Source organism: Melanostigma gelatinosum (assembly GCF_949748355.1).
Source record: "Melanostigma gelatinosum genome assembly, chromosome: 3".
Lineage (NCBI taxonomy): Eukaryota > Metazoa > Chordata > Actinopteri > Perciformes > Zoarcidae > Melanostigma > Melanostigma gelatinosum.
Genome location: NC_136636.1, coordinates 8,230,556 through 8,480,760, shown reverse-complemented (window position 1 = coordinate 8,480,760; position 250,205 = coordinate 8,230,556). Strand labels below are relative to the sequence as shown.

The 250,205-nt window shown below is 45.8% G+C and overlaps 3 protein-coding genes across 9 annotated transcripts; 1 reads left to right on the top strand and 2 right to left on the bottom strand.

The window, feature by feature from the left end:
• Window positions 1-34,573: 34,573 nt before the first annotated feature.
• Window positions 34,574-146,384, bottom strand: magi1b (membrane associated guanylate kinase, WW and PDZ domain containing 1b). 6 transcript variants are annotated; one of them, XM_079266273.1, is made up of 25 exons: window positions 145,768-146,384; window positions 96,009-96,125; window positions 77,599-77,718; window positions 75,219-75,461; window positions 72,593-72,818; window positions 71,704-71,786; window positions 71,067-71,102; window positions 67,836-67,893; window positions 66,684-66,835; window positions 65,587-65,706; window positions 63,749-63,934; window positions 62,986-63,636; window positions 55,204-55,235; window positions 54,664-54,708; window positions 52,650-52,896; window positions 49,526-49,617; window positions 48,779-48,971; window positions 47,297-47,686; window positions 45,353-45,556; window positions 42,825-42,918; window positions 42,575-42,662; window positions 41,664-41,807; window positions 39,280-39,418; window positions 37,543-37,622; window positions 36,254-36,462 (listed from the first exon to the last, which is right to left on the bottom strand). In XM_079266273.1, the coding sequence occupies exons 1-25, from the start codon at window positions 146,063-146,065 to the stop codon at window positions 36,397-36,399; spliced, it is 4,104 nt and encodes a 1,367-aa protein (XP_079122399.1). In that variant the 5' UTR covers window positions 146,066-146,384; the 3' UTR covers window positions 36,254-36,396. The 6 variants fall into 6 exon arrangements, with proteins under 6 accessions (XP_079122395.1, XP_079122397.1, XP_079122396.1 ...); XM_079266269.1 differs by lacking the exon at window positions 37,543-37,622 and having other exon boundaries at window positions 34,574-36,462; XM_079266271.1 differs by lacking the exon at window positions 37,543-37,622 and having other exon boundaries at window positions 34,574-36,462; window positions 45,353-45,520.
• A 28,519-nt stretch (window positions 146,385-174,903) lies between these two features.
• slc25a26 (solute carrier family 25 member 26) lies at window positions 174,904-214,930 on the top strand. The gene is made up of 10 exons (XM_079266292.1): window positions 174,904-175,041; window positions 176,249-176,405; window positions 177,578-177,696; window positions 183,276-183,380; window positions 183,744-183,791; window positions 200,924-200,968; window positions 204,099-204,168; window positions 207,508-207,572; window positions 210,643-210,716; window positions 214,698-214,930. The coding sequence occupies exons 1-10, from the start codon at window positions 175,009-175,011 to the stop codon at window positions 214,792-214,794; spliced, it is 813 nt and encodes a 270-aa protein (XP_079122418.1). The 5' UTR covers window positions 174,904-175,008; the 3' UTR covers window positions 214,795-214,930.
• Window positions 214,931-217,660: 2,730 nt separating this feature from the next.
• lrig1 (leucine-rich repeats and immunoglobulin-like domains 1) lies at window positions 217,661-249,896 on the bottom strand. 2 transcript variants are annotated; one of them, XM_079266289.1, is made up of 18 exons: window positions 248,840-249,896; window positions 237,986-238,057; window positions 237,161-237,235; window positions 231,521-231,658; window positions 231,274-231,417; window positions 230,101-230,244; window positions 229,690-229,833; window positions 227,941-228,084; window positions 225,655-225,735; window positions 223,814-223,885; window positions 223,250-223,321; window positions 222,907-223,070; window positions 222,466-222,819; window positions 221,503-221,784; window positions 219,552-219,986; window positions 219,261-219,395; window positions 218,765-219,052; window positions 217,661-218,240 (listed from the first exon to the last, which is right to left on the bottom strand). In XM_079266289.1, the coding sequence occupies exons 1-18, from the start codon at window positions 249,040-249,042 to the stop codon at window positions 217,987-217,989; spliced, it is 3,201 nt and encodes a 1,066-aa protein (XP_079122415.1). In that variant the 5' UTR covers window positions 249,043-249,896; the 3' UTR covers window positions 217,661-217,986. The 2 variants fall into 2 exon arrangements, with proteins under 2 accessions (XP_079122415.1, XP_079122416.1); XM_079266290.1 differs by lacking the exon at window positions 225,655-225,735.
• Between the last annotated feature and the right edge of the window lie 309 nt (window positions 249,897-250,205).

Genomic DNA, 250,205 nt, shown 5'->3' with positions numbered 1-250,205 from the left:
GTTTGTCCACCAGAGACCACTGAGAAGTTTATTTTTCAACTGCAAAATGTCCCGTGCAGTGCACATAATGGTAACAGCTATTTAAAAAAAAAAGATTTATGAAAAGGATACGGTTGTGTTAAAAAAGAGAGATTATTCACCCATGTATAAATATCAACCATACAAGGCACAGTGGAAATATGACTTGCCTAATGGAGTTATGTCCTAGAATAACAAGCATTTTTCACAGCAGACATTTGTAATTGTCACAGTACTAGTACTGTTAATAACGGCTATATTCCAATTAAGTTCCCCCTGTAAGACAGGCGAGTGAGCATACACAATACCTGCACACTGGAACTGAAAAGCCTAAATGGAATGCAGCCACCAATACATGTTCAATTGCACCTGAAATGTTCCATAAAACTATTCTAATTATATGAGGCCTTGTTTTGCAACAACAGTTTTTTCATGTAAATTCTGTGGAAATAAAAATAACATTCAATTTCAAGAATGTAGGGCTTTATATCATACTTGATATCTTGCAAATGTATTTGAAAAAGTACACTAAAACACAGTCAGTTGATCAAATAAATATAATACAGATTTTTGTCTGAATTCAACCAACTTATTTGGTGATTTCCAAAAAACAACTCGATAACCTCCATAAGTGACTAAAACCTTAATAACTATAAGCTAACATTACTGTGGAGGGAAGTTAGGTCCTATATTTAAAATACAGTGGTTAGTTTTCATTATTAAAGCCTTGTCTGGTGTAAATGTTTAACAATACTGATTTAACTGAAAGTCGAATCATCTCAGTTTTAATTCTCATGTGGAGATTGGGATTGGGCTATCGACTGTCGTTCAGCAGTATTCAGCAGTATTGCGGTCAGTAGTGCCACTAGTGGCTGGAACCTATATTGCAACAGTTTTAAGCTCCTTCAATATAATATTTAGAACACAATATAAGTAGACTGCAACTCATTTTACAGTTTCAAGTCGTTACAGTCCCGTAGTTCAGCCTGTGGCATTCAAAACAATTGGCTAATCATCACTAATGGACACAACACTTAAATAACAGTTTCCCGCAAACACTTAAGACACATCTTGCAATGAGTGGTGAGTGGATAATTCATTTTGGCTGGATTTTGTAGGCTTCTACCTGGATGAATGACACAAGCCTACAGACATATAAGGCAGCAGGTTGCTAAGTGGTTAACCACACTGGAATAAAAGGGTTCAAATCTGTTGCCCAATGCTGTGATATCCTGCTGTTAGTCTGAAAAAATGAATGAACGTTAAGAAATGAAGCCACATCACTTCAGTGGATGTTTTCCCACAAGACCGTATGTGGTGATAAATGCTAACAGATGGCATTTTATTGTTCATTTGTTGCGTAGAATCAACAAGCACTGCCATTTGGGAGGCTGATTTGGATTTGCATGTGCATACCGGAAACGAAAGCGTCAATTGAATTGCCTTCGGGCTTCAAAGAGCGAGGATTATGTTTGCACTTAGGATCCTTTGCAAAAACAGGCCAAAAAGCTTCATTGCCTCTGTCATTATGGTCATTACATGTGCCGACCTGTGCTGTTGCAAAGAGTCATAATCCCCTTTTCATTATTTCTATAAATTTCACATCAAGTCTTATAATCATGACTTTTGCTGTTCACAAAACCAACATCAGCAGCTGAACATCCATGGCCCAACCTGCAATTTGTTGTTAGCACTTATTTTCCAGCATGATGGAACTCATTTGATATGATCTTAAGGTTATTAAAAAATGTTAGCATTTGAGATCAGCTGTTGTAATGAACTACACCCTCCTCAGAATAACCCATATATATGATCACTTATAAGAACTCCCACATCTGCTTACCTTTGCACAGGAGCTGGTTTTCTCCCAATGTTTCTCTTGTTATTTGGAAATTCTTTCCCGGGGTTCAGCAAAAACATCAACATGGGGAGCTGTATACACAAACCCCTTTAAACACAACCTTTCATGCACAATTAGTTCCCTTTCCCAGAACTCTCCATAAACCTTTTTTTTTTTTTTTTTTACAGCGCATAGGTCACAGGTAAGTAAAAACAGTTCGGATAAATTGCCTTTTAGCAGTGTTTTGAGATGCAGCAACTACAACGTGGAACTCTCAAATGTGTTGTCGTAGTTACTGTATAGTTGTTACAGACACCCTTCAAACTAAGAATAACCATTTCAAGTTTCTCAATGAATGGCCATTTTGACTCCACAAGGCCAACACCGACATGTGGCAATGAGTGTGCGTTAAAAAGGGACTCCTCCACTCCGCCTTTAACTGCAGCATGTGGCCACCATCTTCAGTCAACTGACATTTTCCCATGTTTCTCAATGGAGTAGTCACCACAGCTGTGACTGTGTGTGTGCGAGTGTTCTCAATGGATGGCCATTGAGGTCATCAGAGTTGTGCGCAGGCAGCATCATCAGAGCAGCCATCAGCAGTGTAAACTTCACTTCCCTTCTAGATCAGATAATAGGCCGTTAGGGAGCGGAAAGCTTGAATGGAGTAGCAAAGCCTGGCCTGGGATTTCAAAGGGATGCACTTTAATTGTGACGCTTTAAAAATCATGTTTCACTCTCAGCCCCGACTCCGGCAGACTGTCTTGGCCCGGTGAACGTGTCGTCGTTACGAGGCAGCAATATCCATGTGCAGTGAATTGGAAAGTGCACAAGCAGTTTATAAAGGAGCCACTTGAAGCCAGATGTGTTGTGGTACGACACAGAATGAAGACGATACGGTGGACGCTATGAGAGGAACATTTTACATGTTGAAGTGGAAAACATCGACAGCCACGCTGAGCAGCTCTGCGAGGCTGTAGTACAGCACAACGGCGCTTTAAGCTAAATCAGCACGCTAACATGCTCACGATGACAATGCTGTCATACTGTTCCATTTTTACCATGTTCAACATGTTAGCATGCTAACATTTAGCTAATTAACACTAAACACAAAAGGCACTAAAGGAAAAAACGAATGGATCACCAAAGAGATTACTAAGCATCCTGTGGCGACCATCGACGTCTGATGAAAATTTCATGGGAATCCATTAAAAAGTTGTCAGGCAGTCAACAATGCCATCCATGGATCCAATGCCACAAGCATACGTGAAAAACAAATGGGCCGATGATGTACAACTCTATTAAGCAATGTGTTTTTCCAAGCCTCTAATAATGTCAGTTACAGTTTTGTGAAAAAGCAACCCAAATGTATGTTTCTAAAGATTTCTGAAATTACGTAAGAGCATTTTTTTAATCACAGCACAGCAGCACAAGTTGAACAGTTGATCCATCTGTATTTTGATATTTTATGTTGATCAAGATTACTTTGTAGCATAATTCTATGAAGATGTTTCCTTATCTGTTGCAAGGCACTGCAGATGTGTGTGTGTTTGCTTGTTTGTTTGTGTGTGTGTGTGTGTGTGTGTGTCTGCACATAGTGTGCATCATTGTAACAAGTGACTCCTGCAGCAAAGTATGATTTTTGTGGCTGCAGACTTATTAAGTCTTTCAGCCAGGGACCACTTGGGACCAGCAGTAATTGGGTAAACATCCAGAGAGACGTCTCCATCAGACCTGCAGGCGTACACGTACAACCATAGAGACACACACACACACAGATGGGCACACATGTTCAAAAATCAAGCTGTGTCGTATGCCTGCACCGTCCAAATGCCGACAGCAGACAGCAGGTGATGAGAGCTTCAACAGGGTGGGGAGTCGAGCTGTAAATGGACTTTTAGGATGGTCCGGGGCAAGTTTACATTGGGGTCAGAGCTGAGTGAAAACAACACTCAACATCTGAAGTGCAATTAGGGCATTGGAGGAGCTTTCACAGACCACAAGATAGGGGTCTGGACTCTGCCCAAGTAGTACAGCAGCTGTCAGCGGGCTCCCTCCAAATTCAGAACGCTTCCCAGATTCTCTGGCTCTCTGTGGAATGGCAACAATAGACTTCATGCCAGAGACCAAATGAATCAGACCCCAGGTTAAAGAATGAGGAGGATGAAGAAGTCATCAGAGGTTTAGTGTGGCGTAGCCTGGATACCAGTGTGACATAATGCGTGCCACACAAACACTAAAGGGAATCCAAACTCAACGGCCAGTTCCAAAAAGCTCTCAGTGATTCCCCGAACTCCTCTGTTTACAGAACACTCGACTAAGTGAGTAAATCTCCCTCCACTAAAACTCTGAGAAAGGGCATGTATTCCTTCACAACATGATCATGTTGCGTGCACTGCGTGCACTTGGTGAAGGGCAGGGCCTGCAATGGGTGGGGTTGAAGTGAGGAGGGCACTGTCGGGGTATCGCTTCGGTGTGTGCGATCCACCTCTCTCTCCCACTCTGACTCACGGTGATGATGATTCTGTGTAACGGCGATCTTGTTTCTCAGCGTCCTGATGTCATCACTCTGCAGTCTTACCCTGGCTCCGGCACGTCCCCTTGTCAACGTCCCCTTGTCAGCTCACTTGGCACCCTGATGTGCTCAACGATAGGACGGCATGATGACATAATTACTCTCAGCTGCAAGAGAAAGTGGGGGGGGGAACCCTTAACCACCTGACTTTGTGTAAGGACACAGCACAGCTGGGAAGGGGAATGAGTGGATGAATGGGGAGTCAGATTATCCCTCTGCTGAAAACACTTATTTAAAAATTCCTCATTGAATACGACAGGCAGTATCCTTGAGTTCTTTCGCTCCAGCTGTTTCATGCAGTGCTTAATCGACACGTTTAATAAGGGTAATGTAGGCTTATTCGCGTATGAAAACCCAAACGTTAATCCAAACCACATGTCTTTCTCACCACGACTTGCTTTTCATGCGTGAACATGTGGAATTTCCTCTGCATTTGAAAGTGACATTGACTCTTTGTACATCAAATGAAATTGTCACATGATATATATACAAAAAAATGCAACACAAATTTCGCCTGTTTACCATATGACCTGTTGTGATCGAATGATTGACACTTGTTCTGACAACTGTGTGCACCGTACCACAGTTTTAGTCACGGAGCCGGGATCTGTACATCCTCAGCCCACACATGACTGTTTCTCCTCTGCTCCATCTATCCCTTTGTCCTATTAGATATAGTTTAGTGTTCCGGGTCAAGGACTCTATTTAATGGCTGTCAAGGCTTGTAGAATAGGCTGGCCCGGGTCCTGCTGGCGGGGGCCACTGTGTAAATGGGTCGTCTGGGGCCGAGAGGAGCCAGGGAGCTCACTATAGTTGACAGGAACACCAGGACCCCAGCTGGATGTGAGGGGGAAGGCTTCACCACAAGCAAGGACTGCAATAAAGAAAAAGGCGGTTTGAATGATAAAGGGCAAACTATTTAAAGTACAATTACACGATTCAACAGGAATATTTCCATCGCTGTAGCCAAACAGAGGGTCTGTTTATCTGGTTGGAGTTCATTGTCTGTCCTAATCTAATCTTCCAGAAGCCGCTTCGGATTTTCACTCGACAAAGAAATGATTTCTCACCAAATCTGGTTTAACGAATCAATAATGGTGTTGTGGTTTTGACACAGCAGGGTGAATGGCACCAAGTAATGACTGTGACTGCTTTGACTGACAGCAGAAATATGTGCACACACCATATAAATCTCTGCATACAGTAAGTCTGCAATGCACCACAAAGAGGTGTAATGCAACAGAAACTAAATCAAGTTGAAGCCCAACTCATGCTCCTGTTGTACTATAGATTCATTGTAAAAAGGTGAAGCTACACAGCTAAAGGACAGACTAATGTTCCCGAATGTCAGTTTTCTTTCAGCCACAGAATAAATTAGCTCATGGTTCAAGTTTTTGTTTGTCGGAAAACAAGAAAATCCTGGTGAAATACGCAGTTATGTGTTTCTTCCTGCCAAAAGAACTAGAAAGAGATTAGCTGTTCCAACTGCAGGGACTTTGTTCTAAAACAATACAATATGGTGTATGCTATACTACAATTATTAAACCCAACAACATTCTCAACAAAATGCAGAAAGCATTTTGGAGTATACAACAATCAAACAAAAGATCCAGATGCAGACTGTTTACACATAAAGGGGAACAAGAAGTGAGAAGCAGACGCTCGTGTGAGTCACCTCCATGATAACTCCAGTCTCTGGAACACAATGTGAAGCACGACATCGATATTCTTTGTGCAGCCGGTATATCCGTGATTCATTAGCCATTCAGCTGCACTCACGAAAATAACCTGTGACAGCAGCTGATGTTCAAAGGCTACCGCCATAGAACCTGCATTGATTTAATACAGCCAGATAGATGCTGGAAATATGACTTTTAAAATGGCTGAGCTGTCATTTTTAGTCTCATGGTGGGTAAGTGGGAATTGCTGTGGTTGCACAATTTGATGAGTCTGACTTCCATGGGATGTGGTCTGACTTGGGGAAGAAACTGGGGAAATATAATCAATCAGCATGTTTTTAATCATCTATTTGAAACTTGTAACAGAGGCACTTTTAAATGGGTTTTAAATGATCGTACATTAACATACATCCTTCTATCTAGTGGACGTGTCATTTTTCAACATTTTAATGTCAATATATTTGTTGATTTGAAAATCAAGTGTATTTCAGATGACATATCAACACAACGCCTACATTTCCATGTCTTAACAGCAGGGACAGATGTCTGACTCTATTAACACTATTAAGCAGCTTACGTTTTCACCCATATGTCTGGTTTTTGTTTGGCAAGGTATCTGAAAGAGTAACAGGTTTGACTCTAGTTTATGTGCATTCATAAGAAAGTCCAACAATGAACACCTTGAAGTCAGCAGTGGATTCACTGATTATTCTGCTGCAGCATTAACTTGGACTCTTGGCTCGATCGTGGCTCCTCTTGGTTCGTTTCTGTTTTCTTGTTGAAGATGTGCCATGAAAAGAAAACAACTGAATGTGCGACACACTCCTGGGCATTCGGCCGTTCTGTGCCTCTCCTTCTGTGTACGTTTCTGGTTAGGAATGGCTTCAGAGGTACAGGAAATATCCCATGTCAGAGGGCTAGGATTCCTTCAGATTACATCTCCAGGAAAGAGTCATTCCTCTGTCAGATACTACAGTGAGGGCACGAGTCTATGAAGGGAATTTGTTGCCGTAGAAAGGATTGTTCTGTTGAGAAATATTAGTTATTGATACGCAGCTGTGCTGTACTGGAGGCTACATGTATGAGACGTTTAGCATGTTCTCACACGTCCAACAAATGTTGGAGAGCAGAAACGTTGCTCTGCCTCTGGATCATTTTAGATTCCCCCCCCCCCCCCCCCATGGCCTGTGTCGCTCGGCTGCCCATGCAATTTAAGAAAAATGTCCAGTCTCTGTTATCGATATCACTGGAGTTTAAACCTTCTTCTTACACGAGCCTGCCCCCACACACACACACACACACACACACACACACACACACACACACACACACACACACACACACAGCGTTGCTCACACTTGATCTACTCTGCTCCTGCTGTCCTGTTTTTCACATTTACTCCCACTCGGGTCACCCTGAGGTTCAGTTTCGATCACGTTTCAACGCTGGCGTCCCACGACTGAGGTCACATCATCACACATTGGTTTGGAGTTCGTTCTCGCCTCATTCCAGTTGCCCATGGGACTCAATTCTCTGCCACACCTCTGGTCAAATGTTTGAAGGGTAACCTAACCTGAGCCACAGCACTGTTAATACCTCTTATTTCTGTAGTTGAGTGAGAGGGGTCAACGATCTACTGGAGGAAAATCCAATCCAGACTTTTTGAAATGTGCCCTTTAACTCATAAATAGTATATTCACACATGATAGCTTATCTCCGCTTTTGAGCACCCTTCTGTAACTGAATGTGTATCAAAGTAGACACGTTTTAAAAGAATCAGCTAAATATATAATATCCTCCTAGAACTCCATTATGTGTAGAAAGGCCTCATAAACAAGCAGAACAAAGCACCCGGTGTTTTGGAGGCACGGAGGAGTCAAAGTGGCAAGTGAGCCAAAATGGTGGAAAGATTCATCTGTCTCTTGTGACACCTCATTGTTAATGGCATCCTTTGAGGTCGGGGCTGGAAAAGAATGTTTTAATATTACAGGAATGCCAACTTTGACACAAAAACAATGCTAAAAGTTAAAAGCAGCATGTGATTCTACCGAGTAAGGAGCGGCAGAACGCTGCATTGTTGCTCGTGTAGGAGGAGCAGGGCTCTGTTTTTGACATTAGTCCGTTTAAGAGTAACCGTTTTCACAAGTAATGTACATACCTCATCTGGAAATATCCCTACAGTATGATCATCAAAGTGTTGACCCCTCCAAAGGAGACATACCACAACCAACCAACGGTGGTCAAACACGGGCAGGCTTCTAATCAGTGAGGAATGGCAAGATACATTTCTGCACAGCTGGACTTTTACAAAGTCCAGCCCAGATGGCAACAACTGGACAAAACACGAGTGATGAAGATGAGCCTGCGCAGTGTAATACAGATCTCATGAGCAGCGTTTCTGAACCAAACCAATTTACACACAGATTCATGTGAAACCCTCTGAGAGTTGAGGTATTTTGGACCATGAGACTTCCAAACATACACAAGCTGTTCATAAGTAACATCAAATAAATGCAGTTTCTCTTCTACCCTTCCAGCCCAACTCTAACATGAGCAAAGAGGTGGATCGGCAGCGCTGAGGCGACGCAGCAGAGCAGACATCTAGCAGCTCTGAGACAGCACCTGTCACTCAAATGGGCCCAATTATGACTAACTTTAAGCCTTATCGTGATTTAAACAGGCGACCTATATAAACAAATCACTTCTTTAAAGTTATTGGAATGATGTTTGGCTATAAGAGGAAATATCAACATTTTCTTTTCTGTAATTCCTTTATATTATAGAAGGCGGCGACGTGAGGAGTGCTTCCCTTTGATTTACATGTCGGTTTGTGTTCTCGTCTCCTCTGCTTGCCGACCGTCTGTTGGACATCCTGCTGACACTATTTCAGCCCCTTTCACAAGGGTGTGCTGACCGCAGCCTGCCTTTGTAGTTTGTATACTAAATGCACAGCAGAGAGGGATCCCTTTTGGGCCCGTGGTTTCCTGAAAAAAGCCATCTGTAACTGCTCTGCTTTCTATATGGCCTGAGGAAAGAGGACAGGCCCAAATAAAGATTCATAGAGGGTATGGACCTCAACAAAGAATTCATGCATTTTGTTGTCCTGGTGTGGACAGACTTACTTTGACCCATAAAACCTTTTTTTGGGTTCCACTCATGGCAATTCGCTTCTCTTTTTGATGTTTGAGAAAGTCCATTCTCTATCTCTTTTTTTAAAGCGAAGGATGTTAAAGGTTTCTCTTCTGTGCTTATTTCTTCCCAACTTTCCATCTACGTTACCCCAAAGACCCGTCCTTAGTATCGACATGATGCCCGGTCATAATTGATAAGGATGGTGGGCGGTGGTGAGTGTTTAACTTCACCAGCAGACCCTTCTCTTTAGGATTATCGAATGTTTCAGTAGCTCACTGCCGGTATTCTGATGGGCTGCAGGACAATAGCCAACAAGAGCGCTCCTAATCTTCCCTTCAGATAGTGAGCGTGCTCTGGGAAGCTTCAGTTTGCAGATGAAAGGAGAAGCGGAAAGACAAAGTGGGAGGTAGAGAGAGAGAGTAAGGGAGACAGCAAATAGGAAAAACAGCAGAAATCCTATTTAACAGGATTTCCTATTCTCTCTCCTCTGCCATGTCTCTCCAAGTTGCATATCTACATCTTTCATTTGCTTTCACCTGGAATGGTGGAAAGCAGATACTGTTTGCAATACAGACACAGCTTAGCGCTGCATGTATAATAATGCATAGTGCACATACAATTGCATGAGTTTCATCCATCTGTGCGACTGGTTTGGGTAGAAGCCTCAGGCAAAGGCAACAGCATATTTAACAATTATGCTGAACCGTGACTCTTACTGCCATTACTTTTAAAGTACGACCATAAACTTGAAAACATGTTAGCGTGAGATGAATCGTGGAAAATCAAAAGGGGCATCTGTTTCATTCCCTGCCCTACATTTACATTCCACATAAAACCAAGTGTATTACACTGACTGTACAGCACTTAAGCAATTTCTTTATGCTTCAACTCTTTACACATGTTAAGGTAACAATCACAATCATTTTTTTGGTTGCCTCTTGAATCCAGCTGCCTCACTATTTATTCACTTAAATAAACCACAGTACAGAAACTTAGACCTGCTGTCCAAAACTCCAAACCCTGTCATTTCATCGTACTCAAATTTAGAATTACTCCAAAACCACAACAGAAAACATTCAATCCCACCAAACGACTGAATGCAGTGTAATTACGCGACGCTACAGCCAAATTCCTTCAGCGTCGTTGAACGTATTTCAAGAAAGCCAGCATACAATTGTGTCACATTAAAATGACAGAAGCATAAACATGTCATCCCGTATTCTTGAGTTGGCTCTACAAAAAGTAAAAAAGGAAATAAGCACTATACTGAATTATTTCTGATTATGCCAAGTCCGGGGGGGGGGGGGGGGGTCTGAAAGAGGCTTGTGCTGCTGGAGGACACACCGCTGTTCTGCATTAGTCTCAGAATAGACTCCAACTGACAATGGACGACGTCAATGTCAATAAAGACCTTATGAAATACAGTGCAGATTTATCATTGATGTCGACGATGCTACAATCGTTCCAATTCAAAGCTAGAAAGACAAACAAATGTCACAAAGCATGAGCTCACATATCTTGGGCACAGAATATTGCAGCCTTTGAGAGAAAAGGCTCAGCACTGTTTGCGAACTCCGCTCCAAAGACTTCACCTCACAGAGCACAAGTGGACCTGGCCATCAAATGAGCAACAGATGAGTCCGATTACATCATTTCCATCGCTTTACTTTAAAGCTTTTAACATGATGATTCCTTCAGTTTTTGTTTTTAATCTGATAAGGCAGTCACTCAGTGGCCTGCAGGTAAGAGCCAGTTCAGCAGCGTCACACAGCTTGCCGTGTTTCATGAAACAGAGTCAGTTGCATCAGCTTTGATGGATATATCCTGATGTTTGTAGGTTTCGCTGTCAATCAGAAAAGTTGCTCGAGTTTGGCGAGGGGAGGACAGAGCAACACTTGTGTGTCGTGACAATGGTGTTGCCACAGGTGAGGCTCTAATTACAGTTTTCACACACACACACACACACACACACACACACACACACACACACACACACAACGGAATTGCTCTGGAAAAGCTCTTTGTGTGCTTTGAACAAAACCATGGATTCATCGATCGGCCATATGTTTCAAGTCTGCCTCTAATTTCACTGTGGTTGTCATACAGAAACAATGCCTTCATTTCAAAATGAATGCTTCTACATTTTTTCTCTGATTATTTGACATACAGCATCCTGTAATAATTCTGGTGTGTAGAAGTTGTGTTTTTTTGTACTGAGATCTAACATTGCAAATGTGGAAGTCAATAATTATGTTTGAAGAAAAACAGGAGAAAATGAATGCTGCCAGACGAAACCACACGTCTCGTTCTTGTGTTATAATCAGTGAGTGTTTTCCGTGCAGGCTGCAGATACTGACATCAGTCTCCTTTTATCTGGTTGTTATAAAACTGCTGAGATCTACTCAGCAGCGCCCTCTGAACCCGCGGCATCTGTTTTAGATGCTGAGATAAGCACAGTCCTGCACCGCATGCTTTGATGATGTTAACAATCTACGACACGTCATTCGCCGATTTAAAGACCTCTAAATATCAGATGACAGCGGTAAAAAGGAAGGGACTAATTGTTTTATCTCAAGTATACCTGCAAACTGGGCCTCGGTTAAAATTGGGACGAATGCACATTATGGGCTTTAATTCAACTTTTGGCTCGTCTTCCTTAGAGTCACTCCATCCTGCTGGTTCTTGTCAGCATGAGCTTTTAGCCAGGGCAGCAACTCCCAGTGTTTTAATCAGTGTTTATAAGAGAGTCTGCCTGACCCTGATATCGGTTGGATGTGGTAGCCCAGGGGAGCAGGGACCCGGCACCCTCCCATCCTGCCCGCTGAATGGAAATCAAACTGGAGATTACATCTTCAAACAGAACCATGTATCATTCTACCACACGACTAAAATCTTAAGTCCGGAGGAACTCTGTACGGTTGCCATATCCTTTCACAGGAATCATCAGCCACTGCACCCCCCCCAACACCACCATCAACCCCGCCCTCTTGCCTCTCGGCAGGAGTGACGACACTGCCGGTGAACAAATCGTTTCCAGCTCAGGTCACATTTGGGATGTTTAATCCGAGGGAAGTCCAGATGTGCTTCGCAAGCTCTTGTTTATGGGAGAGTTTTTTGGGAGAATTTTGGAGATTTCAGAGTGTGCAAACTTTCGACACAAAATTAAATATTCGTATTTCTTATTATAAGGCTATTTAGCTTATGAACACCCCTCTGCTTGGTCTACAGAGACGAGCTATAGAAACCGTACGGTACAAGTTGGACAACTGAACAAAACGGTGCAAACCAGAAGGTGACACACTGCTGCATCACTGAATGTCATACGAGTTCACCAGTGACGCCCTGAAATAAAATGTACCCAAGCGAGTAAATCTGGCTGTGCCACTGCAGAGAGGTGTTGACGTCAATGGATGCACACAAACACACTCACGAGCGCACACCACATGGGGAAGTTCAACATAAGATTATTTTGGTACAGTCTAATCTCGGGGAAAGTCCTTCACAACGAGAGACTTTGGTGACCATGTCTTCATGATGTCACTATCCATGTTTGTCTGAAAAATACCATTGATTTTGCCCTTTAGGTAAAATGATTAACGACTCACCATCATCTCTTTGCAAAATATGTTTCCCTCCATTTCCTCTGCTTTGACTCTTCTGACATACAGAGGAGGCCCTGCGGGAATACAGGAAACAGAATCTGCAATTAAACCGTACATTTGACCGCCACACAACACATAAATTCATATACTGGACGTTGCGTATTTACTCTGGTTTAGATGTGTTTTAAGGATGAAGATTGATGACGCCATTGCTTGTTTGTCTAAAACTGTTTATTTGCAACTGCCTTCTTGTTGTCCTCTGTTTGAGATCTCAGCATAGTTAATGTGACGTAAATGTCGGGTTACTGTTCATATGTATATGCAATAAATCAGATCAGCTGACAAGAAAGGAAGGAAGGATGGTAAGCAGGTGGGAGGAAAGGGGAAATAAAGAAAAAAATACTGCTTTGGTGCAAGATTTGAATAAAAAAAAAAAGATAGATGGGTGACATTTGCAACATGAAGGCTTTGGACTTTGGATTTCTGTCATTACATTGTTACATTAGAGTCATTTAGCAGACACCTTTATCCAAAGCAACTTAAAGTCATATTCTATCACACCGTAGGCACATCAGCTACGGGAGCAATTTGGGGTTAAGCGTCTTGCTCAAGGACACATCGACATGCGACTAGTGGAGCCGGACCCGGGGATCGAACCGCCGATCCTCTGTTTGAAGGCCATTCCTACAATACCGTTCAAATTAAAGGCTACTTTTGTTTTTAATCTTAGGCCTCATCACCATAATGCCACCCTTGTTAACAGCCAATGGTGGAGTTTTCACATGCTTGTTAAAAAGCAGTCTGGGGCTTTACATCAAGCTGTTGCAAGTCTGAGAAAAATGTTGTGTCAGAGGGCAGAAACACTGATTTGTGACAGATGAAGTGTTTCACCACTTAACACCCAAGAGCACGGAGAGCATAGAAAATATAGTTTGCCAGCCATATTCATAAACAGCTTGAAGTTACAGACTCAACATCCCAGTTGTTACCAATGAAATTTGAATGCTTTCCAAAACTGCCATATGTTGTTTTTCCCACAATTAGTCAACAGATTGAGTTTAAAATCACTCGTTTCCCTAATGTGGTTGTGGGAATAAAAACTGTAATGCAAGGATCAGACGGCTTTTTTAAAACTCACCCATTTAAAATCATATTAAATCTTAAATTTAGGCATAACTGTGGGCATGGCCAATTTGAGTGACAGGTGACAGCTGCATCTCCTCACCGAGGCTTTAGACAGCTAACTTTAATGACTTTCTTTGATTCTTTAAGATCCTGTTACAAGCCAAGCTGATGCACACTATAAATAAAAGATGCTAAGCACACTGACATGTCTGTGCTTCTCAGATTTTGGTGCAAAACACCCCGATGTTTCCTCTAACGCAGAAAATAGACCAGTTGCGGAAATATCCAGAATTACACAATATGGAAGAAAGAGTGGACGTGCTTCCCAGCCTTTCAAAAACAAATATACCTTTTTTTTGTGGGAACCACCATGTGAAACAATATATTAATGATCGCGTATAAGAGTACTTTTACAGCCTTTAAAACATGTCTGAAGGGGACAAATAAAGAGGTGGCAAATGAAAAAAAACATACATGAATCATTTTTTTAGCAGCACTGACAAACAACTTTTTATGTTGTTTAGTACGAGAACTTGTGTCGCGTGGGTAACCGAAGGAAAGTTAAAGAAACCGGCAGAACTGCTGGCCTCCTCTGTCTGAAGGTAACAACAGACTTTCTTGGCGAGGAGCCGTCCTTTCCTGAAGTTTCTGCTGGCTGCCATGGCAACCTCACACAATGCTGTTTTGAAGCTTTTTTTTTATTTTTTACAAATTAAACAAACTTGTCTTGACACAATTTATGGGCCGTCAATATCTCCTTACACAAATCCAAAAGTGCTCTGCCGCCTGAGCTTTTGGGTGCAACAGTTCATTTACTCTGGTTTGAACGGGAAGTTCCCTCTCCGGCTTCACCTTCCTCTCACAGCCAGGTTTCTGTCGGACGTCTTTAACTGATCCGTGCAAGTGACTTCACCATATGTTCAGTGCCACTGCAGCCGTCACTGATGATGCCAGTGTATCTGGCAAGAAATCGACTCTTTTCGACTCAAGCTGAACACTGACAAACAGTTTGGCAATTGCAGTCTTTAACTGCAGCAAGTTATTTCCCAGCAGAGTGCAGTTCACGATTTCACAACTCCAGAAACATACAATTTAACATAATATAATCATTTTAATTGGTGAGTTGTGGAGGTGCTGGTTGATTTTGCAAACACAGAGCCAGATAACCGGTTTCCTGTTTCCAGTCTTTGTGCTAAGCTAAGCTAGCCAGATGTAGTCATATATTTAATGGACAATTAGAAGCTTGGTATTGATCTTTTCATCTAAGTCTTGGCAAGATCGGGAGCGGGCTAAGCATATTCCTCAATATGTCTAAGTGTACTTTTAAGCTGATCTATATGAACAATCACTTTCTTAGGTTTCCCGTAATAAACAAGGCCAACGTACAGTTCATGCTGAAGGCCGATATTCTGCTCTGGCTCTCACAGGATTTTGTTTTGGCACGGTTTAATACGAGACGGCTTTCAGGTTGGACAGAGAACCTGCTTTGAACTGAGCCACTACGGAAAAGTCAACTCTAATTATAATAACAGTAAAGTAGAGACAAAAATGTCACTGAAACAATATTTGAAAACAAGCTTGCATTCCCTGCACATGAAGACACAGAAACACACTTTAACATTAAGCTCTGTTGCCAATAATGCTGTGGTTTCTGCAGCAGTAATCAGTGTTATCAATAAGTCCTTGGAATGTTATGGAATAGACTAAATAGTCTAGTTCCGTTTGATATACACTGGTTCTCCTTTTCCTGTTTCCCTTCCATTTGATATGTCTGGTCAATGGCCTCACGGCCAGGTGGATGATCAGACCTCATCGTAATATTAACTCTGCATCTGCCCTCATTCATCAGCCCGCAACTCCCCCGAACAATCTTCAAGGGGTCTTACACGCGTTTACAATTCATTCGGAGACTCATATTTGAAGTTACATTCTGACATCAAACACCGGCAAAGAAAACCAGGAATTACAAAACAACGGGGGTCGGTTGAAACTCCACTCATCACATTGACAGGAAGATGAAAGGCAAGTGTTGAAGGGGCATGGAGGAATCCCGACTGTCTTGTTTGTTATCGCCTGCTACCAATCAAACTGTCCATGATTCAGGCTCAACCCCGAGCTCCATTTTTTTTTGCAAAACCCAAGATGGTTTGTTTGTGATATGCAGGGCATCCCATAGAGCTTCATGTCAAAGTGCGTACAGGCAGCTGTTCTGTCATTATCAAACCCTCGGCCAATCATTTAATTCCAGACATGTTTTAATAGAAAGCCCAACGCCCTTCACATGTACATCCGTACATATGTGATTCAGGGACTACGAGCAGCCTGCGTGCATTTGCAAATTTGACCAAAAACCGCAACCACAAACCTTTAAAAAAACAATTTGTTATTGACATGTTGACTGTTTTACAAAGAAATAGAAACAGAACACTTTTACAAACATCAAGCACGCACGGAAATCCAACATTCTTTTGATATAGATGATTGTTGATGCCAACAGCTGTCCTCAGGGGACGAGTGAAACAGTTTGTGCTGAACGCCAGCATGTCCCCCCCCCCCGCCCCCACATCTGGACGGCTGTATCTAGTTTTGTAATTAAGATGTTTTAATTAGGCTTATCCTTTCATGTTGGGGCAAACGTGGCCACAGTTGTGCCTCTCTCTGTGAGAGCGCAGAGGGGACGCTGGGATTTAAACTGTGCCAGAAGAGCTGCGGTCCACCGACCACCAACCGCTGAGTCATTTTATCTGTCTGCAGCACTCAGCGAGGACAGGTCACGCTGAATGAGGACACATCTTGAGTCCTTTCTTTGCCGTCATGCGTTCACATCACTGCACCTTGTTCTTTTCAGGAATCAAGCTTGCTTCCTTCATCATTGCTGGTGGGCCGTGTGAACAAACACCTGAATGTTAGTGAGCCAGCGAGTGTGGAAAAGCACGTGAAGTGCTGTGACTGCCGGTGATAAATGAGCCAGTTCTGATTGAACAAACAGATGTGTTATGTGTCACGATATGACGACCTGGGCTTTTCTTTCAGAGGATGTGTTACTAATTCTTCCTTCCTGGCCTTGCTCGCGACTGCTGCATTGTGTTCGAGCACTTTTCATCAGCAGAATCTGGCCTTCACGACCGTATAGGTAGAGGTATGAGACACATGCCTGAAATTAAGTTTAAGGTCAGGCATGGGGGGGAAGGGGGGGGGGCTTTGAGAGCCTGTACATTGGCCATTGTGAGGAAGAGAAAACATTTTCACTGCCTTTGACCTTTGTACAAACTCCAGGTAACCCTCGTTTGACAACAACTCACTCAGGCATGCACGCAAGAAAACTGGGCTCAGTGTTTGTGCGCTCATTGTCATAATTTATCATAAATCACCCATCTTTACACGAATAAATAATAACTCAAGGGGAATTTGAGAAACTGGCGGCTCCGTCGTCAACAAAGCCAAATAGACCAACAATGACACAGACAGACTGCTTTCAAAACCTCATGAAGATGGATGTGACCACAGAAATTCACAAGTCTCGAGTTTGCTTCAACATGACGAAGCAAGAAGTTCATCATCGGAGTTTCATTCCTGGTTTGGTCTTCAATTTGTTGGCAAAGACAACAGTTTCATTCACCCCCATCTTTGCAAACGCATCTATTCAGAGTGGCGAGGATTCCTGACATGTTGTGCAGTTGTATTAATGATTGCAGGAGTCCTGACTTCAACCTTTCACAACAAGTATGTAGCTTGTTGCACAAATGATCTGAAGCTCACTTCATGTCCTTACATTAGTTCATCTCAGTGATATCCACCTCTGAAGTGTGTGAAACTTGAATTCTCCAGGTCTGTTGACAACTTGTCAGACAAATCAGCAACAAGGGCAGAAAGACATGTTCTTTGAGGGAAGATAAGAGAAGGAAAAAGAGAGCGATGGATCTTGGAAGTGTGAGGGAGAGTAAAGAGAGTGGGCTTGTTTGCAGCTCCGCTGGAGGAGGGATGAGCTCACAGACCAGCTGCATCTCGTGGGGAGTGTTAGAACAGGAGGAAAAAGGAGGGAGGAGGAGAAACAGAGAGGAGACAGATCAGAGATCATCTCTCATTCCCCAGACTCAGCTTCAAAGTCTTGCAAACGCAGCAGGGAGGTAAAGCCACAAATATGGCCTCCAAACTCAACCAGAGACGCACAACATCTATTCTGCATGCATCTGCAGTGTGTGAGTGTGAGAGTGAGAGGAAGAAAGAGAGGGAGCATAAACATGCAGAAGCAAATGCTACAAACACAGCTTGGGGTCACAGACAAACAAACTGAAACTGATCTGTTGAGTCTGTGAAATGAGCAGTCAGGGTTGGGACACGAGGAGAGGAGGATGAGAAGAGTGGGATTGTTCATATGAAGTCATAGACAATCGCACAAAATAGTCATTTTCCTGATCAGCGTGAAAGCGCCTGATGACGGGCGTCACCCGGCAGCGCAGGTCTGACTGAGCTGTTTCCAGTTGAGGGCTGACAGAGCAGACTGCGCTGATTGAGGAGAGATACACCAGATACACCAGGTACCAGAGATTCACCGGATACAGGACGGCTTATCAGGAACAGGAACACGACAGATCACATGTCAAGCACCAGCAACGTGATATCTTGTACATACGTTTCTAAATTGCGTAGAATCGACAGCAAACCTCGCTCACAAAATGTCTCTACTGACCACAACAACTTTTTTCCTTTACAAAAAAAAATAAGAAAATAAAAATAAATCACAAGCTTTCAACACAGGCAGGACACACCACGGAGCTGTTATTTCTAATGAACAGTCTTCCTCCTTTCTCCACCCCCCGTGTAATATTCCCACAGTGCATTGTTGTTGTTTCGCATTCCACAAAAGTATTGTCCCATGTTTGTGCCCGAGGTATACACCAGAGCTTTCCCAGTGAGTGGTATAATGAGCAGGGGTTGACAGAGGAGAATTAGTGCCCGCAGTGTCCCCCAGCTGGGGGCAGATGAGGACCAAAGCCAAGCCTTTGTCTCCACCAGCAGGTCCCAGTCACCAGAGAGAGCGAGAGAGTAAGTCCAAAGCGTCGACTGTACACTCCGGGCTGCAGTGCCAGGAAAATACAACACAATTTTTTCATGTTCTCATCTGAAAACCTGGTTTCAGATCCTTAGCTTAGCCTTGTCTAAAATCTGGATCTCACCACTAAACACTTCCTTCTGAAACCCAGTGTGGAGTGGGCGCTAAAAAAAAAAAAAACCTCAACCCATTCCACATACACACTGGGTTGGGCCAGACGGATGTGGATCATTCTGTCAAATTATTTAAAGTCTGCTAATCCTACAATGACTGATGGAGAAAACAGGGTTTCAAACTTGATTCAGAAGTCTCTCTTCTAGATATTCCAACACACTCGTGTGAACATCTACTTTACACTCGGAGACATTGTTTCCTCCCAGATTGAAATGTCCACCCACAAAGATGAAAGATAATTCCTCTAAACAGCTTCACTCCCAGGGTGGGAGGCCAAACGAGAACCTGGTGGTGTGGCAGAGGACCAGAGGTGCAGATGAAAAGCTCTGTAGGCTGATAAGGAAGCCGGGCAGACCGGAGGATGAGAAACAAGAAACATGGCCTGTAATGGGGAATTGGTGATTTACTGGGTCGGCCTGCTACTGGCTGTGGTTGGTTTCAGTGACAAGGCAAGACCACCTAGAGAGAGAGAACGAGAGGAAGGGGATGTCTACTGATACGTTACTGATAGAGCAGCAGGGAGACACTGCTCACAAGCAGGAAGGAGCAGCTTTTTAAATGCAATTCTCCTCGAGGCGTCTTCTACAGTCATATCATTGGAGAATTTAGTCAAAAATGAGCTTTAGATACGGCTAGCCTTTAGCTTCACCTACTTCCAGTCTCCATGCTAAGTTAACAGTCTGCGACTTCATAACCAACAGACACATATGAGAGTGGTATCAATCCTTTCATCTTGCTCTTAGCAAGAAAGTCAATTCGCCAACTTTTCCTGTACACATCTACTTTGAGTGGGCCACTGAATGTTGATTATATTGCCTCTCTGAACAATTATTTCCCAAAAGAAACCATGCCTGATAAAATAAGGGCAAAGACAAATTATGATAGCCAAAATAAATGAGAGCATACATGTGCTTAAGTCAACGAGGGAAATGTAGTCAGGCAGCAATTTTAACCCTATAGCTACCATACCACCAAGATGTTAAGCCACACAGATGCAGGAGGAGCAGCAAGAGAGAAAGAATGAGGGAAAGCGGAAAATTATAAAAGAGGAACCGAATAATGTTGCTGCATCTTCACTGAAAACTGAGTGCTCACGACTCTACCCCCTCCCCCTCCTCCCCCCCCCCCCTCCCTCACTGTATTCCATCTCACAAGGCTTCAGATCCCCCTGCACACACACACACCATCACAGACACACAACCTCCCACTCACCCCCTACGGCTTGTGCTCCTGGCCCCATTGCACCAAACTGATAGCTTGAACATCCAGGGAATGTGCCTTCATCAAAACACTCTCCCATCTAATTAACAGGCCGACAGCCGGGTAAAAGGGAAAAGATGAGATGGTCTCGGTTTCACCCTCTTCTTCCTCTTCTCTCTGCCCTACCTTTGCTGTCAGCTTTTTGGAAGACAAACAGAGATGAAAAGGGAACAGAAACGTTGGAGCTGGACTTGGTTTGACGGGTCAGACGTGTTTCTTGCGTCACTGAACGTTTTTGCCTCCGGTAAACGGGTTTTACGCTGTGGTAACCATTGAGGACATCATATTTCTGGAAATGTGGGGAGATTTTACTGTCATTCAGATGGGTTTAAAGTCTAATATTATTGGGGTTTTGGCATTTTTAAAGGTTCATTCTAATATCTTTTAGACCAGATTTGACCGTTTAAAGTAAAAAAAAAAAAAAATATGAGAGGAATTTTCTGTTTAGTGAATTAATAAAGTGGGAAATGTTGTGAAAAATAGTAATGATAGAAAGATTTTGGTTAGTGGCTTGTGACAAAATGTCTCTGGAGGAATTTGGTCTCATGTCCTCAGTATTTCAAGAATGCAGTCTATAGCCCTGCTTTGGCCCTTGGCATGGAACTGATATGCAAGTGCTGCTGCTGGACATTTGATAAAGTTCCAGAAAAAAAAGCTAATACATTTTTAATGGCAAGAGTTGTCTCTCCTCATAAAATACTGAGAAAGCAGTTTGAAATTTGCTGTTCAACAACTGTTACCAAGTTCAAGAATGACCTTTCACGCTCAGATGAGCCTTTTAGTACAACCGTGCAATGCATGCGATATATCGGATTTGACCCCAAACAAAAGTTGTCATGGCATATCTATTATTGTTCAAGTATTACACAAACATGTATCCATTCATTCATTACGAAATGCATTCAAATATCCATCATTTTATTCTGCAACTAATCCCATTCAATGCAAAACATAATCCTATCCAACTGAGAGTAATAATGCAATTAAACTAATCAATGACCTAATGGTGAAAGACCAAGACCATCTTAGTAGGACGTGAATGAAAGCATTCGGGCGTATTCGCTTCTCCTCTGTGCAGCTGTTAAGCCTCTTGTTTTTCCACATCTTTACCAAATGAAACAACGTTTAAAAGCAGGAACAAGACGAATGTTACAAAGGGAGGGGCTTCAAAGTGAATGATGCGCCCCAAACTTCAAAAGACCACACTCAACAAAAGCTGATGACCCTGAGAAGCTTGAACCATCCCAAACCAGCCGACACTCATCCTGAGAAGCTCTCTACAGGTTTACTATAACATCTGAGGGCTCCTGGCAAACATCATTAACTCTGCAGAGTACTCGCCTACATCGAGAAGCTGGAGTTACAGATCATTAAGGTCAAAGGTCAAATTTAAAAAAGAAAAAAAAAAGAAAAAACTTGTAGAGCGTAAAGAGTGAAGTTGCCGACAGAGTCTCCCCATACACACACAAACATGTGGGTGTGTGTGTGTGTGTACGTGTGTGTGTGAAGGGGGATGCTGACTTAGCATGGAGTGGCTTATTTGACCACTGTCAGTCTGGTGGGAGCGTTCAAACACTCGAGGCCCAAACTGCTCCGAGAGCTGGTTGTGATAACCTCTGGTGACCTGCGTGTCTGACATCATCACTGCCAGACAGAGGTCTGAGGGTCAGCCAGGGAGGGGCGCAGGGGTAACTTAACAGAATATACAAAGGCCAGATGAGAGAGTGTGTGTGTGTGTGTGTGTGTGTAGGAAACGGTCAAGCGTGATTTAGGGTTGGGAGGTTTCATAACTTTGTTTCCTTGACTGCTTCTTTCATTTGTATTTCTTAAGAGTGGATATTATTTAGATACATACAGTTATCTTTATATTTAAAAAAACAAACTAAAACGTCACTTAAATTTCATTACAAACATGTCAGTCGGTTTTTATATGATTTTTCCCATAATAACGTAATCTGATAGTGTGACTCAACCCTCTGTTATTAAAATGACCCACGTGTAAAACAGGAGCCTCAATGATAACATGACCCAGCTACCGTAAATACAGTCACGTCACTGATGCTGTTCATGTGTCAGACTCCGTAGCAGTGGCAATAACCAGAGCTCAGTTGTAAACTCCTGAATTCAGCAGACGTCACAGCACTCGAGAGCCAGAGAGCGTTCGCAGGTCTGCTACGTCAGCAGGGTGAACTATGGGCGGGAAAAGTCTGGGCAGACGCATTGTTGAAGAACTGAGAACTCGCTCTGAGTTCGGGGAAGTGTCACTGCAAGATTATTGCCCTCTAGGGACAGAACGGTCTGTGCGTTCAATGCGCTCAGACCGGAGGGTTCGACGTATAGACACAAGGTGGTTATAAAACAACTACGTCATCATGCACTCACACATGCAAAAATCTGTGTTTAATCTGTGAGCTACAGACAAACTGTTTTCGAGGAAGGATTGTATCTTTCACATGGAAACGCTGTGTGAGAAAAAGCAAAAGAAAGACAGTATTTTCTGTGATTTTCTATTTCTTCTGCACAGCCGGCGAAGCAGTGGAGCGTCCTCTGGGGTTCCTCCCGGGAGAAATCCCCACCGGAGTGTGGAGAGACTGGTCAACGGGGGTCACGGAGCATGCTCAGTGTCGTTTTTCCCACAGAACTGGCGTGGTTGACGTCCTTGGTCTTGACGTCCTTGGTCCTGCTGTGTGACCCTCTCTTACTACATCACGTGTCATGCGACCCAGGGAGCGGTTGGTCTACTCTGCCCCACAGTCTCAGCACAGCACTCCAACCAGCTCAGCCATATTACAACAAGATAAAGATGTAAATGGCCTCAAAGAACACTGACAAAGAGAGAGACGCAGTACATGATGTAGCTCTCTATTTTTGGAATCAGGACTTATAAATGACCCCTCCTGCTTCAACTAGCCCCCTCCTACTCTGGTCTTGTGGCTCCAAAGGTCTTTCCAGGATGCATTTCCCAGTCAGACTTCATGGGGAAGTCCACGTTCCAAGCTCATAGGCGTTTCACACAACCCATCCGGCTACTAGAGGTATGAGACAGCCCGTGTTCCGTCATGTTGAGTACCAGCACACCGCCCCCTGCATTGTCCTGGACAGGGTGGGGTGTAAGGGTGGTCCTCTTCCCCCCACACACACACACCCTCTTTCACAATCTTCATTCATCCCTTTGCTGTAGGACGTCAGATCCTGGACACACACACATGCTTACTCACACAACCTCAGAGGATGCGACAAGCAGCACCAAAGAATTCCTGGAAGGAACACACACACACACACACACACACACACACACAGCGACTCCCACCCAATGCACATGCCTCAGCGCAGGTGTACGTCGTCACTTCCTAAGTTTTATTGCTCAAGAGAACATCCTACGATTCAAATCTAGTTGGACCGAGATACACATTAGTAAACAGAGGCAGGAAACCCTCCCGCTTGTTCTTCATGTCTTTGTACATACTTTGTCATATATTTCCCAAATGAAAGCGGCACGATTTATGGTCAGAACTATCCCGCCTCCTTTTCCAGTTATCTTCCGCCCCTTTAACCCAAGTCAGAAATAGATCAGGGCTTCTGGATCTTCAAATGCACTACAGAAGAGCTTTACTTTGTGGCAATGACTTCCCCCAAAGGGCCTAGAATATTAAATGAGCTTCTCCCCCCCCCCCCATCACTGTCTCCCTGCTGTGCCTCTACAACAACACCCCAAGGGTTTCCTGCGTACGATTAGCAATAGGTAGACCAGAGACACTGTTCTGCAGGAGTCTCAGGTGATAAAATAGACTCGTAAAAATGATAAACAGCAGTAAATGTGGACATACTTGGTGGTCTCCTGGCTAGTGCCTCAAGTAGTTATTTTTACAAGACCCGTGGGACTCTGACTGTCTATGAGTGATAACTCCACATTTTTCATCTGATCTAAAAATAAAAAAATCCAAGAAGTCAGCTGGCTGTTGGACGTCTTTGTCCTCCCGGTTTGAAATCGCTGCTGAGAGTTATCAAACAGAATGAAATACCACACATCATGTATTCAAGGACATTTGTCATTGAGATACAACCTCATGGATTGTATCGTTTGCAACATTGGTCTCGTAAATCACGGTGATTGAAGATGTTCTCAGTAGCTGGAGAGACAGGACAGGAAGTGAAGATTAATGGAGGAATGCCATGTAGCTGCACCGTCTTACCTCTAAACCTTCTCGACTATTCCCCCTTCAGGAACCAAACTTGCTTCTTTCTTGGAACTAAACGCTAAAGTGATTTATTTTTTTATAAAACAAGAAGCGTAATCCTACACGCATCACATGAACGACTTCGGGAAACAGCATTGAGTTTAAGGGTAAAACATGCAACCGATTGCAAACCACAAATTCGTTTAACGCTGCATTGATCATTGTGGGCCACCAGGGGACAGAACTTCACAACAATCCAATCACACACACACACAAGTAGCAAACAATTGCCTACTTACACGTCGAGTGGACACAGAGCAACACTAGCATTTATTTGGAAGTGAAATTGTGTTTCAGATTGAAGTTAGCTCTTGAGCTGCTAAATGCGTCCATGTTCACCAGCTAGTTGCTCACTTTGTCTGCTATGGTGCTGGGTTGGTAGTGTACAGTAGGTTTATTGGAGCTCGTTTGTCTGTTGGGGTGAAGTGGGCAGTATGAGGGACCCCTTTTACATGACACCTAGTCATTCAACTTCTCATTCACGTTGAAAGGAACAATGCTTCAGCACTCCTTGGTAGAGTCTGTAAGTCTCTGAACTCTGCTGGGGAGGATGAACACTATCGCTCCAAAACATATTCCCTCATTGTGTTTTGATGACGGTGAAGAGTGATGTCTCAAAATCTTCCGTGGGTGTTCACGGTTGAGTCTTAGTACCTCGTTTTCATACATATCAAATGAGCCAGACTCCACATGAACACCTGTGCAGGTTTGATGGCTCGGTCACACCTGTCGCCACACAATCAGCTTAGTGGTAATCGGTTTAAGAATGATTACCATTTATACATTTCTAACCGGATTAAAAGCTGCACAAATCCATATTTTGATATTAACAATGGATCAAATGACTCTGTAATGTCAACCATTTCGCTCGTAGAGACAAACCCAGAAAGAATGACGACGATCACCAAACTCTGCAGCTCCTCTTCGCTTTCAGGTGAATTTTAGGGTTTTTCAGTGGTTGATAAACCCACTGAACGCTACCTGCCCAGCAACAAACAGCAGAAACACAAAGTTAGCAATTAGCTGGCCGACATAATGGAGCGTTTAACAGCTAAAGAGCCGTAGATTGGTGGAGAAATAAACTAGAAAGGAGAATGAATATCGTACTTACATTCATTACCTGCCCAGAAATATGACTAAGAGAATCCTGGTGTCTTTAAGAGTCCGCTGGATGCAACATAGAGCAGAAACTGTTTGCTAGCACGTTCATCATATCAGCTGATAATGTCAGTGTTGAGTTCGCAGCTTGTTGCACTGCCCCCAAGTGGTCAAAACTGATTTGGAAAGACTTACAAGTTGCAGGCAGACTTCCATCTTAAAATACCAAATCACATCAGCAGTCTAACTACGGATGGAGCCTGGGTTTTTATAATGACGGCCTTTGTTAGCACGCCTATTCCAGAGTTTCCTCTGGTGAGCTGCTCCACACCAGTTCACTGCAACCAGCAGGAAGTTTACAGCCACCGCACTCAACCCAAAGCGTCTTTGTTCAAGAGGCCAAACAGCCTTTGTTCTACTGCAACGGAGAATAAGCCGTACAACAGAGAGCAAGAAGGGAGTCTCAACACGGTTTGGCCCCACTATACTCCAGCACTGAGTATCGAGCAGAAAACAAAAGTCTTACAAGCTAGTTCTCCACAGCTCAGGCACCCTGACAATACAAGCCACACAAAAAAACTGTTTGTGGAAATCCAAAATGTACCTTTCATTATTTCTGCTTTGTTTTCTGCTGCGGGCCAGTGGTGAGGTCAAAACGCAGATGTATATCTGATTTGTGTATTTCTTGGCTGACTGCAGGCTTATTAGCATGCTGTGTGGAGCTCCATGCAATTCCCCCTGCGGTGGAGATCGACTGCGTGTGTGTGTGTGTGTGTGTGCCCTGCTGAAGCAATTCAGTTTGCGTACATAAGAAATATCGCAGCTCAATTATATATATATATATATCCGGTTAGAAATGTATATATATATATTATATATATATATATATATATATATATATATATATATATATATATATATATATATATATATATATATATATATATATATATATATATATAATATATATATATATATATATATTATATATATATATATATATATACACTATATATATATACACTAATATATATAGTGGACACTAATATATATATTGGACACTAATATATATATTAGTGTCCAACTCCACTGATAGGAGTTATCCACTCACCTCCAGTGCAACGAGATCAATCACTAGAAAGTGTAGAGCTCAGTCAATATTTGGTGGGTATTCTTTGAAATACAGGGAGAAAAATGTATCCGAAATGTAGAAAGAAGCATTTTTCACATTTGGACGCACACTTTTTAGCCCCCCAAAGAAGTATAATCTTTTTTTTTTTTTTTTTAACAGCTTGAAGTCAACCTCCTAACCCGTTTCATCCAAAGCAACAGAAGGTGTTAAGGCGGTTTACCTCAACATTACCGACCCAGCGCGCTACTGTGCGACATGCTCACTGTGTTAGACTCCATCAATACCACGAAGAAAGAAGCTGGAGACCATCATCACCTCCTGACCCTGACAAACACATACACACAAATATTGATCCGTCTCTCTCTGACAGAGTCCTCGGCCTCAGATACTGAACGTGTGACACCCGGGCAGAAAAGTCACTGCGTTATGAAGGAGAATGGCGCCGGTAAATAGCAGACTGCTCTCATTTTAGAGCATCGGTCACACTCGATGCTTTGAGTTTCAGCTCGGGAGGCGAACCGTCTGTTCTCAAAGCTTCACGGCAGAGTGAGAGGTCTTAAACTGGCCACAAGATGACAGTGTGGGACACAAACATGTAGTTTTAATCTGTCATTATGTAGATAACAAGTTCTCTAGCAAGAACAGTTGCATTGACTTTGAAGCTCATTAACCTGTTGCATTCGATTTACTTCATGAAGCCAAATAGTACATTTTGAATTTCATTTCACAATTTTTCATGCATTTCCTTTTATAATGTGCTGTAATCTTTTACAGTTTACCAACAATAACCAGCACACCCAATCCCATAAATCAGTCCCATCATTTCTCGTTTTAGCAATTTCTATTTGGAACATTCTTGATATTTACTGTTCATGTCTTCTTCATTAAAGTTTGAAACATTTTAGAAAAAATGCCTCTCTGTGTTAAGGGGCACCCAGGCAATTTATTAGGACAGACTACAGATTATTAAAAAAATAATGGTCAACATATACATAGATGCTGCACACAGAAGACATTTCATCTCTAGTACAGGTGAAGAAGGAGATACTGTACCTTTAAGAAGATACTGTACAGACACAGCCTCATTTCATGTTGTTGAAACGTAACATTCATTTGTCCACACTGTAGTAATTGTAGCCCCTTAAATTATTCAGATGAGTGAGTGGAGAAACTGAAGAGTGGAGGATATTACCCAGTATTATAATGGGAACCATGGCAACATTGCACTGGCCATGGAGTGTAAATTATGGCGACATAAAACGTTAACATTTCGACGAAAACATATTACTCAAAAACGCAGAGTCATTACAGTACAACTACTGATGGAAATGACTAATATTTCAAATTGGGTCATTCATTCAGCTAATGAGTCGATTGCCAGAATAAAGTGCCTCCTTGTTGTGAGATGTAATAAGTCACCTCATAATGACTCCTCATTAAAATACTGTACATACTTACGAAAGCACATTTGTGTTTGCATTTCACTTTTAACCCATGATTTATTTCAATGCATTTATGTTACCTGGGTGTGTTTACTTTACTTATTTACAGTCATTTCTGTGTAATTATCAGGCTCCAATTTTAGATTATTTTAATCTGAATAACCTGATTTAGTGTTTTATACTCATTTAGGTTAAAGGTGTCTTATGCATTTCTACTTTAAGATTACTAGACTTCTTGAACACATTTTGTTGAGTTCTATACTTACATTTCTTCCATCTGTAATTGTATTGAAGGTGAAGGTGCGTTTCATTTAGTCACCTGTCAATGCCGTCATATTCCCTTTACCTCAAAGGGCCGGTTGTAACTGTAAGACTGTATAACTGTAACTACTCCTAACATATTGTTAAATAACTGTCTCTGCATTTGATTATTGTTTATTCAAGTGTAAAAATGTTGTACATGCAGTTATATAAATGTAAAAATATATTTAAGCACATTTGTGTTGTTATAGCTTTAATGTAGGGTTAAGAAACCCACATGACTCTATCAAAGATCAAACTATTGAAGAAAATATCAAAGACAAATATCAAACACAAGTTATTACAATAACTTTGTTCAATGCTTAAAATCCTTTCAAGGGTGCGTTTGCACAATCCCACATGAAGTATTTCATGTGTTGTAAAGCCACGTTTAAAGTATCTTCAATGTACTCACAATACATTTCCATGTCAAGTGTACAGTAACCAGCCAACGAGCTGCTTCTGTGACTGTGTGTTATGACTTTCTACCTCATAATTTTGACTTTCTATCTCAGAATTATGACTTTCTATCATATTTATGACTTTCTATCTCATAACTTCGACTATGGGGATATTTGTATTATCAAATCTAACTTAAAAAAAATAAAATAAAAAAATCCTTTTTTGTTTTTGTTTGCTGGCAGATTCGCGGGCCACATAAAATGACGTGGCGGGCCGGGAGTTTGAGACCCCTGCTCTAGTGGTTGAAACATCTGGGAAAACATCAGATTATACGTTTAAATAGTTATGCCCTCGGGCAGGTGTAAATCATACAATGTCACAGAATTATACTCGGCAACAGTAAATAAGCATTTCTTCATAACACACAGCTTCATTTCTTTCATTAATTGACCCGCTAAGGACAGTGTCGTATTTGTTGCCTTCCGGCTTTAACGTTAAATAAATTATTTTATATTAGCTGATGAAAGCTACTTTAGCTTCGCTAACTCAGTTTGAAAAACAATATCTTGCCTTACCCTGCTGTGCAAGAACATTGTTTACCTGTTTGTCCTTCACGTGAGTTGTCAAGACTTGTGTCTGACATTACCTTGTCCGTGTACATGTTTCTGACGAGTCACGTCAGATAGGTCATTGGCGATGGTAGTTTAATCATGAAGACCGTGATCCCACGCTTCTTCACCACGTCATCAAAGTCTGTCCTTCATTATTGTTTTAAGACCACCAGTGGCAGACATTGTTATTTCAATTAGACTGTACTGTGGTATTCTGTTAAACTCATCCCAACTGTGTCCACCGTGTATTTGCAGTGTGTACTGATCAAACCTCTCCTCTTCTGCCTTCTCATCGATGAAAAGGAGGAGCAGCAATCATCCACTCAGGTGGACGATGAGGGCCCCTCTCCAGCTGAGTCCTGGCCAACCAGCTACCACAGTCAGCATCTATGAGAACCACTGGACCAGATGTTTTGTTACATCTCTGAGCAGCCTGCAGCAGCTGTCTGCAACAGCTGTGTGCAGCACCCCTGTTTACATCCAGCAGCTAAAGACAGTGGTCCTGCCACAGTTTAACCAACCGACCACATGTCAGATGCCAGCCAATGGTGGCGGATCTACATGTCCATTGGCAGTATCGAACTAAAACGAAGGGAGTCTCTGTGTGATCGTTGATCAGGACCTAAGGAAGTGCAGCGTTGAGCGTGAAGTCGTTTGGATACCGGACGCCAAGCAATCGGCTGAACGGGCACCGTCCAACAAGGCATGACGAAATTGAAAATAGCCACTGTTAATGATTACCTCCATATACAACTGACTTCTTACTCATCTAAGACTCATCACAGCAAACTACCCTCCTGCATAACATCACGATGCACATAAATCAAATGCATAGGGAGAGGTTCAACATGGTCACGTGTGTTACCGTTGAAACATTACAATTGTGTCAATTGCATTGCCTTTGTCACGTGTAAAATATTCATGAAGCAGGTTGTGCATTCATGAATGTATATTTGAAGGTATATTTTCTATGTATTTGGACATATACGTAAGTGTTTAACTATAAAAGTAAAGCAAGAATAGATTAGATCTCCTTCTTGTCTTTTCCAAATTCCTCACCCACTTAGAAAAATCTCAATACAAACTCTCGTATGTTGCCAACTCCCCAAACGACTCCTTTGAAGCAACCTCGGAGCATCAATATTTAACCTGACGTTGTCAAAATCTAAAAAAAGAAATGATGCTGAAAGCCAGGCAGATCTTTGAAGCATGTTTGCCTGTCGACCCGCGCTGAACACATGACTGATTCCCTCTCTGGGTCACATAGCTGATGAGGTGGGGGCGTGGCCTGAGCGCAGAACAGCTGCTTGACATAAAGGCACTATTTCGATGTCCTCATGTCATTGTCTGGGTGCTCAGTTTGCCCTGACTGACACAAAACACCTGCTCGGAAAAGGTCCATTCTTCACTCGCTCTTTAAGAGTGAGAGTGACTGAAAGATCATTGACAGAAAAAGGTTGGAACACAAACACTGATCAGAAGGTATTTTCCATGACCCACGGCCTCACACAAAGTTTGAAATGAATCATTCAACAGTGCAACAGGGAAAGACAACTTTCAGGCATGCATTTCTTATGACAATATAACTATTTTATTGGGTCAGTCTGAGGCTGCCTTCAGAGTGCCAGAGTGGATGAGTCACTCTCGAGACATATAATTACTGTTACAATGAGGTGTGCTGTCATGTGCCTCTGATCAGGAACACCGTGTGCGTGAAAAGGGACGAGGGAGTTAGTTGTGAGAATGGAGGAGAAGAACACTTGAATCTTCTCATCACATGCATCACAGGTGGAGGTTTGCTTCTTTACTCGTTAGACACGCCGGCACGCTCACAACTCGACAGAGGAGGGAAGCCAGGAGGGACACATACAGGCGAGAGTTCAGTGTCTTGACATCTCTAAAGGAGTGGCTGCAGTGGTCACGGTGGGGACATAGACCCTCCACGTAAGGAGCCACCTCAGGAACTTCTCCCGAGTGTGGCTTACCTCTGAACTCACCAAGCGCTGTTGCTGCATAGTCCATTGAGCCGCTGATGGGATGACAGCAGTAACAACTCTTGTGTTAGCAAAATGAGCCACTGAGTCACTGAGTAACAGTGTGCTTCTGGCCACCTGATGAATATAAAACCATCTTCTTTTGCCAAGAACTGGCAAAGCCAAGGAAACGTAAAGAGGGTCATGAAGTACTTTGAATTGAACCTCTGGATCCTGAAATATTGACACATTATTTCACAGCAATCCATCCAAAACCTTACGGTGGTGTACACAAATTCATAGCAATCCATAGTTGAGATATTTGTTTCAACAAAGGTGGTGGACCGACAGTCATCCACAGAGACACGCTGCCTCCGTGACTGAAAACATTATTTCGTGCAGCTTTTTAAAGAAAGTGTCTTTATATAGCCTCAAGTATTCTGATGTGTAAATACAAATAAATGCATATAAGTGCTCTAAACCAGAGTATTCGGTAAGATCTCTGTTATTTGTTACAATCAACTTCTTTTGGAGTCTTTGGTTTGCCAAAGATGTCTATCAAATTGGTGCTGGGATCAAATTAAAAACCTGGATGCTCCATTGTTTAAAAACAATTTAATTTAAAAAAAGAACCGACTCTGATCTTATGAGGAGCTGCGTCTGTGGATACCAGCTGCTGATTGATTAGTGTGACAACTGCAGGAGGCTGCAGCCATTTCTCTACTAATTGAAACCATCCACCACGATAGTCTCAAGCGTTACATGTCCTCGCACCATATCCCCATTGGTGTGCTGCTGCTCTAACCGCGATAAGACGACACGCACTGCCTGAAATGCCCTTTTGAGCAGCCAGCACACATTCATCCATCACACCTCCATCCCCAGAGAAGGCCGATTTCCACGCACAGCCGAGCATGAGACGGATACGGCATCGGGACAAAGAACAGCGACTACATGGCAGCGGCGTGGACGTCCATAACATGACAGCGGTGGGAACCACAAACAGGCTTGTTGAACAGGATGCTGCGCTTCATGAGAGAGAAGTAACTTCCTCCCTCTCTTCAGTGAAGGCATCTCGAAAATCCTGAGCACACAGCCAAAAATAACGTTCTCCTTTTCTTTCCTCCCTCAGCCTTGTTTACGCATCTACAACTCTCGTCTGCTCCAGTCAGGACCGGAGGAGAGAGAGCCCGTCGCATCGCTGTTTCCATGACAACGTGAGGGGGGGGGGGGGGGGGGGTCTCCAAGGTCGGAGCGAGAGCACCTGGAGCCGAGCTGATGGGAGAGCAGAGGCTCGACGTCGCCCTGGGCTGTAAGGCATGCTGTTATTGGGCTTTACATTACGCCGGCTCTTCCTGCTCCTGCCTGCCACTGACATGATGAATCGTCACCAGACCATAAATCATCTCCGGGGTCGCACAAGCAATAAAACAAGGAGCTCTGTTCGTGCATTTGGTGATGAGGAGGAGAGGAGAATGTCCCGGTAAAGATGGAGCGAGAGATGTAAAAGAGAGGGGAGGAGAGAGTTTCGCTGCTGGAAAGTGGATTGCATCCATTATTTAAGAGCTGTGTCCCCTCCACTGTGAGAGAGGAGGGGGGGGGGGGGGGGGGAGACATGTTTGCAGGGTACAAACATCTCCTTTGTGTCTCTTTGTGGATGGCAGTACGTCCTGAATGAGACCCCATTCTTACACAAGTAAATTATTGACCGAATTGTATAACTATAGGCAATTATTTAAAATAAGATCCCTTCTGTGCAACTTGCATTTCGTAATCAATTCTCAAAATGAGTTGCAATGCCCGTGTCCTGCTGGAATGCAGGAAGCCAGATCCATACATGTAGTTGTGTAAAAAACACTTTCAGATCATTGCATCAACAGGAGTGAAACGCATCGAGGCCCCGTTGGATCGCAGAGAAACTGGGCCAGAAATAAAGCTCTGCTGCGTTACCGTTTGATCGCGATGCTTCATCTCTGCCTCTCATTTCCTCTTATGAGCTGCACAGATTGTGTCCACGGGGTAATCTTGAATGCATGCTTTTGAACATATGGTATTAAGTACCGTGGCATGTGCTGCAGCAACTGGAACAAACTTCATATGATGAAAGCTCAGAAGTTGTTCACAGGTCTAAAGCAGACATAATGTGCAATGCATTGAGGGAATGTGACCGTAACAGACGTTATCGTACATATGACGCGTGCCATCTTGCAGACTTAAATGGCAGTGAAACGGAATTCTTGGATTGGATGCAGCAGTTGCAAACACATGCTGTGCCTCCTCCGTCTCTGCGTCTCAGCATCAAGCAATGACCAGACAACACGTTTCATTTCTCTGCAGCAGTAAATCCCTGCTGGTGTTCACAGGTCACCAGGAGTGACCACTCTGTTGTTTTCCTCTCATCTCCCCCCATTGTTGCCTCTGGGACGCACACACACGCACGCACACACACACACACACACTTTTGGGAGGCATGAGATAACAAAGTCAGCCCAAATGAGAGCTCAGTACAGACACTTTCTACCTGTCACCCGATATCTGCCTTGCTATGAAAGTCACCCTCCCATGTGTATTGTTCCCCTGTTGGGAACATTAATGACTTCAATCAAAATGGTTCTAATGGCTGTGAAGCAGCAACAACAACAACAACAACAAAAAGCACAAACCTGTTTATTCGTTGAATATATTATTTTTATTTTAACATCATCATTGTAGTTTAACTTTTAATTTCCCCTTCATTCATTTAAAATGATCACCTCTGAATGTACACACACTGCAAACTGTCAAAAATATACAAACAAATGCAGGCTTGTGCTATAGTCTGGTCAAATGTCTAAAAAACAGTGGCACTGGGGGGGGAGAGAGAGAGAGAGAGTGAGAGAGAGAGAGCGAGAGAAAGCGAGAGCGCGAGAGAGAGAGAGAGAGTGAGAGAGCGAGAGCGAGAGTGAGAGAGAGAGAGAGAGAGCGAGAGAGCGAGAGAGAGAGAGAGAGAGAGCGAGAGAGAGAGAGAGAGAGAGAGAGCGAGAGAGCGAGAGAGAGAGAGAGAGAGAGCGAGAGAGAGAGAGAGAGAGAGAGCGAGAGAGCGAGAGAGCGGAACCAGTAAAGACATGCACAGCATCATTGTGAGCACCGGTTACATGATCCAGGTGCGTGGTACTTCCACGGGATCCTCGTGGAAAAGTACATACATTTCATCATCTGACAGTGCGGCACAAAACGCCCGTCACATATCAGATCAAAAACAAAATGTTGCTCGTCAATGGAACTGTTAGGCACATCATTGTTTTTTATGGTTTTACATTTTCTGGAAAAGTCTGAGTGAATGTAGAATGCTTAACTGAAAAAAAGAAGAAAACCAATGGGGGGGAAATCATACAAGAAAAAAAAAAAAGTCATTTTGGAATCACCGTCTTGTTAGTAACTCAGCATTGTTACATACAGTGTGTGTGTGTGTGTGTGTGTGTGTGTGTGTGTTCGTGTCGGTGTGTCTGTGTTCATAATTGGGTGCATTTCTGTAGAACTAAGTGGTGACATGAATGAGTACTTGAGGTGTTTGTGGGCGGTGGTTTTGATTGGCTGACAGCCGTCCATTCAGATACTCAGGTCTTTGGGGTTATCCTTGTAGGTCTTCTTGGGCTCAGGCAGGGCGGACGAACGGCTGCTGTCGGTCTTGAGCGTGTAGTACTCCCTCACCTTGGCCGCAACAAAATTGTCATCGTCCTCTTCGTCCTCCGAGTCGTCCCTTCTGGAGCGCCTGATCGGGGAGATGTCTCGTCCCAGGCTGCGGGCTCGGTACTGCGGCGCGGGGGAACTATCCCGGCTGTCGTAGAGGCCATCTCTCTCCGGGGAGCGCCCCCTCAGCAGCGAGCTGTACTTCTGGAAGGCTGAATCAGAGTCGGGGGTGCGCACTCTGGGCAAGGTGACGTCTCTCCGGCCGCGGGAGGCCACGTCCCTCAGCAGGGTGTCCCCCCTGTAGGCTCTCTCCGTGGAGGAGGCTCTCATCAGCAGACTGTCCTCCCCGTACAGGCGCTCTTCCCTGCGAAACGGCGGCAGCGTGGCCTCCCTGTTCAGGCGGTCCACGGCCGGGGGCTCACGGAGGACGCTGTCCTCGAGAGTGAAGCTGAGTTCAGGGGTCCTGGGTGGCTCCGTCAACATGGCCCTGTCCCCGTTGGGCTTCTCGTTGCTGCGGCCCTGTCTCTCTGGGGAGCCGTAGCGGCGGTAAGGCTCTGAGGAATGGGCGTGGCGTCTGGTGGGGGAGTGGTTCCGAGAGCGGTGGGGGGACCTGTGGCGGCGCGGCGAGCGGTACGGAGAGCGGTACGGAGAGCGGTGAGGAGAGCGGTGAGGAGAGCGGCGGCGTTGATTAGAGGAGGACTGCTGACCGCGGCGTCTGTCGGGGGAGCGGCCGTGCCGGCGTCCGCCTTGATCCAGGGTGTTCTCTGCACTGCGCGACCGGCCGTGCACCTTGTCGGGTGAGCGGTGGCGGCTACGGTGGTGCCCGCTGGAATGTTGCCGGTGGCCGTCGCTTCGCTTGTCATCCTTCTTCTTAAACAGCTTGGTCAAGTTATTCTCCGTGGGCTTCCTCCCCTTGTGTTTTCCCTTGCTGGTTTTCTTGTTGGGGGAGCGGTGGCGGTGGTTGGAATGGTGGTGCTTGCCGGCGCCGGTCGGCGCCTTCTTGCTCCGGGATGATTGTTGGGGTTCTGGTGGGTTGCTTGACTCCGATGGCGCGTTGGTCGCGGACAGGGCGCTCACTTCCGCAGCGTTTTGTAACCCTGCGGCTGGGTCTGCTGCGCTGCCGTCGTTGGCGCTGCCGTCTGTAACACAGAGTGACATACAGACGAGGGCACGGGGATCAAACATGCATCGAGACTCTTACAAAGCCGTCTGCTTTCACATCAGCCATGCCCAATCACTCAGACATGAAGCTGAGAACATTTCCAAACGGAAGCCAATCGGATGTTAATGCCAGCAGAGATGGCTAGTTGTTGGATGGCACAGCAACAGCCAATGGTAAAAAACAAAAAAACAAACATTAGTGTACTTTGCACATGAGAATAAAAGGCAGTGACAGAGAGGCAGCCAGTGCTTGAAGAGACTTGTTACCCACAACAAACCTGCTCCCGGGTCTGACCGGGGTCACCTCTCTGAAGCAGAATGGCTGGAACGGAGGCCGGTCACAGTCACTGTGCTGCATGTTGATGATGCTGCTTGAGTGCACTGAGTAGCCATGCTCTTTCATGCGCTGCCATGATGCCTGAGACACTTTGTAAACGTTTAAAGCAAATAAAATGCTCACGATGAGATCCAAAAATGATTGCTGTGCTGCAGTGACAGTGCGTGCACTTTAGGTGGCATTTTAGTAAGTCGAGAAGAATTAAAAGTTCAAGATAATTCTAAATAAATATTGCCTTTTTTTTTTTTACCTTAGGTCTCACTAAATCATCTGCACATGCAGCCGCCACAATGCTTTGTTTATCAGAATCCTATGCTTAAACTTTGGAGTTATTCTACCCATTTCTACTTGTAAGTATGACTGCAGGAATACAACTACAACTGATACTGTTGACAAAAAGGATGCTCTTTGATGGACTAAAGTAGGGTCAGTAGAAAGAACGAATTAACACGCTGCATTTCACCCGTGGACGTTTCGCCCAGAGGTTAAATGCAACCGGTGCTGACATTTGCATAAAATATCCTGAACAGCGGCTACGGCAGCGGCGGTACTGGCGATGTATTCCGGGTGCATGGATTTGTATGTATGGAGTAGAGCATGGGGCACATGTGAGTTGAGGCCACACCACACAGAGATCAGGATGGCGAAGGAGCGAGACAGAGACGAAGAGAGACAGGAAGTGGGCGGGAGAGCCAGACGACATGGGAGGACAGTTACAAACCGTGGTCTGATTTTGGAGGACAGAGGCCTCCCCCATCTTGTCATTTCTCATACATGCAGTGAGATGGGGAACGACCATTCCTGAAGGAAGACAAGAGCCCAGTGCAATACGGAAGGAAAGAAAAGAGAAGAGCACAGGGTTTAGATCGCTTGGAACCAACTTGAAGGAAGAAAAGGAGAATTATTGTGCCGATTTTTCAATGAAAAAAAAGTGTTTATTTGATCATTGAGTCATTCAGAATAAAGAGACAGTCCAGGAAATTGCCCAAACCCGTCAGTGGAACCCATCAGTTACAGAGAAAAGTCCAAGCGCGCGCGCACACTCCCGACACACTAACCCACACATGTGGACAAAGAAGCAGCAGAAACCCGAACACCAGAAAAATAAAGACAGTGAGACTCACAGCCACAAACAACAGCGTATGACATTGCTGACAGAAATCAAAAGAAATACTGGCGAGACTGTCAAAGGTTGTGCCAACTAAAGAGAACAAACAATGATCCAAAAATATTTCACATGATGTCATATCGGTGCAGGTTAAGACAGCACGTTCTGAGCGCAAATAAAATTACATTGACGAACTTTTCAAGACTCCACTGAAAAACAAATAGTAACAAAAAGAAAAACATTTAGGATGACTCGTGACTATCAATCAGAACTGGTCAGTACGATTAAAAACAAAAACAAAGGTTCCATAAATATTATGGAAAATAGACAATATAAGGGAGGGGAAAAAAAATCCAATTTACACTTTTGACACGTTCATGCAGCAATAGACTTTGATCCATTAATATGTGGCTTTGATCATGGCTCTGTACACGGAACAAAAATACTTGTAAAAATGCCTCTATTCTGTTCATCACTGTACAAAACGTCTATAGAACTGGAGCGACTCTTTCGTTTCTGAACGGAGATGGGTGGCGTTCCTATCGTCACAGCTTTTCAATGACATTAACAGTGTGGGTGCAAATAAAATCCATGGATTAGTGAGTAATGTCAAGCACAGTATTGTGAGATTTTCCTCTTTAAAATAGCAACAACAACAAAAAAAAGCATCAGATTGCCTTTTTCTTTTCAATACAGTTCACTCACTTAAAACCCTTCAGAGTTCAGTAGCTTACATTCACCTTCAATAAATATCATAAATACGTTTGTGTCACGTCCTAACCAAAGCTGCGAGATGTCCCATTTTATCACGGGATGCAAAGAATCAAGGTTTCCTTTTCCTCTTAAATACGTGTTAAATGAGTTGGAGCCCTCGATATAACAAGAAACACTGATCTTCCACTACTCTGCTCATTCAAACCTTGTAAACAGTTCCTGCTTTCACGTAGCACTGGAGTCAGACCCACCACCGTTCTGCAAAGTCCCAGCAGAGTGCTTCTGCTCAGTGGCCAGAAGGTGAAAAGTGACAGCGGGATGACATGGAAACTGAGAACAGGTGACAGCAGGAGGGGGGGGGGGGGGGGGGGGACAGCATCCAGAGGAACAACCTCCACCCCTGCACCCCCCCCCCCCAAAGAAAGATCCCAAAGCCCAGTAGTGACCTCCACCAGAAAGAGACCCAAGACCAAGCAAGCCCTTCCCCCTCCCTGGTGAGTTTGTCCCAGGGAGGGAGAAGGGTCCTCGGTGGGTAATATAGTTCTTTCCCCTTCGACCCACCACCGTCCACTGGGTGTCCCCTGGCTCAGGGCGTGAAGATGGGGGAGAAGGGAATGTTTTCGTAGATTGACCCACCATATTCAGGCACAGAGCCATCACCCCTCTTGAGCACCAGATGGGCGCGCCGGCCTCCACTCTTGATGAGCTCGATGGCTCGCGCGTGCTTCATGCCCTTGGTGCTCTCGCCATTGATCTCCAAGATTTCATCGCCGACCTAAGGGGGGGGGGGGGGGGGGGGGAAGGAAGAGGACCGGGAAGGGGAGGAAGAAAGTAAATGAGAGGTGGTGAAGGAGAGAGCGAGAGGAGAGCGAGAGAGAGAGAGAGAGAGAGAGAGAGGAGAAAACAAGTGACAGTTGGGGGAGAAAGTACACAAGAGGAAAGATGACAGGCGTGAAGGTTCAAAGGGACACGATGGCAGCAGAAGGGAAGGGGGAGGGAGGACAGAATGAGGAGAAGTTACATATGGAATCCTCTGAACGCAAAATCGCATTAAAGACACAAAAACATGTTTTCTAAATCAACAGTTTCCAGGGAGGGCAAATCCCGTCGAAAAGCAGCAACTGTGACGCTGAGAGAGGAAAACGAGGGAGGGAGGGAGGGAGGGAGGGAGAGAGGGTGGGGGGGGAAACGGGAGCTGGAAGAAACACTTTTTGCTTCCCGGTTCTTTGCCTCCACGCCTCAAGTTCTCTGACAGCGCTGTCAGCGCCGAGGGAATTCCTCTCTGGCAGAATATGGATCTCTCACTGACACCTCTCTCCCCGTCACAGAGCTGCTGCTTTTATTATCTCGGCTAATAAGGTGCACAAATGTATGTAATGTGCCAACATATGCACACCCACACGCTCCCTCAGTGCAGCATATTAACATGGACCAAAAACTCCCTTGCAGCTCACACGCAAACAGCAACTGTCGACAGGCGAACGCGTCGATTAACCCCTCGTACAGTCAAGCGAGCAGCCCAGGGGACGTGCTGCTGACTTCAGCAGTTAATCAAAGTAAAGGTTAAATATTACATTTTCATGGCAGCTTCTGTAGCATGTATCAATGCCACTCCATGAGCTAATAGAGAAACATTAATCAATTCAAATGTGCATGTTCTGTTTGCAGGTATGCTCCATGAGTCTACCGTTGGCCTTGTGTTTTGAGATTGCAGTCGCACAGTGAACCTCCTGTGTGCTGAAGCCTGGAGGCAGCCCTGTTTTATTCAGTGAAGCAGAGCTTGCAGTAATTGGGGGGGGGGGGGGGGGGGGGGGTACATTATGCACACGCAGATTGATAGATAATATTATTCTGATGGCTGTAAAGTCTATGAGACTGTATCATTAGCCCCCCCCCCCCCCCCCTTGTTAATCAACACAGTCCACTGTGACTGCACCTGAGAGCAGGGGATTGTCACACCACAGTCAGAACAGTCAATTAATCCCCTTTGGAGACAAGTTGTTGTGCTAGTAAGTGTAAAACTGTGCAGCACCGTCCAAACCCCATATGGCCGGCTTTGGTGTTTTTTTCCAGACAACCCGAAGGATTAAGTGTTCCTCTCTGCGGTGAGACCCGCTGGATTATCTGAAAGGCACTGTTGCTAAGCGGGCAACAAGGACGTTTTTGGAGAATCTTGCAAATGTCTCTATGTGTTCTACAGACTTGAGGAAATGTCTTTGTTTGGTACCGTACCTCATCACACAATGTCTATCAATGAAAAATGAGAATACGGAAAAAAACACATCATTCCCTCTAACATTGCAAATCGTATCGCAATTGCAATATCAGTTTAAATAACAGCAATTGGATATTTCTTCACCACATCTTTCAGCTCTACATCTAAAGCTACATGGCTGGATATAGAAGCTGCCAATGTAAAATCGACCAAAACCGTCACGTGAACGGTCTATTTATGTGCCATAATAAGCCAAAACAGTCCAAATGGACCCCAGGAGATCTTTTGGGTGGATCCAAAGAATGCAGTTTAATATTTAATTCACTGTTTTCCACTTAAAGTATGACTATCACAGTTGCATATAAACTTGATTTAAAGTAAGTCCCACTGAGACTACATAGAACATTTTGTTTTAATATTTTAGAATTCAATAAAAATATTTGAGCAGCCAATTAGTATTGCACCTGTGAGAGACACGTTCGAAAATAGCCTGACTGACTCTTTACGGGTAAAGCTAAACAAATACTCCCACGACTCCACTCAACAGCTTCTTTCATTAGACTTTCAAATCGCCACAGCGCTGGAAAATAACTTTTTTTTCCACAAATATTAGATAACTCCTGGAGAGGCACGGAGGACTTCATACAACTGTTTTCAGAGTATGGGTATTACGTCCTAGGACAAGTAAACCGAATGCGCTCAGCACAGTCTGTGGCATCTCCTATGTGACTGAAAGAGGCGTAACATTTGGAGACATTGGACGATGTCTTGGTGAGTGAATGCTGTGAGCACACACTGTCCGTACCCTCATCTTTCCGTTACGGACGGCAGCTCCTTCCTCAGCTAGCCTCAGCACGTACAGGTCCATGTTGTATTCTCTGCCCCCCCGCAGGCTGAAGCCAAAGCCTTTGTTGTCCCGCTCCAGGTCCACTGAGTAGAACTCAGAATCCTGTTGAAGAGAGACCACACACACACACACACACACACACACACACACGGAAAGTGAGGGAGGGAGAAAGACACATTTCGCATCAAGGTTTGTGATTCAGATTCGAAGTATGTGTGTGTGTGTGTGTGTGTGTCCTTTGAAGTGGGGTCCTATTTCGAGAGCATGAGACAAATGCCACCTTCAGGAAAGTCACACCATCTAAAAGGTGTGCCAGGCTGTGTGTGTGTGTGTGTGTACATGCATATGCGCAGGTGGTGTACGGATGCTGAATTATTGATGCTTTGGGCTCTGGGTGGACAAAGAGAGAGGGCACAGATAGAGAGGGAGGCCGGGCACCACAAGGACAGGCAGACGGCCACAGCAGCTCCCGTCTTCACGCTCTCTCCTAATCTCCTCTGCTGCGGGATCAATGCTATCTGAGCGAGCCATCGCCACACCGCCAGATTAATTCAGCAGTGAACACAGCGGGCTGAGGGGTTACTTTGAAAGCAAACAGGCTTTCCTTAATGCAGAAAGTCCGATAACGCCGGCAGGTAGACGGAAAAGGAATGATAAATAAATAGCAATGCACTCTGCTTGTCCTTGGGTAGGTGGGTGACTACAGTATGTATGTCGGTTGATGCGTGAAGGGACAGAGGAGGAATGGGTGCTGGAACAGCTGGATGGATGGATGAAAAGACAAACTGAGCGTAGATTGCTGGGTGTTTGATGGAGACATGAAACGGACGGCTGTGGGACTCGAGGATGACTGGAGTGTCCTTCCTTACCTGAGCTGAGACTTGTGTCGGGGCTTGAGGTGGAGGGCCCGGGGGCGCTTTAAATTCATACGATTCCTGTTTTGGTTTGGTGTTGTTCCTGGGCCAGAAAGATGAAGCAGTCAGTGTCAAATGAAACCAGTGACTGAATGTGTTTCAGGCAGTTAGTTCTTACACTGCCTTTTTTTTTTTTTTTTTTTTTTTTTTAAACAGGACTTTACATGTTTGCTCAAAAGACTCAATTTCCCAGCGTGCCCCTTACCTGGCCTCCGGTGCAGCCTGCTGCTGAGATGTGTGAGTGGTGGTTATAGTGGCGATCTTCTCCGCATTGGTCAACAAAGACGCATTTGATGACTCTGAGGAGGGCGAGAGAGACGGCCAGTTATAACCAGTGTCTTCCTCATGCATTCATACAAAAACATTCCTGCTACACTGAGGACATTTTACTGACGTTTGCTTTTTTTTCAATAAAAGCGTCTAATTTAATACGTCGTCATTTCAATACAAAAACAACAATCATTCAGCGGCTGTCAGCTACAAACATTCGCTGACCTACGGGGACCAGCTCCACCAGAACTACACTGTCCGCTGGTTTACATCTGTGCTACCAATCACTTCGTGTTTGTGCTTCTAAAATTGCATTTCTTTTCCAAAAAGGTGTTGATCTCAACTGTGGACTGAAACTCCTCCCGTGTCAGCCTGTGAGCTGTCGAACAGGAAACACGCAGCCGGTAGAAGATAAAAGCTCCTGGTTATTCTGCCTTTTATCTCAATCATGTTGTGTCATCACTGAAGAACGCTGGGTGTCATTACATCACTCTCGCTGCACAAAGAAGCCCATCTTCTCCCATCAGCGGTATCTTTCTTGGCTATTTACAGGTATCCTTTATTTGATTACAGCTCTCCACTCTCTCCCAAGTCCCCTAATCGTTATTCTTCTCACGGCCAGTTCCCCTCTAATCTATTCATCTCCTCCACCTCCACCAGTCCCCCTTATAGAGCCTGTTGGCTTAACTGTTCGATTGCCCGTTGCCCAAAAGGTTCAAAGTCAACCAGTCACGCTGCAGCGTGGGCGGGGCTAGCGTCACTTTGGACTATGTTGAGGAGAACCTTCCAGTCCTTGGAGTACCATAGAATGTATAAAACATGGACGTCGTGTCTGTGACGTCACCCATAGGTTTCTCAAAGTGGGAGACTCCAACCGTCTCCATCTTGGCAGCGAGGACCTCTAAAACTGAGGTGGATCTTCGGCGGGCTACCAGCGTGAAGACCGCACTGCATCCATTGGGATTTCTGGCATCAACAGCAGAACTGTGTTACAATCTCACACGTTTTCTGTCGCTCATTTCTCACCGCCTGAAATTTGTCCCTGTAAACACTATTCGCCCCTCCATCTGCTCATTTGCACTCCTTCCGTTCTGCTGCCTCGGCATTCATCTCTCCTCCAACTGTTGTCTGTCTGGAAATTAAATCGAATGAGCGCCGTTTCTCCCTGTCTTTCCGTTCCGCAAGCGGCCCACTGCCTCTTTTCTCCTCTCTCGCTTAGAAACATAAGCGGCGTAAAAGGGGAAAAAAGCACTGAGCCGTTTCTGTAATTTGTCTACATTTGGCCGTGGCGATATGCCCTCCTGCCCCGAGTGGACAGAGTTAGAAAGAAGAGCATCACAATGACAAATTCAGGAGAGGGAATGAGAAAGAGGAGAAAGGGAGATCAGATAAAAGATACACAATATACCTCAGGTAGTGCTGAAGGAAAACAACAACAAAAACAGGCACATGAGTTCACCTCGGCCTCCCTTCTCACACACATTATGAAGCAAAGAGGTGTGCTCGGTCTGCACCTCCACTCTATGCTGCAGACACGTCCGCTTTGATGAACGCATTAGCTGTTTGTGCACGCATTACTGTGCAACAGCAGGAAGAGTTCCTGTTTACCTTGTCACTGCAGTATCGAGCGTCAGTCGCAAAGAAAACTCGGTCTGTGTTCCCACACGGGGGAGAGGTGAGCTCAGTGGAAAGGAGCTGAACCAGACTTCCCCTTGGAAGAGCCTCTTGCGATGGCATTCATTCGTGTCAGAAAGTTTAGACAGGATTGATCCACGCAGAAATAAGCGCATTCAGTCATGTGTGAACAGAGGCACACAACTTAGAAGCACAAGCCACAATCTTCCCCCGTCACCGGCTCCGTGTCAGACGGCATCTGTTTGTTTGACGCGTGCACATAAACCGGAACTTTCCGATAAAGCATATCCAGTTATTTCTCTCTGACGCCTTCTCGCATGCTCTCTGCGTCTTCTTGGCAGGGCAGTTTTGGCTCGCTGTTCTCATCAAGAGCTCCACGGGAAAAAAATAAAAAAAACTCTTCATCCATGAGAAGTGAACCGGAAAGCAAACGCGTGGCGGACAAATCGCTCCAATGTCTACCAGTGAGCGCGTTGACAGGGAGTATCGCCTTCCCCACACACACGCACGCACACACACACACACACACACTTTTAAAAGTAGCAATTCAGTCAACACAGCCGGCAATATCCCACACTGTTGCAAGGACCCCGAAGGCACCTTTTAGGACCCTGAGGTAGCAGGACACATTCAGGGAGCAGTTTATCACGGGAGTAGAGACTTTACCTGGCAAAGTATTAAAAACGTCTGTAACAGCGCCGCTGTAGTCGGTGTCTCCAGGACCACGTTCTGCCGCGATGGCACACACAAGGTGTCCCGACTGGTAACTGCTTATTACAACACACTATCTTGTAAAGTGCAGTCCCTAACTGTCACTCCTCTACTCACCGTCTCCAGGAATGATGCGTAGTGTGACGGTGTTGCCGGCCTCCTTGATGAGGTTGACGATGTCCGAGTGGGACTTGTTGGTGATGGAGCAGCTGTTCACAGCCAGGATGCGGTCGCCGACCTTCAGCTTCCCGCAGCGGTCCGCTGGGCTGCCCTCGATGATGCGGCCTATTTTGTGGGGCATGGCCACACATGCATTGCCAGCTATGGTCACCATTGACATGTTTGCGCGATTCAGTGCGTATGTGTGCGTGCGAGTGTGTGTGTGATGTTGGATTGCGTTCGGAGAGAGAGAGAGAAGGGAAAGGAATGGGAAAGGAGTAGAAAAAGAGGATCAGAAGGTTAAGGGTGAATTCATAGACAGCCAACAGCCAGCCAAGCCGCAGTCACAGAGAAGCTGATCGGAGAAACGACCAGCGAAATGCAAGCGTTGGCAAAGAAGGGCAAATGTGTGCTCTGCATCTGTCATGCTGTAGTTCTCAGGCCTTCAAATGAATCATTGGAAAAATCTATTTTCCAATGCGTTTGTCCTCATAATACGTAGAGCTGCTCCAGCACCACATTTCTAAACAGGGTGTCATTATTATATTTGCATGGAACTGTGTTCTGCATCCCGAACACCTGCAGCCGCAGAGAGGTTGGAGAGCACAAACATACATCAGCGCTGACATCTCACCGACTACCCTGAGGTCTCTCCGCTTCTCTTCCTTTACTCTCTCTCTCTCTCTCTCTCTCTCTCTGTCTGCAGTCTGACATCAGTCACTGCAGAGAAACAGAGCGTGCGATCACTCCTTCCTTTCGCCAATCTTCTATTTCATCCCTCCCGTCAACCGTTTCCCTTTCTTTTATCCCACTGCGAACCTGTCTAACCCTGACCTCTCGCCTGTCTTTTTCACTGCATCGAGCTGTAAACTATCCGATGGAAAGCAGATGACAGAGAGACGGAGGAAAAAAGAGGTGCTGCTCCTCCGAATACCAACTGTATGCGTGGACTGGTTTCATGTAGCCGATTGTTTTTTCCATTCGATTTTACGTGTCAAGTCAAATAAAGCTTATCTGCAGGCCCATGCTTTCCACTCTGGCCTGCGAAAAAAAGGGAGCTTTGCCACTTTGTAAGCCAACCTGGAAAGTTGAGCGTTTTCATGGCTTTTTTTTCCGTCCACCCACACTGACGGAGATAAGAGCACAGAGAGAAGTGGAATGCCATTGTGGTGTAGGCAGAAAAGCCGTGGCAGTCGGGAAAAGAGTGCACTGCATAGAAAAGACTCGTTTGTAAAGCAAAGTAGATTCAATTTGAGCAGCTTCCTACGCTGTGACGTGTGAGATCAAACTAAATACTGTAACGTCTAGTTTGTCAACAATACACTGATTCAATTGTAGACGATGTGGTTTGGAGTCAGTGCATCGTCCTGCTCTACGGTGTAATAAATACACATTATTCACACCGGTCATTTCCCTGATCTATCCTGCTTGCCGCGCTCATTCTCATTAAGTTGTCATTAGGCTTTTAGTGCCAACCTGCTCGGCAGAAGCCATTTAGGTTCAGCTGAATAATACAAAAGCCTTATGTAAGTCACTTCACTTGTGATCAATTATAAAAGCCTTGTGCGAGCGTAGCTGCAGCTGCAGGCGCAGAAAGGGGTTCAGTGTCTTGGCCTGACAGGCTCAGACGAAAATGAGAAAGAAGAAGCACTTCTGTGGAGAGAGTTGGTATTGATCTGGTGGGACTGTAAATAGCCAGAATCGGTGCTGGTTGTCAGGCTATTTAGTGTTCAGTGGTTTTTATGGATGATACAAAGGCAGCCCATAAAGAAGATAGGAAGATAAAAAGGCCCCCGTGATGAAGAGTGTGTTTCATGTTTTACCGAGTGGAACTGATTTTCTGCAATATTGGCATGTGCAATCAGCGACTGTGTTGGTATCGCAAAGCGTGACGTCTCTTACCGAAGGTGGTGCCGGCTTCGGGCCGCGACACCGAAGAGACGATGACGAAGCCGAATCCCTCGTTCTCGCCGCGGCGGATCTCCACGTCGTAGGGCTGAAAGGCGGAGGAGGCGGAGGAGACGGAGGAGACGACGTTGGGGGGCTGAGAGGAGGTGGTGGCGGCGGCGACTGCTGCTGAGGCGACCACGGCGTTCCCGCTGCCGCCCGCCCCGCCGCCCCCTCCCCCGCTGCCGATGCCGGAGGTGGAGCCGCTGCCGGAGCTCACGGTGTTGAGGGAGTTCTGGCTGCCCTGTGGGGTGCGCTTGCCCATCTCCTCCGTCAGGCTGGGCGCCTGGTTGCTGCTGTGGTGGGAGGACGCCGGCGATGGAGGCACATCTCCCTCGGCTTTAGCTGGACACGGCAGAGGAGGATAAGGTGAGAAGGATGCAGATCATGAAGTGAAGGGCGAGGGAGGAAATGGTGTGGAGAAAGGAATAAAGGGGAAGAAATTGTGGACAGGGAGGTGAGACGGATTCAGAAGATGACACGGGAAGATTGAGAAAAGAAAGAAGACGGCCAGACGGTTTTACATAAGACGCTCAGGAGATAATAGGACAGAAAAAGCAGAGAAAGAGGCCGGTGCATAATAAGGCAAGATATAACAACACAGCTAAATGTTTCATCATCTGTGCAATCTGAAAACTGAAAGAGATTGTAAACAAACACAGACAGCTAGTTTGTGCTGATATGATAAAGGACAGCTTGGGCCCCGCAAGACAATCGCTCCTCTGATCTGTTTTGAACAAAAGATGAACTGAAGACGCGGCCCGACTGTAGTATCTGGACATTTCATTCCACATTTCATTTCCTGCACAGCTGCTCGCGGAAGGCGCCTCATATTCTCGGCGCTCTGAGGCAGACGGGGAGCAGCAATGCACTAATGTCTGTCCGCTGTCACCGGGCCGAAGGTTGACCGTCCCCTCCATCATATTTATGGGCCTTTTCTTTATCGCCTGCTCAGGAGCAGGGTGGAGCAGAGCAGAGCGGCGGACTGACAGTAATGGGCGTGGGGGGGGGGGGGGGGGGTTGGCGTATGCTCACGGTAGCGGCCGAGCGCTTCCAAGCGTTTCACACCCAGACTATTAGTCAGTGGAAGGCGATCCCTGCACATAGCAAGCGGGACCCTGGGCCCCTGATGGAATTGGGATTCAAAATAAACGGGGCCCATGGCGATGTAAAGTGCTTTTTATGCAGAAACATGATCGTGTTGACAACACTGATTCATTTAATTATAAAATATACAGCTGATAAAATATGAAACACAATTACTGAAAGCTCAACTGCGTGTTAACGGGGACTGTGAGGGAACGCTGTGATTGGGTATCTGTCTGATCTATTGACCCGTGTCTCTATCTATAGATATATAGGAAGTAGTTGCACATTGGAGCTGCCAGCGGGTCTCGATCAGGCTAGGCTGCGGCCTCGATCCCGCTCCCTTCTTACCGGCGTAGTTGGCTTTGCGTCGCACAGTGAGGTTGACGTGGCCCTGCTTGGCAGCCTGCTGCATCAGCTGCACCACCAGTTGGTGCGACTTGCCCACCACCGCCGTGCCATCCACGCTTATCAGCTCATCGCCGGAACGCAGGCGTCCGTCCTCGTCCGCCGCGCCGTACTTCACTATGTGGCCGATGTAGATCTGAAACCGCAAACAGTGTAGAAAACTAAAATCCAGATCATGTAGATCTAGATAGATAAAGACGGCCAAAAGTGCAATATATGTTCAGAAACATATACATCAAAGGAGTTCAAACAATGCTTTAAACAGAGACAGAGACATTTTTTTGAAATTAAGATATACGGTACGTACATACATTCAATGTCCCAACTCTTTCAGCAGGTATAACATTGGTATGCAGTGCAGGTCTGCTACAATTTATACCACACTATTACATCCCAGCTCCGGCGTAAATCATTATTTCTTTTTCCTTCAAGAAATGCAGTGCAGGACTGCAGGCCAGTGAACAAGAACAAACAACTTTGCCTCCTTAAGATTGAGAAGAAAGAGGTGGTGTGTGTGTGTGTGTGTGAGACATGGGTGGTTTTCTTTTCACAGAAGCCGTGTTGTAAAAAAATCCCTGATATGAAGCTGATGAGAAGCTCAGAACTCCTGCTCAGACTAGGACTGTGAATATAGAGTCCATTTCATCATCCAGGTTACTGGAGCTGTAGTTCACACACAGAGAGACTCACCGGCTCTCCTGGCTCATTGCCTCCGAGGATCCTGAAGCCAAAGCCCGTGTCCTTCCTCCACAGGAAAATGTCCTGCTCTTGGAAGTCTGGAACTGTAAAATCAACAGATCACCGTTAACATATCCGCATTAACACCGGCCGCCTGCGCCAGCACTGTCCAAGCAGAGTTCAGTCCCAGCATGCAGTTAGCCATTCAGTATAACTGCAGCCAACGGTACGGCCACAATGGATGGACCCATTGTTTTTAGGGAATCAAACCACCCGTCTGCTTATATCAACATGCAAATATTCATCCTCCCAACGGTTCCAAGCTTTGTCACCAAGATAGCACTTTGCACAAACAGTCTGTCTGGAGGCTTTGGGAAAAGAACGAACAACCGATCCGTCAAAAGATGAAAGAGGATCTATTTTGGGGAAAGAGCACCGGTATGAAGCTTAAATAAACTATCAGAAGCAAGACAGACTGCCAGCACAATTCAGAACACCTTCACTCATTGGTCCCATAATTAGAAATGATCGGGCTGGAATTTCACTCTGAAGTCTGAAACAGCATCGTTTTATTTCGTTTGAGATTTTTACAGCATTTTTCGGTGACGTTTCCCACAGACTGGACATTACTATTCCACCGGACTACACCGTTTCATTTATGCAGTGATGTGTGACATGCGAGGTCATTTCTCCTCTTGAATGTGTTGGGGAGCACTTGGCACCATATGGCGGTCCTGATACATGCTGGAACTCGCCATATATTATTGAGCAGAGTATCGCTAGTTCACAGCCCACTCCCAGCCACAAGAGAAGACGTGTGTGTGTGTGCGCGCTATAAAAGATGACAGCTCATGGTTCATGTAGCAGTGGATGTGGGGGAGAGACGGACTTGGTGTACACACCAGCTCCTTCGCTTTTAAGCGCGTGCATACGTAGTCGTGCGTTTGCATGCATTTGAATGGCCGCAGCTGTGTTGTACTGGCTGAAAAACACGTGCACCTCTCAGCGAACTCTCTGGGAGATTTCCGTTTCGCTCCAACACAGGCCACTGCCGCCAAGGCCACTAAGAGACGGCAGGGTGGCAGAAGGCACAAACAGCCTGCTCCCAATCTGTTCCTTCAGTCAACAGTTGAAATCCCTGCGGAACGCAGCGATTTGGTCCAATCTATCACAATGCGACTGTGGAGGACCCGGGAGAGGACGAGTCAGAGGACAGCGGTCGCAATCTGAACCTGCCCGCGGACGGGTCAACTGCACAGCTGCTCCGGTCCATTAATGGATCCGTGAGGGATCCCCCGCAGTGAGGCAACCGGGCGTGAATCAATCAATGTTCCACAACGATGGACCGACCTGTGCCGAGTTCCACTGCGCATGACGAGCTCGGCTGGTTCAAACAGTGAGGAAATTAAACTGGGAACATGTTAAAGCCAGGCAATAATCGAAATGAAGTGTCAATAAAGCACGAGCGAGTTTCCTATCCTTCCTGGCCCACATTCTTCAGAACAGGTCCGTGCGAGTTTTTCTGCAAATGGAAATCGTTCACCACATGGTGAGTTTAAAGACCTTGATCCCAGCAGAACTTTTCATTACAGCGAATGCTGCGTGGAGAAACGTCTCCACGAGGCCTGAGCCCTGTGGGGTTGCACGCAGCGGGATTTTAGGATGAGAGCTCAACGCAGAGCGAGGAAGCGGAGGATTCACACCTGCTGGTACCGGTCAGCTGTCCTCCCCGTCATCCTCTCTACTTTTCTAGACCTCAGAATCCCTTGATCTCGCAAAGCTTGACCTTTCTCTTTCGCTTCCCATTTCTGTGTTTCTGTCGCTCATCGGGCCCTCCTCGTCATCCTCTGTGCTCTGTTTGCGGTCCTCCCATTTACTCTGAGCAAACTCGGGCTCAGCTCATTTAGGAAAAAAACCCTGTTGAGAGTCCATCACCTTAGGCTTGTAGACATAATCTCCCCCTCAGTCTTGGTTTCTTCCGCTCTCCATCACGATTCTTTATTTCCTTTTAAATCAAACACCGTTGTCCTCTCAGCCCTTCCCGGCAGCTTGCTAAGAGGCGCCTGCACTACCAGCCCACGCTCAGCCCTTCACATTCTTCTTCATCATATTCATCTAAATAATAGAAAACCCTTGACAAGCGGTGCCTGAGAAAGTGATGAGATGTCCACAGCCCTTACAGACTCATGTTTGTTTCTCTTCCTCTCCTGTTTTTCTGTTTTGTTAACCTGACGGATTTGAGGGTTGTTCTTTTTAATTAGAGCTATCCCTTTGCTTTGGCAAGGCTAGACAAAGAGGAGGGGGGGGGGGTTTGCAATGCAACGACATCCACTCCACTGTTGCTGCTCATTATACGCCTGTGTGCCTCTTCGGGGAAGTGTCGTGTAAAAGTGTGTCAATGGCTGCAGTGTCGGCGATTGGACCACAGTGGCACCTACAGTAGTAGCTTTTAAACGACTGGACGAAGAGCATGTGGGAGACGCCGGCTTCTGATGCTGCTCGGAAATCAATGCCAACTGCTTGAAGAGGAATAACTCAACATTTTGGTGAATACGTTGATTCACTTTCTCCCTGCTGTGAGTTAAGATGAGAAGACTAATTTTCCCTTTCAAGATAGAACCAGCGAGCGGTTAACTGAGCTCCAGACTGGAAGCAAGGGGACACGGCTGTCCTGGCTCTGTCCAACGTCAAACAAATCTGCTGAGCAGCTTTAAAGCAACATTTCTGTTTGTTCCACACACACACGAGAGGAAATGTAAAGAAGTACTTTGAACACAGCCAAGTTGGCCGTTTCCCTCTGCTCTCTGCGTGAGCTCAGCTCATCGCCTGCTGACTCGAGCTTTAAGTGAGTGACTTCTCACATTTTCACTAATGCTGACCTACTGATTTTAATTTCTTTAAAAATGTCCGTACATTTTGAAACGGAACATAAATTGTATATTCTACGATGCTATTTTCATCCTTAGTTCTACGAGTATATGTGAATATAAACCAGGTACTTACATGCAGAAGACTTATCTCTTATCCCAAATCTTGCTCCAAACAGTGCAGTACCATTTAAAGACACCAGGGTTCTCCACTGAGCCAACAGCCCCATGCAGCCCTCATCCAACCGCCACCAAAAATAAATACTTACGCCTACTTTCATACATGGTCCTGGACTGGGCCCAGATCTTAAAGGGGTCCGGTTTTCTTTGGATGGTGCCGTCTGCCGGGGAGTCCTGGGGAGGCAGGCCTGGCAGGGGCTGAGAGGGGGGCGGGGGAGCGATGCTCTCGCTGAGAGGCGGCGCCAGGGACGGGTGCAAGGGCGAGTCTGCGTGGGTGCTCCGGTGGCTGGAAACGCTATGCTGGGAGCTGTTCTGACTGTCCTTTCTCGACAATTGCTGTTGGAGAAGCAGATGGATGTCATTTGACAGTTGAAAGCCAGCTGTGTCAGTACACCTGTGAACACGGAGGCTGAGCCGAGTCAAACAAAACAAACGAGGTATCTCATGATGGGCAGCGGGGAAGACCAGAAGTTGTGGTTGGTGAAAGAACAATCAGTGGGATTAAGATTACAATACAGAAGAATTCCGGACCCAAGTGTATCGTCAACCACTGTTGTGTTGCTCCCGGATTCAACACGACAAATCATTAACTTGTTTTATTCAGATAATTATTGTAGCACACAAAGGGAGGGAAAGAAAGAGCTCAATGGTTTTCTCGTGATTAAGTCATTCAGCTGTGGGAGCAACAAACTTACAACAAGGGTGCATCGCCCATTCCAGAGTGGAATGTATGAACAAGGAACTGCATCCCCTGCTGCATATGGAGAGATATTCACAGTGAATAGAGCACTCCTGGGGTTTGAAACGGAGGGAGGACGTTACTGGAGAAGCCAGAAATGTAAAACTCCTCATAAATTGCCCCCCCCCCCAATAACATGGGCACTTAAGCACCTGCTCGAGGATTTGAAGGGAGCGGGTGCTTGAGCGCAGTAAAGCGCATACAATCCTGAGCTCAGGTACAAGTAAAAATCCTTTCTGTGGCGCTTTGTCACAGGATCTTTCTTCACAGTCCCCGTCCTCACCATTACGCCGCAGATTGACCCAAAAAGGAAGGAAACCAGCGAAGGGAATGGGTGACAGACAAGAGCACGAGAGAGAGAGAGAGAAAGGAAGATATTTTAAGACAACGAGAGAAAAATGACAGCAGTTCAGTCTATTCACGTCATGTGACCTCCCAGTTCTTTGGATGCGGTGGACAAAAATACACCAGGAAGGGGCGGAGGCAAGCGGCTCATCTGCTCTCAAATATCAAAGAGTTTGGCCTTCAAAGTGCAGCCCTGTCTTCAATAAATTCAGAGTCATTACTCCCTGAATCAGCCTCCTACACGTCTGCAATTCATGTTTGTATTCGTCACGCTTGTTAAGACTTTCAAGAAGCTCGACGCTTTAGCAAATATTAAGTCAGAGCCGGAATGCTTACTCTACTGGAACCTCACTGGGTTGTGCGGTGAAGTAAAATCAATGGATTCATATGGTTAGTCACAAATGCGGGCCTCGTTTGGGTGCTAAAGTCAGACCTCAGGACTGTTTTCTTTGTTTGATCACTTTCATTTCATCAAACAAAATGGTGCCTTCATTAGCCAACGGAGCAGCATTTCTTTTTGTGAATGTCTCTCTCAGTTTGATGTACACAAAGCACCACATCCTATTCCCCGATCAAATGAAGACAATTCTCTTGTTTTTGACGGATCTGTTAGGTTTGACCTTCTGCAGTCATCGTGCTCTCCTTCTGTGCTCCGGGACTGATCAAATACCTTTCTTTCTGCTGCTCCAATAACTTATGAAGGAGACAGAAGAGGGGAGGGAGGGAGGGCAATCACAACAAACCCTCGCTGCTTCCTCAGACTCGGCTCAGGCCTGTTTCGCCACCAGCGGGCCCCGCTGGGGTTCAGTGCCTCGATGCTTCACAGCGGTCGTCTTCAGTGTGTTTCGTTGCACGCAAACATCATACATGACCGCCATCATCACCCTCAACTTATCACCTCTGTTATCTGCTTTAAGAATGCTATGCCATCACCATTATCACCTAACGCATTTCCTGCCCAGCACCAGCACCACCTCATTCCCCAAAAACCTTCTCCCCAGCTGGACGACATCACATACCCTCCTAGTGTAATCGCTGTACGGTGGGGCCCGCTCAAAATCGTCCTGCAAAATACAAAAATTTGACAAACACACGTTCAGTCAGACACAGTCAATAGGATCCCTCCATTAATGCAGCACATATCGCAGGATGAGGCCGACTCTCAGCTGTGATCTCTCTCGCAGTGCAAGCTGAGCACCCCGCGCGATGCGATCATCAGCGTGTTAGCAACCCTGCTCACGCTGTGCATCAAAGCCCCTCGTTCCAGCCCCCGCCAGAGGGGAGGGGAGGGTGGGGGGGGGGGGGGGGGGGGGGAGATGCCAAACTACAGGGATCCACCCCCGCAAAGCACATCATCCGATGTCTCCAAACAGACCCAAAACATCAGCACCACAAGTTACACCTTACAGGGGAGAGTAAGAGACGAGGTGGGAGAGGGGAGGCGGGGAAAGTAAGCCCAACAAGTAGATGGACAGAAGAGAGGAGGAAGGATGTGAGAGGAGAAAGGATGTGAGAGGAGGAAACGTATAGGGGGGGGGAATAAAAAAACAACTACTTACCAGTTTTGGGCTCTTCTTTGCAGGTGCCACCCCTGTGAAACCAGACAGAAATGGGGAAAAAAGAAGAAAAAAGGTTACCGATGTAGTTTTAGTATAACGTCCATGTTCAGAAAAAAATTTAAATAGAAGAAAGGAAAACAAACAAACAAACTGGTAACGCAGACTCCAAAACAATGCTCATTTAGCCCTCGTCTCCTTCCCCCTCCTTTCCTCTCTCCCCCCGCTCGGATCCTTTGCTCGCCGTTCCGCGGCTGGCGTTTGAGGAGGAAGGGAGGAGGAAAGGAGGGGAGGGGGCAGGCAGCGCGATCTATCTGCATCGCCGGCGCGGCCAACGCTCTGCCTGTGTGGTGCAGCGGTAGAGTGGGGCCAGCCTCCAGGGCGAAAGCCCAGCGCTCACTGGGAGAGCCTGGCTGTCAGACGACTGCGGAGCACGCGTGTGAGTGAATGAGTGAGTGAGTTTGAGGGGAGGAAAGTGATAGTTAAGAGGATGGGGGAGAATCCTGGAGAGCAACTAAGCCAGAGAAAGAAAGAAAAAGCAAAAGAGAGAGAGGAGAGGAGCGAGCTGTGCTCTGGAGTTCCCGGCCGTAGCATTACCCATGGAGAAGGAGTCCAAGATACTGAACATTAAATTATAGGCAACCGTCAGTTCCCCTCTTACTGAGACCATCTTCCTGTGTCCGCTGAGCGCCACGCTCCGCTGTCGAAGGCTCCAGCATCTATAGGCAGTAGCAGCGTCCTCTCCGTCTCTCCCTTTCCTGCTGCCTTTTCCTTCCCCCCCCCTTTCTCTCTCTCTCTCTCACACACACCTCACTGCACACTATCCTCCCTCCCTTTTCTTTCCTCAGCATCATCACCCACCCTCCCTCCGTCTTCCCCCCTCTCTCTCTTTGTATCCGTTTGTCTCTCTCTCTCCCTCCCCCTCCATCTCAGTTTCCCTCCCACCCCCACATGCTGGTAAACATCCACACACACACACACACACACACACACACACACACACACACACACACACACACACACGGCTTCCCGCTGCTCTCCCGACACAAATCGAAGTGTGCTTAAGGTTTGACTGACGGGTTTCAGCTCGACTGAGCAGTGACCAGAAATACCATCGCAGAAAATATCATTATCGCAGAGAAGCAGCACACAAAGAAAGACTGACGGACGACTAAAGTGCTCGTGCGGCCTGGATCCAGCCGGGGGTATTTGCTCCTTAAGCACATCACTGCCCCTCTCTCCCCCCCCTCCCTCCCTCGACTCTGCATGAAATAAACAGTTGTATGAAGTTATGGAAATGAGAACGGGAGAAGGAACGCATTAAACAAAGAGAAAATGCAAAAACTGGCGGTGTGTATTTACCTCTGTAATATATTTAGAATTCAACGATGAGCGGAGTACCAACCACACACACACACCTCAGTAGGGGCGTGTAACACATGTAAAGCATGAAGCGTGTCTGATCGAAGAAAAATGGGCCACTTTTATGTGTCAATCCTTCAGGGAAACAGAGGGGATAAGATCTCTCTCACACACACACACACACCTTTATCTCTCAGACATCTGGGTTCATTCACAACTGACGGCTCCAACTGCGTTGCGTCTGCAGCTTTTGTTTCCTTCTCTCCCTCCTCTCCCTCCCCTCCCTTTCAATTAATAGGAATCATTCATTCAGACGCAGACGCAGATGCACAGTGTCAATCCCGAGGTGTTCTCTCTGGGCTGAGCACGCCGTCAGTCAAAGTGTCAGGCTGCGGTTTGATTGTCCTTCATCTATCCACTGCAACTGATCTGCTGCTGCTGTGGTCTGTCAGCGCCCCTCTCCGAGCTCTCGGATCAGACACACCGGTACACAACACGGACACACCCGTGGAAGAGAGAAACGGACTCGGACACGAGGTCGATTCGGGTCTTTGCATAGCACTGCGCCGTTTGAAATTTCATCCAAACGTTTTACTGTAAAAGCAAATCACTAAATGAGATATTCATTTAAAGATATAGAGTTCCACTAAACTGAGAAGCCTTGATGCCATTTGACAAATAAAGCAATATTGTGCGCAGGTCAGCAGGTTGTGTGTGTGTGTGTGTGTGTGAGAATCACCACGGTGTGTTTAAAGCTCCTACATCAAAAGGTAATGTGGGTGTTTGGGCCAACCTCCAGGAATAATTACATACAAGAGGGAGGAAAGAGTGGTTTTGGACAGGTGGGGCCCTGACAGCCTGAGTGCGGGAGCGCCGACTAAGTCCTCAGCACTCCCAGCTTTCAAATAATGGGCCAGGACCACTGTGCCCCCCCGCCCAGCTCATTTTATTCTGCTTACTTCATCTGAAAATCGGTGGCATTATTCACTGCATTCTTAACAGTGAATGATGAACGACTGCTCAACCTACGGGGCACTACATTTGTATGATATGGGTTTATTTTTTTATGATTAATGTTATACATCAACTGATTATTGTGAATTACAATGAAGCCAAAATAACAAATGATCCAATATGTTTGAGGACTACAGTGATTTTCTTTTTTTTTATTGCACTTGACGGAATATCACTCATCTTCTTTCACTGCCTGAGGAGAAACGTATGATTCAGCCCCACAGCTTCCAACCGTTCGGATTCATGACAACAATGCACAGCGGAGTCTTTTGCAAACACTGGAAATAACAAACTGCAACTATGAAAAGCATTGCCACACAGAGTTCAAGATGTCTGCGCTAGAAAGATGAATTCAGCACATGAAATGCGCGCAGAGGAGCGCTGGGTTCAGGTGCCGTACGAATGTACAAGTTCAACAGATAGGAGCTGTTGTAAAAACCTGGCAGCACAGCAGGCACTAAACGGAAGCCATTATTAAGCAGATTATGTTGTCCGTCTATAGTGTGTGTGTGTTTGCGTGTTGGTATATCTCCGCTGGGAGTGATGGCTTCCAACAGACAGGTCCATCTGTCACTGTGGCGACGGTGCCGGGTGACTGTGGGGGAACTGTCATACTCAAGGAGTGAAAGGCTCACATCAGCAGCCAGGATGTGACAGCCCGGCAGAGCACGGCTTTATTTAGCTGGTGTGTGTAAACAGTGAAATTAAATGTGACAGAGGAGCGTACTAACGGGACTAAATAGATGACCGGGGAGAGCGTGCATGCAAAAAGTAAAAACCATATGAAACATAAGGTTCTTGCAAAGAAGGTCACGGCGCTTTATCATAACAATAATAAAATGATACAGAGGAATGTTTCGCTGCACAAACGCACAAATCCATCCGGAGGAGACCCCCAGCGCAGATTATCTGCAGAGCATTGTCATAGTAACAAAGGATGGTGCAATAGGGGAGTTTTACAACTCGCCCAATAGCTACGGAGGTGTGAAGAGATGGGGGATCGGCGATGGTTGAGGGAGAGAGAGAGAGAGAGGCTCACCCTCCTTTTCCCTGAGCAACAGCACGAGCCTCCGGCAAGCCCAAAAAGATGAGCGGAGGTGAATCGTGGGCACCTGACCGGCCGACCCCCCCCCCCCCCCCCCTCCCCCCACCCCCCCCATCATTGCTTTTTGAGGACTGCAATGCTGTTCGTTATGGTGCCACTGGAACATGCAGTCAGCAGAATTTTTAATGCGAAGTGAGCAAAAAATACGACGCTTCCTGCCCATACAGGGAATTGATTTCCTGCTTTGGTCTGCGCAGGGACCCATCATCAACGTTTATCTCTTTCTAATGGGTGTGTACAAGACTGTCCACATTATACGGGCCTCATGCCGGTAACTGTGGGTTTATGTGGGTTCACGTCATGTCTGCCTATCACTGTGTGCCCTCATAGCTTTTGACATTCACAAGTTGCTCAATTGCCCAATATTAAGGCAATAAGAGCAATCTAATGTGGCGATGATCCGCTTGCTGGTTTTACCCTCTTAAAGCCGCACGCCCATGAAAAAACAAAAAGGAGAAGACACATTTCAACCCACTGTCTGTCTTCAAGGGTATAATAAATCTCTTTCAGACTGCACTTAAAAGGCAATGACAGGAAAGGCAAACAAACGCAAGCGAGAGGAAATAAACCCGTCTGTGCACGAACGCAGTCAACGCTCTTAAGAGTTTTCCAAGTAGCCATGCAGATAACCTGAGGTCTCTGACATTCGTTTGGGTATTTAGATTCTTATTTACTGAAAGGAGATTAAACAAAAAAGTGGTTGTGCAGTGGAGGGGTTCATCAAATACACAGACATTTGCAAAATAGTTTAACACCTCTTGCCTGTGTTAGTCTGTTAGTCAACCTGCCATCTGAAGTCCGCTGGCTACGTGGGAGGAGAGGAAAAGGTCCATCTCTCATTCTGAGATAAGAGCGCGAGGCCCGAGTGCCCAAAAGGGACTAATGTGTCACCATTGATTGATGATTCATTAAGTGTGTGTGTGTGGGGGGAGAGCAGAGCATCATGGGGGTTTTCGTTGCCGCCCTTTCATCATCTCTCTGATCCTCTGACATCCACCGTTCTCGTCCTCTCCCTTCAGTCTGCAGCTGCCTCTCCTTACGCTTCCTCTACATGGCTGCAAGCCGTTGTTGCAACCAAACACAAAGTACCTTTGCATTGATTGCACCAGGCCTTACAAACAGATGGAAAAACACACTCTGCGTCTACGGCGGTGAAACAAATGGGCATTACCCAAACCCAGGTTTTCACAGAGAAAAAGGCTGCACGGCAGGTGTGCGCGTCCCTATCGACCCCGTTAACATTTACACGCGTCTGTGCTACGGCAGGACATCAGGGGCCAGAATGACTTATGTCAGCTCATCAGTGAGGGCAGGAGAAGACTGGCAGGGGAAAATGAGCACGTTAGAGTGGTGTAATTAGACAAATGAAAGAACACTGTTTCACGAAACACAGACCTGATTGAAGGAATAAATCATAAAACCTCTGTGTCTTGGGTGCATAACCTATGAAAACCTGTCAAATCTCAACCCGATGGTCTCTCTCTCTCTCTCTCTCTCTCTCTCTCTCTCTCTCTCTCTCTCTCTCAATAAAAGCTGGGACCCTCAAATGAGATTCACACTGCCATGTTTTCCCACCGAGCTCCATGAATCAGCACACTGTGGCTGGTGAGGCATAACAACACATGCTCACATTTTCACTCCAGCTGACTTGCTGGAGTGAAAATGGACACACATGCTCATATATGGTGAGAAAGACGGTGTGAGAGGGGTTGAGGGGGTCCTCGGGGATTGGCTCTCCACCAATTAACACTCTACCAGGCTCGTTCTGCCTCAAATTCATAATTGGATGCAGGACCGTTCACGTTCGAGACCGACGCAGAGCGTGTGTGTGTACGTACATGCACGTGGTCAGGCACAAAGAGATCCTTGATGGGTGGAAGAAGAAAGTAAAAAGAGAGCACACGAGAGAAAAGAAGGCATGTGTATGATAAGCAAAGCCGACATCACGACCCCAATTAGAGGCCAGTGCGTCTTGTTGCTGCCGGTGGAGCGAGCCGGAGAGAGAAAGCACTGAGGAGAGGAAGAGCGGGAGAGTAATTAAGGCACCGTATCTGGAACCTTGGTGTATGCTCTGATGAGTGCAGCAGTGTGTGTGTGTGTGTGTACAGTACATCAGACATGTATGACAGGCACGATGATGATACCAATCATTCTCTGGTCCCAGGTTGTCATCGCGAAATGAATATTAGTTGGATAAATTTCAAGATGTCTTCTCTGACTTTTCTTTTCTATCGATAAAGAAAAATAAAAGAAACAAAATGATTTATCAATAATATGAATCATCATTAGTTGCAACCCAAGATCAAGGGTTTGGTTGTTCATATCTCCCAGAAATTAAATTCTCACTCTCACAGCCACACGATCCATGCCCAGGTGCTATACAGGAATGGGGTATTGTTTAAGAATAATTATAATTATTATATAAAGAATTATTTAAGAAAGTTCAATACTAGTGACGTGTGAAAGAGCCACAGGTTCGATATGATGCCCTAGTGCGAGACCAAATAAAGTAAAAATCAACACACCACCCTAAGTCCAATTTGTAATTTGGCTCAATAATTACTGGCTGTGTTGTGATGTGGGAGCCATTCGGCTCTTCATCAAAAAAGATCTTTGTAAAACACACCGTAGCCCGCACTGGGTACGTAAATGTGCCAATGGGAGAAGTGCAGTGAGCAGACTTTTGCTCTTTTATTAATCAGCATGAAGTACTAGAAGGGCAGGTCCTGCTAGAAGACACTGTACATTCAACTGGTTTTTATAATTTGTTCCTGTGTTTGTGTTTTTCTCTGCTGACTGGCATCCTTCGTTCCAAAACCCTAAGTAGGATAAGACCGACCCTAAAAGGCATTTAGTAATGCTGCTTCAATTAAAGTGCCCTATAAGCATTATCATCATCCATACCTGTGTCTTTTAGCGCAGAGCCATTCCTTCTATCGCAGTCCTATCTGTCCGCCTGTGGCTATCAAAGCTAGTCACTGCATCCACACAAGCCCCGCTAAACCGCCCTCTGTTTTATTGACAGCCCATTAAGCCCCTGCCCGTGATGAGGCTCCATCACATTATGGGCTTGTGTACGCTAATGCGATGGAGAAATACTACTCATTAGCAAAAGCCAGTGAGGAGGAGTGGACCGGTTCGGTCCGTGTGCGGTCCGCCGCCATTCATCTGACCGACTTCCCTCGACAGTTCTGAGCACTTAACCCTACCGAGGAGATAAACTGCACACACACACACACACGTTTTAGTTACTTGAATTAATAAGCTCCAAAGCAAGCTATGGACAGTCTGAGAGAAAATCAGTCCAATTACTTGTATCCCACAGTGCGTTTAGAGCTCTGGGGGTCTGAGAGTCTGATGGGGATTGGAAGGAAAATACCAAAATTCAATCATTCCAGTTTTCTCCTCCATTCACGGTTGCTTTGTTTCCATTTCGTGCTCCTGTGTGACAGTGATTTTCAATCAGAAACCACCGCAGAAGCTTTGGTAAGGGTTGGTACACGCCGGACAGAGGCCTTCACGTGCGGGTGCGCTGTTTTCGGAGCATTGACAACCAACACTGGAAATGTATGTAAACAGCTCATATGTGTGGGGGGGGGGGGGGGGGGGGGGGATAAAAGGCACGCCAGCACAATCAGAGGCATCTTTAATGCGACTCATTCTAACAGTGGATTATGCTAAAAGCCTGAAATAAACGAGACGTTTGTCAACAAACACAGCAGTCAGATGCAGAGGGGAGGGGGGGGGGGGTAAGAACCTGGGCAGAGAGAGCAACAGAGTATGAGACAGAGCGGGGAAAAAAGAGGGAGAATATTCAGATGCTGACCGGAAACACCAACGAAACCGTTCTCCTGTGATGTTTTCCCTTCTTATCATAGTTCCTTCATCTCCCCTTTTAGCTTTTCTTTCTCGCTGCCTCCTTTCCATTTCAAGGCGGCTACGGTGCTCTGACTGTCAATGCTGTTTAGTGTCAGCGCCTCTCTCTCCCACTTCCCTCCTCAAACATCATCTGCGGCTCCTGTCCGTCCATATCATAATAATCCCTCCATCTTGCAATCTCTCCTTTGCTTCCAACATCTATTTACATGAATTAATAAATATGTGTGTCAATAAAAGAGCTCTCTGTGAGCTGGGACAGCCTAATTATTGTATATTTTTTGTCATCAGCATCGAGCGGATTCAAGGGAAAGGTTTCTTTAGTTTCGCAATACTTCAGGTACGGCCATCTGCTCTCAACAGTTACAATCAAAGACACTTTGACTGAGACAATAAGCATGCATATGGAGGGGTCGGCCTCCTCTCACCTCTCTGCACCAGCATGGTGACCTCGCTGCCTTTGGGACACTTGCTGAGCAGGTCGACCACCTGGTTGTGCGACATGCTCTGCACGTTTCTCTTGTTCACCTCCACGATGATGTCGCCCTCCTTGAGGCCGCGGCAGCGCGGGTAGTCCACGATCTGCTTCACCCTCTGCCCTCCGCCGGCGGGGCTGTCGGCGATGGTGAAGCCGAAGCCCTTGTCTCCTTTCTCCATGTGCACGGTGATGAGTTCCGGTTGCGTCGCGATGGACGAGGCCAGGGTGACCACGTCGCTGGGGTAGCCGTGCCGGGAGGAGGCGTCGGCCTCCGCCGAGGGGCTGTGGGACCGGGGGAGGCCATTGAGGGGCGCCCCCCCGTTGGTCGAGCCGATGTTGTTGTGACCGGCGTGGCTGGACGGCGAGTTGTAGCTGTGGGAGCCCTCCTGGCCGTTGACGATGATCGGGTCTTTGCTGTCGGTGATGGCCACCGAGGTAACCAGGCTCGTGTTGGGGTCATCGGGGTCAAAGGGCAGCGGGTAGCCGCGGCACAGCTCCAAGTTCACCATGGAGCCGATTGGGATGGACTGGAAGATCTTCACAACTTGGGCATGGGTGTAGCCCAGCACACATGTGTCGTTGACGTTAACGATCACGTCCCCTTAAAAGGTGGAGACGTTTTATTCTGAATGTCTGTAATTCATCTGTCAACGCTCTTTTATTTGACACAAAGTTTCAGCTTCCTTACTTATAACCATATTGGGTAAACCGACCTGTCTCCATTTTGCCATCGAGGGCGGCCGGTCCATCCAGGACCAGGCTCTTGATCTGCAGGAACTCGTCTGGCTCGTCGCCTCCCACGACAGTGAAACCGAACCCCCGGCGACTCTTTTTCAGCTTGGTATTGATAAAAGTCCCCTTCAGCTCGGATCGGTTCCGGGTAAAGAACGGCTTCCCTCCTGAACACACAAACGCAGTCAATTACATTCATGCCTTTCTGATACACCGATGTAATGATCCCAAACTGAAAGAAGCAGCTTCGGGTTCACTGAAACTGTTCTCTACCTGGTGAAATGTGGTGAAAGCTCTTTGGCTCACTGGCATGAAAAAACAAAAACAAATAACCTTTACTCTCAGTGCAACCGCGTAACATGAGTGTAACGGCTATCGACTATGTGTTCTGGTGCGATGACATAACATGAATCAAAACAGACTGATTAGAACAAATAGATATCAAAAAGACAAGTGAGACGGCATGTGGTAGAAAATGAGGGGAAATAACCAAATGAAGGTCACATGATACGAGAGAGGGCTCTGCCTCCGTGAACGGCTCTTCTCATTCAACACTGGTTGTGAGGGTTTAATGAGTCTTGGGAACAATCTAAACCCAAATGACTCATTCATCCCTTCTCCACCTCATTATCTGGCATTAAGGACACAATGAAGCGAGATAGGAGATGGGATCACATGCGAGCCACATGCCACAGAAGAACGGCTTCACAAAAATGAATATGATGCGAGATGTTGCCAAAGATGAAGGAAAGAATGAAAGCGCGTACATTACAGAGAAGGGATCACAGAGGAACGAGTGCTTAGTGACCAGCAGCGCCACATCAACTCGTGCTAGTGCTACAGCTTATGCATTCAATGAAAGATGCATTACCCTGGAGTCAGTAAGTGTCCCTGTGTTTTGCAGGTTGTGTGTGCAGGTTGTGTGTGCAAGGATGTTTTTGGTTATATGGCATGCGCTGCAACCACTCAGCTACCAAGGCGCTCCATGTCAGGAGAGATGGAAGAAAACTGTGAACATGGACGGCGGCTTTATCCCACAAGGGATCCAGAGATGTAAGAGCAAACCAGGAAGCAGGAGCAGAATATGAAAAGCAGGGAGATGGAAACAAGAGATTTCAAATGACGCCTTTCTCGAGAGGAATGTCAAGGTCACAGACAGCCCAGAGTTGGGAGAGACAGAGAGGAAGATAGACAGAACCAACAATTGAACGGAAGCAGAGAGTGAGCGAGCGGGTGGGGATGTGAGCTATAACATAAAGAGATTGATGAGGGGAAAAAGGCAAAGGCGTCCCACAGAGCGGCAAAGGGAGAGTGAGAGGCTGCGCTAATTAGACACGCTGCTAGTGGGAGGCTGGCATAAAAAAGGAGCTGGCAACACACAGTAACGGCTAGACACCGTGTCTGTAGGTGTTTGTTTCACTAAACGGTGGGTGAAATCAGGCCATTATTTCAAGGGAGCATCATATAAATCATGCTCCATGTAAATCAACACGTGGCCGCAGTGAAGACGGAAGAGAAAATAAACCTGTCCCTCGCAGAGTCTGTCGCTTCAGAAAATGCAAACACTGCTCTCTTGAAAAAATGTAGTCTAATGTACGTACCGGATGAGTTAATATTAAGACTATATGATGCAATGTATACAGAGTGCAGGCAATACATAACTGCTGCTCCTTGATGAAAACTCAAACACGGCCTGAGGCGGCGGCTGAGGAAAACAAACTACACTGCGCGATCTGAATTTGGTTAAAGTCGTAATAAGTTGATCTGGGTGACACAGCCTGACACACAACACTGTGGTGTTATTTAGACGGGAACTCACGTTTCTGTCCCATCGCGTTGGGCATTGGAGGTCCTTTCTGAGGGTCCCTGTAGGTCTCCTGGTGGTTGGCAGCATAGCTGGCCAGCGGGACCCCTGCCAACGCCGAGTCCTGGATCCATTCTGAAACAGCAAGAGGCACATGTTCTCTAGACCGGTCCGGACAGGTGCACGGTTGCCCTACTTGTGGAAGAAACTGGAGCTAAGGGCTCCGGGACTAACCAGCCTACTGTGCTGTGTGTTTGGGGGGGAAAACACATTTAGCTTTTTTGTGAAGGACCCATTTCCTCATAATGGCTGACGTCTTTGATTAATCACCTTGTTACGGCACCAATCAGACTACCACCTTCATTGATATTCTAAACGGTGCGATAGAGTCAATGCAGAAGTGAGAAGAATTGGGGGAAAAGCCCTGCTTGATCGGATTGAGTTTTTCTGAAGAGAGATTGAGCTTTCAGACGTGGAGTAAAATCAGCAGGTAATCGAGTGGAATCGAATGATTTCTGCTGACTGAGCAGAAGGTGGAGCGCGATAGAAGACTTCCCATGTGGGCCGGCCTGCATTTACAATTAATCTCTGTCTGCGGGGCGTCCTGTGAATGCATACGGTTTAAGACAGGAAGCAGGAGCAACCCAAGCTTATTAATCAGCCGTTTTGGCAGGTTTGCGAGCTAAAGCACGACTGTTTACTGGTAGCTAGCACTTAAAGCTAATTAGGAAAGAGGGTCTCTTTAAAAAAAACAGATCACTTTCAGTTGAAGACAAACTTACCTTTCTTCACCCAAGGAAATAAGCTTTCAAGTTATGACCGCAAACAAGTGTCCGAAAGCGACACGGGAAACAGAAATGAGCTTCAAAAAGGGGCTGCGTGTTGCAGCCGCAAATAATAGTTATGCCTTTATGGAAGGGCACTTAGCAAATCATAAGGCAGTAGCAGGCGACGTCAAGAAATACTGCAGCAGATAGTTGCTAGAAAGACACAGTCTCGCACACACGCATACAGAGACATATGCAGATCACTCAGTCAGACACATGAATAGAAAGAAAGGAAATGACGCCCTTGGTGGGGGCTTATGAACGAACCTCGGATGTAGCGCTCACCTTCGGGTGGCTGCTGGCTTTGGGGCTGAGGCTGCTGAGGCTGCTGAGGCTGCTGAGGCTGCTGAGGCTGCTGAGGCTGCTGCTGCTCCAGCTGCCTGCGCCTCTTAGCCTCCAACACTGGATTCTCATACTGGGTCTTCCTGTTGATGTGACTGTCGGGACGGCGGAAGGAGGGACAAGTGGATGGCGGTTGAGGAATGAGAAATGAAGGACGGGAGGAATGAATAATAGCAAACAGAAAATAGGAATAGAATAGAAAACAGGAAGTAAATATCAGCAGGGGAGTGGAGCGCAGCAGGGAGGGGAAAAAACAGACACAGTGGAGAGGAGAAGGTAAAAGAGGAGAGAGAGAGCGAGAGAGCGCGAGCGAGAGCGAGAGAGAGAGAGAGAGAGAGAGAGAGAGAGCGAGAGAGAGAGAGAGAGAGAGAGAGATCGGGTCAAGAGAGGGAGGGGACACATGGCGATAAAGCTTTCATTAATACACAGTGGAGTAACAACACATGCCTGCATCCATACTTCATACATACACAGGAACCCCTCTCTGGCACGTGTGCGACACAACCACGCCCACAAATCCCGTCTAATAAATCCAATTTTGATTGATTTTGACTTAATTCACAGAAGCTACCAAACTTCCACCCTGGGAGGTTTACCACTAACCTACCAGCACTGAGAAATGACACCTGAAAGCCTCACATTGTACACCATATGAAGGAGATGAACAGGAGGAGAACATTGCAGAGACAAAGAGGGGGAAAACATTGAAATGCCACAGTCTCGAAGCCCCCAGGTGCTGCTTTCAACAACATCAAAAACGCCTGAAACACATTCGTATTATTGCTGAGGCCCTGGGGCTTTACACAAGATGAGAGACACACACACACACCGCATGTTTTCCCAAATGACAGCGACACCAACAAAATGGCCTACATTTTGCAGTACACAGAAGACCAAAATAGCTGCAGCGAAACTCTAGCGCTGACGTCTTACTGCAGAACTGTACATGAATTGGAGCTGCTCCTATTTACAGTAAGGTCAAGAGTTTCTTTTGTTGCAATATTTATTTTCAGAAGAAAAAGGCGAGAAGGCCATTTCTTCTCCTTCCTGCGTGTGCAGCGTGTTGGATGCCTTTACATACTGTACGTCACTTACTCAACATAGTAGACCCCATACACTGGATCGTCTATTTTCTCCCATCCTGGTGGAAGTTCTAAAAAAAAAAAAAACACAAAGAAACAAGACAAATTGTGAGTGAGACAGAGGAAACGATGGAAACTCGAGGCTGTAAAGTTGCTGGGGGCCGTGTATCGAGCCATTAGCGGCAAGGCCAGTCGAGACCTTTTGCCTCTCCGTTGTGACTGCCTGTCAGTCAGTCTCCAGGGCCCGAGCGACTCCACAGCTTCACAGGCCGTCTGGCCTCCCCCCTCCCCCTTCATCCTTGTCCCCTCACACTGCTGACATTTCCACACATCAGATAAGAACGGTGCAAGACGCCCTCGGGCGGAGATGAATGGAGGGATGGAGAGGTGAGAGAAAAAGAGTGGTGGTGAGGTCAGAGAGAGGATGGAAGAAGGAAGCAAGGAAGGAAAGACGGGTAAAGGTAAGACGGAGGGGGTACGACTCGATCTCACAATGTGCAGAGAAAACTGAGAAAATTATGTTTTTCTAATTTTTTGCAGAATGACATATTACCATATATTTTCCTCATAACAATCTGATTCATTTATTATTAATCTGCTGCCTGTATCAGTGAAAACACACCTGTCCTTGGCTAAACACAATGGCAGTGTGGTTGCGGTCTTTCTGTCTGATATCTGTTGTTTGTGTCCTTACATAAGTCACCCCTTGTGGACTAAAACTGCACCAGGACTTGACTGAAAACCTGCTTCATGGGGAGCTGGCACTTCTACAGACTTTCAGAGAAAGTAAAGTAAAGATACGAACATGACTGGTCCCACTTCAACAGCCCGTAATTGCCCGCTGGTGCCACCTCTCTGTATTTCTGCTGTGTTTGCCAGAGGAAGTGATGCCGTCTAGATTACAGCTGCATTGGTTGTTGGCTGGCCTGCACATAGATAACGTCAGAGGCTTCTAATTGGCTACAAACACAGATTGTCCAATGATACTCTCCTGTGATGTATCCGTTTTACATATCATTACCCTCGGCCAATTAAGCCTCGCCCTGTGTGCAAGTAGATGGTAATTACAATCATAAAACTTGAAGAGCCTCCCTCTGCTTTCTAATGAGGAGGGCCCTTGGTGGGAGTGGAGTCAGCAGCAGATGCAGAAAAAAAAAGAAAGAAAAAGCCAGATGGGAATGTTGAGATTGTATGCACGTGACGCATACCGCTACAGACTACAGTCTGTTCGACCAGGTAGTCAGCGAAGCGGATTTAGAGCAACCACAGACAAATCTGCATTTAGAGTCGTCAATTTAAACGCTTGCAAGCAAATCGAGGTACTGCAATTCCATATTTTCAGCACCTTCTAAAAAAAGGCGGCTAACGCAAAAAGCACACGCAGCAAAAAAAACAACAAAAAAACAAAAAAAAGGAAATGCAAGGTCAAAGTGCCGGTGCAGTCATACAGGGTGAACCCACAAAGCGGGCATGGTGAATTATCATTCAGATTTCTGAACTGGAACGCTAAATGGAATGCGGTCCCGCATCGCCTCCCGCTAAATTTTAATCACCCACTTGATTTCACACTGCGCTGGTTCCGCTCCTGGAGGAGCACCTGTGACTGTGTGTGTGCATACGAGTGTGAGTGAGTGAGTGAGTGAGTGAGTGAGTGAGTGAGTGAGTGAGTGAGTGAGAAGACATTCGGTGCTGCAACCTTCAGTATGGCGTACACTTCAGTGAGTGTAAATGCAAATGAGAAAGACAAAGAGAAAGAGATCCGTCCCTCATCGAGCAGTGTTTCTGCTCTCACTGTGTCCCCACGTCCGCTTCAGGAATAGATTGTGAATGCAAGGGGGAGTCAAGCATGATGGATGACATCTTTAACTATTTGCATCTCACTCTCTTGATACTGTGCTGCAATTGATTTCTCTGGAGTAAGCATGTGCTACAGAGGCACTTTGAGTGAGTGTGTGTGTTCATAAAATGATCGAGGCTGCTCCTCCTCAGAGCACTGGAGTTAATTGCGTTCCTCTGCCCACCTGTATTGGATTGTGTTGATCAATAACTATTGAACACGTTGATCCGGTCGAGGGCTGACTTATGGACTCGTCTGATCTGATGGCTATATCATGGCAGCTGTTTAACACATTAACCAATGGGAGCTGCCAATGAGACTGAAGGCCTGTAGATGATTTTTTCTCTAACGTGATGTTCTGTTTGTGTTGCTGTTTGCTGAAAACAGCCTCCCGCTGCTGCAGGAAAATGAGAGCTAATGTGATATTTCTCTGTGGGTTACCCCTTTCACACGACATTTAGTCATCTGACTCAATGTTTATAGAAATAATATTGATGAATGCAGCTTTAGCAGATGATGATGATAAGATATACTTGATTTTAATACATATTTAGGGCTCCTATATAAGTTCCCGGGGCTGACGAAAACCTTTCCAATCCCATTTTACTAAACTGAAACTGGTTACAAATCAAGCTAAAAGACGACGTTTCATTCTGTCGCTTGTCAACAGCAATAAACATTACATTTGGCGTTGTTCCACATTCTACAAAAACAAAAGTGAATGAAGTGAAATGTGTGTTTTTATCCTTTTTGTCGCTGTATTTCAATGTACTACAATCAGTAATCAGATATCTCCTCTCATGGAATTGCATCATTCATTATCGGTGCATGACGGTGCCGGGCACGGTCTCCAGACACCATTCATCCTGCACAAGTGGCCGCGCTGCTGTGTCCGATAGGTTACTTAGTGCGCCGATGGCTCAGACGATGGCTCAGACAGATCATTAGAAAGCATGAATGTAAGTTTCTCCCTCGGACTGGCTCTCGTCTCTTATGTATGAAATGACGTGTGAATGCGTCTGGTTTGCTGGCGGCATGTGGGCAACTTCACAGCTGTGTCCGTGGTCGGCTTTCTGATCACACCCGGTGCGTGTTTGATAAAAAGAACCGAAGCCACACACTGAGAATAGACGAGGTAAAGGTCAAATCTCTGTCAGCCTGGCATAATGTGTCATCTCTAGAGAATTCGAGTCATTGTCATAGTCATCTCTCACCAACAGCAAATGACTCTGCGTGAGCCACTGCTGGCGGCATTTTCATGTCATTATGCAGATGAGCACTATTAACTGACTCCACTTGCTCAAAAGAAATTCAGCTGGAAGTTTTTGAGTTGCGACAGTGAATCGGATGTGTGCAAACGCCAACGTGACACAGAGTGAGAGTGTAGAAGATGACAGAAGATCCTACCTAGGTCATTGTCCAGCTCCTCCGTGTGTACCCCTTCTACTCAGCGGGACGGACCGCACAGCAGCACAGGATCGTTGTGAAATGGAAAGAGAAGAGGGACGTGGGGGGGGGGGGGGGTTCCACATCATTTAACAACATCTGAGAGCTGCAGCCTCATGTGACAAAAAAAAAAAATCACAAGGCATGTTTTCCCCAAACGACTGGATCTGTGGGGCATGTTGCTCTGACAAACAGCTGAGAGAAGGAGCAGAGCAGCGCCACCCAATGACTTCTCGCCAATTTCCGTGACCCAACACTGACACCCAAAGGCTGCTGAGGGAACCGCTGCCCTCTGTGATTTTCAGGACAATACACTGAGAAACAGGAAGTGAGCAAAGGTGTTTTCTAACCCAATCTAAATACAGGGTTAGTTAATTGGACACATATGAAAAGGATCTAAAACTGGTGATTCATTACTGAACAGGTGTTTGTTTCTGACAGTTCTCTAATAACAATGAGACAGTATGGGAGAAGCCTGTATTGCTACATAAGTCAATAGTCTGTGTCATACAATGGGTTTTGTGTTTGAAAGGAGTGTAACGGATACGTAGAGGATTTTACATAAACACAGAATCTCATCGGTAGCTCATGAACGTACCATCATCTTCACATTCTTCCAAGGGTTTCTGAGGCTTGTCCATGCACCGAGGGTCTATCCAGGAGGTGGTCTTTGTGTTGTGGCTAAACGGGAAATACACAAAAATAAAAGGGCCGTAATGTGTTAGAAATAATGGAAAATGTCCTCATGTCATCACATCTGGTATGTAGCAATAAGGGCCTCTAAGATGTTGGATAAATTTGCATATTTTTAGATGAAGATTTGGTGTTTTATCATGAACTAACTTGTTAATGATGTTAATATTAAGTCAGCAGGACTGAAAATGAGAGCCTTCATAACAATTTAGCAATTTTAGCAAAAAGAAAACACGAAGAACTCTCTTCGCTCTTCCACCATTTAATAACGTCTTGAATAAATCAGTGAACCTGGACTATGCTTTAAGAGTATAGTGAACAGAATCTTACACTGTCACAGTACTGATACCAGACTTACCTCTTTGTACTCTGCATTTAGGATGTTTTAGGATCGAGGTGTAATGAGTAATAACAAAAAATAGCAAAAAGGAACCGCTATAAAATGTACCTGTGATACATTTTCTTCCCAAAGTTCTACCGTGCAGACTTAATTTCCCAGTTTCTTATTCAAATCTACATATTTGCCTTAGAGTACAGTGGCTGCATGTGAATAACATGTTGAAGAAATTAGCAGTGGTCTGGATTTATTCTCCATTATATTGTTTGTGATGTAGGACTTTCATGTCTTTTAAAAGTCCCCACTTTCTCAAGCTTTTAATTAATGTCCACAACAACATATGTCACATTAAGCAGAAACATGGATCTACAACTACAAACTGAGTAACTGTATGAAAGCCTTGTTTCTATACTTGATGTCAGAGTAAAAAGTGGAACTTTGCCTGGAGTTAACTTACTCTATGAAGTAGACCTCTCCGTTCTCGGTGTAGGCCATCTCCCAGTTGTCGGGCAGCGTTCCCAGAGGATCCTCCGGGGGAGGATGGCTCAGGTGAGAGTGTGACTGCTGAGTGCTCTCCGTGGTGGCCGATGGTGAGGGGGTTCTCCCAATGTAGGGCGGGTCACTCTTGCGGGGGGCGAAGGGGCGCACCGAGTGAGGAATCTCGTCAAAGTCACTAGAATCTCCTGCGGAATTTAAGGCAAACGTGACAGTTTTGGTTAAAAGGATGCTGAAACACTTTAACACGTTCAAAAAGTAGCAGTGGAAACAATTTGGGTGCCACAAAAGCAGCCTCAAAACCCCAAAATGTCAACTAGAAATTGTTTTCGGAGAACCGATTGTATGAAAAATCTCATTTACCTGTGCAGTGAAGAGTTAATTCCAAAAGATGGTCGTAGTTGAGTTTTTAGAAAGCTTCATCGAGCCACTATCTAGCCTCGGTCCAAGGACTTTCCAAAGCATTCACATAGTTTGTTACCTAAAATCACTGCGTTACACTCACGGCCTCAGAGACATTTACTTCAGTTAAAAACTGCCGAGTGGGCGGTTCACACCTACAACCGCGGCATCTGAAGTGCCAGCACCTAATTTCCTGTTATCTCATTTTCACACTCACACTAGACTGGCCCCCTCGTAGCTAACGCAATCACAGGCGGCAAATAAACAACTTTCGGTCCCACCTTCTCCAAACACATGGCAGAAGCAGCTTCATGGCTGAGTCAACCTCCGCACAATGCCATACTGACCTACTAACACACAAGAGGAGGTATCCAAACATGGGCGAACATTAACACTCAAACACAATCAGAGCCCCTTTAAATAAATAAAAAACAGCACTGATGTCAGCATCGTGCTACCAAACATTTTGAATTCATCTCATAAAATATCCCTCTAATTCACAAACACCAATGACCTACCAAGTACCAACGGGATCATTAAGCCTGGTTACAAAAATGGAGGTTGCTCAGTCATCCACCCTCTGCTGCTTGCAGCCAGATGGCACTATTTTACATTTTTTGACGCATAGATACAGGCAGATGTAGTCAAACCCAGAGACCACTTACTTACCAATCAAATAAGCTGTTGTGTTCTGCTGCCTCTCACCACACCAAAGTGCTCTCTCTACCTCCTTTGTGCTCTCTCTACCTCCTTTGTGCTCTTTCTCCTACTTCTTCATGTCTATGAGCTTATCCTCCTTCACTAAATGCAATCCTCCCTTGCCTCTCTTCCTTTCTCCGTCCAATCCCTTTTCAGACTTGCCCACTTTGCTTTTTCCCGGCCACTCCCTCTTTTCTATTTAATTTCCTGCTGCCTTGTCTCCACTTGCATTGCCTCCCACTTCATCCATCACAACTAAATATTCAGTTTGTCTCTGCCTCCAAACCGAGCTGCAGAAAGCCGGTTTCGCATTCCGGTGTTATACTCCAGAACAAAGCATCTTCTCAGGCTGCTGTGGAGGACGGCTCTGCAAGCAACTGCCTGTGTACTCACTGACTTCAGGTCGGTTTGTTTTAAAGGTGTCGACACCAGCTGAAGAAGCATGTGAGTCATGGTGTAAGTTCTGCAAAAACATGCAGCTACAGCTAGTAAAAGAAAATGACAATAAACCAGCAATAAGTCGTCACTTGACAGTTAGTTGCAGGCAAAATTGTGAAAAGGTGGAAAAACCTGTGTGCAACTGGCTCGCCTGTACACACTGTGTGCCGATGCCAAACGTGGCACTTCATATTGGCTGTTGCCTGTGCGACGCTGCACACATTTTATTAAATGTGGACTATGGTACCAGCATAGTTCCATTCTGGTATTTTCCATCCAAATAAATTCATTAGAGACAGGCTGTTGTTTACACCTGGCTTCAGAATGTGTTTCAAATGTGCCTTGAGTGACACGTTATTGGATTTCATCTCCATGCTCTCAGAGTGGAGCTGCTCAACAGAAGAAAAATGCACATCTGTGCTCAAGTAAACAGCCAGAAAGAAAAAAAAAGGACTGTGCAGGCTGCTCAGTAGCCCAGTTAAACAATCCACTCAAACGACTGTACTTGTGAGGTTTAGCATTCACTTTGCATTTCAATGATGCGGTCTGTCCTAAACAGTTTTGGATGTGGTGGCTTGCTTTCATCATCAATTGACCATCAAATATTGCCTGATTAAATCAGCTGTTAAGTCGGTCTGAACAGTCTTTTGTGGTGTCTTCAAATTCCTTGTTTTGTCAACTGTACAAAAACCCAATTACGTACGTAAAGGGTTATTCCAGCTGTTTAGTATTTCACCTGTTCAAAATTGGGGGGACCTGAAGCAGAACGGCGAGAGATATCCTGACATGAGTCCTTATCATGGATCAAAACACTGGATCCTACATTTCCCATGATGCAACGGGATGATATATATATACATCATTAGACCCTACCTGACTGCTAAACTTCCATTCCCCTCAAACTTTGAAGGTTGTAAATTAAAACCCTGATGACATCATCATAGTTATTTTCTCAGATATGACAAAAGCTCCCTCGACAGTCACAGAAGATACCACCCGCCCCCCTCCCCCTCCCCCTCCCTTCATCGGCCCCTGCCCGCTACACATACCTGTAAAGCTACTGTTCATGTCAGGGAGGTCCTCGTCGTCCTCCTGCGGCTCTCCGGGCACTAGTCCAGCATTGTGCATGTCATTGTAGGACTTGCTGCGTCGTCGGGGAGTGGAGTGCTGCGAGCCCGGCAGGCTACCGCTGAGCCCGTCTGGCAGTGGGGCATCACCGCCGCTTCCGCTGCTGTTAATTACTTTCCCACTGGGGGGCTGCACCGGTGGCTTGGGCGTCCCATAATAGTTTCCTAGGCAACAAGAGGAAGAGGATTTTTTTTAAAAGAGACGGAGAAAAGAAGGCTATTTTAGTCGGAGGGGTTAAAGGGTTGTGAGTGTGGCTTTAGTTAAATAGAGACAGAGTTTCTGTGAATCTCTGAAGCAAAGCTAAACTTCTTTCTTGTTTGCGCCAAATAAAGTTCACAAACTAACACAAACTAGAGCATGTTTTACTCAAATGGTGTTTCTAATGAGGATGGCCCTTTTGTCTTAGGCAATGGAAACACAAATCTTCTCGCTCAGGTGGCAAAGTTACAGTCAAAAGATAAATTGGCAAACTACAACTTAAATGGAGAATAAACGTTTTTTTCACAGCAGACATCTTGGCAGGTCTTAGCAGGAAGAGCACATGGGTAATTGATAACAATAATAATTAATACCGACTCGGCCATTAAAAAGCTTTGTTAGCGGTTTTTAAAATAGCTTTTCTATGATAAAACCTGTCCAAACATTTAAAGTGCCAACAAACATGTTATTATTGTATTTCTGGACCAAAACACAAGATAATGTGACTGTTGAAGACGGTAAATATGCTTGTATACAGTTAGTAAAACCCATGGTGAGGCACGGTGATGGATGTTTTTGCTCGTCTGTACTTTCACACAACACAGTTTATACCAGACTTGAACTGAAAGCTGGTTTAAACTGTTTGTTTGATTTCTTCAGTCATGTTCTTCAGTCAAATCCTCATATAGACCAAAACAACAACATTTTGCCATCTCACAAATTGTATTAAATTGAGTACTAATTGAATAAACCATGTTTTTACTGACTATAAACAGCCACGCAGTCACAAGTCAAAGCTGCTTTTGAATTGTGAGTCTAGCTTGTTGAAAGTATGTCGAAGCTTTTAAAGTGACAGAGCAGACATCTGAAAGCTCCTGACTGTGTCGGTAGTTTATCAGCAAAGTGTTGTGTGCTACATGTGACACGTACTTTGGGCCAACGACTCATCGCCACTGAATTTATCGGCTTTATTGTCAATGGCAGGTGACAACATAAAATGGACTTGCTGATAAAATGGATGTTTCTTAAAGAAAGGAGCAATAACTGATAACAGGTAGGATGTGACTACAGTAATGTCGCAAGACAACTGTCAATCACTTATTAGACTGAAAGACCCGTGATCTGACCTAAAAGGCTTATGCGAGTCTGTGTCAGTGCCCAAAACACTAACACTGGCCCAGTACCTCTCTATATATCCAACACCCACCACATACATTTTTCATGAACTCCTTTTTGTGATGTTGCTTTCATGAAAGACAAAGCATGTCAAGATTTTGACAGCAACCTTTTTACCTCTCGCATCAACTTCTTCTCGTCTACTTTTACTTTAGCCGGAGCGCTCCGGTGTGTCCGAGAGCTACTTTCAACAACCCCCCCAGAGAACGGAGGTAAACAGGTTGCTGCGGGCTGTCTGACCTACATTTGTGTTGGACACAGCGATGGCGATAGCGGCGCATACCAAACAAGCGAGGGTATTCGAATTTGGCCATTTGAGAAACCAAATCTTGTAAAAACACAACGCGTCTTCCCGCTGCAATGCAAACTACGACGTACTGAGGAGACTCTCTGTTCATCTGTCGTTCTGCAATGGATTTATTTTTGATGTGATGGATGATCGTCAACGCAAACAGAATCTAAAGTGACGAATGTTCTCTCCGACTCAAGGGGACTGACACCATCACTCGACATGTTTTGAGCGCCGGCTGGAGGCAGAGCGGAGACATGGTTCCCTCCTGCTGGGCCAGCAGGTGCACCTGTCCAGAAGCAGGCTGATTGGCCCGGACAGGGACACAACGCGCCTGCTTGCTGACGATGTACCGTGGGTGAGCGAGTTTAAGCACTGGCCGGAGGTACAGAGGGACTTGCTTATTTTCTGCCACGCAAGCTGGCACATCTGTGTAAAGTCAGGTTCAATGGCGTTCGACGACTTAAGCTCGTTCACTTATTGACACACGGAGAGAAGACGAGTGAAACTTGCGTCCGAGAACTCTGAGCCTCGTTTTAAAAGGCCATTGATGTTTGCTGCTGCTGTTCTAGACATCTGAAAGCCAACGTAACGTTACATACAATACGTCCGACCAAATGTGCGATTTCCTGATTTACCGTCATACGTTCCTATCTCCAACAGGGTCCCACTCTTCTCCAACTCCAGGAAGTCGTCCACTGGAAGGAAGTTGTAGTCCACGCCAGAAACTTCTCCGTCACGGGGGGTGCGGGTTGTACCTGGACAACGAATCAGAGACAGAGTGAGAGTTAGCAGACTAGAAAGAATAACAAGGAATAAAAGGTGAAGATTTCAGTGGCAGCTGGTGTGCAATAATTCACTGGCAGCATTGCTTTCATCTTGGTATTCACTCCACTTCTTGTACTAACAGAAAAGTCATATTCTTCAAGACGTGAGCATCTGAAAACTGGTTTTGCCGCCGTTTATTCAAACTACACTTTCCAAATTTCCTGGATTTAAGGTAAATGAGACGGGGGGGGGGGGGGGTATACATGGTCTGGGAGAGTTTCAATGCCACATAACAATGAGCAGTTGTACTACTGGTAGATAAAATCACATACAACGTGACAGCAGTCTCCATTGTTTGCTGTGATCTTCCGACACAGTGTGAGGTATCGTAGTAGCACCTTAGTGGGGTCCTGCCATATGTGAGGGGAAATGGGAGTGTGTGTGTGTGTGTGTGTGTGAGAGAATATGTATGTGTGTGGTTTGGCATGTAGCCTGTGTGATTCTAGCACTTGTCTTTAATGCCTGTGGACAGTTGGCCAGTGCGGCGTCGATGGTAAACAGCTGAGATAATAGTGAGATGCCAATTTAACTGACGATAAAAGGCCGTCTTTCTTTTTGTTTTAAACATTCGGATTTCTTTGCTCCATTCAATCACGCAGTCTTTGCCTCACTAGTGCACATTTCCTGCTCGTGTGTCTCACTCTCTACTGCATTTATTGTTTCCTACCACAAAAAAGAAAATGTTTCCAGCAGTGCTGGAAAAATGGAATAAATGTAAGCATAAATAATCTCTCTCATCTTTGTTCTGACAGACAACAGAGGGCTGCGTTCCCTCTCTTGATCTATCTTGTCGTGTCTCCATTGGACTGGTAGGCAATAAGCCGGTAAAAATATATGTGTGGGGATAAGGGGAGAGGCTCCCACTGCAGCCACGCTGAGTGACACTGGTGATAAATCACCAGTATCATCGGTACCCAAACAAGCGTACATGTAGGATACACTCACGCAAGCATACGGTACATGTACAAAAGGCATGCGTGTTATCTGGAGACACAAAATCACTTTTTTCTTTTATCTCTGTTATAAGCTACTGTATGGGCACACACAAGGAGCGCTTCCTGTTCATCACCAGCAACAATACTTTGGCGCCCTCAAACTTCCAAACTTTGGGGCCAGACACTCGTGCGGCAAGAGGAAAATTGATCGGAAGTCAAACAAATCCCCTCTGCAGTCTGTCAAACCAATAAGACGGTCCGCTCATTCCCAGGCACAGAGTCTTTTTACACAACGTCAACCTTGGAGTCCTCAGCCTTCAGCCGACTGTCAGTTCACTTCCCACACAAAAGTGGCCATTGATTGGACTCCATTTAGACACTGCTGCTCTTAGAAAACCAAGTAGGAAGCGGAATTGTGACCAGTGTTTCAAAAGGGATGGAAAAGCAGAACCTTGGCTCAGACCCAGGGGTGAGACACTATCATCGCTATAGGCCTAATTCATTCAATACCTCACCACCCCCACACACACACACACAACGAAAGCTCCATTGACAAAGCTGTGAAGTAGAGTAAGGAGGAAAGAGCCTCCTGCCTAGAGTTGGGACTGGAGGAGCCAAAAGACAACTAAAATGCAGAGGAAGCGAGAGAAGGAGTGAGACTACCAAAGCTAAGAGTTAGCATAATCTAGCTACTGGCACACACACAATGAAGGCTTGATGATTTGCTGTGAGGGTGTTCATCTAGTGCTGGCTGTCTCATGGCTTAACGGCTGTAACATCTTCTCCGGCTGCTGAGATGGCTGGGTGGGCGTTTAAAAAAAACAAAAAGAAGAAAAAAGAAAAATAACTCATCATTAGCAATTCAAGAAAATGATCACGGAAACAAGGGTTGAGGTATTGACAGTGGTACTGGAGCAAAACACACAAGCATGCCCCCCCCCAAAAAAAAATCTGAAGAACAGTAGCCTGTCACTGTATAATGCACAACAATAAATGCTCCAGGACTGTATGTGCTTCAAAAAAACAACAAAGGTAAGAAGAAGCAAAATAATCATGCCACTGGGTCTCTGCTGTTGCTAGGGACAACCCAGGAAGGAGATGGGGGGGGGGGGGGGGGGGGGGGGGGCAAAGAGAGACAGCGCGAGAGAGGTGGGGAAGCTGCGAGGGCAAGTTTGTCCTCCAGTGATGACTCAGTCCTCTACACGGTCTCCTCTGGCTTCACAACTCCCTTTTTCAATTCCATGACAGAAATATGAAGAACCACAGAGTATGAGAAAGCATAAATGATGCATACGCAAATACAATGAGAGTGGGAGAAGAGAGACACTACCAGAGAATAAAATGAATATACATTAATTGCTTGCTATCTTTTTAATGCTATGCCTGCAAAACTTAAATTCTGAGGACTGGCCAAAATGAAAGCCTCAACTTCTTATTTGTCTTATACAGTGTTTCCAATTCATCCCTTCATGACACCAGTATTGCTCAACAAGCGCCAACCAGTCTGTCAGGTTCAAAACACCAGAAAAATGATCTGCATTTGAACACTAGTGCTTTATGTCAAATCTGTTTTCAAACGGGGTTTTAACATTTAGCTCTACGTAACCACACATTATAATCGGTCCTGTGCCCCTCCGTCTGTGTCTATCCTCAGAGGGTTGACTCGCATACCAGCAGCGGGTGCATGTGAACGGCTTGTAATGGTACAAAAGGGGGTTGGGAAGGAAACACCTACTGCTATAATCAGCAGCTGTTCCACCCCCTGCCAGCCAACACATACACACGTACACGTGCACACACACACAGTCGGGAGGAGGTGCATTGACACCAAATGGCATGGTCTGGGGCTAAACGGGAGCTGAGGGTGGAGGGTAATCACTTCATGCACCCATCTCCCCCTGCAAACACACACACACACACACACAGTGGGAGAACTGTCCCGTCTCTGCTGTGAACCACCTGTGGCGACTCGATTGGACCCCCACAATGAGAGCTCAGCCCCTCTGCACTGTATCTACAGTTACTGATCACCAAATAACCACGTTGTAGTTCAGGCCAACCACATCACAGCCACACCACAAAAGGGAACCGTGTTACCGTGTTAACCGTGATATCATCTTCGAAAGGACACTCGCTGAATCCTTTCATCGGCAACAAAACAAAGTGTATGGCGTGGTTTTGTTGGCTGAAATTTCTTTTTTTAAACATCTGGGTCGAAAGAATACAATTTTTTTTTAAAGCAGTCGAATTGCGTGGCTATTTAAAAACTAAAGGTTTGTGCAGGATGTCCCATGTTGCACTGGTGACAATTCTCTCTGACCAATCAGTGGTGTGCAGTGTTCTTCCAGCATCAGCTCAGCTTACCTGGAACCTCGACTGAGGGGGTTCCAAGAAAGTACCAGGTACTACACAGTTCTAATGTATAATGTATAATAATAACTTGCTTCGTAAGGTGATTGAAACTAATCAGGTGACAGCTGACTTTAACAAGGCGCATCCTGACCAAACCTTACTGGATACCAGCACTTCTGTTGTAGGAGGAGTCAGGAACAGCGTGGACCACCCCATCTTACCTGGACCCACACATCCCATCTTACCTGGACCCACACATCCCATCTTACCTGGACCCACACATCCCATCTTACCTGGACCCACACATCCCATCTTACCTGGACCCACACATCCCATCTTACCTGGACCCACACATCCCATCTTACCTGGACCCACACATCCCATCTTACCTGGACCCACACATCCCATCTTACCTGGACCCACACATCCCATCTTACCTGGACCCACACATCCCATCTTATCTGGACCCACACATCCCATCTTACCTGGACCCACACATCCCATCTTATCTGGACCCACACATCCCATCTTACCTGGACCCACACATCCCATCTTATCTGGACCCACACATCCCATCTTATCTGGACCCACACATCCCATCTTACCTGGACCCACACATCCCATCTTATCTGGACCCACACATCCCATCTTACCTGGACCCACACATCCCATCTTACCTGGCTATAAAAGTTCAATGGCTCCACTTCTTGCAGAGACAGGCAAGACTACCAACCCTAATCTCGTGTACAATGTACAGAGGCTCCATTAAAATGAGTCACTAGCTGAAGATCTGGTATGGGGCCTGCAATGCCTCAGACCTCAAGTCACACCAGCACATAACGAGGACAACGGAAAACACAATTCAGGCTTCTCTGCATCCTCAGAGCTTCCCGTATTATGAAGGACCCCTGACATCCTTCCCACAATGCATCCATTTCTCTAGCATCTAACCGGAAAAACCCTGTTTCTCTGTGAAAATGAGGTTTAGTTGGCTCCGTCCTTCTGTTGAACTGCAAAAGTAACCAGTGATAGTGAGAGAAGCCGTGGATAGCTTATACTTCCTCACAGTTAGATTTGGAGAACTGGTTGTGGAAAGATATTTTTTGCCACACTCACTCCTTTTTACTCAAAGCACAATATTGCCTTCCACGGCCATGGGCCATGAAATATTATGTAATTTCAATAATTTCAATAATTTCAATAATTTGAACGTCAACGTTATGAATGAAGCTTTGAACTGTTTAGTTAATCCGTAGTAACTACCCATGTGGTCTTAACTCTCGTTAACAAAAATAATGCAAATGTGCCTCTTTTCAGCATGCTTTGGTTTTAAAGCAAACAGAGAAAGAGAGCCAGAAAGGATTTGTCAGCTCTGCGATGAACAAGTCGGGACTTCAGATGGAAACACCACAAATCTCTTCTCACATCTTAAAACTCACCACCCAACAGAATACGTGTGTGCAACTGACTGCATTCTCAATCGGCAGCCGGTCCAAAACTCCCCTCACGGTGAGCCATCGACCTGTGGCCACTTACAACGTACGTGTCTCCAGTCGATAAAGATTTAGATTTATGTCCGTCTCGAATCTTGAGCTTTTTTTTTTTTGACAATTTTTGTATATTGTTTTTCTTCAAGCAATATCATCAGACGGGTATAGTTTCAATATGCCCAACCCAAATTGTGTTGGCCAGTTTTTCTGACACTTAGATCTGACACGTAGATCTGAATTACATATGTAGCGTTTCTGTTGAAAGATAAAACGCGCAACAAACCTGCCGAACTCAAATGTTAAGTCAATATACACAATGACACAGAATTTGCCTTCGATAGTGACAAACGCTAATACCCTCCACACGGTGTCGTAGCACTGGGCTGTTCACCGACAGAGAGCATCTGGTTCCGCCATGATGTCTTTCAAACCACAATCAATACGCGACAACAAAACAGTGAAAAGCCTCGCTGTGACCTTGTCCTCCCGGTTGGTCTCCGCTGCCACACAGCTTACAGAGGATCAACATCAAATTGTCTCCTTTGTGTCAGCTCAACTGAATTGACTCAACTGAGGTGATCATATCTAGGTTCAGAGACAACAATAGCATCATACTTTGTGTTTTTGCTTGTGTTGCCATATTGAATGCTACATGCAAACAACATCAAATAGCTAGTTATTCCAGTCAAGTTGTCAATATGAGTAATAATATCTAGAGCTAGAACTACAAATCTCCATCTATAACTAGCTCTCAGATAAAGCTTCCACCTGAAAGCACAGACATCCATTTCCTTCTCACACTCTCTATTGGATCCATGGGTCACCTCTCCAGCTAGTGCTGAACAGTGAGCCTCTTACGCTACTTTTATGGGAATAAATTAATGGTAAAAGTGTTTGTATGTCTTGCACTGAACAAACCACCCACATTCAAATCCCAAAATAGGCTTCAGGATTTAAATACTGGACAACAAACTGGATCGCTTGAATGCACTTGATATAAGGAAGATCTTCACCCCTTCCAGCACAAACAGCACTCACTGGTAGACAAACGCAGAAACTCATCAATATTTAATTGATGTCAGACTATTTTAAGGGAGCTTCTGCCCTTCGAGAGGAAAATGTGCTCAGCTCAGAGTTTAAATGATCTGCCGCATCAAAACACATGGAAAACGTGAAGGCAGGCTGTACATGCATGCACACAGCCACAACCTATAGCTTCTAAAAATAACCGTGTGTGAAGAATCTGCTTTATTTCCTACGCTCGCGTTCCCCCAGAGCAACAGAGCACCCTGGGCCTGACATCCCCGAGGCCTGGCCTCACATTTCAGCTGTGACCTACATTTAGTTCCCTCCACAAGGACAATGCTGGGCTTGATTCCTTGGACGACTTTGGGATATATAGCTGGGAGCCGGGGAGTTAACTCGCTTGACATCTTCTTTGGATCCAGTCAGGTGTAGTTAGTCCGACTTCATCTTGCTTGAAATGCAGCGTCTTTTTGTGCTTAAAAGGGAACCGGACTGAAATACTTCTTTCATGTTCGTACCAGGCTTCCTTCGCTTCTTGCGGAGCCCAAAACATCCACAAAGCTTGAGAGAAAAAAGGCCGAGCATGACTTTGTGCTGGTTCCACCAAATGAAATAGAGATCCAGGTAACTGTGTCCTGACATCCTAGAGCGTCACCGCTCAAGACAGTGAAAACTAGTTAGACGACGGCAAGCTGGAGCAAAAAAACATCCATTTTCATCTTTGTTCGTCTTGGAGCAAACAAATATTCTTTTAAATAGCAGCTGATATTGCACGTCTTCTTTGGTGAATTCTTGCTTTGAGGTGACAAAACAAACCCTCTGTGACATTATACACACTGACAGTAATGTAGATATTTGCTCGAGGAGCTTGTTCTGACCCCAGGGCTCCGAAGACTTTGAGGGGAGTATCGCTGAAAGTCTGCTCCACCCAAAGGCAAATTTTGTCAATATCCATATATAAGAGGAACATAATGAAAACATGAATAAGAGGGGATGGTCACTAACAACCACACAAAGGATCCGACGTAAAGGAAACTGGAACGGTGAAGGAGTTTATAACTAACGTGGATTTATCTAGAACATCTCTCTGCCTGAAACTGGCTGTGACCAATGTTCACACTCTGCACCAATCGCTCTGACCCCCTCACACATGTCAGTGCGTCACCGATGATGATGATGATGATGGTGACATAACGGCATCATCCGGTAGAAAAGCAAGACCAATTGGGTTAATGCACACAGACCCTGGGCATCACGCAGTACGGTTATATATCGCAGTATCGTGCACCCTGCACAATCTCGGTATTTGCAATTAGCACATTTTTGGAGCACGTATCCAGCATGATGTTTATGAAGTAGTCTAAATGCGGTTATGGCCAGTTGAACCTGGAATTACTTAACATAAGAAAGGGGAGGTGACTTGACCAAACGAGTTAGTCCGGCGCTTAAGAAAACACACCTACCCAAACACTGTGACATTACTCTGCATGAGCTAAGAAGACAAAGATAGTTAAGACGTTTGTGTGCGAGTCTGATCATTTCAATCACATTGAGACTCAAAAGAGAAATGATTGGACTCCGGACTGAAAACGTTACAGGATCTCAAACACCAAATAATGCAGCCTTTTCCATCACAATCCATCCTTCCATTAGAGGCAGGCCTTTAGAGTATGCCCACACTCCACCAACAGACACACACACACACACACACTTCAGTATGACCTAGATACAAATTGTCTTCAAAAGTCATCGGGTTCAGAGAAACAACGTGTTCGGGGAGGCTGAAAACACCCAGAATTCAGAGCACTGAGGGTTAATTTCCTGGGCAATTTGATTGAAATTAAAAATGACACACAAACAAAACAACAACGGGGAAAGGATGATGTTAGAGAACATATTCACCGTGGTGAACTGAACAGTGCCATGAGTGAAAAGTAGGCCATCATGAATGTGTTTGGTAATGATTCATTATCATAATTGTTCTATTACTAGGCCCAGCTATTCTTATTCGGCTTGTGGTCTGATCTACTTAGGTCATTCAGGACAGCAGGTATTTGAAAGAGTGCATTTTAAGTAGTTTTGTGACTGACATGGACACAATGGCAGCACTCAGACTCTGATTGTGTTTTGGGGATTGTTTTTCATTTTTCACAAGACACATGAATCATTGACAAACACAGAGTTAAATGTATGTGCTCGGTTAGAGAAGAAGCTGCTTCAAATCATTTTCATGAGCATGACCCGGTGGATAGCACAGGCAACTTGTGGTGCTCACTGCCTCTACTTCCTCCACTTCCTCTCTTTCCTCTACTGCCTCTTCTTCCTCTTCATCCCCCCACTTCAATCTTTCCTTTCTACTCATGTTATGTTTGCTCCCTCTTCTACTGGCCCGTCACATTTGTTCCATTCCCTTAAATTAAACACCAGAAAACAATAAAAATCTCTCTCTTTTAATCTTTAAGCCACTACTCCTAGACTCGGTTGTTCAAACAAAAATTTTAAGAAAGTTAATACCACGGACTCCTCCTCCCGGCTTCTGATCGTTTGTGTTTTCTGGGGCTCCGGTGTGTTTGGTAGATGTGACGACCGCCTGTGTGGCCGGGCAGAACGGTTCCTGCTTGTGTTTGACTGGAAGACAACTGCGGGTTTTCAGCAAGCCGCCGACTGAGTCCTGCCAAAAGCCCAAACTCCACTGATGACGATGATGTCATGTGAACCAGAGGTACGCAGCATAACTGCTGCTTCATTGCCATTGGCTCCCACACTCATTCAAATGACCAGCAGTACCAAAATCCAGATGTGACAAAAGAAATGTTGGGTTGTGGCTAATGCACACTGAATATACTGGAGGCTACAGTGAATATTATTGGATCTATTGTGTCCTAACCAACACTGATCACCAATATAAACAATTAAATGCCATATTGATACATATGATCTGTGGATTTATGCTCAAAAACAATGCAGCAGAATGAGAAATATCCTCTTATCTATTCCATGCATTCCTATTCCTTGTCAAAAATTGAAGCCTACATTACCCACGATGCCACCCAACTGCTGACAGTTTGAGTGTGCTACGCTGGAGACGGCTAATGTACAGTAGCATCGAGCCGCTGGCCTCAAACGGAGATGAGACGCAGGTTACAGGGGGCAGGTGAGGTCACTCCTCCTGCACAGACTCTTTGCTTTCACTGAACAATCGACTTCAACATGCAAACGTCAGGAGCAGCTTACAGTCTGGCTTGTTCTTCTTTTATCGTTAGAACTCGTGTGGAGTCTGGGCACGTCTGACGTGGGAAAGTGGAGCGGCGGGGTGAAGCAGTGGGCCAATGTGATGACAGCTCTGGCTCCCTCTCTAATAAAGATGGGTGCCTCAACACATAGCAAGCACATGCTTTCCCTTAGTCCTGCCTTGTATTAAAGTGAAAACCAAAAATTGCCCCGTGCACTGAATCGTGCTTCTTTGAAATGAAATGCGATGACTGCGTTAGATTAAAGGCAGGCTCAGTAGAGGATTGAATGTCTTTCAAAGACTTCAGTCGTTTCACTTCCAAGTCAAAGTCATTGCATGCGTGCCATCTAGTAATCATCCTGCACATTAAAGTGCACGATGGAACTGTGTGACAACACAATGTGCCACAGTGGTTTTTGGCTTACGACAGTCAGGAGGCCGACAATGGAGGCAACACACATTAAGCATGTGTATACCACACAGTCACACCTATTTGTTTTGGGCGTAATCCGGCAGACACGGTTTTACAAACTGACTGTATTTGGCTGGTTATGTTAACTGTTGCATCTGCCTGGCTGAAATAAGCAGCCATATAAAGGCTACTGTATGTAGCTGGAGGATGATAATAGAGACACAACATGGGTTGTGGCCCTGCCTTGAAAATCTGGCAACATTCACTGACCCGACTGTTGTGCAGACGTTATTACGGAAGCATTCCTCTAAATCTCCACAATAAACATGCTCCGATGTCAAGCTAGTCAGCTAGTCCACATTAGATACTGAGGCATGTCTTCATGGATGATTTTCAAGACCCACAAGACGGTATACACACACACACACACACACACACACACACACACACACACACACACACACACACAGACAAACACAGGGGGAGGGCTAACAGACTCTCGTCATATTCCCAAATCACAACAGATCCATCCACCATCTTCGCCACAGCTTGTCTGCCAGTGCTTCTGCTTGTTTTTATTTTTTTTTGGTGAAACGCATGAACACACAGACAAACACACAAATGCAGGAGGGGTGACGAGCTGACTGGGGTTTGTCTGCACGGCAGGGGGACGGAGCCATCTGTCCCAGTGAAGGGTTAATCCAACCAAACACACAGGCCGCAGATACCAGCATTTTCCAGTCTGCAAATGTTGGTACATGCTGGTAATGTTATTTTCTCTTTCTTTGTTGGCGTTTTAGTGTCGTGTGTCGTCCAGCCTTACGGACACCCCAATCATCCCACCTGATTGTCCCCAAATCTCCCCATGTGGTGGTGGCAGGGAATTAAACATTGACGGGGACAGTTATAGAGATGGTTTTTCAATGATTGGAACAGATGCCTTTCATTTGGGATGGAGTGTTTTGTGTTGGGGGATGGGGGGGGGGGTGCTGGCTGAGAGAGGCTTGCAATGAAGAGACGATTCACACACACATAGACACGCCACAATGAGATCAAAACAGGCCTTTCTCTGGACCTGTGACGTGCTGCAATCTTTTCCCCCTTCATAAGCAATGCTTTCAGCTCTAAATGGTTCCCAGTCAGGGGCCTGAGGACCGGGGGAAGGGAATAAAAAGAGCGAGATTAGAATGAGAAAAAAAAAAAAGCTGAAGGGCAGTAGTGCAGTGTGAAGCTAAATCGGCCAGAAACTGCCTGAAAATGCCCCCCGCACGCACACACACACACACACACACACACACACAAACACACACACACACACACACACACAGCCGGCCTTTGTCTTTTTATTCCACCCAGGAAAAAAAAGGCACCGTGGGCAAGCTGCTACCTACAGCAACATGGAAATGGCAAAGAGAGGCTTTAAAACGGTACATTTAGAGGGGCGGGGATGGAGGGATGGAGATGAAGAGGGCGGGGGGGGGGGGGGGGGCATCCAGACACGAGATGGATCGAGAGGGAGAGAAAGAAAGAAGGGAGGATGAAGGAGAGGCAGAAGCTAATCTTAGCATCCTGGAAGCTCCAGACAGACAAACAGACAGGCAGCAGTTTGCTGCTGGAGGTAATGGCTTCCGATAGGATCAAGCATGTCAACAGATGCACATAGCCTGAATACAGACATCGCAGAGCTGGACCGCTTCCACCACAAAACACACACATACTGTACATACGCACACGGGAAGTGACAGTTTGCACACACACACACACACACACACACACACACAGATGTACGCATACCTGAGACAGACAGACGCAGACAGACACACACAGCTTCCGTTCGACCACAACACATCAGCCTCCATTACTGCCGGCGATGTGCCTCCGTCTCCCTCGCTCTGCTCCTGATGCCTTCCACCTGATGCACAGCACAACCTCACCCGCCTGCCTCTCCATCACTCTCTCGCTCTCCATCCCAACCCCCAACCATTAAATCACAGCAAACCCTCGGCGTCCCCTCTCGAAATGAAACACAGGACAAAATACCTCAGTTAGGGAGACCGTGAGAGGCGTCTTCTCCTTCACCTTACAGTCCACACAACACCACCACGTCGGCAGGAGACAGAGGGAGCAACAACACAAAAAAAAGAAGAAGAAAAAAAAAGATCCAATCAGGTGTGGATGGGAGGAAGGAATACCAGCGCAGATTTACATTTCCTTCTCCTTTCCAGCCTCCTCTTCCTCCTCCTGTGCGTCTGTCCTCTGTCCAGCTTTGGCTTTGTGATGCTAAGCTAATGGGAGCTAAGCTAAGCAGCATCCACACATAGGCTTATAATGCGCTCCGTCTCATACCCACACACACACGCGCACACACACACACACGCAGACCAACGTTAGGCTTCTGTCTCGCTCTCTCACTGACTGAGCCCCGCTGTCTTCCGTCTCGCAGGCACCCACATGCACCCGCCCCCCTCCCTCCCTCTCTCTCTCTCTCTCTCTCTCCCTCCCCCCCCCCTCCCTCCCTCCCTCTCTCTCTCTCTCTCTCTCTCTCTCTCTCCCTCCCTCCCTCCCTCCCTCCTCTGTTCACCCCATTCTTTCTTGTTCTCACAGATCCCATCAGTTTATTTTCTTTTCTCTGCCCACACCTCTTATTCTTTTAGCCCAGATACTGATGTCCTCACACACACAAACTCATACTTTGTGTGTTTAACAAGTTCCAGACAACTCATCCTTGACCAACATGTGAAGAGGACAGGAGTCAGGAGGAGAATCCTTGGGTCAAGTGAGGAATAGACAGAGTAGAAATGTCTGTAGCAGGAGGGCAGTGGACTTTATAAGGCTGGAACCGTATGCATGTATAGATATCCACAATATATACCACATCAGCAATAATTACAGGTGTTAAACACATACAGGATTCGGCATTAACCCCCCCCCCCCAAAAAAATAAAAGATCAACACTGACCAACTGGTACACATTTGCATGCACAAGTTAGAGAAAGAAAGCATGCGTAGGGTTCTTTTGTTGTGCTCTATGGTCAGAGGAGGGGGTTGGGAACAGCAGTGAGAAAATGCAAAACGCAGGAAGGCCAAAGGTCATGTGATCAGCCCTGATCTGTCAGAGACCCTTTAAATGTGCCCTAAATCCACACTTTGTACTAATTGTGAGAAGGAATTCACAGGAAAACTAAGAAGGCTCAAAGATGCTATGCGTAACAAATGGACTTGATTTTTTTGGTGTCGTGTCGACGGAAACCTTTGGTCCACAGTGCAACACGTATACGACGCAGAGGAGGATAAAAATGAAACTCCAGAAACGTATCAGAACACACAAAAGCAAAGTATTTGTTACTGCTTACAGTCCGCCCCTAACACAGTCAACGCAGTCCAACACAACTTAACAGCAATAAACAATTGATGAAATACATGAATGATTGTTTTAATGTTCAGTCAGACTTGAAATTATTTCAGAGATGTGTTGATTCAACTTCATGATCATTTTAGAGGCTGTAGTTTGTGCCGTTTATACTGAGAGGTAATATTTTGTCTCCCCTGAATGATATGAACTGGGGACATATTAGTAACTCACGAATAATCATTAGTTTTATTTATTTTAGAAAAACAGTGAGTACTTTAATATTGACAAATTGTTTATTGTTAGCATTACATCATATATCATGACATCACAAACTGTTAGCTGTGTGACTGTCAGACTGAAAGGCATCCTTATCTGCAAACTCATACCAGGCGAGTATGAGCTGCCATTTCTACAAATGGAAATCAACCATTTGTCAAACAAGACTAGGACTCCGAGGCACAAATATATCCTATGCTGCCTGTACTGAGGCCTCCATGCCTAGCGTCGTGCATTTGTCAGTGATCGAGTGTGTTCATACAATAGGAATAAAGCTGGGCGACTCCACCCATCAGTCACTCTCTGTTTGACAGCATTCCTTTGACTCCTCCTGATGCCGTTAGCTACACAAGAAGAACGAGCCCACCAGCATGAATGCAGCTGCTATTGTCTCCGTCACAACCAGCAGCATGTTGGGATCCCCTCGTCCACATGTAGCCAAACTGATACTGGTGTTGAGCAGCTAGTCCCTCCCAATGCTCGTGTATGGGAACCGGATTTCAAAGACATTCATAGGGGAGGGGAAATGTCAACGTATATCACAAATATATAAAGTAAACTTAGCCTATCAAACATACACAAAAGCCTTGAAACATTTTGTGAAATACACTTATTCACCAAACTCCCGGCTCTCTCTTCATATCTAACAGACAGATGTGGTCCAGGTGTCAATCCTCTCATCTAACTGCCGGGAAGTGAATTAAGCGTTTTTCTCAAAATGTCAAACTATTCCTTCAATTTAAACAAAATGTAGACATATGATTTGTTCCTACCAGCTAATAACCAGGTGATAATATATGCAGAAGGATTTATGAGGGAAAACAAGCTCATGATGCCAGTACGCATCAGTAGCCTAACAAGAGTTAGCAATAGAGTGTCCTTACTTGTAAAGCGTCCACTCAGGTCAAAAGAGAGTCCATGGATTAATCAACTACTCCCAAGTGCAGGTGAACTGCTTTAATACAAAAGTTTGATTCAACTGTGGCCCTCACGTCAGCTGTAGGGTGAAGTTCAGTGCCGGGCAAACCAGTTGTTGTGATTCAACTGATATAACAGGAAGGATACGTCACTGGAAACACGTGCAAATGTGCTTACCGAGCCTCGACAGAAACAACATCCATACCTCGTGTAATGCACGTCAAACAGCGGACACTCACACAGGATTAGACTGACACACTCCCTGCCTGGTAAAAGTCAACAATCCAGAAGAGTCGGAAGTTCACTTCTAAATCTTCCTTTAGCTTCCACGCCCCAATCTTGAATTACCACCTTCTGCTGGTCAGGAATGGCACAAGGAGTGACAGCAGTTCTTTTGTTCAGGTGACACAACTTGGTTGCATCAGTGGATGCAACCAAACCAGTACCAGAAATGCTGCTTCAGTAGAAACTGTAGAGACACACACACACGCCCAAATCAGATGGCACGCCGAAGCCCCGCACAATCACAAATCATACATGTGTGCATATGTTTATGTTAGCTTGGCCGGCTAGCTAGAGCCGGCGTTGATTTGAATGTGTGAGTGTTTTTGCATCTCTCCATTCCCTCTACCCATCCACCCCTTCTTTCCCCCCTCCTACACCCAAACTCCACTCTACCCCACCCCCATCTGCATCCCCGCGGCTTCAGCCCCCCACCTCCCCTTCCAGCCGTCCTCTAAGCCTATATACGGGTCGTCAAATCGTCGGTGCTGGGAGCCACGCGGTTCATCATCACGCGCGCACGTGAACAACTCTGCAGACCCTGTCGCTCGCTCTGAGAAGCAAAACACCAAACCATCAGCATCACAACAACCACAAGCAGACGATGCTGCTACTTGCCTAGATGCAGGGTAGACCAGAGTTCCCCTTTTCAAGACTCGGCGACACAGAATGCTGAGCTTTAATATCGGGTACAAGTCTCTCCTCCTCCTCCTTCTGCTTCTTGCCACTGCTCCGACCAACTGGCAGGAAAAATGAGAGAGAAAGAGCGATACAGAGAGGGAGCAGCAGCAGTGGCAGCGAGAGGACGAGAGGCAGCGGTGTCATGAGTTGGGGAGGGGAGAGGGATGGAGGGTTGGTGGGGATAATGGGAGATTGGGAATGCTGAACGCGCAGATGGGCTGACCACACGGGAAGCCGACGGACGCCTCAGCAGATGGGGGAGGGTGAGAGAGCTGTGCTTCACATTTGAACAGGGTTATGGGAGCGACTGACTTTTGGGAGATGTGAATGAGGTGATCAGCTTGTGTTTACAACCAATTTCATGAGACTTGCACATCTGGAGAGAACTACCTGGAGGTACGTGCTGTGGTGTGCTTCAACGCCCGACACATACTGATCCTTTGTCAAGTTATTTCTTAGATGGACTTTTTATAGTTTATGTTGGCTACATTTCTGAGATTGCTGGCATGCATGGGGGGCACAGAGTAAACACTCACCCAGTGATACCAGAAGGCGGAGTTAAAATGCTGCAGACCACTGATTGGTCAGAGATAACCAACACGTCACAGGACGTCCTGCCCATGCCCGCCAATTATAAACAAGCTACCGTCAATAGCTACCGCAATTCTGTTTTTCCACCCAAAACAGACTTTTAATAATTGGCAGCCCCCAAACAATTGATGAAATATAGATATTCCTCTGTTTTGATGTCGCGTTGATGATGATGTTACGGCAGTTTCACGCTACGGTGAATCCCGCCTACACTGAGGGGGTGCACGGTCCGCAGTAGAAAACTAAATATAGAAAAAGGAACTGGTACCAAAAGTGAGTTGAGTTGCCTCCCATTACAACAGAATACTGATGACGACATTACGGGCATACTGACTAAAACAACATTCCAGATAACAGCTTTAAATTTGGAAAGAGTCTGGAATGTTAGTATACACTGTTTTTGCTAAATGTATTTATCTTGCTGCTGCAAAGCTACAGAAAAACAAACAGTATTTTCAATGGCGCCCACTTAACAAAAATATGCAAAATGCGTATTTTCCATAATTTAGTCAAACTCACCAATTACATATGAGAGTTGGGCTCAAATTCATTCAGTCAAACAAATAGTGAGATTGGGACTTCAATAGACGCTGTTACACGAGCGTGCAGAAAGGCTGGCTGAGTCGCGTTACCATTTTGCCTGATTTAGAGGCAGGAAAAGCCCCAACATCCACACACTTCTCCATCTGTTTCTCCACCTGCTTGCGGTGCATTAATCACACCTACACACACACACACACACACACACACACACACACACACACACGGACAGTGCTTCGAACAACCTTTGGACATACGTCAACATGGACACACGCTGACCTCCCACGGTCACAGGCCAAGACAGTCACAGCAAATCCATCTCACTTATGCATCAACGGTACAGAAAATAAACATGTGCTTTCCTATACGAAGCCGGTACTGCTCTTGTAATACTCGGAGTGTGAAGGGCACAAGGGAGGACTTATTCGTAGACTGAGCCTGGTGTCCTCCCGTAACAGAAAGAAGTAAAAAACAATAAGCTGCAGCAAATTATTTGTCAATTCAACGTTCCAGTTTCACAGTCCTCTACGAGCGCATGACAACAAAAACCTAACGGTCCTATAAAACATATGGCCTGGGGAACAGCTTCATGCTTTGTTTACTGCTAACAACACCAGGTTCTTTTACTAGTGGGCCATAGACCACTCAGTGATTAAAATGGCCGTTATGGCCAGATCCCCTCCCTCCACCGGTGTCTGGCTGACATATGGCAGCGGAGGTAATACAGATAAAGTCCCTTAAAACAACCCGCCTGAATACAGAGAGTCATTTGCGTGAGAGAGCCACGAATAAACTAATTGAAAAGCCAGCAGATGAAAACCATTAAGGGGAAAATCATGGGATTGGGGAAATGAGGTGCTTCCTTTCAGAAAAGAACTGCAAAACAAAGAACCCAATATGCTCGTGCTTTGGAAAATATATGAGGATGGAGAGGCTGAAAAGTAATTCCCAAGATGAAAACTGTTTAAAGTCATACTCCAAATATGTGTTTATTATAGAAAGTATGCTGTGATATGTCTAAAGTGCCCTCACGTACTAGTAACAGACATGCAACTACTGCACCAGTCAATATTAAAGTGCTGTAAAGGAAGGCCGACATAGAAATGGCACACAGTCATTTCTTCTGTTACACCTCTCATGTGCTTGTTCAGTCTCTTCCCTTGTTTCTCCGTCTTCACAAGTAAGGCATGCTGGGTCCAAAGCCAGCAGGGGTTTCTGACTCCGGTATCGTGACAATAATGAGCCTGTCTCTGATTGGTCCACGCAGTTGATTTCGGTGGTGTATGCAAATCGGGGATAACATGAGATCGGCATCATGCAGCATTGTTCATCAGTCGAACCCTCTCTCCGTTTAAAGAGGGAGCTGCACAGTTATGGCATTCATCCCTCTGCTGTTATGGCGCTAATGCCACATCCTTAGCACCAGCAGCATCTTCAAGGGTTGTTTTTCATAGCAGGGAAGAATGAAGCACTTCAAATGTCTACTTCAGCCTTTCAGCAGCAGCAGATACAACAGAAATATGCAGCATCAAAAAACAAACGTGCCTTTAGATCTTAGATATATCGACAGTGAGGAGGGGAAAAAAAGAGTGAAAGACACAAGCCTCTATTCCTGGATCACACGGCCAGCTCTGGCAGAGGAGATACTGGTTGGTGATTAAAGGTGAGCTACTTGGATGAAGCCCCACTCACCTAGAATTACCGGTGCCACTGATCCAGTGGACATGAGGCACTACGAGCCTATTCAACATCGGTCAAAAAGGCAAGCGGAACTGTGCTCGGATTAGGCTGAAATAATCTGGTTTAATTAGATAACCATCCAAAGTGTCTGTGTGAGGCAGCTCCACTCACAATCATTGCTTGGATCTAAAACTGAGCATGAGCTGAAGCTTTGGACAGTGGCTCAATCAAACCAAGGGTTTCTTTTTCATGAGGATGTTAAAAAAGTATTACACAATAATATTCTGTGGGATCTCACGCAAACGAAGTGTGTAAAAAGCCAACGTATCAGCAGGAACTGAAAGAATGGCTCACATAAATGGCGGGAAATGGAGAAGACGGTAGAGCAGCAAAGGACAAAACATGAAAGTGAGGAATGACAAGAGTGCAAGTGCAGAACGGTGGTGGACTCACAAGGCACGGCGTGGCGATAGAGGTTGTCTCGGATGGTCTGCTGCAGCTCGTGGTCAGCCGAGGATTTCTGGAAGCGCTGGCTCAGGTAGTGCTTCAGGTCCTTCTTCAGCTTACTTCCTGTCATTGCGGACACAAAATGGGGAAGCATGTGGTGACTGCATCACAGCAACAACAAAAGTAAGGCTAGCAGACATCACAAGAGTCACAATGGGCGCAATTATAATTCACAGCGAGTGTGTCAAACGGCCACACAGTCTGGCTCCCACAAAAAAAAAAAAGAGTAATAATACTGACGTTTATCCTGCAACTAGAGCTGAGTAGGCCTACAGAGCTGTGAATTGTACACTTGCCATTGTCACCCAGAGGGGTAGCTGGCTGCAGACTCCCCAACCAGCCGGGGCTAGCCAGAGGCTCTGCGGCTAGCGCTGTGAACCAGCCCTCCTGCCGCTACGCCGTCTGGACCTCAGACACACATTAGGCTACTGAAGGGCAGCGCGGCTGGAAAGTGACCATTTGTCTGTGTGTGTGTGTGTGTGTGTGTGTGTGTGTGTGTGTGGGTTTGAATGTGCGTCTGTGTCCATTACAGAGAGTGTCCACATTACACATTACAGGCGGTGCTGTATGACAACAAAACACGTATGATGTCACACAAACAGAGGAATGAGAGAGTTTGCCTGATGAATAAGACAATGCCGTGGTCTAAAAATGAATAACAATACTGCTTAAGGCCACAACAAACACCTGATCCCGCTCTATATTACTACGCGTCTCATTATTCATTATCCAGATGATTTATCGCCCATCTTTGCAGGGCTGCTGAGACCATTTTTAGTTGTCTTGGGCAAACAACCAGTCATAAAAGGCTCTGGATCCTGTTTCCATGGAAACTGTGTGTGTGTGTGTGTGTGTGTAGGTGTGTGTGTGTGTGTGTGTGTGTGTGTGTGTTTAATAAAATGATTGAGATTGTTAGCATAGTACAGAAGAAGCATTCTGCACTGGTCGGCAGAATGATTGTCGGTTCTCGAAATGAAAATGCGATTAAATCAAAACATGCACATTCCACACACGTGATATGACTGCATTGTTTATTTTAATTTGACCCCAGATGTTGTCATTCATATCAATAATAAGTAATAAGTTACAAGAGTGGGAGGGAGGCAAAAATGAAATGATGGTTCCCCTTGCTACTTATCAGATTGTTGATGTCTGCTTTGGAAGCTGTCAGATACACACTGCAATTAAAATGTCAATATCCAACTCTTGTGGAAACCTGTCTTATCAAAAAAGAAGACGCATTTATGGTTATGCTTTTGACAAATAGTATTGTCTTAAGATGTCAATTCTCTAAGACAAATATTTAAATACTTTAATTGCGTTTCTCTCTGTGTGAAGATGATTATTTCCAGGCTGGATAATTGTATATTTTATTACATTTTATTGTTAAAGAGTATATCTGGTTTTATGACTCGAGACAACTTCAGTGAATCCAGGCCGATGTCTACAAACATTCTCCTGAAGTTATTGACATGATTATTGATGTTATTTGATTGAGCATAATTACTCTCATCACTAATAGACGATGTGGCTGTTCATGGGAGGAAGCTCCCGGCCCGGTACCATTGCTGTGTTGTAATCCTCACAACAGGTCAGAGGCCGACAGAGAGCCTGACGCCCAGATGTTCTCTACCAATTACTGGAAGGCATTCCTCGCTAGGAGACCCCCAACAGGCCGCTTTACCCCGTCACAGAAATAGCTACAGTCGTACAATTTTGTCGACTTATCGATAAGTTGATCTGTAAAACTAAGTTTCTCCATCATACAAAAGCACCACTTTAAATGTTTACCACAGATGTCCTCAGAAGCTTCTTGGAAACAAGTTATTCAGCATGAAAAGCACAATACTAATCAACTAAACAACTAATCAACAACAGAAATATCAGTCGACTGAGATGAAGACGAATTGCTTCATTTCGTTTGGTGTCTTTCTACATTTCCAGGCTAAAGTGTAATCTTCTAAAAAAAGATCTCTCACAAAGGTTTTCCTACTTTGTGTTCATCAAACTTTTCCAGCAAATGGAACATGGGCTTACAATGGTGAACTATAGTCCGGTGATTTGTGTCATTAACAACAGAGCGAGCTGAGGGGATGCTGACAAAAATTTATAAAGGAACGAAATTGGCTGAGTGGCTGAGTGCTTTGTATGAAAGTCCATTCTTTGGTGGGTAAGAAGTTGTTAGCACAGTTCACTTTGGACCGTGGACTGTGTGTGAGCACTGCTTAAGAAAGCTAAGCCTCCTGTGTGGTTGCTCGATCACTGGCGTGCAAACAACAGCACCACAAGGAGCCGTTACAGAAGCTTTAATCCGGTTCTGTAGACTCTGTCCTCCTCTCACTCTCTCTCTCTCTATGCATGCCTATTCTAAAGAAAACAACGCTGTGTTAATGAAAATGCGCATAAATCCTTCAAAAGGTGGAACAGTGTGAACGAAGAGGCCCTGAAGGAAGTGCTGCGCTGATGAATGAGGGTGAAGGTAATCACTTAGGGACGTGTCGACTCAGTTACCTGTCCTCCAGCTGGTTTTGGGGCTACTTTCGGTCATGAAGTGCTGACATGGAACATGTGGATGTTTACTGATCAGCACCTGGTTTTGGATTTATTGCATTTCATAGAAGATGATGAATGAACACATGTCCAATACTGATGTAGACCAGGTTACTATTATAACTGCCCACTAGCTTTCCATTAGCCTGCGCTGAGGTGTTAGCTGGGACCAAAGTATGCATGAGGTCCGGGAGTCGAACTCAAAACTCATTTAGCGGGAGCCTACCCAACATAATATGTTGTTTCTGGTCTCCACCACATTTCCTTTCTAATTCCTCTTTCCTGTCCACGACATAAAATAACAGCAGACTATTTTAAAACCACTCTCTTTAAGTGCACGCGTTCAGTCGTTTGGTTGGCTCCAAACGAGGTCTAGATTGGTCTCACTGTAGAACAAACAGAGTCGACCGTGTCGTCAACGAGATCGATGTCCTGTGGATGCTTCACCAGCAATCTGTCACCCGTCTTACGTGCGAGAAGGTCAAGAAGATCCCCACTCACCTACGTTTAAGCCTTTAAGGCCGCTAGTCAGCCCCTACAAACCGATGGAGAGTACCTTAACACCATAAGCCCGTTAACTGCTACTACCGGTACTTTGGTACTGTGTATAGGCAGATTATGGGTGTGCGATTTAACAATATCAGATTGTGAACGATTAAAAATGTCTCAATTAGCGGTGCAGCGTCGCTGCTAAACGATTAGCAAAACTTTTTTGCTGCACCGGACTCCCTTTAAAACAAAAGCCTATGAATTGCTACGTTGTCAGCAACCGCTCATACGGTAACTTTGGGGGCAATGTGGCCTTGTGTGCCGATTCATTTAACATGCAGTTAACACACTAGTCCTAATTCTGTTTCAAAGAAATCATTTGCTTCTGGTGTTCTTCACTACCGTTTTGGAGGAAGGAAATAATGGCAGTAACAGCCAAAACAGCTTTTAAAATGACACATTTTCGTGCGGTGGATCTAATTTATTCGTGGTTCGTGAGGATTTGGAAAAGTAACCGATAAATATTTCAAGAAATGTTAAAGTCTTACATTTGAGAACAGACTTTGGTTTTGGGGGACGATTCAAAACATTGCAAAGTCTTAAAAACCAACTTGAATAAGAATCGTGACATCAATGATCATGATCCGGCCTGAAGAAATTGTGATATCATATTTTTGCCATGTGGCCCACCCCGAGGACACACAGCATGCTGGCCCTGATAGCAAACAAAGCACACTGCACTGACCCAAAACGTAGACGTGGACTGACTGTAGTTTTCTAGGGTGGTCTACTCAAGAGACCCGAGATGTTTAAACATCCTTTTGTTTAGATTGACTGGGTTTAGTTTCTGAGGCCTCATCAGGACCTCATTTCCTCCCTTTTAACGTTATTCAAACATCGTATAGTACTTTCTTATGACAAACTCTAGGTGCCGGACCGTGTGTTTAGTGCATTGTTTAATTCATTGATTATCTGAATTCAATTCAACCTAAAGGCGACGAATAGCAGGCACGCAAGCAGCAAGTCTCGGTTTGGGAGAACATTTGGCCCAACAAGCGCCCACCCAAAGCCCTCTGCAAACAGATAATTAGAAACAACATATCCTTCAAACACAGCCCACCTGTTATAGATTTTCCATAAGCCCCCTAAGAAGAAGCAAGATGTTGAGACGGAGACACTCGATCCATGGCAAAAGGGAAGTGGGGGAGAAGGCGAGCGAGGCAGAGTGTGTCACACAGAAAGAGTACATCAGTATGAGCCACACAACACATCAAAAGAGTTTCAGACACAGCGGAAATGTGAAAGGCTCCGCTGCTTTCTAGGCATCTCCCATTGAGCCCGGCCCCGCACCCCTCAGATCAGCTCAGCCACGGCTCAGGCATGCAAGGCCAGACATGGCACCAGCCAGACCCTCCAATAGCAGCCCACTTCTGTAATTCATAGCAGGGGAAAAGCCCAGACTCCACTGAAACTCTATCCTCTCGCTGGTAGTGGGAAAGGAAAGGTTTGACTGTTTTCTGCTGATTTTGGAAATGGCGGGAGTCACGGAGCTGTACGGGCTTACCAGACGAGCGGTGTCATGACATAAACACTCAGCTCAAAAACCCAAAACCCACAGCTACGTTAATGCTACATAGATGTCTTTGTATGTTCCTGAAATCAATCTGTCATGCATGTACTGTAGAAAAGTAGCTGAGGTTGTCGATTCCAGACCTGGGCTCGGGCCAGAATCCAAACTTCCTTCCACTTCATTACTTTCACTGGAAGAAGCCAAGTAATGGAAGCTTTATGTGCATGTGTATGTGCAGGTCCACAGGAACATGCATATGGGAACAAGGATCTGTTACCGTTTATAACTTACATGCAAAATATTAGTCCAGCATTTATAATTATATTTACGTGTCAATTAAATTTAGAGTTCTAAAATCAAATTGCATCCATGTTAACGCCGTGGCTCACTCGGTCCATCCGTCTGTTCACCAGACTGAACTATTTCAACAACTATTGCCATGATATGTGGTACAGATGTTCATGGTCCCCAGAGGATGACAATGACACCCATCAACGTTGGTGATCCCCTGACCTTTCCCCTTGTGACACCATGAGGTTTAGTGATTTCTCACTATCTCACTATCCAGTAATTATCTGTTGGCTTTAACGGTTCCCTAACATGTTCTCTTGCACCACCAGCAGGTCACCACATTTACGTTTCTCCTGATCCGACTGTCCGTCCAGCACGAGGGCTCGTGGTTTAGAGTGAAATGTCTCCCCAATTACTCCTGGGTTGTGTAGATTCCCTCAGGTCATAAAGCCTGTGCATTAAGTGTTGTAGGAGAATGTTGTGTGCACTACTCGACTATAATGACATGTACCGCTGGTAATTACAACGCATGGCGTGCCCTGAAATAAATCGCCCTAATGGAAAAGGTCATTATCTAAGAAACGTTCTAACAGACACCACCGCCCTCTTAACACAAAGCACAGTGACAAAGCAGAAAAGACAGTCATATGCCAGAGTGCCAGCCTTTTCTCTTTTTACACTTAGCCAAGTCAGATTTGGCAGCGCCGCCGTGTTTGGCTGGGCACTGAGAGTTGTATCGATGTAGAATACACAAACAGTCTGGCAGACGAGGTAGCAAATATATTTTTTTCTCCATTTCTCTCTTCAATGGTCTTTTTAACATCAAGGGACATGTTGCCAGGCGGAGGCTATGATTAGAATAACGTCCGTCAGTGGGCTGTTTATTGCTAAATTTTGATTCTCCAAATTGGGACACAGTAAAGAAGTGGACTTTAAAAGGCAAATGTGTGCCATTCAACGCTGACCTACTCCTGTATGTAGCTATGAGACGGACACAGGCTGTCCAGAGACATGTCTTAAGTAATCAACTCCTAAGTGAGCGGTCCATCCATGGCTCTAGTTAATCAGATAATCTGGGCTAATCGCCATTTAATTGATTCAACCAGCAGCAGCTATCTAGTTAACATTTCCATCACCGCCGATCAGAGCTTAACCATATGTCAGAATGATTCGGGGCAGGCGGAGAAGTCAGGGAGAGCTCAATCTGACCCTTGATGGCTGATTAGGGATTATATTCTCCATCAGGCGTATTAAGCGCAGTTCCAGGTGATTAGTGGCGACTAAACCAGCTTAGGTAGATCCATCCACACCAGCAGAGTGTATGTACGATGACCGAAAAACACTGCAGCCGGGTGAAAATGATTATGGAGAGAATGCAACGAAACCTTTAAATTTAAAGCTCTCACATAAAAGAAGTGGACAGAACGACACTGTAATCAGTAGCTCTTTCAATATGGAGTCTAAATTCAGCACACAGGGGTGTGTGTGTGTGTGTGTGTGAACAGCCCATGTTTGCTTGCGTCACACAGCAATGGCCGGGCTCTGTAGCCATAGCAACAGCTGCCAGATGAGTACAGAGTTCGGTTGGAGGCGGTGACGGTCACAGCCAGTCATGGTCTGCTGCCCCCATCTGGACGAAGAGAATATTACAAAAACAAAAAAGGAGAGCTCTTCCCAAACAGAGCGAGATGACGAGCAACACTGGTATACTCGCTAGTGTAGCAGAGTTTCCAGTATAGATGGGCTCCTCAGTGTAATGTCATGTCTTTAGAAGACTTTGACACCACAAAAACAACCACGTGGAACTACATATACGCAGGTTATATTACGTTTAAGCTTAAAAACAGGTGGTCTGAGCTTGGGTTGAGGGTTTGCCGTGAGCCAAAACTGTCTATTCCCTCAGAGGAGGATCTGTTGCAACCAGAGATGTCATTTCCCTCAAAACAGCAAATAATAACTGAAGGGGTATCATGAAACATGCCCGCTCCTGATCACATCATCAACAGGACCTGAATTGGAGCTTTTTTTGTCAGATTGTAACAGAAATTGCTTCAGAAATGCTTCTCTGCCCAAAGAGAGAAGAAATGAGTGAAGAATTCGATGCCTTAGCTGTTCGACAGCATGCTTCTTTAAAGCCCCTGAGCTGCTGCTACGTGTGATTCTTGAATCAGGCACATGACCGACGGCAGTAGTCACAGAAGCAGGTAGACTCATCAGCACAGATGTGGAACAAGAAAAGCTCATTTTTATCCTTCGTCATCTGCTCCTTGTTGAGACGAGATAGAAAAAAACCCATCGGACACAAGACGGTCGGGGTTAAATCACCGGCGCTCTGTCAGACCGTCTGTATGCTTGTGTGTTCTGGAGCGGTGTTCCAGATTGCTTTCATTGATCGCGGTCCTCCACACGGGGAAAATAAATCCCCGGAGGATTCATTTCAGCACGTGCCGCAGCTGAAGGGCTGCAGTAGGGGCGTCAATTCCCTGCTGCGAGCCGACAGTGGATTGAGAGCGTGTACATGTGACTTTTTATGGGTCCGAACGTGTGTGTGTGTGCAGTAGATTTGATGCTTCACATGTATCCGTCTGTGTGTGTGTGTCTATTTGTTAAGTCCATTATTCACGCAACCCAAGCGCCTATCTAATTTGGCAAAGATCAGCATCCGCTGACCGAGGCCTCCGACGCTATAAACAACAATACAGCACCTGCATTATGATTTGTGGCTGCTGAACAGAATAGAAGTTCTCTATGCTGTTGATATTCTTGTGATGATACATATAAAGTATGAGGCTCGACCATTGAAGCTGCCTCCAGCAAAAACCTTGTGAATGAGAGGATGCATCATCCTTTCTCTAAGGCAGAGGTTTGCTAACAATGTGATTATAGACTGACTGATGCATAAGCCGGGTGTTTTGCACGTAATCACCAGCGTTGTCGTAAAGACCACTGAAACTGAAACCAAGACCACGTTGTGCATCCAGACTGAGACATGACCAAAGTGTTTCGAGACTGAGTCTAGACCAGACCCACACTGCATGACGCACTTAAAGGGACAGTTCACCCCAAAACCATGAATACATTATTTCCTTTTACCTGTAGTGCTATTGATCAATCGAGATCGTTTTGGTGTGAGCTGCATAGATGATCCACAGAGCTTATTGTGAGCAGTCTGATATAGTGCCATTATATTGGAGATAAGGCCGACATCTCTGTCGATATCTCCAAAACTAGGCAACTCACACCGAAACAACCTAGATTGATAAGTGAGAGGACAAGAGGACAAATATGTATTTTTGCTTTTTGTTCCTTTTGGATAAAATGTAAAACACGCAAACCATAGGCACTCTTTAAATTACATTCCCATAAAATCCATAGAAAGCAGATGAAGATTCCTCTACATTCACCTCTTCTATTGGTATATGTATGTATAAGTGTACCATGAGACCTTACCATGAGTCACACTACACTGGTGATTACCTCTCCATCATGGCCACTCCTCACCGACGGGTGCCATTTCAACACCAATGGGAGTATTAGTCTCCTGTGACAGGCCAGCTGATTGGCTCCTAGATTTAAACCGGTTCCGGCAAAAAGGGCAGATCAGCACTTTTACACAAAGACGACGGACATTAGGATGAGAGACTAAAAAAAGATGGAGTGAGAACAGGAATGATCAACAACAGTTGAGGATGACAAGAAAGGCAAGACTGAGAAAGAATCAATTTTGAGGGAGTGAGAGAAGGTTGATATGAAAAACTAATAAGTTCACAGTCAGTGAGAGATGTGACAGCGAAGGCCTCAGTGTGTGTGTGTGTGTGTGTGTGTGTGTGTGTGTGTGTGTGTGTGTGTGTGTGTGTGCACAGAGAAGACATCTAGACACTGATAAGAGGATCCTGGGACACCGCGAGATTAAACCTTCAAACACTTCAACTGTCATTTAGCAAAGTGCTCTTCAAACACAAGCAAAGAGGCATGCGTCAGCAGAAACATTAGGCACTGGAAGTCTACCATAAATACAAGCAGCAGGGCAGCGTTCCTCTGTGGATTGGATTAAAGCTTCCAATCCATTTGAATAATAGAGGAATTCTCTACTTGATGTATTGATTTAAGTACAGTAAATATGATGAACAATACGTTTTTAAAAAGCAACAAAGAGGGCATGCTGTTTTCCATCACTCATGAATGTCTTATATTGCCCAATAATTAAAGTAATTAAGTAAGTAAAAACTAAAAAATATATATATCCAAATTAGAGCAATCCAGAGAGAAGATATCACACTAAAAATCAAGATTAAGACCATCAGCAAATTACCACCACAGCTACAAAGGAAGTACTCTACAAACGTATGACTAAGCTGAAAATGTCCACGTTCATTAGGCCCTCACAGCGCTGAGAGACGTATTATCGTAATATCTTCTGGCCCCTCTCCGCCCTTACTCCATTTCACGGCACGATAAATGGCCAACTGCTGGGGTGCAATCAGAGGCAGCGTGCTAAGTCACCCCAGTGCCACAGTGGGCTGACAGACCGACCGCTGGTCACAGAGGGAGGGAGGGAGGAAAAACAACAACAGGAGGAGGAAAGACGCAGGAATTAAGGGCAGAGGAGAGGGAGGCTGCATGTTAAACGCGAGGGGGGGTTATAGAGACCATAGAGGTTAAACGAAAGAGGACCGGACAGGAAAATAGACGGTATTAAAGAAGGAATGAAAGATTAAAGAGAGAGGACCAATCAGAGACAGACCAGGTGGGAGGCTTCATGTAAGTGTATTCAAATCAGAGACCGACCAGTAGTGAGACACGTTCCTCCTGTCTGTCTGCGACTGTACAACCAGCTGTTTGGGACTCTGTCTTCATCGCAGGTTTCCTGGCTTCTAATTGGCCACATGGGGTAGAGTCAGTTATTCTCTATGATTAACAAGGGCAAGCTCATTAACTCTGCCACCAGGGGGCATATGTCACTCATTAAGAGTGAGGGACAGCACGCACTCTGTGAGTGTGTGTGTACTGATTACTGGAGAGTGTGAGACCTGTGGTTGTCCTGTAGGTGTGTCTGAGTGTGTTCCTGCATAACAAAGCTGAGTAGCAATGCTGCCTTCACAGATTCATCAATTCAGCTTCTGAGCTGATCTGAGCACAGCTCATGCATCAAAGTAACATCCTGGCTTTACAGAGGAAAATAAACTTCCTCTGCTCACTCAATGCACGTTTGTTTTTATTCAACCCATTAATCATTTATTCTACAAGATGTCAGAAAAGAGTGATAGAGGCCCATCGCAATTTCCCACAGCCCAAAATAGTCTTCAAATTTCCTGTTTTGTCTGACCAGCAATCCAAATCCAAAATATTCCATTTAAAGTAGAAGAAGCAGAAAATCCTGACATTGAAGAAGCTGAATCTAGTGACTGTTGATCAACTCAATAATGTATTGACTAATCATACCAGCATTACAGACATTATCATTGTTATTGTTTTAAACTGCTATATTTAAACACCTTCAAGTTTCATATACTTAGCATAGCTCGTTGGGAGTTTATTAAGTACGTATATTTTTCTAAATTACCACCATTTCTTGCTGTCCTCTCATTTTCATTCAAGGTATTCTCTTTTTCTCTCTCATCCTTTCTTCCTTTCTTACCCCTCCTTGCATCCTCAAAACACTTATTTCCTTCCCTCGTCCACATCCCTTGAGCTGCTGTCATCTTCTTCAATCCATCGTTCCATCCGTCCGTCTCCATCATACCGGGAGAGGGCATGACTGACCCACTTTCCTGCCCCCGTCACCCCGTTCCACTGCTGACTCAAGACACGCTCAAGATGTTGTGCGAATGCACAACTGCAGACGTGCTACCGCGGATGAATACATCTGGCAACACAAGAATACAAAAGGGACACTCAAACGCACCACATCTGCTCGGTGGTCTAACTTTAGACGCAGGATGGGAAAACACTGGAACCGAGCATAAACAGAGGTAGAGGAAAGTCTACTCATCGTGTCGGACGGGACAAAATGAAAACAAAATCATGTCCGACCTCATCGCGGTTATTCTCATGTGAAGGCAGACGACTCTTTGCGACACTTTCAAACCACAATCATGTGCAGCAACGTTTACAGACCAGGTTCTCTGCCCTTGACACAAAGACACTACCACAAAGCACAAACATGCATACAAGTACACACACACACACACACACACACTCACACACTCACATTCAGAGCTGTGTGTTTCGGGGTTGTGGGCTAATGGGGCACCAGTCACTGCTGGTTACGTCTGCAGTCGTTTCTGGGTCAGCATCAGGCAGCACTCATCTAGCGCTGCATCCCTTAACAGCTGACTCCAGGCCAGACATGGAGGCAGGCCCAAACACACCCACCCACACACACACACACACATCTATGCGCACACAAAGGGTAACATAGTTGTACCACTAACTTACAACCAGCAGGGGCAGATAAGTACAAATGGTGCACATGTTATAAAAGAGACATTTACTTAATACTCAAAGTAACAGCAGCCCAGAGCAAAAAGTGTGTAAAGAGATAAATAAATACAAACATTAAGATCTAGTCAGTTTCATCTCAGATAAAAACCCAGCACACCTCAACACTATGAGATGTGAATAAGCTGCATGCACCCAGTCACCCACAAACCTCTTCTCACACACTTGATGAGCGTGGAAGCAGCTTGAGTGTCAACATGGAGGAATTAATGTATCAATTACTCCACATTGTACTTTGTCTATGCATCCATGCCTTGTGAGTGCATATGTCCATGTGAGGCTGCATGCGTGCATTGTTCCATGTGCTGCATGTGTGTGTGTGTGTGTGTGTCTGTGTGAGACTGGCTTGCTCAGCTCTCTCGCACAACGCTGTCTCGAACACTCCGCGTTACGACGGAGGCTCAGGCTGGAGTGGGCCCAGGTCCGAGGACCGGGCCGCCGGTTCTCAGCCTTAATCCACCACAGAGGTCTACTTGTGAAGCAGCGCTTCTTAAGAGACGAATAGAAATTCAACTAACTCTTTTATGTGATCAATGCTGGGCAATACAAAATCACGACATTACTCAGATTCAAATGTGAAAAATATGCAAATTTCCATTTAAAGAAAGAGTTAGATACTTTTGGGAGAATACGCTTCGTGCCAGACATTGATGCCACTCATATCTGTACGGTAACCATTACATTAGCTTAGCTTAGCATAAACATCATTGATATCAAACTACTGACATGCCTGAAGTTGTTAGCACACCATCTGCCACTTTGCATATGAAAGTGTAAGGTAATTTCATACTGAGTTTCATAACAAATATGGCGGAGTTATACAATGAACACAATGCCAGTGGGGATTCCATTTGTTTCATTTCTTTGTTCATTCTAATTTTGGCAGCGGCGATGCATAGAAAATGAGTTGTTTTTAAAATTGTACAGCATGTGAACAAAATGGAAAATAGAATTGAAATCAAATGGATTCATGTCATTTGAATATTGGTCAGGGTGTGACTTGTTTTGCCTTCTGTCACTATTAGGGATTCAAAATAATAAAGTTAAATAGCATTTCCTTATTTTGTCCTTTTAAAGCTTCCATATTCTACACCCATGCCCCTTTTAACAGCAAAGTATGTCACTGTTGTTAACTACAGAAAATGATCTACCACCGACACATTGATGATGTTATATTCACATTGACTTATTACTTTTAAGAAACCATTTCCTTTAAATTTTCCCACAAAAAAGGGATTGATTTAACATCTACATGTGGTGAATGACATATTTGTAAGAGCAGAGAGCATCACAGAGCGCTGAGCCGCGGGGAGAATTTCAGCCGAAGAAGAGGACGAGGCAGAGAGTGGAGCGGGGCAGTCCTACTCTCCAGACAGACAGACAGGATCAGCCGGCTGGAGACCGGCAGCCAGTAATCACCGTCAGCTGCTCACATTGTGCACCATCACGTGCCTGAATGTAGCCGTGCAAATGTGTCCAAACTCACAGGCTGAAACACCGGGGGCCAGATGCAGAAAAGCCATGCGTTTGAGTTTTTGTTTGTGACTCGCGAGGAGTGGAAGAGCTCTGCTGGTTTCACAGGCAGCAGAGCTCAGGTGGAGTTCGATGGAGGCAGGCGGGGAATGACAGGTGAGGAAGAGAGGAAGAGGGAAAGATGAAGAGTGACAGGAGGAGAGCTGCAGGAGCATGAACGAAAGGACGGAATAATTGGATTCAATTCAAGATATGTCGGCCTCGACCAAATTTAAAACGAAGACAAAGAAACAAAGCGGACAAAACTAGCATATTTCCAATTGTTTGTACCTAAAAATAACAATCTGAAGCTAAAATTGGGCTGTCGACTGCTCTATATTTAAGGGGCACTCCACTGATACTACACAGGAAGTGTAGTTTCTAATCATCATGGGGCGTTACTACACAGCCTGTGAAGACAGTTAACGTCTTCTGTGGCTGCGGAGGAAGCCTTCAAAAGTCGGCGAAAAGACCCCCGATGATGTCATCCGGGTTATTTTGGTTTCTAGTTCAAACAGGAAGCTTGCATTACATATGATCCAGAAGTGTTTTGAGTTGGACCAATATTAGGAAGTAAAAGTAATGATATCTCAGACTTTGCTGGTTTGATTTGGACCTTTTTTTAATCAGTCTCTTGCAAGTCTTCCAACTTTACAGCACAAACACAGTAATCTGTTATTACGTGCTGAATGTAACTCTCGACAACACTTCAGACTTGTGCATATCCCTCCTGGAAGAGATGGGGAGTAGGATAGAGCAAGAGGAAGATTTGCAAAGACTGAGAGGATGATGGGGAGGGAGGAGAGGGGAGACAGGGAGGACGGTGAGGACATAGAGGCGGGAGAAAACAAGACACAACCACAAAAAAAAAAAAAAAAAAGAGTGGAGGGACGAGAGGAAGGGGAAAGGGAGGAGAGCTGGCAGGGGGGAGTGTGCCACAGATGTGCCCCCGCCACCCGGGAGGGGAATGTACTGAGTGGACAGAAACGCCCTCCTCTCACACACACACACACACACACACACACACACACACACACACACACACACACACACACACACACACACACACACACACACACACACACACACACACACACACACACACACACACACACACACACACACACACGTCACCAAATAGCCAGGACCACCCAAAGCAACTACATAGTTTATAGACTGTAGATGTCAATCACAAGCTTCACTGATGTTTGATTCTAATTCATTCACACTGAATAAAGGCTCACTTCTTTCTGACTCCAATACTGTTGGAAACATTATTCATGACTCATCTTCTCAACACGACAAGAGCTGCTGCCAGTAATCATAAAGTAAGTTACTGACATGTTTAAATCATGCGATTACGGCGATGCACGAGGTTCATCAATGGTATAGAAGAGTAAATGGATTTTTAACATAAGAAATGACCTTGATTGACATTTAACTGTGCCGTCACCTGTTGGTCATGTGTAGCAATGCACAACCAGAACGTGTACTTTATAAGAATGTCAATGTGTACTGCTGAACAGATTGTGGCCATCTTTTTGTCTGCTGTCCCAGCCCCTATGAGTAGAGGTGTGGTCTTCCATGCCAAAAAAAATATATAACTCTTTCCACAAGTGTCATATCCATGAGTTAAAACTGAATCTTTTCCTTGAGAAGACCTCCCCTTGTGAGCTTTATCACGCTGCTGCTTCAAGTTAGCTTTATCTACGGCTCCTTTTGGAGAGCTGTGAAGGCTGGATCCTCACCGCGCCTCGGAGTTCTTTTAGGAGATCAAGAGGAATGGGATGGAAAATGACAGTGACACAGCCAGCTCGGTTGCGGTGAGGGCTCAGGGGATTGTGGGCCGTTAAAATGGGTGAGGGGGAAAAGAAAGATGTCGTCATTTGTTTTACATCGGCATAAGAGAAAAATTCCATATGACTCAAGCCTCTGTGACTTTATGTGTGTTATACAGACGACTCTCCACCCGTCCACCTGACTGCATCACTACTGCTACCATCATCAGGCGTCTGGTATGCAGACAGATACCGTCTCCCGCTGTTTAAATATTATTCTAAACCCTCACTGAACAGACAGCAGTGCAGAAATATCTGCCTCATTCCTCATCTTCACGACTTCCTCTTCTCTAAAGTTTGTGGAATGATGGAAATTCCACATCATCGTTATTCCTGTCATGGTAGGTGGGTGGAAGGGAAGTGTGCTTCGCTGTAAAACAACAATCTTTATGACGTGGGGAGGGACACATTCATCATCATATAACATGTGTACCAAAAATCACAGCGAAGGCAGCATTTTTCTTACCTGATGGAGGAAGAGTCATCATCATCATCATCAAGCAACATCAGAAGAACCAGGACCATGGAAGAGAGAAAAGAGAGAGAGGGAAAGGAAACAAATGTTTAAAGTTGTAACGCATGAGGCATTTCTGTGCGACATGTATTCTGTACCAATGGCAGGAGTCTGTTGACATGCTATAGCTTTAACGGCGCTTTGAGCTAAATGCTAATGCAAACATGCTAATGGTTTGTTCACATGCGGATGCTTCACAGATGTAATGTTAACCATTGTTCTCTATCTTAGGTTAGCATGTCCGCATCTTAACATTAGCTATTTAGAAATCAAAACAAAGTACAGCTGAGAATGTTAGTTGAAGCAGGTATTTGGTCTTAAACCAAAGATTTGGACAAATTTTAATTCCGACCTAATGATGGCCCTAGATGTAAAGTTAAGGAATCACTTTGTTGCAGTTCATCCTCAGGAAGACATCAATGTCTGTGCCACATTTCAAAGCCGTCCATCCAAAAGTCGTCCCTCTAAACCACATATGCCGACCTCATGGTGGCCCTTGTGGTGTCAGGGGAATCACTTTAGTCATTAAGATTCATCCTCTGGGTGGAGCCATGCCGCTAGTGTAGCTAAAAATGTAATACCCACAGTACTTCCCATCTACCGTAACTCCTACATGTAGAAATATTAAAAGCGTCACGGGGAAAATAAACTGCACGAGAGCAAATCCAGATATCGACAAATTGAACCCGAGACCAAGATAAAACTAAGATCAGTTATGCAGTGTATTGATCCTCTGCATGCATTTTGCCCAAACACACAACCCAACTGACTGATGTGCTGACTCAGACACTTGGCATCTCATAATTGCTTCCACAGACGACGCATCGACCAAGACCGCTTGCATCTCCACGAGCTCTGGTGAAGTCCACAGAAAAGGCCACCTGCAGCAGGACTGCTGAAGTAAACAGAGGTCCAGCGCCGTGAGTGTCAGAATTTATAAAGTGGGAACAGGCGATTAGGATCCTGTTACAAATCCTCTCGAAGTAAGAGAATCTAACCTCGGTAACCCGAGACTAATACTTAACGGGTTCCAAACTGAACACCATCACAACGTGCCGCCGTCGCCGCAGATCCTGGCAAGCCTGAGGAGCCACAGATGAAAATGTGGGTCGTGGTGGAAATTGACTCGATTTTAATTAAGCGGCGAGGGCTCACGGTGTTGATGTTAGCGCGCGTGCTAAGTCCCGGGCACAGTCGGAAAGCCTCAGCGCTAACTCAAGAAATGTGCGAGAGCCAGACCCAAAGCTAACATTACACAGAGCTGAAGCTGCTGAGGCTTACGTACGTGTTTACCGCAGAGGCTGGCTGGGCAAATGGCGAGGTGCAACGCGGCAATACTCTCAACTCATCAAAGCTCAAGAAAGACACCGAGACTCGCCAGCTCCAGTAAAAACACAGCAACACACACCTGGACACATGCACACAAAGTCTCATGGGGGGGAAAGAAAAGGGTGGAAACCGATACATGGCATATAAATGTTAAGTTGCACAGAGTAGGTGCATCATGCCAACGCCAGCTGCAACACACTCAAGTAAAATAAAAATATAAAGCTCTTCTCACAAATCTGTCTGACTAAAGACTAAACAGAGGAGAAACATCCGACAGGTAAAGGTGAGAGTCGTGTTGATGAGAGGAGGCAATGAGTGTTTGTGAGGTAATGCTTGTTGATGCAATTCATATTTTTCAAAAAGCTGAGGCGTGCTCGTCATCTCTGCCTCCTCAGAAATCGTGCCTCATTAATCACTGTTTTTCTCCCGCCGCAGGGAAACTAGATCCTCCGGTAACTGTGGGTGCAGGTGAAGCCCAGATAATGATGCTGACTGGTAACGAGAGAGACACAATTGAGCGGGAAGAGATGGAAGAGCAAGAAAGAGTAGACGTCGGCAGAGAGTATGAGGGGGGGGGGGGGGGCACACTGTCGGGCTCATCTCGAGCAGTAATCAGAAAAGCAGAGAGACGAGAGACAACCAGGAACTCAGAGGTCAATAAAGGGGCCAGTAAAGGGGCCTTTAATGCAGCTCTGTCGTCCCGCGGTGTCTGCCCCCATCCCTCTCTGTAACAACACAGGGATGGGAAGCAAAGGGCTGGAGGACATCAGGACCACCAGCTGTTCTTTACAACTTAAGTGTTTAAATTAGGAATTTGTTGTGACTAAAATTTGACACCAACTAACAATTGTTTCGTAACTGAACAACAGACCAGTTAGCTCGCTGAGATTACATCTTTATAATAAAGAGTAAAAGAGGTTATGGGATATAGTCAACACATTTGACCCGACACTTGATTCAAAGGCAGTTTAATAATTATGTAAATGAGGTATACTTAATTACATTTCCCAAAAAATAATGTAGAATGAGTTTAATATATCGTTATCCCCCTTATAACTGTGATATTTGATTGTTATGTTACTGATTGTGATTCTAGAGTGACGTCCTGTTAATACTCTAGATGGTTTCTGATTGGATGGCACAACAGGTGTTTCCTAGCAGCTGATTTACACATTACTAAAGACTTCACCAGCATGTTCCTTCACATTCCTTACTTTATAACGCCGACGCCTGCTGTTACCGCCTCAGCAGTGTTTGGTTGACAAGGTGGTTCATCAGCAGCTTCTGGTAACACCTGGCCCCGTTGTTCCTAAATCTAGAAATTACGTCTTTTCCTCACCACCGATGGAAAACCTCTTAATGTTTAGAGGAAGGTGTTAAGGAGGATTCATGAGGACTTAAGAAAAGACAACCGCAGCGCCAACAGAATCCGACTCCGCTTACACCTTCGTAATCAAGCGACCGGGGCCGTTATAGACGTGGGCCTGCCGCAAGGAATTGTGGGACGCCGTCTCCTTTCCGTTCACAAAGGATGAAAGCACCTTTCCTTAGCATTTAGATAATTCAACCAGCTCTCATCATGGCAACCACTTAGATACTTACAGGTCATTTCAATCAGTTAGGAACCTTCCTAAATATCAAAAATATATATATTTCAATCACAGTGCAGGGAAGGTTTACCAATATGAAGTACTTGGGATGTAAGTGCAAAATAAACAGGTGATATTTGCATGCAGCCATTCCTCACAATTATAAATGAGTTCAAAAGGCAATACTAAAAAAAAAAAGTTTGGAATTGACTCAAATGACCATGTGGAAAAAACGGTGATAAGCAGCCACTGTAGCAAAATGAAGGGAAAGTACACCCAACGCTGCTTACAAGAAGCGAAACAGAAATAGTTTGGATAAAGACCTTGAGGATATTGCGTGAGGAACAAGAGGAAAGAGGAGAAGGAATGCAGAAAGGACATGAGTCAGAGAGGAGGGGAGGAGAGGGAGAATGTCAGGAAAAAGGGGGAAGGGGGTGAGGAGAGGAGAGTGTCATATGTTTGCCAAAGACTTGGGTTCCTTCTCCTTTACCAGCCTCCAGTTACCCTTTGCCCCCTCCCGGTGCCTTTAATGGATAGAGCAGAGATAAGAGGACCAGAATGGAAACTGTCTAAAGAGGGAAAAAAGGGAGATCCATCTGTTCCCAAATGAGATCTTTGCCGTGCACTCTGGGAGAGAGAGAGAGCGACGAGAGCGATAGCACGGCACTGGACTCCCTGCATTACTGCAATCACATTAAAGGCTCTATCAGATGTAGACGCTCAAGAAACAAGTTGATATCGAAAACAAAAGACTTCAATTTGTCAAACGTCCCGCCTGAAATTTTGCAGAAGCTGTTTTTTTTTTTCCTTTTGTGTAGAAATCTTTCAATCAAGTACAATTAAGGAGGAGAGAATTAGTTGTCCATTTATATGCAAATGAGCTTAAAGCAGCGACGGCTCATTGAAAAGGGGGTGAATGCAGCGAGGTGTGGCTAACCCCTGGATCCAGCAGGGCAACTGTGGAGGAGACGGCTGTGTGAGTGATGGGAGGTGAAGCAGAGAGCACGGTGAGGCAGTCAGAGAGAAGAGGAGGACTTCTCCGGCGCGGTTCATCGGCCCTCTTATGACCGACGAAGACGAGGTCAACGCGTGAAGCATGAAGTGAACCTTCAGTTAAGAGAAGGAGGGGTCAACAGGGTAGGTGCATTGACGAGTAAAGTTTTAAATAAATCATATTAGGTCTGAGGACCGCTTTTCCTTGGGTCACATTATTCTACTTTCCATTTACAATCCAAAAGAGTTGATTGTGCGTTCATCTCATTTTCCTAATTTATTCATAACTAATTTTCCAGTGATGGCGGGGTCTATTTGCTGATGTTTTACTGTAGGTATTATTGTAATAAACCCTCATCAAAAGGTTCAATGAGTGACTATTGCATAATGCTCCGTGCTGCTCAATTTGATTATTGGATTTGTTGGCATTTGTTGAAGAAAATCCGTGGCAATTAGAAAATATATCTTTCAAAGCTATACATATTAATACACAGAATACAATATACAGTGTTATAAATTGAGAAAACAAACAAACCATTAGCCTCGAAGCTTAACTTCTGCTAAAACCACGCTATCACTGCAGCGGCTATGTTCTGGAACAGTTTGGTGTTTCTCTCCCGTGTGTTGGAGGACGGTAACTTTTCCCAATCTTTCAGGGTTTTTACCACCTTCAGTATGATGACAAGCACCAAGAATGTCAGTGAAAACCAGTACGAACATGTATGTTACGTTATACCATGATTTATCAAGAAAACAAGTGGTGGCTTAATCGATAATGAAATCCCCTAAACCGGTTGTTTTCATATTGTCAGATAGTCGTGGAAATACAAAACTGCAGGTCCAGCACATTTTAAACCCAGGACATAGAACTGTTTTTGTGTGGGTGCCTGTAAGAGAATCAACCTCTCCCACCATCACAAAAGTTCTCACCATTTCTTTTTAATGAGCCATACAGGACGCACAGAGGACTCTATAATCTCCAAGCATGCAATCCGCCATTACAGCGAACCGGAGCTGAAGTCAACAGCAGCACTTAACGGCGGAAGACTGCAGGGGATTCTGGGGGAAATCACGCCCGATGACATAAACGCAGGAAAAGCAAACACTGAGAGGGAGCGGATAAACTTAATGATTTGGGTTCGACTCCCCTGGGAGGTGAAAGAGGGGTGTGTGTGTGTGTGTGTGTGTGTGTGTGTGTATGTGTGTGTGTGTGTGTGTGAGAGAGCCCTTCTGCAGCTCTCATTTGTGCATGCGTGCATTCCAGACGACTGAGGAGAGAACCACTCGGAGGCAAGTTGAAGCAGAATGGCCGGGACGGAGCGAGTGAGAGTCGTGCACCAACAATTAGTCAACTGCACCCCCACCCCCCCCCCCCCCCCTCACCTCACCTCTCATAATACTCAACCCCTCCACGTCACCGTTCGTACACCCTGCAGGGGAGCCTGTGTGTCTGGCCGCTGAACTAGAAACAGCTCTCCAAACAATTGGATGAATGTCCGACTTAACCCCTCGCCTACAGACTCCGGCGAACAACGGTCTCGCTTAGCAGCTTCAGCAACATGGCTGCAGCAACCGTCCTTTCACCTTCCACATGGGCTTAAATATGCCCAATCCGGGGGGGGTCGGATGATATAATGAATAATAAAATTACAGTGAAATTATTTGGTTAACCACGTTAGCCAGTCTTTGCGACTCAAACTAAAATATTCAAATAAAAACAGCAGAATGCAACATGTGATGAGGGTTTACAAGAAGACTTCACAAATGAAGGCTTCACATTAAGGGGGGGGGGGACACATAGAAAAGGTTGGGAGCCACAGTGGGACAAGAAATATGATGATTAAAACAAATTCCTGGCACATTGTGAGAGGAACAGCTCAAACTAAACCCCCCCCCCCTTCTGCATCGATAATAATAATCTTGATATATTGACAATTTGATCCCTACTCCCACCACTTTGTTGTTTTGTTTTTTTTACTTCGTGCTTGTTTCGGGCTTCTCTATATATGAATGAGCACAAATGACGGGAGAGGTCTAAATGACTGGTCCGCTCAAGAGGGAAAGAGACTTTGTTTTTTGCAGAGAGGGAGCCCCTACTTTAAGTAGGATTAATTCTCCATTAGCAGAATAGGTGGTATATGAAGATGACAGGGCAGTGTAAGACCCTGAGGTTGGAAGTCAATTTTATATTTGTTAATAATGTTTTTGTTATTTCTTTTTGTTCCAACACATGTGTCTATGTTGCCAACGCATACAGATTGAACTATTGTTATGGGATACAGTAACTTCAGAGTAGCATCCTGGAACGTGAACGGCTTAAATAATCCAGTTAAGAGAAGCAGAGTAATGTCAAAAATGAGAAGGGAAAAACACCAAATTATATATTTCTACAGGAAACGCATTTATCCCAAAATGAACATGATAAATTAAAGCAATTTGGATACAAGAACACATTTTATAGCTCATTGAAAACCGGAAAAAGAGTCACCGCTATATTAATACATAACTCTATTAACTTTGACTTGGTTAGGGAGATCAGAGACAGTGAAGGCAGATATGTTCTGGTGCAAGGAAAGATTGAAAACAAAATGACCACACTTATCGGTGTTTATATACCCCCACAAAGTGATCACAGTAGTAACATGAAAAAAATACTCGAGCTGATTTCCTCAGAATCACAAGGCACACTAATATGTGCAGGAGATTTTAACACGGTAATAAGTAATAAATGGGATATATCAAATAATAAGAGAAACATCTCCCTGCAGTCTAAATTGCTGAGAAGAGGTTTTGATGAGATGGGCTTACTTGACGTTTGGAGGGACCTGCATCCATCTGAAAAAGATTATACTTTTTATTCTGCCCCCCATGCAGTCTTCTCAAGAATAGACTATATTTTTATGTTTCAGAATGATAGACATAGGATTCAGAACTGTGAAAGAGGAACTAGAGATATTTCTGACCACTCACCAATGTATTTAACTCTACATTTGGATAGCAGACCAAAGAAAACAATCTGGAGACTTAATACAAGTGTGCTGAATAATAAAACAGCGGTACAACAAATAAAATCGGAAATTAAAACTTTCCTTGACTTTAATGACAATGGGGAGGTTAACCCAAATATATTATTTAGTATATATATTATAAGTTAATATCTCTCAGCTCAGCTCTCAAAAAAGGAAAAGTAAAGAAACTTAAACAGCTGGAAAATAATCTAAAAGAACTGGAGAAACAACATGCTGAGACGCAAGACACCCAAATGCTGACCAAAGTTAAAGAAATAAAAAATCTGATCTTGGATATTTATAAAGAAGAAATAGAGAGAAAATATGAATTCCTAAAACAAACAGACTATGAAATAGGTCCGAAAGCTACCAAATTACTTGCTAAGAAAATACGGAAAAAACAGATCTCACACTCAGTATATAAAATACTTCACCCTGAATCAGGACAAATAAGCAACAACTTAGATGAGATCGACACTGCATTCCAAACATATTACAAAACCCTATACTCAACCAAAACAAGAAACTAAAGAGAATATAAAATCATTCCTAAAATCTATAGACCTGCCTTCAATTGGACAACAACAGAATGACCACTTGACATCACAGATTACCAAAAAATCATTGGAAACTGCAGTGAATTATTTAAAAAAGAATAAGACACCAGGAAGTGATGGTTTACCGGCTGAATGGTATAAGATCTTTAAGAAGAGCTGACTCCAGTACTTTTGAACTCCTTTAATTGGACCCTTGAAAATATGTCAACTCCACCCTCATGGAGTGAAGCCATTATTTCTGTCATTCCAAAAGAAGGCAAGGACAAAATGCTATGTAGCTCATATAGACCGATTTCGATTTTAAACCAGGACTACAAATTGTATGCATCCATCATGTCTAGGAGAATGGACTCCTTCATTCCTGACCTAATTGATAGCGACCAAACTGGGTTCGTCCAGGGACGGCAAAAGCAAGATAATATTAGACGCTCTCTTCATGTTATAGACAATATCGGCGAAACCAAATCAAATGCTGTGCTAGTTAGCCTAGACGCTGAAAAAGCTTTTGATTGCGTGAGCTGGGAATATTTGTTTTTGGTTTTAGAACAATTTGGTTTCGCCGAAAAGTCAATTAACAGTATTAAAGCTGTATATTCTGCCCCAACAGCGAGAATCAAAATAAATGGACGTCTTACTGACCGCATAAAATTGGAAAGATCCACTCGTCAGGGGTGCCCCCTCTCTCCAACGGAACGGAAGGAAACCAAGGGTTAAATAGAGCACGTTAACCATTAGTAAGGAGGGAGGTGGTATGTCTCTCCCTAACCTTAGAGAGTATTTCCATTCCGCCCAATTAAAAATAATAGTTCTTTGGTGTGATAATGGTTACGAGGCTAAGTGGAAGGAGATGGAAAATGAATGCAAAGGTATTCCAGTACAAGCAATGATCGCAGACCACAAATTAATGTTAACTTATCGCGCCCATCTGAACCCCATTGTCTCATTCACCGTGCACACCTGGTTTGACGTTGTAAAGCAACTAAATTTGTGGACCCAGTTAAGAAAACTTAGATGGCTTGCATATGACACAGAACTTACACCAAATAGTATAGATTCTAGATTCAGGTACTGGACCAAACAAGGTATTACTGCCTTCTGTACAATAATGGAGAAAAACATATTACACAGCTTCCAGATATTGAAGGAAAAATACAATTTAGAAAATTATGATTTCTTCAGATATTTACAGTTACGGCAATACTTTTCAAAAGAAATTAAGAGACATGAGGTAAATATGGAACCGAATGAAATAATAAAATGAATAGTACGGGCATACATTGGCAGCTCCAAATCAGTCATTCCAAAACTTTACCAGGGAATCACAAAGGGCAGAGGAACTACCACAACATATATCAAGGAGAGATGGGAGAAAGAACTAGAAGATCAAATATCCAGTCAGCAATGGGAGAATATGTGTGAAACCGTGTTCACTACTTCCTGTTCAATGTATTGGTGTGAATTTAGCTGGAAGAACCTTGTTTGTTTCTTTATTAGCCCTAAAATGAAGACACTTAGTCTCAATAAACCATACATGCTGGAGAAATTGTGGGGAGGGCTGTGCAAACCACCACCATATCTTCTGGTGCTGCTCCAAGATACAAACATTCTGGCAAAACGCTTGGACAATTATGCAGCATATTCTTGGGCAGCAGATTTTATTCACATGCAAGTCACTTTATTTGGGTGATCTACCAGAAGGAATAACAGGAAACGACAGCTACCTCGTGAAAATATTAACGGTAGCAGCAAAAAAAGCTATTACTCGTAAGTGGCTACAAACCGGCCCAAATGATGCACAAATTAAATTAAGTGCATCATTTTTAGTAAGTGGTCTTCGACATGAAAAACTAAAGTAAGTGCTTTGAATTACATCTTGGGAAATAAAAAACCTGGAGTTCTGGATGTCAATCACTGCTCCGCTCCAAATAAAAAAGGCACTCCACAGGTTTTAATGCGAGTCAGCGCTCAGTGCCGACCACATTAGCCCATCAGCCTCATACTTGGCCAGCAGATCTATGCTAACAATGTAGCCGCGGGGGCTTCGATGAGGTAAAAAGGTCACCAGAGAACCTAAATTAGGCTAAAGCCAACAGATGTGCGGTAGAAAAAAAGAAAATCGATGACTAATCGAGATGTATAAGGAGAGAGGTTAGGATGTCATGCTGTGAGGGTTTAACGGTGGGAACAAGATGTTATGAAGAGAGATGAGGGATGAAGAAGGAGACGTCACAATGTCCAAGAACGCATGTAAGTGGACGGCACCTTGTGGCTTTTAAACGTGAGGCTTCACAAGCGATCAGGAAAAAGGAAGAGACAGCAAAGAAAAAGTTATGAAGCAGAAAAATGCATGAAACTCTTTTCTCTCTCTCTCCGAGATTCACAGCCATTAATAATGTGAATCCTAGCATCGGAGCAGTGTGTGCGGTTCATGCTAACTGGTCCTATCAAGCTGTAAACAAGGCTTCTTTATGATACAAACACTGTTCTACTCGCTGTTACGTTATTTAATTACTGAACTTGGAAAAATGTCGAAACACTGGGAACCCCGTGCTATTTAATTAGCATTCTCAACTCGCTGCCGGTGCCATCACATCCTATTACTTGGGATGCTCGAAGAGGTCTGCCGAGGCGAACACCGGCATCGTTTGCAATTAAGGAAACAATAATGACGAGGACGGCGATAAAGCTCTCCATTACAGTCGGTTTCCGGAGGAATCCGTCTCCCGGTAACCTCCGTTTGATTGGACGCTTTAATCAAAAAAGGGCCAAATGTCTGTGTTCAGACGGAGCAGAGAACACGGAGCAGAGAACACACTGTTGAATTAGCTTCAAAGTCAGCCTGGAGCAACATTGTGCCTGCATCTGCAGAGCCACACGGCGATGCTTCCAGGTTGTTGACGCAGAATGGGAATGAGACTGAACTGCATCTGGGAAGCCTCAGCTGACGTGCACTTTTCCTTCAGGGTCAGTCGCTGTTCCTTTTGCTGTCCAGCATTTCCTTCCATCAATGTTCATTAATGCACTTACTCATTTTCCTCCTCTACGTCTCATAATATTGACTGGCCCACCTCAGCACCTTTTTGAGTTCACACAACTGTAAAAAGTTGCATCTCCTCAGGAGCACAGAACATAGGCCCATCATTGGCCAGCGTCTGTGCAGCCCTCTGCCTGCTAACATTAGCAACGTCGACACAAACGTGTAAGACATGGACTCAAAAGCGTGCTCTTTTTGCAGCATGTTTGTGTGCCTATGAGGTAACCTGCTGCTGACCGCAGAGTTCTCGGTGCCAGCTGCTGACATGCTCGTTCGCCTCTCCGCGAATCCCTCGCATTCCACAAATGAGTGCAGAGCAGTCTCTCTGCCCTGCAGATATCAGCCCCTGCCCTCCTAATGAGGCCCTTTAATTAGTCGTTAAAGATGGGGAGTGGCCAGTGCTTCTTTTTTTTTTGCCCCCGCTCTCTGATCAGTAGCCATGACATTTCTGTTCTCAACTCCTCTAATTACATTAGGTTCCAATTTAGCTGCAGCATAAATATCACGCATAGGAGCAAACATATAAAACTCACTGACCTTAAAAATGTATTACACAATGCACAATGTAGTGTAATCCAATGCACAGGCTGCGCAATGCTACCTTTGTAAAAGTTCCACTTTTCATTGCGACTCCAGCCCGGTTCGTGATGGCTTTGTATTGGTTTGCATTTCACCCACATTTACACCATCACAGACAAGGCAATCATCCACAACGCCACCACGTAATACAGCTCTCGTCTGTAGAGTTGAATCAACTAAATATGAACCATAGTTTGGCCGGCCACTGAATATATACACAGAGAGAGAGAGAGCGAGAGAGCGAGAGAGAGAAATGTGGACACTATGCTGGTGAGAGGGGAAAGCTTCTCTATCGATTTGTGTTTGTTTGTGCAGCGACATCCCTTCCTATAGAGTTAAGTGTGTGTGTGTGTGTGTACACGTGTGTTGACAGCACACATGTACTCACACTCACCAATGCATGTGTACATCCAATTCACTGCCACCAAAAATTAGCTTCAGTGGGAAGCAATAACATCAAGTTAATGGTAACTCGACCCGTTCCTTATCGCTTCTGACAATGCACACCGTGGCACAATCAACCTCCGTAATGACCCCCCCCCCCCCCCCATCTCTTTTTGCATCACATCACTCCCCTCGTTAGCTCCTGAAGTAATCACGTCTCCATGAAGCAAAGGAGGAGTGGGCTCAATGACGTATCATCATACAGCGGGACACACACACCTCTGAGGTTTATACATGGTGGTGGTAACCTAGTGCTGACCTCAGCATGACTAAATGCCCCGAGCTGCTGCCAGCACTGCAGCTAAAAGGACAGATGGACTAATAAGCCGTCAAGTGAGTCATCAAAAAGAAAGCGTGGTAGCGCAGCAATGTAAAGGAGAGTTCGATTTAAAAAAAAAAATTTAAAAAAAAGGTGTGGAGACGAAAGTGTTTATGGCCATTTTCACTGCAGCTCAGACGACTGGTCTGGAGAATGAGATCTTTCAAATCGTGAATTGGAATTGACAGAAACATTATGCCGACAGGTCATTTCTCCACTGGTCCAGTGACTACAGACTGAAGCACCACATGGCTGCTGCAGCTACACTGTGACAAAGCAGCTGGCCCGCCCTCAACAACGAGTGAAGCGCAGCAATTAGTGTGTTCTAACTTCTGGACTTCCTATAGGTGTAACAATTTAATGTGAAACTGTTTAATTCTCGTGGAGACATTAGCACGATGACAGCGAAAAAAAGCAAGATTATCAGAGACAAAAGCGGCAGCTTATTACTCGCCTTTGAACTACGTTTAATATGCTGTCCTCACATTATGGAGAGGAAATTTGCATCACCGATGAAAGAAAGGGAAATCGATTTATGCGCCAAGAAAGCAAAACAATTGAGTTGCTTATAAAAAAAAAAAGATTGTATTTTACGGTCATGCACTTCTGACTTTTACATTGTTTACGTTGAAAACTGAGGAGAAAAAAAGGCTTGAAAGCTTGTGTGGAAGGGTGGAAGGGTGGGGAAAATGACAAGAGGAAACCATGGATGTGTAAAGAGGACGGTGGGGTCTTGTTCATCCTTATGAATGCTGCTCAGTGGTGCATGATGAAAAGAAATACAAAAATTGGGCTTATTCACATGAATGGAGAAGGGAAATAACTCTGGATTCGGCTATTGGTGCAATTTACAACTTTTGAATCGATTTAAATAAGAGCTATTAAAGTGTTCGGACTGGGGAGGTGATTTACCTTTTTAAAAAGTAGGAAGTCTCCTTCCTAATGCAAGTCGACAGGAAAAGTCCCCCATGGCACCACATGACAGATCGGCAGGTTGTAATTCCACCGTTTGGCCTCTGTGTCAAATTTGCTTCAAATTCCGATGTTTGTCCTGGTGGCTCGGAGGGAACAGGAGACCAAAGCATTGGTCTCTGGGACACGATCAATACATTCTGAACTCACTTGTCCTGTACATCTACATTTCCTACATTACAGACACGCACACGCGGTGCAACGAGCTTGCTGAGCAGAGCCGGCGCACAACATTAACACATCGTGAATATAGGCTTCTATACCTTTCAGCGCTTCCATAGTCCATCTCAACAATTGCATCAGCAATAAAGCCCTCATAAAGAATATATTACAGCGAGGCCTGTAATTCTGAAATGTTCCCACCTCGGTTTAAAATTGTGTAATAATCGCAAAGTGGAAAGATTGCTCTTTGCAGAGTAGTGCTTGCTTACCCCCCCCCCCCCCCCGCACAATGGAAAGCATCAGCAAGTGAAAAACATGCCCTATATACCGGAGGCCAGCTATTAAAACGGGGATTGTTCGGGGATGACAAATACAACTTCCAAAGAGTTCTTATTCAGCCGAGAGGCAATTCTCCTGGAAAAAGAACCAAAAGAAGGATCTTACCTTCACCCCGATGTTCTGTAAGAAAGATGGATTGTTTCAGCCGGCCTCCTCAGCAAGTCTATTGTGACTGAACCTGTATGGGACACTTGCTTAGTGTATATAAGCATCCGCACACATGAATATGCATGCTTATTTATCACAGTGCTCCAGTGGAGAGGGTCATGAGCATGATCACCGCCGCCTTTGAAAGAGTCATAATCAGAGGGGTGATTTGGGATAGGAAGCATCCCTCAGCGCACGGACACATGAAGGAGAGCTGATAATTCACAGCAGAACAAAAGAGCACCAGAGCGCTTTCAGGACCTCTTCTTTGTTAAGTCGTGTCAAAGGGTTGGGAACATACCATTCTTTGAGAATGGAAGTGGTGGCCTGGGATCAGAGCGCACATCTGTTGTTTGTGCAGATATTTTTCTTTCCCAGAGTCTTGAGGAGTAGAAGAGGAAAAAAAGAAAAGAAAAAAGGGCCTCGAATTTCTCTCCAAGTGGCCGAACAGTAGATGTGATGAAAGATCAAAGAACACGCAGATCGGGAGTTGAACATGTAAAAGAGTGAAACTGAAGCGGGGCCGTACGGCACGAAGGCAGAAACTGGCTGCATGAGTGAATGATGACCACCCACAATCCAACTGAGCAGGTCCGAGCGCATTCGTAGCAGTCAGTAAGTGTGTGTGTCTCTCTCTGCATTACACACACACACACACACGCTTGTGTTTTCTTCTTCATCCCCTCCGCTTCACTGTGCCAATCTGGACCTAACTGGCCTCTTTTGAAATGAAAGTTAATAAACCGTTTCTTGTTCTATTCCCCAGTGGTCACACATGAAATAGAACACACACACACAAGTATACTACGGCCATGACTACCCCACATTTAGGTCCATATTTAGGTCACATGGTTGCAAAACAAAACCTAGTTTATTGAATAGACTGTATATAAGGAGTAGACATAGTCACTGTGACGTCAGCCATTAAAGTTGTTACATAAAGACACGCACAATATTCCAGACCGGTGGTAGCGGCCTGGCAATAAAAAAATGAAGTCACGCCCGAAAGCACACCCTGCTTATGGGACCATAATTTACTAAATGAACATCATGCAGCACTGAAGAAGACTTGAAACTAGCGATGGAGACCATAAACCCATGTTTAAAGTGACAAGTCGGGTCATTTTATTTTTTGCAACTTGAGGAGTCGCCCCCTGCTGGCTATTAGAAAGAACACAAGTCTGCATTGACTTTTCAGAGCCGGAGGTTGCCAACCGGTTCATTTATAGACTGTGAGAAGAAAAAATAAATCACGTTCGTGAAATCACCGAGCCGATGAATGCAACGCTATTAGCGGAGTAAAAACCATCCATCAGAGGCTCAGAAGACAAAGCAGGGAAAGAGTGGAAAAACATCAGACAAGCAAGAGAGATGGAACTTAAGTAAACGGACGACAGGAGAAGACCAATAGGAAAAAAAATAAAACTAGGGGAGATAAAAGAGAGATTATGCATAAAAAACAGGTAGTGTCAGATGAGACACCAAGTCACCTTGCCTGCCGCAGTGGTGCGTTGCGTCCTCAGATAACGTCCCTCTCTCATTAAGCGGCGAGATAAAGCCTGATGGAGCAGCAATTAATCAGCCCATCAGTCACACACACGACAACGCAGTGCAATATACCCACCGTCAACGAGCCGCTTTACAGAGCAACACACGGCGCTCTCTATCCTCTAAACACATGACGGTGGACTGGAGTGTACGCACTACTGCTCAGCAATGCTTTGAAAGAAGTGAGGCTCTTCCAAGGCAACAGTATTCAGTGTTTAAATCATGCGAGGTAACATTATTAGGAAGAATAAATATATTCAGGAACAATGTTGTCAAATATTGAATATTCCTCATAGAGCATCTAATCTGCTGTTTTGCTGCTCCGTGTGTTAGCTAGAATAGCATTGTGTCTAAATAAATATAATGTTTATGACCACTGTGGTCCATACTAAATGAACCAAAACAACTATTGCATGAATGATCGTCACGGGATAAATCCTACTGACTTGAGTCGACATCCTCACCTGTCCAAAGGAATACCGCAACAGTAAACAAGATGACTCGGCACACATTTTGACATTCATACTCCCCAGAGGATACACCTTAAGCACTTTGGTGAGCCCCTGGCTTTCCCTCAAGGGGCACCGACAGGTCAAAAAGTGCCCCAACTACTTTTGTTTACGACTAAATACCAGCAAAACCGATGACATCATCCTCTGCTTTGTGTTCAGTTCCAAGCAAACAAAGACGGTGCACATGGTAGACAAAAATCTACAGAGTGCATTATTGATTTGGCTTTCCAAAACCAGTTCTGACAGTCTGACAGTCTGACCGCAAGCGTGCCTCTCCTGCCTCCTCAGGTGTGATATGAACTCGACTGAAATATAATCTTTAAAAAGGGCGGTCCGCTGATACGAGGTGTTTCAGCCGAGCGGCCCAACGAGCTCGCTAACAGAGTGGCTGTCGTATTACTGGGGGTCCCGGGGGAGGGAGGAATGCGAGGAGGCATACGGTTGTGATTAAAACAGGGGCAGCAGAGCACAGCGCTTACATCAGCATGCTGCCCGAGGAGCTTTATGAGGGGCCGTGCCAGTCACTGCGCTCCGTCTGCACGGTTTACAGACGCACAACTGAACGGTGAAATATGAAGCGGGGGGGGGGGGGGGGGGGGGGGGTTCTGCATCGTGAGTCGATGTCTCCTTACTGCTAGGTCTCAGCGTGACGAAGCTTCAGTAGAGTTGACAAGCAGAGCTTCAGGACAAGTTGCAAGAAATTGCAGCAAACAAAAAGTTTAATATTTTAGTTTAATTAATAGTTTAGTGCTCTTTTTCTCTTATAAAAGCAACGGTTCGATCTTCAAGATCTTCCTCTAACCTCTCTATGCCATGTCCTTCTGTTGACATGCATGCGTCAATCTCAATGTGTGCAATTCATGAATGGTCGTTTAAATTCACTGTGATCAAAGATAGAACAATTGAACAACCCTTTTGATGTTTAACTACTTTGTTGGCGAGAGGTTAGAGTGAGAGGTTAGAGAGAGAGAGGTTAGAGAGAGAGGTTAGAGAGAGAGAGGTTAGAGAGAGAGGTTAGAGAGAGAGAGGTTAGAGTGAGAGGTTAGAGAGAGAGAGGTTAGAGAGAGAGGTTAGAGAGAGAGGTTAGAGAGAGAGAGAGGTTAGAGAGAGAGAGGTTAGAGAGAGGGCGAGAGAGAGATTGATGAGGAGGAGGGTTTGTTTAAGTGTGTTTACACTCCTCTCAGAGCAGTGGGAGGCCGTCATTATTACGGACGAGCACCCGCCTCTGACACAACTGAGCATTCAGCACATCCATCACACACACTCGCGCACACACACACACACACACACACAAGATCACACTCGCAAACAAAGGGATTAAAGCCAAAATCCTTCCACAGACACTCTTGTGCTGTACAGTATATCCTCAACCAGCGGCCCATAATCTGTTCTTTAATGAAGTTTTACTTTGTTGTTTCACCAAGCTTCCTGCAAAGCCACCACATCCACTTATACTTCAGTTAAAGAGACACGCTGCATGAGCTTGTTGCATTCAGCCGAGTGTTTTACATGTAGACAAAGCAAGAGCAGGAGTTTTTCATGTTTGTGGTGACGCAACAGTCACGCCTTTTTTTTTTTTACACATCACAGTCTGTTTACAGATGGTGGGGAGTAGTGCTGTGTATGTGAATACACGCTGGTTAAGAGGGAGCTGGTAGAGTGGTACCTTAAGTGATGTCACTTGATATGAAGAATACAAAAAAATAAAAAAAACAGGATCTGTGGGTGTGGAGTGTAGCCCGATCCTCATTTCTGGCTGAACTGTGGGCTGTCATGTTGCATTGTGGGCAATGTAGGCACCAGGTTTTGAAATTTGATTTTAAATTGGTGGATTACTCTTTTTAAAAGCAGAACGTGGAGCTCCACCATGGAAATAAGCTCTCTGGCTTTATTGTGTTTAATCTTTTCGACAAATAAATGATGTCTCCTGGTGAGGCCGTGCTTATACTATGTACTTATACACGTCATATATTTTTATATATTGTGAATGAAAAAAGTCTAATCAATCTATCAAAGCTGCTTTGCTTTAGTGTACTCAGGCCACTGTTGGTGAACACGGTGTGTCAGCCATAACTCCCAAATACAGAATAAAAGCAGCGCCTGCTCTTGAACTCTGAGGAAGTGACAGCCAAACGTGTCGTTTTTAAGACGACAATGAGGTCCTTTTTTTTAATCCCATGAACCCCCCCCCCCCCCTCCAAGCCATTTAATAGCAACAACCTTCCAGATGTTTTTTCACATAATAAAGCTTATGGAAGAGTAGGCCTGTATTAAAACCAATGAAGCCAATCCAATTTAGAGGTTTGACAGACTCTGAATTACGAAGGAAGCGCCTACATCACAGCTGTCTTTTCATGGTTACCTAAGGTGTCTTGTATATTACAATACCGGGCAAGAGTTTGCATATTACCGTACAGCTTAAACTTTCAATGCAATTCACAACAAGATTTTTAACATCCTAGTTGTGGGTATTGTAAGAAAATACATCAAATCGACCAAGAATTGCACTGTAAGTACAAAACCATTTGTCACGAGTGTTTCCTATGATTTAAGCACACCTGAATGGCTGGAATCACATGTTTACACATGAACTGTCACCCGCTGGCACTTCTATCTATTATTAGCACATTGCCACCACCTACAAAGCATGCTGCAGATTGAAAGGCATGGTGGAATTTTCAATGACAACAACAACAACACACCTCTCCTCGAAAAAAGGAAATGAGAGTGATTTGTGGCCGCTGATTATTGGCACAGTCCACTTTGGGCTGATAGGCAGCGGGACTGGCGGGGCACGTCCATTCCTCCCGACATGAAATATGGAGGTAATATCTGTTGCCTTCTGTTGGAGGATCCCAACAGCTTAATGATTGAGCCAGCGATGTCTGACAAACAAACACACACACGAATATAAACCACCCCCATCCAGCTCTACATCATAGCTTTCAAATACAATCCACATAACAATTTTTGTGTTTTCTTTTTTTAGTTCACGTAAAAGAGAATTTAGTGTCATTTACGTCTCCATGAATATCACAAACACTTTGAATACCTCCACTGTTCATTTCCAAAGATGCATCATTTTCTTCCCACAGGTCGAAAAACATGCAAGTCATCATTTCTGATGTTAAAACAGCAACATATTCCACTAAAACAGAGTCAATAATGACACAACACTGTCATCTGCCTCAACCGCAACCATGGCCTGGCTTTGACCTGGTTCTCATCCATGATTCACCTGCTGAGTGTCAGCAGTGAAGCAGTGTCAACACAGCCACTGTTTAGTGTGGGAACGCAAAGAAAGCCAGGCACCCATAGCCCAGGGGGGGAGGGGCCACGGGGTGACACTGACCCAAGATAAAGTGGCACGCCTGGGGGCAAATGCCCTGGGGGCGAGGGGGTGACAGATTTTCCTTTACAACTGGGAGAAGAAGTATGAAGAATAAATGAGAGAGCGGGGAGTTTAAGATGGACGGGATTGAAGCGGGCGAACAGCAGCAGCATTAGACCGGGTCTACTCCCGTGTGATGTAATTGGATTCTTGGTAATACGGGCTTGGGGAAAAGGATGGAGGACAGGAGGAGGTGACTGAACAGCGAGAGATGAGATGGGAGATGAGAGGAGTAGGAGCAGGAGGAGGGCGACAGGGAAGAGGATTGATTTCAGTTTGAACACTGGAATGAGTCTCAGGGGAGGAGGGGAGGGGCTCCCGCCAGATTTCTCCTCGGCGCTCCTTCGACTCCGTGAGGCCGCGTCAAGCCGACCACGGCAGCAGGACCAAACTATACACGCCCGGAGTTTATCACCCACGACGTTTTCTCTTTAAATCAGTAAAGGAGGAAGAGAGATCCCCGTGGAGAGAAAAGTGAAATGGGTGTGGGCTAAAATGTTAATGAGAGCAAAATGAGGTAATCGCTCAATGTTCTTTGTGGTTCCTCAAGGAAGAGAACCTTTTAATCTCCACTTGTTTTATTGTATAAAATATTGAAAAATGTACATATGAAATGAATTTGACTACAAGCGGAGAGGCCGCTATAGTGCGCTCTCTTAGACATGACAGTGGAGTTGTGTTGGTCCGTGCAGTTGGAGCAAAGCATGAAAAACACGAGGCAATAACTCACTTACAATCGTAATGTTCATGAGATCTTATTATAATACTGCCGTTTACAATCTACATGTCATAAGAAGGGTAACAGATGTTGTCAGCGCGCAGTCGGAACAGCTGGAGAAAGACAACTTTGCCAGGTGAACAGACCATCAAATGCTACACAGATACGTTTCTCCATCTGTTAAAGCTCAACATATCTGTCAGCCAGGCATCACATTTCAAAACAAAAAGAACGTGTGGTGTGCGAGACAGTCAGGGATGAAAGCATGAACGTCCTTCGACTCAATCAGACCCTCGTTGTGTCCTCTGGCTGTCATTCATTCCACCGCACACTGAGTGATGACCGAGCTGGTGACCGAGGCCGTGGTGCCGAGCGCCCGTTCCACGGTCAGGTAGACGGAAATACCTCCCTGTGCAGCTGGCGCTTAGCAGGGCAGAAACAAGCGAGAGAAACGGACCAGATGAGCAGGTACACACACACACACACACAAATACTGATCCAGCCTCTCTTCCTGTGTCTGCTCCAATTCATCCGAGTGTCAGGCAGATGGGGGAAATGTGTGGTCGGGTTGATGTGTGTGTGTGCGTGCTTTTGCCTTCTAGCTGCCAAAAAGAGTGAGTTGGGGTTAAGCCAGCATCACAGTTTGGATGGGGGCGATCTCCCCCCCCCCCCCATTTGCTGGGCCACATGTAGGCGCACGCCACTGAAGCTCCCAAATACAAGTTGATTACATTTTTATCTTGCAGAGGTCACGAACTCAGTGAACCAGGACCGCCTAAAAGAATATCTACAATAGTTAATACCAATTCAGCCAGCACGGATAAATCGGAGGAAATAAAACAACAATCTTCCATTGAGGAAAAAAAAAAAAAAAGATTATTGCCGAGGGTTGACATCTCAATGTTGCTGACTCACATCCAACAAAGACACAATCGCCTGTGGAAAACTATGTTTAGAGCGACAATACAAAGTCACTTTTATGACCTTGTTTGTGCCTTTTGGCGCACAATGATTTGGGCAACAGTAAAGAGCTTTATTTAGACCACACACACACACACACACACACACACACACACACACACACACACACACACACACACACACAGGTCAAGAGTCTGGATACTCAGAACAAAGCAATGCAGTTTTCCTCTGCTCTCTTTTTACAATGTGGAGCAAAGCTATGACATCATTTGTTTAAAACTGCATTCACATGTGACAACCTTCCCGGCAACAATTTTCCTGTATTGTCATATCTCCCTGCTGCTCTTCAATCTACATCTTGCACATACAGGTTACATTAAATACAGAACGTATTTCTTACATTTACATCTTTGTAAAATGTAGATACAGTAGTAGCTTCGGTACTAATTACACTTCGATGCTAGAGCTAAATAAATGTTCCCACATGTATAATGACTGAAGCAAGGGTTCATCAGACAGTTTTCCATGCTAATCCCGTGGCCTTCTCTCCGCTGCATGCCATAGATTAGTAGAAGCTGCTGAGGAGCAGCCAGCCTATAGCTTATCTGAGAGGGCAGAGGTGCAGCAGAGCACTGATGAATCCATGTCCATGTGTTTCTATAACTGAGAGGACGAGACGGAGGCTCTCGTCACGCCAGGAAATCTGAATGAAGTAGTAAAAGGTTGTGTACTAGTACTATGAACTTCATTATAATTAATAATATGTCCAGAAAACATCAGAAACCGGTGAAACATACACAGTTTATTGTCTTGTCTGATTAACAGTGTACAACCCCCAAATTATAATTATGAAAAAATGACCTAAAGAATAAATGGCAGCCCTGATTGGATTTAAATCGGGATGGATCAACTCTATTTTTAATAATTAACTTTGTCAAAACAGTTCTGTGGATTAAACCTTCAGTCTATCTCTAAACGATATCTATATCAATAATTCTGTATCTTACATCCATCTACTCCAAAATAACACAAGTGTCCAGCTCACACCAACGACGACTGGCTCGCCTCCAACCAGATGTGGACAACAATGCTGCCGTACCCCTCAGTCCGTGCAGAGAGACATCAGGAATGTGGTCTGTCTGCACTCACACGGCGAAACAGAGTTATCTGACTGCAACATCATGAGACTAAGAGCTGCTCCTCTCCCCACCACTGTTTATCCACCGCCTTCTAAGTCTGTGTGTGAGTGTGTGTGTGAGTGAGTGTGTGTGTGAGAGAGAGGATTTTATTCAGTATTTAGCAATCAGCCGAGCCCCTGGAGATGACCGGCGCCTTGGGATTTAGGACCCCGTTGCCGTGACAACCAAAAAAGGTCACCTGACACCCATCACCTCAGACATCAAGTTTACACTTTGCAGATGAACCGAGGAGATAAGAGTTGAAGGCAGAGAGCGCTCGAGAGTGCTATTTAACCAGAGTAAAGACAAACAGTGCAGAGATCGTCATTCTCTCTGAAACTGGGCAAAGAACATGAAACAAATGACTCCAGAGAGGTTTCTCACTTGCTCCGGGAGATTTGCATTTAACCAGAGGGGGAAACATGAGAGCGGTACAAACAGCGACGTATGCGGGTTTTGGTCACAATTTCCAGGAAGCACAGCAGCCTCTGATCTCTCATCTTCAGCCCGCCCTCATGATGCTCCCTCTGCCACCGAGCACCGCCCGCTGCACCTGCCGACAGGTGGAGCGGAGATATGCTGCAGTTTCACCCCAACCTGTCCGACTGGATCAGCAGGTGTCAACACACACACACACCCCAGAAGAGATGATGATGAACTGAAGTTTCTGATGATTAACGTGCCGAAAACAATCATCAAGGAAATTGCTTACAAATCATCCCTATTGATACAGTGTGAGTACACACAGCGAGTATGTGCGGTCCTATGACTGTAACAATGCACACGCCTGAACCTCACACTATTCATTCTTTTTCTAAATGTTCCACTTGTGTTGTAAGAATGCTCGTCACGGTTATGTTCTTGTGCTGCTTACTGACAACCAAAACAAAGAGACGTGATGGAAGAACAGCCCCGACTGGCTCTCTAGGATTCCAACCAGTCCGACCAAAAGGACAATGACCCGGCCGCGTCCGCGTGGAGCTCATAAACAGACTTACTGGCAGCATGGGTGGGGTCTTTATACTGCAGGTTACCATTTTGTCCTTTGAAAAGACAAACTGGAAAATGTGAGAGTTCAGATTCTTAACAACACATGAGAAACTAGCTGTGTTTGAATGGATAAAGGAGAGGGTTGATAGTAAATATCATCCTGCCATGGAGTTGGTTAGGTGTTGACTTGAGCCCTGAATTTCTTCAGCCGATACTTTTTAAAACTGGCACCATTAAATGTATGCAGGATTAGCTCTCAGCAGTTTCTGTTTGCTGTTATACCCATAGATGTACTATGACAATGAAGAAAAAATGTAAACGTGATGATTCACAGGCAAGCTCTGTAGTTGAAGGAGGGTCTTTTTTCTATGATTTATAAGTGGATTCATGGGCGTGTACACTTGATGGACATTGGGGATAATGGTGTCCTAAGAAGGTAAAAGCCACACATGTGCATAATGTATGTGTGTTCAGATCTGACCGAGTTATGACGCCGAGAACAAGAACGAATTTTGACACGAATTGTGGCATCCAGTAGTCTAAGATAACTGTGCCTTTAAATGTCCTGAGGGGATGAGGCAGCTATTGACCAATGAAACTCATTGTGCTTTAATGGTAGCGAACCGGAGGCGGAACATGAATAATAATGCAAACAAATCTTTTGCTCGCGTCATTTTGTTATCTTCAGACAAACCAACGCATGGCAGGAGTCGGGTTTCACGAGGATGACCCTGTGATTGGCTGAGTCACCAGTTTGCATGTTTTACCAATACGCATTCGATTGCCTGATTAGTATTTGAACACTGAGAATGATACACATCCCTTATAAAATGTTTCAGGTCACAACAGGGTTTCAAACCACGTCCCAAAACTTCACCTTTCACTTTACAAACGCAGGAAACGTCCAGAGTGCCTCTCCGTATCAGCCAGAACAAAGGGCGTGGTGGACAAAGGCGACTCACTGGATTGAGGAAGTGCCAAACAGGAATTAGAGTGGGAGCATTGGAGAGTCGGAGATAGTGAAAATGGATCTAAAGAAAAGCTGAGCAACAACAACAGCCGAGCTCATGGCAACACATGGCGATGCTGAAAATGACTCCAGCTCTCCGGCTGCTTTCTGTGATAACATTGTTTAAAAGTGTGGCTCTCAAACGTCTTGGGGACGAACACAACTCCACATTAAACTCCCCCACACAACAACAGCAGCTCCAGCTGTGAGGAGACAACTGCACATAACAGGCCTGTTAAAAAACAAACACGCAGTCGGTTTGACAGACAGAGAGTTCTACTTGTCCACTGTGACTCAGCAAGCAACTAGGCCACAATCCAGTTCCAACTGTCCCCTTATCAGCTCATTTACATCAAGAAGAATCACCCGCCGCTGAAGAGAAACAGTGTGTCTGTGAGCACTCGCCCCACGAGGGAAATCAGATTTCTTGTCTAATTTGTGAGCTCTGGAGCCCAGTAGAGCTCGAGGTCACGGAGCTGTGTTCGACAGCAATCTCCTGCCTATTTGCTCCAATGATATTTAAGAAAATGAGTGACTCGCTGTGTGTTGAACAGCTTTGTGCAGTACACCACCAGTACAGGAAGTGTCGATCAGATACCAGTGCGTTGAAAAGACAATTATTTTTACCAGCTGTATCACTAACCCTGTGTGGATGTACTGGCTCAGGGTAAACCCTTCGTAAAGCATGATAACGTCATATCAGATTGCTGTACGTAGACTTGCATACTCGCCGACACCCCATCCAGCATTTTGAGTCTGTATCAGAGGCTTTTTCTGATACCGTATCGGTACCACTCTAGTAGAAAGCGGCATTGTGTTTGACCATCTGTGTGGCCCTCATTCGCAGCACACAGTCTGATTTGGTAGGAATTCCTGCAGGCACAGTTGAATAAACAAGCTCTATCGTATCTGTAGCGCTGATAAATGACGTCAGGTAGGTGAGTATCGGGCTGAAGTCATGTTGCATTTGTTCAGAATATGCATTCATCACAGTGGCAACAAGGTGAAAGATTCTATACATGTTTTTCAAAATCAGCAAACAACTTTTCCAAAAGGTTTCCCACAGAAATAAATGAACATTAGTTCCGAAGGACTATTCAGAGATTGTGCCAAACTTCCCTCGAGTCTCTGGGCCATCGTGTCCTCCAGAGGAGAGTTGAAGGTAAGGTGCAGCAGCCTTGGCTTGAGCACGAGCCGTAGCAGGGCCTATAAAATAACTGTCAGTGACACAAAGCAGACACCTGAGACACGAAAATACTAATCTTGGCCAGCTCCAGCTATGTAAACACAGCATTCCTGAATGCAAGGGAACAGTGCTGTGTGCATGTGTGTGTGTGTGTGAGAGAGAGAGAGAGAGAGAGAGAATCTAAAGCTGCAGTGATAGTAGTGTGGTATTACAAAGTGACAAATGGAATTCAGACCCCAGCCCACACAACTCTGCACATTTGACCCAACAACAACAACAACAACAACAACATGATGCCGTCATGAGAGCCTTGCAAATAGCATCCACAGCGTGCTGTGTGTGGTAAACCTGAGCGTCACCGAGCCTCCATCAAGACCGGCGGCAGTCAGTCAGTGTGCTGCTGAGCAGTCCTTAGATAAGCTAAGAACTCCTGCAGTATGCCACTGTTTCCGTATGGATGTCAGATTAGGCTCGTCACGGTGGCCACCACTAGCGATGACAAGTCATCCACAGGCGTACATCAAGCTGGGCGCAGACTTGGCTTTTTCCGAAACCACACACACGCACAACTGCTCCAGTGTCAATTTTTGTGAGGCGTCTGTTTCACTTTAATTACAACTACAAAGTCCAGAGTGGTGAGCTTGGGAATTTGTTTACAACATTTATGTGAGCAATGGGTAATTCAGCTTAAAATATTAAAACTTGTGAATGAAGCCAAGCCTCTCATAACGTTTGTTCACTGCAGGGCAGGGAAGCAATTTAAGGCAGTAATTCCAGTTTTTCATGGTGTGTCAACAAGTCTATATAAAGATTAGAGATGGAAAGAAACTGGACTGCTCACAGCAAAACACTGTATTGTAGTGAAACCTCAACAGCTTAGAATTGAGTCATTGTGTAGAAGTCCTGAGACGAGAACACAGAGAAAGGCCCCATGAAGCCCCTCTGCTGTCAGCAGGCTGGTATGTCACATAGTAGTGCGAGTTCTTGAATTATAAAAGCAAATCGACTTCTTTCTTGGACGTTCAGCTTTCATCAGAACACTGCACTGAACCTACTTTACAGAAACTACTGTTTTGAGGGAGTTCAAATGTAAAGTGGATTTAACTCCACGTCAAAATAAGAGAGTGGAGGTGAAGATGTACAATATCTTCTTCTTAAGGGAGCAGGATTATCATAATCATGTGGAAAAGTGTGGGAACATTTACATATAGAGTAGAGGAAACTGCCTTAACACCAGCCGAAACTTCCAAAGATCTACCGTCAGGCACATTTACCAGCTTTGATTAAAAAGAAGAAAAGAACGCATGGCAATGGATCTACTACTGCCAGACTGAATGACAGAGAGAAACTGCTGTGCAAATTCATTTTAATAAAAAAAAAGAAAAAAGAAGACGAACCAGGTAGCATCGCTGCTAGTACTATGAACAGTATTTACATTATGTTTTTGGAAGTTTATGTTCAGGTTGCGTTGTGAATGAGCGTAAGGAGAGCAGAGGGCTCAGCCGCTGGTCACATCAACAGACGTGACTTCAACAGGCTAAACAGTGAAGAGTGACGGTGGACACCAGTGACCTCTTAATTAAGACTCAATCCTTTCCCTGTCTTTGCTAATTAGTCTCTGCCCGTCTAATTAAGATTCCATCAGCGAGCCGTCACACTTTCCTCCCTGTACTGGTTGAACGAAGCTTATACAGTAAATGATGAGTGCACGGAAGTTTCTGTATCATAGTCTCCATACAGTACTGCACGTGTGCTGACCTTTAAGTGCTCGTATGCATGCTGACCTTTCCGCTGCCCTGTCAGGTGCTCCAACACACACACACACACACACACACACACAGACAGAAGGACTTTGTGCTGCCATGGCGGTGCTCGGTGCTACCAAGACGATCAAAGCAGCTAACACAGCTGAACTGGGTTTTTTTAAAAGGTTACTTAATGTTTGCAACCACTTAGTCACATACAAAATGTGCGAATAATTTGTCTCATTTCGACTTTCGAGAGCGTTATATTGTGCTGTGGGCCCGATCACAGACCCTATGACCAAAGGATGAGAACAATTCAAATCACATTTGCCCCAAAAATCGATTTAACTTTTCCCAAATTGGGGCCCGTTTAAGGATTTGGGAGACAAAAATGCCAACTCTGCTTTCATCTAACGGTTAGCAACAATAACCGACAGCCAAAAGACTTTGTGATAAAATCTAATTCAAACCATGCGGAACAGAGAAACTGATATTACTCTATATCCAGCTTTCATATTCATATACCCGTGACAATAATAAATATGCAGCATGAACATTAAGCCAAGTAATGCACAGAGCTATTGTCCTCCCACTTGAGTTAAGAATGTCTTGTGTGTGTGTGTGTGGTCCCCAGCAGGTATTTAATCGTTTAGCGTGTGCACCGCTAAGTCGAAGAGGCATGAAACTGCTGGAAACAACAGACTTTAAAGTGAGTGGTGCAGGGATCTGTGGTGACGGAGTCATGCGGCGAGTGCCCAGCTTCAGGGGACACGGTCATCTCGCAGGTCGACGCGGGGATATCAGACGGACGCCGTAAGACACGGTGCCGCTGGGCCGGTAGCTGCTGAGCACTGGGAGGCTGATGACACAGCAGCATCTCCCCCGTCATCATAAGGGATTACCAGTCCTCCAGCTATAGCCGCAGCAGACACATGCTTCCTCAATCAAGGACGCTTCAGCGCTGGTCACCACCTTTTTTAAACAGTGCACTCGCCATCTACGTACAAAGTGTACAAACGCAGGAAGAGCCCTGATAGCAGAATACATCTTTTCATTTAACTCTCTGAAAGAACACAAATAAGCGTCTTTCCGACCTACATATGCTTCTATTACTAAAACACTGCTGCTGTTGGTTCATCAAGAGACACTTCGACACGCACGTCAGTGGTCACTTCCTCGCCACAAACCTTCACACGCGTCACTAAAATTTCTTCCTTCCCTGAGATCCTTCTCTGCTAATTGTTTTACCCATAATCCATCACTCTCTCCCCTCACAGCGACTGCCACCCACATGAAGCTGTCTTCAATGCTTTGCCACACACCGTCATCCATAACTGCTGTGAAGTGACCTGTTGGAACGATTCTTTTCATTAGGACTTAAGCAGGACAAGGGAGAGGGTGGTGGACTCGGTCCGAATGGGGCGGCCCCTTAATTAGAGCCGTCAGAATTCCCACACTCGCACGACAATGAGTGTGGAGAGAATAGACGATGACTTGAGAGGAGGAGAGATAAAGGGAGCAGACGAGATGAATAGAGCGAGGAAAGATGAGGAGGAGGAGAAATACGGCGGTGTGGTTCAACGAGGCATTGTTGTGTGCCACTGCAGGAAGACCCCGGGCCTGTGAGTGAGTGAGTGTGTGTGTGTGTGTGTGTGTGCTCACTGCTGTGGACAAACAGGCAGACTCGTGTCTAAATCCTCTTAATCAGGGCTAGACTGCTCTCTAAACCTGTAGATACTCCCTTGTTTTGTCTGCGTGTGCACACGAATGTGCGTGAGTAAGCTTCCCGAAGACTTTACATTAATGGGATTTGTGTAAACAGACCCCGAGGCCTCAACCAGAAGATAATTAAAAGTAAAGAAAAGAAGGGAAGCGGGCTGGGGCAGAAAGGCCTTTATATCTCAAGGAGCCCGAGAGATTAAATTATAGATTTTCTGGGTGCAACAGCTAGAAAGATAACAAGCGGACGGTTAGCTTTAACAACAACAAATTAACTCCATGTAGGCTTTCAAGTGTCTTTTTACTGTCGTGTGTGTGTGTGAAGAAGTCAAATGTGCTGCAAAGTGTTATTACAGGAACATGAGGTGGAGTTCAAAATGCACAAGCACTTAACTCAGTTTCTCTGTGCAGAAGTCTCCTCCGAATTAAGAAAAATTCATGAAACTTTCAGAGACTGGCGGCATTTTTCTCAGGCACATCCACTTGCTACTAGTCTCAGCCATTTAATGATGAACACAACCGCTATACCGACCCCATCACGATGAAGTGGTTCGTGTCTCGGTATAAGACCTCACCACTCTGACTTCTGATTCAAAAAGGTGGCTCTGGTTCCGAATGGTTGGTTGAAGAACAAAGTTCTCGGGGATGTAAAGTGTGAACAGTAACGCAACACCCTGTTTGAGTTTCAACACACCCACTTCACAAATTCAAAAACTGCCTTCACACACAGACACACCAAGACGCTGGATCAGAGCCGCTTGAACTGCTAGCTTAGCTTAGCAAGGCTTCAACATAGGCAATGGAGCGTGACAATCACAGAATAGAGGTAAACCACTGCCGTACCAATAAAAGTAGGCGAGAGCATCGGCCCGAATTCGGGGGCGTGGTAGGGGTAGGTTGAATGTTTCAGATTTTTGGGGTGATCTTCACAAAAAACGTTTTTTATTTATTTATTTTTTTTATTTTTTTTATGGAAAATAGGAAAATAAATCCTGTTTTCTGAACACTATAGCAACAGGGCCAAGTTGGTGGCGGAACAAAGTGACCTTTGCCAACTCAAAAAGATGAATTTAGTGTTTCCACTTTTTCAGGATCTTAATGAGTCATAAGAGAGAAAAACTTTGATAAAGACCTGCTCCGAGATTGGAGGCTAATTTCGCTAACGCTAAGCACCATCGCACCCAGATTTGGGACAAAGGCCTTTTGAGCGGATCTGTCAACTCCTCCTACACGTTGGCCAGGTTAACAGTTACCTTAGGTACCGAACCATCGCAGCCGGATGTTGAGCTTCGAGCTTTCATTTCCCTGTGTGTTCTGACACTCATAAGGAGGCTCAGCGTTTCACGGTCTCACGGCAGACGCTTTGATTCCCAGCGCAGAACGCAGTAAAAAGGTCGCTCAGAAAAACAGAAATTCATAATGTCACGTAGTCAACTCATGTTTAAAGCTCCAACAAACGGTTTCTCTTCGGTGCTGATGTACCTTGGTATTCAGGAACGTCTTTGGGAACTTTTGTCAACCGTGTCTAAATCCTGACGCATTCCTCAGAAACACACACTCCTCTGCTGTGCGTGTACACACTTTTGAGGACACTGGATAAGAGCAGTCTTCAAAGGAAATGAAAGGAAACTGCCTCGCTGCCCCCCCGCTCCACTGAACTCGCCATCGTAAATGAGTTGGCCTTTGTCTTCCTCTGACAGAGTGTGTAACTGCAAGCGCCAAGTGTGACCAATTCCCATTCACACTCAATACAACAACCGACACTTGAGCTAATTACGAAAACAGAAAAGACTATTCTTCAGCAAACAAAACAAACGAAAGACGGCACACGTTCATGTGTACCTCTTCAGTGGTATTACAAAAACATGTGCTGCATTAGTGAGACAGCATTTCAGGGTCTATTAAGTTGGTTACGGAGTGTCCCTCCACTGTATCTAAACAGAGCTTAAGCCGGGCACCGACACACATAAACACAAATTCAGCACAAATTAGACAAGATGGTTATAATGTACATGTGACTCCCATCTTTCCCTCTCGCACCCACACACACACACTCTCATCAATACAAACGCACACCCTGAAATTGAAGCCAGAGATTTTTCCTGAAGCCTGCAATGAGGGAGGAAGTGAAGTCGTTCCACCGCTGTCATAGAATAGAATACAAAGGTGGAAGAATGGTTGGGGCGAGGAGGGGGGGGGGGGGGGGGGGGGTCCAACATCCTGCTGAGAGAAAGGAAATAAACACTTCCATATGCAACGCCTGCCAGAAACGCTCACACACGCACACGGTGTAGTAAATTTGAGCAGCTCCGGTTAGCAGCCATTATATGGAGTATATTTTCTGCTTCCGGAAATTTATAGCTCGTGAGGCCTCGTTCAGCACACCAGCGCCGTGATATAATGCAGCTTAGGTAGAAATACGCTCTTCTGGAGCAGTAGGTCCTCAATCCCCGATTGATCTGGGAGAGCAGCGGTTGTTTTACGCGGAGAGGATTCATATTGTGCGAGAGCGTTTTGGTCGCATGCAGCAAATCCTGTTTACCAGAGAGACCCACACACAGCACACCTCCTGCCCGGGGCAACCCATGAACCCTGGCCCACTTTTCATGTCCAGAAAACACACGCAGATTGGTCTTACAGTCCTTGTGAGGAACATTCTTGGCTACAATCCCTAGCCCGACATTAACGACACACACCTAACCTTTGACCTTAATACACGTAGTAACAGTTCGAATCTTACGCTTACACCGTAATGGCCGCCATCTTTCTGTACACATGAAAAATACAGTGCAAGAACACACACACACGTACACACACACCATCACAGAAACTTCACCTGATTATCAACACACCCAACATGTGTACTAACACCAGAGAGAGCACGACACTAATCTGCCCTCAATCTGAAACCTCTCTGTTGTGATCGTGTGTTTGTACAAGCAGGTGGTTGTGCACCACAATGTGTGTGTGTGTGTGTGTGTGTGTGTGTGTGTGTGTGTTCCATAGTGTTACACAGTAATCGGTTTGCATATGTGGAGCCCACTAGGTCGTCTTCTTAAGGGGATTATCCATACAGCAGTGCCGGTGTTTATCCGATTGACAAGTTTCCTCGTTGCGTGAGTTTCTGTTTACAAAACACAGCAAACAGTATTATTGGACTGCATTAGGGCAGGGTTAGCAGCTGCTGGTTTCAACAAACAAGTGAGAGTGCATGTCTGTGTTTGTATGTAATAGTCCATAATTACATAATCCGGTTATTTTCCCACAGCTTCTGCCCGATCGATGCACAGTGAAGTGGGCTTCTAATGGCTTGGACTCGGGAGCAGTGCACAGAGGGTGTGTTCTGCAGTGAATATGTGTGTGCCTTGCACTTTTTCCACTGATACCCAAAGCAAACAATACAATCTTTGCAGCTGAACTGGTTGGAGCATTTTATCTACTCAGACTGGAAGTGCCCCTGTATATGTGTGTGTGTGTGTGTGTGTGTGCGCGCTCACAGGTCTGAATAGAGCGCTGAAGGTCCCAACCTCAAGCTTTTCAACAAGTCTTAATACGGTTGGCAGTCAACAGCAGCAACTACCGGTACTTTGTGAAGCGAGCCAAGACGCTGCAGCGGCAGCACCTCTCCACACATCCCGCTTGATTAAAGTGAGAAAATGGCACAAGCGCTGGGTAAATTTAGGTCACTTAGATTTTACAGATGGCCCTTGTTGCCGAGCATATTTTCTCAATTAAGACCGATTAGGGAGGGAAATTCCCAGACAGCGTGAATTATTTAAAAACTCTAAATGGATTCTGATCATGTGACGGTGACACACGACATCCCCAGATGGGTCTTGGAAAAAAAAGGGGGGGGGGGCGGAAGGGGGGGCTGGGAGCACTGAGACTTGTGATTGGTCCAAAGTGAGAAGTGAGTTTCCTCCTTTTGTCTAAAGGCATTAAAGCGCAGAGAGGATTGGGGGGGGGGGGGGGGGGGGCATAACAGTGGCTCATGCTGCAAAACAGGAAATTTTAAATTCACACTGGTGATTCCCTCTAATGTTTTTACATGAGTGTCAATTAAAATGACCAGAAAAATGTAAGAAATATGTCCAAAACTCAACGACAAGGTAATCTTTTTAAAAAAATGCCCTATGTTTCGTTTATTTCCGTCTTCTCCTTTATGTCAGAACACAATAACACAACAGTGAACCAGGAAACTGAACAATGCGTACCGTAACTCAAGTACCTGAGCAAACAAAAACAGCCAACAATAAGTGTTTAAATGATCACTTTAGATCTGTTTAATCAATTTTAAAACATTACAACCGGCACTTTCAAACCTAATTAAAAGTCCCTGAACGCCTCTGATTCAACCGCACAGGTGTTTTCACTTGTTCTGCATGATTGGACCTCTCAAAACTGTGTGGGAGTTCACAGATTGAGAGTGATTGACATCTCCCGACCTATCCTGTTACTTTTGTTGCACTAGTCAGGGCACTGACAGCATGCACATTTATCATTCGTAGAATTATTTTCACAGCAGTCATTTTAAGCTGTCTCAGTAGGAAAAACAGTTTTAAAAACACTAAAAATTAACACTGCTGGCTTACGATCAAGCCTCACTGGGACACTTGAATAAAACAGAGCCATCGTTAACGTTATGAGCAACACCTGTGCTCTCTCTTTACGAGTCAATGTCTGCTGTGAGAACGGCCTACCGAGTTTGGTGACATCACATAATCACCTTCAACCTAAGTAGAGGGGTAATTAGTCAATAAGTGAAAACACCTGTGTGCAGGACCCTCGTTTAGTCGTCCTGGTTTGTGCCAAAGTCGAGTAATACCGTCCTAAAATGAATAAGACAGCACTTTGATGTCGACTTCCACATAGCGCCTTTAAAAAATAAAATCAGTGTGCCACTTCTGAGCAGGCCCAGACAATATCGCTGCCAGCCAAATTCACAGGTTCTAAATGTGTGAAATTGTCCTTGAAGAGAGTTGCTGCTCTTTTGTCCGTCTCTACAGGAAGTCAGCGTGGCCCCGGAGCATCCCTTCAGCGGTCTGCTTCACCACGCTGGGAGCCTTGTCAGACAGGCTCAGTGTCAAACGGCCCAGCCCGGCCCTGCTGAGTCGAGCTGACCGTGAACTAGACAGACCAGCCACACAGGCCTCACGTTCGCATCTCGCTTACGGTTGGCGACGGATGTTCCCATTCTTGTAAGGCGCTGGAGAAGTGTTGCCAGTCTAGCCTGTTTGAGTACTCAACAGATACCGTAGCCTAAACAGACACAGCCAGACAAGACACAGGCAAACTCGGTCTTTGCTGAATATCTGCTTGTTCAGTAAATTACCTGTTACTAAAAAATGTGGGTAAATTGACCCTCTCTTATGACATTATATATAATATCCTGCAGCAGTGTGAAAATAACCCGGTATTCAAAAAACCTCCTTACAGGTAAAATTGTGCCAAATTAATCTGATTCAAAGTAATGGGATGAGTGGCACCTGCAATTTCAGTTGTTGGATGTTTTGCTCAAAGATGTCTAATAAACTAAAAAAAAAAAAAAAGTCGTGACGTTTCTTGTCACGTGAGCCAATTCAAAGGGTTGATGAAGAGACTGAACAAAAGGGAAGCTGAGTAAACCGCGTTAGAGAGCCTGTGCTGTGTCCATGGACCCGACAGGTGGTTGTTTCTCTAGAGTGGGGAGAAAAAAAAGGAAACACCAAACGCCATTCAAAAAGCTCTATTTAACGTGCTCATCGCCAGGTGTAATTTCACCTATTCGACAGTTGGATAAACCAATATTTCGCCTGGAGGAACTTACTCCAACATAATACTAACTCAAAGAGTACCCACAGGACTCCTCCCGTGAAGCAAAGACAACTTTTTGTTCTATTTTGATCCAACTTTTAAGCTTAAATGTAATATTGCATGTGAGCAATATTACATTCCAATACAAGGTTCGGCACAACACAAATTAAACCCGCGTCATTCTTCAGCAAAGTGCAACGTTAAAGGCGAGAAGTTCGAGCGGAGTTTTGTGATGTCGCCGCGTCTCCCGGTCCTTACCTTGTCTGACCGTTTTCAACCGGACGGGACCTTTGCAGTTCTTTATCACGGTCTGTACGTCGTACAAGGGTAATCCCGAAATAGAGAGATTCTCCACCTCCAGCAGCAGTTCTCCTTCATATATTTTTCCAATTCTGTAAAGCACGACGTCCTCGTTAAGTTGCCCGATGTAGGCGAACTCCCCGTTCTCCGCTCCGCCGCGCAGTGGCACGTTCAAGTCACCGCGGGCATCTTTGGAGACGGAGCACTCGTTCATTCTGGAGGCCCAGTGGGTTTTCTTCGGCACGGGGTTGGACATTGTTAACAGTTTTAGAGCCGGTCGGGCTCTTGCTCACTGGGGTGAGAAATAGTCACAGCAGCAGCAGCAGCAATATGCCTCTCAGAAAGTAGACTTGTATCCGCGTGAAGCGCAGCAAACTTTCCTTCTCTTCCACAGAAACATGAGTGCCTCTGACAGTATTGTCCCACCGCTCACTCCCCGGGGTGAGAAATCAAGCCATTCCCTTCGGCTCCGGAGTCACTCACTCACACTTTTACTGTGTAGATGTTGTTTTCATCATTCCCTTTAACATCCCTGCAGTTTAATCCGTCTTTATCGATGTCATTTCCACACGTGCCACGGCTCCAACTCGCGTCTCCAGCCCACTTATTAAATCCTCTCAGTTCTTATAAACTCACTTTAAATGGTGTTCCTTTCTTTTGTCTAGTTAACAGCTACTTTATCGGTGATTGACACAGCGTCCGCGCGACTCGTTTGACCAGGTACGACGCTCTCGTGCACTTAGCTGAGTCTCATTCCCAGTCTGTGCTCTTCTGTAGCGCTGGGAATGTGTTGCTGTTCGTGCTGCATTCACGTGCTGTCGGAAAGTTCCAGTTAAAATAATATATGGAAATGTTGTGAGTTTAATATGAGTAAAATAGAGGTGGACATCGTCATTAATACCTTACATTTCACAATATGTAGCCTAAATTCATTCGTGGTTTTTGTTCTTTTAAAACGATGCATTTTCAATTATATATTTTCTATTATAATTTTTTTTATTTCAAATCTAATTTTAACTTTGTAAGTCCAGTTTGAGACGTAGGATGGTGTATGGTATCTATAGCCAACTATATAGCCTACTTATTGACCATGTTGCAAAAGTAATTACAGCCTATATGTTGCTTAAAAATGATAAAATGTCCTTTTATTGAATTCTACGTTTTACAGAATAATACGTAACTAATTAATTAATCCACTGAAGTATATATTTCAATCACTATATGAGGCGTAATTTGAAGCGACAGCTGCCAATCCATGTCTTAAATAGCCAAATTTCTTGTTCCCCAGGATCCCTCATGAGGAAGCATTACATTGTGTCTATTTTGGTTGAGCAACCACTGCATTTGTGCAACATTTATATCAATACAGTATTTAGTGCTTCATTTACAATATCAACATGGTATTGAGTTGAGACACTGACATTTTAAAGTTTGTACATCGGAAATCGGAGTCTGGAAAGAGCACCTGAAGGCAGCAATATCAAGCGCATGCGTGGTGCTCAGGGCAGAAGGGTCTATCTTGGCTGTATTTTTTTACATGAAAGAGCTTTTGGCTTCCCTAAATTAGAGACTGAGGACATTTTGTGTTTACTTTAATCAATTAAAACTATCACATTAAAATATATATCTGATTAAAACCCCAAAATATTGTATTGTGACGTGTTTGTCAGATATGTAACTCTGTGGAGATTTCTTGTCAAGGAATTGTCATTATTTTTAGCTGATACTCAAAGAAAAGTAGTTAGTAGTAGCGCTACAGAAATGCGAATCAGATAATGACATAGTCTGCCAAGGTTGATACCTGCGATCCTGCCTGACAGGATTCCTGCATTTCAGGCTAGACTGGAGGTTTGCCTTGTTTTCAACTTACCCTCTTTGGTAAGACACTCCTAATTGTGTGTGTGTGTGTGTGTGTGTGTGTGTGTGTGTGTGTGTGTGTGTGTGTGTGTGTGTGCGTGTGTGTGTGTGTGTGTGTGTGTGTGTGTGTGTGTGTGTGTGGCCCTGAAACAGAAATGTCTACAGAATTATCTCTTACATGACACATACTGTGACATCAAACAAGCTGCAGAAGTTGTTTCTTTTCTCCAGCGACACAATTTCCTATCTACAAGACTTGACGGCAACATTATCAGTCTCAACAAAAAGTATAATCAGCATTGCAATTACCACCTACTCTTGCTTTCTCTACTCTTGTGATGGGGGGAAAGAGATGATTGGCGAGTCTGAGATAGAACGGGGAAAAGAAAAGGTAAAAAAGGCCTTAAGTGTAAAGCGTGTTTGTAATCCAAGAAATAACGAAAGCAAGAGGGTAAAGACAATGATATCGATGGAGAATCAGCGAGATAGACGGTGGGCTAAGGCAGCAGGGATGAACACCCTGCTTGATGGGATCAGGTGGGCCGGGCCTCTCACCTAGGGAACAGCAGATGAGCTTCTCCCAACCTATAAATAAATGTGAAAGTACTCTTTGTCTCTTGGGATGAAAAAGCATTGGCCTGGATGGGACGGGGAATAGTAAGTGCACTTTCAAGATGAAAAACGTGCAACGATCTTCATCCTTTATCAGCTGCTCATACATGAAATGCATGTTTAGTGTTGTGTTCAGTTCGTTGCCCTCCGATGGGAAATTCTCTTCAATTGATGGACAATACACATTAATATAGAAAAGTACTTAAAACACAAAATAGCCCTCAAGAGTCATAAATTATCAACAGCTACATATTCATCTGCGGAGCACCATTAAACGAAACAGCGCTAACGCTGCATTTCGAACTATCCTATAAAAAATACATTAACCAGAGGTAAGCTATTAAATAGTACAAGAAACAAACGAGCTTCTGTCCTTGTGGGAGTTATCTTTGAGTTCTTCTGATAAAAGGGAGAACAACTTAATGGATGGTTAGTGTCATGCTAGTGGTTTGAGACAGAAATATCTCACCAACAGATGGCTTGCTATTGCATTTGTGTACACCTATGCATGATCCCCAGATGATAAATCCTACCGACTTTGGTGATCCCTGACTTTTCCTCTAGCGCCACCAGCAGGTCACAGTTTTCACATATTAAGTGAAATATCTCGTCTCAGCAGTAACATTATTCTTTGCACACAGAGGATGTACCCTACTGTCTGATGTGGAACTCCTGAGTCTTCCTCAGCGCCATCATCAGGTCAGAAATGGTTCGTTCAATACGTTGTGTTTTTTGAACAAATACATGCAAAACTAAAGACATTCCCATCAGCTTCAGCTGTGCTAATTAGGAAATATTCGCATTCTAACACACTGAACGAAACTGTGCGGGGGTCGATTCTTCTTTTGGCCTGTGTTTACTGATTAAGAATATTTGAGGTCCTCATCAATCAGGCTAATTGCCCGCTTCCAGCTGTTGTCTCTGGTTTAATGCACACAATGTAAGCTCTATTCGCCATGTGAGAGTTCACAGGAGCCCGTCTCAATTCTACTGTTCGTGGTTTTTAGGGCTGATACAAAGTAAAGCGCAGAAGAAGTTTCAGACTTGGAGACTGGGTTCGTGTGTGTGCTTAAATGTGAGCGCCAGTCACTTCCATCGTAACCTCTCGTGTGTGTGTGTGTGTGTGTGTGTGGGTGTGTTATGGGGTTGGTGTGGGTTCCAGCTCTGCCAGCTTCCTGTCACACAGTGTCACCCAAATCAGATCGACGCAGGCAGACACACTGCCACGGGCCCAACATTTCCTATTCCCTTTCCACCCATCCATCAATCTGTACGTGTCAACGGTTGTCTTGCTAGCGTTCGCTGCCGCTCTGTATTTCACTGTGACGTCATGTCTTTCACTCTCTTGCACACATTAATAAAGGCAAATGTCTGCATGTGCATCCAAACACGCAGCTGCATGTTGTGTTTCATCGCCATCTGGTCCGCTCTGTTCAGGTACGCGCCATAATTGGATGTCGTTCATGTTGATATTACAATCAAAATGCTGTGTTTTTTCAACCATGCATGATAGCTTACACAACATCTCCAGTGTCACACATCTTATACTATGCTACACTACACAGCGCATGTGATACATGTCAGTGAAAAGTCAGGACCTCGTCAGGGAGAGTTCTCATTAAAGCAGCGATTTCCCATTACTATTTTCTGCCATTGTGCCGCTGTGTTATGACACCATTATTGTGAAATGAGGAAAACCTGGATGAGATTGGTTTGTTTATCATTAGCCACCATTTCCATTCACTCTGCCTGAGGTGCCTGGTGGCACCGCTGACACGTGATGACACAGTGAACTTAATGGCCAACAGTAATAACGTGGCCTTCAAACCTGGCGGCTGCACTCAATTGACTTTGGTGCTACACTCTGGCAGTCGTCCACCATTAGTAGCGTATATGATGTACACAGTGGGTGACCCATCCATCACCTCTGACTTCAAGTTGTGTAATGTGATGGAAGCATGAGGGTCTCTCCCGATATTCACATTTGCAGTATTTGCAAAAGTAGTTACGAGCCTACTCGAGTGATGTATTTTCACTATTCGTGCCAGTAACGATTACAAACGTGTGGGAGATGTTCTGAACACATTCGGACACACTTGGTTAATGAGGTCATCTTATCACAGACTAATGACATACCCATGATCCTCAGCTGCATTGCTAATTCGCTAATGTTAGCATTTAACACACGGAAACAAGATGGTGGACATGGTAAATATTAAATCTGCGAAACATCTGCATGTTAGCATTGCTACTGGCTCTAGGTTCTTGATCTTATTAATACTGTACTGTGCATGCCTGCTGAATCCAACATGAACATCACATGTTCAGAAATGATTTGTGTTTGTTGATTGTGAGTCGACAAACCACCTTATAGGTGCTTTATTATTATAAATTATTTCAGAATTGAATTCAAGTAGAAATGTAGAAAAAAAAGAATGTTTTTTTAAGTGATCGGAGGCTGTCATAGACATAGAAACAGAGGGAAATGTATCATGTGATGTGGCCTGACACGTGACCTTTGAACACATCCATCCTGGAAGGAATACTCTCTTCTTTTCCCACAAGCCGTGGCTCACAGCTTCCTTCTGTTTGGAAACTTTTTTTTTTTGCACACCTGAAAGGCAGCTTGTGCATCATTCATAAGTCATTCAAACCAACTTTTTTATATCTGAGGTGCATCATAGCATAACTCCCAGAGTGGCCCCAGCATTGTATGACAAAAGCATTTCGCTCGAGTCATGTTCGCTGACCCGTGACTTATCCGTGCTCATCACTTAGTAAATGAGAAGGGTCATTTGTCTGCTTTAGATGTCACTTTAATCTACTTTACCTCTGTGCCCTGATAATGCCTCATTCATCATCATATCTACAGAGCGTAGGAGAGAGAGAGAGAGAGAGAGAGAGAGTAAAATCCTTCTTTTAACTAAAGCAGCGCTGCAAAGCTCAGTGTTGCCCTGGAAGATTAGGGATGAATGGCTCAGCACAAAAAGCCCATCAGATTAGGTGACTGGGTTACGGAGAGCTGTCACATCACAAGCAATGATGGGGGGGGGGGGGGGGGGGGGGGCTCATAACTGGGACTAATGAGGTAAAGGACTCTATTCTACTGTAAGCTCTACTGTACTAAAACCCTCTAAATGTGCAGCAGGAGTGTGCAGCGGGGGGGCTGGAGCTCTTTGGGCCAGGACAGGGGTCGCACACTGAGTGAATTCTACATATTATTCAGCATATTTAACTGCCTAAATTCACGTCAGCACATCCTTAAAGCTGGCTTTGGTCCCAAGCAGTAACACATCAGCTGGATCTGGACGCTGTGAATGTTTGGCTCCCCCGTAACGGTGATGAGGCACAGAACAGCCTGCCCCCACCCTGCTCTCTTACTCTTTATCGATTCACAAAGATGTAAAGGGACATAAAATGCCATCTTTAAGTTTACTTGCAGACAGAGGCATTCACTTTACTCGAATTTGGTATCTATATTAAATCCTCATACAATCGGGAAGTATGTGTGTTGCTGTAACAAACACACCTCTGCTCAATCACTCAGGTCTACACACTTGAGAAACATCAACAAATGAGCTCCATCTCCAACTCTCTGAACACAAGACCTTCAGCGCCACCCTGCTGCGCTCGACACATCTCTCAGACGTGTGACGTACGGGTCACTGTGTCAGGAGCGCTCCGAGCTGCTCTCCAAAGCTCCTCCCGTCAGCAGCAACCCAGGGAGGAGCATCTCCTTTTTTGGACTGGCAGCTGAGCAGCTAAGTATCGTTTTTATCTGCATTTGCAGAGCCTTAGGGAGGGGAGTGACTGAATTTGGATGAAGACTGGTAGATAATTGTTTGCATAACAAGTGAGATGCTGTGCTTGTTGCCCTGGTTTTCCTTGTACATAGAAGCTTGATAATACCTACTTCCCAGCAAGCCACTTTATTTCGCTCTCTGCTTACAGTAAAATGTCATTATGGACATTACATTTTGATGAACATCGACGTTGCATGCAGGTGCATTTATAAGCGTAACAGCATGGAATGCAATAGCCACAACAGTTATCTCCTCAAAAATGGGTAGCTTCTCAGAATCTGGAGCTCATAAAGGATCAAAACGCCACTTCTCAGCAAGCAGCTGAATATATACGGACTGGAAATGGAAGCCAGAAATGTAGAAATGCCAGAAATGCTGTAGGGCAAACAATAATTACTCAATTGTAGTGACGAATCCACAGAATGATCACCCGCATTAGAGGCCCTCTTCTCAGCTCCTCAGCGATTTGTTTTCGTTTTCTGGCCAGCAACTTTATTCGTTTTTTGACCTTTTGACTTCTTTGCACTTTGCAGACACATCAGCAAACCAATGAATGATGACACTTTTGATGAGCTTTTGTTTCATATGTGATATTGACAGTTTATTTTCGTATTTAAGCCAGTACATATGTTTCTGCTTGTAGCACACACATTTAGTTAACGTCTGCACAGTCAACACTTTGTCAGAGCTAAAGCTATCTTAAGATGCTCTCATTTTGCTTCTTTTGCGGGTGCTGATGCTGGTTGCTGCTGCTGGAGGAACAGCTGCTGCTTGGCAGCCCTCCCGCCAAAGCAAAGCTGTTAAATACAAGGAGGGTTTAAATAGCAAACGTCACGCGTCACATCATTGGGGTACAACACGTGCGCGGTAAAAACTGGTCGACATTTGCCAAAGGCTCACCAGCTGGCGAACAAGCATATACAAAAAGTTCTGTCAGGACAAGCGCAACCAAATAGCACCTGATTGGACACCATCCCCTGTATTTCTAGTGCAGCTCCAGTTACACTGTGCATGTGCACTGTGCATGTGCATGTGCACTGTGCTGAGTAGCCCTACTCCTTGTCCCAGCTTTCATTCGAAGCCTCGGGTTAATATAGGAAGTGGACAATCGGACGATACCAGATGCCCGACATTATTTCTGGAGGGCATAATAGATTTAGATTGTGAAAATATCTAAACTATTTTGTTGTATTTATAGTTCATATTAGAACTTTTTTTTCGTGAATTGCTTTCTATAAAATTTTGGTTGAATAAAACCCACCTGTGACTCCTCATGCCTGCCAGCTTGGTCCCTCCCTAAAAACACACTGCACGCTACCTGCTCAGCATAAAATGACAGGCAGACAAAGTTTGCAACTAGCTCGTCAACATAGCGTAGCATTTAGTGGCTAAAGAAACACGAATTCTTCTCAGGGGTTGGTTGAGACCAAATACAGAGCTCAAATGAGAGAGACAATTTGATTTACATTGGCTAAGAGGCCAGACACAAGATTCCAAATGGAAGCTAATGCTGCTCCATGTCTGTTGTCTGATGTGTAAAGTGTTTGCTTTCATGTTCACCATTTGGACTTTAAAAGTTATATTATGTCAGTGCTCAAAGCATATTTTGGCTGTGCCCACTTCACTGTAAAAAAAAAAAAACATCTGTTACTACAGGTAGCAAAGTAGAAATATCATTCTGACTCTGCAAACTAATTTCCATCCCCTTCTACTCGTACCAAGACGTAATTATGCATCAAGACCAAATTGTGTTCTGACACACATGAAACAAACCCTTCACCTCCTGGTGCTCTACCGTTATAGAGCTTTCATCTCTGAATCTTTGCTTTTGAACATCTTAGTCGAGAAGACCCCGAAAAAGGAAGTAAAAAGTAAAGAGCAAAGAGAAGCAGAGATGATGATGATTCGTCATGATTAGCTGGGTACGACTGGGTTAGGTCACGTGTGCCATGCTAAAGCAAAACTGAAAAATTCAAAGCAACACAACACAATGTCTGAACAGAACGGGGGGGGGGGGGGGGCACTGCCTGGAATAAAACAGAAGCAAGTCAAGTGGACATTTTAGGCTTAGAGCCCAGCTGTACAAGCTGATGATGAACTCTACATGACATGTTCCATGTTCTTCTGTGTTTTAAAGGGGAATTGGTGAGGAGCAACCTCAACCATATACTACACTGTCATTAAAAGAAAGTTTTCTGTCTCGTCTGTTAAGTGCTGTAAAAAAAAAAAAACACCCCAAGAGGCATTAATTAATAAACAGACTAAATGAATGGATTGCGAACAGGCCAGTGTGCTGTATTCACAGATGGATGGTTCATGTTAGGACCATATGAGCCGCCCAACTCGCCCTCTTGCCTTGAGAAGCTGCTCTGCGTTTCCTCCTGGTTTCAGTTGTGATAACTTGAGGATGCTCGGCCAGGACGCATGCGATGGCACTCGCCCTCCTCGTTTCTCTGCCTCTTTCGCCATCTGCTCTACGTCGCAGCGTGTTTCTGTCGAAACTGAAGAAGACGGCGCAGAGAAACCAGGAATTCAGTCGGAAATAATTGAATCGCGAGAGTCGCATGAGCCAATATTTTCAAAGGGGCTGTGTAACATCATCCAATAAAGCGCATGGGTTTTTGAATAAAATGTGATTACAATCAAAATAGTTGTAATGGGTGTTTTCTTCATCAGCAAGGATATCAGTTGAAGTCCTTGGGATACAGTAAGGAAAAGTCTGATCATCACAAACAAAGTGACAAAAAAAACAAGGTTTTGCACAAAAATGGCACGAATATGTGTCCAAAATATCTCCTGTTGGCCTGTACTTTAAGAAATCAAGTGTACAGATATCGACGTAGATTAGTCAGACAAATATTTGTGCATTACAAATCACATTTCGCCGGACATTTTGGACATTCTAATCTGGATTTCTGTCCACTGTCTGGGTTTACAATCCTGTTGACGTTATTTCTTGCCCCATCTGCTGCAGTTATTTTCAGTAGCATGTTTGATTTTTGATCAAATAAGCAATTACCAAAGTTAAAGCTGTGTGTATCATCAGCTAATGTGCTTCATCATGACTGTGTGGGTGTGGTGAACTGATCGGAGATCATTGCCCTTTGCAGTTGATCATATGTGTGCAATAGAAATGACATTTTCAGTCCCACTTTAGTGTAACATTGGTTGCTGTTGTCACAATGACAGAGGAGGCAGACCATGGATGTGGTACGAAAATGAGCCAGTGAGTGGCTGTCAGTTAAACGAGAGACAGACGCATTTACACCTTTTCAACATCTGCTACAATGCATCTCAATTAATATCCAGAGTTGGTTTGAGCAGTCACATTTCAATCCGTCTTGCTGTGCATTCACACTTAGCTTTTTTGAGATCATATAGCTGTCTTCAGTGTAAATGCCAATTGACTTTGTAGAAGAAGTACTTCAAATGTTTACGGTAATCTCTGAGATTACTGTTGGGCGAGTTTAAATGTTGAGCAGAGGCACACTTCCCACCCCACCCATCAACACCGTTGGCTGTGGTCAACAGCCAGGAACAGACTGAAACAAAAGGTCAGAGGTCAGAGAAACAATGGGTTTCTGCATGCCGATGAGAATCAAGAGCTTGTTTGATGTCGAACTTGCAAATGTATTTACAGTTTTCACATGGGCTGCCAGTACTGACAGACTGTGGAGTAAACTCCCAGTGTCATTGACCTCAAAGCAGCTCTCCAGCAGCCCGTTCTCAGTGTCAGCCTTGAAATACCTGTCATGCTGTCACACAGTGGCTAACAAGGTGGCCATTGTGTCCAGGTGCTCCTTTGTTTTCTTGACCTGGCTGCTGGGTTGCTCGGCATGACGGAAGACCAAAGCACACAATGGGGGGAGAGGGGCGGGAGGTTGTGGCCTTGGCAAATTCCTCACCAGACTAGGCGTGACTGCATTCCCCACCGCTGCTCTGTTTGAAGACGGTGGGAATCATGGGAACTGATAAACACATAAAATGCGTTCGGAACATTGTACACCTTTGTCCTCAAGACGTACAGTAACTGCTCTGCTAATTTGTGCTTTTTAATGTTTTAATGAATGTTCTTAATTGTTTTTAAATCTCCTTTTCTTTTGCTTTATGTTTTGATGCTTTTCATGGTTTTATGTGAAGCACTTTGAATTACCTTGTTGTTGAAATGTGCTATACAAATAAACTTGCCTTGCCTTGCCTTGCCTTGCATTTCTTGCAAATTGTACCCAATATCCTCGTTACGATGAATTTTTAAAATATAATTCTGCTGTCATTGCTGTCCTGTATCCTTTCCTATTTCGCCCAGCCAGTGGACCATTTTTAAAAAGACACGCAAGCACACACACAAAGCTTCCTCCAGCATCCCTGCCGACCTGATTCCCGTTGGAATCTGGCTGGGATCCAAAGCACAGTAAACAGAATGGTCCTCATACGTTCTACAGTATGTTGCTAATGGTACTTTCCTGTGGCTGGATCCAGAGGCCTTGAATCAGAATTGTCATGGTGATCTGTGCTTGTAACTCTAATGCGGAAAACCTTTGGCTGACAACAATGACAGCAGATAGGCCCATTGTTGTTGTTGTTTTTTATTAGAGTAGACTGATTGGCTGCAAGGACAGGCTCTCAAATGAAAACATTTGTTCTGGGTTATGAGGATTCCTAAACTGGAGGGCACAAAGCAGGTTTGCCTGAGAGTGAATTAAACACTCGTGGATGAAGCAAGATATAAGCCCTTCTGTCCGAGTGCAGGTGGTTCCCCTCTCACTAACTCAAGCAGAATGGACCCGCTCCATCAAACACCCAACAAAGAGCTTTGTTCCGCGGCAGCGGAACCTGATAAAGTCCGGCTACATCTGTTCTGTGCACTGTAAAAGTCACAGGGTTCCTGGTTGTTGGAAGGGTTGATCACAATGTGAGAAGTGCCACTGACACCGCGTGTGTCCTTTTTGCACAAAAGGCCGATGTGTTTACTGTGAGGTTGATTGCACAGTAAAGTCACAGATGAATTGTCCCCATAAGATTAGCTAATGTGAGATTTAAAGAAGCAGTGTGCAGGATTTAAGGAGATTTATTTGCAGAAATGGAATATAATACTAGAACTATGTTTTTAATTTGTGTATAATTGCCTGAAATAAAGAATTGTTGTGTTTACTTTAGCTTAGAAAAAGTTTGACCGGCTCCTTGTAGCTGGCAGGGTTTAGTCCGTTTAACGTCCGTCCAACCGATTTGGACATTTGCGTTCCCACATGCTCCTCCGGGTAATCTCGAGATAAGAGCAGGGTTGTATGTGTGAACGTGACTCAACACACTGGTCCTTAAAAGTATTTGGCTTGTATGCACTCGGGCACTTTCATGCAAACACTTACTTTAATTTATGGAAGACAATAAAATGAAACTTATGTCTTATTTTCGATTTTTTAATGAAAACACAAATGCACCAGCGGTATAGTCACATACGCCAACACACACATCTACAAAAACACATTAAAATCACACACGCTCATCTTTAGAAATGCTTTTTTTCCCCTTTACTATCCAACAGGGACACTGACTACAACAGAGTACAACAATACACATGGTTAATAAGTGATGAGACAGAAAGCATAAACAGAGACAGACAGATGAACAAATGCATCAACAGACCGACTGGACCCTGGCTACACTCGCAGACAGCTGACCCGCCTGCAGCAGTGTATGGCCCTCTAACCATCCTCTGCCTGCGGTGCAGCACAGAGTCCCGCTTTGTGCTTGAGCAGAAGCTGATTAGAGGACGTTGTTGTCATGTGTTCACTGTCTAAAGCGCAGTGTGTTTGTTGTTATGGCTGGTGATGATTATGAAGCTGTGCACCGCTGTCTCTTCTTATAATACAGTAAGTGTCTGGGACATGTGTGATGAGGCAGTGTTTTGATATGAGTCACAACAAAATACTCAGACAGTTTCAGCAATCGGTATCATTTTTGAGTGACCCAAAACATGACCAAACATTAAAACTTAAAATCTTACAACATAATACCGTCAAGCACAAGAGCCTTGTATCTTATCACACCGTAACTTTGTGAAGCATGGAGCTTTTTTTTTTCTTTTTCAGAAATAGACTGCGGCTACGTCAGCAAATGTATGCAATAAGTTGTCGTCAGTGAGTGTGCACCTATGTGTCTGTCCACTCCTTATCTCGCATTCTGCTGATAATATTTTGGGTGGCCAGTTAAGGCTGCATGCTCAAAGACTTCTCGAGGTTGCGTTGACTCACACGTTCTCAAAACACCTTGTATTACCTGTTCCTTTACTGTTGTTGACTTCCTGTTGACTGCTCACTCACGGGGGTTGTGATTGCAGACACACCTGGCGGAGACCTGCACTCTGCTGAATGCACCTCTCTAGAACATATTGTACGAGCATAGTTAGCCTAAAACACTACCAGCAAGTGTTGGCATGGATTTCCAGACTGTACAAAATGATATCTTCTGTGTTTTTTTGTCTTTTTGTCGTGTCACTTCATGGGTGAAACATGGTCAGTAAGTCCAATATTCACTCTCCTATTGGTCGTTTTCTGTTTTATTTTGTATTTACAGTCTTCAACCTTTGCTCCTCTGTTCTGGTTTAAATCAGTACACGTCTTTCATTTCTGCAAACATATCCAGAGAGAGATGTCATGTTTTCATCCCCTTGTTGAATGAAGCCTTGGCAGAAGTCCAGGAGATTTCGGGGGGAGATTGGGGCGAATTGTCCCTCTGAGAGAGCGGCTGGGGGCCGATAGGGCGAGGGCCACGGGACCAGGGAGCGCCGTGTTGTTACTATGCTCCAGTTATGTATGCCGAGGCTGTATAAGGTTTCACATGGAGAGGCAGGGCACTAGCCTGGGAGAACATTCAACTGCAGGTAAGTGAGCAGTCAGGAAGTGAACAATAATTCAAAACAGAGCTCCCAACAAAAGGGGGCCCTCAAATGTGTTTTTAAACTTTTTAAACCATATCATATATCCATGCATTCGTGGTATCCCTGTGGAAAATATAGAGGCACAAAAAAAAACATATAGCATGGTCATGCGTGAGGTTTGAGATGGAAACAGTGCACTTAACCATATTTTGAACAAGGAGCTGAGCAGTGGATTACACTGTTGGAGTGGTTGGAGAAGTGTATCCAGACATTTTAATACTTTTTGTCATCTTTTAAAGCCTCTTTTCAAGCCTACATGGCGTGAGTAATTGATACTCACAAGATGGATTGTGAGTGAAGTGTCACTTCACACTGATAAAATATCAAAATATGAAAAGCTGTGCTGTGATAGACATTACAGAGGTTCACCTGTTATGTAAATGGCGCAGTGTCTTATCTCACAAATCATTTCCTCCAACGTGGTTGCGTGGAGCATCCCTCTCATTCTCATGTTGGCGGATCAGCCCCTGATCAAATGGCACCGAAACCCCGATTGTTTGGAGCCCCTGACTATGGCAGCCCCATCCTTCCCACATCTCTCCACAACAACAACACATGTCTATAGGTGTGTATTTCAGGCCCATGTATGTGTGTGTGTGTGTGCCCGTGCATGTAAAAAACTGACTTTCCCAAAGAGGGGTAAATAAAGTCTATCTTCATCTCCTTCTACTTTTCTCGTGGCACAGTTAAACAACGCCACAAACGGGCTGCAAGTCCATTCATGAGACGTTTGAATATTTCATGTTTTGTTATTTTCAAAAGCATTCAAGTTTATAAGGCTCCGAAATTCACAGAGGACCCGCGCGCCACCCATAATAGCAAAGCTTGCACGCTAACCACACACACACACAACCTTCTCGTTATGCTTTTTGTGCAACTCTGGAAACAAAGTGATCCGTCTCAGCGAGCAGTCATTTACGCGTGAGCAGCTCTGTTGGTTGTTCTCTGTGCTGAGCGACATCCTCTGCTCCGCCACAGTGCTGCGCTGTGGTCCTCAGCTGGAAGCTGCCTCGCTCACTCCGCCATGGGCTCCAAAGCTGCAGGTCATCATTGGCTTTTCAGTCTGATCCAATGTGGCACTGCTGCTGCACTGGCTCTGGCATATACAGTATGTGTGTGTGTGTGTGTGTGTGTGTGTGTGTGTGTGTGTGTGTGTGTGTGTGTGTGTGTGTGTGTGTGTGTGTGTGTGTGTGTGTGTGTGTGTGTGTGTGTGCTGGTTCCATGGAAAAGGAGAGGATGGCGTGTCATTTCTCATGTGCACAAGGAGAAATTGGAGTCGTATGTGTATTGTGTACTTGCTTGAAAATAAATGAATGCACAGACAGGACGTGTGTGTGTGTCTGTGTGAGTGTAACGTGTGCTGATATGTGTGTGTTGCTTAGGTCAAGGTTCGTCTCCATTGCGATGTGAGAGACTGCATTATCGCTGTGAGGCAAGTTGTTATGACTGTGTCTTTTCCTGGAGGAACGGCACTCTCATTATCAGTCCTTGGATCCTTCGGGGAAGAAGAGACTGGAGCCATGTCAGCCCCAGTGGCACACTAACCCAGAAGACGATGTCGACAATTAGAGTTTTGAAAAGGAAAATCCAAACTTTGATGTTGTCGATCTGTGGAGTTTAAATAGATTCAAATAAAAGTTGTGATTGAAATTTTGGCATGCTCACTTTCCGGGGAAGGGGAGTGAATTTGCTGAAGTCCAGTGAGGAAAAAGTGAGTTACTCAATTAAAGCACAGGGTCTATTGTGTCTGTCTTGTTCACACTACAGGCTTCTGTGAGAGAGGAGCTGGTGTCTCATCATCTCTTCCTCTGTGGGTTTCTCCCTGTGTGAATCTTGTTATTTCGTCGGTGCAAAAATAATGAGGCCAGCGAAACAGCCAGAGGGAAGATGTTATGCTGCTAAAGTTAATTTGTAGCTGTGCTGAAAATATTTTTGACATGACCCGAAGGTCATCTATGTCTGGCCTGTTATCATGGGGAGCAAGAAAAGTGCTTTATGTGGAATATCATTTATGTCTCACAACTATTGTGCATGCTTGCGAGATATGGAGTTGTCATGTGTGTTGGTAAGTACTCAAAACTGCCTCTGTTGTAGTTCACAAGGTGAAAAGAGTACAACAGTATACGCTGTAGTGGCTGGTAAACAGTTCTTTGCACTAATATATATATTGTTTTATATTTATATTTTTACATCAACAATGGGTCAAATTGTTATCACAACTTCATGAGGTGATTATATGGCAACGTTGTGTTTGCATCTTGTTCCTCTGTGTGGCCAAAAGAAGAGAATAAAATACAGCTATTGCAGCTTTAAAGTACCATACGGAATAACTAACTATGAGTAACAGCCATGTGTTGGATAAAGAAAATGATCATATAATTACATGTTTTATGAAAGAGGTACACACAATTAACTGAATGACATGACTGCACTGGGATGAAACACCTCAATGCTGGTGCTGATATTGACATTTCTTACCAAAATTTATAAAAATCGACATTTCATGGGTTCAAAATCAGCCCTGAACTTGCGAGGCCAATGCGGAGATAGAGTCGAACAGATGGGACTTATCATGAAATTCATCATTGAGCACCTGCCCCACCTCCTCAGCCGCATCCCACCTCCTCAAAACAACAACAATCTCACTGATGCCTTTGAACTCGGTCCCACCACCACTGCAGCTTACACATATTGATCTCTATAAACATGCCTATAAACTATAGCTTAAACACCTCTCGTCCCCGAGGCTTACATAGTGCCACTGGGGCTCAGGACTGGAGATTACGTGGTTTATCTCATAACTTCTTGGCAGCATCCGTCCCATGTCTCTCTTTCTTTCTAGAAGAGTGGTCAGTACTCACACCCCCATAGTGCCTCTTGTCTGATTTACTGCTTGGAGACGTTTTTAATACAAGGGTTGATAGTGTATCATTCTTTATATGTGGTCAGGTGGAAATGTGAGTGGAGAAATTGAGGATTTTTACAAGATGTGGACACCTTTATTCCACTTTATGAACAACCTGACTGTGTAGAGGCCTGAGACCAGACAGGGACCGCTGTCACTCCGAGGTAACTTGCTATTTGCACTACAGCTAGTAACATGGTTATTAATAGGTGAGAATAGGATGATGACTGAATTGCATTTCAATAATGAACTGTAATATTTAAATGAGTTTGAGTGTTAAGTGGCGATTTACACATTATACGAAATGAAAACTTCTTGCACCATACAGAATTTAGCACTAAAAAAAGTGAGTTTTTTTTATGAAATGTCCCCTTTAAGTTACTAAAATCTTCACACACAAACTTAGGAATGGATTCGCAAATAGCCATTCCTGGTTGTTAAGTCAGTGCAAAATGAGATCCTGCCACACAAAGCACAGTGTGAGGGAGTAATCATCTGCTAATATCCCGAAGAAATCACCTCTCTAGCTGAATAACTTTCCAATTCAATAGCTATTATGTTGCCTTATTTTGAAGTTATCCCAAAACCCCAACAGCACTCTCTCAAGTGGAAATACATTAGTGGATCTGCTTGGGACAATGCAGCTTGACAGATTGTTGAAAGAGGACTACTTTCTCCTCTTTGTTCGCAGCCTTTTGATAGGATTACAATGTGAACGAGGGAGGATCACTGCATATGTTACTATAGAAGTTGTTTAATAAGATTAGCTTTATTGTATCCTATCTGTCTCAGACGTAAAGCTTTACTGGCTCATTCTTTCTGCAATCTGATTATCCGCAGATGTAATCTTAACGAGCCAAAGCCCTTGAAATCAAAAGGAGTGAACCATACGGCAAGAGAGCATGAGAAAGTTTTTAACAACACACTTTGTCTTTGAATATTCAAATTAGTTCTTGGAGCATGCAAACATGGATGACCTCGGCAATGAGGTGCTCTCCTCCGTGAGCAATTCCTCCACATGACAGAGTTTCGACAACAGTTTCGAAAAGCTGGATTGCAATGACATTTTATGCTGCCGTTCAAGTTTCTGTTTGATGTATTCCAATGACTTTGGTGATACTCTTTTCTTCAGCCCTATCCTCTGGTCAAAATTTCTATTTGACCAATACTTGCTTGAAAAACAAATTCAGCGAAGTGTTAATCATAGACTGTTTATAAGAAGTGGACAAAGTCACTGTGATGTCCCCCATCGATGTGTGGACTACGGTTTTGAAGCCTTGAGTTTGGTATTTTGTCTATCGCCATCTTGTCTTTGTGCCACCAGACGTGACACGAAACAGTGGGACGCAGTGCAACCGAACGTTGAACAAAACATTTTGAGGTGGCCAATTAACGGTTCAATTAACTTTCATGAACACATTATGTGACAGTTTTAGGATGAAAACATGGACCATCGCCTCGTGTTTACAATGTTTACTGAGTTAACACATCAAGTGAGAAGAAGGGTCATTTTCTCATCGACTTCTTTTATACTGACTTTCAAATGTTAGCATGCTAACTGGCTAAACTGAGATGGTGAACATGATACATCTTATACCATAACCCTTTTCAATATCAGCATGTTAGCATTGTCACTGTGAGTACGTTAGCATGCTAACGTTAGCACGCTAACGTTAGCACGCTAACGTTAGCATTCAGCAGCTGTAGCCTGTCAAAGTAATGTTAAGGCCCCACAAAGCTGCTAGCATGGCTTTAGACTTTTGTTGCAAAACTACTGAATGTTGTGGATATCAGTTACCTCAATGTGCTCGTTGGTAATGCTTGGAGCTCATTTTCTTATTTGGACCACAGTTCATAGCGGGCTACAAAGAGCTGCATTGCTTAGTCCGGTCAACTGTCAAAGGTAAAACAAAGTCCAGGGGTTATTTCAAATGTATTTTTTTAAATGTCAGCTATTAAATCAAGCACATCAAACTGCATGACTTTCTTATTATCAAAAAGAACAGAGACGTGGAATGCAGCTTAAATATATGAGATACTTTCCACTGAGCAGAAAGCCTGTGAGGAAAGTGGATCAGAGATCTTATTAATCTCTTCATAAACTGAAAAATCGCCCACAATTCATGAGTTTATATGCAGAAGAAAGGTGTGACTATATATTGAGCCAGTCTCAACATTTAAGCGAGTGCAACATGGAAGCATCGTGGCTTTCAGGCTTTATTTCAGCGTGTGAACTCTCAAACTGAGCTCAGGAGCAGTATGGTGACCACTCTGTCATGCCATCAAAAAAGCTTTCCACGTATCCATTCATCTCTCCCTCACTGTCTCTCTTTTACTGTGTCTCTGGGCAGGTAAAAAAAAAAAGTAATCCTCATATCCAGCCTATTAGTCACAAAGGATTAGACCCATGGCGGAGATGGGAGGTGAGCTGAGAAAGAGAGACATATTAAATGCCTACGATGTTACCAGGAGATATTCAGGGGACCCAAGGAAAAGTGTCATGCACTGGAACTGCCATGTGTAGATACATAGATACATTTTGATGAATGGAAAACGTTTCCAACACAAAGTTTGTTGCTTCATGAGACGCACTAATACTGCAGGAAAATGACCCTTGCAGTGACACTGTGGGTGTTTTTGTTATGCATGCATTCGTATATGAGGCAGAAAGCACATGTTGTGCTTAGACTCCCTGATGAATTGCAGACTCACGTCAACTTTATTATCAGCGTGACTAGAGATCTCTCCACCTCCAACCCTTTGAGAAGCTCATTTGAAAGTCAAGACTCATTTATCAGCGTTTGATCTAATTAAACTGGAGCTGGGATGAAAAGCAGGGACCAGCCGTTATCTGACTCCATTAGCTACAGGCACATCCTTCACATCTTAAGGCCTCACTATTTCTGCTCCTGCAGCAGCTGTTAAGAAATGTGATTTCATCTCACCTTTTATTACGAGGCTGCTGGCCAGCTCTCCCACTGTTTTCTTCTTCTAACGCTTGTTTTATACCTTTCTCTCCTGAAACGTTTCAGGTCATCCTCGCTGACATGTTAATTCCTGCTACCTCAGGTCAACTTACAATTCTAACATGATCTATTCCCCTTATGTCAACATGGCAAAGGGCTGTAAATCCTCAGCTCTTGTTACTCCCTCTAACTTTTCCAAACCTTTGTGTGGGATCAGATCAGGGATTGGCTCCTCTCCTCAAACCAGAAAACTAGATCTTCCCACTTCCTACTCATTAGTGATATCATCAGCCTGAGGAAGAACAATTCAGCCTGATGTCAACCATCCCTCTGTTTTCACGTTGGAACAGAATGACATGTGCCTCCTCTGCTGGTAATTTGAAGTATTGCAACATGGCTCATCAAAATACTGAAAATGGATTTCTTTTTCTTTTTTTTTTTAAAGTCCTTTTGCAATAGAAAAATGTCCGTTAGTGTTTTACCAAATGACATGACTGCCAGCATTTGTTATTATTGCCACGTGTAATTGCCCTGCCAACAGCTTTTTCTAATATATTTATAGCCCCTTGTGTTGATTGCTCACATCCAACCACAGCGCGCCGAGCATATTCAGTAATCATTGAACACATCACAGGAGTCATTTCCAGCAGGCCTGCAGGCGTCTGGGAACATTACCACTGGGAAAATTAGGGGGCAGCAGTTTCCTAAGATGAGAGAAGTTGAGCAGACCAATTAGGATGGAAAGCCACATTCCCTCAGTGGGAAAAGATAACGCCGGAGATGCTGGTGGAGTGTAATTAGCCACGTTTACTGTCCAAGCTATTAACGCTAATTTGTGATGCTTGAAAACAAGGCATTTGAGGTAATGGGCCCTTGCCTTGCTCAGTAAATACTACCGTCGTGTAATTACATGCACAATTCAACAAACTGTGTCTTGACCCGACTCCATCACTTTGTGGGAATCAATAACATGAACAATAAATAGACTTTCACATCTAGTCAATCCATCATCCGTCCGTTTGGCAGGTTGGTATAAGGTGCAGTGGTGAGAAGATAATTTACTTCAGCAAAAGTACCGATATGAAAGATTAAATGTACTCCATTGCAAGGTAAAGTCCTGCACATTAAATCCCGGTTCAGTAAACATTTATCAGCAAATTATGAATTGCTGCATCGATGTTTACTCTGCATTCTACTGTAAATGCCAGTGATGGAGCTAGTTTTAACGACTTTATATACAGTTGGGTTGTTTAGTCCAGTGCTTCCCAACCGGGCCAGGCCTCTCCAACGGGTCAGCAGATACACCTGAGAGGTCACGTGAGGATTAATGAGAGAGGGAAGAATAAAGAGCAACGTTCTGATACGCAAATCTGTATTTTCCTTTTGCATTTCTTATTTTCACTGTGAAATGAGTGGAAGTAGAAGACAACAGAATGCTGTGTGCGGTCCACTGACGTTATTATGATTGCAGAATATTGAAGTATTCAAATCTATGACCCACAATGCAAACGTTGCAGTATTCAGCCACCAATTTAAAAAGGCGCGGTGGATAAGACACCGACACACAGATGTGCCACGCTTACCGTGATCACTGTGTTATGCAGACATGCGAGTGTCTGGCATGAATGCATAACGTACAATGACAAATAAGAGGAAGGGGTTTACCCACAACGAGCCAGTCAGCATGATCACGCTCTGGCTGGTGTTACGTGCAAAACCTGCCACTCCTCAGCTTTACTGATTTAAAACATCAATTAGTATGCAAAGTGCAGGTCAGTACACTTTCAGTGGATCGGTTTGTCAGCAGAAATCGGATATCAGCCGGCTTCCTCGAATTGATCGCTGGTAATGAGTTGATTGCGAACGATGAAATACCTAAATGAGCCTGAACGGAAGACGTGTGTGAGGCTTACCCTTTGTCATCATACTTAATCACTCAACAGATCTATCAGTGAACATGTTGCACGTCTACTAATGACACTCAACTTATACTTGTTCCATAAATAGATTCCAGATAATGAATTGAAATTATGAATTGAATTTTTCTCACCCTCAAGTGTTGACATCTTATAGCCATATGCAGCTGGGTGGAGGCTCAGACACATGCATCTTCATTTTGCTCTCATTGAGTGGACTGCCTCCTTGGACAGCAAGGTTCAATTCCAGGATTTCTGCTCTGGAGCCCTCGGGGAGCTGCTCCCTCAACCTCCCTTTGCTCTGCATACTGAGGATTTGCAACACAGCACTGCCTCCATGTTACTGAAGGTACCAACGCTTGACATCCCGCAGGTTTCGTTGAGTCCAGCTTGTCGAGGGAGAGAGGGGTTTTGATAATTCTGTTACGGTGGTGGTGATCTTTTGTCTCTTCTCTAGCAGAGTTTATTGACAGTAAAGGATATTTAGGAGTTTTGTCAAGGTTTTGAAGATGTGATCTCAAAAAAATCACATGCGAAACAGTTGGGAAACTGTGGATGTCTGGTGGCGGCTTTCCACTTTCATTTGATCCATCATCCTGTGTCTTTCTACCTTCAAGTGAAGTTGGCCAGGATTGCATTAGAACAGCAGAAGTTGCAACACGCTTCAGCAAAAGCACGGCGCTTTTATAATAATAGTTGTATAAGACTAAAGGCTAAGTTAAATCTCAATAAAGTGGCTGTTTTTCATTGACCCTTAAGTGACTCGACTGGGAGACAGGAAGCAGTAATCAAAAAGACGTTGCTATCTAGTGAGGTTTGTTCTGTTCAGGTGCCGCGTGAATGTCGATGGAACAATTTAAAAGAAGTGATGCACACAGTGCAATGAAGCCGGTCAGAGATTATAGAAAAGCATGATCACTGATTCTCATGAGCGAACACGTGGTGATTAGAGGTCACGTAAACAGGAAAACAAGGAGGCAGAGGACAGCCAGACCTCTCTGTGGGTCACCGACATCCCCAGTGGGTCCCCAGTTATCTCCGGGATGAGTCAAAGATGGTTTATTGCCCCGTTGCTTTGCTATTAATGTAAGAAGCCAGGTCATATGAAAACCAGTCATCACTAATGAAAGCAGTCGTACATTCACACTCCCTCCAAAGAAAGAACAAAGACAGTCACATTGTGCTGTTTTGCCAGCCACCACCTTTTGCCATCCACTATAAATCAAAATACGGCAGATATTTAAAAGGTCCAAAACTATGTCCTACAAATGAATGGCTGCACGCTCTCGGTTTATATTGATGGAGGCAATTATGGCAAAGATGAATGGCCAAATTAGCATGTTAATTGGTTATCGTCACACAATCAAGTACATTGGTCCCAAAAGACCTTCTTCCTACCGGTGGCTTGATGGAAGCGATGCTCGAGTGTTGAAGAGGGAAAGGAACAATACGTAATGCTTGACAACTGATAAATTGAATTGAGGAATATGAATTATGAATGCATGGTTAATGAAGCCACATACTATTGTGTCTATAAGACCGGCGCCATCAAATTAGATACATTTTACTGTCAAATGTGCGTTCTTGTTGTGCAATCATGTTTGCCTTCATATCATTATACAATTATTTTCTCAAAATTTGTGCTGCAATGTGTTCACGAGAGAATGAAATCATCGCCACACAAACTACAGTATCAGTGCGTCATTTGGCCACCAGGTGGCACTCTGACACTGCAGTAGAGCAGCTCAAACTGTCCAGATGTTATTCAAATCTAAAGGTTAGCTTTCTCCCCTTGTTCCCCCTCTTTGCTGTCTGAAAGGTCAGCATTTTGCAAGCAGAGGACAGTCTGATGTAACATTTATGTTGCTGAATCATAATCGCGGCCTGTGACTGGTGTTATTGATCCATCTGCAGGTGCCTGAAGGGAACGACTGCCAGCGAAGATGAAATCTACTTGTTCACATCTGGTCCCGGTGCTGCAGAGGCCTTTAGCACAGAGCGGGCTATTGGCAGGCCGCACGTCAACTGTGAGCCCTCCGGCCCACATGACAGGTGGATATTGACTCGAGCCGTTCACCCGGAGGTTGTGGTAGTAGAAACTACATTTGGTGCACCATGGGGTGAAGTTTCAGCGCTGTGTGGTTCAAAAGAAAAATGATAGGATGATCATCAATACTGTAGAGGGTGGGCTAGTCGAAAGGCAAGCAAGAGGACATGACTTACCAAATGTTTCTTTTTCCATTGTATTGTCCTATATCTGCGTCTGGAAGGTTGTAGCGTAGAAAATAGATTGAGATGATGACCAAGCTCTAGCTGAGGACAGTTAACATGGTAATGAAACAGGGGGAGCAGTAGAGTAACAGTAATATAAACTGAATTATGCTTTTGTAGGAGTTTTTTGAAAGAAATGTAAGTTTTTTCACAATGTTGCACCCCAATATGACCAATGGGAGAGAAAAAAACAAACTACAGCTGCGGTTCTCCCCAACTGGACGAATTGACGCACCTGTTTTACAAGAGAAAAGACTCCAAGGGCGATGAGTCATGTTTGGCATTTGCACAGAGGTTTAACCTCCACACTTCTGACAAAGTACACCAACTGTGCATCGTCTCTTCCTGAGACCTTTCAGTGGGACACATTCGGGACTGCTCCAAGCTGTGGATGACAAAGTCCCCAACGGGCCAAGTGAATGGTGGTGAAGTGACCCAAACTGAGTATATTTTGATTATTTTGAAGTTGTATTAGTTTTCAGAGCAAAACATAGATCATGGAGTCATACTAGGAAAAGACAGTGCGTGCCAAGTGTTTGTGTGAAAGACAAAGTCTTAAAAGAGACAAAGTCATGCATGCTGTTGCACAGGGCTTTGTCAGCGCTGCGGCATCAGCCACTAGACGGCAATCAGGCTTGGCAGGGACATCTGTCACCGGAGACACAAAGAGAGAAGGGCATTGGTGGAGTCAACGAACGAAGCGCGTGTGACTCACGTCACACAGAAATGTTGTGCATGCAATACAAAGTCAAAGGAAATTTAGATCCAGCTTTATTTTTGCCCTTTAAATGATGTTGTTCTATCAGTCATGCATGAGAACGTCCCCCATTCTTCCCCGTCAGACCATCACCTTATGAATGCGTGTCATCAATAGGGTAGAAAAGTGTGTTTTTTAAATAAAAGGTATGTGGTGAATTACAAAGAAGTGAGACTTGGTGAAGTGATTTATCAAAGGGTACAGGATGCTGCGGACAAAGCTCCCGTGATTCATTTTGCAGCTCTTTGTGAAGTGTTGTTGTTTGGGTGCTCTCACCTTCTTCTCCTCAGCACTTAGGCCATGACAAATGCAAGTGCCATCTGTGACTATGGAACCAAAGCAGCGAAAGGCCAGTCACATGACACCAGTGGAGGGAGATGAATAGATACCGCATCTCCTTTGAGATCATTTTGTGTAAGTTGCTTTCTGTGAGGAGACTGGCTGTTCATTTTTTCCTGCTTTTGCACCAGTCAGCGCATTTCTTCAGGGAGCATTTGGCCCGTTGGGCTGTTTCCGTCTCGGATCACCCTTGCTTCCAGACATATTTTCAATGGTGAGGCTATAACATTGAGACGGCCACAAATTCCACTATACGTCTGCGATTGTTTTGATCCTGCCTTCTCTGTTTCTCTAACTCTCCCGTCATTTCAGGTCCTGCCACTCACACCTTATCACTCATTCCCCTCACCTGGTCGTCCCCTCCCCTTCTCACCTGCAGCCCATTCCCTCATTAGTCCCTCACTATGTATATCCCTTCACTTGCAGTTGATCCTCGTTTCCACATCTGATCTGCCTGCTCCGACCCTGCCTGCTGCTTTTTAGAATTGTTCGCCTCCAGTGTGCAAGTATTGCTAATCATTACAGATACACATTAGTAAGAAACCACATGTTGTGCATGAAGGCCTCTATATGACATTCTGCTACAGATGAATAGACTAACATTTAAATACATATGAATTACACTATAGGTTTTTATAATTGCATTTATTCTTTGAAGCCATATGAACTGAGGTCCAAATCAGAAATGAGCTATACAGACATGAACAACGAGCGCACTGAGATAGGAACGCTTTGTGTTCTTGGTAGCCGTGCGATGAGTTGTGAGGCTGAACCGAGGCACCACTTTGTTCTGAACATTTGCATGCTAACAGCAGGTTAGCATTAGCGGGTGTTGACCATCTGCCAATTAATATTAAACACAATACGTTTGGCTGGTATTTAGTAAAACCGTTAACTGTTGGACAAGTTGTAGCTGCTGGTTAGGTGTTAATTGAGTTCAGCAGATGTGTGGAACAAAGTGGCAAACCGATCAACAGACCAACATCCCCATTACCACGCTGCTAAAGGGGATGAAATCTCAATGAAATACACACCAGGTTAAAAGATTTAAGCAAACTCGTGAAAAATCTAAGGCAGGCAGAAAGATCTCAAATCATAACTAATACGGTTTATTAAACAATGTGTTAAACTTGCATGTAATTGGGACAAGAAAGTACCAAATGAAATGGTTTGGGGATGGCTGAATTCAACCTATAAGACACTGGGCCTTCACAATGACCATTAATATGTAATACAAGTAAATAAAAACATAAATACCAGAATGTATCTCAATGAAATCGACATCTGCCCTGTGACATATAATATTTAAAGCTTTACTCCAGCATGGGAAAGAGGATCGGACAGCTGATGCCTCTATTGTGGCCTCTGGGCAGCTATAACACAGGGGTGATTACACATGTCCTGACCAATCGGATGCCAACGCAGTTCATCATATGTGACAGCCCGTTCACTCAGCTCACCTGCTCTCACTGAGACGAATCCATCAGCGCGCATTGTGGTCAAATTGATCGCTGCGATCAATACCAAACCGGTGAAGCCATTGGCACGGCTGCTGCTGCAGAGGAGGAGGAGGAGGAGGAGGAGGAGGAGGAGGCATCAGGAGTGCTTTGCCTTGTCTGTGATCTATCTATCTTTAGGCAGGATCCAGGCATGGGCTCAATATGCTACAGGCAGCTCATATTTCACTGGTGGCCCAGCAGGGCAGAGGGGGAGGAAGGGGAAGGGGAAGATGGGGATGATGACAAGGCTTCGCAAGGCTCTCGGGAGGTCAATCCAGAGAGCAGGTAGCGTGGAGCAGAAACAGGTGACATGGATGCAACCGAAGGTGAGAAGACGTAGGAGTCAATAGTGCAGCGGAGGCTTATACGCTACATGGACGGCAGCGGAGCCTGACAGCTTGTCGATTCAGTGAATTTATAATGAATGTTCTTTTATTCTCCTCTTTCTCTCTAACCTTTCTCTTCTCCTTTACTCCCTTTATCGCACCCCCTCCCCCCTCCCTCTCCTCCTGTCACCTCCCTCCCCCTCTCTGCGTTTGGAGCATCACTCCCACCCTCCCTTCCCCTCCCTGTCACAGTCTCATGTAGCCTATCATCCTGAGAGTAAAAACAAAGAGTTGTATGAAAGGCGCTTAGTCGCATTTCCTCCCACCCCTGCTGTTGCGGTGTCCTCATGATGCAAATGTTAGGCCGGCTAATGAGCGGAAGTTATGTTCCGGCTGAAGTTTACCGCGCTGCCCGACCACCCTGTCTCATGAATAACATCCCCGTGTCAGACTCAAGATGTGTGCTCCTCTCAGCTCACGATTAATGACCATTACAGATGGTGCTTTCTCAAGTTGCTCACGAGGAAGAAAAAAAAAGTAAAGACAACTGTTGGTCCATAGCGCTGTCCAAAGGAGCAACTGGGCCTTTTGAAACGAAGATAATGAAAATTCATTTAAAGAATTCAAATGTATGCAATCTGCTCTGTCTGACGTAACACACACATCGTGTACACACACACACACAAGCAGAAGAAGGTGTCTTAAAAACTTCAGGAGGAACTCTGAACACCCTCTCACCTGCGCAAGTCACATGACCTTTTGCCTCTGGAGTTCATTCTGAGCTGTCATCTAACACTCCACGCTTCTGAAGGATTGTGAAGCCGATAGATGCTGGCTTCTGTGTTATTACACTAACCCTCATGGCTGCTTACATTTCCCTCCCTCCCCACATCGACGCTTAATCCGCCGCGCTTTTAACCTTCAGTTTTTTTCAAAGACAGCCTGCGGGCTAGAATTGCCCTTTGCTGACTTGTTGCTGACAGTGAATAAGTTCCCCTCTCATCTCCTCCCTTTTATCTCTGATATCATACTCTTGAGTGGGTCAAGATCAATGGTGCTCCCTGCAAATCTGCCCAGACTCCGGGTGCTTCTCATTGACCTCAAACAGGGGTAACCGAACGACTGCGACTCTCACCCAGTAACATCTATGGATAACTGCACCCACGGCTCGCAGGGCCTTTCATCAAAAAGTCACAGACCACGTTGGTGCGGACCATTTATTTTCTTCTTGGCCACAAACTACAAGCTCCACTCCTGACATATAACTGGTTGAAGTAGCGCAGGAACACATTGGGTAAAGCTGTCGAGCATCTTGGAAAAGATTTTCATGACTGCTGAAGAAATGGATAAATGGTTCAGAAGCAAAGGGTTTACCCAACCTACTTTCTTATAAGCCCACAAAAGTCTTTCAGAAGTAACATTGAAAAGCTGGTCTTGTTCAGAAACTTCTGTGATTTGTACATTTTTAATGCCACCTTAAGGTTTTCGAACAGTCCATCGAGGCTTACAGGAATAGAGCATTCGGAGCACAATTGAAAAAAAAAACAAATCCCAGTAACCCAAGGACGTGCGGTGACAGGCTGATGAATGGCTTTACATGATGGAACAGACAAGACTCTGGACGCTGCAAACTTCTCGACAACAACCGAAAGAGGAAGAAAAATCAATTTCAGGTATGGCATAGAATTAATGCGCTGTATTGACTGAACTGAGGGACACACTCTTCCTTAGGGATGGACTGTGATGTAAAAGCACCAGCACAAAGACAGCGTCACGTTAAATAACCATATGTTCTGTGGAGTAACACATGACTTAAATAACATGCAGAAAACAAGCAACAAAGAAATCCTTACACGCAGTGGAATACACTCTGAAGTCTATCTTACGAAGTGTCGCATCAAGACAATAAAAGCGCGAGAAGCAGTGTGCAAGTGATGCTACTGCCTTCCTCGGGCCTAACACAGATCAAGAACGCAGAGGCAGCAGCCTGGTCCAGATCCAGCTGGGGCTCACATCCAATGGGATCCCTGAGAGACTCGCTTCAACAAGATGGATGACGGGCACCGAGCTTCAAACTGGGCGCACTCAGCCCAGACATCATCGGGTCCGGGCTGAATAAAGAGGTGGTGGCCCCTCGCCTGCTCTGCCCTAATAGGAGGCGCTGCCTGGCTGACAGCAGCCCATAAATAACCCAGTCGGCGTGTCACTGGAAAAGAACACACTCACCTGAGCAAGCTCACTGGATCACGAGGGCGAGGTGAGACACAAGAATGTGCTCACAGTTATGGGACAGCAACACCAATGTGTGTTAACGTAGGTCACATAAGTACAAGTTTTGGAGTTTTACACTTCTTTTTTTCACATTGCTGAAAATGTATTGTGTCCTTACAAGAATCAGTAATATCATGTTCGTGTTCAAATGAGAATACAAATTTAAGCCTAAATATTGCAAGACTAAATATTTCTCTATGTTGATCTCTGAGCATGCTGCGACCACAGCTTAATAGGCCTTCTTCAGTCTCATCAACCGCTTTGGACAATTTATTTTTATACATTTATATGTGTTAAATTTTTAGGCTATCCTTCATTAAATAACATACATACTGTGGTTAAATATGTCTTAAACTCACAATCACTATATGACCAGAGCATAACGAGCATACTGTATATATATTACATTAGTTTTGGTAATTTCTTGGTTAACTATTTTTCTTTCAAATGTCTACAATAAACCCCAAATATGCCGGCACGTTGATATCCGATGTCTTGGTATCATAAGCCAGTAAAGCACAGCATTTAACCCGATTTAATGAAGCCACAGAAATCTCCTCTCTCGGCAGCTTTCGAGGTCATGTGATTCGTATGCGTCATGACGTAATGCGGAAGTAACACAGCCAAGATGGCAGCGCCCTTGACAGGCATGTCATGATTGTTGTCATCTGTTTAACATGGTCAACAGTTGCACATGTACGTGCTGTACAACTGGCAAGAGACGGTTGTGAGAGCGGAGCATGGAGAGACGAGAGTTCGTCGCGGCGCTGGTGGTAAGTTTGCTGTTTTGTACGAATGCTACGTGTTAATATTTATATCAGCCAACCTTTAACGTTACTGTCATTACACATGTTGTCGGTTGCTGGCAGCTGAAGACCGATTTACCACGAGAGCTTACGGTGTGGATATGTCATGTTCGTGTTCTGCATATAAGACACGAAAGAGCTCTTCTTTTTGCAATGTATAGTAACAGACAAGGCAGAAACATGGCGTACCCAAAGGGACGTGTGTGACCTACTGCAGCCACACAGCTTTTCATGTCATTACGGGAGGTAGTTAGTCCTGAGTCATTCCAAGCACTATCACAAACAAGATAAACAAAGTGCAGGTTGAACCAGCTCCATGCAACATTGTTTTTGTGTATAGAGTTATGCGTTATTTCTTGTTGCCTGAGCTTAACTTTATAGCTAAAAAGCACATAATGGGGTTTGTTAATCACAAACGTGCCCTTTTTCAATTGACACATCAATACTTCATTTGTAAGTTCTTAGATGAGGCGAGAGGCTTGTGAAGACAGACATGAGTGTTGGAAAATATATGTTTGTGTGTGTGTGTGTGTGTGGTACCCTCTTTTGTTGCATTTATTGCTAATTTATTAAGCTGTTTTAAAATGAAATAAATGAGTAATTCATAGTAAGGACAAATATCCAAGTACTTTTGTTTAGTGTTACTTCAAACTCTGTGTGAAGTATCCACCGCACTCTGAGACATTGGTGGGTTATCCCTATTATATCGACGAATGAGGTCGCTCACACTCAATGACGATAGGCCACTTTATTGATGTTCTCTTATGAATCATCAGTGTCTGTCCACTGATGGCCGAAAACACGTTGTTTTTCAGGGAAAAAGCTCTGATGAACCTGCTGTACACTACCTGCCCAGCACCAAACAGCAGGCACACCAACTCGGCAAATAGCTGGTGATCACAGTGTAGCCTTTAGAGGCTGAAGAGGCAGATGTGTCCCTCAGGAGTTGTAGACCAAAAGACATTCATATGTCAGGAGACCAAAAACGTGTCTCCAAATTATCCCTCATCTTACGCCGTGCCTGCAAAATGCGTGTATCCAGCCCGTTGAGCCCCAAATGGCCCCCAAAAAATCCATTAATTCAGTATGTAGAAGATCTGAATATGTGTTCCACACCACCGGTGTTACAGCGTGCGTAACGCTGCGTTATGTCTCACAGAGTATTTGTCTCCAGGCAGGCGGCTGTGCGGGGATGTGTGTGGATCTGACCCTCTATCCCCTGGACACCGTGAAGACAAGACTGCAGAGTCAGCAGGGCTTCCACAAGGCAGGGGGCTTCAGGGGCATCTACGCCGGAGTCCCATCTGCTGCCGTCGGCTCCTTCCCCAACGGTATGACGCTCGTAGTGAAAGCCGGATATATATATGATGCTCATTGTTGTTTTGTAATTGATGTTCTTACGAAACATGGATTAATTTTGCTAGTTCACAGTCAAAGTCGTTTAATTGATTTGTTTGTATTGTAGTCTAGTGTCAGGCAGGCATTCAGCTTGTAGTCGCATGAAACGATTACAAGCGGTGGCAAAGTCCCTGTTCGTTATTTAGTTCCTGATGAGATCATCCTCACTGGCTCTTTTGGCCTTTGAGGAAATTTACTTATGGTAATATACGATGACAAGAATAACGAGGACCTGGATTTTTAAGATTGAGTTTTTTGAGGATATCATTTATTAGAGTCAGATTAATACGGTGGAACCTTAAAATGATTGATGCGCCGAGGCTCGTCTTTAAATGGCTTTAGTGTAGCTGCCTAACCGAGATTGCTTCGTGACTAACATGCTCAAAAGCAACGTGTTGATGAGCCCTTTGGTGATGGAGCAGATCACCTGCAGGTCTGAAGGAAGCTGCAACACATCCAGCCCTCGAGTCTCAGTTTCTCAACAGCATTGCATCCATAAACCAACTGTTTCCATCCAGACTATTGCAAATGCACCGAGTCAATCTTATCAAGTACATTTCCACGTCGACCTTTTCAATGGAAGAAGTTGTAAATACACAAATATTTGAAGGAATCACTTTGGATTGATGCTACTCTAAGGCTGCTCTAACAGAAGCTCTGGTATTTGATGATCAACAGACCATCAATCAACATTTTTGACCATTAAATGAGTCGGCGTCGCTCAGCCCAAGCTCTCATCAGATCAGAGACAGAAGGATAAACGTGAGATGTTCAACTCGTATGTTGTTGGTTTGAAAATAATACAATCTGTTTGCTGCAGTTAAAAAAATGAATTCAACACTTTTGCACGATGAATGTATGAGATGAATGATTAAGAAAGAACTGAACTTTATCCGCATGACACGCGCATAACTTTCTTTGCTTTTACCCCAATTGACATGCTGACAAACACACACACACACACACACAGATACACACACACACACACACACGCACACATGCTCACGCTGCGGTTTCTCCCCTGTCAGTGGTAGTGAGGGATATTAATTGCTGTATGCTGGTTGACTAATGGGCCTTAAATGGCTGTGGTTCTGCTTGATTTCAGCCGCTGCTTTCTTTGTCACCTACGAATGCACTAAGTCCCTGCTCGGTGCCGGCGGAGCGCTGTCGGCGCCACACGTGGCACCTGTCACTCACATGCTGGCCGCCTCCCTGGGAGAAATAGTAAGTCCTTCTCCTCCCGCATTCTCCCAACTTTTGCCTCCTTTCATTCGGACTTTCAGTCTGCCGGCACACTGTGAACTCGTGTATCTTTGTTTTGTCCTAATTCATCCTTTGTTGTCCCAGTCCTAGAAGGCCAGCTGCCTCACGCACATGCCTTATGTCCCTCTTTGTTCCTTCGCCACCTCCGGCATGTCCGGCAACGTTATTGCCATTCACATTTCACAGACCACTGTTAAAGGGGGCAGTAGGAGGGAGGGGGGGGGTGGTTTGACTGTAGGCCACGGGGTCCAGCATGATGAGTTCAGGAGGCTTCCTCAGGACTGTCCCAGCATTTTCTCCCACTAGCCGGGTAAATAAGATCTCATTACTGCCTATTTACTCATCTACTTTCCCAGCTCAGGCCCACCAGACTGTGCCAGTTCAGTCCGGGGGAATTCAGGCTTGAAACCAACAAGGAGCAGCGCAATTTCCTCAGTCCATCCCGTCCCAATCACTCGCCGCGAGCCACAGAATCTGAGCCCTATGGGGGCCACGAGAACTCACTTTGGCATGAAGGGGGGTAGATAGATGGGGGGGGGGGGGGGGGGTTGGAAAGAGGAATGCCCCCAAAATACCAGGTTTTTAGTATTCATGGCTTTTGGATGGATGTGATTTAGCCAAGTTTTGCATGTTTATGAAATGGGATCGTTCCACACGGGAGGGTGTTCGCTGGGCTTGACTTTGTCCGCGTCTCGGTGTCTCACAGTGTTGAGAAGAGGACGCACGTTACTCTTATATCAGCACAGATTCAATCAGAGTTGTATTCGTCGATGCAGATGCTGTCGGAGTGCAGCTATTAACACGTCTCTACGGCACAGTCGGTGCGAAAGGTGAGGCTGAGGTTGCGGCTTCCTTTAACCCCTTCCCCGCTGTTCTGGATTTGAGCACATCAAAGGCACAAATCCTCGGAGCGGAGCAGAGCGGGGGGGGGGGGGGATCCCACTGCATCCTGGCAACTTGATACGTCTTGTTCAAATAGAGTAATCTTCAGGCTCAGCCATGAAAGGCCTAACCTAGTGCTGCCCCCGAGTGGTGTGCCGGGCCTAAACACCCGCACTCTGACGCCATCGCCCCCTCAGTCATCGCTCATGATATCTGGCTGAGTTTTGACCAGGTTGGCAGCGATTATACTTGTTATGGCTGGTTCTGAAAACAAGCAGTTGATTCGTTGATTGATGGAAAAGGAATCCAAGCAGGATGTTCTGTTGTATGTCATCATTATGAATTGAATAGTTTTTGACTTTGGACAGCAAAAGTTAGACGTTTCAGAGCTCAGAAAAAATTGTGGGAGCAATTCTAAAACAATTTTCTTACATTTTATCGACAAATGATTCTCAAACAGTTGATAGTTTTGTGTATTCGTCATACATTTTGAGTCCTTTGTTTTCCTCCATTGTATGTTTTTTTGTTTGTTTTTGATTGTTTATTAGTTCTGTCTAAGTAGGTTGCTTTATGTGAGAACGTGAATCTCTCATCATCCACATGATCTGTGCTGTAAAGGACCTTTTAAAAAATGGCCACTCCATGCTGCTGAAGTTGAGCGGAGGTCTGCGCCTCGATGTCAGGAACCTGCTCAGTTCAGTGTGTTTGTCCTCCAGGTTGAAGCCAACGTTATTCCTTTGAGTCCTTGTAGACACAAACCACAACATGAATGCAAAACTCAAAACAGATTTTCATCGCCGCTATATTTCGTCTTCCGCTCTGCATTGTATGTTCTGTTCTGCCAGTGGAAGCTCTCTTGCTCTCTTGTTTTCACCGTGTTTCTCTGCAGCTCTTCCACCTGCGTGTCTCTTGCTGGCAGCAGCCTGGTGCGGGCGGCTTTGACACAAACGGGAACCTAAAGAGGAAGCTGCAACGTGTTCTCTGGTCCTTGTCTGACTTGCCCGTTCCACAGCCTTTCCCCAGGAGTCCACTTAGTGGGGGTGTTTTACCAACTCTTTCCACCGCAGAAGCTTTATGGTGCTTATTTCCATGCTGATCCTATCCCCGAGCCTCCATCTGTCTATGATGTGCTCAACTTGGCACAAAGTCACTCGATGTGGACTTCACTCAAAGTGTATTATGGTCGTTCCAGAGGGAGTTGTAGCTCAGTGTTTAATACTGCAATAAGTAAGCCAGGGGAATTGAAAGGAAGAAAAGAAAACGCTGCTACACACTTGAATCGAAGTCGTATTTGTCTTTATAGTCGAGCCTTTGGTTTAACAGATTGAGCATATACAGTATGCTCATAGGGAGAATCTCCATATGTGAGAATTATAACCTACAGGAATCATAATCTTCATAATAAGTTTAAAGTTTCAGGCCTAAATAAGTTCCTTCATTAGATTCAGAACCACAGGTGGTGGAAATATATATATATACTTTTAAGAATACAGATATATATACAGTTTGATGGTTACCCTTTTCATGAGAACCTAACTCAACAGGACAGACGGAGACGGGGAGGACAGAGAGGAGGACAGTCATAAGTTGTCGAGAGAAAAAACGAGAGAGGGTCAAGACAATGAGTGAAATCCCCCCCCCCCCCCCCCATGACCAGAAGCATCCTGTTGTTTGTGCGAGTGCGGCGTTGGGACGCGCCCATAAAGAATGTGTAAGCTGATGGCGTCTGTCAGGCTCTAGCAGGCTGTTATCCAGCCATTTGATCAGATTTATCTTCATTCCCATTCGCTCGACGTCTGCCCTGAAAGCTCATTTGTCAAGGCCAGGCGGCAGGTTTTTCTCCCATCTATAACCCCCCCCCCCCACCACCACCACCACCACCACCACCACCACCACACATATGTAGGAGGATGTACTGGAAAATACAGTGTGACATGACAAGGGGGGGCAGCGAGCAGGAGGGAGGAGTTTTGGGGGTAGAAACTGGCAGCCACTTAACTTGGCACTGAGAAATAATCCATGCATCGCCTTGGAGCAGCGCCACGCTCTGTGATTTATTGGCTGTTGTTTCAAAAGTTGGAGACACTCAGTGTCCTCATCTCTTGCCTTTTTCTTCATGACCTTTTTTTTTTCCTTCCATCTCTTCCTTCCTTCCTTCCTTCCTTCCTTTTGTCGACCCGTATTTCAGTGGTTCTTGGTGCTGTGATGTGTTTCTAGGACTGGGCGTGTGATCAAGAATCTAGGAAAGTCATGGGAATTAGTCCACGTGATGGTTCATACAGTACGGCCTTTCAAGGGCCGCCTCCTACAGGCTTCACTTCACTGTACTTGATATGACATTCAGTGGGAAGGCACTAAACGCAGATTTAACTGTGTTTCAGACGTTTACTTCCACTTCTTGCATCATAATACAAGTTCAGGGACATTTTCTCTGTTTTCTTATTTTCTTTCCTTACCTGCTGTCTCTTTATGGTGCCAAATAGTAATCATGTTCCTGATTGCCTGACCACTGTCATGTAAAATAAAGATGTAGCAAAGGGGGGGGGGGGGGGGGGATGTAATGACTCAATCTGTCGATTGATTGGCTGGAATCTCTGCTAATTTCCCGTTCCTTGCCGGGGGTCTCGACCCATGATTGAGTGTCGTCTTCTTACCTTGTTGTTTGGCGACCCGGTGCTGGAAATTGAAAACGCGCTCCGTCATTTGGATTAACAACAACCGAGCGAGGGGAAACGGAAAGGCTCCAATCACAGGCAGACGGCCTCCTAATTAACGCTGCTTGACGAATCCAACAGCTTGTAAATAAAGATGAACGGTTGAAGGAATTTAAAAGACTGCCAGTGGGTTTATTATAAGTTTACTTTACCAGGCGTCTGTCCTAAACATGAGGACATGAGGGACATCTGCTGCACCTACATCTCTAATTCTTTCTTTTTAACTGTGATGACACACTACCTCTACATCTCAACACAGGACATGACTATATTATCCTGTCTAAGCCCCGGTCATATTTTATCACGCACCCCTCAGATTTCATCAGCAAGTTTCCCTGTATTTTCTGCCCTTTTCAGAGATCTAAAATGGCCTCAGAGGCAGCACACTTTATCTTCCATCCACTCGACATCATTCTCCCCTCCTCCAGGCGCGCAAATTACTCCCAAATAAACAATGTCCCTAATTTATTTGGTATAATCTCTGGCTCATTCTGCCTTCCTCTCTGCAGTGACAGGAGAGGAAAAGCCGTCTCATCTCCAGGCCCCCCATCCAATTACGGCAGTAATTACTTGTCATAGCCACTTTCTTTCCATTTAGCTGCCTTATTCTGGCCCTTTGGAGAATTGGTTTGGGGAAAACACGATGTACAATGTATTATAAATGGTAAGTTGACCAAAGGGAGGGCAAACGAGATCTCTGAGATGGATGCAGCCAGCTTAGTGATGGCGGCGAGGCGACGCAGGTGGATGTCTGGCCACGTGGTGGTACTGTTGCACCACGGTGACGTTGCAGCTGGACTATGAGTGCTGCTCACCTGAAATACCAATAAGAATCGGCTTGAATTCTTCACAGGCTCTCATTCAAGTCCCTTTGTTTTTGCTCTTATGTACAGATGATGAGGTTCATGTGCTCCTTGTGTGTTGGAAATAGGAAGAACTGACATTTGCCTGCAGTAGAAGTGATACATTGAAGGTCAAGGCAAAGCTGAGAAATGAAGCAAATAAAAAAGCGATATTAAACGGAGTTTTAGATTTACAGAGCTAGAACTGTGCCTGTAAGCCTGTAAGGTCTTCTACAGCTCAGGCTGTCATTTCACTCGACTTCCAGGACTGCGGACGCATCTCTTCTCCTTTTGTGCTCCACATATTTTCACGTTCTTGCTCATAAGGTGTCCTTGGTGTCTGGCAGAGGCCCACCACATCGGAAACTCCGGAACGCTAAATCAGTATGGATAGCTGAATGGAGAAGCAGCCAAAACGTGACCGAGGAACATTTTATCTTTATTTATCTCACACACACACACACACACAATGCTGCTGTGGTGAGGGTGGCACCGGCAGACTGGCATCTGTATGAGCGAGGGGAGTCGCAGCGAGGGGGCGGCTCACCAATCGCTCTGTTAGATTGCTTGCCGTGAGCGGGTATTTCCGCTCCGATGCAGGATAAATGGGAAATCAAGTCACCAGGTGGGCAGCTGTGCCGCCGCCTGCCTGCCTGCCTGCCTTGCCTTGCCTGCCTTTCAGGCGATGGCAGTTATGAAGCATAAATATTCATGTCTATCTTCACTAGCTGTTGGCAGTCCATATTTTTGTTGACATATGGCGGATGTGTTTGGAACTTGTAGCTGGGAGTGCGGTTACTGAGGTGTGCGCGTGAGTCACGCCTGGATCTATCACTGTGTTTGATGGAAGCGCGTGTTCTTCGGACGCAGATGCACAGTCAGCCTGCTGACCTTTTGTTTTGTACCTGTTGCTCAGGTGTCATGTCTGCCGTGTGTACCGGTTTGTTAATTGGCACCGATTGGACGCTCATGGAAGCGCCCGTTAGCCCGCCAGCACCATGGCCACCTGCCACACACTGTGGATATCAAAAGCCCTTTGCAAATGCAGTACTGTATTGTGCGTGAGGCGACGCTGTTGACCCGTGCTCTTTCCGTCCTGTAGGTGGCGTGTCTGATCCGGGTGCCCACGGAGGTGGTCAAACAGAGGACCCAGGCCTCCCCCTCATCCGGCACCTACCGCATTCTGCTGGCTACGCTCCGAGCAGAGGTACACCGCAATCAGACGCACTGTGTTAGAGCATAAATCTGGTTTATTACCACTTTGATCTTTTTGTGTCTCTGTGGTTTTGGCCATCACTCCTGTCAGAAAGGCTTTAAAACCAGAATGAGTAAAATGTTATCACGACCTGCAGAAATAAAGGCCTTGTCTGTGAAAGTTTTAATAACATGGATTTATTCATTTTTTTATATTTTCATGTGGTCGTTGTTGTGAAATGTTTGACTCGGCACCATGTAAAATGAGCAAAGTAAATATTCATGATTTCTTACAGAAAAGCATTGTTCCGTTTATTGAATCGTAAAGTTTTGTCTGTGATTGTAATCAGAAGTGTGTTCTGTTCTCTCTGCTCAGGGCGTGCGAGGCTTGTACAGAGGATTCGGCTCCACGGTTCTCAGAGAGGTAGGATTACTTCAAATGTGTGTTTTCTCCCTCACCTCTTCATCCTTTTATCTCAGTTGGTCTGAGTGCCGTCCGCCAGTGATCTAAGATCGCACACTTGTTATGTCTTTGGTGAAGTTTAGTTTCAGGTAATTGCGAAGCTCATCTTACAGCTCCTGCATCCATCTCCAGAGTTTATTCTAAAGACAATTAGCAGACTCCTTAAAGGCTGTGTAGTGAATTATTTTTGATAGGCTGGACGGATATTGAGGCTTTCCACTCTTCTGACTGAAGACATTTTAATTTCTCTCGGGCTTTATTTGAGGCAGGAAATATTGATTTAGTTCATCTCATTCAATTACGTATGCAAGATGCTCTGCCCCCTGTTAGAAGTGCATCTGATTAATGAATGCAATTAGTTGCGTTTATAAATGCAGAACAAAACGCGGATAAATGAGCATCGATGGCCGCTCACCTTTTTGTAAATGAAAAAGCCGCTCTTGTTCTTTGATTCATGGTCTTCTGTTTAATTGCACCTGCAGTGCATGCTAACACAAAACAATCGGAGCAAACGCCGTGTAGATCTCGCCTCGCCTGATGAGTTTCAATAGAAGTGGAAAAGAAAATGAGAAAGGGGGGCAGAGATGGAGAAATAGGTGTATGAAGGTGACACTTGTCTTTCCATCCTTTTTTCTTTCTTTGGGGGAGGCGGGTGAGGGTGTAATGTAGTCTCCTCCGCTGTGCTAGCCTGTACTTATTTTCTGCCTCACTAAACTGATGTTATTCACGCAATTTCCATCTGGACAGCCGGGGCAAAAAAAAATAAAAAAAAGGACAACAAGACACTGTGATTTCTCCGAGGGGCTCTGAATAAATGAATACATTTGGAGGCTGGCGCACGGCCTGTGTGCATACTAACACTGGCAGATGAAACGCAACGGTGGCGGCAGGGATTTGGGGGCGCGGGGACGGCAAGGGATGCTCCGCGGTGATTGGCTTTGACGTGTGTCAGGAAGGTAATTCATTTTCTCTCGGCCTCCTTCGCTATCTCCCTCCTTTGGACAAGCGACCCTGTCGAGATAAGTTTGTTTTACGTGGGACGGCGTCGTGACGCCCCTCCTTCACCGGCCCACTAATTGGGGTCCTCTCTGTGCTATACATTCATTTGGGCTCAGAAGGCATTTCTGATGGGTGTGATATCGCATTAGTGCAGGATGTGTGGGGATCGAACACGGCCAGAGGGGGGGGGGGGGGGGGGGGTGTCTGGCCCGGGTTTGGAAGGTGGAGTGGAGTGGTTCACATCGCAGCAACAGCCCACGAACCCAGATCATCGAGAACATGTTTCAAATCTTTATGGTGGATTTTACACGACACACTGCAACACTGCCCTACGTTTTATTTAGACACCAAATCTGAACTATTGACTAATTGACATTCAATTTCTTTTCTTTTCTTTTGCACCACATTAATCTCTGCCGTGGTCTATACCCTCTCCTTGAAAGAAACCGTCAAGTCCTCTGCTGAATCGGCACTTTTTGGGTTCCAGCCGAATAGAGCATGAAATCAATTGGATTCAGATTGCGGTGAATAAAATTGTGCCGTGAAAAATGACTATTCAACTTTTACAAAAAACGCAGGCTTATTAATGAACATCAGCCAGACTTTGTTCAGCATTTGAAGTAGAGTACACTTGTTTTAAGTACCAGATTTAAGATGTTCATCTGTTGTTAATCAATCGTTCCTTTTATGACAATACAATTCACCCAGAATCTACCGACATTTAATCATCTGGTGATACCTGTCGTTGTGACAGGATCCACTATTTCTCCTGTTGAACAGTACCACCTTCCACCACTAGATGGCATGCTGAGATTATCACTGTTTTAGATGTTTGCGTCTCATTTCACTCCAACCCCCCCCCCCCCCCCCTTTCTTTCTGCTCCCCCATTACACCATTTATGAGCCGCAGTCACTGCACTGAAAGTGATGGCCTTTTTTAATGCCGAGCCCTGTATCTTTTTGATCGGAAAGCGCTGTGAGGCGATCTCGGATTTGATCTAAACTGCTCCAGTTTGAGTAATGAGCCTGAGATGGGTTATTAGATAGTGATTTAGGATTGCGGTGGTACGGGGGTCTGCGGAGGCGTAAGTGAAGCTGACGGTGTCTGACACGGTCGACTGATTGACTGCAGTATACGGCCACGCTAAATGCACCTCTCATACTTGTGCTCTTTCACCTACTCACTCGGAAAGCCACTTCAGTTAAATCCATTTCATATATTTAAGTGGGTAAGCACTCGGACAGGAAGGTAATTGAGCTCTCTAAATGAGACTGAACAGTTTATTAATGAAAAATCTGTCCCCGGTCTTCCTTTTTAATGGTGTTATGTTTTTTTTTCTTAGCCAGCCCCTGAATCAGCCTTAACGTTTCTCCACCCCAACAGCTGGGACCTGGCAACCGGACATCTAAGATCTGGCTCTGGGGCTTATGAAACACCTCTCCATCCAGGTTCCCCCCCCCACCACATCTCTGCTTCCTCTCTGTCCTTCTCCTCTTCAATCCCCGCTTGATCCCTTCTCTGCTTCCTCCTTTAGAGGCTTTAGCAGAAGGAAACATTGCAGAGTTGGATTTTAACTACAGATGGGTGTGTGAGGAAAAAACCCCAAGAGAACCAGCACACATCACTCCTGAGTCGTAATATTCATCCCGTTTGAGTAGTTTGCAGGTCGAGCCGACCCTCGTTAGGAGAGTGATGGCCTCCTTAAGCCGCAGGGATCGTTTTCTCTTCGTCACTGGATGATCATCATCTCTTTACCACACGCTTCACACCGGGGAGTGCCGGTTTACTCCCGCCTGCTGCACCTGTCATTCACATTTGTCTAGCTGTGTAAATGCAATTGTTTCTGCACTTTCTACCGAGCCTCAGCGTGCAGCCATGTTGGCCCGTATTACATCTCCCTCATACATTCAGTCCCTCTGGGGTGGACATGTGCTCCATGACTTCAGGCTGCAAATCTAAGCAAAGCTCAGGAACCTTCCTGAGATCAAGACGTGGTGAGAGCTCAGTTGTTGCATTGTGTACATTGAGTTATGATGAGTGCGTGCAGAGCAGCGAGGGGGGGGGGGGAGCAGAGCCGAGCTGACCCCTGCGTGGCCCCCTGTTGGAAAGGAGCCACTTTTCACTGTCTGTGACGCAGGTTCAAAAGGGAGAGGTGAGGGGGAATCACGCTCATATCCTGTTCTCTGTGCGTCCTGATCCACAGCGGCTCGTGTTTATACACCCTCATGACTAAGACGGGAGAGACTGAGCAGACGGAGGCGAGAGAGAGAGAGACGTGGCAGGCGAAGCAAAAGGTGTTTATTTTCCTTTACATTTGTAGAGGCAGGATTTGTGGGACACGCGTGAAGGAGCGGAGGCTTCCTCCTGCTTTGTGTTTGGAGTCGGACCTCGTCATGAGCGGCTGCCATTAGTCTCTCCGAGCCAGACGGCAAACCACCTCTTCTACATGGTGTCGACACCTTAAGAAGCTTAACGGAAGTGGAATAAATGAAATGGAAAATGTTACAAGATCACACAGTAAAAAAAGAGAAGCCAAACCAAGGAAAATATTAAACTGTCAGTTGAAAATGAAGTGCAATGCCTCCCAGCGTGTGATGGCTGTGCTTTCTTGTTTAATTTCTGGACGCATTTGAAGAGCCGTTTTTTCAATTTGTGGCTTTGTGCAATTACACGGCTACAGAAGAAGATTGGTATCGGCCTCTGCAAGCTCGGCAGAATTAACAGCCGATGAAATGGAGTTTGGCTCTGTTGGTTTCAAAAATGGAGGCGACGGGTTTTAACGACCACCAGCTACTGGTGCTGCCTTATCTGTGTACACTGATCAATGAGTAGCTGAAGAGTCCTGAGAGAACCTGTTGACCTCCATAGATCTGACCCTTGACAGGACTTGACCCGTAGAGGGGCGTTCGACCGCTTCTGTGATAAGGAGAAACAACTGAAGAGAGTTAGGCCACCTGGGTGTGTAGGACCCACTCACTGCAGATCTAGCATTGGATTAGCAGACCTGCACATATACATACACGCTCCTCAACTTAAAACATCGCTAGAACTGTTTAGAATTCCTTCACGGGAACTCAAAGGCAGTCAATAGAGGGGCCTCCGCCTGATGCGTCTCTTCACATTGTGAGTTTTAACGGTATTCGTTGCTCTGATGGATCACTCTCCGTCTACCCTGCTTGAGGTTTGGAACAGCAGTCTTGGATTCCGCCCTCGTTTGAGTGGTTTTGCGGGTCGGGCCGACCCTTGTTCGAAGAGTGATGGCCCCTCTTACGCTGCGGAGAACGATTCCTCTTCGCCGCTGGATGATCACTTTACCACACACGCCACACCGGGGGAGTGACTGTTTACTCCCACCGCCGCGCCGGATGGACGGATGGACGGACGGGCTTCCGTTCACAGCGACTGGCTTGCACCTGTCGTTCACATTAGTGTGGTTGCGTGAACACAATATGTATCTTCACTGTCTTCTGTGCCTCATCTTACATCCATGCAGTCCCCCTCCCCGTGTGGTGGACATTGGCACGGTGGCTTTTGTGGCAAATCTAACTGAACCTTCCTGCGATCAACACCATGCTGTCAGCCCCCCCCCCCCCCCCGTGTGCTTTCTGCTTGGTGCATATTTGCCCCGGGGGACGGTGCATTGGAAGTCTGTGCCACTGAGCGCCATGGATCACACACTTACGTGAAGTACATTTGTACCCATTGAGCTCTTTAATCCACTCAAAAGAAATCCATCATTGTGGCTGCAATCTGTAATGCAGAGGATCTCTGTGAATTTCTGTGTGGAGCGTTATCGCAAATACTGCCAGACACTTAACAGCTACAGTTGTTTTTATGCCTCCCCACTCTGCTTAATGTGCGAGTGCTGTGTCCGCGGTGGCCATGTTAGTCTGGGTCTCGGGGTCTCGGGGCTATGTTTGCTTCCCACAACTTAACGCATGTTTGTCTCAATCCGAGCAGAAAACCTTTTGGTGCTGCACATGTGTTTCTAATAACGCACAGCCCCGACGGCCTGGCAAGGGACTGTGTGTGTGTGTGTGTGTGTGTGTGTGTGTGTGTGTGTGTGTGTGTGTGTGTGTGTGTGTGTGTGTGTGTGTGTGTGTGTGTGTGTGTGTGTGGGGGGTAAATGGGTCCGCAACGGAGGGAAAAGGGACAGCAGTGGTTTGGATGTCATGTGGAAGGAAATACGTGTCAATGTCCCCTGCATGTTGGAATCTGGTGCCAGTACACAGGATTGAGTGTGAAGCATAATTCCCCTGACAGCAATTCTTGCCATGTAGATTTTGTTTGAATTTGACACCTGTTCCACTTTAGTTTCAAACGGCATTGAAGTGACATAATACCCTATGCTGCCTAAATACTGTAATTCCCTCTCAGCCTGTCAGCCTGACTGTAGGAAAACCTTTAAACGAGTTCAACTTTCAATCAGACCCACTCTACATTACAGAAACGTCTTTTTTCCACTTCATCCTGGAGTGACGGGAGATGGTGAGAGGTAAGGGAGTGGAAGGAGGATAAATCAATGTGGTGCAATAGGCAGACATTTGGAAGCACGCAGTAATTAAACAGGCGCACGTCCTTCTCCCTCTCCCTTTCTCCCCTCTTTTCCAAAAACAGGCAGTCTCTCCTCTCGTTTCTGTGCGTTTCGGGCAACGTTTAATTCAATGTAAAGTACCAGCTCTCCAGTAGCAGCGCTCTTCCCCCCCCCCCCCCCCCCCCCCCCTTTTCCTCAGTCACAACTATCATCGTGATAGCAGCAGTGCTTACGACCAAAACGCATCTGGAACAAACCACCTGCATGTCAAGGGGGTCACGCTGTGATGTCACTGCTTAATGTCTAACGGGGGAAAAAGATAAATATAAAGTGTCACTCGCACCACGAGCGTTCACCTCACCAAACCCCGGCAGAGGTGAGGAGTTCAAACCGATTCATAATTTAACGCTCATCTACATTCACGGCAGTCCAAGCTGGAGCTGCTGTTTATTTGAGCCGAGGGGATTACATGGTTTCATGTTCGTGCTCGATGTACCACAATAGCAATTCAAGCTAATGCCAGATTAAAGAAAGAGTTCACCTTTTTTTTGCTTCAGATATTAATTAAAGGTCCCCAGAGGACGAATTTCACTTCAATCGAAACAAAGAAAAGAGCAATTCTATCAACCAAAATATATATATATATCTTTCAGGAGACTAAAGATTAAATATTGGAGCAAGGGCTGTTACTTTCTGTAATGGAAAAAAAAAATCAGTGACTCGATAACAAAAGGCATTTCAGATGTCTTACCCATAAAGGGCTAGTGTTTCTATATTCATCAATGATGGTGCAGCTCAGTGTTGTGTTGTGCAGCCTTCTGTCGAGGGCCGCGACGGATTGATCAGGTCCATGCATGGCTGTGTTTGACTAACTCATCTATCTGTGTGTGTGTGTGTGTGTGTGTGTGTGAGCGTTTTCAAAGTGACTGCGTCACTGCCAGTATACACACTTCCCTCAGAATGGAGGTTTTGTTATTTCCAGCTGTGCTGCTGCTGTTCATATCTGATCCCCAGCTGATAAGATGTTTCTGTCAGTGAGAAACATTTCAGTTGGCCCACAGGCAGCGATTGGTTGGCTAAAAGGACTCCGGTCTGTGTTTTATTGCTGTGGGCACTGCTCCCAGAAAGCATCGTCGGTGTGTGTGTGTGTGTGTGTGTGTCTTCACCTCTGCCATATGTTTTCATACAGGCATGTGTGTGTGTGTGTGCCATGCTGGAGATATCAAAGCAAGCAGCCGTATTCTGGACCTTCCTGCCCGCTTCACACTGTTTTACACTCTTTCCTTTAAAGGAAAACTCTGACGTCATTATTGAGGCTATTTAACGGGCTTGAATGTTAACTGTATTTATGGCGGCCACGAATACTTTTCAACTGTATCGCTGGGAAAATAACATCCAATGCTTTGTGCTTCAGGCCAACTTTTTGCTTTTAACCGTTCATAAAACTCCCAGCATTCATTGCAAATGCTGCACTGGCACGATGTTTCACCAACTGACATTAGCAGCTAAGTTATGCTAACGCGTTAGCAGCTACATACGCTCCAGCAACAACCTTCTTTCACATGGTCGGCCGCATACAAACGTGTTTGGTGACGCACTCAAGTGTTCATACTGGTCGTCTCTGACATTCTTTATTGTTTAAAAAGTCAGAATCCCTTTTTGCGTCTGTCGGCCAGCAGTGGTTTCCACGACACAGCTCGGTAGCCTCTGCCCTTCTCAAGCAGCTGTAGGCTAACGCTGCACCTTCAACCTCTCCCATGCTCAGCACCAGCACATTTTCTCTCAGTGCTTTCTCCCACGTCTCACTAATAGTCTCAGCCAGATCCTCAGGCAGCCATACGTCTCTCTTCCTGTCAGCAGCTAATTGGCCGACCCCCTCGGGGCATTCCGTGTCGCACCACACCGCCATTCATTGGCTGCCGTGCACTCTGCCACTGATGTCATCTGTCAGTGGCTGTGACAGATCCAAACTGTCCTGTTTTTAAGAAAACAAACAAACAAAAAAAGTATCACCAGCAAATGAGATATTAAACACAGCATGTTTTCCCGCTTTGTACAAACACAAACCGTGAGGATGTTGTTAGTGTTCAGTCCCAATAATCATGTTTAGCAGTTTACATTTTACATCCCACGAGAATGCTCCTGCTTCCCTACAGTGTTGCTTTTAAAGGCTGTGGGAAAAACCCGAAGCATCAGGTGTCTGCTGAGGACGCTCGTGCTTTTCCCCTGCCGTGCCTTTGCCTGTTCTGCTGTATCAGGCGTCCATTTTGAATCAACAAGCTGCACACAGGTGGGAGGAAGAAAAATAATCACTTGCACAACATAAATATTATTCGGAGTTTCGGGGAAGCATTTCTCTCATGTCGATGGAATTGCTCTCTTGAATCTTTGCCAGCGCACTGTTTCCCCACCACGACCTCTCCTCCCTCTCTCCCCCCCCTCCCTCTCTCCCCCCCCCCCCTCCTCAGAACAAGTCTTAATTTGTCGGGAATATTACTGCCCTGTGCCGACATTCGCCGGGCTGCGGCGGCTTACGGGAACGGAGGGCCAGGTGCGATTTCCCTTTTTTTCTTTGCTCACGGGAGACGAGCCGCCGCTCAAACCTCTCCCTAGTTTGGCTTGTTCAAACACACACACACACACACACACACACTCTCCACGCTGCCCTTGGCATTCAAAACTGTCAGATGGAATTCTTCAGCAAGTGCACTCACTCCCGTTCAGCGCCGGGGAGCTGGAAGGGTTGGGATGAGTGATGGCCAGTCGCTGAAAGCGGAACACTCCTCATAGTTCCACGCTATAGGGCCTTAAAGGGGCACGCGCTCGTGCTGCGGGGCGCTCGCAACTGCGTGGCCAACGCTCTCTAATCTGTGACAAATTTAGGTTTTGAGTAACTGCACTGAGCACAGGGGGAGTTATGCTTTGTATGTGTTGTAGGTTTAGGTTTAGATAGCAATCTGATTTGTGTAAAGTGTGCCTCAGGGGAGTGTGAAGACAGGTGTGTGTGTGTGTGTGTGTGTGTGCATGAACTGATGAACTGAGACAGTGTATCAGGGCCTGCTTTCTGTTAAAGGGAGAGCAGGCCTTGGCTTCCACTAACCAGCACGATACAACCACCAAGAGAGAAGTAATCCTCTCGCTCTCTCGCTCTCTCTCTCTCTCTCTCTCGCTCTCTCTCTCGCTCTCTCTCTCTCTCTCTCTCTCTCTCTTTCTCTTTCTCTTTCTTTCTTACTGGACTGTACACGTACTAATTCCCCCCGTGCTCCTATGTTTAGCTCGGGTTTTTGCAGCGTCACAGCCGGGTGTAACGTGTGCTGTCGCTGCAGTAACTAGGTGTGACATTAGCTCAAAACTTTATTGACCAAAATAAAATGTCCATTTTCCATAACAAACATGTGAGTGGAAGGTACAAACACAACATATACACATACATGTAATTAAGTGAAAACAGCAAAGGACAGATGTAAATAGACAAATACCGTTCAATAAAGGCAGATTCAACAATGTAATTGTTTGTATAATCTTTGCTTTTGTGGAATTTTAGAGTTTATAATATGTAAGATCTTTAAGAAAATCAACAAATATGGATATTATTATTGAAAAATAGCAGTTTTTAAATTTGTCATATGTTGATATCAAAATAATTATATGTATGAAATAATTATAATGTATATCTATGCTCGTGCTTTCTCCGGCGTGTTTATCATGCTTGTTCCTGTATTTCTGCTTGCTGTGCTCTTGTGTGCGTGTTCTGTCTCCTTGTACACATGAATGTTGTCCTTTAACTGACAAACAGGTCTGGCTGCTGTGACACACACAGAGGTGTCCAGCACCACCGATCGCTCACTGCCATGATTATTGACTTTGGCAGCTTTCATCAAATTCAAATGTGATCTTTGTCTGTTTGTCATCAGCGCGTCACCACAGTCGGTTCCTCTTCATACTTTCGTGACACATGGCTGATGGAATGTGGGTGTGTCTGAGTGTTTTTTCAGTATGACTTTGGCAAGTGAATCCAGCTTACAGCCCTGTTGCATTAGCAGGTAATAAATGTGGGCTTAGACTCGAGGCTTTGCTCCACCTGGCCAGTCTGTAAAAAAAGAAAAAAGAAATTTGAATAAGGCTGCTGTTGATCGTTTCCCCATCTGACTCCCATCTGCTTTCTCTTAAAATCTCCTCTCCCCTCCTTCCCTCTCCTCTCCAATATAAATGTAATCTCATTTATTCTTTGTCTGATTGTCCGAGGACAGCGTTGGGCACTTTTGCAGACAGAGTTCAGGTCTACAGGGTTTGCATTACTAACAACAAAAAGAATTGTCAGCGTCCAGGAGAAATGCTGAGACTGATAGATTGTGATGCAGTGGAGGAGCTGCTGCAGTAAAAGGCCCTGAAGAACAACAGGGACAACTTAACAGTGATGCTGTGCTTTCAACCTGAACTCTTCAGTGACTCACCGTGTCTTAAAATGACTACTTCAGCATTTCAAAGGAGCCATTGTTGATTTCATTTTGCGTATAAATTGAATTTGAGAGCGTGCACATGGTCTCATTTGAAATGGTACATTTGGTAAACTCCAAATCCACGGGTGGGGGAGGTTTTGCCACATTGATTTGGAATGGCCATTCAGTATCGTACACTAACAGGATCCAACCGACTCCTCTGGCTCATGAATCATCTGCTCCGCTGCTCATTTGCTCCACATCTGGTGGCAAGAACAGAGCAGAATGAGTTGCAAGTCGGTACCTTTTTGGGGTTCGTGATTGCTCCACAGTTTCCTGACTTGAGTTATAAGCGTGAGTCGTGGTTTCTGAATACTGTTATCTGTGTCTGGGATTTCATAATACAGCAGTAAAATCTGTAATGACGGTAAATGTCGTTGAGCATAAACTGTTGTTGTGAAAAGTGACATGCTTTACAGCATCACGTAAAGAATTACTCAACAATTTAAACAAACTTACCATTTAAAAAAAAAAGTTCAACTTTTGTTCACTTGGCACAGTAAAATGGTCGGCTGTGTTAAAATCTCAATCCATTTTTCAGCCACGGTTCTATGAATGGCTACTTCCCGACTGAAACATCTTCACAACTACTGGACGGATTGCCGTGAAATTAGTAACAGATATCCATGGTGCCCAGATGACGAATGCTCACGATGATCCGCTGACTTTTCCTCTTGCACGTCGAGCAGCTGTTTGTTTTTTGGTGGTTTGTGGTTTTGAGTGAAATGGCTCAATAACTTTTATATGGATTGCCAATAGATTTGGTGACAGACGGTCATGCTCCCGAGAGAACGAATTGTAAAAAACGTTGGTGATCCCATCATTTTTCATCCAGCACTTTTAATCCGTCCCACACGTTGGATTATCTGTTGGTGTCTTCATCAGCCTCAGCTGTACTCGCAGTACAGTTAGCATTTAGCTCAAAGCATGAGTCACTTAGCACGGCTGCACTCTTGGTGAAGAGCGAATCCAACGCAGAGGGCGGCAGCGCGGAAGCTGAAGCGTTGCTGCAATGCATTGCTTTGGCCACAATCCCGGTTGTACTTTCTAACGTACTGTAACATTGTTGCCACCTTCTCACCGGTACCTGAAACAGCACACCAACGCAGCCCCCTGTGCTGTTTTAATGCCGTCTTCTTTGTATGCAGGGAGAGTATTCCGATAACATAATGTCAAGCGGCAGTCATGCGTTGTTCATCAGCAATAAACCACAGTGAAAATTACTCAAATTCAAATGATTGACCAGGTTATGGTTTACGTTGCATTGTTACTGCTTATTTGCCAGTTGGTGACATCATACAATCATCTTGCTGATGATTCAGTAGTTCTTTGGCTGTGCTATGAAAGTCTGTAGTGCGCTGTTAATGTTCTTTATATCATCTCAATGGTACAATGCGATGTTTCAGCAGCAGGTAGATGTTGGAAACGATGAATAATGTCCCATCTGTTGGTTTGGCCGTCTACACATTTGTTTGCTTGTCTCCCCATCTTATTATCCGTCTTCCTTACTCTTTGTCGCTCCTTCTAAATGCTCATCAGTATGCCGAGGCAGCAGTATGACCTATTAAATGTCATTTGTCAAATTGCAGCCAACTGGCTTGCCTGCAATCAGGCTCAATGTGAATATATTTTGACATGTGTTTTTCCTGCCCTCCGTTGAGTGCCTAAGGACCTGTGACAGCCCGAAGCCTCTCTGAATGCTAATAAAGTTAGCACTAATACAGTTGGCAAGGACGCACACACACACACACACACACACACGCACAAACTGGAGCACTGTCAGCAAAGTGACACAGCTACGGCAATCTCCATATTCTTATTATATCGTGCCTGACAGTCACAGCAAGTGGCACTGTCACCCTTGATCAGTGACAAAATGTGTCAGCCAGCTAACATAAATTCCTGCTCTTCAGACACACACACACACACACACACACACACACACACACACACACACATCAGCGGAAATATGATTAAGCATGCCGACATATTCGTCCAAAAATGCAGACGCACACATGCAGGATAGCAGGTCTTTGTGAGAGCTGGTCATGTGTTTCCCAGCAGTGGAATCTGGTCCCTGGAGGCCAGCTGGATGACACAGATGTTTGTGGGCTTTGGGAGCAGATGCTGCTGAGCTCCTGGACCACAGTTTTCTTTTTTTCTTTTTTCTTTTTACTTCGTGGCCAAGTTGCAGAGTGATACTTTGGCATGATTTGATCAAAAACAAGTATACAATGGTGAATGTAGCGGAAGTGAGTGGTCAGTGGAGTGGAGACGGTGCATTGGTGGACGAAGAGAGAGAGAGAAGAGTTTGATGGAGGTTTGAAGTTGAGGGTGAAGAAGAAGATGCACAGTAGTTTAGAAAGCCGGATGTATTAAAGGGCCAGAAAGCGTAGGCACTATAAAGACACAGAGGACCGGACAGTTGTGTGAACAAAGGATTTATCTAAAGCTTTGCTGAATGAATCCACGATACATTTTTGTTCTATTTGTGAAGCTCTCTATTCCTTCACTGTAGGAATGATTACTTATGACTCTGTTTACTTGCGTGTGTGTTTTTTGTGTCAATAACTTCTCATTTCCAGTGATGGGTCATGTTCGCAGACCGTAACGACGTGTTTCTGCCTGGTTATCGTTATGATTCGGTTACTGCTCACACGGCCGTGGAAATGTACTGATTGGCTCAAGCTGGAGTTGAGTGAGCTAGTAAAGTTTTGGCAGGCGGAGGAAAACCTCAGTCGTTTTCAATGGACATAAACATCACTGCTGCTCTGCCTTCAGAGTAGCGATTTCCTCCGCTAACCGATCGTTTGAATAACGGCTACACATTTGGTCCGCGAAATGATACAACTGAAAGGAGATAAAAACGCGCTCTCCCTTATTATACCTCGCAAGTAAACATTTTGACGGCGCTATTGTGCGATCCATTGTTTTTAATGGGATTTGTGTAGTCCTGTCTGTTAACATACAGGCCCGACTCTGGCTGTCTGCGTGGCTGTGTGCTGGTCTACCGTGACGTATAGATCAGGTCTAAATGTGCCCTCAACACTTGGGGCAGACCTCTTTGTAACTCTGGAATATCAAAACCATGCGGTTCGCCCACTGGCCCAATGTGTAAGAGAAAATGTCCCCTTTTGACTTAAAGTTAAGCACCTGCAACCATTTACAACCAGGTGGTCCCTCACAGTGTCCTCAAGTGGTGCACAAGCTGCACAGGATAGCATTGTACCTGCATGATGAAAGCTTGCTGGCCCACTGTGTACGGACTTTCATATTGATTTAATTGCATATATTGTCATTGCTAAATGTCACAATATATATGTACTTCACCCTAACATTGAATTGAAACATTCTGTGCTTCAGTGTTGTCAAAAATTTGGTCACGAAACAATTTTCCAGGCGTCAAATTCACAAAATGAATATCTTTACGACAGACTCACAGGTTGAAACAACTCATTGAATCATAACTGTCACGTCATAAACACCTGAGATAATTTATTCAACAGCTGTTGAAAACAAAAAACACCCTTTTGATAAGACAAACAATCCGTAGAATATAATACAAACTAAATAATAATCCAAAGGAATAATAACTGTCACACTTCAGATCCCTGATATCGAGGAGAGATTCGCCATTTTCCCTGAGGAGTCAAGCAGAAATCAAACATCTCAGTTCCCACAGTGTCTGAGTCTGTGTCTGTGCATTAGATCATTACAGTGACGTTGTTGAAATGGCTGCTTATAGAGTTACTTTGCATATCTGTCATGTTTTATCTTCTCATGAGCCCATTACTTCCACACAGTTTGGACATCGCTATGGAAGCCCATTTCCGCTATCCAAAAAAAAAATAATTATTACAAAAATAAAACAAACAAAAAAAAGAGAGATAAAAAGTTGAAATAATTTTTATCTCATTTCTTTTTTTCTTGTAATATTTTTTCTTTTGATGGCAGGCCCGGGCTTCCATACATCTCTGCTCATAACCTTCCCGTCCCTGTAGTTTTAAATGAAACAATATCGCCTGAACCCAGTGCTCTGTCTTTCAGGTGCGGTGATGATGCACGTCTGTCTCCAAGGTTACCCCACCTCAATAAACCAAAACAAAAACGTGCTCCCTGGTTTGAGATATCTCGCTTGTGTTCTTAGAGCATGTCAGAGCGGTGACACACGGGTTGGAGTTGTGGTGAAATTCTCTTTCTCTACCCGTTACTCCATTTCTCATTCAGCTGAGAGATTTATTGCGTCTGTCATCTCCTGCCATCACTGCACCAACATCAGGTCAAAGTACTGCATTGGTTGTTCAGCGCTTGTTGACGTGAGATGAGTAGAAAGCAATTAGAACTGGAAAGAAAATAGCACGACGGTGATTGGCTCCCATGTCCTCCTCCCTGTAGATTTGATTTAATAGCTCAAACAACCAAACACACTGTGTGTTTGAAGTAAGTGTGTGAGTCTCTTAACTATAAATGGCTTATCAATTTTAATCAGGCCACATGTGCTTTTCAGATGTTCCATTTCTGCACACACACACACACACACACACACACACACACACACACACACACACACACACACACCACGTTTAGTGTGCCAGGGGTGTCAAACCAAGTCATAAATCATTGGTTGATCAGTCATTCCAGATCCTCTGCAGGAACCAATCTGTGTCCTTGTGTTTTTCTCTTTTGGCTATTTCTCTCAGCTACATTTCAAGCTGATGTAAAATAATACAACTTTATTAAATATTGTGAAAAGTGACTTTCAAAGATTTTATGGAATGTTTAAAAACTCTAAAACAGTATCCAGTACTACAAAGATTAAGTATACATATGAAATGAGTTTCTACATCAAGTTCACTAACTGTCACTATTCATTTACTTCCACTTATAAAAGTACAACATGTTCTACTTGCATTTCGCTGTAACTCCAGCACCCCCCTGCATTCTCTCTCTGCAGGCCGGCTCGCTCTCTTCCTGGCCTGTAAAACAGAAACGCAGCATTCATCAGGGTGGTAATAAAAGACAGGTGCACTTTGATTCCTCTCTGAAAGCTCTCTCATCTCACCACAGTTAGAAAACGGAGGCATTCCCACGCCACATGGTAGAGCGCAAGACCTACATCAGACACTGTTTCCAGACCATCTCCAAGGACTGACAGCATTTGCTTCTGGATGCCCAGATAGACCAGATCTCCAGTGGAACGTTTCGGAATACTCCACGGACCAAGCCTGCAATCAATCGAGCAACAATCAAATGTTCGATTCGATCCGTATCACTCACGACCCACGGAAGTGCAGTGTGGCGTGCGAGCTCCTTTTTACCAATAAGAGGGTGTTGTTTATTCATAGTTCGCCTGAGCTTTTGCACCTAAATGACACGTATACTGTACTCATTGCAGCGCGAATGCTCTTGCATTGCTGGGAGATGCAACTACGTCACGGTGGGTGTGTTGCTCAGGGCCCAAGGAAGCTCATGGTGGAGTGTGAAGTTGTTTGGATGAGCGGCACTACGGGACGTCAAGCAATCGGCCCGTTCCGATCAGTCACTACCACAATCAATCGTTCATGTTTCTGTATGCAGTATTTGTAGACTGTGTTTGTTGACCTGCTCTAACGGCCTCTGCAAAGTACCCGGTCAGGACCACAACGTCCCCCGAGTGGAAGCCTGAATACAGAGTCCCGATAGTAGCTCTTTCCTACTCTTTATTTGGTTTAATGGAGGTACAAACACTAAAACATCTGACCCTCCGTCTTTCTTGTCCAAGTATATGTTTCTGTAGTAAACATCCAAACCATTCAAAGGTTACGTTGGAACAAGTAACATTTAGATTGCTAAACGATGCTGACTAGCCCTAACTTTCCTGTAGTACATGATATTGTCAGATCATGAAAATGCTGACTTTCTGCTTGCAACATGTAGCTTTAGCCTGAGCGTTAGTCTTTTGGCGTAATATCATATATGCAGAAATGAGAAGCCTGCTTTTGTTCCGCTCGACAGGCTTAGCTTCGGCTTACCTTGTAATACAGTTGTTCATCGTCATTTCAGAAACATAATTTGCTGTGCTCAGCTGAATTAATACTCCTTTGGACAGCTTCATGTCTTTACTTTTGTTTTTTAAATGGCCAAGTCATTGCTAAGATCTTTACAGTTTTATGTCCAGCTCTCAGAGAGCAGATGCAGCACACGCGCATACAAGTTAATCTCCTTCAGAGTGTTTATATGAGGTCAGCTCGTCTGCACTAAGTGCTTAATAAGCACATTAAGAGGCATAAACACAGTTTGTGTATTGTCTTTGTGCTGCGGCCGAGTCCGAGTGGAGTCGGTCCAGCTTTTGCCGACGTGCTAACGTAGTCGGATGGAACATGTCGGAGGAGGAGGCGGCGGCACAGATGGATGAATGATGCTCTTGTTGCTGTGATCAAAGACCGATGACACAACTCGGTGTCACTTTATTTATTTCTCTCTTTGTTTTTTGTTTTTGTTCTCTCTCTCTCTTCCTTCCTGTCTCGCTAGGATGACAGGATGTGTGTGTGTGTGTGTCTGCAGTGTGTCTCTCAAATGAGTGAAAGAGTATACATGTGTGTTTTCGGTTTTTTTCTGTATGTCTGTTTTATATAGTGTGTGTGTGGGGGGGGGGGGTGTCTGACTAATTTGCCCGTTGCCTTGGCACTGCCGTTGATTTCCTCCTGCTGTAACTTCCTGCCTAAACCGATTATGTGTTTTGTGGCAACACTTCCACTCCAACCATCACTTCAGAGCCGCCCCCCCCCCTTCCATCCCTCTATTCCTCCTTTCAAGTTTGCTCCATCCATCCATCCATCCATCCATCCATCCATCTATCCATTCAGGACTGCCAGACCACAGCCTGTCTCATTCATTAATCATCAGCAGTGAGAAGGATCAAGGGAGCAGTCAGATGAGAAAGAGGAAACAGAGAAAGGTGGCAGGAATGACAAGTGCAGGAGATTAGAGGTTAAAGATGAAACTTGAACCTCCAGAAAATCTGGAAAAAAAAGGAAAGCTGAGATAATCCTGCTGATTTAAAACTCTACTTGTTTTTCAGATCCCGTTCTCTCTGGTGCAGTTTCCACTTTGGGAATACTTAAAGGTACGTATCAGACCCTTCCATGCATGTGTCTAACTGACTCTGTTCCCTCTCTTTCTTTACTATCCATCTGCTTCATCCCTCCACTCGCCACCATTGCTCTCCACCATCATTGACAGTCATTATTCTCAGTAATAAATCCGTAGTAAAGTTCTAATGGTGTGCTTACGCTCTGACACATTTACAGCAGGCTCACCCTCTGCGTTCCCCTGTATCATTGTGGCTGGCCAAACTGAGACTTTACGCCCCACTTTAATGGGTTGTCACGACTATCATCAAACCAGCCTTTCATTTATCACGAAAACATCCTGCATATCTGTCTCTTTCTAGCTTTTTTTTATTTTTATGCCTCTTCCTCTCTTTTGATAGCTTTTCTCTCTCTCTCGTGTGCCTCTTCTCTCTCCTTGCCCCCTCTCTCCTTTTTCGCTCTGTGGCCCTAATCGCATAAAAAGGCTGTTTCTCTTTGAAAAGACGTTTCGTTGGAGTGACATCATGTCTCAAGGGCGCGAGAGGCGGACAGTCAAACATTCCATCAATGTTGGGCGCTAACGGCCGAGCTAAGACGAACAATCCACTTCACAGCTGTGTGTGTGTGTGTGTGTGTGTGTGTACACGCGCCTGTGCATTTGTGAGAGTTAGATTTGGTCGTTCACAAGTGTCTCTTTGTCCCTCGGTCAAAGGCCCTCTCTCTCTCCAGGCCATCTGGACACGTCCGTTGGCGGAGAGCAGAACTGCTGGAATCTGGACCTCTCTTCCCCTCTCCTCTTTCTCCTTGCCCTCTTCTCCATTGGCTCCTTACTCCCGGTCCTCCCACGTGTATCCTCTGCACTAGCACGGTGCTCTGTATCGCTAATGAGGCGTTTCCTCGGTCACAATAGCAGCGACTGGCCGACTAGTCGAGCGAGGAGAAGTTAAAAACAACTTCCTGCAACAAGAACTGGTTTTTACTGCCATTCCTTTCGGAGCGACCGCCAAGATGTTGAGAGGCTTTCACGATCGGGAACAACGTGATTTAGCTTTCAAAATGCCAGCGAGAAGGAATCTTGAGAGTGCATGTGTGCGTGGCAAGATCTCCCATCTTCTCTGCGGGATAGTAATGTGCTGCGCTCTGGCCTTTTTGTTTTTATTTCACGCCGAGCCAGCACAGCTGTCAGAGAGAGAATCAGAGAGAGGGGAAAAGGGAGAAAAAAACCAATTGCAATGGGTCTGTTGGAAGAGGAGTAAGAAATCCTTTGGTAGAGTGCATTAAGTTCAACTCGTCCAAGATGGTCTGTGATATCATGGAGAGGCTTATCCAGGCAAGGAACATATTATAATTCACGAGGCCAGTCCCACAATATCAACAAATGTCACACATTGGTCACTGCAAAGAGATTTGTATTTTCTCACCAGGCTTATGTGAATATTTCTCACTGTTCTTTCAGACATTAATTCTTCAATATTGTGGTTTTGTTGTTTTTCCCAACAGCGTCTGTAGCATAAGACTTACAGTTTATCCCATCTGTTGCGACCTCAACAACATGAGCAAAGCAGGAGGGTGGAACACTTTTAGGTTATGACTTGGACACCAAGCGAGAGCCGCAGAAAATTCAAAGGCACGATGGGAACTCCAATTGAACCAATGAGATGCACTTACAAGTGGCGTCTCGCCGCACATACGCGATGCACCGACACACTCGCGTGCCGACAGACCCACCGCCTCCTTCCTGTGGGAAGATGTCCAGGTGCAAACTCTGGCCCTGACACAAGGGTTCAGAGGTCAGGAAGTTTGTTTTCCCAGGTTTACCCCTTATTATATATTCATTAAACTCATGAGAGAGACGGAGAGGAATCCCCCAGCGGGAGGCCTTTGATGTGGAAAACAAAATCTCCTTTTTTATCTATCTGCTAATGGAATACACATGACGCATCCTCAGCTCGTTCACACTGCCTGCCGGTTCTTCTCCGTTCTGTGTTTGTTTTTTTTAGTTTTTTCTGGTGTGTTTACTTGTTTGTGTTCGCATGTGCTGTGCAAGCACACAGGTTTTTTTTTAGTGATGTCCACATGTGTGAGAGATAGGAAGAGAAGGAGATAACATGCCGCCGATTAAACTCACAGGGGGGGGGGGGGGAGTGGACAAAGAAAGTATTAGTAATCGCTCCATGCTGTTGCTCAATTGCTCTCCCTGAGAAGTAATCATACCTCACAGCGCCCGAGGCGGCCGAGCTGTCCACATGCATTTTATACAAAGACTAACGTTGCGTCTCCGCACCGCTTTGCTGAAACTAGTCGGGGGAGGAAGAGGGACGAAAGAGCTCCTCCGCAAAACAAAAACATCAGGTGCTTTCGCTCAGGAGCCGGTTGCATTTGGGCAAGCAGTCCTGTGACGTGAGCGTTTCTCAGACACACAAAGGCTTTTTAAATGCACTTGAACTTTAATGTCACTTTTATTGACAAAATCCCAAAAAACTGGCAACCTTCTGTTGAGCGGGTCTACCACACTACCAGACCGGATGCGACTGCGTGGGAATTTCATTGTCCACCCTCCACTTCTCAAGTTGTCCACATATAAAGGCTTTGAACCAAACAGAGAAGTTGACCTGGAGGCACAGATAGTTTCAAGCTTGCAGCTTTTTCTCTCTATGGGGTGTTCAAGTGGCCCCACTTGGACAGGACGACCTGGCCAGTGGCCCCGATGTAATTTGAGTTTGACACCCCTGTGTGTGTTTTTGCGGCTCTACCAACACAATTAGTTGAGCTAAATGTTCACAAGAATAAGAGAATAAGAGAATGATATTGATATGTGAATACACAATGTGACAAAATGTGTAAAGATGACGGAGTGGGGCCGCTGCAGCACATATTCTCATGCCTCCCTCTTGTCCCGTCCCGGTTCTTGGGAAACGAGTAGCATGACATCACTGGAGAGAAAAGGCTGCACAAAAATAGCCGGACAGCCCGGTTCCCAGCTGCGGGCCCCGGACCCCAGAGCAGACCAAGGTTCACAATGTGTTTTCAATGTGTCTGATATCTCCACTAACTACAATCTTCTCTCTCTCTCTCTCTCCCTGTTTCCCTCCCTCTTTCATCATCCTGCTCTATCAACAACCCTCTCTTTCTCTCCCTCTCCACATTTCCCTCTCTTTCTCCCAGACTCTGTGGTCACGGAGGCAAGGTCACACGCTCTACTCTTGGCAGGCTGCAGTGTGCGGAGCTTTTGCAGGTGCAGGGGATTATTTGCTGCTTTGGGAAAGAAGCGGAGAAGGGAGGGGGAGGGGAAGGGGGGGAAGGGGGGAGGGATGGCTAAATCGATGGGTGGATTGGTGAGTAGATGGCTAGGAGGGCAGGACAACTTTACCCAAAGCTTGTCAGAACTTGTCAGATTCCACAAAGGTGAGCTCAGAAAAAAGAACCGAGTAGAGAAGAATGGATGAAAGCAAATCCAGCCAATTCCTTAGACATTGCTCAGCGCTAAATGAGCATTTTACTGCAGGGATTTTGCATTGTTGTCTCAGAAAATGCCTCATTATCATAGTTTTCAAGATACTTAGCAAAAAAAAAAATATCACACCAAAGCAGACAGAGTCTGAATGGGTATCGGGGGGGAGGCAGCGGGGATGAGAGGGGCCGGTTCCTGGGTATGGGCCCCTGCAGCTGTGTGACCTCCTGAGCACTGGGGCCTGAAGTGGTTTAATAGAGAGGGAGAGAGAAAGGCGCAGGAAAGGAGTGAATGAGGGGAAGTGGAGTGGACTAAAACAAGATGAATAGGGGAAAGGACCAGACAGAAACTAGAGACTGTACATCAGACTGTAACATACTAGGTCGGGGCTAGAAGCACAAGTCAAAGAGATTCAGGGATTGTCGATGTTTCAAGTGTTGAATTTGAGCACAGTTCTGTGTTTGATGGTCTTGTTTGAGTTCCATGTCGAGAGAAAGGTCTCGCATACCAAAGACCGATGTCACAGCCCAGTGTCAGCCTTATCAAGGATATCTTTTATCTGACTATGCAGGGAATCTGTCTGACATTGAAGTGTGTCGAATTTGGTGCCATTTGGACACGCGAGACTTTCAATATGAATAAACTGTTAATAAACACGCGAACAGTCCTCTGTCCCGCAGCGGGAACGGAGCTCCGGGGCTCCGCAGGCTGGAGCTTTTTCACTTACAATGTAATGCTGGCAACTTTAGTACGTGATCATTAATTGTATTTTGATTAATAATACTTCAGAGTAAAATCTGAATCTGTAGTATAACCTCTCTATCGGGTAAATGTACTCGCACAATGTTTACGTCTGAAGTAGAACTTGATAGAGAGGTATTGGCAGGGGACAAATATATAAAATGGCCAGATACTGACATGAAGGCACACAACAAAACAAACTTGTCTTGTGCAGTAGGCTCGAGTTTCACTGTAACCAGAGAGAATGATATATATCCAGACGGGCCAGACCAGCCTACTGTTTGAAAGCTGGAACGCAGACCCGTGCATAACCGAGAATTGATGGACCCGAACCCTGATTGGCAATGATTTCACAACTGATTGCTATTATGTAGTTGATTTTCAAGTTGTCAAAACAAAACTTTGCATCCAACCTAATGTGCCTAATGTATCTAATGTATGTGTTAGTAGCATTAGAGCCTCCTTAATCCATCCTCCTTGCCAAGAAAGCTGCACAAAGGCTTTCTGTTACTCCTCTCTAGCTGATTGGAACAGCGTGGCAAATCCACTCATTATTTCAACTTGAAAGGCCACTTCGCTGTCAAGGTAACTGATGACAAACGCTGTTCTTTGAGAATCAGCTTTGTCATTTTCTTGACTCCTGATCGGCGCCGTCTGATCACTGCAGGGTCTTCTCGGATCCGATGTTAAACAGACCAGGGACCTACGCTGCTATAACTGTACTGGACCTGGACCCGATTGACCGTATAAACCGTGGATTCAAACCCGTACAGGTCCCGGGTCTTGTCTTGGGTCCCAGGGTTCCGGTGGACCCGTGAAGACCTCGACCTCCATTATTGTAGCTCTGAATGAAAATGCGTCCCTTCATCTCGCTTTTATTTCCTCAGTCTTCACTTTCATCACGATGAAAAAGGCAGAACCACAAACAAAATGCATATTTTCAGACAAACAGTTCTGCAGACCCGTCCGTGGAGCAGTTGTGGGACCATTTCAGTCCATAACTCTTGCGACGCCACAACACGGCAGACAGGAAAGGAAGGTCGAGGTTAGCTCCTCCAGGAGGGGCGATGGAGACATGGAGAGAAGAGCGGAAGAGGAAACGGCACCCCAAGGAGCTGAGACGTGGCCCTGCACCACCCCACCTGGACTCGGTCCACGATGGGAGGAAGAGGAGAAAGAAATCAGAATAATAGGAGAAAGAGGAGAAAGAGGAGACTGGCGATATGGATTAGTTGGTGTCAGACAGACATGCAGAGGAAAAAAAGATGTGAGATAAGGAACTGACTGCGTCATTTTGATACGAGTCCTAAAAACTTGTGTTGAGTTGTCAGAAAAAGAGTATTTCTTCTGTAGTATTATAGTATTCAGCTTAAAACAGACTACATTTCCACTACATTAACAAAACTGTTAATACGTTACAGGAAAAATGATTGAAAAATATCTAATTGGGAGGGAGTAGAGAAAGAAAGCGGTGGAAGGGGGTAGTGGGGGGGGGGGGGTCCAGCGCAGGAATCAAGTTCACGTCCCTCTGCGACTGAGCTGCTGTCCAAGAGGGATCCTCGGGTTTCAGTCACTTCCCCTTACATCGCGCTTCACACTCTCTCTTTCAATCATACATAATCTGTTTGACACTGGAAATGCTCACACGGGCCTTTAATCATCCTGAATATCTGCACTTGTAAGCTGCCTTCACTTACGACGCACTTGACGCATCCTCCTGCTTTCCTGTATCCTCGGCTCACTTACGGTCGCGTTGCTCCTCGGTGGCCCATATGGATATGTTTACCCGAGAGCAGTTGCTACGTTTGTGGCGGAGTGACACTCGCACAGCATTTCTCACTTTCACACACTGCGGCTCAGAGGGGACACCTCTGGATCGTGCCGCCCATCCAGCTTCCAACTTGGAGGGAAGTTAGGATGTAACTGCTCTGTAAACCTAGTGTGTGTGTGTGGGCCCAAACATGTACATGTGTGACTTTTGCATTTGTGTGCATCTGAATGTATCCAAAAGGGTTTTATTTTCATGCTTGTGCATACAGGGTGTGTGTGTGTGTCTGTGTCTGTGTTGGATAAGGGAGTGTGTGTGGAGTGGAAGGTGTGGCCTGGATGAGGCGGTGGGAATAGAAGTGTGTCCGTCTGGTTTTTGTGGTCTAATAGCAGGGAAGGTCTCAGATGGGGAATATTATCATTTTTACGAAGTAAATGGAGCAGAGGGCCAAGAGTTCCTCTATTTATTGCGGAGTTAATGTTACTTTATCTGTGGTTCAGTAATTGGACTTTTTTATGGGTTTATTTTCAATATTTAAAGACTCTTCTGAGAGCAAAGAGAGGCCCTTTTATGTCAGCACTTTGCTAAGTGTGTGTGTGTGTGTCTTTTTTTAGGTGCAGTAGCGGCATTTGTTACCACCCCTCTTGACGTTGCGAAGACCAGGATCATTCTCGCAAAGGTACACACACACACACACACACACACACACACACACACTCGGGGACCACACCACCTCCTCTGGCAGCGACTTCTAAACACTGCTGGCAGGTGATGCCTCGCAGGCAGAGAGCTGAGAGGGACTGCAGCCCGAGCAGATCTCAACAGTGTCCGCACACAGGACAAAGCAGGCCGAGGTAGCACCGGGACAGCAGTGAGACATACACACACATCCATCATCTGACCTGCACTATGGACAGTGTCGGTGAGACATGTTTGGGTACGTGGTTAGTGTTAGAGCGAGGACTTGTTGCTGCTCCGGACGAATTTCCATCTCAAGGCTGCTTGTCACTGAGAGGTGAACCAGAAGGCCGGTGTCCCTCCTGTTAACTCCTCCACTCTGTCCTCTCTCGCACTCCCTCTGTGTAGTGGTGTCCCTCCTCTTCCTCACTCCATCCACCTCCTCTTTCACTTCTGGCTCACTCTAACTCTATGTCTGGCTTCCCTTACTGTGTGTGTGTGTGTGTGTGTAAAGGGTAGTGAGTTCAGAGTTACCCCCAGTCAGCCCCCCCACTAACACACACAAACACACACACAGACTGTCCTTGGAGAAGACGCAGTGTACAGCCAAACTAATTAATGAGACACTTGAATGAACAAAACAGTCCGACAGTCTTGATCTCTTGCGAGAAGCCGTTGGCTGTAGGTGGAACTGCACGGAACAAAAGCTTCCTGTAAACATTATTTGAAATGCAGCTGCTGCAATTCACCACCAAGCAGAGGACGTGGCCTGCGCTGCCTCAACAAAGCTCGGTTATAACTTTATAAGGCCAAGTTTTTGATTCCCTGAAGTCAGCTGATAAAACCCCAGCGCTGTGTATTCAACCAATGGAAGCCAATATGATGCATTGTATCTGTTCAAACTGGAGGTTTCTGTGTTCACAGTCCATCCAGCGTGGGCTTCCTGTTTCAATCTGTGGAATAGTTTAGTAGTTAGTAATTGCATCAGTTTGGAAATGTTTTTTCTTTTCTTTTCTGCACTTTAACATCTTAGGTTTCGTTTTAAACATGGACACATAGTCCATTAGACAGACATGACAAAAGAAACATCCTTTATGCACCTTTCAGGCTTTTCTAGTCTTTCGTCGTGGACAAAAGCGGCATGGTGGATTTGGTGGATTTGGATTTAGTCAAGTTCAAAAGTCAAAACGAATGGCAATATGTCACTGAGCCATTTATATTTGACCCAGCTAGCACAAAAACTGAGTGCTGCAAAAAAAGTATTCTTTTCATTTTTGATCCGTAAATAGTTTTCTCACTCGATTGATCGCTTTGTCTCGATAATATCACAAAACAGTGAAACCTGCTCATCGTTATTTCCTAAAACCAAAGACGATGTGTTCTTTACGCCAACTTAAATTCAGATACACGAGTTTACGATCACATATGACAACGAATAGCAGCCAATGTTTGGCATCTTTGCTTGTAAAATGATGAATTGATTACTAAGACGCTGTCGATTCATTTTCCGTCAATCAACTCATTGACAGATTAGTTTCAGCTCTAATACAAATGTACTAAAATATACAATTGTAAATGTGCTTTGTGTAAGTTATGAGGCCATGAAATATCTTAAAGCAGCATATTTCAAAATGGACTTTGCAGTTCAAATTTCCATTTCCACCTGAAGTGCGCCTCACCTTAAAAGGTAACATGTCCTCTCTTTTTAAAACCGTGTCAGACTTTAGTTTGGTTTCTATCTTCAAATCTCCACAGCAGCAAGGGAGGACAAGTCCAGGCAGGAGAGTGTTTGGATACAGAGAGAGAGAGAGAGAGAGAGAGGCTGGTGTTGATGGGTATGGATAGTTTGGTTTGGACGGAGGGGAGGAAATGTGGGTGTTGGAACTTGTCACATTAGTTTCCGTCACCACAGCAGCAGAGGAGAAGGTTCTTTCTCTGCTGCCGTACAACACTGCTCTTCTCCTCAGGCTGCCGTGTTTCCTGCCAGTGCACCACACTGCTGCCATCAATGTCATGTTCGCTACCCTCAATGTCATGTTCGCTACCCTCCACTGCAGCCAATTGTGGCAAACACGGGAGTCGGTGTCAGGTTGGCATGGTCCAACACCTTGTTCAACACTCGTCGCTGTTGTTTAATGTCATTGCACGCATCACTGTGGATGCCGAGAATGCAGAGACGGTCGGCATGAAGCGCGTGATTTTACTACTCGCACATGATTGTGATAAACTCAGACAACAAAGCAGGAAGCCAACTGAAGCAAATGTATGTATTGAGCTGCCTGAAGATATTTGTGTATGTCAGCATAAGGTACACAGGTGTGTTTGTGTGTTTTGGACACCCTCTTCCTCCATTCGCCAAGAAAACTTGTCAGATGAGTCAAATCTCAGCCACCTGTCTGTCTCCAACAGAAACATGAGGAATAGGGGTCTTTTTGTTTTCTTCCCCCCTCACACGAATGAAATGTGGGAATCTTCTTCTCGTTCCAGCAGATCTGGGAGTCGCAATTTTCGGCGGACGCCGCAAACTGTTTCCAACATGCTCAGTGAGCTGTAGCTTAGATTGGCGTGCACGCACATACACACACACACTCCTCATTCTACTGTGCCCTCCGCTGTCTCTCTCTGTTTCTGCCACCACCCACCCTCACTTAACCCCGACTGGCCCCATCCTGCAGCTCTCGTCCCCCCTCTGCCACTCCACGGCGACGGATTAAAAACTCCCTGGCCGGCTAAGCCGTATTGTGTAAATGTAAGTTCCAGACTGACGGGCGTGGAGGGAGACGGGGAGAACTCGTTGAGTGTGTTTTTGGGTGGGCAAATGGCAGGTGCCTGGGTGGGTGTTGGAGGTGTCGCCTTCGCTGACACAGCTGTCCATGAGGAGAAACGGAGGAATGAAAAGAGGGAGAGGGGGGAGTCGAGGGAAGCTCAGCTGAGGAAGACTAAGCAGGGTGTCTGTTGGAGAAGCAGGAAGTGAAGGAGACGATTCATCCGTCATCACGCCTCTATTTTCCTCTTTCTGTCCCTCCCTCTCCCCTCCCCCCTCTCTCCCTCCCCCCTCCCTCCCTCTCCAGGCCGGGTCGACCACAGCGAGGGGCAACATCCCGCTCGTGCTCCACGAGGTGTGGCAGAGCCAAGGCCTTTCAGGGTGAGTGTGCGTCTTCATGTCAGAGATATGTTCAAAGGCCATCGTGATCGGTTAACACGGAACACAACCTGTTTCATCCCAGCCCATTTAAAAGACCTTCGATTTCACATGATTTGATTTGACTCCGCCTGATCCCTCACGTAATCAGGTTTGATGATAGAGTTGCTCTTCTGCTGGAAGGGGGACGTGAATTTACAGCCGCGGCTGACAGATTACATGTTTAAAAGCTTTTCCTGCCCACTTGCTGCACTGTCCTATTGATTAAGGTGTTTCGGGGGCCGAGAGGAAGGGTTTATTTGATGTGTTTATGATGCCCACCGGACAAAAGGCCAGGTCTAATGGGGCCGCAGAGGGCTGCCAGCACTAAAACAAAGCCTCACCCGCGGTGAATAATTGGCCCGCTTGTGCACAAGCCGCCATCATTTAGTTAAGCTGCACCTCGGCTTAATGCTCGTTGCAGATTTGGTTTGGGACCGAGCCAAACACCGGTGGGACATCTCTCTCCGGCTCTCTGTCTCTCAAACACACTCATAAACACTGTGTTGTTGTTTTCTTTGTGTAGACTGCAGTGCTGGAATCTAATCAAAGACAAATTGCATTTCAGCTTTTGTGTTTAATATGAGCCAAGGGTGATTCCCTACAAACTGCTTTCAGAGTTCAGTAATAAGCCAGCCTTCAATTTGAATGAAGCTCATGTTCGAGACGACTGCACGATCTCAATGAGCTGATAGTTGGCGGGCCCTCGACGCAAAACCCGAAATCCCTCTTCCCCAGCTGCAACAGTGACCCAAGTGGGAGCGTACAGGGGATCTCTTTGATGCCCGTCTCCCACCTCCGCACCGCACGGCAACCTTTGATGTTGTTCTTACTCTCCCTCCATCCTCCTCTATCTCTCCCATCTGTCCTCCGGGGCCGGCTGTAGAACTCGCTCGCATTGTGCAGCCCAGAGAGCATGCACCGTGAGCTCTACGACATGATGGGCCGCTGGAACAAAAATCATTCTCCCTCCTGATATCGATGTAACCGGAGAAGGTGGAGAATACAGAAAAAAAGCAACTGAGAGAGTGAGAGTAGAGAATGAAACGCAGAGACAAGAGAGAGTGTGTAGAGAGGAGGAGGGGGGGGGGGGGGGTGCTGCTCCGCAGGGCCAAAGGCCCGGTGGTTGCGCTGGTGCATGCCTGGTACAAATTGCCGGGGCTTTAAAGCTGTAATTATGGTAATAGGCCCAATTGCAGTGTAGTGAAGCTCTAAAGTGCTTCCATGTGTGCGCCATGCCCCAGAGACCCCGGGTTAGCAGAGAGCAGTGGAGCTCACACACCGGCCTCCCCCAGTTACCAAACTGCACCGGGAATCGTGTCAAAACAAAAGGCTAATAAGCGGCGTGTCCTCCGGGCTGTGTCTGCTTTGTGCCTCATGTGAAGCAGGAAAAAGTAAACAAATGACGTGTTTGCACCGCATCCACACAACAAAGCAGAGGCTCTGGAGATCTGCGGTGAGCCTTATTTGTACTTTTATGGCATCGGGACTCTTTGATCTTCGCCGTAACCAATTAGGTTGACCACTTTTGATAATTGGGAAACTATAGAGTATGACTAGACTTATAAAGGTGTGTTGTTGGCACAGATGTGCAATGCGCTCCTTTCCCAGAGAACAGCCCTGAAGCCACAGACGCAGTCTGTCTCCTTCACTGTGTACGGTGTGTTTGGAAGGACAAATTGGTGTTTTGTGCTTTTTTGGGGAACTGCTGTAACATCTTTGTTTTTGACTTGACTTTTGTTATTAATATCCATCTTTTGTCCCGGAAATTCAAGTACTACTGAAGGACTGTGTGTAACATCCAGCTGATGTATCTTTCTCTGTTTTGATGAAGACCCACAGAGGTTAAAACTCTTTCTTCAGATTTTTCCCAATGAAAAAGTTGCGTTGCCCTTCCTGCTCCTACACAAGTGGCAGAAGTGTGGTCCCACATTCATTTGAGGATTTCCACCCTTGTCTTCTTCACGAGTGCCAGCATTTAGCATGAGCAAGCCGCGACATTAACTTTTGAGTTCACCGCTGCTCTTCTGCAGTCTCCTGTCGGGCCTCGACATTATATTTAGTCCCGATTCCTCAGGAGAGGTGATTGGCCCGACAATAGGGAGATGACACCGCTCAGTGGCTGGCCGGGCTGTGACGTTACAGTGAGTCAGGGCACCCGAGGGGGAATATTTGAGCTCTGGCTCTGCTCTGACGTCTCAGAGTCCACAGGTGGGTCTGATCCCAGACAGGAAATGTAACAGTAGTCAAGAGAGCTGAGACAAAACAAGAGCGTTGAGTTTAAAATGAGTTCATTCCTCACACTGCTGGCAATCAGGCCCATCGCATGAGAAGATGTTGCGTCTACTGTGTTGTTTAGCCGTCCGTCTGCTTTATTTTTCTGGAGCAATGGAAACTTTGTTTATTAGAGAACCTTCTTTACAGTATCTGCTGAAGCGCACCTGGTAGAAACCAAACTGAACTTTTTGAAGTTTTTGTTTTCAATTGAAATGGACAGAAGCACGAGTACGAACGCACACAGATGATGAATGCAGACAGAGATCTTGTGTGCGTAGACGTTTCTCCTCACGCAGACTCACATCCACAAACACGCAATACTCTTCATCCGTTACATCTGGCTTGGATAGGGTTAGATGGATAGGGCCCGGCCATGTGAGCGTGGGGGCGGATTGGCAGGCGGAAGGTGTTGGTCGGCAAATTCACGGCGAGGGAGAGAGAGACGGGCAGAGAGGAATGGGGAAATAAAAACGCAGCGAGAGAGTAACGAAAAGGCAGACGAAGTGAGCGCGTGTCTGAGAAGCGGATGACACGGCAAGAAAAAGGGAAGACGAAGGAGAAATCCCCCAACAACTGAGCCAGCTGAGGGGGCCGTCGCTGGACAGATCGACGGGGAGAAGCGGATGGACAGCAGAGGGACATGTGTGGATGTGATTCGGCCATCAGTCATGCACAGAGAGAGAAGGAAGGGGGGAATGAGAGCTCCGGGGAGGCCTCGGGGTGGGGGCTTGAAGCCTAATCCCAAAAACAGCTGTGTGTAGCAGGGAGGGTGGGAGAGGGGGGGGGGGGGGGGGGTGGTTGCTGGGCTCTCTCACGGCGGATCACATCCTCTAACCCCCCCGCAACGTCAACGGCTTCTTGTTGCGCCGCCGTCGCCCGTAACTTGTTGCCCTCTCCGTAAAGTGGCTCCACCAACGAGGCCTGAGGCCTGACCCGCTGCCATGGAGCCTCTGCACCCGGACACGGGGCCCTGCTTCCACGCAGGCTCCGTAAATCACTCGGATGCTTTCTGTCGGCGGAGTGATACCCGATACGGCCCGAGCTGCCCTCGGCTCTGTTCACAGGGTTTTTTTTTTCTTTTTCGTGGGGATAATTAAAGTTGCAGCAGGGAAACTTTGGAGAAGTACAAAAGAAAAACCTACTTCCTTCTGTAACTGTTCCTGCCAGATGAGGTGCAGGTGTGTGCATGTGGCAAACCTAAGAAAATGAAAACATTTTGGGCAAAACAAACAAATATCTTTCAGCATTGACACATTTCTCGTTGTGGCTTCAGTAAGAACCTTGTAAAACGAGCTCAAACTAGTCATACATTTAGCTAGAAGTTAGCAGTTAGAAGCTAGAAGCTAGAAGTTAACAGTTACAAATGTCACAAAAATCACAAAAATGTAATGAACCTTTAGCTTCAATCAATATTAATTATAATAATTAAATGATGAAAACAGTGAATGAAAGAGTGATCTTTACTGCTATAATAGTACTATAACAGTAATAGTAGTAAACACAACTTTTATAAGTTATGTCATGTTATTGCAGTACACGGTGATTGATTTCAGTGTTTTTTTTCAGTGTTTTTTTTCAAATATCTCTTAGATACCGATTTGCTTTGGATTTGCATCAATAACAGTGATTTCAGAATTCATACGTCCTGCATCGCTTCTTCCTCTGCAGTCTGTTTGCGGGCGGCATACCGAGGACGGCCTTCATCAGCGTGGGAGGTTTCATCTTCCTGGGAGCCTACGAGAAGCTGCGCCGCTCTCTGCTGTAGCAGCTCGTCCTCTGCCGTCCGTCCCCGAGTCCCGACTCGGTGGACGGACAGCAGGCGGAAGCAGCGACCTCGTCCCCTGGAGGAGTCGTCCACAGGCCTGGTGGCATTACCCAGAGTGCTGCATTCCTGCTCCTCGGCGCCCTGAGTTTAACGGGCTGAGCGCACACACTTCTGTAACAACACCAGTGGTTTGGTTAAATGGAGCCCCGGCCTGTCACATGAGCCATCTGTACTGTTAAACGTGTGTGTGTGTGTGTGTGTGTGTGTGTGTGTGTGTGAATCAATGAGTTGTGGTATGAAAGACGGTCTCTTTTTATGCTTCGAGGTGAGGTTTGGTGATTCGGTCCGCTGTAAGCTACCCTGTAAATCTCCCTCTACTTGGTTTCATGATCTTTTTAATGTTCCAGCCATATCTTTCTCTCTACTAAGCCAGACCACCTTCCCACCGGGGGAGGGACACCATTGTTAAATCCCCTCTGGAGCACAGCTGAGCTCATCCACCTGCAAGAGCTTTAATTTAACACTGAAGAAGCATTTTTTGATTGGTTTGGGGTATATCTGTCGTGATTATTGTGAAATATTTGTATTAGTTGGCTTGACTGGACAGTTCATTGATTTGATATTGGAGCTCTTGTCGAAATAATTAGCATACAGGGTGGCTTCTTAATCTCAAACCTGTGAAACTGCAGGTTTATCCACAACGTGTTCATCAATCGAGCAATGGTGTTACATAACTCGCTATAGTTTTGTGAGGAAATGTGTTAGCTCCTCTATCCAATGAAGGTACTTCTAGTAAGTGTTGAAAAGATGGCTTTTCACTGTAAAAAGTTATTTGTTTATTTGCTTTCTTTCTGAGAGCTAGGTTGGTACTGCTAGTGTGTCCGTGCTTTAAGAAGCATGTTCTCATTTGTAACTTTTTTTTCAAATTTAGAGCACACAGCTATCCAAAATAATGTATTACAAGACTATAAAATCCCTCCTCGACGCCTCACTGAAGGACTATTTGAACGATATATGCAGGAACGGTTGGTGTCGGTGTGTTTCCCTTCTTGTAGGCACTGAGTGAGCTCATGTGGTCCTTGTAGTCTCCACAGAGGTGACGCTGAAGAGCTGGTAAAGGAGACGGATGGCCTCGCAGGTGGGGAGTGTTCGTCATGCTGCTCGTCCCTGGGCTGTTGGGGCAACGATAGTCGGCGTGTGATTGGTGGAGGCCGCGGGCCGGTAGCGCGCCAATCATCCCGTGACACACATCCATCTGGAATGCTAATTCTGGTCAGCAGCTGACCCTCAATCAGCCCGACTTGATGGCAAATATTTTAAACAGCCCGCAGAAGGACAATAAATGCCTGCTGTGTGTGTGTGTGGACCAGGCAGAAGCTACTTCACTGCTTCGAGGATCAAGGTCTCTGGATGAATTGATGGCTTCTCCATAACCTCTCACATGTGAGCAGGGCTAAATGCTGCCTCAGCTCTTTTGGACTCTATTGTTTAACACTCCTTTCATTCTGTTTATATATAGAGTAAAGAAAAACGGGCAAAACGCTGCCAATAATAGCAAAATGTGATTTTTTTTATTAGACACTTCAATGCCATGTTAGACACTTCACGGTTTCAGCTTTGACATTGGTACAACGGTTTTCAATAAATTACTCAGAACACGAACTGAACCCCTCTCTCTCTCTCTCTCTCGCCCCCCCTCCCTCTCTTGTTCCTTTCACCTGCTCCGCTGGGATTGGTTTTCCCAGCAGTGATCTCTGATTGGTCTTGCTGGTAAAACCATCTCTTGATAGGTGCCATCGGGTGTAACCAGAGGAGCGTGTCCTCCGGTTTACCTCGATAAGGCCACTGGTAACGGAACACAGTTCAGACGAGTGGCACGCAGGAGAAAACACATGCATGCATGAAGCAATGTAACTATACTTTTGACTGACTTCTGACCCAGTGTGTCCAGGGACTGTGACAGTCCTGCGTTAAACCTCCCCAAGTTCGGTTCGAGCACATTTCACAAGCTTTCCCCAACTGTTCACAGCATGAGCTACCGCCAACGTTATCGGCCTGTAGCGACCATGAGAAAGTTATTGTCCCATTGCGGTGATGGGACAGACGCAGAGCACCCCCGCCGCTCACCTGTGAATGCACGACGGTGGATGTCGAGGCACATTACAGCAGTAGCAACAACAAAACAGGCCGTCAGCCTACGTTTGGGTGCAAAAGTCACTTTCTTAGACACTAATCAAGAGTCGGAGACAAATGTTTTCTCAGAGCAGCTTCTGGGTTACTTAGTAGTATTGTGAAACAGGTGGAAGAGCCTCAATGGCTCGGTATGTACCGTCCACTTTCACCGCGACACAATAACAATGTCTCCTCACAGGTTTTACTTTCCGGTCGGCCGATAACAATCGACTCGTTTGACGGGAATACAAAAAAAAAAAAAAAGTGCTTTAACCTGATGGCCCACAAATATCCCGGGCATGAACCACCTGACGTACCAAAAATAATTAACATCAAAGCTCTTCCTTCATACGATAACAATGGATGTGAACTGTGTTTCTGTAAGGCCATGGTCGGCAGCGTTTGTCTAAAACAGAAAAAAAAACATTCAAGTGCAATCAAGTGTTTGTTTGCGATAAAGAGCGCCCCAGTATCTCTCTCTTGATATATTACAAGTTGGGTTTTCTTTGATCATGCATTAAGGCACCGCAGCTGAATGTTGGTAAAAGCTGAAAAAGGCTGTTGAAGAAAAATACCATCACTCCTTTCTTTGTCATGCACATAAATTCAAATACTCTCTTGTAAAAGTTATATAATATATAATATAAGAAAACTCTTATGTACAGTCAAAATGTCCAAAGGCATATTCCCCCCCCCCCCCCCCTTGCACAAACATACACTGTACAAGATTCCCTACATTTACATGCTTCAAATGCAAGTCACATTTTTTTGGAGCTAGAATTTTTTATTGGTCACCTCCCAAAAAGGAAGGTTTTTAAACTATGTACAGCTGATACGCTCAGATGGGACGCCACCCACACAAGCTCCGCCTTCAAAACTCCGGATGCCCCCCTCGCTCTTCACTCTCCTGGTGCTCCCTTTTCAGTCCACACCCAGGAGGGCTCAGGATCAAATACGCCTCGATATGAGGTAGCAGTTTATTTCCCAGTGCAAAAAAAATAAATGAAAAAGTCCTCTCGGCTACTGCGAGTCAGCTTTTCGGGCTGGATGGAGCGCCTGCTCGTCGCTGGTTCTCCTTAGGGGGGCGCTGTCATTCTGAGAGACTCTGAGGGTGTGTCCGTTGGACAGCAGAGTCTGCCTGAGCTCAGACTCGCAGTCACTGTCGAGACCGCCGCCGCCGCCGCGGCGGCTCGTCACGCCGGGCAGTTTCACCGGCTTGTGGAAGGAGTCCTCCAGCGACGGGGCGCACGCCGGCGTCTGTCCCGCTCTGCTCACTGACCGACAAAGGAAGAGAAGGCGGGAGGGAGGGAGGGAGGGAGGGAGGGAGGGAGAAGTCAGTGTGTGCGGACAAATATGCATTCAGCTTTAGGATACAGAGGGAGTGGAATGTATGCATAAGGCTGCCGTGTTGACATGTGAAGGTGAGAATTGGTATTTGGAGGCCAATTCCACGGGTACCACTGCTTGCCAGAGAGGCAGAATCCCAGAACAGGCCCAGACGTGCAACTGCAGGAGAACGCGGTGCTTCTCTGCTATATCCCAGAGACTATCATACACTGTCAAATTCTGTTAGGAGCCAACCCGTCAGGATCATGTTCAAGGGAATTTGCTTTGACAACGGTTCCTAAATTCCTAATAATTTCACAACATGAATTATATTCTTACAAAAGCAACTTTAAAAAGCCTCCTGGAGGAGTGTTTTTGTCTTTGGGAGAAGTCTGTTGGCATCTGTTAGCAGTCACGTAGTGCAGGTCCTGCGGGCTACTCTTCTAAACTCGCTGCACTCTGATCCCCTTACCTTTTTTATCCTGTTGGTTCAGCTCTAACGTATTGTGTTTTTTTGGAAACGTGGATCCTTGAATGTCCTTCCGGATCCCGTTGGGTGTCCCGTTGCAGAGCGGGCTCGAGTGCGGCCCTGCGTCGTGCAGCTCCCCTGGATAACAGCGAGAGTAAGGCGGGGGGACGGAGTACTGTTGGTACTCCGAGCCTCCGGGAGGGCCGAACCCGTGCGTCAGGTAGTCGGAATCTTTGGAGTAGCTGCCGCCGCTCTCCATGCAATCTGTGCACGCTACTGCGCCGTCGAAACCTGCAGGCAGGCCGGGGGGGGGGGGGGGGGAAAGGGGAAATAAATGACTTTGGAAACAGAAAAATCAACAACTGGATGTCGACACTGCGGTTACGGGGTGTCTGCGGTAATTATTTCTGATGCCGAGCAGGCCTTCAACGGAAGGCGGCGCTCCTTTCATCGTTGTGCTACGCGCCGCCTCGGGGGCAGAGACTGAGCTGTCACGTACCTGTGGGGTCCACGATGTGTCCGTTGGGCTGAGGTCCACCGCCGGCCTCCACTCGGATGCACACATCCTGCCGCTCGGACAGCGTGCCCTGGGAGGAGAGGTAGCTGGGTACGTCTGGAGGAACTGTCGTCTCATCTGGAAGGAATGAGAGAGCCCAACACAAGACATTACAACCGGGGCTGTGGATACCGTGACACAATTATTCAATATTTATATATGTTTTCTCTTTTACATAGATCCTCCTAGTTTGCTATTTCTACCCGTGATGAAGGGACATCGATCCCAGCTCACCTGTGTTGGTGACGCTGCACTCCTCGCTCTTCTTCCTGGTCTGGTAGATGATGCACACCCACACCAGCGACGTCACCACGATGCTCGTCACAACAGTGATGACCACGATCCCTATGGTGACCGTGCTGGGCCCCGCCGGCGGTTGGCAGGGGCCGCGGCGCCCGTTCACCACCAGCTGGCTGTGAGCGCGCTCCGTGCCCAGGGTGTTGGACATGAGGCAGGTGTAGCGGCCGGCGTCCTCCAGCGAGGCGGAGCCGATGATCAGCAGCTGGTTCCCCGGCGTGAAGTGGTGTCTGTCGGAGGGGCGCAGCGGCTGGTCGTTGCGCAGCCAGGTGATGCGGGGCGGCGGGCTGCCCAGGGCCTTGCACTGCAGGGCCACCGTGTCGCCGACCACCACGCTGCGGTCCTCCAGGTCCTGGGCCAGGTGTGGCGTGTCTGTAAGGAGAGGAGCGGTTAGGATTCCTGAGGAACGCCATTCCTATTATTCTATTGTTGTTCTCTCGCACCAAAGCTTTCGGTGTCCGTTCTCGGGTTTCCGCCTGTTCGCGGTGTTGATGACTGCGAGGTGAGTCAGCTTGATAGGCCGAGCACAAAGTGTGATGCTCTGACTTTGATATCCGACCACTGAAAGCTGACCTCATAATGACGGTCTCATCTAACAATCCTATTTATACATCTGAGGTCATATCTGTATCGCTGACAGATTCTGAAATCACTTCACTTGGTCATACGTTTTAAGTACAGCACACAAACAAGACTTCTCTCGGGACAGGATCCTCCGCAGAACAATGTTTTCAGTGTTTCCCTGGAAACCTCACATTCTGCTGAATGGAGCACATTGAACCGAGAGAGAGAGAGAGTGTGTGTGTGTGTGTGTGTGTGTGTGTGTGTGTGTGTGTGTGTGTGTTAAGGTAGGCCTCTCAGACTGAGCACTTCCCCCTCACAGTGGGACATACACAGATTAAGAGATCTCACTTAACCCACTTCAGTCGCCCCTCTCTCTTCTATCAATACTTTCTACCTCTCCATCAATCCCCCCCCCCCTTTCTTTTCTCTAAATCCCATTTACCTCCCCCCCCACAAACTGACTCCACCATTCCAGTTCTTCTTTGGCTCCCATTTTTCTCCCCCGCCACTCTTTTCCAGACAGGGGGCCCCTCGACTGCAGACCCCCGTCCCGTCCCCCTCTCCTTCTCAAACCCAAACACCACCGCTTCAGTCCAGCGGCATGGTCGCTTGCTTCAATATTTGACATTGTTGGGTGGATTAGCGCTCAGACTTCACAGCGGTTTAAGCCCCCACGTCTCTCTCTAGCTGCACAATATGCAAATGTGACCCCCAAAATACCGCCGCTACCAGTCGGACCTCATTAAAAATAGAAACAGTTGCTTCTGAGCTCTTTCAGGGACGTTTTAAGGCTCGTGCATATGATGTGTTCGCAAAGAAACCCCCCATCTTTGTTTCTTAAGCTCTCTTTAACAAGGGACTGCTTTGCTCCGCTCAAAGACAAAGGACAAAGATGATCTATGTCCTGAGATGGTTATCGGAGAGCAGCTCCGTTTTGTTTGATTTAACGGTGTAAAACAGCCAATAAACTGGGAGCACTGAGGCCTGCAGTGAAGCAGCCATCACTGTCTCTCCCACCGAGAGAGGAGAAGGTGGGAGGGTGGGTGGGAATGCCTAACAAACACCCCTCTGTGAGTCCCCACCCTCTTGCTTCCCCCACCATCCCCCCTTTGACCCCCCAACTGTGACCTTTGGCCATTGACCTGCAGCAAAGCCACAGCTGCCGAGAAAAGAAAAATATGAAGCCTCTCATTCTGCGCCCTCCGACTGACCAACTCCCAACTGAGCGGCAAGCTCTTTACTAAGTGCTCATTTTTTTTGTGGATGTGGCAAAACTGTCGCCAAAAGTCAAAAAATGTGCCGATATCAGCTGGAGGCGTCTTACCCAGCACGGTGAGGCTGGCGTTGGCGGACACGGTGCCCGCCGTGTTTTTGGCGGTGCAGCTGTACACGCCCATGTCCTCCGGCTTGACGTCCATGATGAAGAACACGTCGTCGTCGGGCATGACGTGCATCCGGCGCTCCCGGGCGGCGGGGAAGTCCGTGCCGCCGTCCTTCTGCCAGGCGATCTGCGGCGCCGGGTGGCCCTCCGCGGCACACTCCAGCCTCGCTGTGTAGCCCGTCCGGATGGTGCTGTCCCGGGGAGTCTTCACGAAGGATGGGAGAACTGTGGACAGAGGAGAGACACCGCTTGCGTCAGTATCTTTTCACAGCTGGTGCTGGCATCCAAACCAGTGAACTTCATGATTCAACCCTCTATCGGTAACTCTTGCTTTCCAAAATAGTTCTGCCATTACGCCACAAAGACAAGAAGCAGCTACAGGTCTGATGCAGACTCGGGCAGGCAACCAAAACTCAAGTTGAATACTCTCCGCTTGCCGAAAAAGCCGAGTGACAGAGCGCAGAGGAGATGGCCCCTGTTAGCGCTGACATGCAGATAAATCAATTTGTTCCGGATATTATCCTAGGAGAGATGGAGGCCCGGAGAGTGAGAGTGAAGACTTTATTCAAGCGAAAGAGAAGAACTCAGCATGGCCACTGATCTCAATCGCTCCACTGTCAAACGGGACGATTGAAACTCATGAGAGGAACATAAACATCGTATCTGTTGGACATCATGTAATCGCACACATGTCAGCAGATATTGGAGTGTTTTGTCTCCGTTTATCTTCTCTTAGCTCGACACTGGACCACTTCTACTCCATGTTCCTCCCACATGTTCACTGGCATCTTACCTTTTACAACCACCATGAAAGCAGTTCTCCTCCTCCATGATAACAATATAGTCGATCTTACCAAAGAGGCTCTCGTCCTTTCCACTATGTCCTTTACAAAAGAAAGAACCTACCATTGACGATGAGGCGGGCCTTGCTGGAGTAGGTGGAGCCGAAGTGGTTGGTGATGATGCACTGGTATCGGCCCTCGTGGGCGAAGGTGACGTGCCGCAGGTGCAGGATGGTGGTGTACTCCATCACGCCTCCAGCCGCGCCCGGCACGTCGGATGTGGCGCCCTGGTGGTGAGCGCGCACGTGGGCATAGTTCTCCGTCTCCGCGTGGCGAAGCAGCTCCTGGTCCTTGCGCCACGCAAAGCTCATCGGGGAGCTGCTGCTGCTCGCGGCCGTGCAGGTGAGACGCACGTCGCTGCCGAGGACCGTCACGGACGTGTCCGGCTGCACGGTGATCTGGGGCTTCGGGAGGTCGTCTGAGAAGAGGCAACAGACAGTGAGTTGAACGTTCCCTCGTGAACAACAGCCCACACAAACAAAGATGAAACACGCGCATGACTCACCACACACAAAGCTGTTGGACGGAGCCTGGAAGATGCTCGTGCCCTTAAGGCTCTCCGGGTGGGCACAGGTGGCATTGACCCCGGCCTGCAGACCACGCGTCGCCAACCAGTCGGGCAGCCATTGCAGCTGGCAGTCACACAGGAAGCTGTCGCTCTGAATGCCACTGTAGAGGGGAGGAGTAAGTACATGTGGTATATATCAGGCCCATTGCACCGTGTAACTGAATATGTGTTTCTGATACTGTGCGCACGGATGCCAGCAGCGCTGAGGTTTCAATCCCGCTCGAGGCCGCTCATGCACATGAATGACGTGTATTTGTGCGAATGCGTCAACGGTACTCACAGGGTTTTGAGGTTCTTCATTTTGCTGAAGGCATCAGACTGGATGGAACGAATGGCGTTCTCTCCCAGGACCCTGTTGGGACATCGCACATGTTAACTGTATACACAATCCAGCCACACACGGGGTTTCATTCGCGAGGATCAGACTTTCAACCGAGGTGGAAATATGAAGGCCTGCCTGTCTGAGTGTGCTACATGCCAGCTTTTCCATCCCTCCCTGCCCTCGTTCGACCAAGGCCTGTGAAAGAGCTTATAGGAATTCCATTTCTTCCGCGGAGCTCGCCATATGCTGAATAACTCTGTTCCTGCGCAGAGGCAGGAAGAGGGAAAAAAAAAGGCCAAAGTTGAGCTCGAGCTAGGCTAACGAGAAAGAAGCAGCTGGGCGCTCGCAAAAAAGCCTCCGTCTTCTCCTTTTACAAAGAAGCTATTAAATTGCTGGCAGTCTGCTTTCTGCCAGAAACTTTTGGCAATCCCTCCCCCCAACCACCCTACACTCCACCCTCTCTTCTTCCTCACTCTCACTCCGGCGGGGAGGAGGGGCAGCCAAGCATTGTGGGATACTCACAGGTGTTCCAGGGTTTCCAGGCCAGAGAAGGCTTTCTTGGCCACCGACTTGATCTTGTTTCCAAACAGAGTCCTGCCGTTTCCAAACATGAAGGGTGTCGATAGATGAAGAGAGACAGAGAGAGAGAGACAGAGAGGGGGGGGGGGGTGAGAAGAGGGAAGGTGAAAAGAGAAGAGGGAGAGAAGCACAATTAGCAAGGCTGAATCTGATAAGAGTGAAGGGGGGGGGGATTGAGATATTGGAAATCCGAACTGTGTGGAGATTAGCCAGGAGGAAGGGTGGGGGGGAGATTGGACGGGGTTGGGGGCGGGGGTCTTCAAAGACCACTTTTGTCTTTATTAGAATTAAACAGCAATGAGCGGGCGGGGCTGCGTGTTTCACAGAGCTTGTGCGTCCACATACGTGCCACCATGTGAGTGTATGCGTCCGTGCCTGTCGAGCCTGGTTTTGTGCCAAGACGTCAGTTGCTGCTCCCTCTGATTTCTGGTCCTAATCCCCCCCCCCCCTCTCTCACACACACACACACACACACATACCACTATCCCTCACTTGTTCTTCTCCTGTTGTCGCCCTCACTTCAGAGGAAGAGGAGACACGGCTGGCCGGTTCACAATGAAGACCCCGGTGTTCGAGCCCAACCACATGTACACACAAACAGACGGCTGTCTTGTCCCGGGGAACACGAGAACCCTACTTTGCCAGAAGTTATGTGAGGCTATCAAAGAATATGAAAATCTGAATAAAATGGAAGATCTACTCATCATTTTATTTGGCTTCGATCTGTAAGACCCACTTCCCTCCCATGTGGTGGCATTCACAAGCTGCTTTCGGAAAGCCCAGAGTGTGTGGTGGACACTTTGATGTTTCACGCCTTCCCTTCATCTTTCCTTCCCATGGCCCGCTCTGCCAGCGGCGGGATTGCGGCGGGCCGCTTCCGCCAACGCCGTGACAAAAAGGGGGCCGGGTCAGAGGGCGGGGCGTACGCGGCGTTTGATGTTGATGACTGAATGCAGCCCTCGATTTTACCCTCTCTCAGTTCCAAACAACAGGGACTGGGGAAGAGGGGACGAGAGGAGCAGAGGCTTGGAGGAGAACTAGAAAGTAAGCCTATTGGGGAGCGAACCCCTGCCAGCTCAAAGAAAAGCCCTTTCTCCCGTTCTTTCTCTTTTCAGCGGTGCTCACACTGGGAAACCATCTTGGCTGGACATCATCTTTTCATGTTGATGATTGCCCATCAGTGCCAGAAATTCCTCGTCCGTAGTCATCTCTCAAGTTGCCAACTCTCGATATTGAACTTTTTTACTATCTGCCTTCAAGGAAAACATCGCTGAGTAATTGTGAAAAGATATGAGTCACTCCGTCTTCTTCTTGAACCATTAGCAGCAAAGAGACTCCAGTTTGGCTACGAAGCTACAGTGAAACAATGAAATGGTGAGATGAAAGCCAGATTGAACTGGCCTAAGCTTCAAGATGACAGGAGTACAACAGCACAATATTGCCTTCCATGTTTCATGAACACGCCTTGTAAAAGAGGGAAGAGGGGCCCTATATGTCTTTGTTCAGTGCGAATACTTCCCTACTGAATGAAGTGTGGGGGTCCAAAGGGGACAGATAACTCAAACTCTGCAGCCGTAAACTGAACTCCGCTGAACTCCGCTGGCAATGGAGGGTGAGTCGGGATTTGGAGGGGAACTTTTGGACGCAAACTAAGAAAAAGCGCCGTTCTGTTTCTGTTTTTGAAGAACAGCAGAGAGGATCCCTGACTCAGTGGACGAGCGGGACAGAGGAATGAAAAGGAGAGGCGGAGGGAACTAAAAGAAAGAACTAGAGGAGACACTCACAGCTTGTTGAGGCTGTCCAATCCAGAGAAGGCCCCGTTGGTGTCCTCTATTGTGCCCGAGATGTCATTATGGTCCAGCTCCCTGTGGAGAATGAGAGAAAAGAAAGGGGGGGGGGGATAAGAAAGATGCAAGGAGGGAGGGAACGGGGGGGACAGGGTCTGGCAGCGCTGGAGCGTTTCACAGCCCTGGCAGAGGCTGGTCTGGAAGTCACGGGTTACCCCTTTCACCCACACTCCCTCCCCCACATCATCCCCCCCCCCCCCCTTTGCACCTGGCCTTAAGAGCCCCTCTGCCGCTCTGCTCTGCCAACCAAGCGCATTCTTTCCTTAGAGGGGTGGAGAAGGAGTGTGTGCGTGCAAGTACATGTGTGTTGGTGTGTCAAAGCAGAAATCGTCACTGGGAAACGCATGTATAATTCATGACGGCATGGAGGGATTGGCGGCAGCCCAACGCCTCATGAGAGGCCAAACAGTTGGGTCCATTCGTCCGACGGTGGCAGGTACGGCACGGCCAAAACTAAAGCCAAGAGTCTTAATAAGGTGAGCGGCCATCGCCGGGCAAAGACCAAATGGATTCAATGAAAACAAAGAAAACGGTAAAAAGGGGCTTCTATTAGAGCGTTTGGGGGTTTCCAAACACTTGTTGAATGCACACCGCTTCCCCTCGCTATAGGCCTAGAGAGCTATCTCTGTAGGTGAAGTCATAGCAGCAGAGGAGCCACCAAAAGAAGAAAAAAACAAGAGTCGAAGAATCATTAAAAGACTTTCTTTCAAACTTGAGAAAGGTCTTTGCGGTTGATGGTCAGCCACACCCTCGCAACATCTCCACAATAGCACCCTCCTCCTCCCCTCCTCCTCCCCTCTTTGCCTTCCAAGCGTCCCTCGTCCCCCTTCGGTTCTTTTCAGTCCCCATTGGCCTCTGTCTTCGTCGGCCTGGACAAGGGGCTGCCAATTTCCTTCTCTTTCTGGCTGGCTGGACGTGAATGGCCGTTGCCTTGTTAAAGCAAGGCCAGCGGTGGGGGCCGTGGAGCAGGGAGGCCGTGGGCATGGAGAAGGGGGGGGGGGGGGGGGGGGGGATGAGCCAACGACCCCCGTGGCCGCATTAGAGGGCAGGCTGGCTTGTTTGGAGCTTTCACACCCCGATGCGGGCTCCGGCCACATGCCAGCACGACCAGCAGCGTGGGCCCAATTAAATCTCCCCCGGCTCCTTTTCAGGGCCCGGCCGCCTCCCCTCCGCTGATTAGATTAGGCCCGCCTCAAAGACACCGAGCGCAGGACTGATACCAGGGGAAAGAAGAGGTCGTGCCAAAATCAAGACAGAGATAGTGTGTGCATTGGGGGGGGGCAACTAAGTGTGCTTAAACATGGTAAAGCCAAATAAACAAAAGTGAGCCATTAAAGACAGAAGAAAGGAAGACATGAGAAAGGGCCTGAGATATGGCCGTCACAAGCTCAGCTCCCTATCCCTCCCTCTACTTCCCTCTGTAGCTAGTTATCCAGCACCCAGTGTGCCAGCAGAGAGAGGCCTTATGTGCCTTGGCTCATCACCCCTGTTGAGGGAGAGAGCTTCTCTCGCGAGCTCTGGCACATCTCCCCTTCTCTGGCTCTCTCGCTGGGAAGAGGGACAGCCAAGAGGACCTTGGTGCGGAACCAAGACCCCCAGGTCTTTCTCCTGGATTTATCCCCCGACTGTCTCCCTTTTTCATTCCTTGGTTTTCTTTCATTAAGGCCCGTTTGGGCTTTTTGTGCAAATGGTGGATCGGCGGGAAAGGAGACCTCTTGTCTTTATTCGTGGCTTCTGAAAGCGGGGGAGGGTCTCGGGGGAGGCGAGCGACACAGAACACTTTTAGATCCGAGTTTAGTTGGGAGCCAGTTCTCAAACGGCCCAAAAGAAAACCACACAAAAGGAACAAAGTGGCAAAAGACACAAGGAAAATAAGGAGTTGCCACAGAAACCCCCCGAAAAGAGTGACGCATGAACGCCTAAATGGAAATGAAAAAACAAAAAACAAAAGCTCATGAATGCAAATGAGATCAAAACCAGTCCTGAAAAGTAAACAACTCCTGCTTTCTGGAGTCAAATGAGGGGATTACGTCATCCTAAATATCAAAGATCACAGGGGGCGAAACAAATATCAAACAGCTCAGCTTTCACAGCTCCCAAGTGGCACATCTTAGCCTTATCGTCAGCAGGGGCCAAACCGTAATGAGGGTGTTGTTGGAGGGGGGGGGGGTGGGGGGGGGGGCTTGGTAATGGGGGTTTGGGGGGGGGGGGCGGTGTACTTACAGGATGCGTACGGCCTTGAGGCCTCTGAAGGCTCCCTCGGTGATGTGGCTGATGGAGTTGTGGCCCAGACGGAGAGAGTGGAGTTCCCCCAGCACAGCCAGACTGCCTTCATCCAGACGAGTCAAGTTGTTGTACGACAGATTCCTGGAGAGAGAGAGAGAGAGACGGAGAGGAGGACAGAGGCCAGACGGAGAGACGGGGGAGAGAATAGAGAGAGGGAGAAATGTTCTGTGTGAGGTCTGGAAGGAGACGACAGGTTGGCAGGACGCTGATGCAGCTCGCGACATCATAATACTGGTATTTCATGGCTGATTCGACGTCTATTTGCCAGTCTGCGATGTGTTTTTCCATCGGGCCTTTTTCTTCCACCGCAAGACGTTAACAGAGAACGGGCTCAGCAGACCGTAGAGCTCAACTGAGGTCTTAACCACTAGACAGGGAAGAGAAAGGCTGGAACTTTACATGTCTACAAAACCTCCATTGATAAGCAGACATGAGCGTGTGGTAAACCCCGGGGGAATATACTGTCACTCATGTGTACGACAGCCCTCAGAGTGCTACTTATTGTCAAGCGTAGCCGTCAAATCTCGGTTTTTCTGACGCAGTGATCGAAATCGGATGTGAACGGTGGATTTTCGAGCAGCTTCACTTGTTTCACAAATAACATGAAGTTGATTTACTTGACAAATTAGACTCAAAACGTCTTGTAAGAATGTTGCAACCTTGATGAACCCTGATTATAAAAGACAATAAGTCCCGTACGGGTGTCTTTTTTCAGACAGTAGTCAAAGGCAGTATTGTGCCTTTCACTGCCCTCGCTGTGGCCCTCGCTGTCCGTCTCTGTGGCCGGGCCTCAGCTTTGCTTGAGCGGTCATGTGTGCAGAGATTCTCCCCGATGACCGGCTCAGCCCGGCCCATTGGGAATGCAATAACAAGGCTCCTCATAAAGACGAGTCACTCTCCTCTATCGGCCGTGGGGGTTATCAGGGAGGATGATTTGGAGATGGCGCTGGGCGCAATCTGTCTTTCGCAGACGGAAACGGCATTGAGATACACAGAGCAAACTGACACAAACGCCATCTCGCTCTTTATCCCACGCGACTGTCGCACGTAAACAAACACAGGCGCCACAGATACCCCCGGGCTACCTCGCAGTTAGCAACGCCTCAGCTGAGCAAAGCACTTTAGCGCAGCAATACAGGAAAGCCTCTCTCGATAAGAACTCCTCGTTGGGTAGACAAAGGCCGTGAAGGCGATCCTTCAGTGTAATTACCACAACACAACCGGTGGAGGATTACACGCCGGTTTGACAAATCCCCCCCCCCCCCGCGCATCAGAACAGAGTACAAAAACTCTCGTCGAAGGGCTTGAGTGCTGTTGATCCCAGCTCTAATTATAGGATAAACTGGCTTATTCTGGGAATAGCGTAGCGCATTGAGTGTTAAAGCACAATGTCATTTCACCCCGGGGGAAGGTAGATGGGTGATACGGTTGGGGGAGGGGAGTGTTGAATTCTCAGGCTCCCCGGAGACAGACAGAAAAGATTTTAAAGCAAACTCTGCAGTTGGTGCCGAGTTTTAAATACACATCTTTTACCGATTTATTTGAATTGAACTATGTTGAACTTATGCTCTATGACTCCAACTCTCGACGACTGAAGTCATCATTCCAAGTTTAGAAACTTGAACGGCCGTCGACTGAAGGTTTCGTTGCGAGAGGACATATGGCACGAGGGTTTTTAGTACTCACAGTTCCCTCAGCTTCTGGCAGAACTTCCATCCGTCCGGGTAGATGCGGGCTATGTAGTTGTTACTGAGGAATAGCTGCTGGAGGGAGGTCAGGCCGTACAGGGAGCCACTGTTCACCTCTGACAGGCTGTTGTAGTCCAGGTGACTGCAAGAGACAACAATGAGCAAAATAAGTATTATCAGGAAGAGGGATACGCTAGTAGGACAGTGACGGAAGGGCTTACAGGCAAACAGGAAGTCAGGAGTTTGTTGGTACTTGGAATGAGTAAATCAGGTGGTGCAACCAAAATATACAGGTGTCAGATATTTGGTTAGATATTAAACGTTATGTACAAAATCAGTCACATAATGTATAATAATTGGCTATGTAAATGTATTATTGATAGTTTCAGGCTTGTTTTGTTGTACATACAGGACTTTCATCTTGGCCAGGTCCCAGAAGGCCCCGTCGGTCAGTTTGGTGATGCCGTTCCTTTGCAACTTAAGCACCTCCAGGCTGGACAGACCCTGAAAGGTCAGACCCTCCACCTGACGAATACGGTTCCTGTTCAGCTCACTGCATGGGTGGACAGACAAACAAAACAATTATGGCAACAAAAAAATAAAATACAAATCAGGACTTAAATCATACTTTGTAAGCTCTGTCAAAATATTCCCCACATTTCAAAGCAAGAAAACCAGTTTCTTCCCCTTTCGAAATGTTTTGCCCTCATTCTACATCAGCGTCCGTCACGCTGAAGCCAAAACCAAAGGATCCTGTAGCCTGCACGCTTCAGTTGGAGCATTTTGTCTTCAACAAACCCCCAGCTTAACAGGCATTCCTCAGCGGTGTCCTTTCCGGCTGTGGCATGAGGCCAGCGCTGTATCCCCTCCAGCCTTTAACTTACAAACAAGGGCTAAGTTATGACCCTATGAAATGACACGACAAGAAGGTATAAGATCTTAACCACTGGTGCCTTTTTTATTTTGCATACGAGACATCTCTCCGTGTCACGCTGAACCTGTACGGTTGGTACGTGTGTGTGTGTGTGTGTGTGTGTGTGTGTGTGAAGGCTGTAAAAGCCCTCAGGTTGGCAAAGATAAACATCCCCATAGTTCTTTTGAGTCTGATGCGCATCACCACTAGCATGTGTAGATACAGTGTCACTCGGGCTACCTGTTCCAACAAAAGGCACCACCTGGGGGAAACTACCGGAGCCGCGGGGGGGGGGGGGGGAAGAGTCCCATTACGAGAGTCCCTCCCCTCTCCAGAATGGGGGCGTCGAGCTACAAATTGGTTAAAACCTCTCTGTTACGCTGGAGGGAAGTTTGACGAAGATAATGGAGCCCGGTGTGGGGAATGAAGGAACCACTTTGGGGATATGGAAGAAGGCAATAAATCAGCGGTGATATGGCTTTGGTGTTTACCGAGTCAGACCGTACCCGTCCCTTGAGGTACAGCTCGCACGAATGGCGTTCCCGATGTTAAACACGCAGGGCTCGATCAACACGCAAAACAATTGTTAGTATAGTCTTGTTTTTGCAAGTCGAACTGTTCCGACAGATGAAAACACAACCCTGGTGGTGAAATCCAAGCGGTACTCACAGCTGGGTGAGCCTCGGCAGCTGGAAGGCTTTCACGGGGATCTGGCTGATGCGGTTTCGGCTCAGTCTCAGGAGCTGCAGAGTCGAGCCGAGATGGTCCAGAGCTCCGAGCTCCAGCGCGCTGATCTTGTTGTTGCTCAGGTACCTGGATACAGAAACGGCACATTTATTTCAGAAACTCCAGTTTAAAAAAAAGAAGAAGAAAAACCGAGTCATGCACCACCGTTAAACACAGAGATTGTACTCACAGGTCTTTGATTTGGAGGCCTGCAGGAAAGCAGTGCCCTCGGAGCTCAGTGAGGTCATTGTTGCTCAGGTCCAGGGTTTCCACCGACGATAGCTCTCTGGTACGCCGGCCGTCTATACTGCGGATCCTATTATGATGTCTGGAAAATGAAAAAAAAAACACTTTAAAAAGGGCATTTAGGTGTGGCTGACTACAGCAGCTCCATCTCGAAATACATCACCCTGCTCAACTTCAGTTTCCCTTTTGTCATCACCCACAGAACTCCAAACCCCCCCCCCCCCGCCTTCTCTAAACCCACTCTCAGGCACAAAGAGAGCCGAGTACACAGAACAAAGTGGTCTTCATCCGCCACAAAATGTGTACTTTGAGAGCTTCCAAACAGAGGCGAGCCTTCTTTAAACAATGCCAAGGACACCTGTGCTTCTCCACAGAGCTTAGACGCAAAACCTGTGAGATAGATGAGGCCTCGGTGATCAACCAGAGGCACTTGAAGAAGGATTTCGGACTACTTCAGTGTGTGATGGAATGGGGAGATGGAAGCGTTACATTAAGCCCCAGCTCGGTTTTGGCCTCTTCCAACATCTGTGGTGGGTTATTTTGGGGACCAGGACCAAATTCCACACAAAGAAGATGAGGAGAAAAAGTAAAAGACACAACCCGAGTCATTACCCTTCAACTTGGAGGAGAAGAGGATTGTGGGAAGACACAACACAGCAGGTGTCATAGGAGCTCAAGGGAGGAACCCAATCACAGCCCTGCTCTACTGAAAACGCACACACAGACGAATGTATACAGTAGATATGGAATTAGGTGAAGCAGACACACGGCTCTATGTGTGTGTGTTCGTCCGTATGTGTGAGCGTGTTAGGAGCCTGCTGGCGGGTGTTATCCGAGCATACATGAAAGCCTTTGCTGGGTGACACATTCGACACATGCCTGGGTGCTAACTAGGGGTGGGAATTTCATTTGGTATCACTTTCATTCACCCGACTGGTCCAAAAAAAAAAAAGCTTTCCATTGATTGAGTGAAAAGGCAAGACGGAGGTAAAATAAAGTCCCTTTAGAAAGCACACACAGAGGACACCAGCCACAGCGTCATGCACTGCGGGTTCTTCTCTGAACCATCCGACTGAAAGCTACATCACCACAGAGTTCTGTTCACGAGGTCTCCCCTTTACAAGCTAATTCTGAACGCAGCATTTTATTCTCTCTTTATTTCCAAAGAAAGGACCCGTGTTCAAGCCCCCGTTTTCCAAAACGGAGCCGACCGAGCCATGAAGGCAAGATGCAGGTAGGAGACACATCAGGCACAGCACCAGGCCAGTCTTCACAGAGAGGCTGGGCCGTTCATCGCTTGTCCAACATTGACAAGTAGAATGTCCTTCTATTATTGAAGATAAAGAAAATTGAAAATAACAGATAACAGCCAGAAGTACACAAACGCAGACATTTCTCCCCCTAAACACAAGTAGAAATTTCAACTAAATCATAGATCTTAAGATCAATGACAGCATGTTATTATGGCTGCTTCACTTTTTAGGAAGGTGTGTGTGTGTGTACGAGTGTGTTTGACAGAAAGAGCACGACAGAGAGCAGGTGTCCCACCAGTCAAACTCGTCAAAACAAGGTCAGTCCCTCCTTCCTGCTTCCTTTCTAGCCACACACACACACGCACGCACGCACGCACACACACACACACACACACACACACACACACACACACACACACACACACACACACACACACACACACACACACACACACACACACACACACACACACACACACACACACACACACACACACACACACACACACACACACAGTGGTGTCTGAGAGGAGGAGGGGTCACACCACAGTGGTCCACCTGAATAAACAGTGGCAGAAATGGTTAAGGATGAGCCATGCAAGCACGCCTGGGCGGGCGGGGGCGCGCACACACACACACACACACACACACACACACACACACACACACACACGGGACAGAGCAGCACACACACACACACACACGGGACAGAGCAGCAGACAGTGGCTACAGTGAGTCCGAGCAAAGCAGGGAGGGAAAGAATGGGGGAGGAGAAAGGGGGGGGGGGGGGGAGAATGAAGGGCTGAGGTGGGGTCAACAGCTGGTGACCTTTTGATGGGAAAAACAGATCAGTCTCAAACTGGTGGGAGAGGTTGACCTCTCTCACTCGCTCTCCTTCCACCACTCAAACTGAATTCCCTTTCCTCTCCCCCCCCCTCCCTCCCCCCCTCCCATAGTCAGAGCCCAGCTGCGTGTGAGAGACAGATAAAGCCCCGGCGCTCAACGTGTTTGAAGTCCACACATACAATAGTGGCGTTTATAAAAACCGATTGTCATATGGCCGGTGACGTTCATGATAAAGGAGGAGCTCTTGTTCCCTTTGATGTCTTACTCGCCTTGATTCCACTTAATTCCAAATCTCATTACCCTGCCCCACTGGCCATCTGATTATGGTGAGCCGGGCTCATTTTGACACTTCTTTTGATGTACGGAAAGTGCATCAGCGGTTTACACCGGCGAGCCCATTCCACCGTTTCCAGTGTCATCTTTGGGAAGGCGATTCTTTAGCCCGTGTGTTTGAAGCTGGCGGGTCGGGACAAAAGGAGAGTTATTTGAAAATCAGATCCTCCGGCGGGCCGTATGATTTCTATCCCGAGCTGTTTTAAAAAGGGTCGCTTGAGCCATGAGCACAATGGGAAAGTTTGTGCTGCTCTGCTGTCACCTTTACACTGTGTTTTTAAAACTTTCTGTCGCTTCTTCTTCTTTTTTTTTTTGCCATCCTGCTGTGGCATTCTGGGAGTCTGCGGGAAGCCGGTGGGCTCGCCGAGTGCATTGTGGGGGCGGTGGGAGCCTGGAATATAGTCTTTGGTTGGTTCACGATGCGCTTCTACTTGATCGGGTGACTTTTATTTTGATTCAAAAAAATGATCTCGATAAAAGTGCATCGGTTGTAATTGGTTGATAATGATTGGACCAGAGAAACGTTTGAACTGCGGCACTACAAACATACATTCAGGCTCATCTGCGCCTAATGCGTCGAGATGAATCGAGAGCGGCAGCGATAAAAAAAAGAACTGTCAGACATGTCGGTGAAAGGAAAAGGAAAGGGATGAAAGCTACAGGAAGCAGAGAAGGGACAAAAGAGAAGTCACCTCTCAACCGAGCAGAAGATTAAGAACAGAAAGAGAAAAGAAAGAAACCTCCAGCCCACTCACTTATCTTTTCTTAGTCCACCCGTTCCTTTCACATTCTAATACTACTGTACTTCTTTATAAGTCGGTACATTGTGCTCCCACAGGAGTAGGTCATCAACTTCCTTGTAAGTGCAAACTTTCAAAGATTCTGAATCAGATCAGACTCCAAATAGCCTAAGAATACAGTCAGATGAAAACAGCCTACGTGTAAAATGTCTTTACATAAATCTGATTTTGTGTTTTCTGCTTTTTTGTTTTTGCCATCCTGCTTCACTCGGTCCAGTGTGTGGCATCGGAGGATGAAGGGCAGCAATTAAAACCAAAAAACGGACCGTAAATGTTCGCAGGTTCCCTCGTACCAAGTGTGCCCGACACCGCAGCAATTGAAACTGAATTGAAACTCGCCGTTTATATTAGCAACTCGATGTGAGCAATTCTACAACAACAATTCACTAACCTGAGCAACGGGCAAACTCGGAGAAAGTCAGTCAGTAGCAACCACATATAATGAGAGTTTACGATTGGATGAGGGGCCGAGGACAGATTCTCAGTCAATTTGCTTGTGTGTGTGTGTGTGTTTATGTGCTAGTATGTGTGTGTATTTATGTGTGTGTGTGTTTGTGTGTGCGTGCAAACCACTGTCTCACACTAACGTGTAGTCAGACGACATTCCAGACGATCCCAACCAATGGCACAGGAACACTGCGCTGCCGTCTGTACTGCTGCCTCTGCCAGGCCTGGAACACAGACACTCTCACACTGTAGAGCGCTGGCTGGCGAGTGAGACGCGGCGCTTTGGATTCACTTTTGGGAATAACCCCGCGCATGAGCTCCCCCCTTCCTTTGCCTCTACCCTGCTGCCTACTCCGCAACTTCTCCTCAACCGCACCTCTTTCGACATGCGGTGATGTCACCCTGATCTGACACTATTCACACCCCCTCATCCCTCCCTCCCTCCCTCCCTATTTTCTCATCCTTCCTCCCCTTCTCACTGTCACCCATTTTACTGTAAGCCATGTGACTGACAGCTGCAGCTGCAAGTGCTTCGGCGGGCCTTCGCTTCAGCTGTGTGGCTTTGTAAAGATCCGACCCTCCCTCCAGCCTTCCACTCCCACCAGGCCTGCAGGCCTCCCCCCCCCCCCCCCCCCCCCAGCAACAGACTTCAAGCCAGGCCAAAAAAAGACACCCCCCGATCATTCGGAGGGGCTGCGACTCGGCACAGTTTGCGAAAGTAAAAGGTGAACTTGCTCCGATCGGTTTTGTTCTAAAGTCTATAGATCCAGACTGATAGAAAACACATGAATAACAATAGCTCCAAACGTACGGAAATAGACCGATGTCAGAGTTGCTTAATCAAACCTCAGATTCCCGACAGCTTCCAGTAATGGTCTGACCACGTGAGTGCATCAGGATCAATTCTGAGAAGCAGGCAGATGACACACAGGGAGGGGCGAAGGTGTGACTCCCACAGAGCTCACCACCCAAAACAAAAATGATGTGACCACGACCAATATTACAGGAACCGGCAGCTGCGTACTTCACCACCAGGCAGTCGGCCGACAGGCTAGCAAGGCGTGAGAGCATAGAGCGCAGAGGGAAGCTAAGCTAACGGCTAGCACTAGACTAGCTTAGAGGGGTTTAACTCGTTTCAGGTTGAGTGCGATGGAAGAATGTTCCCTGCTCACACAAAAGGGAAAAAACTACGGCAAGCAGGAAAACAACAGTCCGCCCTACAGATGACACAGGCCAACGCTGTGTGTGTGTGCGTGTGCGTGTGTGCGTGGAAACCAAGAGGCATTGCCATTTATCTTGTTACAATAATTGTAGTAAGCTTTCATATCAGCTTCATCTTTTTGATTCTTATCTGAGGCGTATTTTGGTGTAACCTCAGAAAGCCTTTCACTGAGCTGTTTGTTTTGTGTGCCTGTTGATTGGCTACCGACACACACACACACACACACACACACACACACACACACACACACACTAGTGCACACACGCCCTACCCAAATAGGGCAGTAAATCTCCAGTGAGATGCCAGTGCAGCCAGTCCCCGCAGGCACAGTTTCACAACCGAGGTGGAACTATATACGAGCCGGCACTAGTCGGTTACTTGACCACGCGCTAACCGCTAAAGACAGAGCACCATATTTACACCGACAGAGCTTAAGTGGAGGTGTGGGGGGGGGGAGGGGATTATTTAAATGTAATGGAGTCACATTCATCAGCAACCGTCACATGAATGCATTACTTCTGAGATGCAGAGGCATATGCATCCTCCACAGACGGAGGCAGACTATTTCAGGAGCATTTCAAAGAGGCCACTGACCTCAGAATACAGTAACGGAGAGCCAGATAATTCTGGCGCCGTGTTCGGCAGCAAATGGGGGGGTGGTGGGGGTGGGGGGGAGTACTCACAGGTAGAGAGATACAATCTTGGAAGCGGCCTGTCCTAAATCTGGTATGGAGGTCAGCTCATTGTGGTCCAGCCGCCTGAAAGTAACAAACACAGATAGTAGTGGGTTAGAGAAGGAAAAGAGGTAAAGCAGACTTCCAAACTAAAATAAATTATTATTCAAAATCTGAAATTTAGAGACAAAATCAGAGCGTGTGTCAGGCTAAAGCTACGCCCAACGTTTGTGAAGTTGTACAAAGTTTTACACGCCAGCCGAGATGCCGCCGTGTCATCGGCTGTGCTATCCCACGTGCTCCATCACACGAAGTTCAATTAAACTTCGTACAAATCAAAAGATTTAAAACACGACGTGTCATGTCCTCCGCAGAGCAAGTAGCAAGTCAACCTTTTAAAAAAAAAACTAAAAATAACACGGGGGTAAAACAGATGTCGGGGGAGCGTATGACTGGCCGGGCCGGCCTGCCAGAGATGTCACCAGTGTGTGTATCACCGGTTAGCTCGTGTGTGTGTGTGTGTGTGTACGTGTCTTTTGTACTGGCGCTGAGTGACACAGAGCCAGGCCCTCTCCTCACCATATAAAATATTTACAAGGCCAGCGTTGGCCACAGTATCAGGTGGTGGAGAGGAGGCTTAATATAGAAAACCACCACTTTATTCTCAATTGGACTTAGTTCAAAGGAACACATACGAGGACACTACTAGGAAGCAGAGCGGCAATCGCGTACGTTAGTCAGAATTAAGTCATTGATAAAAAAAAAATGAATTGAACACTTCAAACACACTTTAGGAAGTCCATTAGAAAGTGTTCAGTGTGTGTGACTACTTACAGCTCTCTCAAGTTGGGAAGGGACTCAAAAGCTCCAGCATTGATGGAGGTCAGCTTGTTGTGGCCAAGGTTTCTGAAAAAGAAGATGTCAATTTAAAAAAGGAGTTCAAATGCTCATTTGCCAAACAGAGGACGGGGGAGGACAATTAAAAAGATCGAAATATCAGCAGCGTTATAGAAACAGTCATTGTATTTGTCATTCAGTAGTTCAATAACAACAATTATTTCTCTCACTTGACAAACGGCCCGTTATTAAGTATGCCTGAAAACACAGCAGTGCATCCATTCAGCCGGCCTTCAAGGAGGGCCGGATCAATACTATATCGATAGAGAGTGTCCCTCTCTCTCTCTCTCTCTGGCTCACTTTCCAAAACATAACCCACAGCCTATTCATCTGCTGCAGTCAATTTGCACTTTAGGCGTAACGGTGTATTTTAATAGCTGGCACTCGACTCGTACAGAGGCTTATTACGGAGCGATTTGTCCAGCGATATAGCGATACCGCCGCCGGGGAGCGAGTGACAAGGAAACGGGGTCATGTGTGTGTGTGCTCACCTAACAACACACGCATCTGCGTTTTCAGATCGAGCTTCCCACGCCGTATGAATCTAATTTACGTCACGCAATAAACAAGTGACATCTCTGTCGCACACCTCCCCGCCTGGCTGGCACGCGGCCTGAGCCGTTGGCAGAGGAGGAGGCCGCAGTGAGAGTGCCGCTTGTGTTTTGTTTGTGTGTGTGTGTGTGTGTGTGTGTGTGGCGAGGTCTGGCCAGGCGAGACAAAGGGAGCCCACAGCTCCGAGGCCGCCCGCGATCCGCCCCTCCGTCCAGACGTGAGAGACGGCCCAGGAATGTTTCACAGGCCCGCCGAGAGATGGCTGCTTGTTCCCAGACACTGGGGACACTTTCACCTGATGCAAGACATTCCTCACCCTCTCGGCCTTAAAAGACACCGGAGGGGGGGGGGGGGGGGTTTAGGGGCTGTTAATTCATGTCATTCTGCATGTTTAGAGAAAGTAGGAATGGCTATTGTGAAAGCTATGTGAGGAGGCTGGGCCAATACAAGAGCAAGAGACTGTTGTGCATTTAATAGTATTTTTACGCCCATAAATCTCAGTCTCCGTCTCACTTGACAAGATTTCCCTTTCTTGTCTTGTGTGCTTGATTGCAGATAATGACAGTCTCCCTCCCCAAATCTCTTTTTGTGTGTGACGAGATAATAGCAGAGCATGTGTCTGCCCTCCAGGCACAGGCCTGACAGGGAGGCCTGTCGTTTTTTCCCCCAACCAAGATTAAACCACGCCCACTTTCGTATGACAAAAAAGATTCTGCGTGCACCTGGAAACCACAAGGTGTGACAGCTACAGTAGCTTGTTAAAAATAAGTGCTATGGGGAAGTGAATTTGATAATTTACCGTTGATGAGACCACAAATGAGACAAGTCTTACCTAGTGTGCTATTTTCTAAATGTTCAGTGGGTGTCTGGTGTTGAGTAATGGGAAACTTCAATTCTTTAGTTGACGGTTTGAGTCAATCACAGATATGTCTTCGTGATAATTTGATCAACTTTATCCCCCACCACTAACGTGACATTACAATCATCATTTTGTGGGAAAGACTGTTTGTATGCATGTGTGACGATGTCATGGTCCTTTACCGGGGCACCTCCCATCAGCGGCCCAGACCGACAAACTGTCGTCCGCTGCAACGGGACGCAGTTACCTCGTTACGGTGAAGCCAAGTGAATAATCACACAGCTGTCCTACGGGGCCGCCTCTGCCTGGAGATACAGACATCCAGTCAAATCACGTTTGAGAGCCAAAGCTTTGGTGCTGGTGCTAAAGGCCACAGCAACAAACGGAACGGCTCCTTTGTGTGAGCGCTCAGCCTCACACAAAGTTGCCGACGGTGTTTACACAACTGAGCCTTTTTTCCCTCTCCCGTCTCATTCTCAGCCAGATTTAGTCCCTCGCCTATCAGATGAGATAAGTTTCACAGCATTTTAACACCTACCGCATGAAGCGATGGTGATAAGGCTGGTTTCCCGCCCCCGTCTCTCCCGTGGAAGGAGGAGGAGGGTGGCGGGGGCCGCCGGTGCTAAGCGCGGTTAATGCTTTCCAGAAAGTAGACTTTACAATCGGGCCGTTTCTGGAAGAAGCCTTGAAGCAATTTAGAGTTTTTTTGGGACTTTGACAGATGCAACCACCGACACCAGCAGACACAAACGTACCGAGGGGAAGGAGAAACTTTTTCAATGAATAATTCAACAAGCCAGAAAAAGGGATGTATCATAGAGATGGGAGCAGTCGCTGTGATTTACCACCTCAAACACGACAAAAGTAGTTGCCTTAACGCTTCAGACACAGCATTCCATTGTATGGCACAACTAGTTTATACTAATGGGCAGGACTGTTTGACATTAGTCAGCAGGATCACAATCTAAAGCTCTCTGTGCCGGGTACTGAACCAAAAGTACAGCGTGGGCCGATTCAAGGCTGCGTGTTGAGCCAAATACTTTCCCACTCAATTCAAGCTGTTCCACAGCAGCCAGGTGAGTCCTGTGAACGCCCATTTAAAGTCTTATTTCACTAATCACGGTTTCAACAGAGAATTAAATAGAATACAAATTACCGTTCGTTTCGGACTATAAGCCGCTACTTTTTACCCCACGCTTTGAGGCGTCGGCTTATAGTCCGGTGCGCTTTATATGTGGTTTTTTCATAGCTTTTCTCCGCCACAACAACAACCGCAACTTCCGGTTCCGGTCTAACGCAACATTTACGAGCTCCCGACACAGAACAGTTGCTACCAGCAACCCCTCTGCTACCAGCTGTTATTGACAGGGTCACTACAATATGGATGAAGTACCTTTGACCTACCTCTCACTCGGACTGTTAACAAAAAAGGTTGAACGGCAAGATGCTTTTAACGGTACATGTCCGACTCGCTAGCTTCTAAGCTCATTTTAACATTACGGCCAATGGGGAAATGCTAACCGCGATTAGCATTTGCGAATATATAATATATCTTTGTACATCTTTTCATGCAGACATACTTGCATTACAGACTACAGACATTACAGACTGAGAGAGACCTTAGTCTGTAATGCAAATATGTCTGCATGACAAGATGTACAAAGATATATAATATATTCGCTAATGCTATTCCCCATTGGCCGTAATGTTAAAATTAGCTTAGAAGCTAGCAACATGTTATGATGTTCATAGAAGAAGACAACTTTAGTACTGTTAAAAGCATCTTGCTGTTCAATGGGGACACCTGCGGCTTATAGACCAGTGCGGCTTATCTATGTACAAATTCTTTTTTCTTTTAGCAATCAGCTGGTTCGGAAAGTACGGTAGCGAGCATGTTATCAGCAGTTATTTTACGAGTATAATTTAAATTGAATTCATCACTTAATCAAAAACTAACTCCTGACCACAGAATACATTATTAATCTGGCGGCACACTCTGGCCTCCATTTGGCACAAAGTTCCCCTGAAGTCGTCATATTCAAGTTAAAACAGCTTGATGTCACAAAACATTCACAAAAAAAACAAAACAAAAAAACCCCACAGGCTCCGTGTAGCATTTACCGTCTGTTCTAAGCTGCACCGGTGTTCTAGTCTACACTGCTGCCCGTCCATCAGTGAGCACGGGTCACCGTAACCTCTCTTCTGTCAGCCGAACTGGAGACGAGAAACACGAGGGCTGGGCCACCACACAAACCCAAAACACCTCCCGACGCATTATAAACGGTAATTAAGAGACTGTTAAATATCAGGAGGGGACAGCTTCCCCGTGGAGCACAGCAGACATTTAAAAACACACAAGGCTGCAACACCATCACAGCCCGAAAAAAGACAAAATGCAATGAAACAAATCCTCAAACCACCCGACGCCCTGAAGCAGTGTCAGCGTTCGAAACAGTCAGTTGATTCATCAATACAACAGTAACTGATGACTGTTTAGATCACTGACGAACTCATCCGTCCAGAACTTTCAGACATGAGGTCACTCCCTCGTGAATATATTTAACTTTGGGTTTTTGGACCGTTTGTCTAACAAATGCTACTTATGACCGCAGTAACTTTATCTTCTGTTTAAAAACTTTTTATTGGCTGAACAAAAATAAGAGATCAGCTGATAATAAGCCAACTACTGGAAGGAGACGTAAGCAATCTGGAGCATGAGCTTCAATCGGACCCCCCCCGTCTTGAAGAGACGAGCAAACTGTCTCGGGGAGAAAGATAGGGCTCAGCGCCTGCAGCAGCCCGTCATTGCTGGACCAGCGTAGCTGATCTGACATACAGAGCTCATTAAACCTTAAAAGATATCTGTGCTACGGGTGCTGTGGGAGTTGAGGAAAGCTGGGAGTACAGGAGTGATGTCATGGCGTATGACACTATGCTTGTAGGTCAGCACACAGTGTGTGTGTGTGTGTGGGAGAGAGAGGAGATATGGGGGGGGGGTGAGGAGGGAGAAACTGAGCAGCCAGGGACTTGCACATACATCATCATTCCCATCGCTAGCGCGGACAAATGCAGCGTGAACTTTGCTCGCCTGAAAGTGTGAAGTGATGTCAGTGATGAGCCTTCTGTGGTCCAGCTGGGAGACAAAGGCCCTTAAATGTGGTCGATTTCACAGCACCATAAAAACTAGTCAAATAATAACCTGAGTGTCTGAGACACACACACACACACACACAGTCATTAAGGGCCAGTTTATAGCCAGGCAACTGCAGTGAGAGTGCACACAAAGCCAACACCAGCTCTAGGCCAACATTCTGCACACCAGTCAAACAGAGGAAGGAAAGCGGTGGAACAATATCTTATCAACTCTGACAAGGTTAAAAGCATTTAGCCAGCCAACGAGATTTGCAATAATAACAATCACGATAAATGCGACGAGTAAAACACCAGTAAGTGCGAGATCTGGGGAGCGTGAGGAGATCAGAGAAGTGTAGCACTGATGGGATCAACATATTTCACAATTTGCATTACAGACCCCCCCCCCCCCCACACACACACACACACACCCACACCCACAACTCAACTCAACAAAGGAGCTGCTCCAGCCTTTCAGATCAGTGAGGCTGGGAGTGTGACTCAGTTTGTGAAGTTTTGTTTCCGAGGCAGCAAGGCGGGCCACATCTTGGGGCCAGGTGCACCGCCATTCTTCACGCTGCTGGTTTGGGGCCGACGCAGGGCACTCCAAACAAATAGGGAGAAGATTTCGGGGGGGAAAGGGGGTCTTGCACTAGCCCGAGGCACTGCATGAACCCACGGCCGAGGCCCAGACGACGCCAGCCCCGGAACGCTCCGGATGGGGAGCACAAGAACACTCGCGGTGCCGCACTGCATATGTGTTGTCCACAAACACACACACACAGGGTCGCGCTCCTGCATTTAACAACTGGATTCTAGCGCAATAACAATATAATTTGTTCCAAATGGCGCCAGATTACTTCATTACGAGTAAAAGGAAACGAGTGTCCCCCAATTAATCTGAAGGAATAACATAAATGCTATTGTTTTAGTAGCGTGCAGACAGCTGACCTCGCGCTCTCGCAAACTTCAAAGCGTAGAAGAATACAGGATCATCAGTCAATTCTACCCTAGTTATTGTTTATTATACCAGCAGAGCAAAATTTGGCAATAATTACAGTCCAGCCGGTGGTGAAATATGTTTCTAAACGGCGGACTACAAGTACATGTGAATATGCGGGTGTCTAGACAGTGGAGCTCTGATGCTCATTTCCTTCCTGCAGTATCAGAAAGTGCAGAGGCTAAAAAACACGAGGCCCTCAAAGCTCTGCTCGCTTCTCCAAGGACTGCCTGTTTTCTGGGGAGAAGCTGCTTCGCTTGCCCAGTGCCTCTCTCTGTCCAAGTCACGCTTTTCTTCTTCTTTTTCTTTCTCTAACATCTTCTCCAGATTTTTCAAACTCTTACCAGATGTAGAGAATCCACAGATGATTCATCGATCAAGCCCACTTTGTAGACACCGACTTCGGGGGAGAGGAAAGGGTGGAGGAAAAAAGAAAAAGAAAAAACTTGGCGCCCTTCAGGGTCTTCACTAAAGGGCCGTCTATTCTGCCGACTGGATTCCTGTAAAAAATGACTTGAGGCAGCAGCTGTTTGATTGTCATTGTGAAGCCAGTGAGAGGCCGTGAGCTCACTTCCATATCTCCGTGTTAATGTCAGACTTTATCCGTTAGAGCGTAACGGCTCAACCTTAGCTGTTCTTTCCTAATTCGTTCAGCTAAAGATTTGCATGAATCATCTCAAAATCGGTTAAAAAGAGGATCATTTACAATACGAAATAGATCGCTTCAATTTGCGTACAGGAACTCCCTGCACTTTCAGGATCCAGCGTAACACCAAACGGCCCGATAAGGGTCGAAAAAAGGGAAGAGCAGCCGATAAAAAAAAAAAAATCTGTGCCAACGATAATATCATCTTAAACCCTTCCAAGAAGTTTGACTTTAAAATATCCTCATGTGGATACGAGTCACAAGGGTAATGAAATTATGACAATAAACAAACTCGGTATACTCCCAGTACCACAAGATTACGAGGCCGCGTAGCGAGAAATACCCTCGAAACCACAAGCATGCTCACAGTAGATGTGACCATGATAGGTTCGACATCGTAACACGCTACTTCAAATAAAAAGACTTCTGTCTGACAGTCTGTGACACACAGGCAGACGGTTCTGTAATGCTCCGTGTCCTCTGGGTTTACTGGGTGTGTTGCATCATGTGTGACAGTGGTTGAGGTTTCTGACCACCGACAGGACTTTCACCAACGAGTGGAACCGGCCCGAAGGCAGCGGCAGCAGCAGCAGACCGTGACATTGACAAAACACTTCCATGCAGTGGGTGGAAAAAAATATTGCCCCCCCGAGCCAGGTGATGTGCGGCCCCGCCCGCTGCAAACCAGTTCCGCGAGCAGCCAGCCAAAGAGCCCGCCCGGCCCCTGTCAGGAAACCACCGACACAAACCCATTTCCTGAGGGCAGGAGCCAAAAGCAACTGTTGGGGGGTGGTGTTTACCAATACGGCTGTGCTGTGAACTTTAAGGCTACGGCTTGGGGTTGGAGTAGCGGAAGGACGTCTGGTGTACACCACGCATTGTGGCCGGCGCACTGGGAAACCGCTTGGGGAAATGCTGGGTTACAATCGGGACCATTCAAGAGCCGGCTTCTTCTTGCTTTTCACCGGAGTTACCGCAAGTAAACTCAACTCAACTTTAAGGAATAAAAATGAAGACAAACCCCAAAACAAAAACGTAAAGACGCTGGCAGACAGACGCCGCGTATCTGCTTTATCTCCATCCAACCACAGCAATCTCAGCCGGCACAATTAGTCATTGTGCCGGCTGATTTTATTTCGTGATTTTATTTACTTGCAAAAATCCCATTACGTCGGTAGCACTGTGGGCAAAAAATGCTTTTTATGCACATTACCCGTGGCCGCAAATGAGATAAGGCACCACTCCTGAGAGGGAATATGTGACTGTGTGAGAGCAAACTTGCTTTGAATGTTATTAGGCTATTCATCAATCAGAAACAATGGACAGGCCTCTGAGACTGCTGGTCAGTTTGTTAAATGTTAAAAGGACTGATGTAAAACAGCAAAGGATGTTTGACAAACACATGTATGACTTTAAAACCCTGTGTGGCCAATCACAGGGAGGCATGGGGCTTAATAAATAATTGCAATGTATCATTTTCTATTGTCAGTTTGTTAAGTGAATTGTCGTTTGTATGTTCCATACCTCATCAATCACACGACCCCTCACTGTGTCTCCTTGTTAGCTCGGTATGCTCCTTGATTCCTCGTCGAGGCCACTTTCTCACAGGGGACTGTTAAAACCAGGGTCCTGAAGGAAGGAGCTGGGGCTTTTCTCTTCACCTACAGCCACGGGGACGTCTAGGACTGATACTGATGGATGAACTGCCGACACATAGCCTCTAGCTCCCCGTGACACATATTCATCAAGGTTCCCAGAACTACCCCTACAAAGTGCTCTGAAAGTGACTAAAACAGCGCTTCCTCAGAGAAGGAGGCGAGAATGCACAACGAGGGGCCCGACGCACACTTAATTTAAAAACTAATCATCATATATTGTAGTTTATAAAGCTGTGCATTTAACACATTCAAGGGAGTAAAAGGAAAAACTTGAGGCAGCACAGAAGCTGTGTAAATGCAGCTCCTGAGGTGCTACAGCTGTAGTAATTACTGTAATCCCAATTTAAGAGCCTGTGTAAAGATAATTGCAGCAAATACATGACAGCGCAATCCGTCTTCACCCACACAAAAGGGTGGGATGGCTCCATTAGCTTCAAACCACTGTAAGTCTATGGACAACGCAGCAGAACAAAGAGGCCGCTGTAAGTAGGTGTACAAAGCTCATGTGTAATTGTACAACAGGGGGGGGGGTAACAACTGCAGTCACATGTGTTCAAGCTACACGCTTCAGTCAGATCCTACAGGTGTATGAGGTTATTGAGGTGTTCTTGTAAGCCTTTACGTCCACACTATGCAGAAGAGAGAAAGAGGAACGCTGGCCTAAAGGTGACTTGTGCTTACTGACACCCACCAATGCTGTCCTCCCTCCCACTCCCACTCCCACTCCCGCTCCCTCCCTGGGGTAAACACAACAGACAGTCGATTCCACACTGATTCCCCTCAGCTCAGATGCCTGAAGGTAGCGGTGGACATAGAGCTGACCGGGACGGTTTGCACAATTGACAAGATGAAGCCATTATTGTTGCACTGTTCTACAACTTGCTATATCAACAGCACACACACACACACACACACATATCCTTGTGCACCGTCGGCAGAACTCAAGACACACAAGTTCAACCTGCAGCACAAAAAGTCATTTCATCCACTCAGGTGGACGGGACTTGGCCCGTCGTACCTTTGTACTGGGATCAAACTGGGGCCACAGGTGAAATTGTCCGTACTTGTCTCTTTGGGTTTGCAGTAATCATCTGCTAATCGGGCTCATTTACAGACCCCGGAGGAACAGAGCTGGTTCCCCTTTGAGTCACCTGCCAGCATAATGCGACTATCTCTAAGTGGTGTGGAAATATGCAACCTAGGTGTTTTTTTTTAAAGATTATCCAAAGCCATAAAGCCATTCCCTTTGAAAACAACAAGATTGCGGGTTCTTAAATCTTGACCGATAAGGTTTGCGCCGAGATAACAGCAGTAGACTTGGAGCGGGACGGGGGGGCTCGCGGAGCACCATATCTTTACGGAAACCCCCCCCAAAAAAAAGGTTTGTTTCAGACGGGACGTTTGTCCCGCAGTAGTTGTCCTTTGTCCACGAGGACAGGATGAGCAGTGTGCGTCTGCGTACTTGCATGATAAACAGCGTCGGCACTCGAACTTGGCTAAGTGGTGCTTCAGGGCAACGAGGCTACCCGGGCACAAGTGCCGTTATTCATGTTTTTAGAGGACTTTTTTTTTTTAAGTTGCATTCCTTACTTCCCAGGGGAAGATAAACTGCCGAACACAGGAACCTGGGAGCCAGAGAAGTCTCTGGGTGTTTGGTCTTTAACCCCACGTTCCCAGCAACACACACACACACACACACACACACACACGCAGATGCTAAAGTTCCTTAACAAGATGCCCCATTGTCAGTGACTGGCTGCGGTACACCGAGGCGAGAGCCACAATGTTGATTGGGAGGACGGAGAGCTGTGTTGTCTGTAAATAAATTGTGTCATTGAGCTTCATAAGTGCCAAAGTCTCCTAAACATTAGGGCGGGGGGAGGGAGGGGGGTCCATTAATAAATCTCCCAAATTGGCTCATTTCCTAAATGAACTGCTGTCAGCCTCATTCTGAGGAACCAAGAAATGCAATTTGTGAAGTTTGGCTCCAAACACAGAAACAGGAAATATGGTAATAAGCATCATGAACAAAGCATTTGTTATGACACGTTTGGGCCTTTCTGTTTACTCACCCTGAGGGGGCCGTTTGTTTCTTCACAGCATTTTTTAAAGATGAATACATTAAAAAGTACGGACTGCAAAAAGATAGAGAGCTGTAGCCTCTAATATTCCCGGAAGTTAATCCAATTACAAAACAGATAAAGCAACTTAACATAAGATGATACGAGGAGTTTGATAAACATGCCACGGGGAAATAGTTTTAAGGGAGATTTTTAAGTCTGACAAATTTAAAAAAAAAAGAGTTTTCAAACTAACAGGATGTTAAGGACAATATATAAGTCTTCTATTATGTTTATTAGGTATCTCAATGTGCTCTTGAGCAAGGCATTTAACCCCTAAATAAACACTTTGTGTAGGTCCCTGTTCCTGCAGGCAGCATTACACCTGTGGCAAACTCTAAAGACCCCCCCCCCCCCCCCCCCTGTTGTCCTGATGTTGCGCTGCTGGTTTGTTGTTGCAGTTGCGGGGGAGCGGGGGGGGGGGGGGGGGGGGTACAGGGACCTCTTATTGGGAGGACTTTTAAATTGGTTAACTGGGACACGAGGAGAAGTTTAACTGTCCTACTGGAGACCTACTCGTTTAAAAGTCACTGTGGTGAAGGAGGAAGACACATGACAGCTCGCTATTACTATCGAGTCAGCAGTTTAAAGACACGCGTGTATTCTGGCCACTCAAATCAGAACGAAACATATTGTCAGAGGGATTCCTTAATGAAGAGAGCACCGGCAGGGGTCCACTGCCGAACAGCTATTTATCTGCGCCGATGCAGACACTGTACGTGCCTCTGCTGTTAGATACTTCACTTTCACAGAACGGGGTCACCCCGTTATGGGCCGGTCAATAAATAGGCTCGGTGCAACCAAGAGCTTTTTCTGTTACTTACAAGGAGACGGTCCGGACTGGAAGGTCCAGAGGCGAAGCCGTCAGCTGCAGGTTACTACAGTCCACCGAGTCTCCGTCGCAGGTACAGCGCTGGGCACACGGCAGATCTGAACTCGACCCACGACTGATGAGCAGTTGGACCGACAGAATTAAATAAAACACACCAGGAGAAACATATCCAAATCGTCCCAGGGACGCCGCCATTTTGTATCCAGTTTTAATAGCGCGGCCGCTTGTGCTCTCTCTCTCTCTCTCTCTCTCTCTCTCTCTCTCTCTCCTCGTACCCACAAAAGCGGGATATTAACGTCGCTTCGGAGAGGCTGAACGCCCCTGAAAGCACGTTAAATTGTCTTGTTGTACGAGAGAGGCTAGCGATAGCAACCGTGGTGCTGTGAGACGGCTTCCATCCCGGTAACAGTCATTTAGGACACTTCCAAGTCCCAACTTTCTCCTCCCGGTGTCCGACGCGGGCTCAAAAAAAAAACAAATCAAAAGGTGAACCGCAGATTAAGCAGCAATACTAGGCTGCAGCGAAGTTGTGTGTCGCCCGGAACTTAAAATGTGGGTGTTCATATGAAGGTAAAACTACTTCATCGACAGGATGACTGCGTCTTTTGGTGACATGTTGAAGGAAAACATGCGCCAGCGCAACGTTAAAAGGGCACAGTGCGCCTCTCAAAGTAACTGTTGGTGTTGAGAAGAGAAACTCAGCAGAACGGTCACACCGGGGGGGGGGGCGGGGGGCTATTAACGAAGTTGAAGATGTCGCAAAATAAGTTCGGAGCCTCCGGAATAGTGTTCCTCAAACTCCAGCGGTGATCTCTCAAGCCGCGCGCTGCACGTCGTCCCAAAGATCTCACGAGCGCTTCTCCGCGGCTGTGATCGAATAAATCCAACTTTGTTTGCTTTTACGCGCAGGTCCGTTCCGGCAGAACTTCATCCGACAGTTTATCAGGTGCAGTCTGCGGTCACACAATCTCAAACGATCCGGTTAACAGCAGAATAGGGTCTCCCCTCCCTCCCTCCTTCCGATCGCGTACCGCCACCGGGACTTTTTTCCTTTCTTGAGTTACTTTTCCTTTTTTCTTTTTTTTTTCTTTCTTTCTCTCTCCCCGTAGTCCCACGTTGGATGCACAACGGCGATCCCGGGCTCCTCCCACGGCTCGCCGCGATTGGCTGTTGCCATTCGATGGGCGGGTCGGGCCCCTCATCTCATTGGTCGTCGCGGGTGTTGGAGCGCCTTTGAGCGGCTGTCAGTCAGCGGTGGCGGGCCCCGCCTGTGTTTCTCACCCCGAGGGTGTGAAACCGCACCACCTCCTCCTCTCGCACTCTCACTGCTTCTTAAAGAGACAATCAGTGTGATCGTG

Bases quoted from the DNA above. Each gene is read 5' to 3' on its own strand.
- lrig1 (XM_079266289.1), bottom strand. From the start codon at position 249,042: ATGGCGGCGTCCCTGGGACGATTTGGATATGTTTCTCCTGGTGTGTTT. The intron at 238,058-248,839 runs GTAAGTAACAGA...CTTCTTTTTCAG, and splicing joins CCAGTCCGGACCGTCTCCTT to AAACCTTGGCCACAACAAGC. The intron at 229,834-230,100 runs GTATGTACAACA...TGTCTCTTGCAG, and splicing joins CTGGCCAAGATGAAAGTCCT to TCACCTGGACTACAACAGCC.
- magi1b (XM_079266269.1), bottom strand. From the start codon at position 146,065: ATGTCCAACCCCGTGCCGAAGAAAACCCACTGGGCCTCCAGAATGAAC. The intron at 66,836-67,835 runs GTAAGTGACGTA...CCGTCCCGACAG, and splicing joins TATGGGGTCTACTATGTTGA to TCACATCAACAGGAAGACCC. The intron at 36,463-39,279 runs GTGGGTCAATCT...TCTGTGTTACAG, and splicing joins TGGCTCTGTGCCTGAATATG to ACGGCAGCGCCAACGACGGC.
- slc25a26 (XM_079266292.1), top strand. From the start codon at position 175,009: ATGGAGAGACGAGAGTTCGTCGCGGCGCTGGTG. The intron at 176,406-177,577 runs GTATGACGCTCG...GCTTGATTTCAG, and splicing joins CGTCGGCTCCTTCCCCAACG to CCGCTGCTTTCTTTGTCACC. The intron at 177,697-183,275 runs GTAAGTCCTTCT...TCCGTCCTGTAG, and splicing joins CCGCCTCCCTGGGAGAAATA to GTGGCGTGTCTGATCCGGGT.